Below are 280,057 nucleotides of genomic sequence, written 5' to 3'. Positions count from 1 at the left end.
GAAAAAAAGAATCCTAGACTGTTAAATCATAATTCTGGAAAATATTTTTCCATGCAGTGAACCTATAACAATAAAGGTTACACAGTCTCTCGCCCTCACTCTCTTTATGAGAGACCAGCAGAGTAGGTACCAAAAGTAGGCGCTCAAACGCCCAGGCACCGAAGATGGTGTTGGTGGACTGAGAGATATCAGGTGTTTCAGAGAGACAGAGGAGGAAGGGGGTGGAATTGGGGGATGGGAAGGGGCTGCAGGGGAGGCAGAGGGGGTCAGAGGAGAGGAGATGGTATGGAGAGGGGAGCCGGGCGTGGGCCCGGAGAAGTATCCCTAGTCGTCAGACCATTGTGCTGAGGGTGGAGGAGTCCTCAGAGCGCACAGGCAGCACTTGGGCCCGCTTGAGCGGACGTCGGGTCTCGTCCCGGTTCTGCCACACGTAGTGGGCCAGATAAGCCACCACCAGAACCAGCCAGCCCCCCATGGTGACCAGCAGGGCCACGTCAGTGCTGCGCCGGGCCCCGCCCCGCCCCGCCCCGCACGACTCTTCCTCCCCGACCAGTGGCAGGAACTTCTGCCCCACAAGGTCCGGTCGGGCTTCTGGGCCACACACAATGCCCGTCCCAGTGCCCGGGGCCAGCCTCACCCGACGGAGCACCTCCTGGAGGGCACAGTCGCAGCGCCATGGGTTGGCAGACAGGTTCACTTGGATCTTTAGCCCCATGAAAGCCTCCACGGGCACCGAGGCCAGCTGGTTGGCAGAGAGGTCGAGGTGGCGCAGTGTGCCCGCCAGGCCCTGGAAAGCAGCCCCTGAGAGGTGGGCAAGGATGTTATGGGACAGATCCAGCTCCTCCAGGACAGGCAGGTGCTGGAAGGCACCAGCTGGCACTGACACCAGCCGGTTGGCATCCAGGTAGAGCTTGCGGGTGTCGTTGGGGATGCTGGTGGGCACGGTGCTCAGACCCGCCTGGCTGCAGCGGAAGGTCCGCTCCCCAGCTTCCTCTGCCGCATAGCAGCCCTGGGGAACCCCCTGGGGGCTGGGCACGGTTCCCCCTGCGTCTATCACCAGCAGCAGGGACAGGAGGTGACTGGCTGGCGGGAACATGGCCACAGATTGGCATAGTCCTGGACTGGAGTAGAATCTGGGGAAGGAAAAGTTCCAGAAAGGAAGAGTGAGTTGAGAGAATTCTGTTGTTCCTTGTGGCCAGTGTTCTCTTCCTGAATCCGCCTCTGGATTCTCTTTGGGCTAGGGCCTCTCCTTTGGGAGTTCCCTCCGGCCTCTCTCTCTCTTTAGCCACTAAGTCGTGCCCGACTCTTGCGACCCCGTGGACTGCAGCCTGCCCAGCTCCTCTGTCCATGGGATTCTCCAGGCAAGAATACTGGAGTGGGTTGCCATTTCCTTCTCCCCCTCAGAGAGAGGTGGGTGGCTGGGTGGCTCTTTTGCTTCCTTGGAGTCTAAGACTCCTTACTGGGCCCTCGGGGTAGACAGTCTCCTGGGCCTGAGACTCTTCCAAGTTCACTTTGATTCTGGAGGGCTAATCTAGGAAGTCTTTCTGCCCAAGGCTCTGTTGGTCGTTCTGGGTCTGGGGGCTCCTAAGCATCTGCTTCTGCTCATGTACTGTTCTCCTTCCACTGGAATAAAGGACCTGGGTGGCTGCCAGGTAGGCCAGGTAGGCACCAGAGAGCACTCGTGTGAAGGAGACAAGGAGGACGGATCAGTAATAGGACTTTATGGTATATAGCCAGGCTGAGTGACTCAGGCCCCCAACTTCTGTGCCCGTTCACCCCCTTTCCTGGAGCGTCCACCCCTCGACCCACCCCAGCTCTGTCCTCTCCACCCCACTCTTCCTCCCTGTCCTCTCCCCCCTTGTCTTCCCAGCCTCTCACCCTGTTGCTGGGAGAGCCTTCTCCTGTGCTGCCCTCCCGACTCTGGAGACCCACTTCCTCCTCCGGAGCCCTGCTCCTGTAGCTGCTGGAAGCTGGGGGCTGGGGCCCAGGAGTGTTGGGTTTCCTGGCATGTGACTCCAAGCCCCAGGTGTCAGATACCTGAGCCCTGGTCTGGCCAGGCGATGCCCAGAGAGGGTAGATCCTGGACCCTGATGAGCCCTGTCATGGGAAGACCAGGCCCCAATTCCATTCCCTGCCTCAGGCTCCCTTTCCAAGGCCTTGACATTGCCAGCCTCCATCCTTCCTCTCTCTGCTGGGGCTGAGACTCTGCCTCCTAGAACCTCTGCCTTCTGCCCAGAGCTTGGCTTAGTAGGAGGATCCCTGCTTGGCAGGCCTGGAGGGGGGCCTCATTTCACACCACTGCCTTCAGCAACCTGTCCCCCCTCCTACTGTGCACACCTTCTTCCATGGCAAATAAGTTTCCTTCACCCTTTTTCTTGGAAAACTTGTCTCTCTTGGGAGGACCTCATCTTCTGGCTCCCTGAAGGGTGTCCAGCCTCCTTGCCAGGCAGGGGGCACTGTGTTAGTTCTCTGCACTGTTGGCAGATGGCCCCTTAAGGAGCAGGAGGGGGTTCTTCAAGGTTTCTGAAGTTCCATGCGGTCATCTAGAAGTTTTTCACTGGTTTTCCGTTCTGGATTGGAGCTGACTCACGTTCTCTTAGTTTGCTGGGGCCTTGAGCTCCCAAGTTGGTACCTTTAACTCTCCTTCATGCCTAGGAACTGGGGAGAGCTTGGATGACTTATTCCCCAGGGTCTCTTGATCCTGACCATCATTTACAGCCACACTGCCCCATCACACCACCGTCTCCTAATGAAAGGGAAGGGAACAGAAGAGTGGGTGTCACAGAGAGCTGAGGTCATATGCTGTGGAGACCTTTCTGGGAAGGAGAACCTTGCTGGATTTTCTAAGAGACTACAGATGAACAGCAGTGGACACAGAACTGCAGGCTTCAGTGCAAAATGAAGACGTGGGGTCCTTTGTTCAGAGACTGAGAATTTCAAGATGGCAACAGCAGTAGGTTGTAAAACCAAGTGCAGGGCCCTTCTGAATGGAAGGCATGGGGCCCTATACAGGTTGCAGGTCCCTGAGCCTGGCCCTGTGCGTGACCTTGAGTGAGCATTTTCAGACAGGTAATGGAAGTCAGAATCAGAGACTAGGATATGGGATGATGTTATCACTGAGGATGTGCTCACCACTGACTCATTCCAGTGCCATTAACAGGGTCATTTCTCAGACTGCAGATTGTCCACTGAATCCAATAAGACACATTTTCTATACTTGGGCAGAAATGGACATTTTGTCTGTGGGTTGCCTGTTTGTTAGGCCAGACACTCTGCTACTGAATACTTGGGGGTTCACTTTGGGATTGGGGATGAGTGTGGAAGAGGAAGCACGTGGAACCGTACCCCCACCCCCACCCCACTGCTGTCTTGTCACACCGGGTGGGGGCTTTAGCTAAGGCACAAGAGGGGAGCCTGGATGTGGATGGAGAGAGTTATCTCCTTCAACTTGGGCGGCTGCCAGGTAAGAGTGGGACTGGGGTGTCTGGCATGGCAGCTGTCAGAGAAGCAGAAAGTCTGTGCACCCAGGAGGGTCCGGCTGGCTCATGACGTCATTCACGGAGGGTGATTGAATGTGGTGCTCAGTAGAGATGAGAAAACAGAGAGGAAGGAGGAACAACGCTCAGAATGGTGCACAGTACAGTCTGAGGGTGAACGAGGCTGAAGCAGAAGTTCCTCTCCACTGTTTATTCATTTATTCATTTGTTCATTCAGTGAAGAAATCCTGTGAGTCCCATGTTATAAGTAGTGCTGTGCTCAAGATTTAGCCCCTGTTCTTTTAAGTTTCTTCTTCTTCTTCTTTTTTTTTTTTGATGTGGACCATTTTTAAAGTCTTTATTGAATTCGTTACAATATTGCTTCTAGTTAATTTTTTTCTTATGTTTTAGTTTTTGGCTATGAGGCATGTGGGATCTTTGCTCCCCAACCAGGGAGCAAACTCACTCCCTCCCTGCATTGGAAGGTGAAGTCTTAATCACTGAACTGCCAGGGAAGTCCCCAGACCCTGTTTTGAAGGGGTCTTAGATAGCAGTGGTTAGCCCAGTGTTTCACCCAGTCTGCCCATTAGAATCACTCTGGGGAGTTTCTAAAATTAGTTATGCTTGGGTGTACCTGGACCAATTAAAATCTCTGTGGATGGGGTGTATGCACTGGTATTTTTCAAAATGCTCCCCAGGTATTTCTAATGTTCAGTCTGAGTTAAGAACTGCCGGTCTGGAGGGAGACACAGACATGTTGACACACGTCTGCACAATGCCTTTAACGTGATGTCTGCCAGATGATGTGTGAAGCCAAGAGGGAGGTTAAGTCACCGTGGCAGAATCTGCTGGTGCTCTAGGGGAGACAACAGTTTTCCCCTGCCCAATTAGGGCTTTTCAGCTGGGCCTGAGAATTGAAGTGACATAAGCAGCTTAACAGGAGAAAAGCATAGACAATTATATGGATGAGGAGGGGTAAACTTGGAATTTGGGATTAACAGATACATACCACTATTTATAAAAAAGATAAGTGACAAGGTCCTACTGTAGAGCATAGGGAGCTGTATTCAATATATTGCAATGAATCTGAAAAAAAATACATACATATATGGGTGTGTGTGTGTGTGTTTGTGTGTGTGTATAACTGATTCACTTTGCTGTGCAACTGAAACATTATAAATCAACTATACTTCAGTGGGAATTCCCTGGCAGTCCAGAGGTTAGGACTCCACACTTCCACTGCAGTGGTCCTGGGTTTGATCCCTGGTCAGGGAACTAAGATCTTGGAAAGCACGTAGCACAGCCAAAAAGAAAAACCCCAACTATACTTCAATTAAAAAAAAGTTAAAAACAAATTTATATTAATGACATGTGAACCTTCACAAGGAAATGAAGACCCAGAAGAGTGGCAAAACATTAATACTTTTATTCTGGGTTGAATAAAGAGAAGCAATTGTGGAGAAGTGACTGAAATATATGGGGAGCCTAGAGGAAGATAGAAATTATTTTCACAAAGTCTGTTTGTACAGAATTCTCTTGGCTTTGACTCCCCATTGAAGAATCTTCTTTTCTCCTGATATAGGGAGGGTATCTTTCACGTGGGGAGTTTGCTCTCCTGTTTTCTGGAAGAAGAGCTTCTCTGGTGACTCAGATGGTAAAGAATCTGCCTGCAATGCAGGAGACCCAGGTTCGATCCCTGCATAAAAGTATTAATGTTTTGCCACTTTTCTGGGTTGGAAAGATCCCCTGGAGAAGGGTATGGCAACTTACTCCAGTATTCTCACCTGGAGAATTCCATGGACAGAGGAGCTTGGCGGGCTATAGTCCATGGGGTTGCAAACGGTTGGACATTACTGAGCGGTGAACACTTTCACTTTCTTTTCTGGAAGAAAAGAGGAGATTAGAATGCCCTTCTTGCATCTGCTCAAAATAATCCTTAGGCCCATGTGACATATTTTGGGGTGGTGTATTCTGCCACCCTTCAGCATCTGTTCCTAAGCTCCCTCCTTGATAGCACACACTGATTTGGGAGGAGCAATCTTGGCAGCTGGGTGTGGCTCACTATGGCCAATGACATCTAAGCTGAAGTTGACTGAGAGGTTTCTAGGCCAATCTTTGATTTGCTCATAAAAAGAGGATGGATTGAACTCTCCCCTTTTCTCTACAGCTTTCTTCAGGCATTGGACATGAAGAGTCAACTACAGCCCTATTTTGACCTTGAGGCAGCAAAGCAGAAAGGAAAGGTCAAGAGTATCACTGAGACCTGGCCTGGATATGGCTAAGCCGCTCAGCCAACACCAGCAACTGCCTACTTCTGAACTCATTATGTGAGAAAGATAACTCCTGCTTCAGTGCTTCTTAACTTAGCTGCACATTAGAACATGGGAGGTTTTGAGAATTACAGATGCCTGGGTCCATCTCAAAGATTCTAATTAAATTGATCTGGCATGTGTACAGTGATGGGGACTTTTTAAAGCTCCTTAGGTGACTTTTAAGTATTTTTCATTTAAAAATATTTTTGGCCATGCCTCATGGCACAAAAAACCTTAGTTCCCCAACCAGGGATCAAATCTGCATTCACTGCACTGGAAGCGCAGAGTCTTAACCATTGGACCACCAGGGAAGTTCCTCTTTAGGTGATTCTGACGGCAACCCAGGGTCAGAATCATTCCTTTGCTTGGGTTTTCTGTCGCTTTTAACTGAGAGCATTCTTACCTGATACACTAGCTTTTCCAAGATCTCAGGGAAGGCTCTACCAGGGAGAGACATTTGAGTTGGGTTTTAAGGCTGAGTTCATCAGGCGGAGGAACAGAGTATATGCAGGAAGAAGGGAGCATCAGAAGGCTTGGCTTCTCCTAGATGTAGGGCTGAAGGGGTGGTGGCAAAGGCTGCAGTTAAAGTGGAAAAGGTCGAGATCCTGGGGCCTTGTATACAAGGCAAGAATTAGGACTTGTTCCCATGGCTGATGGATGGAAGAGCATTAAAATTAGCTTTGAATGTGGCTCATGCCGCTGGCTGAGTGGAAGATGTATTGGTGAATGAGAGACCAGCTACTACACCAGTCCAGGCAGGAAGTGATGAGGGATGGGTGACTGAAGGAACTATGACTGGAGGAGCTCAAGGTCATCAGACATTTGTGCCAGTGGGCACATCCTTCCCCGATTCCCCTGGGTCTTTGGTTCTCTGGACTCCTGGCCTCTGAAACCCCTTCCAGCCTGATGTATCTGTGATGATGCGGCAGGGAAGAGACTGAGGCACGGCAGGCCTTGGCTCCCAAGTTCAGGGCCCTGGAAAGTAGGCCCTGAAGGCTCCCACCCTCCGTGGCCTGAGTCACAACTCTTCCCTCCAAAAACAGTAACTCCACGCCCCAGAGATGTGACTTTGGAGGAAGGAAGTTGAGCAGTCCTCTAGGGCCCTCCCTGCCTGATATAGAAAGCGCCCCTCAGGCTCAGCCTGGGTAGAGAGGGACAACTGAAAGGAAAGGAGAGCTGTCTCCTTGACCCAGCATGTCAACCAGGGACCCATCTAACACCAGTCTCTTGGGCAGTTTGGGCTTTGGGGGCAACAAAGTCCTCTGCTCTTTTGTGGAAACTGACAAGGGTGTACATACCTCACGCTCCCATCCTCAGATGTACTCTCTCCTTAGTTCGACACACACCTGCTGGGCCTCTTAGGCACTGGGGATGCAGAGAGAACAGCCTTCAGACAATGGGTGTGTGCGCAAATTTGGCCTCTTGATGGCCTAGGGATGGGCTGTAGCTGAGGCGTCTGCAGGCGTCAGAGAAGTGGAGAGGATGAAGCAGCGGGTTCTGTTTGGACAGTCTCCTTCACAGAGAAGGGGACAGGTGAGGGGTGGCTTTCTGGGACAAATAGGAGTCTACCAGCAGCACAAAGGCATTGTAGGCTGAGACAAGAGCAAGAGAGAGCCTGGTGTGGTTAGGGGAGAGCGGTTAGGGGCTTGATACATCAGTAGTTTGGGAGGTGTGCATCTCAGCTAACATTTCCTGAGAACCTATTATATACAGGAAATGCAAACATGAGTAAGAAATACGGAGCAAGCAGCCTCCAGGGGCAGTGGATGTGCAACCTAACTACAGCACTCCCAGTGCAGGAGAGAAGTCTTTATAAAGCACTGATGCAAACATGAGGGACACGTGGTTGCAGGAGTGTGTGTGGCCAGGACTGAATTTTGGGAGAAATGCCATTTCCTAGCGGTATGACTCGGAGACAGCAATGGCACCCCACTCCAGTACTCTTGCCTGGAAAATCCTGAGATTTTCCAGGGGTCGCTGGGGTCGCTAAGAATCGGACACGACTGAGCGACTTCCCTTTCACTTTTCACTTTCATGCATTGGAGAAGGAAATGGCAACCCACTCCAGTGTTCTTGCCTGGAGAATCCAGGGAACAGGGGGAGCCTGGTGGGCTTCGGTCTATGGGGTCGCACAGAGTCGGACACGACAGAAGCGACTTAGCAGCAGCAGCAGCAGCAGCGGTATGACTTTCGGCAAAATATTTAAACTTTTCCTACGGCAGTTATATAATTTGCAAAGTGGAGATAATAAACATACCTACTGGGGCTTCCCTGGTGGCTCAGCGGTAAAGAATCTGCCTGCCGATGCAGGGGACACAGTTTTGATCACTGGTCAGGGGAAGATCCCATGGTGCCATGGAGTAACTAAGCCCACGCGCCGCAACTGTTGAGCCTATGCTCTAGAGCTGAGACCCAACTACTGAAGCCCATGCGCCCTAGAGCCCGAGCTCCCCAACAAGAGAAGCCACTGCAATGAGAAGCCCGCGCATCATCACAACTAGAGAGTAGCCTACTGACTGCAACTAGAGAGGTCTGAGGAGCAACGAAGACCCAGAACAGCCAAAAAAACCCCAGAACAAAACCCTATCTATCTACCTATATACCTATATCACAGAGTTGTTTGAAAGAGGAAGAGAGTTGATGTAGGTAAGACCTTTTGCCCAGTGCCTGGAACAGAGCAAACGCTAATAATGGTGGCTGTGATTACCCCTGAAGGAGGAGCTGTATTAGGAGGGGAAGGCGGAAGCTGATCTGGGGCAGTGGCAGCCCAGAATGCCTAAAGAGGTGGGGCCTGCTAGGGGTAGTCATGAGACTGGAAGGAACCTAGGGGAGTTTTTCTTAAAGCTACTGTTTTTATATCCATTGGCTTTTTGATCTGGTAATATTTACAGTTTTCTAAACTGGTTTTTTTTTTTTCCTCCCCACAGGGGAAAATCTCAATTGTTTGTATCAGAGAATATGCAGATAGAGCGGTTCCTAATGAGTAGCCCGCTCTTGGTTCCCAGAGGGAGGTTCTGGTTCCCCAGCCTTGATTCTGGCCCAGGAGGCCCTGGCAGGCTCGGCCCTTTCCCTCTGCAGCCCAAAATAGCCAACCACAGGGCTGGGCAAGGGGAGGAGAGTGGAGTGCCCACTGGCAACGTGGCCTGTCCTGGCACCTCCTCCTGTTTCTCATCAACTTGGGAAACTCACTCAGGGCTCTGATGGCTCAGCATCACTGCCCCCTCCCTTCCGCTGCCACCACATGCCCAGGGTGCCCCCCCACCCAAACAAAAACAGCTGCGGACATAAACAGCTCTTTGCTTCCTTGCACTGGCTCTGGGTGTGACCTCAACACCTCCCCTTCTGGAAGGAGGGAGGTGAGGTGGGGGTAGCTGGAGAGCAGCAGGAATGAATTGGAGGGGAGTAGGAGGTGATAAGAGTGGGGGGCTCAGTCATCCCCCCCGGGGTTCGGAAGAAGGGGTTCTCTTTCTTGACATCCCACCTCCTCACTTCCCACCACTGCCAGCACCCCAGGAATGCGTTTCCAGCTTGTTACCCCGCCCCTGTTTGCTATCTCGGCCTACACGGTGTATCTGTGGCAAGCAGAGGCCACACCACCCCACCAGATGGAAACGCCCCAAGGCTGGGAACGTGTCTACTTGAGCAGACTAAGGAGCTCCCAGAGGGCAGGGAGAGTCAGTGAAGATGACTCAACTCTGTTTTAAAAATATAAACACTTTTCATAAAACATTTAAAAACGAATAATCTCACATTAACAGAGTTTGAAACTAGAGAATGAAAAAATCACCCCCAACCTCTCCATCCTAACACAAAATCTGTTTTTATTTTATTGGATTTCCACAGCCTAGTGAAGCAGATGATGAAATATCACTCAAACGTGGAATGGATTAATAAAAGTCAGTAACAATTTCTATGTGCCTGGGTTCGTTCTAAGTGCTTCACATGTAGGGACCCATTTAATTCTCTCAACAACATGTGGCAGGTATCACCATGAAGATCAACGTTCTTCATTTTTAGGAGCCACAGCACAGAGAGGTCCAGTGACTTGCCTAAGGTCACACAGCTGGCAACCACAGGAGCTGGGAGTTGAACCCTGGCAGTCTAGTGCCAGGATCTTACCAGTGTTGCTCTGTCTTGTCACATCATAATCGTGAATGCATTTGCAGATTTATAAAAACTTTTTATTATGGACAATTTCTAACAAAAAAAGCATAGAAAATAATAGAAGTAATCTCATGTCCCCATCTCCCGGTTTCAATAATTATCACCTCATGGCCCAACTTGCTGCTTTTCTTCCCCTCCCCCACCCCTAGCCCAGATTAGTTTGAAGCAAATCCAGTCATCATATAATTTAATCCACACAATTTAGTATATATGTCCAGAAGATAAGGACTTTTTTACTGAAAAAATTACCACAGTACCATGAAGTGAAGTGAAGTCGCTCAGTGTCCGACTCTTTGCGACCCCATGGACTGTAGCCTTCCAGGCTCCTCTGTCCGTGGGATTTTCCAGGCAATAGTACTGGAGTGGATTGGTATTTCCTTCTCCAGGGGATCTTCCCAACCCAGGGATTGAACCCTGGTCTCCCACACTGTAGACAGATGCTTTACCATCTGAGCCACCAGGGAAGTCCCCAACCCATGCCTTAAAATGTATATTTCATTAAAATCATCAATTTGAATAGTTAGTATTAAAATTTCCTCAATAATTTAAATATTTTTTTAAGTTGGTGTTTTTTTAAGTAAGTTTTTAAATGAGGACCCCAATAAGGCTTTTGATTGATAGATTTCTTAATTTCCTTTCATTTTAAGCCTCTCCCTCTCCTTTTTTTCTTCCAATTTATTTGTTGGTGGAGTTGGGTGTTTGTTTTGCTAAGTGCATCCCTAGAGGGTGCTCAGACTTTTCTTTTTTCTTGCCAGGCTGCATGGCTTTGGGGATCTTAGTTCCCTGACCAGGGATTGAACCCAGGCCTACAACACTGAAAGCCCCGTGCCTAACCACTGGACCGCTAGGGAACTCCCAGCACAGGCTATTTTGTATCCTGATCTTCTCATTTAACATTTTCTTGGTCACAGTCATTTACTATATGGCTTCCTTCTGCGTCACTCAGTGGATATGGTACTATAACTTTTTCTTGGGCACTTGGGATGGGGAAAGAGTGTCAGAATTTATTTTTCTGGGCTCCAAAATCACTGCAGACGGTGACTGCAGCCATGAAATTAACAGACGCTTACTCCTTGGAAGGAAAGTTAGGACCAACCTAGACAGCATATTAAAAAGCAGAGACATTACTTTGCCAACAAAGGTCCATCTAGTCAAGGCTATGGTTTTTCCAGTGGTCATGTATGGATGTGAGAGTTGGACTATAAAGAAAGCTGAGTGCAGAAGAATTGATGCTTTTGAACTGTGGTGTTGGAGAAGACTCTTGAGAGTCCCTTGGACTGCAAGGAGATCCAACCAGTCCATCCTAAAGGAGATCAGTCCTGGGTGTTCATTGGAAAGACTGATGTTGAAGCTGAAACTCCAATACTTTGGCCACCTGATGTGAAGAGCTGACTCATTTGAAAAGACCCTGATGCTGGGAAAGATTGAGGGCAGAAGGAGAAGGCGACAACAGAGGATGAGATGGTTGGTTGGATGCTATCACCGACTCAATGGACATGGGTTTGGGTAAACTCCGGGAGTTGGTGATGGACAGGGAGGCCAGGCGTGCTGTGGTTCATGGGGTCATAAAGAGTGGGACACGACTGAGCGACGGAACTGAACTGGGTTGCTTTCAGTTTTCTATTATTATAGATAATGCTGGAATGAACACCCTCACACGTAGTATATGGGCTGTACTTCCTCAGAATATGCTACCAGAAGTGTAATCATGGCTCCGAGGCCTGAACAATTTTTTAATCTCTTGGCATATATCAGCAATTGTTTGAGGGGTTACACACAACAGCGCCACATAAGAGTGCTGTCACTCATTCTGAACTGTGCTCAGGCCTATTCAAGGCTGAAGGATGTCTGGTTAAGACATGGTAATTACAAGGGCAGAGAGCCAGAGGAGAAAGGTGATGACAGGGACTCAGGCTAAATTAAGCAGAAAGCGATCCACAATTCACCACAAACCTAGAGTGAGTCAGGACTCTGTTCATTCTCACTGTAGAAAAAAAAAAATACCCTTGATAACAGGAGCTATTAATAGGGCATGGCATGTCCAGTAATCTTTCCGTTAGACTATGCATTTAGTCAGACCCTTGTTTGAGGTTTGGAACCAGTCTGGGTCACTGAACTTCAGACAGGAAATTGGCAAAGATCAGAGAGCTTGATCAAGTATGGGGAAGATGAAACACTCCCAGAGAAAAGTGGAAGGAGTCCAGTAGGCGCATTTTGGGAAAAATAAGATTTTTTTTTTCCCCTCAGTACTGGGGAGGCCTCTATGGAAGGACAACACGCAGTTTTTGCTTATTTCCTCAGAATGGGCCTCTACCAACCAGCAGGAACTTCTGCAAGGCCCAGGCAAAACTGTTTAAGACTCTGGGGTGACTATTCACGTCTTGGGCTGAGTGCTCTCGAGCTACTGGCCCTGGAAATATTTCAGAAGCTGCCTGTTCTCCTGCCCTGAGTGGTTCAGATAGCCACCTGTTGGGCGTCCAATAGGACCCTCAGGGGCCCACTCCAGCTTTATGACAGCTGTTTCCTGGCAGCCGCCGGGTGAGAGGGTGGGTGAGGTCACAGAGGAGTGCTCCCCAGGTTCCCTGGACCAGCATTCTCCTTTCCGTTCCCTCACCTTCATTCCAGTGTCTGTTCACAGCCAGGCAGGTTGGCCAGTCGTGACATCACCTGATCCTGCTATTCCAGCCCCACCGGGCATAGAGTGGACTTAGATGCTGGGGCAGGGGAAGTAGAAACTATTCAAACAAGGCCCTCTTGGTGACATGGAGAGTGGGAGTGACCCAGGAGACCTCAAGAGTCCTTTGGTTCAGTCTCCTACAGAAACAGCTTCCTACAATATAACAGCTGCTTTACAAACATTCTTTTGAATCCCCACAACCTTGGAGGTAGGTTTTCACAGGTATGGAATTGGAGATTAAGACAACTTATTTGCTGAGGGTTACACTGCTGGTGAAGCAGTGCCTGCCTAGTCTACCTGGCAGGAAAATCTGTGCCCCGGCCTCAGAGTTCTGAGGGGAAAACTGCGACCCCAGAGCCACCCAAAACCCACACAGCTGACCTGGGACTGGGACTCAGGGACTGGGACTCAGGGACTGGGACTCAGGGACTGGGATTCACCAGGGTGGCTTCCCAAGTCACATGTCTTCTTCCCACGTCTAATGTGGGAAGGCCAAAGATGAGACCTGGCCCAGGCCGGCCTGGGTCAGGTGTAACAGCAGCAGACAGGCTGTGGACCTAGTTCTCTGACCTCCAGACTCTCATACTAACCAATATCGCGGAAAAAACCGCTTCCAGGAGGGCCTGACAGGGGCTGAGCCAGTAGTTGTCTGGAGGGCCAGAGGCAGCAAGGTGTAGTTGAAAAACTCCGACTTGGGGTCAGAATTTCTGGGTTTCAGTCCAGGCTGGGACCCAGCGGGGACCTATGGCAAGTTACTTAAAACTTAAAGTTTCCTCATCTGCAAAACCGGGCAATAGTAAACTCCACAAGAAGCACGCTGACGCCAAAACAGGCATTGTTATGCGTCAAAGCAATACCAGCTGACCTTTGTTCCGCGTACTGTTGAAACCTGCGGGCGGCCCCAGAGAGCCCTGGGCTGGAGCAGGGGTAAATACTACAACTCCCAGGAGGCTGCGGGCGGCCTGGCGCTGGGCGGTGACGTAATGGGGGCTGGCGCGGGGCGCTGATTCGGCCCGAGCTGCCAGCGGGGTGGCTGCCGCCGCGGCTCATTACAGCTGCTGGAGCAGCAGCGGCCCCTGTCCCCGGGCACCCTTCCCGGGCCTCGACCTCGGCCCCACACGGTGAGTCCAGTCGGGCGGCCTTGGAGTGGCCAAACCAGGAGTACCCTGGGGCTACAGGAGGGACGGGAAAGGAGGTGGGGGCTGTTGGGGAGGCGCCCGGGGTTGGAGGGGATCGGGACAGGGCGAGTGGAGGTGGCGGGGGTGCATCAGCCGGGGGGTCGGGGTGCATCAGTCGAAGTGATGCCCAAAGGAGAAAGTGGGGGCAGGAGGCAGGGAATGGGGCGTAGAGGAGAAGCGCTTGGGCTGCGGATGGGGGCGGGGAGAGGCTGGGCTTCGGGGATAAAGGTTTGGCCGCTTCCAGCTGGGTGAACGTGTGGGGGTGGGGGTGGGGCTCGGGACGAAGCCAGGCTCCGAGTGCGAGGTCCCAGGCTGGGGGGTGGAGCGGAGACCCCCACTTCGTCTCGAAGTCCCACTCTGTACACCCCAACAATAGTGAGGACTCCGCCTCCTCGCCTCGCCCTCTCCGCGTGCTAGTAGGGGCTCGCTCCTCTTCTCGCCTTCTTTTCATCCCCACCGCCCTCCCGAGTCCGGGAGGAAGAGCTGGAGCTAAGTAGTGAGCGGTTGGGGGGGGTGGGCAGAAAGTGGCTTTGTGTCAGGGACTCCCCGCTGGGGTCCAGTTTGCAGGCTCCTATGCTTTGTGCTCCTCACCCAGAAGGCGAAAGATTTGCTGCCCTTAGTTGGGGGAGAGATTGGGAAGCAGCTCACCTGGCCGTTGGCACTGTGGTGTTGGCTTAAGTGTCTGACAGACTGGGCAGAGATATTTGTGTAGGAGCCAGTAGGAAAGAGCTGCCAGCAAGAAAGTAGTTGACAGAAGAGAGTTGCTGCAGGCTTTGGTTTGAGGCAGGTTATGAAACCACCTCGGGGACCGACGCGGGCAGCCACCTGCTAGTTTAGCGGCAGAACTTTTCAGCCTCAGCTGCTGTGAGCTTACTTTGTGTCTGCCAGCTTCTTCCCATTTCTCCCCTGCTGGGCCAGGGGCAGTTGGTTATTTCACTAATGGAAGTGGTGTGTACCCTTAGTCACACAAAAGTCTCAAGAGAGCTTTTCTTAGTTTATTGCTGCCAATCTTTCCCTTAGTTTATTGACTTTTCTATCTTTTTTTTTGGTCGGGGGGGTGGGGGGGGGGTGGTGGTGTCTCCTGGGAATTTCTGCTCTCAGGGCACCTGATGTTCAGGCTGCAGAAAGAAGCTTCCCAGGGTGTCAGTTGAAGCCATAGGTCTGAGCCCCACCCCGAGACGCCTCAGACTTTGCTGGGTGCCCTGTTACAGCCAGAACGGAGTGTCGAATCATCTGGGACTCAGCCAGGCTCTTGGCTTTCCCGGACAAAACAACTTGGGAGGGCTAGAGGTCTTGCTACCCCTTTATCCTTGTAGGTCTAGGTTAGGGAGAAGTGGGGAAGGGAAGTAGTTTTTGGTCCTACTTGGGGAACTCTCTCCCTGTTCTTCGTCAGTAGTTAAGCCCTTCAGGCTGTCACTTCCTAGCCGGTCTCCCCCACCCTCCACTCCCCTTCCACCAGGTGGAGGCTTTTGTGCAGTAGGTTTCCCAGGAACTGTGTTTGGGTAACTGAAGCCCTAAGGCCCTGGGAGGTAAACAACTGAGCCAGTCCTGGTTTTCTAGTTCCCTGGGTTTCTCTTAGGCCCAATTATCCAACCTAATGGGTTGAGTTCATGGGCCCCAGGAGCATGACTGCTTTTGGAGCCTTCACATGTATGTTTGTATGTTGGGAAGGTGTGTTGTGGGTTGCATTTCCTTTGAGGTCTCTAAGCTTGGAGCCATCCGATAGGAAATTTGTTCCCATTATCCTGGAAGTAGGGAGCTGATCCTTGAGAATTCCGGCTCCTATGCAGTCTCTGTGATCCCACCCTGAGATAGAGGGCAACCAAGTTGGGGGGTGAGGGTGGGGTCATCGCAGCAGAGTCGGGGGGTGACCTTCTGAACACTTCCAGGATACCCTCATCTGGGACCCCTTTCTGTATCCCCAGGAAAGATGGGGCTGTTACCATGGTGATGACCTTAGGGTCTTTATTGGACAGGATCTCCCCATAGTTCAGGAGGTGAGCCAGTACAAAGGTGTCATCTGTTCCCACCTCCTGCTGGTCAGAGGGCCCTCAGAGATCCGGGGACAGCTGAGCTCTGGACAAGGGGCTGCTCGTTCCCCTCCTTACTTGCATCCAACAATGGGCTGGGCTGCATGGTTTCATGGGCAGCCAGGGAAGCCCTCCTGGTTCCCCTTGCTGCAGGGCCTCTGCCCTTGGAACTGGGCATAGGAAGGCTTGGTGCTAATAACTTATGCTTGGAAACAGATACTGGGAAAAGAGGCCCAGGTGAGGATGGGTAGGCAGAGAGGGAAGGGGGCAGGAGAGAGGCTGTAGGTGTGTCCCTGGGGGAAGTCTGTTGATGTGGGCTCCAGGCACCCATGGGCACTGTAGACATTGGTCATGTTCACTGTGCTTGCCCCTCCTCTGGTAGGGAAAAGGGCCGAGATGGTTTGGCAGGAAAACGGGTGGCATCAGGAGGGCTAGCCTGAGTGGCTGCCAAATGGATAGAATCTGGTTGGGTGGTTTTGCGTCCCCAAGAAGGCAGCTTCCAGGTCTGGGTAAAGGTTGTCTCTTGCCTGTTTTTTCTTTTCTTCCTTTTCTCTCTCTTTCTACCCCCGCCAATCCTCCTGAGTTAGGGGGCAGGGAGACCCAGGATACTTCATCCACTGCTGCCTGTTCCTTCTCACGGGGAGAGGGGGGGTTCAGGGGGAGATGTGTCATTTCAGACCCTCAGTGAGACAGAGTACAGCAGGGCTTATTGCTGAGTGATTGTTAGGGCACGGGCCCCGTCTTCCCTGACCTGGGCTTCTTGGGCAGAAGGCTCCCCAGAGGGTGAGATTGCAAGACAGGCAGTGGTTTCTTTGCCCTGGGGCTGATGCCTGTTGATGGCCTGTCCACCCAAGCAGTTCGAGCGCCTGGAAGGGCACTGTCCTGATTGGATGATGTACAGAGCAGCCTGGTGTTTTTCCCAGCCCCGCACTGGGAAATGGATAAAGTCTGCCTCCCTGCAGGAATTGGAAAGTGTGAGGGAGCAGGGAAAGTGGTGTGACCTGTCTTGCCTGTGCTGCTTGTTTGTAGGACAGTGGCAGGAGAGGGGCAGCAGGATGAACGTGGGAACAGCACACAGCGAGGTGAACCCCAACACGCGGGTGATGAACAGCCGCGGCATCTGGCTCTCGTACGTGCTGGCCATTGGGCTTCTCCACGTCGTGCTGCTCAGCATCCCCTTCGTGAGCGTCCCCGTCGTCTGGACCCTCACCAACCTCATCCACAACATGGTGAGGGCCTGCCTGCTACCTGCCTTTGGTGGGGTTGGGGTGGGGATAGGGGACCCTCCCCCCCAGACGTGGGCCAGATGTCAGGGTGACATGCTGACTTCAGTCACCAGAGTTCTCTTCTTTCTGCCCCACTCCCCGCTACTGGAATAAAATCTGCAGGTATGGCCTTACCTCTTGGACGGGGTGGCTTATGGATTGGAAGAGGGGGTCATCAAGAGCTGAGCTAAGGACCCCAAAGAGTCTGCAGCACTTGGATGCCTGGCCTGGGGCAAAAACTCCTTTCCCCAATCAGAATCTGAGTGTCCTTCTCTCTTGCCCCTCCATGCTCTTTTACTACCTGCTTGCTCCCTGGTACTCTTGGTGGGCAAGCAAGACCTGGTTCCTTTCCATCAGCTGGCCTCCTCCCAGCTGGTGCAGGAAGCCTAGCCCCGGGCTGGAGAGATGGCATCTCCTTGCTGGTTCTCTGTTTGACTCCTCCCTGGGAATTCTCCTCATGCCAGGCCTGCCCTCTCACCCAGTGGGTCTTCTTATTCTCTGGCTGGTCTCCCAGCTGCTCCAGCCTGACCTCCGGCCCGCATCCCCCTGCCCAGTAGATGGGGCTCCGAATCACTGGGAGCCCATGTCTGTGACTGGGGCAGAGGAGCTGAGCTGGTGGGCCTTTGGCCTTCTGTGTCCTCTAATGAAGGCCCCTCCCTCCAGGGCATGTACATCTTCCTGCACACAGTGAAGGGGACACCCTTTGAGACCCCGGACCAGGGCAAGGCGAGGCTGCTCACCCACTGGGAGCAGATGGACTATGGGGTCCAGTTCACCGCATCTCGGAAATTCCTGACCATCACACCCATCGTGCTGTGAGTGCCTTGGGCAGAGGAGGATGCCAGTGGAAAGGCCAAGGCCTGGGGAACCCTGGGGCCCTGCGAGGCTTAAACCCCTCGCCAACTGTGGCCCTTGGCATAGGAATGACCAGAGGAAGAAAGGCTGGGGTGCCCCTGGGTCTCATGCTGGGTGCAGGTTGTGACTCCCTGGTCCTGTCTGTCCTCCGTTGGCGCTTCCTTCCTGCCACTGAGTTTGGTCCACGGGTCTGGGGCAGAACACAGGGCCTTGGTCAGCAGGGGCTTCTGTAACTGGGGAGATCTTACCACCCTACCTCGGTTCTGGGGAGTCTTTCCCATAACTCCTCACTGTCAGAAATCTGTCTCCCCCAACCAGGGAGGGGAAAGAAAGGGAACTTTCAAATTTATACCTCCTCCCAACCACCCCCTACAGGTACTTCCTCACCAGCTTCTATACCAAGTATGACCAGATCCATTTCATCCTCAACACTGTGTCTTTGATGAGTGTGCTCATCCCCAAGCTGCCCCAGCTCCACGGAGTCCGGATTTTTGGAATCAATAAGTACTGAGGGTGCAGCCCTTTCCCCTGCCCGGGATGGTGGGGAAGGGGTCGAAGCCTGGGCTGTGATGCTGAAGACAGAAGGAGCCTCTGGTAACCGCCAGAGACAGGGGTTGAGCCTCTGGGCCCTAGTTTTCCCCTCACTTCCCCCAGTAGCAGACTTGAAGTAGCTTGTAGTGGGTTGGGGTGGGCCCCCCTGGGGCTCTGACCCCTTCTGATTTTTTTTTTTAATCTTTTCCTTTTGCCTTTTGGATAGAGACTCTGTGGGGGGTGTTCATGAAATGGGCTAGGCTTCTGGGCTGAACACAGACCTGTGAGGTTGGGGCAAGAGAAGCCCCCTGCTCACTTGCTCATCCTCAGACTGCTAAAGCACTTTAACCCCTGTGAGCGGGGCAGAGGGGACGGTACAGCTTCTAGTCTGTTTCACTTTAATTCTTAAGTCTTTAGAATGACACTTAGTGTGTGTGCTTATATCTATGAAAGCACCGTGTGGCAGCACCTCATCGCTCTGGGTAGAGAATTGTCTAATCCAAGTCAGATGGCTCCCACACGACCCACCTAGGGTACTGGGTAGGAATGGGGAGGGTAAGGAGCAGGATGGTGGGCTGGATGTAGGTGGCCTGGTCCCAGGGGTGAGGGGCCAGGGCTGCAGCCATCCTGGCCCTGGGGGAGGGAGTTGGGGGCAGGGGTGGGATACTGAATTGAGTCTTAGAAGAATGGGGCCACGTAGCAGCTGGGATTGGTGTGAGGGGGGTGGGCGGTGGGGACAGACCCAACCTCGTTCTTTGAGAGGTAGTCTGAGAGGAGGGGCAGGCTTGGAGGGGTCATTTACCCGCCACGTGGTGGGGTGATACATTGGTAGGGAGGCTGCTGTGGATCGGCAGCTCTGGGGTGGCATGGCAGGGTGGAATGGGTGGGAGAGGCCCATGAGTCATCGTAAGCCCAGGTCCAGTGTGACACCGTCTCTGGTGGTGATGGGGGGTGGCGTGGGGATGCTGCACAGAAGCAGTGCTGCAGCCCTCCTCAGCCCTTCACCTGCGACCTTCTCACGCAGACGGGGTCTGGGCCGGGGCCTCTCGTGTGGCATGCACCTGTGGGCTCGTCAGGTCACCGCCAAATGGGTTTGGTGGGCTAGGGAGTCCTGCATGGTCCCCGCCTGAGCAGGACAGTGGAGGGAGCAGGGAGTGACCTGTCGGGGCTGTCCGCTCAGGCTGAGGAGGTGAGGCGGGGCGGGACCAGAGGGGAGCTGCCTTCTCCCCACGCCCCCTCTGACTGGGGTCTGTGTTACTTCTGAGGTGTGGGTACCAGGGCCTTGAGGGAGCAGTGGGGGTTGCGGGGGTCACTGGCCCTGTTTTCTGCCTCTTGGTCCCCCCAAGCCCCACCCCATGTATCATAAGGAACTTTCACCTCAAAATCTTTCTAAGCAAAGTGTGAATAGGATTTTTACTCCCTTTGTACAGTATTCTGAGAAATGCAAATAAAGGACAGTGTGTTCCTATTTCCCCGGAGTCTGGCCTCTGCTTCCTGGAGGGCTCTGGAGGAGGGCGGGGGCAGGGCAGTGTTGCGCATGGATCCGACCCTCTGCCTGGATGGTGGGAGGGCTCCCGGGGCCAGCAGAACAGGGTAAAGTAGCTGGTGGCGAGCTAGCCGAGACAGCAAGCTGGCCAGAGTGCAGCAGTCCGCTTTGGGGACTTCGCCTGGCTGGTCCTCAGACAGAACTTACGCCTCTGGGCTTGGTTGGCTGAGCCAGGCCGGGCTGGCAGAGGGAGAGCTTGTGCCACAGCCAAGGAGGGTGTCAGTTCAGCCATGGCTTCATAAAGAAGCCAGAGTCCCAAGGGGTGCCCAGTCCTTTCCTCTGAATTCCTCCCCCTGAATTCCTGTCACTTCTTCTCCTGCCTTGGAGGGCGGCTTCTCCCCCTGGCCCCTGTGTCCTCAGAGGAAGCTTCCTGCTTCCTCCTCCCTCCACAAGCATGAGTGGGAGGGAAGAGGACTTACTGAGGCTCACCTGCCAGGGAGGGGCCTTTACAGCCTGTTCCGTGCAGTATCATCTGTGTCTCTCTGTCTATTTCCCACCTACCTGCTCCCTGGGTCCTTGAAGAAGGAAGAGTCGGTTTCTTACCTTTGACCTGTTGTCCCTCCGGGCCATAATGTGGCTTATCTAAAACTCTGAGAGGTGGGGCACCTAGCTCTCCAGTTCTTTTTTATTTCCTTTCAGTTCCCATATTATATAGTCCCAAGACACAGTGGCCAGGAACTGTGCAGAGACCTTACACAGGGGATTCTTACAGCCTCCATTTTTGGTGAGTAGCTGAGGACAAAAAAGAGGTGTGTGGCCCCTGAGATGGATCTGTAGGCCCTGGGCACACCCTTTCCATAGTCCCAGAAGGATTCCTAGGTGGAGAATGAGCTGAGAGTTGATCACCATGACGGGGGCAGGGGCAGAGAAGGGAACATGGGTGAGGGATGAGCAGGTGCCTGCGTCAGCCAGAAGGGAATTAGGGGAAGGTGGCCAGGAAGCCTGTGGGGTGGGGTCTGGCCTCAGGAGGGTTGGCAGAGGAGCCTGAAGAAAGGGGAAAAGATCTGAAAAGGAAGGAGAGCAGAGTGATTGATGGAAGAGGAGAGAGCAGGAAGGATTTGGAGGGAAGAGAGCCTGAGGGCTCCAACGTGGTGGGGATCAAAGAGCTGCTGCTGACGAGAAATGGAGGAGGGGCAGCCGTGTCAGGCTGGACTGGTGGTGGGCCTGTGGAAGGTCCCACAGGGCCGGCGAGTGGGGCGGCACAGGGGCCAAAAGTAGGCCAGGCAGAGGGTGATGTCCCAGGTGAGGTTTTGGGATTCATTTGCTTTTACCGAGTATGAGGGGATCCTTCAGAAGGTGACCGGAAACAAAGGAGACAGGACTTGGGGGTGGGAGGCTATCCCACCTGGATAGCCAGGATATCCAGCTGCAAGCCACTGTTCAAGTATAAAGATAGGGTACTACCCTTTCTGCTTCCTTCTGAGACCAGTTTATCACCATCTTACTGGGAAATGGTGGATAGGGGCACCCATCCAACTGCCTTGCAGAACAGGAAGGGAGGGAGGCCCAGGAGTCAGAGCCAAGGGAAGAAGTCGTCTGTTGGGGTTGGTAACGTGAGGTCTGCAGCCAGACCCTTCATCTCTTTCTGGTTCCTCTGTTCATCAGCACTGGTAAGGTTTGGGGATGGTGGGCCTGCCTTCCCACCCATCAGGTCTCTCTGAGCAAGGGGGCAACTCTGCTATGGGAGACTCAGAAAACAGGTCTCATTTTCCTTTTGGGGCAATCACCATTCCAGCTTTCCTCCAGAAGGGTTCTGCCAGCGGTGAGGAGAGTCTGGCATTTGTGATGGTCATTCCATCTTAGTGTGTAGTAAATGCCACACCTTCTAGAAACAGGGAAGCCAAATCATTCCAAGTTCTGATTGGCCTAGAACTTTTGGATCAGCCAAAAGTAGAAGATCAAAAAACCTGAACCAATATCCCCCTGCCCCCAAACTGCAATGGGCTTCCTTTCCCCAGTTGGTCCAGGCACAATGCCCACGGTATTTGAGTCGATCACAAGAGCTGTGGTTAAAGAGATGGACACCAGTGGAGAGATGATTGCTGTCAGAAGCCTCAGGGATGCTGACAAATTCCACTGCTTCTATCTGGTGAAGAAGAGGAGACGTTTCTTTGGATACCAGTATGACAAGACAAACCTCACCCTGAAGGACATCCTGGAGAGTGAAGTACCATTTGATATGGTGGTTCCTGAGTTCCAAGGTCAGTATGAGGTGGTGAGAGACTGCCCACTCCTACTCTATCCCTCTCTCAATGCCCCATTGCTATCAACCAGGTCAGCCAGTCAACAAAGAAACCGTGAAATTTGTATGTACACATCCATACACCTCAACTTGAAATGTTCAAGAGAGCTGCATGGGGAGAAGGGAATAGGGGAAGTGACAGTTTGTTTTTCTTGGAAACTATTCCTAAATAGTCTTTTTTTCCTATTTTTTCCCTTTGTAAATAATTCACTTTTAAATTAGCTAAGGTCTTCTCATGTGTTTGTAAAGTTAATCATTTAAATATATAAATAAATGGAAACAATTTGCTTAGTGGTTAAGAAAGGACTCAGGCTTTAGAACTGGGGGGCATCTGACTTCAAAACCTGGCTCTGCCACACTTACCAGCTGGGTAACCTCTGGACAAGTTGCTTTATCTATGCTTGTTTCCTCATCTGTCAACTTGAAAAGACTGTTGCAAGAATCAAATGAGGTAAATTACGTTAATCATTTACCACTGTGCCTGCAAGAAGGAGCATTCAATAAAAGTTCGCCCCAGACTTTCTACTGGTGGCAGTTATTATTATTAGCCCTTCCTGTTCCCTGGGGATGATGGTTGAATGGGAAGTTGCTGGTCAGCAGAACTCCATAAGGGTTCAGAGGCCTTAGGAGAGAAGTCTGTCCCATTCTCCTGCTTCCAAGCTCAGTGGCTCCCAATTCCTGGGGTTTCTTGGGTTTCAGAAGCCCCAGGAGAGGTGTTAATGAACCTTCTCTTGGAGACTATTATGGCGTCTGACGCCTCATGGTGAGGAGTTTTACAGCTTAGACATCTCTACCAAAATCCTTTTGGTTCTCCCCAAGAGATGGAAAAGAATTCTAACACCACCACTGTATAGTTCTAGAGCACCTGCCACGTATGACTATTAAGTGATCAAGAACAGTACCCAGATTGCTCAGAGGTGGTGGGCTTTTCCACAAATGGAGTTTAATTCAGCAAGCAAGCAGCTTTAGGAAAATTTCAGATTAGCATTTTTCAAAGACTCTGAGTCGACTTTCTGAAAATTGAATTGCCAAGAGTCAATTTACTAAAAGCTAGTTCTCAAAAAAATCAAAATCAAAATCAGGGACTTCCCTAGTGGTCCGGTAGATAGGACTCTGAACTTCCACTGCAGGGGACACAGGTTCGAGCCCTTGTAGGGGAACTAAGGTCCGGCATGCCTCTCAGTGTGGCCACCCCCCCGTCAAAAAAAAAAAATCAGTTTGCTAAATGACAAGTTCATTGAAAAAAAAAAAAAACAACAACTTTAAAGCAGGACTAGGATGTTTTGCAATGATCATATTATTCTCCAGGGGCAGAGGCAAGTTTAATTATGGAAAATTGACGAGGTTAACTTCCTTTAAGGGAAACTCTATCTGGATAAAAAATTCAAAGACAGAGGTGAAACCAAACTTTAAAAAAATTCTTAAGAATGAGGTGAGCTGATCATTTAAATTGATTTTTAGCAATCTGACCTTCTTTTTGAAACATTATTATTTTTAACTATTTGGTGTGGATGGTGTACATAGGTTTTTAAAAAATTAAAGTCCATCACCTGATGTGAAGAGCCACCTCATGGGAAAAGGCCCTGATGCTGGGAAAGACTGAGGGCAGGAGAAGAAGAGGGTCACACAGGATGAGATGGTTGAAAGGCATCACCGACTCAATGGACATGAGTTTGAGCAAGCGCCGGGAGATAGTGAAGGAAAGGGAAGCCTGACGTGCTGCGTTCCATGGGGCCGCAAAGAGTCAGACAGGACTGAGTGACTGAACAGCAACAAAGTTATATTCGCATTTCTTTAGTTTTATTCGGATATCTTTAGTTTTCATCTAGTGTCCTTTTTCTGTTCCAGGATCCCGTCCAGGACCTCATGTTACATTTAGTTGTCACGTCGCCTTAGGCTCCTCTTGGCTGTGCCAGGGTCTCAGACTTCCCTTGTTTTTAACGGCCTTGACAGTTTTGAGGAGCACTAGTCAAGCGTGTTGTAGGATGCCTCTCCACTGAGATTTGTCTGTTTTTTTGTCTCTTAGACCTAGGAAATGAGTTGGGGGGGGGCGGGTAAAGATTACAAAGGGAAAGTGGTATTCTCACCACATCATGTCAAGAGTTTGCTGCTATTGTTGCTTAGCCCACTAGGCTCCTCCATCCATGGGATTTCCAGGTAAGAATACGGGAGTGGATTGCCATTTCCTTCTCTAGGGGACCTTCCCGATTCTGGGATCAAACCTGCATCTGCTGCATTGCCAGAGGATTCTTTGCCACTGAGCCACCTGGGAAACCCTCATATCAAGGGTACGTATTGTCAACAAGACTTATCACTATTGATATTGGCCTTGGTCACTTGGCTGAGGTAGTACCTGTCAGGTTTCCCCATTGTCACGTTATTCTTCTGCACTGCCCCTCTCCGTACTGTGTAGGCTCTGTTGCATGGCTTGTGGGGTCTAGTTCCCCAGCCAGGGATCAAACCCATGCTCTCTGCAGTGGAAGTATGGAGTCCTAACTATTGGACCAGGGGATTCTCCCATACTGTAGCCTTTGTGTGCATGAGGTTTGATTTTTCTTTCTCTCTGATAAAGTACACCAAATTTTACATTATTCAAGAAACAAATGGGCCCTGAGACATTAGCATCACACACACAGGACTGATTTCAGGTGTTGTTTCTAGGTCTGGCATGTTTCCACCAGTTTCAAAATGCATTTTTTTTTCTCTAGAAATCCAGGCCCACCCCTAAAATGCAGCAGTAGTTGCTCTCCCGCCTCTGTAGGCTCAGAATTGGGAGGTCTAAGAGAAAGGCACTCAGCTTGGCAGCATCTCCACACACTTGCCACTAACTCCGGGTCAGCAACGGACTCAGACTCCAGGCCCTTACACAAGGCCTTATGCAAGGCCGGGCAGAGTCCATACCGGTGGGCAACTTTCCAGAGTTGCCTTACTTTACACATGCTCAGGTCACAAAAACACAGAGATTGAACTCTGCTTAATTTTTATTTCCCAAAGGTTGTGTTCATTCCCTCAGTCGTGTCCAACTCTTTGTGACCCCATGGTCTATAGCCCTCCTGGCTCCTCTGTCCATTATTCTCCAGGGAAGAATACTGGAGCCAGTTGCCATTTCCTACTCCAGGGGCTCTTCCTAACCCAGGGATCAAACCCGAGTCTCTTATTGTCTCCTCTATTGGCAGGCGGGTTCTTTACCACTACTAGCACCACCTGGGAAGCCAGGTGGTCGGGGCTCCTAATTCTTTCGCTTTGCTTTTCTTTCTTTCATTTCAGCCTCTCAAATGGTTTAATAGGACTAGTTCACATTTATTGAGCTTTTAGCAGTGTGCTAAGTGCTTAGCTGCGTGATTTAATCTCCTCAAGCACTGGAAGTAGGTACTATGAATATTCTCCTTCTATAGATGAGGAAATAGATTCAGAGGTGAAGTGACTTACCCAAGGTCATTTGGTAAGAATGTGGCAGAGTGGGCTCCAACCTTGATAACTTCCAGGGAGAATAGCATTGGCTGGAGAACCATGGCTGGAAGACTTGCTCAGAAGAGAAGGGGATCATGAGGGGAGCCCAGGATGGCACGCATCAGCAAGGATCTTCTAGAGAGATCTTTTGGGTCAGCCTCAGTGATAATAACGACATTGTGACCTTACCTTTCTCTTTCCAGGTCAAGGTGATAACTTCGAAATTCTGGACGTCGTAGACTCCAAGGGAAGTTTGACAGTGAGATTTCACCCCCAAATGACATTTAAAATAGCATTCCACATTTTCCAGGAGAAGAATATCAAGTTAGAAAAGAGCGAGATACCCCAGGAATTCCTGGATTCCCTTAAGAACAAGTGAGGCTGGAGGTGGGCAGTAAGGGGGAAGGAGAGAGGGAGAAGCCCATATTTTGGGGCACCTAGGCCATCGGAGGTGGGGAGCCCTGGCTGGTGCTGCCTCCCACTCCCTACTCCCAGTACACCTTGCCCCTACAACCCAGTCCTTATTCAAGCATGCCCTCCTCTTCTCCAGTCGAAGCCTTCTCACTCGTCCAGAACCAGCCTCCAGGAGCCCTTCTTCTGAGGTCCCCAATTCATTTACTTTCCTGCTGTTCTCCAGGGTAACTGATGACTCTGACTGGGAGCAAACTGGCTGGTTTTGAGACCACTTTCCTCTGTTTTCCTAAACCGTGTTGCCCAAATCTTCATTCTGTGCTTGTTTCACTTTGCGTTGTGGCAAGTCAGTGGTTTCCAAGTACCTGTCCCTCACTGCACTAAGAACAACTTGTGACCAGGGACCGTCTTTACTAACCTCTCTGTTTATCCACAGCACATGGTAAGTACTCGAGAAGAGAGCTGAGGTGAAGCGCAGTGAAATCAAAGCACCCCGGTTGAACATTTCCTGCACAGGAAGTACCAGCACCCCACCCCACCAGGGTGGCACCTATCAAGTGCTACAGACATTCTAATAGCTGAGGGCATGGTCCTTCCAAGGGACTCCACCAGCCTTCCCCCTCAGCAGTTATGTTGTGGCTGACATTGATGTCTTCTCCCCTAGCTGGAATTGTTGGAAAGTGTGGATGGTTCGGGGAACGGGGCCCCTCTGTTTTCCTGGGCTAGCCCTCCCCCAGCAGGGTGGATGCCTTTTGTTTCCCCTTTTTAATTAAGAACTGAAAGGCTTACAGTGAAATTGTGCTGGTCCTTTGACCTGCTTCTACCACCACAGTCTTGCTGGGGAGGGGCCTTTGCTGAGGGAACTCATTTTTTTCTAGAATGCATTGTTTCTAAGGTGAGGCTATGTTGAGTGTGTAAATAGAGTTGTGTGGGGGCAGGTAGGTAAAGGAAGGTCACCAGAGGCAAGGATGTAGGTAGGTATTTTGGCTGCAAATACCAGAAGTTCCAACAGGCTGTTTTAAGTCACGAAATGAATTTCCTTGTGTGTTGGTCACTCAGTCGTGTCTGACTCTGTAACTCCATGGATTGTAGCCCACCAGGCTCCTCTATCCATGGGATTCTCAGGCAAGAATACTGGAGTGGGTTGCCATTTCCTTCTCCAGAGGATCTTCCCAACCCAGGGATTGAACCCAGGTCTTGTGCATTGCAGGTGGATGCTTTACTCTCTGAGCTACTAGGGAAGCCCACGAATTCCCTTATGAAATCAGAAATGGCACATGGACCCCAAAGGTGGACAATGTGCAACCAGGTCCCAGAGACCCGTGTAGGGAGCTGGGACCGCTTCTCAGAGAAGGGGCTGCTGTGGGCTGGGCACATGCCCATCTCAGTGCCGTGAGAAGGGCACAGGCTTTGGACTCATGTAGACCTAGGCTTGAATCCCAGCTCTGTGTTTATTTGCTGTGTGACCTTGGGCCATTCATGACCTGTCTCTAAGCCTCAGTTTCCTATGAAAAACGGATGCAAGCCTGCCTATCTCATAGGGGTGTGGAGAGGATTAAATGAAATGACGTGTGAAGTATTTCCCTGTGCTGGCATACTCTAATCTTCCAGAAATGCTAGTGGGTTTCCTTCCCACTTTGCACCCCCTTCCCCCTCCATGGTGGGTAAAGTGAACTTTGACAGAGGTTCCACGTTCCTCGGTTTTCCAGCCCTAGGAGCACTTACTCTCAAACAGAGAGTAACTGTGGTGGGGAGGGAGAAATGTGCCTAGGAGGTGGGGCCCCTCTCATTCCCCCTTTACTCCCTCCAGGAAGCTGAAGAAGGAACTGCCTCCTTCATTCCAATCAATCCAGGCGAAGAGAGAAGACCTGTATCTAGTGACAGAAACTCTGAAGACAAAAAAGAGTGACACCCTGAAATATGAAACGCAATTTGATTTTCAGAGCCTGTTGAAAATGTTTGGTTTCCAGTGTGAACACAAGGTTAGGATCTCTGGAGACAGGGACTGTGGGCGAGCCAGCTTGGCTCACTCACTGCAGGTCAGGGGCTGCCAGCCCAGACACCAGGCTCCTCATCTCTTCCTCTAGACTTTTCTGCTCCTTGGCCTCCTTACAACTTCTCTTCTTGCCCCAAGAGAGTACATAGCATCACACAGTCTCTCCCCTTTGACTCTCTGGCAATGTTCTGTTTTCATTTGCTTCGTAGGGCTTGCCATGGCTCATAATTACACGGGTATTTCTTGCTTGTTCATTGTCTTCCTCCCTTTTTAGGAGGCAGGACGACAGGAGCCAGGATGCCTGGAACAAAACAGGCATGTTTTGTCCTCCATAAATTTTTTTTTTTTGGTCACACCATATGGCTTGTGGAAATTTAGTTCCCCAAGCAAGGATCAATCCCAGGCCCCTGGCAGTGAAATTGTTGGGTCCTAACCACTGGACAACCAGGGAATTCCCCATAAATATTTGTTGAGTGAAATGGAAATAAAGTCAGATGTGGAGTCAAATATCAACTTTGCTGTTGTGAAATGGGCTCATCTGCTGATCCTCTCAGAGCCTTGGTTCTCTCATCTGTAAATGGAGGGTAATAATGTCTACCTCCCAGGATTGTTTGGGAGATCAGGCAAGGTAATTATGTCAGGAACTGAGGAGTCAGTCTATATCACTCTTTTTTCCTAGCGCCAAAAGGAAGTGACTATCCCCGCTGAGAAGGTCCTGGCCTATCGGGTAAAGCAGCTTGTCTTCCCCAGCGCGGAGAGGATGGGTAAGCTAGGCCTGGTGGGGTGGGGGAGCTGAACACATGAAGAAGGTGGGGTCAGTGTCAGTCTGTAGGGGTCCTGGTAGCCTGGAAGGGGGGAGGAAGTTTCAGGCACTGGGAAGAAGGATGGAAGGTATTGTTGCTTAATCACTGTCATGTCCAGCTCCTTTACAACCCCATGGATTGTAGCCTGCCAGGTTCCTCTGTCCATGGGATTTCCCAGGCAGGAATACTGGAGTGGGTTGCCATTTCCTTCTCCAGGGGATCTTCCCAACACAGCGATCGAACCCGTGTCTCCTGTGTTGGCAGGTGGATCCTCTACTGCTGAGCCACCTGGGGAACCCAATTCTTCCCTAGAGCTGTTAGCTCCTGTCTCTCTCCCACAATTTATTGTTCCTGTTGGGCAGGGTGGGAAGACTGGGGAGATATTAGAAAGAGGAACTTAAACAGAGAGAACTGGGCTTTCTAACAACTGATCTCTCTTTCTCTCTTTTTAAAAACTGGTTTAGATATTTGTTTCTTGGGCAAAACCAGCTCCTTTCCAGAAGGTGAGTGAGTGGGCTTCCTGTTCATCATTCTAGAATGGGCAAGGATACTGGTTTTAAAAAGAGGATAGCAAATGACCTGGAATTATAGAGTCATCAGTACTGAGAATGTAACAGGATGCACTCAAGTTTGAGCCAAGGTGAGAGGGCAGGAGGAGAATCTGCCTGTTGGAGAAGTAGGTTGGATTGCATGCTGGCCTAGGGTTTCCAGGCTCCACCAACTCTGACCTGCTCTGTATAGGTCAGTGGGCTGGATCCTGGGTTCACAGTCCTTACTGAAGGCCTATTGGCTTACAAAGCACAGTTGAATTGCCTGGCCAGTTTTACACAACAGCATGAGCACTGGACTAGGAGTCAGATAGTCTCAGGGGCTTGTCCTGGCTCTGCTGCTCACTAGGCCTACAGCCTGCAGAGTCATGGTTGTACTAACCTTAAAATGAACTGGGACTAGACCAGGAGACCCGTATGATTCTGTGTGTGGCTTCCTCTGGCCTTTCAGTCTTTCCCTGAATCCCAAACGGGCTGTACTGCCTAAGAGCCCTTGTGAAGGAGTGAAGGGGTCTAGGTGGCATAGAAGGCTAGGTGGAGAACACTCCAGAGAAATTATTGAAAGCTGTAGAAGCTTCAGGTTCAGTTCTGGCAAGGTCTTGCTAGCTCAAGTGAGATTCTCTGTCATTCTTAAGTGCCATCACAGAGGAGTCAGGGAATAGATTCCAGTTCCTGCTGTCACCCAAATTTTCTGAGTGGCTAAGGGCATGGTGCTTCTCTCTGGACTTCCCTTTCTCCTTCAGTCGTCTTAAGTATATGCCTATGGCTGCCTATCTCCGAGTGTAGGAAGGGGTCTGTAAATATAGTACTTTGTCATTTATACACCATGATGAGTATGCAGGCTCCCCAGCATAGGCAGCGAAGGCTCAGAATCTAGAATTGAGAACCCCCACCACTGGGACAAGAATGTCCATGGGGTGGGCTGGGGTGGAGGTGACCTGAGGACTCACTGAGATTATTCTTCCTCTCTTTGCAGAGAAAGATGGCGGTTCATCTTGGTTGGGTAAGGATGGGGAGGCCAGCTATGTTCAGGGTAGCTGCACTCCTCACCTTTGAGCCCTCTGGCCCCAAGGAATGCAGCTCAAATAGGGCCGCTGAGTGTGTGTGTGTGCGCGCGTGCGCGTGTGTGTGGCAGTAGTAGTGGAGAATATTGGGAGGAGAAGGGCAGTGCATGCTCAAGTCGCTTCAGTCATGTCCATCTCTGTGCAACCCCATGGACCATAGCCCGCCAGTTTCCTCTGTCCATGGGATTCTCCAGGCAAGAATATTGGAGTGGGTTGCCATGCCCTGGAGAAGGGTAGGGCAGTGCCAAAAGTAGGTTTCCACTATAGAGGTTGTATCTGTCTCCTCTGAACACAGTGATTCTCACTGGTACACAGATATCACCTGAGGGAAATGTTGAAAGTAGTGATAACTGAGTTCCACCTCTGGAAATTCTGATTTAGCTGATCTGGGGGTGGGGCCTGGTCTGGGCACTGGGAATTTTAATGACTCCATAGGGGATTCTCATGCACAGTCAAGACTGAGAACTACTGTTCTAACTTCCTCTAAATCCTCATTACTCCTGTGGTCCAAAGCTTGCACTTTGAATGGCAAGAACTACATAAGCTTTGACTTCCTGGTGGTGGAGAAGAATTGGGGGTTGGTACTAGACTGAAGGTGAACTGGGAGGTGGAAGTGGGGTCAGCAGAAGGCAGTGATGGTGGGTGTCTATCTGCTTCATGTTAACAGAAAAAGACTAGAAGAAGGGAAGTTACAGAGAGGTGGTCTCCAGAAGAATGATAGATCAAGAATGGGGTCTGGGGGGCCTTGGTAATGGAGCTTGCTAGGCTGCAGGGATTGGATTCTTAATTTGTGCCTCCACAGGGAAGTCCTTGAGTTTGGAGAATTTCCAAAGCATAAAAGAGAGGGTTCAGGACATGGTGCGAGTCCTCCAGGATCTGACTCCAGAGGAGCAAAAAGAGGTGCTAAACTGCTTCACTAAGTGCCTCAGCAGTGATGAAGAGCTACAGGATCTAGAGCAAAGAGTAAGAGGCCCAAGGAAGAAGAGGGCAGAGAGAGGGAGGGACGAGTCGGGAGACAATCCACTCTAATGGGACTGGCCTCCTCTCTCCCATCTCCTGGTCCTAGGTGTCTGAGATCCAATGCTCCGGGGAGCTACAGATGAACAGCCCAGTGAATTCTCTCATAAGCAGTCTTTTCAACGCTGCTGGGGTCTTGATAGAGGCACGCGCAGAAACCATTTGGGATGTCCTGGATGCCCTGACGGGTGAGGAGGGGCTTGGATATAAGCTGGCATGGAGGACATGCTGAGCAGAGGGACCTGTGCGGAGTCAACTCTTGGGAGGAAGGGGATATCACTGCCTTTTACATTTTGTGGGGCATAGACTTCACACTTCACAAAGCAGCCATCTTCCCCATGCCAGAGATGGAGGGACTGCCTCCTCTTTCCCCATGGTGCAGTCTCTGACCTCCTGCAGGCTAAGAGGAAAGCAGAAACCCAGTGGGAATGACCCCTGTCTAGCCACGCTGGGGTTCTCTGGAACCTCCTGTGATGCTTTGTCCCAGGTCTGATCAGACAGCGAAGCCCTGTCCCACTATGTGCCCTGCCTCTCTGCTGACCACCCTCTCTCTTGTCCCCAGAGCTGTCTGAGTACCGGCGGTTTGTTGCTGAGGCCCTAGATAAGGGGACCCTGCTCCACATGAAGGACACGGTAAGATAGCCTGGGCTGAGCGTCCAGGTCCTAGTGGAAGTGACTGCCCATGCTCTCAAGGGCCCCAGAAACCTCAGTGACCAGTCCCTTCCTACTTCATAGTCCACTGCCAGCTCACGTCTATGCAGCTGGTTTGTGGCAATTCCCTGGACATGTAGTTTTCAGGACAATTCAGGATGGGGTCTTTAGGCTCTGTTGTTTGCCTGTGGGCAAGAGAGGGGGTGGGAGGCTACTAGTTCCAGGAGGGCAATTGGCCCCATGCTGACGCATCAGCAGTGTCTATTACCATTTGGGAGTATGAGGCTCCCCAGGCTCTGCAGGAAACTGTGCCATGGTGGATTACAACCTCTGCTATGGACTCAGGACTAAGGGGTATGTATGGCCACATAGTTGCCATTTTTGGTATATTTCCTTGTTCTCAGCTTTTACCATCTGGTGGGTTCCCTTTCAGGTGGAGCCCATCCTGAAGAAGAACTGGGGTGAGGGGCCCCTAGATGTGAGCTGTGATCCTGAGGCATGGACTCTCTATGCCTTCTATGTTGTTGTCTCCATCCTGCTGCAGCTGGGTGAGAAGCCCACCTCTGTGTCTTCCTAAGCATTCGCCCCACCAGCCTCTGAGTGCTGTCCTCCCCAGTCCATCCTCATCATCCCTAATCTCAATCACCAGAATGATGTCTTTAAAACGAGCTGCTATTCTTTGATACATCCCATTCCCTACAATAATGTCCAAAAATCAGCTAGATTGTAGGATGAACTTCTGATTAAAAGTGGGAGACTGATCATATTAATTACCTCTCTCTCTCTCTTCAAATTTCACTAAATAACAATAAAGTGATGGAAATGATAGAAACCCACAAGGAATAAAGAGAATTAGGCAGCTGATAAGGGATTTCAACACATCTTTGGAAGCAATTAAAGGAGTGGTAAGCTAGGAGCCTCGAGACTGAGGGGTGTGGGGGAGTATAGGAGGAGCCTGCTGGTTTTCATCATAAGCCTTTTAGTTCTAGTTAATATTTTTCAAGACAATAATTGAAAGAAATATGTACTTGCTGTAAAGCATTTCAGATATTGCTCAAAGTAAAAGGTAAAGGTACCCAGTGATCTCCCTTCTCCCTTTAATATAACCACTATGCACGTTTTAGGGTGTGTGAACATTTTTTTTCTATTGGGCAGTTTTAAAAATGGTAACTTAAACATGAAACTAGGATGAGATGGCATACATCTGGTTTGTATCTATCTTTTGAACTATTTATTCTTACATTTACATTTGTAAAAATATTATATGCAACAGGAACTCTTATAAGTGCTTGGAGTGTAGCTTGGTCCACTAATTTGGAAAACTTTAACAGTATCTACTAAAGCTAAACATATGCCTGTGACTCAGCAACTCCACTTCCTTGGCATATACCCAAGAGAAATGAGTGCCCGTATTCACCAAAATACTTGCATGTATAAAAACATCAAAATAAGGGCACTAAGCTGAAAACTATTCAAATACCCAGTACCATTAGGATGGATACATATATTGCGCTATACTTATGCAATAGAAGAGAACAAATTACTGCTACACGTAACAACACGAATGGCTCTCACAGACAGAATGCTGAGCAAATGAAGTCAGCACAAAAATGCATATTTGTGTTTGGGTCCTCTGAGAAGTAGGTGCCAGAATGGAAGCAGCTATGCAAGATAGGGGGAAAGCTCGTGAAGAATGAAGGGACAGGGAACAGGAATAGATATGGCAAAACTTCAGAGCACGTGATCTAAAACCTGTGAAAGGAGAGAAGGAGGGAGAGACTGAGCAGGAAGAGTCTCAGACGCCAGCACCATCTGAGGGTCTCTGCCAAGCCAACCAGAGCAAAAGCAGTCTGCCAGGGGGCTCCCCATCAGGCAGGAGGGCCAGGCTCTGGGACGCCATGCTCAGCCTCCGGCAGGGAGCTGCTCAGGAGAGGCTCAGGAGGCAGATCTATAGGAGGGTGGGTTAGAGGTCCTTCATCAAGCTGCTTCCTACAGCAGGTTCTCCTAAAGAAAATCTGGGTGGTGCCCTCTGTGAGACTGTATGATTCCATTTATAGGATGCTCAAGAACAGACAAAGCAATGGTGGTAGAAGTCAAAATAGTGATCATCTTCATGCGGACATTATTGACTGGGAAGAGGCATGAGGGAATCTTCTGGAGTGCTGGAAATATATCCAGATTCACTGAGCTAACATAAGATCAGTTTATTTTAATGGAAGTGTATTATACATCAATAAGAAAGGCTTGAAAAAGTACATATTATATAGCTCCATGTAAATGAGGTGAAAAACAACCAGAACTACACGATGGTGGAAGAAGTCACCACAGTGGTGACCTCGGGGGGTGCAGTATGTCTGGGAAGAGGCAGTACTGAGAGACTCTTCGGGAGCACTGGACATATTTTATATCTTGATCTGGATAGGGGTTACATGGATGTGTAACCATGTTTACATGTGTGAATGTTTATTAAGCTAAACATAAGATCTGCACACTTTACTGTGAATTTTTATCTCAATAAAAACTTTAAAAATATAATGAGAACAAATGAGAACAGATTTGAGCAGTACAGAGGAATATAAACAAATTAAGTAAAAGTTTCCTCTCAAACCCCTTAACCCTATCACCTGGTCCCACTTCCTTGTGATAGACGTAGTAACAATTTTAGTGTTTATTACAACTAAAAATTATATTCTTGAATTTATTCTTGATTTATTAATTTTGAAAGAAAGTGAACGTGTTAGTTGCTCAGTTGTGTCTGACTCTTTGAGACCCCATGGACTCTAGTCTGCCAGACTCCACTGTCCATGGAATTCTCCAGGCAAGAAAGCTGGAGTGAGTTGCCATTCCCTTCTCCAAGAGATCTTCCTGACCCAGGGATCAAACCCACGCCTCCTGCCATTGCAGCAGATGGTTTATCATCTGAGCCATGGGTAGTATCTATTGATTACTCAGGATTAAGGATGAATGTTGTGAAAATACAGACACTGAACAAGAAGTTCACGGTAGGAAAGTGTTACAAAAAATACAGGGTACTATGAGAGTGTTTAATAGAAGGTAACAGGGTGGTCCCATCTTACCTCTGACAGTCCTTTAGCCTTTTCCTTAAATGCCGATTCTAGCCATGCCAAACTATTGGTCTTCAATTTGAACATGACGTGCACTTTTACAATGCTGTGCTTTTTAAATACAGGTTGTATTCTTCCTCTGCCTGGATTACCTTCCCCTGCCTTAACCACCTCTTAAGCTAAGGCTTAAATATCTTTTCTTCAGTATTTATCCCAGTTTCCCAAAGAATTTGGTTACTTCTTCCTCTGATTGACCCAGGGCATGTTGAATACATTTCTATTAAGGCCTTATTATACCATACAGAAATTATTAACACATATGTCTGTTCCACTGATGTGAAAGCTTCTGGAGAACAGGGTTTACTTTAAATTTTACTTTTCTTTACTGAAAAAGTGAAAAGTGAGTCACTCAGTCGTGTCTGACTCTTTGCGACCTCATGGACTATACAGTCCATGGAGTTCTCCAGGCCAGAATACTGGAGTGGGTAGCTCTTTCCTTCTCCAGGGGATCTTCCCAACCCAGGGATTGAACCCAAGTCTTTAACAGCTAAGTCACCAAGGAAACCCAAGAATATTGAAGTGGGTAGCTTATCCCTTCTCCAGGGGATCTTTCCAATCTAGGAATCAACCCGGGGTCTCCTGCATCACAGGTGGGTTTTTTTTACCAGCTGAGCCACTTTAATAGGGCCCTTTTCCAAAGTGCCTTTGAGTTGGGGGAAGTTTGGGAGACACATTCAGAATTTCATGAGGCTGTCTCAACCAGTTGTCATTAAGATTTTTTTCTCTGTCCTCTTAGAGTGCAAGCAAGGGACTACTTGTCTAAAGGAGATTAAGCTAACCCAGAAGTCTGAGGTTCATATTTGATGTGCTGATTTCTCTCCTTTTCATCTCACATTTCTGATTCCAGAGTGAAGCTCAATACATTAACTGTGTAAGTCTGTAAGGAATTTCCTGCTCCAGAACCTGAAACTGGTGAAGGGATGGTTTTGAAATGGGGACAGTTAGAACAGTCATTATGTGAGCTTGGAGGGATGTGAGAGATTCTACTAACTCTTACTCATTCTTCTGAACTCTTAGCTCAAGCAGTACCCACTTCTGACAGTTTCAACATCTCTCCAATCTGAGTTAGAGACCCTGTTGGGAAGGAAACCATTTTGGAGAAATGCAAGTTAAGCCACCTTGGGATAGATAGAGTTGGATGTCAACAGGTCTTGGAGAAGAGGGAAAACTACCTTGCAGGTAACAAATTGAGGAATTTATTGATTTTGCTCCTAAGATGGAGGAGAGGAACATTGAAAGGAGAGAGAATGGAGCTAAAGAGAAGCACAAGAAAGGCAGAGAGAGACTGAGACTAGATAAAATAATAAAAACTCCTCGATGTGGAAAGGTGAGAATGGTGATGCCAATGTTGTTTCTGGTAGTGGCAAGCTAGGTTATTTATTATCCTGGTAAATATATGGTTACATCTCAATGAGCAGTAATTATATATAGAAATAATAAAACTATTAATAGCATCTTTTGATGTTAAATACAGGATAATAATATAATATAATAAATTTAAAGTGTTCAAAGGGTTTTATCTTTGGGAAAAGAGAAAAGATATTGCTTACTTTTAGACTTTGATGATACTGTATGTATTCTATAATTTTTAAGGTAACCACCAAAGACTAGGGAACAGATGAGTGGAGGGAAAAAAGCAGAGTGATAAAAAGATGATCAACAAAAAGAATACATTAAACAAGGGAAAATGAAACCTTAAACAGGTGAAACAAAAAACCCCAAAGAAACTGGTGGAATGAAATCCAAATGTATTAGAAATTACATGTATACAGGGCTAAATGATGCAGTGACAATGTAATATTGTCAGAGTGGATACATTTATCTATTTACAGTTTGTAAGACATCTATATAACATACAGATATAAAATATTGAAAATAAAGTGGTAGAAAAACATTAGCTCTGTAAATACTAGCTAAGAAGAAACTGGCATAGTTATGTTAATATTAGGCAAAACAAACTTGAGGTATTAAGCATTATTAGTGGCAAAGAAGACCACTTCACAATGATAAAAATTTCAATTTACCAAGAAGATACAACAATTTTGAATTGCTATGTACATAATAATATAATCTCAAAATATAGAAAGCAAACATTGACAGACAACAAAATAGTCAAGTACAAAACTACTGTGAAGATTTTAACACACTCCTCTTAGTAATTTATAGAATAAGCAGCTAAAATGTCAGTGATACAGATGATTTGAACAACATAATTAACAAACGATCTGATGGACATATTTAGAAAGCTATACCCAACAATAACTGAGGAATAAAACTTTTAGCAATAAAAATATACATATCAAACTTGTAAGGTGACTTCCCTGGTGGCCCAGGAGTTGAGAGTCCTCCTGCAAGTGCAAGGGACATCAACTGGATCCCCAGTCCAGGAAATAAGGTTCTACATGCCTTGGGCAACTAAGCCTGTGCACCACAACTATTAAGCTGGCGCTCTAGAGCCCTCAAACCACAACCACTGAGCTTGCGGGCCACAACTGTTGCACTCCATGTGCCCGACAGCCTGTGCCCTGCAACAAGAGAAGTCACCACAATGAGAAACCCACGCACCACAACTAGAGAAAGCCCAAGTGCAGCAATAAAGACCCAGGGCAGCTAAAAAAAAAAACCCCAAACCTTGTAAGATTAGCTAAAGCTGATATTTTAGAGAACAGAATATGTATGTATAACCTTAACTGTTTATGTGAAAGAAGAAAGGCTTAAAAGAAAAAATCAAAGAATTAGGTATCTATGTCAAGGAACTAAAAAAAAAATTAGCAAAATAAATCTAAACAAATGGAAGGAAAGAAAGGGCACAGCAAATATAAAGTAGTAAATAAATAATAAAGAGGTTCAATAAAGACAGATATTGGATCTTTGAAATCAGTAATAAAATAGACAAATCTCTGAGAAGAGTGATAAAAAGAAAAAGGGAGAAAGCACCTATAACCAATTTCAAAAAAGCAAAGGAGACAGTACTATAGATGCTATGTGTGTGTTAGTCGCTCAATCATGTCTGACTCTTTGCGACCCCATGGACTGTGATCCCTGTCCAACAGGCTCCTTTGCCCATGGAATTCTCCAGGCAAGAATACTGGAGTGAGTTGCCATTCCCTTCTCCAGGGCATCTTCCCAACCCAGGGATCGAACCTGGGTCTCCTGCATTGCAGGGGATTCTTTACCATCTGAGCCACCAGGGAAGCCCACTATAGATGCTACAGGCATTAAACAGATAAAAGGATAGTAGAACAACATTGTGCCAATAAATTTAAGATTTTAGGTTAAATAAGAACTATCCTAGAAAAGTATAACTGCTAAAACTAACCCAAGAAGAAATAGAAAATATGAAAAATCCTATAACTACAAAGGACATTATATCAACAGTAAAATATCTTCCCACAAAAATTCTAAGTTCAGACGGTTTCTCCAGTAAATTCAATGAAGTATTCAAGAATAAAGAATTCCAACATTATACACACTCTTCCAGAGAATTAAAAAAGGCAACACTTTCCAAATTGTTTACAATGCTAGCAAAATCTAACATGAACATGAGAAAGAAAAATGCAGGCCAGTCTCACACATAAACTTAGATGCAAAAATAGAAAATGAATAGCAAACCAAGAAATAAAAAGAAGACTACAGTAAGACTAAGTTAGGTTTGTCTAGGACTTCAAGGTTAGCTTAACAGTAAGAAATCAATTTATGTAATTCATCCCATTGAAAGTTTAGGAAGAAAGGTGACATGACCACCTCAGTAGATACAGAAAAAGCACTTGATAAAATTCAATTTTCATTCTTGATAAAAATGCCTAAAATGGACCTAGAGATTATCGTACAAAGTGAAGTCAGACAAAGACAAATATCATATACTATCACTTACATGTGGATTCTACAAAAATGATACAAGTGACATAATTTACAATACACTCATACACATAGGAAATACATTTATGGTTACCAGAGGAGGAAAGAGTGGGGGAGGGTAAATCAGGAGTTTGGGATTAGGAGTAGATACATACTACTATATATAAAACAAATAAACAACAAGGACCTACTATATAGCACAGGGAACTATAGTCAATGTTTTGTAATAACCTATAGTGGGAAAGAATCTGTAAAGAATAGATGTATATTTCTGGAATATATATAACAGAATCACTTTCCTGTACATCTGAAACTAATACAATATCGCATATCAACTAGTCTTCAATAAGAAGTTGTTTGCTTTAACACCATATACTATCGCTTAAATGTGGACTCTGAAATCTGACACAAGTAACCTTATCTACGAAACATTCATGGACACAGAGGACAGACTTGGTGGTTGCCAAGGGGAGGAAGGGATAGGAGAGGGATAGATTGGGAGTTTGGGATAAGCAGATGCAAACTGTTATGTAGAGAATGGATGAACGACAAGGTCCTACTATATAGCATAGGGAACTATATTCAATATCCTGTGCTAAACCATAATAGGAAAGCATATGAAAAAGAATGTACATATGTGTGTGTATAATATATAATATATATATAACTGAATCACTTTGCTGTACACCAGAAACTAATACAACACTGTAAGTCAACTATACTTGAATAAAATTTTTAAAAAGTTGTTTGTTTTGAAGGAAAAAAGTGCATAAAAAATTCCTACTAGAGAAACAAGAATAAAACAGATGTCTTTAATCTGATACACATATTATAAAATACCTACAGTAAATATCATATTTAATGGAGTGAAATAAGTTTTCTCTCTCAATCAGAAGCAAGACAAGGATGCCTACTGCCACTGCCTTTATTGATTTGACATTACATAGATGGTCTAGCAAGTATAGGAAGCCAAAAGAGAAACAAAATATGTAAGGTTACTGTTTTAAAAAGAAAATTGCCAAAAAAGAAAATTGTATTACTTGCAGATGATCTAATTTGTATATAGTAAGTCCAAAAGAGTCTATAGATTATTAAAAGGAATAAGATAATTTAGTAATTTGCTAAAATATATATAAACCAATTATATTTATATATATATACAATTTCATGAAGGAATGATGCTAAAGCTGAAACTCCAGTACTTTGGCCACCTCATGAGAAGAGTTGACTCATTGGAAAAGACTCTGATGCTGGGAGGGATTGAGGGCAGGAGGAGAAGGGGACGACAGAGGATGAGATGGCTGGATGGCATCACTGACTCGATGGATGTGAATCTGAGTGAACTCTGGGAGTTGGTGATGGACATGGAGGCCTGGCATGCTGCGATTCATGGGGTTGCAAAGAGTCAGACACAACTAAGCGACTGAACTGAACATGAAATTTAAAAATACCAATTATAATAGCACCAAAAATGTGAAATACCTAGGAATATATCTAACAAAAAGCCTGAAAGACACATTAAGTTATAAACTTTTACTGAGAGACCTAGGAGACTTAAAGAAGGAATACTGTGTTGAAGGGTTAGAAGCCACTATATTTCAAAAATTTGAAATCTTCCAAAATAATTTATGGATTCAATGCAATCTCAACAAAAATCCCAACATTTCTGTGCATATAACTTAATAAGTTATCCACTTCCACTTATATGGAAGTGTAAAGAGGCACAAATAGCCATGATATTCTTGAAAAACAAGATAGAAAAACTTGCTCTACCAGATAAAAACTAATATTTTGGTGTAGCATTAGAGCAGGGAGAGACAAATAGAAAAATAGAAGAGACATCTCAGACATAGATTCTCATGCATAAACGGACCTGTGCTATATGAGAGAGGTATCATTGCAGAGCACTGGGGAACGGCTAGATTTTTCAGTAAGTGGTGTCAGTACAATTGAGTAACCATATAGATAAAAAATTATAAACAATGCCTAGCACACAGCATATATAAAATTAATTCCAGTTAGAATTTAGATCTAAATGTGAAGGCAAGTCTATATTAACATTAAAAACGCTTGTTCAAGGGAATTCCCTGGCAGTCCAATGGTTAGGACTCTGCGCTTTGACTGCCAATGGCGCAGATTCAATCCCTGGTCAGGGAATTAAGATCCCACAGTTGAGCTGTGCAGCACAGCCAAAAATAAATAAAAACCCCAAACAAACAAAACAAAAACATTTGTTTATCAAAAGATATCATAAAGAGGTGAAAAGACAAACTATAGCATGGAGAAGATATTTAAAACTTGTAACTCACAAAATAATAAGAGCCAGTATAAGGAGCTTGTACCAATCAATAAAAAAGACGACTCAATACAAAGAGAGTCAAAAGTGTTCTAAAGAATATTTGGAAAAAGAATCCTAATGGCTAACAAACATGAAATGATGATTAACCTGATTAGTAATCAGGAAACATAAATAAAAATCTCCAGGAGATACTATTTACTCAATTACCAGTCTGGAAAAGGATTAAAGGTCTCACAATACCAAATGTTGGTAAGTATCTGTAACAACGAGAACTTCCATACACTATCATTGGGAAGATAAATTAGTACAAACTCTTTGAATAGCAGTTCATCATTACAAATGGAACACTGACATACCCTATAACCCCAAAATTTGACTGCTAGGTATAAACTCCAGAAAAACTTGTGAACATATGCATCACATGGTATATAAAGAATTTTACTTAGTAGGATGTTGTAACAGTCAAAACAGAAACAACTTTAGTGTTCCCCAACAATAGAATGGATAAACAAACTGTGGTATATTTATATAATGGCAGAGTACATCATGAGAAACACTGGGCTGGAAGAAGCACAAGCTGGAATCAAGATTGCTGGGAGAAATATCAATAACCTCAGATATGCAGATGACACCACCCTTATGGCAGAAAGTGAAGAGGAACTAAAAAGCCTCTTGATGAAAGTGAAAGAGGAGAGTGAAAAAGTTGGCTTAAAGCTCAACATTCAGAAAACGAAGATCATGGCATCTGGTCCCATCACTTCATGGGAAATAGATGGGAAACAGTGAAAACAGTGCCAGACTTTATTTTGGGGGGCTCCAAAATCACTGCAGATGGTGACTGCAGCCATGAAATTAAAAGACGCTTACTCCTTGGAAGGAAAGTTATGACCAACCTAGATAGCATATTGAAAAGTAGAGACATCACTTTGTCAACAAAGGTCCATCTAGTCAAGGCTATGGGTTTTTCCAGTGGTCATGTATGGATGTGAGTTGGACTGTGAAGAAAGCTGAGTGCCAAAGAATTGATGCTTTTGAACTGTGGTTTTGGAGAAGACTCTTGAGAGTCCCTTGGACTGCAAGGAGATCCAACCAGTCCATCCTAAAGGAGATCAGTCCTGGGTTCATTGGAAGGACTGATGTTGAAGCTGAAACTCCAATACTTTGGCCACCTCATGCGAAGAGTTGACTCACTAGAAAAGACTCTGATGCTGGGAGGGATTGGGGGCAGGAGGAGAAGGGGATGACAGAGGATGAGATGGCTGTATGTCATCATGGACTTGATGGACGTGAGCTTGAGTGAGCTCCGGGAGTTGGTGATGGACAGGGAGGCCTGGCGTGCTGTGATTCATGGGTTCACAAAGAGTCGGACATGACTGAGCAACTGAACTGAACTGATACTATATAGCAAAAGTATAAGTGAACTAACTCTATGTGAGAGTAATCTTTAGAAAGAATCAAGGCATAAAAGAGTATATTCATTCTGATTCCATTATGTTCAAAAACAGAGAAACTTTATGGTTTAGGGATCCAACTTTGGTGATAAAACTCTAAGAAAAGGCAGGAAATAATTATTATCATTCCTCCTCTATGGAGGAGGAATGATAAGATCAGGGACAGGCACATGGTAAAGGGGTGGATTTTGAGGATGGTAGAAATATTTTATTTCTTCACTGTGTGGTGGGTATTTCAGATGTTTGATAATTATGTTAAACAGTAAATTAGTGTTTAATGCACTTTTCTGTATGCATGTTATATTTCACAATAACAGTGGTAAAAAAAAAAAAAAAGAATGGTGATGCTTAATGTTTCATTTTAAGCTTTTTGTGTGTCGAGGCAGTATAATCCTTCCTCTGCCTGTCTTCTGAAATCTTACCTCAAATCTACCACCTAAACATCCAAAGGACAGAGCTACTATCTAAGTCACAACGGCACTTAATTGCAGTGTTTATTTGTCTCAGACACTAGTCTGGACCTTTCCTGGTGACAGGGACCGAGACTACTGAACACTGGACCTATAGTAAATAAAAGTTTATTGATAGAATGTATGCAAATTACCAGTCAACGCTAAAGGAAATCAACCCTGAATATTCACTGGAAGGACTCCCGCTGAAGCTGAAGCTTCAATACTTTGGCCCCCTGATGCAAAAAACTGACTCACTGGAAAAGACCCTGATGCTGGGAAAGATTGAAGGCAGGAGAAGGGGATGACGGGATGAGATGGTTGGACGGCATCACCGACGCTATGGACATGGGTTTGAGCAAGCTCTGGGAGATGGTGAAGGACAGGGAAGCCTGGCGTGCTGCAATCCATGGTGTCACAAAGAATCGGACACAACTGAGTGAACAACAATAATGCAAATTATGGTGAAAGCTCTGGATTCCTAGCTGTGTAGAATTACTCCATTGTTTATCACAGGCCCACAAAGGAGGAATGACTGAGCAACCACCACCACCACAAAGCTAATACAGAGCCTTAAAACTGTTGGTGTTTTATGGTCTACATAGCTCTTTCATATAAACGATAAGATTACATAGTGCCTCGCTCCCGGAAGTGGAGGGTCTGCACGGAGAGCGCCGCTGGGTCTGGGTGCCCGGAGGCAGAAGTGCTCTCGGAGCTCGCTCATCGGCCCCCGACCGCCATGTAGTCCTTCGACACCAATCCCTTCACGGACCCAGTGGACGTAAACCCCTTCCAGGATCCCTCTGTGACCCAGCTGACCAATGCCCCACAAGGAGGCCTGGCTGAATTCAACCCTTTCTCAGAGACAAATGCAGCGACGACGGTTCCTGTCTCACAGATGCCCGGGCCCTCGCAGCCGGCAGTTTTCCAACCCTCAGTGGAGCCCACCCAGCCAACCCCCCAGGCTGTGGCCTCTGCAGCCCAGGCAAGCCTGCTCCGGCAGCAGGAAGAACTGGACAGGAAAGCGGCCGAGCTGGAACGGAAGGAGCGGGAGCTTCAGAACACGGTGGCCAAGTTACATGCCAGAGAGAACAACCGGCCGCCCCTGCCTGTGCGGTGCCCTGTCAAACCCTGCTTCTATCAGGACTTCTCCACAGAGATCCCTGCCGACTACCACCGGATATGCAGGATGCTCTCCTATCTCTGGATGCTGCATTCAGTGACACTGTTTCTGAATCTGCTTGCCTGCCTGACCTGGTTCTTAGTCAACACCTCCAGGGGAGTAGACTTTGGCCTCTCCATCCTGTGGTTTGTGATCTTCACCCGCTGTGCCTTCCTTTGTTGGTATCGACCCACCTATAAGGCTTTCAGGTCTGACAACTCTTTCAGCTTCTTCGTGTTCTTCTTTGTATTTTTCTGTCAAATCTACATTATCCAGTGGATCGGCATCCCTAGCTTTGGGGACAGTGGCTGGATTGCAGCCCTGTCTACGATGAAGCACAACTTGGCTGTGTCGGTCATCATGATGGTGGTGGGTGGCTTCTTCACCCTCTGTGCCGTGCTCTCACTCTTCCTCCTGAAGCGGGTGCACTCCCTGTACCGCAGGACAGGGGCAGCTTCCAGCAGGCCCAGGAGGAGTTTTCCCAGGGCATCTTCAGTAGCAGGACCTTCCGCAGTGCTGCCTCATCTGCTGCCCAAGGAGCTTTCCAGGGGAATTAGTCCTCCTGACTCCGCCCTCTGCCCTGGCCTTCTCTCTCACCTGCCTTCTGAGCTGCACTTTCCATGGGTGCTCTAACTATTGGGTATGCCCAGCACAGACCTGGGGAGGGTCTTGCCCATGGCTCTTCTTCCTCCCTTAGCAATCATCTCTCTCTTCCACCTGAGGAAAGGGGAGGGAGAGACAGGGACTTTTTTTTACACAAGAGAGAGGAAAAAAAAGAGCTGTCTTTTCTTCTCTGGTGGTGGTTTGATAGGATTTTTTTGTCTCTTTGGAAGCAGTGGGACTGAAGTTCTCTTCTTCCCATACACAGATACACACGTGTACTCACACACATACAAACACAAACACACACACTTGGGATCACTGGCTGTCCTGGGCCCAACCACCTGGGGTTTTATTTCTGCTGGAGTCCTGAGATTCCACTCCTCCCCAGCAGGCCTGACCAGAATCTGGCTTCATGGACCCAGCCTGTGACTTCCACAGTCCTGCCCTTCCCTCCTGCTCAGACTCTGGGAGCCTCCTAAGGGCTCCCCTTTAGATGAGCTGCAGTCTGAGCTCTTCCTCAGATCACTCTAGGATGAACGCTGGGCTTCCAGCCTCTGTCCTGCCTCATGTTTCTAACAGTTTCCTAGCTCTTTAGGCCCCCGCATCCTCCCGATGTGGGCAGTACATGGTGCCCTCTGGGGCCCTTCTTAAGCCCTTCCCTGTTTAGACTTACTGAATGTGCAATGGGGTTGGTTGGGATTTGGGGATGGAGAGGGATAGAGGACACTGACCCGAAGTTGTCTTGCCCAGCTTTTGGCAGTCTTGTATTAGGGTGGGTCTGATTGTCCTGGTGTGGTTTGTTTGGCCCTATTCATTTTGATTTCCTCTCTTTCTGAGGGACAGCTGCCCTTTAGCTTGGCCTCATATTCTTGCCCATCCCTGCCCCCCACCATCAGCAGTATCTAGCTTGTATGACTCTTAGGGAGGGCAAGGGGAATGATTTCAGAACTTCATTCTTCAAGCCACCTTTTTAAGTGTTCCAGACTAATCCCCCAGGGTTCTCCCATACTCCCCAAGCAGAATCTAGATCACCTTCCACTAGTCCTGGGGATTCCCCAGGAGTTGAGTCACTCTGATGGGTGCTTAGGAGTTCAAGGTTAAAACCTGTATCCTGTCCTCCAGAGATGGTAGGAGTGGGTGGGTAGACTGAGGGGACTTCTCAAAAAGCTGTCCAACCCAGGGCATCTGGGGCCTACCAGAGGTAGCCCTGAAGCTGCCAGCTGACACAGCCCCAGAGCCACTGAATAAGGATGGCAGGGACCAAGGTTTTGTAAACTCCTTTCTGGTATTTTTTTTTCTCCGTGTACAAATGTATATGTTATGTCTCGATTTTGTCCTTAAATAAAAACAAAAGACATTTCCAGACAAAAAAAAAAAAAATTACATTAAGAGGGGCTGAGCCTGGTATTAATTAGATTCCCCACAGCAGGGATGAGAAAATGGTCTTTGACAAGATAGAAAATGATCCAGTCAGGACTAGAATCAGAAAGCCAAGGTCTTTCCATTGTAGACTGCAGACATCTTTCTCACTTGCTTTCTGTCATTCAAGGGAGACATAGTTTGCAAGATGCTTTGGACATTGGACATTAGACTTCATCAGCTGGGCCATGAGAAAGACGAGGGAGGCAGACACACATACCTCCATCCTCAATTTAGTCTTTCTTCTGCATTTACAAATTTGGTTGACTTTCTTCTGCTTGAGTCACATTCCAGATAACAGAAATGAGGTAGGGTCCAGGAGCCTAAATTAGAGCTCTCCAGTCCAAGTTTTGTGCTTAAAGCCACTTTCTTTTCTTTTTGCTTCCCGATTTCCTTACCGTCTTTGTTTTCCAAATACCTTCACTGTGGTCTATTTGTTTACAGATTTTGATACTAGATGCGTTACCCTGGGATGACCCAAAGTGATAATACTATATCTGTTTATCCAAACTTCAACTCACATATCTAGCAGTCTTCAAAATAAACACTGCCACTCAGCAACCATACTTTGGCACCAATCATGTTTCTGCAACCTTAGGGTCCTTCAGACCTACACAATTCATTACTGTGCAAGAGCTGCTGCAGTTATATTACTTTGCGATAGTTATAATCTCTGGCCCAGTGAGAAATACAAAAATTCTTTCTTTGGCTACTTAATTTTCAATTGTGAGGAATGGGTTATTGGTGAAACAATAAGCCTGCTGTGATAGAAAATAACTTCCACTCTAGGCCACTGACACCTGCACAAACCTGGTAGTGATATGTTTTCCCCCATTATTGTAACTTAAAAATTAATGTTTCTTGAGATCAGGTTTTGCTTTTGACTATTAAACTATTTCTACTCATAGAGGTAATCACACTAATCTGTCAGTTTATCTATGGTTCTTCCTTTCGAGGGGAATGAAGAAGCTTCTGAAACTAAAGGAGGAAATCAAGAAGTGCCTGAGAAACATTTATCAGATGCATGAACTATGGGGTAAGGGAAGTCTGCTAACGGTGAACACAGTTAACCAAACACAGTTAAGCAAACACAGGAGCAACCTAAAGAGTACAGGGGCACTGGAGGATGTAAAACAAAATATAAGAGAAAATTGCTTTGTGGCTTAGGAAAAAAAAAAGGAATTCTCAAACTCAAGAGCAGTGCCTACACACTGCAGGATTTTCTAAGGAGAGGGAAGGAAACGCCAAACTGAGCTGACATCAAAAAGCAGCAGGTTGTTCCCTTGACAGGCCCCTGCAGCATGTGCAGTGTCTCCACTGGCCACATCCTGCAGCGCAAGGTGGCCAGTAGCTTCACCAGCCCTTCTTCCTTGTGTGGTTTTGTAGCAGTCTTCAGGGTTCCCTACATCTTACTATCCAATTCCTTGTTATTCTAATCCCGTTATGGTTAACAATTCTTTATATTAAAATTTCCCTGTTCAAAATGCTTCACGTTTTCTGTCTCCTGATTGGACCCGACTGACACACATATCTACAATGTTAACACTAACAAAAAATAACCCTAGTACTAAAACACAGATAATGGTATAAGGAAAACTGCAGACTAATATAATATGTCTCATAAAATAAATGCAAAAATCGTCAACAGAATATTAGCAAATTAAATCCAACAATGTATAAAAAACTGTACATTATGACTAAAAATTAATGCTTTTGAACTGTGGTGTTGGAGAAGACTCTTGAGTCCTTGGCCTGCAGGAGATCAAACCAGTCCATCCTAAAGGAAATCAGTCCTGAATATTCACTGAAAGGACCGATGCTGAAGCTGAAAGTCCAATACTTTGGCCACCTGATGCGAAGAACTGACTTACTAGAAAACATCCTGATGCTGGGAAAGATTGAGGGCAGGAGGAGAAGGGGATGACAGAAGATGAGATGGTTGAATGGCATCACTGACTCAATGGACATGAGTTTGAGTAAACTCTGGGAGTTGGTGATGGACAGGGAGGTCTGGTGTGCTGCAGTCCATGGGGTCGCAAAGAGTCAGACACGACTGAATGTTGAACTGAAGCGATGACTAAAAATGATTTATTCTGAATACAGAATAGTTCTAACATTTGAAAATCGATTTATCTATCAACATCAACAGACTAAAGATGAAAATATCATATATCAATCAAAGGAATAGAGGAATAGAGAACTTCGTCAACTTAACAAAGAACATCTATTAAAAAAAAAAACTATACCTAAAATTACATGTAATAGTGAGAAACTGGATGCTTTCTCTCTAAGACTAGAAACAAGACAAGGATGTGCCCACTCACTATTACTATTCAATGTCATACTGGAAGTGCTAACTAATGCCGTAAGACTAGATAAGGAAATAATAGATATACAGATTGGAAGGAAGAAATAAAACTGTTTTGTTTGCAGATGACATGGTTGTCTAAGTAGAAAATCTCAAAGAATCTACCAAAAACCTCCTGGAATTAATAGCAATTAGAGAAAGATCATAGGATGTAAGGTAAATATACAAAAGTTAATTGCCTTTCTAAATACCAGCAATAAACACTTGGAATTTGAAATTAAAAATACAAGACCATAGACTTTCCTGGTGGTCCATTGGTTATGAATCCACATGCCTAGGCAGGGGACATGGGTTCAATCCCTGTTCCAAGAAGATCCCATAACGCACAGAGCAACTACGTCTGTGTGCCACAACTACTGAAGCCTGAGTGCCTGGAGCCTATGCTTTGCAACAAGAGCAGCCACTGCAATGAGAAGCCCAAGCATCACAACTAGCGAGTAACCCCCACTCGCTGCAACTGGAGAAAACCTGTGTGAAGCAATGAAGATCCAGCAGAACCAAATAATAAATAAAAAAAATTTTTAAATTTATACAAAAAGGCAAAAGATGATAACTATCATCATACTGCTGCTGCTGCTAAGTCGCTTCAGTTGTGTCCGACTCTGTGCGACCCCAGAGACGGCAGCTCACCAGGCTCCCCCGTCCCTGGGATTCTCCAGGCAAGAACACTGGAGTGGGTTGCCATTTCCTTCTCCAATGCATGAAAGTGAAAAGTGAAAGTGAAGATGCTCAGTTGTATCTGACTCTTAGTGACCCCATGGACTGCAGCTTACCAGCCTCCTGCGTCCGTGGGATTTTCCAGGCAAGAGTACTGGAGTGGGTTGCCATTGCCTTCTCCAAACATCATATTGAGGAAGAACTAAATCAGGGGACTGACACCAACCAAATGTAAGCTTTACTATACAGTAATCAAGGTAGATCAGTCCTGGGTGTTCTTTGGAAGGAATGACGCTAAAGCTGAAACTCCAGTACTTTGGCCACCTCATGAGAAGAGTTGACTCATTGGAAAAGACTCTGATGCTGAGAGGGACCGGGGGCAGGAGGAGAAGGGGACAACAGAGGATGAGATGGCTGGATGGCATCACAGACTCGATGGACGTGAGTTTGAGTGAACTCGGGGAGTTGGTGATGGACATGGAGGCCTGGCATGCTGCAATTCATGGGGTCGCAAAGAGTCGGACACAACTGAGCGACTGAACTGAACCGAACCATACCGAGGAAAGAATACATGAATTAATAAGTAGGGAACCCAGACATAGATCCACACAAATGTAGTCAACTGAACTTTGGCAAAAGAGCACAGGCAATTCAATGGAGGAAGGACAGTCTTTTCAACAAATGGTGCTGGAACCATCCATAGGCAAAAAAAAAAAAAGAATCTAAACATACAACTTACATTTTTCGAAAAAACTAATTCATCTTAGACTAAATGTAAATCATGAAACTAACTTCTTGAATACAACAGGAGCAAACTACATGACTTTGGGCTTGGTGATGAGTTTGTAGATATAGCATAAAAAGCATGATCCATGGAAAAATATTGACTATACTTTGATTTGTTTATTTTTGGCTACATGGGTATTCCTTGTTGCCCAGGCTTTTCTCCAGTTGGGGCAAGCGGGGGCTGTTCTCCAGTTGGTGTGTAGGCTTCTCATTGCAGTGGCCTCTCCTGTTGCTGAACGTGGGCTCCAGGGCGCACAGGCCTCCGCAGGTGGAGCGCGAGGGCTCAGCAGTTGCGGGTCTCTGGGCTCTAGAGCACAGGCTCAATAGTTGGGGTGCATGGGCTTAGCTGCTCCACAGCATGTAGGATCTTCCCAGGCCAGGGACTGAACCAGTCTCCTGCATGGGCAGGGGGATTCTTTACCAGTGAGCTACCAGCGAAGCCCAAAACTGGTAAACCGGATTTTACTAAAATTAAAAACTTCTGCTCAGTGAAAGACACTGTGAGAAGAGACAAACCACAAAATTGGAGAAAATATTTGCAAAACACATATCTGATAAGAATTTGTATCTAAAATATACAAAGAACTCTTGGAACTCAACAATATGAATGAAAAGTTCAATAAAAACAAGGAGAAAGATCTAAATGATAGATATACAGATGACAAATAAACACATGAAATAATGCAGAGACCAGATGTCATTAGGGGATTTAAAATTAAAACAGTAATGAACTATCACTATATACCTAATAGAATAGACAAAATTAAAAAAAAAACTTAAAATACCAAAAACTGGTGAAGATGAGGAACACGAAACACATCCATCGCAGTGGGAATGTAAAATGGTAAACCAATTTGGGATATAGTTTGGAAATTTCTTACAAAACTAGACATTATCTTACCACACAACCCAGCAATCATGCTCCTAGGCATTTACGCAATTGATTTGAAAACTCATGTCCATACAAAAATCTGTACACAAATATTTATAGCAATTTTATTCATAATCATCAAAAACTTGAAGCAATCAAGATGTCCTTTATACACCCATGATATGGAATATTAGTCAGCAATAAAAACTGATATATCAAAGCCATACAGTGACATGGAAGAATCTTAAATGAAGATTGGTAAGTGAAAGAAGCCAGTCTGGAAAGTCTACATACTGTATGGTTCTAAGTTTAATCTACTTTGGGAAAGGCAAAACTGTAGAGACAGTAACAAGATTAGTGGTTGTCAAGGGCTGTAGGGTAAGAGAGAGAGAAGAATAGATTAAACAGAGGGCATTTTAAGGGTGGTGGAACTATTCTGTGTGAAACTGTAGGGGTGGAAACATGTCAATATGTACTTGTCAAAACCCATAGAACTGTACAACACACAGAATGAACCTTAATATAAACTATTAAAACTATAGGTGATAATAATGTATCGACATTGGTTCATTAATCATAACAAATGTATCACACTAATGCAAGATGTTATTAACAGGGGAAATGGGGAGGGGTGAGGGGGTGGGCTTAAGTGGGTATATGGAACTCTGTGTAATATCTGCTCAATTTTTCTGTAACCCTAACTCTGTACTAAAAAACAAAGTCTATTATTCTAAAATAAATAGACTAAAAGCAAAGAGACTAAAAGAAATAACTTTTTTGGTTCTAATTATAAAAGTAATACATATGCCTTTATATCATATGAGTGATATCAAACAAAATAATATATGGAAAGTACAAAATTTTATTATATTATACTTGTCTACTCTTCTTGACCTTAACATAGTTTTAGGTACAAAGAAACAAGATTGTTTGTAAGCAACAAAACATATTTCATTAAAAATCATCCACTGAGATTAAATGCCTTCTTAGAAATACCATGCTGACTATCTTTTTATGGTTTTTACAATGTACATTTTCCAATGTTTTGGTCTTACTGATCTTCCTTAAAGAAAATATCTATGACACTTTGGGATGTGAACAAATCATCTTACGTCTTCCACCTCCACAAGCAAGTAATGATGCTTTCACCCCTAGTCTTCATGTTGAAATTCACTGGCATGATTTAGCTCCATAGATTTGGACGGAAATGCAGGTCTGACATGTAACATCAACATCAGGACTAAAAGTCCCAGGACTACAAACCACTGCAGAGGAAAGTACAATGGAACAGATTATTCTCATTTCAGTTAAAGGTATTTTATACCAATAATACAAATTGCCACCAATGTCACACCATTGACATTCTATATCTATGTTCTACTACCAGTAATGTTCAACCAATTAAACTGTGGAAGACTATTCATGAGTTGTTTTTTCCCTTGGCTCCACTGAGCAGGTTGTAGGGTCTTAGTTCCCCAATCATGGATTAAACTCGGAGCCATGGCAGTGAAAGTGGAGTCCTAACCACTGGACTGTCCGGGAACTCCCTATTTATGAGTTTTCAATATTGTTATCTGATGATCTGAGGTAGCACTGTAAAAGAAAGTTAGAATCTTAGCTACTTTGTCCTTTAGTAGCATCTTCCAATAACTTCTGTGTTGCTCCATTTATGAGTTCCTATTTCTTGTTGTCTAGTTCCTATTTCTAGTTTCTAGGCAGGACCATTTTGTTTCCTTTCATAGTACAGTATCTCAAGTCACAATGCTATAGAGATATTTTGTAATACAAAAGATTATACTAGGCAGAATTAATATACATGAAGATAACTATGTTTAGAAATTTGGGCTTTGAATTTTTACTTCCCTTTAACTGAATACATTTCTTTGGTAAGAAAATCACTATAAATATTCAATTATGCTAAAAGAATTCTGACTATATAACCTAAATAACTAGATATGTGTATTTTATAATTACCACAACAGGTAGCGCAATTGCTGTGTAGACCTTCATTTTTTCCAAAGCCTGGACGACAGCTATCCATACGTACTATCTGAAAACTGTGATCCACAAAATGCATGGCTGGTAGAGTTTTATTTAGATCATGGTTGAAAATATATGCTTGGCTCCGGAAAAATTCTTCTATTCGATTTCTTGCCTAAGATTTTAAAACACCAGAGAGAAGTATAATTACTAAACTGTGAACCAAATTTCTTCTCCTATATCAGAGGCAATGAAATGTAATACAAGCATGGCACTGCTTTACACAACAGGTGAATTCCTGAAAAGTTGCATGTTAATACCAAAATTAGTTTAGCCTGAACTCATCAACTGTCAATTTTTATGTACAACAGTTAAGAATTGAAATGAGGTTAAAAAGCACTTGTTTTGAATTATTTGCAGCATGTCTATCCCATATATAGATAACTGGGAGTTGATTGTTTCTAACTCCAAAGAGCCAAGCAAGATGGAAACCAAAACTTTAATTAGCATTACAGACTAATGGTGTAAATTTTATTTTTTGAGCACAGGGCTTAAAAAGTAACTAATAATAACCCATAAACCATGTACAATGTTAAGGGTAATGGGCTTAAGGACTAGAGGAGGAGAATGAAGGTACTTTTTTAGATTATGTCCTGAGCCTCAAATAAGGTAGAGGAGAGAGCAACTATCATGATCAATAAAGACTGTTTTGGAAAAACCAATGTTTTAACCTAGAATGACATGATTATAAGGCTGTTCTTTCTTTCTTTATTTTTATAAGGCTGTTCATTTTTTTTTAATGAATTAATTTATTTTTGGCTGTGCTGGGTCCTCATTGCTGGGCAGTCTTTTCTCCAGCTGCAGAGAGTGGGGGCTACTCTCTAGCTGCAGTGCATGGGTTTCTCATTGTGGTGGCTTGTCTTGTTGCAGTGCTTGGGCTTGAGGGCACAGGGGCTTCAGTACTTGCAGCACATGAGCTAAGTAGTTGCGGCTCCTAAGCTCTAGAGCACAGGCTCAGTAATTGTGGTGCAGAGGCCTCAGTTCAGTTCAGTTCAGTTGCTCAGTCGTGTCCGACTCTTTGCAACCCCATGAATCGCAGCACACCAGGCCTCCCTGTCCATCGCCAACTCCTGGAGTTCACTCAAACTCACATCCATCGAGTTCGTGATGCCATCCAGCCATCTCATCCTCTGTCATCCCCTTCTCCTCCTGCCCTCAATCCCTCCCAGCATCAGAGTCTTTTCCAAGGAGTCAACTCTTCACATGAGGTGGCCAAAGTACCGGAGTTTCAGCTTTAGCATCATTCCTTCCAAAGAACACCCAGGACTGATCTCCTTTAGGATGGACTGGTTGGATCTCCTTGTAGTCCAAGGGACTCTCAAGAGTCTTCTCCAACACCACAGTTCAAAAGCATCAATTCTTCGGCGCTCAGCTTTCTTCACAGTCCAACTCTCACATCCATACATGACCACTGGAAAAACCATAGCCTTGACTAGATGGACCTTAGTCGGCAAAGTAATGTCTCTGCTTTTGAATATGCTATCTAGGTTGGTCATAACTTTCCTTCCAAAGAGTAAGCATCTTTTAATGTCATGGCTGCAGTCACCATCTGCAGTGACTTTGGAGCCCCCCAAAATAAAGTCTGACACTGTTTCCACTGTTTCCCCATCTATTTCCCATGAAGTGATGGGACCAGATGCCATGATCTTCATTTTCTGAATGTTGAACTTTAAGCCAACTTTTTCACTCTCCTCTTTCACTTTCATCAAGAGGCTTTTTAGTTCCTCTTCACTTTCTGCCATAAAGGTGGTGTCATCTGCATATCTGAGGTTATTGATATTTCTCCCGGCAATCTTGATTCCAGCTTGTGCTTCTTCCAGCTCAGCGTTTCTCATGATGTACTCTGCACAGAAGTTAAATAAGCAGGGTGACAATATACAGCCTTGACGTACTCCTTTTCCTATTTGGAACCAGTCTGCTGTTCCATGTCCAGTTCTAACTGTTGCTTCCTGATCTGCATATAGGTTTCTCAAGAATCAGGTCAGGTGGTCTGGTATTCCCATCTCTTTCAGAATCCATAGCATGTGAAGTCTTCCTGGATCAGGGATCAAACCTGTGTCTCCTGTATTGGCAGGTGAATTCTTTACCACTGAGCCACCAAGGAAGCCCTGTAAGGCTGTTTTTCAAGCTGCTGCTTGGTTACATTTGGAGAACAAAGACCAGCGATCCATCTTTCTTCTATCATAGCAAAAATATATAATATTAACCTGGGGAGTTATATAATATTCCAAACATACTATTCCAAGACAAAACATTTTAAAATAGCTATGACTCTCACAATCTCAGTTTATAAAACTGAAAGCAATATCAGTAATATTTCATGCTTAAGTTTTTAAACAGCTTTGTTTACTATTCAAATACTTTCCCCCTACACTGAAATTCTTACCTGGAGGATATTACGATTTGTGGTATCTTCACAGTCAATAGACTCATTGCATGTACCTTTCCACCCTGGTGCAAAAGGATTAACTGGAGGGGGGAGAAAATGACATCTTCACAAAACAATTCCAAAAAAGTTCTAAACATTCCAATAACGTTCCAAATGCTGATCAGTATACATGTGTGCATGTGTTTAATCTATGTAATCCCAGAAAGGTGCACAATTTGAATACTTTATATATTATGATTTCACTCCATCTGGGGGCTAATGGAGGTAACTACAAGGCTTTAAAATGAATAGAAATAAATTTGGTTTGGTTTCCCCCTTTTGTCAAGTTCTCAAAAATACAATTTAAAATTCTATAAGAAGTTATAACTTAAATATTAGCTGCATAGTTAAAGGCCATATTTATAAAATGCTACTGACTTCTCAAAAATAGGCAACAATATATCATAGTTGAAGGCAAATAATTAATGTGTTAATTTTTAAAACCACAACCAGGCTAAGAACAACAATAGATTTTAGTGCTTAACAAGCATTTAAAACCTACTACTTATTTCTCATATTACTATGGTAATTAATTCTGTAATAAGATTAAACTCATAAATTTAAAGAAATATTAAAATTTTTTACCTTGAAAGGCTATAAATAGCTCATGAATGAGGCCATGTTTTGGAACTTTAACAAAATGGCATTTATATGATGGTTCTATGATATGGCATGACAAATCAAAGATTAAATTATCCAAGATTTTCTTCAGGACTCGAAAAAGCAGATCATTATATTTTCCTTCACAAGATTTTGTGGTAAAACGTACAGCCATCTGATATGAATAGTCAGGTTCCCGATAGGCTTAAAAAAAAAAAAAGATGATAATAAAACAATTGTGCCTAGCATCAATTTCCAAATAACACATAATATTAAATACCATCAATCTTACAAACCACCAAAGAAGCTTAATTTATCTAATAAAATGTTTTAAGGGCTTCTCGGGTGGCACAGTGCAGGAGTGGCCAGCGTGGGAGATGCAAGTAGATGCAGGTTCGATCCCTGGGTCGGGAAGATTCCCCTGGAGAAGGAAATGGCAACCCACTCCAGTATTCTTGCCTAGAGAATCCATGGACAGAGGAGCCTGGCAGGCTACAATCGATGGGATCTCCAAGAGTCAGACATGACTGAGCAACTGAGCACAAATGTTTTAACAATTTGTCCTCATGAAGAGATGTAAAACTAATGACTTTAATGAAAAAGGTTATTTTGTCTCATACATTATCTACTCAGTACAAGAGAAGAGATAGCTTCTGTGGGTGCCCTACATATGTAAGTTAAAAGTACCAAGAAAAAAATGAGATTTTGGTGGGGAGAGTCTTAGTTTACAGAAGTATCATTGGCGTCAGCACTGTCCAGTGAAAAGGATCATTAATTTGCTTTTATGGAATTAAACATCAATTTTTAAATTACCTAGCAAAACTGTGATAATGCTGATTGTGCCTGCATACCTAGACAGTGAGAAGTGGGAGGCTGAAAGAGGATTATTTAGAACACACTATTTTCTTATCCACTGGAGAAGGGAATGGCAAACCACTTCAGTAATCTTGCCTTGAGAACCCCATGAACAGTATGAAAAGGCAAAATGATAGGATACTGAAAGAGGAACTCCCCAGGTTAGGTGCCCAATATGCTACTGGAGATCAATGGAGAAATAACTCCAGAAAGAATGAAGGGATGAAGCCAAAGCAAAAACAATACCCAGTTGTGGATGTGACTGGTGATAGAAGCAAGGTCTGATGCTGTAAAGAGCAATATTGCATAGGAACCTGGAATGTCAGGTCCATGAGTCAAGGCAAATTGGAAGTGGTCAATCAAGAGATGGCAAGAGTGAACATCGACATTCTAGGAATCAGCGAACTAAAATGGACTGGAATGGGTGAATTTAACTCAGATGACCATTATATCTACTACTGCAGACAGGAATCCCGTAGAAGAAATGGAGTAGCCATCATGGTTAACAAAAGAGTCCAAAATGCAGTACTTGGATGCAATCTCAAAACGACAGAATGATCTCTGTTCATTTCCAAGGCAAACCATTCAATATCACAGTTATCCAAGTCTATGCCCCAACCAGTAATGCTAAAGAAGCTGTAGTCGAATGGTTCTATGAAGACCTACAAGACCTTTTAGAACTAACACCCCAAAAAAGATGTCCTTTTCATTACAGGGGACTGGAATGCAAGAGTAGGAAGTCAAGAAACACCTGGAGTAACAGGCAAATTTGGCCTTGGAATAAGGAATGAAGCAGGGCAAAGACTGATAGAGTTTTGCCAAGAAAATGCACTGGTCATAGCAAACACCCTCTTCCAACAACACAAGAGAAGACTCTACACATGGACATCACCAGATGGTCAACACCGAAATCAGATTGATTATATTTTTTTGTAGCCAAAGATGGAGAAGCTCTATACAGTCAACAAAAACAAGACCGGGAGCTGACTGTGGCTCAGATCATGAACTCCTTATTGCCAAATTCAGACTTAAATTGAAGAAAGTAGGGAAAACCACTAGACCATTCAGGTACGACCTACATCAAATCCCTTATGATTATACAGTGGAAGTGAGAAATAGATTTAAGGGACTAGATCTGATAGATAGAGTGCCTGGTGAACTATGGACTGAGGTTCGTGACACTGTACAGGAGACAGGGATCAAGACCATTGCCATGGAAAAGAAATGCAAAAAAGCCAAATGGTTGTCTGGGGAGGCCTTACAAATAGCTGTGAAAAGAAGAGAAGTGAAAAGCAAAGGAGAAAAGGAAAGATATAAACATCTGAATGCAGAGTTCCAAAGAATAGCAAGAAAAGATAAGAAAGCCTATCTCACCGATCAATGCAAAGAAATAGAGGAAAACAACAGATTGGGAAAGACTAGAGATCTCAAGAAAATTAGAAATGCCAAGGGAACATTTCACACAAAGATGGGCTCGATAAAGGACAGAAATGGTATGGACCTCACAGAAGCAGAAGATATTAAGAAGAGGTGGCAAGAAGAACACAGAATACACAGAAGAAATGTACAAAAAAGATCTTCAAGACCAAGATAATCATGATGGTGTGATCACTTACCTAGAGCCAGACATCCTGGAATGTGAAGTCCTTAGAAAGCATCACTATGAACAAAGCTAGTGGAGGTGATGGAATTCCAGTTGAGCTATTTCAAATCCTGAAAGATGATGCTGTGAAAGTGCTGCACTCAATATGTCAGCAAATTTGGAAAACTCAGCAGTGGCCACAGGACTGGAAAAGGTCAGTTTTCATTCCAATCCCAAAGAAAGGCAATGCCAAAGAATGCTCAAACTACCACACAACTGCACTCATCTCACATGCTAGTAAAGTAATGCTCAAAATTCTCCAAGCCAGGCTTCAGCAATACGTGAACCGTGAACTTTTAGATGTTCAAGCTGGTTTTAGAAAAGGCAGAGGAACCAGAGATCAAATTGCCAACATCCGCAATGATCATGGAAAAAGCAAGAGAGTTCCAGAAAAACATCTATTTCTGCTTTATTGACTATGCCAAAGCCTTTGACTGTGTGGATCACAATAAACTGTGGAAAATTCTGAAAGAGATGGGAATACAGACCACCTGACCTGCCTCTTGAGAAACCTATATGCAGGTCAGGAAGCAACAGTTAGAACTGGACATGGAACAGCAGACTGGTTCCAAATAGGAAAAGGAGTACGTCAAGGCTGTATATTGTCACCCTGCTTATTTGACTTATATGCAGAGTACATCATGAGAAACGCTGGGCTGGAAGAAGCACAAGCTGGAATCAAGATTGCCGGGAGAAATATCAATAACCTCAGATATGCAGATGACACCACCTTTATGGCAGAAAGTGAAGAGGAACTAAAAGCCTCTTGATGAAAGTGAAAGAGGAGAGTGAAAAAGTTGGCTTAAAGCTCAATATTCAGAAGACGAAGATCATGGCATCTGGTCCCATCACTTCATGGGAAATAGATGGGGAAACAGTGGAAACAGTGTCAGACTTTATTTTGGGGGGCTCCAAAATCACTGCAGATGGTGACTGCAGCCATGACATTAAAAGATGCTTACTCTTTGGAAGGAAAGTTATGACCAACCTAGATAGCATATTCAAAAGCAGAGACATTACTTTGCCAACAAAGGTCTGTCTAATCAAGGCTATGGTTTTTCCAGTGGTCATGTATGGATGTGAGTTGGACTGTGAAGAAAGCTGAGTGCCGAAGAATTGATGCTTTTGAACTGTGGTGTTGGAGAAGACTCTTGAGAGTCCCTTGGACTGCAAGGAGATCCAACCAGTCCATCCTAAAGGAGATCAGTCCTGGGTGTTCTTTGGAAGGAATGATGCTAAAGCTGAAACTCCAGTACTTTGGCCACCTCATGTGAAGAGTTGACTCCTTGGAAAAGACTCTGATGCTGGGAGGGATTGAGGGCAGGAGGAGAAGGGGATGACAGAGGATGAGATGGCTGGATGGCATCACTGACTCGATGGACGTGAGTCTGAGTGAACTCCGGGAGTTGGTGATGGATAGGGAAGCCTGACATGCCGTGATTCGTGGGGTTGCAAAGAGTCGGACACGACTAAGTGACTGAACTGAAATGAACTGATTTTGATGTCACTTTGAGGTTCCTTGGTCAGACACATCTCAGTTCAGTTCAGTCACTCAGTTGTCTCTGACTCTTTGTGACCCCATGAACCACAGCACGCCAGGCCTCCTTGTCCACCACCAACTCCCAGAGTCCACCCAAACCCATGTCCATTGAGTTGGTGATGCCATCCAACCATCTCATCCACTATTGTCCCCTTCTCCTCCTGCCCTCCATCTTTCCCAGCATCAGGATCTTTTCAAATGAGTCAGCTCTTCGCATGAGGTTGCCAAAGTATTGGAGTTTCAGCTTCAACATCAGTCCTTCCAATGAACACCCAGGACTGATCTCCTTTAGAATGGACTGGTTGGATCTCCTTGCAGTCCAAGGGACTCTCAAGAGTCTTCTCCAACACCACAGTTCAAAAGCATCAATTCTTCAGCGCTCAGCCTTCTTTATAGTCCAACTCTCACATCCATACATGACCACTGGAAAACGATAGCCTTGACTAGACAGACCTTTGTTGACAAAGTAATGTCTCTGCTTTGTAATATGCTGTCTAGGTTGGTCCTAACTTTCCTTCCAAAGAGTAAGTGTCTTTCAATTTCATGGCTGCAATCACCAACTGCAGTGACTTTGGAGCCCCCCAAAATAAAGTCAGCCACTGTTTCCCCATCTATTTCCCATGAAGTGATGGGACTGGATGCCATGATCTTAGTTTTCTGAATGTTGGGCTTTAGCCAACTTTTTCACTCTCCTCTTTCACTTTCATCAAGAGGCTCTTTAGTTTTTCTTCACTTTCTGCCATAAGGGTGGTGTCATCTGCATATCTGAGGTTATTGATATTTCTCCCGGCAACCCTGATTCCAGCTTGTGCTCCTCCAGCCCAGCGTTTCTCATGATGTACTCTGCATATAAGTTAAATAAGCAGGGTAACAATATACAGCCTTGACATACTCCTTTTCCTATTTGAACCAGCCACATTTAAAATACTCTATAAGCCATACTGATTATATATAACAGACTCATTTATACTAAATGAAGAAACCATATACTTAATTCTGATCCAAACTAAATGTATAAGTTAAAATGTGCCTATATTCTTACCAAAGATCATAAAGTCATATCTCTGCTTTACTACCTTTTCTTCTTGGGTTTCTGCTTTGATAGTCTTATATGAAAAACTGCAAGTATAAAGTCCAGACAAAGGCTCCAGAAAGTCTTTCACCGTCAGCTTTCCTGTATTAGTTATATTTATTCTATTACTTCCTAAACAGAAAGAGTAAATGAGTTGGTTATTTAACATGTAACAATTCAAACACTATTTAGTAAACTTGGGGTTACAAATACATATGAAAGTTTATAAATTAATGGACAATTTTAACTTCACGAATTCAACAGTCTTAATTCTGCTGTATTACTCAATGGAAAACCACACGATAAGTACAATTTTGAAATATATTTTGGTTTTCTTTAATTCAGTTCTTGGCATCTAATTTCAATTTATTTATACCAGTAATTCAGTAAATGAGATTATAGTACCTTATAGTACAATGCAATTTCTTCACATATGATAGAAATTAATAATCCTTACATTCTAAGACACCCTTCTAACATCATGAAAAATTACAAATTAGTTACCTCATTTCCTATCACAGATGCTGCAAAGATAAATTTTAGGTTCTATAAAAACTTCTGAACTAATAAGGCTTTGGGAGGAAAGGTACAAAAATTATTGCTTCAGTTTTATGAATAAGGAGAAAATAAGGCACAGATGAGGTTATGACTGTCTAAATACTGAGTAAGTAACTTCAGTTAAAATTAAGTTACAGCTTTTTCATTCTCATAAATAATAGTGCTTTTCTTAAAAAAGGTTGGCATCATTAAAAAAGGAAGATATTAAAATCAAATAACTTACCTGATAATGGCTTTTCATTAGGCCCAACCCATAAATAGGTGGGGTCCACTGTTTCTTTTTCCGCACGTTTAAAGTCCATACAGACAAGGACTGGGCTGTTGTGATGTAATTTTACATATACTTTCACTATGACAAATAAAACAGTATATAACTACGTTATATAGCAAATTTTAAATTAATAAACACACTTCCTACCATTTTGTCCCAAAGTTACTTTGATTAGTTATCTTTGGATTTCACGGTTTTAAAAATCAGCATATCATTATAACACTTGGAGAACTAAAGTCCTTTTTACTTCTCATAGACTTTTAAAACTCTAGACTGCCAGAGAGTCATTATTTTTTTTTCTGTGCTAGTATAGTGTTTATAAAAATGTACATAATACATTTTAGTGTACAGATTCAGAAGAACTAGAATCAAAAAAATTTGAAGCGTTGGTAGAATCACCTTAAAGATCAGAAAAGGAAATTTTTGCTTGCAAAACTATTTTAAAGATGATCATTATCATCCCCAAGGCAAATGTGATATTTAGCTGTAAGTGTCCTCTGTTAGGAACAATAATTCAGTCTATGTGGGACACATAAAGAAGATTTTCTGCAATTCCTACTCCATCTCGGATTTGATGGAAGCAGCAACAATGTGCTTTGAACAATACTGTCCCATAAGATAGTAATTATAAAGCCTGCTGAACACCGGGCTCTGAACCTATAAAGAAGATACCGTACCACAATTCGGCGGTGGCACGGAGGGGGAGGGGCTCCAAAAACGGAGTGATCCCAAATGTAACCAACGCTACGAACCGGCCCAAAGTCATCTAAAGTTAGCTGTGTGACTGATTTTCCTTAGGGAGTGTGTGAAAGTTTTATCACAGTGACAAATGACATCTGAGCGGAGCCGGAAATGATGTGTAGGAGTTCTAGTTAATGAAGGGATAAGGACATTCCAAACAGAGGGACTTCCAGCCCCGGAAATCACTCCTCTGAGCTGGCCTCGCAGGTTGCAAACCAGCAGGGACATTCTGAAGAGAGGTGGTATCAGAGAAAGAGCTATAAATTGAATCTTAGCTCCTCACGAGCCGTGCTTCTTGAGGCGAGATTCTTCTTTACGCAACTGAGGCGCAGTGGCGTTGCTGTAAGGATGAAACAACCTCCAGGAAGTGCAGAGCACACAGTACACGTTCTATAACTTTCTGCTGCATTTCCTCGCTCGGGAAAAACCTCAGCAGAGCCACGGGGACCCCGGCTTTTCGGATGGACTCTGCGAGTGAAGAGGTCCTCATTACCTGGGTGTCCCGGCTTGCCATAAATGAAACCTTTCTCAGTGCGTTCGGAATTACGCTGCCATCCAACTGCGGAGGAAAAAAAAAAAACAAACCCCACTGACCAAGTGGAAGCAGAGCCTGAGCTCAGACTGGGGCGGGGCGGGGCGAAGCGGGGAGGCTGGACCGGGAAGCTGCGGAAAGCCTGGGGGCCGGGCGGGAGGAGCCCCACCTCCTGTGAGGTACCAGAGCACCGCGGAGAGTAGGACCCACGCTCGCATCACGACTCAGGGGCTAGCGTCGCGGGAGGGTTAGGCGTCGAGGGGCGGGCTCCTTCCTACCTCAGCCCCAGCGCCACGCCTCCCCATCTCTCCTCCACCGAGCGGAGCAAACCGCCAGGGTCCGCTCCCCTACCGTGCGTAGCTACAAAGGGAGCGGACGCGCAGGAGAGCGCGAGCGTGCTCCGCGGCCTGTCGCGCGTGGGTGGGGCTGGGGCGGGGCTTGTGCAGAGGGCAGGGCCCTGGCAGGTGCACGGGAGGCGAGCGCCCCGCCCCTCGCGCGCACGAGGTCGCTGTCATGCGGACGCTTCCGGTGCTTCGCGCCTCCAATCTGGCGCCATTTTCCTGCGCTCTTGTCCGCTTAGTTCGCTGGGCAGTCGGTGAGAGAAGAAAAGCGTTGGCGTTTTAGTCATTTCCTTAGTCTAGGAGCTGAAGAAATCGATCAGAGGAACGCGGTGGGCGCAGTGGGATAGGGCGGATAGGGGATGAGATTACATTAGGATCTGAGGAAGGAGAAGCTTCCACTTCACAGGAAGCAGAGAGCCCCGCGTGCCCCTATGCCTTTCTTATGAATTGTCTGAAACTGTGTGCACAATCTTTTTCAAATTCTTAACTCCCAGTTTTCACCCACCTGTGTTCTAACCCACAGAATGAAGAACCAGAAGAACTAGTGCACCAACAAGGCGTCTCCAGGGCTTTGCACTCTAGAGGAACGTTTAACCTTCATTTTCAGTATCATACGATGTTGAGAGACTCCACTTACAAGTGTATCCGGGGTTGTGAAGTAAGCCTGCTTTAACAAAAACAAAAACACGAGCCCAGTTGAAAGGCAAGATCTCCAAATGCTTTTTTTGCAGGGTAGATGCTCAGTCAATATCAGCGAGCTCCAAAAGAGACCAGGCCAGTGTCTTTCATGGTTCCTTCTTGGCTACTCATTTAGTGGCCTGGAAAGCCCTGCGTATTGTCTGTTTCTTAGCAGCGGGACACCCTCCGTCGTGGTTTTGAGTAGGCTGGTGGGTAGAGAGCCCAAGGTTCAGACAGGGTGCAGAATGATTATTTGGGGTGAGATCAAGAGTTTTCAGTTTTATTTCCTTTGAGCCGAGTCAGTACTTGGACTATCTCAGATGGTCCAGGAGCAGCCTTTGTCAGTGATTTCAGTTTTAGTCACTGTTAATGTTACTACATAGCATAAACCATGAAATGTGATTCGGTGAGTCAGATCCACCCTTGTCAGTTACCGTGTCTAGATTCATGGTTTAGTCTCAACTGTTCCCTTCTTAAAGTAATGATAATAAAGAAAAATTTAGGCATTATCTCTGATTCCCTGGAAGTTTATCATTAAACCCACAGCGTTTTATTAGCTTCCCAGTTATAAGTAATTGATCCTTGTAAACCCTCTGTGATCAACTTTGAATACTATAAGAAGAGACTTAACCAAATGAGTAGTGATTTGTTCAAAGAATCCATCTACTGTTTTAAAACTAACTTTTAATTTTAGAATAGTTTTACATTTACAGAAAAATTGTGAAGATAGTACCGAGTTCTCATGTATGCCCACCTATTTCCTTACAATTAACATCTTACATTTGTTATGATACCTTTCTCACAAGTAATGACCAATACTGATACCTTATTAAATAAAGTCCATACTTGATTCAGATTTCCTTAGTTTTTACCTAATGGCCTTTTTCTGCTCCAGGATCCCAGTCAGGATCCCTTGTTACATTTAGTCATCAAGTCTCCTTAGCGGTGACAGTTACTCAGACATTTCTTGGTTTTGATGACCTTGACAGTTAATGGGTTTTGAGATGACATTGACTTGATCTGAACTGGTCAGGCTCTTTGCAGAATGCCTCTAGGTTAGACTGGAGCTTAACCAGTCCTAAGTTAACCCTCTAGGTTAGGGTTTAAGGATGGAAGGCTATGGAGGTGAAGTACCATATTCAAGTATATATCAAAGGCACATACTGTCACATGCCTTATATCATTGTTGTTGTTAACTTGATCACCTGCCTGAGGTAGTATTTGTCTGGTTTCTGTCATATAAAGTTACTCTCTTTCCTATACCTTTTCATACTGTAATCTTTGGAAGGATGTCACTATGTGAATACCATTCTTTTAAAAACAAACAAACAAACAAACCTTTTTTTGGGGGTGGGGTGCTTTGTGTGGCTTGTGGGATCTCAGTTCCCTGACCAGGGATTAAACCCAGGCCATGGCAGTGAAAGCCCGGAATCCTAATCACTAGGCCACTAGAAACACCAAAAAGCGTATTGCACACTTAAGGAGTGGGGATTTATGCTCTACCTCCTTGAGGGTGAAATAGCTGCATCAATTATTTTACCCACTTACTTTTAATCCCCTTAAGTATCACGTTTTTGAGTCTGAAATACTCAATACTGAGCTAATTATTCACAGAGTAGTAACACATGCCATTGATAAGTATAAAGAACATTGTAGTAGAAGCTAAACACCTTCTAAAACTTAATAACCAAATAACTATTCATCCTTACACCATCCCTGTGAAATTTTACAGTTCCTCTTCTGCTACTTTTGATGTGCTATTTTTGCCTTTAGAAACTAACAAACAACAAATTTCCCCTTTCGATACTAAAATTAGACCTAGTGTTTAGAGTATTTCTCCGAAATTGTTATTATCCTGTAGAACTCCATCCCATACACGTTATAGAGATGTTGTCATGGTGCCATAATTGTAAAACAAAGCCATTACAAGTTATTAACTCATTTAAAAATTATGTACCTATATCTATATATATATTTCCTATACCAAGGCGTATTTAAAATAAACTAAAATTCGTAAAATTACAATATGTATTCTTTAACTGGATAAGAATGGGTTTACTCTGGTGTGGACTTCTGATGCGTAAACTCCCAACCTTGTCTCAAATATACTTGTATATACCAACCACATACGTTTCTAACAAAGGCAAAATGGTCTTTTTGAGAATCATTTACATGTTTAACATACTGGGTAACTTCAACTTCAGTGTGAAGAAAAATTCTGTTGTTTAAAAATTATATGTTCACGTCCCCTTCCCTCTCCCTATAGTCAAATGTGTGCTTCATCTCTATAATGTGGGAAGGATGTTGGGAAAAGATGTTCACTCTGTACAACTAACATTTTACTGTCTTTAGTGTATCTTCCCCTTCCCACCCCAATCTCTTAGTACTGATACCTTATATATGTATTTTTGTAAGCTGTCTCAGATCCTATTAGGAAGAAGCTAAGGTAGTAGAAAATAAACACACATAAATACAATGTGTAGTGTTTTGTGAGTGGTGGGAAATAAACCAAGCAGTTTCCAAAAGGGAAAATAAAGTGAGAATATTGCTTCCAAAATTGAAAGTTGAGTTGATGAAAGTGCCAACACTCTTTGGAACTGTCTTAGAACCTCCTGAAAACTTGGACCAAGAACTTTTATTATGTGAGATGAAAAGTTGAGGAAGAAGAACCTATTACATTTAATAGAGTGCTCATTGATGGTATTTGTGGCTATCATCCCTGAATCTAGATCAAAAGTTACAGATTTTGCTCAAGACAAACCTCTTTGAACTTAGACTTGCAAGAAAGCAATCCAGATCCTCCCTCCCGCCATGTGATATTACTCTCTTCTCCATTATCCTTCTAAAATAGACGTTTGGAGACAATTTACTGTCTTGCCATTTCCTTCCTACTGGGGTTCTCGGCTTTGACATTCAAAAGGCGGCTGGAGGCGCAGTAGATACCTTGGCGGTGAGCGTCCTTTAAAGCCGCCGCCAGCCAGCGCCGCTGTAACCCCGCGCACAGTCCGGTCGCCGGCTCCTGCCCCTTTCAATCTGCGCCGACGCGGCGCCCGGATCCCGGGGACTCCCCGCGCTGGGAATCTCCCGCCAGCTGCGAGCTGCGAATCTCCCGCCAGCTGCACGCTGCGTCCCGGCGAAGGCAGGAGCACGTGGAGCGGCTGGGTAGCCAGAGCGGCAGCTCCAGCCCAGCCCGGCGGCGAGATGGAAGGTGAGCCTCCAGCCTGCTTCTTTTCTAAGGGGTCTTTGAAATGCTCAACCGGTGCACGCAGCAGAGAGAGTTCCTTCTGAATCTCGGTTTTGCTTCTATTTATTTCTTTTGTCAAAAGTAAATAATAGGCATTTCAGAGGGCAAAGCGTGTCGGTTTTCATACATCTCTCATTTGCTACCTCTCCCCCACCCCCAACCTAACTTTGGACAGTGATAATTTCTCCGCAGTTTTACCTCTTAGGGGTTGTCAGGGGTCAACTCTGATTCTGCAGAGGAGGAGTACTTATGGGGTGTCCCTGAAATGGCAGCAAACCTAAGGTGGAATAACTAATCCTTTTGCATGATTTTTTCGTCCATGGCTTCAGTGTCCGTTGGAATTGGGCTAACCTGAGTGACTTCTTTAGGATGAAAGGTGACTTTTTTTACCCCCTAAGGGTAAATGCTGTCATATGGGAAGGTAAATTTTTAAGTAATGGCATTTGTGCTTCCCTTGGTACTCAATCTTCTAATAACTTATTTACTCAAAGCAAAAAATTAAGTTCACATGAAAAGTTTCATTTGAATTAATTTTGAAAGTTATTAAACTATCCTCACTTCCCCCCAAATTTTCAGTATTATTGGGATATATATACTTCCTTGGGATAACTAAAATTTCACAGTGTTAAACTTTTCAACAGTTTTCTCCACAAGTGTTTCTAAAACCTTGAACATGGCAGGTGTATCTCAAGTTGGAGGAGAAAATCAGAAAATAGAAAATCAAAATTTGTGAGAAACGTATTCATTCTATTAGCAAATGAGACACTGACACCTAATTAAAATGTTAACTTGATAAATAATTATCAATAGCTTGGATATTTTCTTCATAATGATTGAAGGCTCTCTTATTGCCAGTATACGTTGATCTTTGGCTGCTTTAGGTCTAGGATCTATGAAGTTATTAAAACTTGATTGAATATGTCAGGACACAAAGTAAATTTTGTTTCATGTATAATTGAGCACAGTACTGTGATTGTAAATCTTTAATTTACACATGGGTATGTTTATAATTTTAAACTGACTTGGCACTTATACGTGTTTTTTTTACCTCTAAGTAGAGCGCCAAATGATAAGTCAGTGCACAGTACATATTTAGTATTCTGTAAAAAAAAAATTTTAATGATCATTATTGAAGAATATTTTGAGGGTTTTCTCTTATGAAAAACTTTTTGCTTTAAATCAAGGTTTAAAAGTAAATCTAAAAATTTATACTTTGAATATTTGAAAAATGGTTTATGATGTGTAATTCTTATGTAAAGATTTCATTGACCAAGAACAGGAAAAAATTAGGTTGTTGTACAGTAGAAAAAATAATAAAAAAAAAACACTCAGGCTTTAATTATTTCAAATGAATTCCTGAGTTTATTTTTGTGAAGTGATAGATTAATACTCCAAAACTTTTTTTTCCTAGTCTTAGTCATTATCATTTCATTCTCAAGAATAACATATGAATTAGTGTAAGATAGTGGAAACTGGAATGTTTCTCTATAAATGTTAATGCCCCTGAATTCATTTATTTAATGTGAAATAAATTATTAACTAAATAGCATAATTCAGGATATTAAAGCCCTAACTGACTTTTTGATAAGCTGAATAAAAAAGGAATGAAAACTTGTATAGAATTTTATTTGGAATGTACAGGCTATAAATGGAAAGAGAATACAGAATTGAATCACTAGGTGAGTTTAGATGAGTAGATTATATTCATAATCTGTGGAGATAGATGTTACATGGTATGCTTGATGCTCAGATTTCACACTTAAAAACTAAGATTAACAGAAGGGTTAGTGATGTGAATTTGTCTATTCTAACATCACGTCCTTGAGGATCAGAGTATTTGGTGTAATAAAATATCTGGTTTATTATAGCCACTCAAGATTGGCTAATCTGGTCTATGTGTTTGATATTTAAAGTACTTTTATATTATTTTGATATTTTGGTCCCAGTTTAGAATTTGACCCATAGTGTATACCTGTCATATCTTGGCACTATAAGCAAGTAGAGTACTTGATGAAGTACTTTTATTTTCTGCCTAATTTGGGGGCCAGATTAATATGCTATGGTTTATTGTGAAATGTGAAACTATATAGTCAGTATTTCTTCAACATATAAAATCTTTTTAAAAAGTTATTCATTTTTTCACTCATCACCAGACATTTATTGAGAATTTCTGTGTGTGAAGATGTCAGATGAAATAAGCTTTTGAAATAGAAAGTTTGTCATGTAAAGATGAAGAGTTAATGCATGTAATAAATCGAGAACTAGAATTGTTTCCTTTTCTCCCAATTTGTCATCCTGAATATTTTCTACACAGAGATCTTTATGTTACTGAATTTTGTTATTTGTGCTATAATAATATCTCTTCTATCTGATAGTTGAGAAATGGGTAGTTCACAAATACGAATTTTATAGATATTGGCGTATTTCTTATTTAATATAAAACTTTTGGGATTTCCCTGGTGGTCTGGTGGTTAAGAATCCCACTTCCAATGCAGGCAATGCAGGTTTGATCCCAGGTCTGGGAATGAAGATCCCACATGCCATGAGAAAAGCCCATGTGCCACAACTGAGACCCAGTGCAGCTAAATAAATAAATATTTTTAAAAACCTTTTTTATTTCAACATTATTGGGAAGAAATCTTTCTAAGAGTATTTGTTACACAGACCCCTTATAAGTGAGGTCCACAAGAGAAAACTTTATCTTAGGGACCCAGACTCAGTATTCTGAGCATCAGGTTATATATCGTTCTGTAGTATATTCTCATGGGGTTTCGAACTGTGCAGAGCTGAATCCCCCTACACTAAATATTCCCAGGTTATTGTGTAATTTTTGTCTCCTTCTTGATGTCAGCTTCCCACCACATGGCTTTTGTGGTAGCCATTTTTTTCATTTCTAGCTTCCTTTCTCTGTTCTGGATGGATGGTATTTACATAGATACAGCCTCCAGATGGTGGTTTACTAGCCCTCCGTTATGAACATGTGAAGGTTGAACTGATAAAATTCAAAGGAACAAAAGCCACAGAAAGGTCATGGGGTCCTGGTAGAACATAATTTAAGAAAATTTCTGGTTGTGTTTGCTACAATCTAATATGCTGTTTCATACTTCCATGTCTTTCCTAAAATTTTCATCCCATTCTTTACCTTGTTATGCCTACTCATTTTTTCATGCATTATCACCATGAAGGACCTCCTCATGACTTTTCCTGGTGCTTTCTGGTGGTCATTCTATTCAGTCCCTCACCTCCATCCAACTGGGCTAAGGGCCTTTCCTTGCTATGCATACTTCTCCCAATTATATTGAAATTATTCACCGATTTAAGTGTTTATTCCCTCACTGGTCTTTAAGCTTCTGAAGGCAGAAACTATGTCTTATTTTTGTATACTCAGTGCAAAGAGCAGTTCCTGGTTCATAAAAGATCCTCAGAGTTTGTTGCATTAAAATTTCAAAATGGTGTCCAAAAGAGACTTCCCTGGTGACGGTCCAGTGGTTAAGACTTTGCCTTTCACTGCAGGGGTGCAGGTTCGATCCCCGGTCAGGGAGCTAACATCCCATATGCCTCACAGTCAAAAAACCAAACATGAAACAGAAGCATTATTGTAACAAATCTAATAAAGAATTTAAGAAAATGGTCCACATAAAAAAACTTTGAAAAAATGGTGCTGAAAAGTCATTTTCATTATCTTTATTTTGATGCCTTTTATTATTCTTTGTGAATAAGGGATTGGTGCTAGCAATTCCTTGTTAGAACTCAGAAAAATGTTTAAGTATTTAAAATGGTATAACAGAAAGGAAAACTTAGAAAACAAAAATGGTATTGATTTTTTGACTAGCATATTACTTAATGCTAAACCTTACCTTTTAACATGAGTAGATTTCAGGATCACATATTAGTCCATTAAAATATGGATCAAATATGAGGGGAAATTTACTTTCTCAGTCAGTAAGATACATGAATGGTCTCATAAAATTATCATACATTTTCCTGGTGATACCTTTTTAATATGTTGTTAAAAGTTTGTCATCAGTGTATATATTTACACTTACGACTAAAAGATTATCGGTAGGTCTTTTATCAGATAACCAGTATGAGTTGGCTCCTAACTCAAGCTGTAGCTCTAGACCATGTGTGAAGAAGGAGTGATTAACACAGAAGCTGCCTGTAGTACCCAATAAATGTGTTTTGAATGTGTTAAACATACGTTAGTTATTGTGGAAAAAGATTCTAAACGTCACGAGAACATAGAGTAGGCTGCTGTTAAGCCTTTTGAAAATACAACTCTCCCATTAACTGGCACATTCATAATAATTAGAAATCATAAGGATGACCGTAAGCCCTTTTGAATCACTTTTTTGAAAAAGATGAAATAATGAAACAATGACTATATTTCTATAGGGGGATTATTTGAAAAGTGGTGTATATATATATATATATATATATATATATATAACTATTAATTATTATTGCTGTAAAATCTGTAAAAATAATCCCTAATGATCCTGAATGAGATAATTTTTTCAGCCTTAATGAAATCTGCTTTTGCATCCAGAATTAAAGTTCTTAGAGTACAAAGTGATGTAGAGTAAATCAATATAATTTGGAGTCAATACCATATTATATTGGACAGGTAGCCCATCTAGAAGACAGAAAAAACGAAATGTTTAATAATAGATATGAAACAGAATAAAAGCATTTATGAAGCAGTGCTTTTTATGCATCAAAAATTCAAAAGCCGCTTGCCTCCTGACTTATTATGTCAATGGAATTGGCAACATATCACAAATTGTATTATTAGCAACTGTTTTTAGAGATAACATTTTTGGCACATCAGGTTATTTGTGGGTTTATAAAGGAAACTTTTTAAAATAAGAGAAATGGAAAACATTTCAATAGCATCACTGATGAAGCAGTGCAAAACTGTATTTTTTACTCTTAGCTCTTAATTATTTAAAGATTATTTAACTGGATTTCTTGCATATTTTGGTCATTAGTACACCTGTTGCCCCGTCCAAACTGTCAGATTCCACAGTGTAGGGATCTTTTTATCACCAGTGATAGCTAGTACCCTGCCTAGTCCCTAGCACATGGTAGGACTGCAGTCATATTTATTAAATAAATCAACTAATAAATTGCCTATGTTTGGTCATTTGACTATTTATTTGTTCAACTTTTGTGGTAAAGATAGTAAAGAAAATAGTGACATGAAAGCTAGTTAATTTTTCTGGTTAATTTGTCAGAGGTGCTATTAAAGGTTTGATAGAAGAGCTTCGAATGTTGGCTGAATTCAACAGGATGAATACTGTTATTTTTTTCTAATCCAATACTGGCTTAATTTAGGGCAAAATAACATAGTGAAATCTAATCCTTGGCTTTGCTACATTTTTTGCAGTGTTTCAGCAAGCCACAATAAACTATTTCTTCACAACAAATGTTTTGCTTTTTAAAGTTGAGAATACCATATTTTACTTCATTTGATTTCTCTATCACACAGTGATCAGTTTATTTGCAAAGTATTATCCGTTTGAGAGAATGTTAACATAGCAGAATATTTAGAACATGAGAGCAATTTTATATGAGCAAATATGCACAGGAAAAAAATTCAGTGCACAACCACGATCTTACTCATACCACATTCATAAATTTTTAATATTTTCAAAGAGCTGGTTAAAAAGTTTTATTTTGAGGTCTGAATATACATTTTATAGGGATAATCTTCAATGCGCTAATATTTGGTAAATGATACACATGAAAGTCAAATCGAGCCTCTGATATACATTTGTGCTACTGTCTACACTGTGCACAAGTGTATAACAAATGATCTTCAATTGCAGAGATAAAGGCAGATGATGGCAAAAATGATTAGTTGTTAAATATTACGAAAACCATTTTTTCAGAGTGGAGTATTATATTTTACATCAGCTATGATATAACTCCACATTCATAAAAAGTTGATTATTGACCATGCTCAATTTTTATCCACAGAATATTTTTTTCCTATGCATATATGCTCATGTAAAGTTGTTTAGGTAAGGATATTACTGTAGGGACCACTGCTACTTAGCTATTGACCCTTTGCCTCTACCACAGATCAGCAACTGGCAGTCTTTTAGGAAGCTGTTCCCTATTCTAGGTTGGAATCTCTTGCTTTTCTGAAACTTAGTAATATTTTATGTCACCTAATGACTGCTAGAACCTAACTGTATTTTATGCATAAAGTATTCTTGCATGGTTTTAATGCAATCTAAATTGTTTAAGAATGAAACTGCTGTCTACTGGGTTGGCCAAAAAGTTTGTCTGGGTTCCTTTTGACCAACCCCCAGTAAGTTAAAGGAAGATGATTCTTTCTTTAGTTTAGAGCCAAGACTTTTGCCATTATTGATGCAAGCTATATCTTGCATATTTTGTCTCTTGCATTCATGATGATTCTATAAACACATCTGACTACCTTCTTATTATGTCTTCTATAATAATTTACTAGTACATTTAGATATTAAAACAAATTATTTTATTTATTTCACATTTATGTTACAGTTAGGTTTTCATTTTTAGAAAACTTCGATGTGTGGATAGGTTATTTTTAATTTATGATGGTGTGTGTGTGTGTGTTAGTCATTCAGTTGTGTCCGACTCTGTTACCCCATGGACTGTAGCCTGCCAGGCTGCTATGTCCATGGAATTCTCTAGGCAAGAATACTGGAGTGGGTTATTGTTCCCTTCTCCAGGGGATCTTCCCAACCCAGGGGTCGACCTGGGGTAAAGAGGTATTATAAAATACTTTTTCTAAAAGAGGAGGGCACTTGGTCTTGATAAGGTTGAGAACTCCTCTAAGTTTATAATACTGCAAGAGACCAGCAAGTCTGAATAAGATGATGTGTACAAAAATCACCTTGCATTCTACTAGAAGTAAAGTTAGGATCCAGCACATGTTCAGTTTAATTCATAATTCATGTACAAAGATCCTTTAAACACCTGTTAATCCAAGTGTGGTGTATGGACCAGTAGCACTGGAAACATCTGGGACATGTTACAGATGCAGAATCTCAGGCCAGACATGCTGAATCAAAATCTGCATTTTAATGAGATTCCTAGGGCATTCTTGTACACACTAAAATCTGATAAACATGGCCCACAGTTTGAAAAGTATTAGTGAAACATCACTTTCATAGCACACACTGGGTTGCAGTAGATCATCTTTATATCTTTCAGTTCAGTTCAGTTCAGTCACTCAGTCGTGTCTGACTCTTTGCAACCCCATGAACACCAGGCCTCCCTGTCCATCACCAACTCCCAGAGTTTACCCAAGCTCATGTCCATTGAGTTGGTATGGACATATGGATACCATCTAACTATCTCATCCTCTGTCATCCGCTTCTCCTCCTGCCCTCAATCTTTCCCAATATCAGGGTCTTTTCAAATGAGTCAGCTCTTCGCATCAAGTGGCCAAAGTATTGGAGTTTCAGCTTCAACATCAGTCCTTCCAATGAACACCCAGGACTGATCTCCTTTAGGATGGACTGGTTGGATCTCCTTGCAGTCCAAGGGACTCTCAAGAGTCTTCTCCAACACCACAGTTCAAAAGCATCAATTCTTCTGCACTCAGCTTTCTTTATAGTCCAACTCTCACATCCATACATGACTACTGGAAAAACCATAGCCTTGACTAGACGGACCTTTGTTGACAAAGTAATGTCTCTGTTTTTTAATATGCTATCTAGGTTGGTCATAACTTTTCTTCCAAGGAGTAAGTGTCTTTTAATTTCATGACTGCAGTCACCATCTGCAGTGACTTTGGAGCCCCCAAAAATAAAGTCAGCCACTGTTTCCCCATCTATTTTCCATGAAGTGATGGGACCAGATGCCATGATCTTAGTTTTCTGAATGTTGAGCTTTAAGCCAACTTTTTCACTCTCCTCTTTCACTTTCATCAAGAGGGTCTTTAGTTCCTCTTCACTTTCTGCCATAAGGGTGGTATCATCTGCATATCTGGGGTCATTGATATTTCTCCTGGCAATCTTGATTCCAGCTTGTGCTTCTTCCAGCCCAGCGTTTCTCATGATGTACACTGCATGTAAGTTAAATAAGCAGGGTGACAATATACAGCCTTGACATACTCCTTTTCCTATTTGGAACCAGTCTGTTGTTCCATGTCCAGTTCTAACTGTTGCTTCCTGACCTGCATATAAGTTTCTCAAGAGGCAGGTCAGGTGGTCCGGTATTCCTGTTGTTCTAGAATATATTTTTATTGTTTATATCCTGGTTTTAAAAGAAAGCTGAGCAATGAAAGTTTTTATAACATTTGATTTTGACTTACCTTGTAATATAACATTTATATTAATAGCAATGTAATTCAAAAGTCAGAAATGTTTATTCATTCATTCTTCATTCAAGAACTGTTCACTGACTGTTATGTGTCTTGTATGCAAAATATTGGCAATACAATGGTGAAGAAGACAGCAGTGCTTTTGCCTGCTTGGAATTTACAGTCCTGGGTGTTCTTTGGAAGGACTGACGCTAAAGCTGAAATTCCAATACTTTGGCCACCTCATGCGAAGAGTTGGCTCATTGGAAAAGACTCTGATGCTGGGAGGGATTGGGGGCAGGAAGAGAAGGCGATGACAGAGGATGAGATGGCTGGATGGCATCACTGACACGATGGACATGAGTTTGGGTGAACTCTGGGAGTTGGTGATGGACAGGGAGGCCTGGCATGCTGCAATTCGTGGGGTTGCAAAGTGTCGGACATGACTGAGCGACTGAACTGAACTGAGGAAGGTAGGCTCCCAAACAAATAAACCCCCAATGAAAAGATTTGAATTATTTGAAGTGTTATAAAAGAACAGTGCTAAAAGGAAGAATAATGCTCAGGGCAGGGTTGGTGCACCTCTCCTCTGAATAAAAAGTCTGGCTAGAGATAGAAATTTGGTCATTCTCAGCACGTAGGTGATCTTTCAGTTCAGTTCAGTTCAGTCGCTCAGTCATGTCCGACTAGCGCCATGAGAATGACTGGGGCCACCTATTGTGAGAAGAGGGCTCGGGATCAAGCCCTGAGACGCGTCCTACTTAGGTGGTCATGTAGAGGCGGAGGGGCTAACATAAGAGAAACAGCATGGCGAGACAAGTAGAAAAACCAACCGAGTGTGGTGTAATGGAATTCAGAGGAGAGAGTGAACAGCTATGTTCACTGTTGCTGGAAAATCAAGTAAGGTGAGGACAAATAGTGTGGGCTGGTTTGGGGCAATGTAAAACTTGTTAGTGACCTTAACAAAAGTGGTTTTTGTGGAGTTGTGGGGATGGAAACCAGACTGAAATGGTTAAAGCAGGAAGGGGAATAGAAGAAGTAGAATCACTGGGTACAGGTTATATTCTCCAGAAGTTTAGCTAGGAAGTGAAGCACAGAAATAAGTGGGGCTATTGCTGAAGAGAAGCATAGATGTGGATCAAGAGATTTTGTTTGTTTGTTTTTGTTTTCCAAGGATGAATGACACAAATTATCTGTAGCCTAAGTTTAGTGAAAAAAGGAAAAAAATCAAAGATCAAAATTGAAGCAAATCTTAAAATCTCAATCCTCAGGAAAATTTGATTGGAGAATTAGCTATCACTGAAAATATCTTCATATTTAGGTGGTACATAACATGTAAATAAATTTCCTCACCATAAGAATTTTTACATGGGGCCCATTCAGAGGATGGTTGGTATAGATATAGTCCATAAAAACTATAGAAAACTTATAAAAATCTCCCAAATTTCAAACGTTTTTTTAAAAGAAGATACTGCTATAATTGTATTTTTAAGGTTTGGACTTTTGTGGGTTTTTTTTGTTTTTGTTTTTGTTTGGCTAAACTATGTGGCTTGCAAGATCTTAGTTCTCTGACCAGGGATTGAACCCAGAACCCCAACAGTGACAGTGCCAAGTCCTAACCACTGGACCTCCAGGAACTCCTTTGGTGTTTTAGATATTTGAAAATGATTGTGTTCAATAGATTTATTTTTAATTAAGGAATAGTTTATCCAATGAAGTATACGTTTCTTACATATACAGGTTGATTAATTTTTATCTATATGCATTCCTTCAAAGTCAAGATAGGAAACATTTTATACCAGAAACATAGCATTTAAATCAATTATACTTCAGTAAAATAAAATTTAGAAAAAGACATTTGCATCACTCCAGAAGATTCCCTTTGTGCCCATTTGCAAAACCTCCTTTTACACCAAGTAAAAAGGGTTCCTCGGGTGGCACTAGTGGTAAAGAACCCTCCTGCCAATGCAAGAGACATAAGTGAGACGGGTTTAATCTCTGGGTCAGAAAGATCCCCAGAAGGAGGGCATGGTACCTCAGTTCAGTATTCTTGCCTGGAGAATCCCCATGGACAGAGGAGCCTGATGGGCTACAGTCCGTAGGATTGCAAAAAGTCAGACGTGACTGAAGTGACGGAGCATGCACACCAAGTAAAGCGCTATTCAGACTTCTGTAACCATAGATCAGTTTTCTTGTTCTTGGGTTCTGCATAAATCATACAGTACGTCCTTTTTGGGTGTCTGGTTTCTTTTACTCAACATACCTTTGAGATTCATCTATATTGTTACATTTATTAATAGTTCATCCTTTTTATTATTGAGTAGTATGAATATACAACTTGTTTATTAATTGTACTGTTGATGGACATTGGATTTGTTTCCATTGTTTATCTATATGATGAATATTCTTGTACATGTCTTTTGATGGACATATACATTCATTTCTCTTGGATATATATCTAGGACTAGCATTTCTAAGTCATAGTGTGGGTGTGTTCTTAGGTATGATGCATACTGCCAAACAGTTTCTGAAGTGGTTGGACTTGTTACCCTCTCACTGGTGATCCCCAGTTGTTCCACATCTTGTCAACACTTGCTGTTGTCAGTCTTTTAAATTTTAGCTATTCTGGTAGGTGTTTAGTGGTATTTTATTGTGGTTTTAATTTGTATTTTCCTGATGAATAATGATGTTCAGTACCTTTTTGTATGTTTATTGGCTATTTACATATTCTTTTTCTTGAAGTGCTATAAGTCTTCTGTACATTAAAAAAATTGGATTGTTTATATTTTTCTTATTGATTTTGTAGGCATTTAAAATTTAGAAGCATAAACTTCATCAGATGTGTATTGCAAATATTTTCTCTGGGTCTGTAACTTGTTTATTTATTTTATTAATCTATTTGATAAACAGAATTCTTAATTTTAATGAAGACTAAGTTCTTTTTTTTCCTTTGGGGATTAAGTCTTTGCCTATCCAAGGCCATGAAAATATTCTCATATAGTTTCCTCTAGAAATTTGATTGTTGTAGTTTTCACATTTAAGTCTGTCACCCATCTTCAATTGATATTTTGTTTTTAACTTCAGTTATTTTATAACCAACTAGGCATTTTACAGTTACGAAATGAAAATCTTACTTGCAGTATGTTGGATTCAATCATTTTAGCACAGACAATTTTTAAAAGCGTCAATGGCATGAAATGCTTATTCTTTCTTTTCTCTCTGCATGTTTTTTGGCACGTGATACCCATGGTAAGACATATTTTTCTACAACTTTAGAGTAACAGACCTTTCAAGGCAAAAAACACTAGATATTGAATTTGCTGTTTAAGATCTGTGCCCTGCAGTCTATAATTTCTTCACATTTAATCTAGGGAAAATGGAATATTTTGTTTAAAAAAAAAAAAGAGGGTAATGTGGGCTGTATTGATCTGATGTTCTTAGAGAAGTATTCTTGATGTCTCTTAACCTTTACCTTGGTCCAAAGAGGAAGGAAAGGAAGAATCTCATGGTTGGAGAGACTATTCTCATTTTAACGCATGCCCCCCCTTTTTTAATATCTTCCTTTCCTCTCACTTGAGGTATTTGAAATTAATTGGGTCTAAAATGTCTTCTAGTTCTGACCTTCTTCCAAGATTTATAATCTATGTAGGAAAGCACCTTAAAACATTATTTAAATTCTTTGAAACAAAGGTTGAAACTCAAGAGAGGAATCCTGTTTCTCTTCATAATATGCCACTGACATTGTACCTTTGGACAATTACATGACTTTATATTTTTTGTCATTCTTTTGTCTTAAATTTTGTTTGTAAAATCGGAAGAATAATAAATGCCATTGCACCTGTTTATTTTCCAGAGATGCTATGAGATAATATGAAGTCTCATTTGCATTCCTGGGCTAAGTGCTTGATGCCACATTTTTGGAGGACCATAGGCAAACAAAACCAGGTTCAGAAGAAAGCTCTCACCATGGTTAGGGAACTGAGTGGTAGCATTTGTGTAATAATTTATTCTGGATGTTCCCAGAAAGCTGAAGTAGGACCTGAAATGGACAGTTCAGGAAATTTTGAGTTCCACCGTATTTAACGAGGAACTTTTTAAAACATTAGAATTTTTCTGAAAAGGAAAAGTATAACTTCTGTATTCTTGGAAGTGTCTAAGCAGAGACTTCATAATCCAAATAGTTGGATGTTGGAGAAAATTCAAATATCAAGTGGCAGGGAAAGAAGAGATAAGATACGTAAGATATCTACTTCAATTCCATCGTTTCTAATTTCATTGATTATAAGGATCATTTTGTAGTCAGTGACTCAGTTTCCAAAGCTTTTTGTTAAAACGTAAAAGTGGACATTTTAAACTTAAGAAAGAGGTATGGGGATAGAGAAATCAGTTTATTGTTATGAAGGTAAAGGGAAATGCTGACACTCAAAGACAACTTTCTGGCTGCTGTCAGGCACCAGTGCTGAGGACAGCTGGCAAACTCAGTGCAGGGCTCTTTCTGAGACTGACATTTTGGTCTCTTTTAGCTCCTACGCTATGCTGGAAAGACAGACCAGCAAGTGGAAATCTGATCTCTGAAATTAAGAATAGAATTATATTAGCTGGTATTCTTTTTTTTAACTTTTGTTTTGTGTTGGAGCATAGCCAGTTAACAGTGTTGTGATAGTTTCAAGTGAACATTGGAGGGACTCAGCCATACATATACTTATATCCATTCTCCCGCAAAGTCCCCTCCCCACCAGGCTGCCACATAACCTTGAGCAGACTTCCATGTTTATTAGCGGATATCCTTTACTGAATGCTAATTACTTAAAGTAACAAAATGAAAACAAGTTTACAATCATTCGAATTAAAAATATGGTTGCATGTTTTGTTGCTAATGTAAATATTTGATTTTGTTCATAGATAACATATTATTCACATGTGAATTTTGATGAAATCTCAATTAACCAGATCCTTACCATTTTCAATTTTAAATTTTATTTGTAATCTACCCCTTTTCATTTTGTAGCACATAAAATGCTAGAATCTCAGAGAAAAATCTTGGTATATTTAACAAAAATTCTAACTTATGAAATTTTTTAAACAGCATCTTTGTCAAAGAGAGAATCTTAAGGAGTAAAAACAAATTTGAAATTGTCATCTCTCAGCAAGCATATGATGAGGCTTGTTTTCACTTCTGGTAGAAAACAATTTGAGATTGCTAATAAAGCTTTGAATTTATACAGTGCTTGGAAAACTACAAAAGAAATAACCTTTAACTTTAACAGTCCAATATATTTGTGAACTATATCAGTTACAGAAGCTATGTATTTTTTATAAGATTTATTGTTTATGTTGTCTTTGTATGGTTTTGGTATCAGGGTGATAGTGGCCTTGTACAATGAGTTTGGAAGTGTTCCTTTCTCTGCAACTTTTAAAAAGAGTTTTAGAAGTATGGGCATTAGCTCTTCTCTAAATGTTTGATAGAATTCTCCTGTGAAGCCATCTGGTCCTGGGCTTTTGTTTTTTGGGAGATTTTTTTATCACAGCTTCAGTTTCAGTGCTTGTAATTGGGTTGTTCATAATTTCTATTTATTCTTGGTCCAGTCTTAGAAGATTGAACTTTTAAAGAATCTTTCCATAAGATTTATTGTTTAAGAGGTAAAATGTCATTGGAAAGCACAGTACAACACCAGTGTCAATGGAAAACAGTAATTATTTAATTAAACAAAAAATATATCAGGAGATTAGTTATGGCAAGAGCAGGAGGGAAATTGATATGAAAGAGTGTTAAGTAGGGATTGTAATTTTGGCTTTTAAATTAGGTAAGAAAAATGATTTTATCTAATGATATAAAAATTCTAATGAACATGCTGAGTTTATTTTGTATGCACATATATAAGTACTTTATTTTTGGTTGCACTGGGTCTCCGTTGCTTTTGCTCGGCTATCTCTACTTATGGTGAGTGGGGGACTACTCTTAGTTGTGGTGCATGGGCTTCTCATTGTGGTGGCTTCTCTTGTTGCGGAGCACAAGCTCAGTAGTTGTGGCTCATGGGCCCTAGAGAGTGGGTTCAGTAGTTGTGCCACATGGACTTAGTTGCTCCACAGGATGTGGAATCTTCCCAAACTAGGGATTTAACCCATATCCCCTGAATTGACAGGCAGATTGTTTTTCCACTCTGCCACCTGGGAGGCCCCATATAGGTAAATTTAGAAATATTTTATCTGGATGTTTGGCATCATGTGGGTTTTCTTTCTTAACCCTTTGAAGAGTCACATTAATTTTTTAATCAGTAAAATTTATAAAGTTCTTTGTATGAAGATGCTGTCTATATTCTTTACCTTTTTGATGACTGCATTAATAGAAAGTGCTTTCCCCTAAAATTCCAATTGTAGGAGTTTAGAAAACATTGATAGAAGATGAGCATTGTTAAGCTGTTTCCTAGTATAATTTCTTTAGAATTTTCATTGATTTAACTTTTATACATGTTTTCTTTCCTGACCCGAAGTTGTAATGTTTGCTTTAAATAACTTTGCATTGAGTGGTATCCCAAGCGGCAACGAGATATTCTAAAATCTAGAGCTGTGCCCTTCAGTAGAACTTTCTACGGGAATGGAAATATTCTTTATCTATATTCTCCAATATGAAAGACCCTTAGCTACATGTTCTGTTGAATACTTGAAATGTGGTTGGGTAACTGAGAAACTAAAATTTTAACTTTAATTAACTTAAATTTAAACTCAAATTGGCACATGTGGCTAGTGGCTATTGTATCGGACAGTGCAGTGTTAGTGTTAGTATTAATAGTAGATTTGACCAGGTCTTGACAAACTTTTTCTAAAAGGTTACCAGATAGTGAATGTTTTTGGCTTTGCAAGTCATATAGTTTCTGTTGCAAGTACTCAACTCTGCTCTTGGAATACAGAAGCAGCTGTAGACAACATGGATTTGGCCATGCTTCAATAAAACTTTATTTATGAACACTGATGTTAGAATTCCACACAATTTTCAAGTTGCATGAGATGCATCTTTCTGATTTTTTTCAACCATTAAAAAATGTAAACTCAGTTCACAAGTCATACAAAAACAGGGGATAAGCTGTAGTTTGTAGAACCTTGACCTAGAGAGTATTTATAAGTAGCAAAGATAGAGATGTAAAAGTTCATGTATTAATTCAACAAATATTTATTGAGTGGCTGTCATAATGGGTACTATTTTGAGAGCTGAAAATATAGCAAAAAGCAATAAAAATTACAGCCAACATCCATGTTTTCATTAAGTTTACATTCTGGTGGGGTGGGGAGGAGACATTTTAAAAGTGAACAAATAGGGACTTCCCTGGTGGTCCAGTGGCTAAGACTCTGTGCTCCCAATGCAGGGGGCCTGGTTTCAATCCCCGGTCAGGGAACTAGATCCCACCTGCTGCAACTGAGAGTTCACATGTCATAACTAAAGATCTTGCATGCTGCAATGAAGACCAAAGGTTCTGCATGTCACAACTAAGAGCTGGCACAGCCAAATAAATAAATACTTTTTTTAATGAATAAATATATGTAAGGTGGTGAAAATGAAGAAATTGTATGAAGAAAATTTTATAATGTAAGAGAAAAAAGTGACGACGAAGAATGACCTCTTATTATAGAGTAGTTAAGTAAAGCTGGTTTGATAAGGTAACTTTTGAGCACACACCTGAATGAAGAAAGGAGGTAGGTAGGGCAGGTGGCTGTCTGAGGGAAGAGCATTTTGGTCAGAGGGACGAGCAAAAGCAAAAGTCCTGAGGCAGGAACATGCTTTACCCAATTCAAGTAATAGAAGAGGTAGAAAATTGACAGGAATTAGATTTTAATAGAATTAATCCACTTTGGAATTCTTCCATCATTTGTACTGTATATATTAATATCAGTAAAGGGAATTAATATTTTTGTCAAAAGAAGTATAGGGACCTTTCCTTCTTAGCTTTCTAGAGCACTTTTTTTTTGTTTGGAAAATAGTTTAAAACTATGTTGACTCCCAACACATTAAAAATACCCAAATGGACCCCACCATGGAAATTTTTGGAAGTCTTTTTTGGACTGAACTATGAAGGAATTGCAAAATTATCCATTAAAAACTGTAAAACTTTTGCTGCACTTATAAATATAGGTTTCTGGTCTTCAGGTGGGAATTCCTTTATCATCTATTCACTACTAGACTTCACAGTTTTATAAAGATGTTTACATTCAAGAAGGGGAAATACACTTCAGTCTGCTTTGTTCCTGTATTTTAAGTACTTTTTAGCACCTAAGAAGAGTATCCATATAGCCTGATTATAGATGGTTTTCTTTTCTTTTCTTTTTGGCTGTGCCACAGCATGTGGGATCTTAGTTCCCTGACCAGGGATTGAACCTGTGTCCCCTGCAGTGGAAACGTGAGTCTTAACCACTGGACTTCCAGGGAAGTCTTAGATGGTTTAAATGTCTCCTTCAAATTTTGAATACTCAGATAGTAGAATCTCCTTTTTTCCCTTGGAAACTGTACTCAGTTCCTTCTGGTGTTATTTATGCCACACAAAGGCTGCTTGAAAAAATATTAAGAGCTATTTAAATATCACTGTCAGAGAGTTTAAAAGGCTCAGGGGACTAGGACCTTTTTTCTTTAGCTCACCAAATCAAAAGCCATCTTGTTCTGTAATAACTAAAAGGTGTTTTCACATGAAGATTGTTCGTGTGAAACTTTTGAGCTACTTTTCTTTCTTTCTTTTTTTTTTTTTTTTTTTGTTCAGAATCCCTTTAGTGTGCAGTTAAAAGTTTCACAGTTAGCTGAAAAAAAAAAAAAAAAAAAAAGCTTAAAAAAAAACTCCCACTATCAAACTTACAGAAAAGTTGCAATACAGTACAAAAACCTAATTTTTTTTTTTTCCGGAAATTTTGAGAGTAAGTTGCTGACATAAAGCCCTATTCACCTTGACTACTTTAGTGTGTGTTCTACCTTCTCCTACATAACCAGGAAACAACTATCAAAATCAGGAAATTAACATTGAGACATTACTACAATTAAATCCCAGACCCCACTCAGATTTCTCCAGTAGCTTCTATAATGCCCTTCACCTCAGGAGAATCTGGCTCAGAATCACATATGCATTTAGTTGTCACGTCTCTTCCCTGTCCTTCAGTCTGGAATAGTTCCTCAGTCGGTCATGACTTTGACACTTTTGAGAATTACAAACCAGGTATTTTGTAAATTATCCCTCAATTAGAGTTAGTTTTCTCATGGTTAGATTTAGATTGTGCATGTCTGGCAGGTATATCACAGAAGTGAAGCTGTGTTCTTTTCATTATCAGTGGACACATAATTTTCATTTGTCCTGTTACTGATAATGATCACTTTACTCAGTTCAGTGGTGTCTACAAGGTTCTTCACTACATAGTTTCTCTTTTTATCTTTGTAACAATATTTTGAGAAGAAGCATTTTGAAACTATGTAAATTTTTCCATTTGTTACTGGACTTTAAATTTATTAACTACTTACTAATGTCAATATGGACTCATGAATTTATGCTTTTTAATAGGTTGTAATCCAATACTATCATTATAATTTTAATGCTTCTTTGTCTCAGATTTGACCAGTGGGAATCCCTTCAAAATAATTTTCATATCCTTTTAATATATGTTCTTGTTTATGTGAGCACTTCCTTGCTTTGTGGCACAACAAAATGTTCCAGACTCATCTGTACTCTCCCTCCCCCAGTGCTGGAGTCAGCCCTTTCTCCAAGGAATATGGTTTTTATAAGTTGAGAATGATGCTTAGAAGTTAATATCCATGTCTTGAAAGCTGTTGTGGTATCACTGCTCCCAGGGGCTCTCAGTGGACAGAGCTAGAGACCATGTGTGTTATACCATACATATACACACATTTCCATCTGTATTTTGTATCAGTTTATATATAGTTGAAGCCACGTGTTCCTGCCAGTACTTCCATTTCCAATATAAGACTACAGGTTTCCATATTTATAACTCCCTTCTCTGACAGAGAAAAACCTGTGTCTTCTTATCCTTATTATATTTTTCTTACTTAATCAATCCTCCTTTGTATAAACAGTCATCCACTGCCACTGCCATTTCCTCTTCAGTGAAGATTCTTACCTTGCCTCGTTTGGTTTCTGACATCCTGTACTGCAGGCACTGATCTATGTGGATACCCTTTTCAACTATTGGGGTCTAATGGGCTTCCCAGATAGCTCAACTGGTAAAAAGTCTACGTGCAATGCAGGAAACCGGTTCAATTCCTGGGTGGGGAAGATCCCCTGATGAAGGGATAGGCTAACTATTCCAGTATTCTTGGGCTTCTCTGGTGGCTCAGACAGTAAAGAATCCACCTACAATGCAGAAGACCTGGATTGGAAAGATCCTCTGGAGGAGGGCATGGCAATCCACTCCAGTATTCTTGTCTGGAGAATCCCCATGGACAGAAGAGCCTGGTGGGCTACAGTCCATGGGGTCGCAAAGAGTCAGACACAACTGAGCAACTAAGCACAGCATACATCCCAGTGCAAAGCTGCCCTTAATATGTGGCTGCCCTCTTCAACCCAATCAAGTTCTGACACTTTGCCTTGGATACTCCCAAACATAGAAACTCTCCTCACTCCATTTGGGTTCTTTGGCACCCCCACTGTCCCTATGTGGGTGCCTTGCTAACCCTGTCTACTCCCTGAAATGAGAGCACCCCTCGGCATAGGTGGCCTCTTCTCTATGCTCAGGCTCTGACTCCTCATGCTAGGCCATCCCTTACTTGGATATGTTCTTCATCACTCCAGCCCAGGTGATTCTCCTGCCCTTCTCATCCTGCTTAGGCTCTGACTTGCCAATCTGTCTGCCCTTCATGTAGAATCCCTCCTCATCTCATGCTAAATGTGCACCCCATACAGGCACACTGTTCATATTGGTTGGTTTCCAACAGCCTACCCTGGCCTGTCCCTATTCCTTGTATGGCCGTTTCTTTCACCCATCTTGGGTTTTAACACTGCATATTAGGCTGCCCCTTTGCTTATTTTACAAAAGGCTTCCCTGGTGGCTCAGATGGTAAAGAATCTGTCTGCAGTGCAAGAAACCTGGGTTCAATCCTTGGCTAGAAAGATCCCCTGGAGTAGGAAATGGCAACCCACTCCAGTATTCTTGCCTGAAGAATTCCATGGACACAGGATCCTAGTGAGCTACAGTCCATGGTGTCATAAAGAGTCGGCCATGACTGACTGACTGACTAATGCTTACTTATTTAAAAAATATTTGCATTTTTCCTGCACTTAGGCTTTGCTGCTAACATCTAATGGGTGGTGTGTTAAACTTTAATATTAGGATAGAATGTAAGTGCAGTGACTGTATTTTTCAAAACAAAAATTGAAATACGTCTGAAATGTAGATTATTTGAAATCAGTGTTATCTGGAGCAGTTATGGGTATATGATCACCATTGAAATAAAGAACAAGTGGAGAGTTTCCATTTCTAGTAGTAGAGGAGGTTGGTCTTGTTGAACCAACCTTCCAGCAGATAACAATTATAATTCTGGACAAAATATGAAAAATCTATTACCTGCAGGAATTGGAAAATAACCAAAACCAACCTGTTTTTAAGGCTGTTTTTCTCAAAGGCAGGTCCCAGTTTTAGCATCTGGGTGACCAAAACTTGAATAGATAATCCACAGTTTTACTGGCTTAAAAAACCATAGCAATCACAAGCAATCATAGGAGCAAAGGGGGAAATCCTAGAGTGGAGAGGGTAGAGAGGGTCTTTTGTGTATAAATGCTCTAGCTGGACCAAATCTTAAGCTAATCCTTGAACTACACTTGTATGGTTCACACCCTGAGCAGTCCATCTGAGGTGAAAGTAACTGAACAGAAATTTATGCTTCTGCAAGAGTGACCAATTTGTGCCAGTTTTCCTGAGGCTGTGAAAGTTATGTAGTCTTGGAAAACCTTCAATCCCAGGTGTACTGGGACAATTGATTACCCTAGATGCTTCCCACCACAATGAAACAGAGTGTGAGTTTACGTGCTTTAAAAAGTGAAATAAACAAAGAAAATCTCCTATATCCTTCAAAGGAACATAACAAACTCCAGAAATTCTGTAACATATCTTTATAATTTTCAGGGTACAATCCAGAATTTTAAGGTTATTTGAATAAGCAGGAAAATGTGACCCATACTCAAGAGAAAAAGAAATTATAGGTGACTAACCCCAAAATGATATAGATATTAGAATTGGAGGACAAGACTCTTAAACAAGTATAATAATTATACTCAGATGCAAAGGAAAATGTGCTTGTAATGAATTAACAAATAGGAAATCTAGCAGAGAGACTATGTGTAGTGTGCTCAGTCACACAATTGTGTCTGACTTTTTGTGACCCCATGGACTGTAGCCCACCAGGCTTCTCTGTCCATGGGATTCTCCAGGCAAGAATACTGGAGTGGGTGGCCATTTCCTACTCCAGAGAGAGACTATAAAAAAGATCAAAATAGAATTCTAGAACTAAAAATTACAGTATCTGAAATTAAAAAACTCACTGAATAGGCTTGATAACAGATTAAGATGACAGAAGAAAGGATAATGAACTTGAAGATTCATTAATGAAAGTATTCAATCTGAGCAACAGAGAAAAGAACTTTAAGGGGAAAAGAACAGGACCTCAAGAAAATGTAGGAATATGAAAAAATTTAACATGCACATGTAGATGAAGTCCTTGAAGAAAAAGGGCAAAAGAATGGAGGAGAAAAAGAATTTGAAGAAATAATAGCTGAAAAATTACAAGGTTTGGTGAAAAACACAATTTTATAGATAAGGAGTTAGGTGGACCCATGTGAGATAAATGCAAATAAAATCACACCTAGGCATATAGTAGTTAAACTGCTAAAAACTAAGGAGAAAATCTTGAAAGCATTCAGAGAAAAAGAATATATAAAGGAAAACAATGATAGAAAATATTCTTCCCATCAATAACAATAGAGGATAAGAACATAGTGGAATGCCATCTTTAAAGTGACAGAAGAAAACTGTCAGTCCATAATTCTATGTCAAGTAAAAATAGCCTTCAAATTTTAAGGCAAAATAAAGATACTTCCAAATAAATGGAAAGTTGAGAAAAGTTGTCATTCATACAGTTGCACTAGTAGATATGCTGAAGAAAGATCTTTAGACTGAAACAAGACACCGGATAGGAACTCGGGTCTTTATGGAAAAATTAAAATACCAGAATAAATACAGAATAGTAATTTTTTCCTCTTAATCTCTTTAAAATATAATTTCTGCATGGATTCTTTTTATTCTCCTTGAGACACTTTTTAGGAATGATGTAGGTAATAATAGTCTTGCTCTGGAGAGGAAATCAGCAAGTAAATCTTCCAAAGTGGTATCCTTATTAAATTTAGAAGGCTCAAATCTGAAAAAAATTTACTCTAAAAAGCTAATATTTATAATCCTTTTTGTTTCAGATATAAAACCAAATGTGGAACTGAAAAGCACTCAAGAGCAGTCTGTGCCCACAGGTAACAACATCAGATCTTTCCTCTCTAAAAATATACCTTTACTGAATAGTTCAAATGAAGAGGAATATTCTGATTGCAATACAAATGCTATGGAAATGTGTTGTGGAAAAAACGAAGTTATGTCTTCCGGATACAATAATAATGCATCCGTTTATATCATATAAGTTATCTGACAGCACAGAGCCAAACCACCCCACCCAATGTTTTTTTATTTTTTCACTGTTTTTTTTTTTTCTTTAAAAAATATTTCAGCTGACTCATTTGAATTAAGACAGCTTTTGTTGAACAATATCATAGCTTATGAAACTTGTGCTTTTCACTCAGGAACAGTGCTCAGCAAACTTTATTTGTAAAGGACCAGAGAGTAAATATTTTAGACTTTGTGGGCCATATATGGTCTCTGTTGTATATTCTTCTTTATATTTTTTGCAATCTATAAAACTGTAAAACCATTCCTACTTCCTGGGTCTACATATTAGTAAAAATAGGCCATGGCTCGATTTGGCCTTAGGCCATGGTTTGCTGACCCTTGCTCCAGAATAAACTATAAATACTTAAGATAATCTATTTCCTAAATATAAATTCTGTGTTTTCTCTATTGATATACTCACTTTGTTTGAATCAAAGCTTTTGCTATATTACAAAATTTACCACACAGGTGTCTTTATTTTACTCTGAGTTGTAACCTTATGTTTTAATTGAACATGTACCTCATATCAGTTGTTCTATCAGACGTGCACTGTAAATCTATCATTTCAGGCTTGAGAAAAGAAAACTATTGTTTAGAGCAGTGTCTTAGTGTCTAAGAGTATATGATATGCAGAAATGAGAAACTTTACCTGAATCCATGACGACTACATTTTCAGGACCTCTTAGTCATGTATTGTATGTGATATGTTTCCGTTTTACACCTATAGTCCAGTAAAATGTCCTATTCCACGTGTTCAGTCATGGTTGCAGCAGAAAGGAAGCCACTGCAGAGTTTCTCTCACCTCTCCTGTTTCAGCTCCTTAGTGCTGCAGGATTCCGTGTTTTTGACTATTTGTTGCATGTAGTAGGTTCTCAGCAAATATTTTATTGAATATTGGAAAGGAGTTTGATGGCAAGTGGGTCTTTTCTGTTCATTTCTTTTGTTATCATTTTTTTTAATTAAGCTACCATGCTTATATGTGAAAAAATTCTAGCTATGTCATGCCTTCTTCCTCACTTTTATTATTTTCGATATTTATTGTAAAAAATTGTGTCTTTGTTAAACTTAATTATTAGCAAGTTTGTTGTTTATTTAACCATGCTTTTATCATATCTACTGCCTTTTTCCTAGGAACTCCCATAGCACTTTGTATTTCCCTTAATCTCTTGTCCGAGTCTACATTTTAGACTTATCTCTTGGGTAAATCTTGCATTGTGTTTGTGGGTTTGTTTTATCTACATCTGTGAATTATCCGCTCTTTGAATACAGGAATTATGACCTATTCATATCTGTAGCCTTGTCAACATTTAGTAAATGTTTGAAGAAATAAAAGAATTTGGGGGCCAATATGCTTTCTACAAAATCATATTTATAATGTGAACAGAAAGGGAAAATAGAATTTGGTGTACAGAAGCTTATAGGCTTCCTCTCAGGAAAGCATCTTTTCCAAATTGAGTTTTGCCAGTAGTCTCAGGCTCAATATTTCTCATCAGTATATGTTAATATTCTTGGTCTTAACATCTTACTGAATATCCTGAAATACACCAAAGGAGAGAGAATTTCTATCCAGAAGGAACTTGAGTGGAATTTAAGGTGAAAGAACTATTCAAGAAAACAATGTCTAATTGAAAGGCAAATAAACCTTGGGCATATTTCTAAAATTTCACATATATCTCGCTTGGATGTATGTGAAAGGATATTGTCTATCATTTAGGGATTGGATAAAGCTGAAATGGGAGTATTACTTAATACAGGGTTATAAAAATCCTTTAAAGTTACTTCATAGTTAAAATTCTTTTTATCTCCTAGAAGGTTCAGAGCTTTTGAATGACTACGATTTAACCAAAGCTCATGAAACAGAAAATGTGGATGGTACAGAAGGCCCAGCCAATGAGGATGAAGACATAGGAGGTGAGCCATAGTGTATAGACCAGAACTAAAGAGACGACTGAGGCTCAGTATGGAGAAGAAATCAGGAAAACTTATATATGTGGATTGAGTTGGGAGGAATTCAGTTTTATTCACTTTACAAATATTTGCATTTAATAATTTGCTGTAGGATATCAGCAGATTTTGAGAATTTAAGTGTTCAAGCTATAATAACTTCATTTAAAAATTTTTTAAAATTACTTTTATTGGGGTACAACAGCAAAAGAGACACAGATGTAAAGAACAGACTTTTGGACTCCGTGGGAGAAGGTGAGGGTGGGATGATTTGAGAGAATAGCATTGAAACATGTATATTATCATATGTGAAATGGATGGCCAGTCCAGGTTTGATGAATGAGACAGAATGCTCAGGGCTGGTGCACTGGGATGACCCTGAGGGATGGGATGGGGAGGGAGGTGGGAGGGAGGGTCAGGATGGGAAACACATATACACCCATGGCTGACTCATGTGAATGTATGGCAGAAACCACCACAATATTGTAAAGTAATTAGCCTCCAATTAAAATAAATTTTAAAAAAAAGAAAAAATACTTTTATTAGGGTATAGTTAATTTGCAATGTTGTGTTAGTTTCTGCTGCTGCTGCTAAGTTGCTGCAGTCATGTCTGACTCTGTGTGACCCCACAGATGGCAGCCCACCAGGCTCCCCCGTCCCTGGGATTCTCCAGGCAAGAACACTGGAATGGGTTGCCATTTCCTCTCCAGTACATGAAAGTGAAAAGTGAAAGGGAAGTCGCTCAATTGTGTCCTACTCTTAGTGACCCCGTGGACTGCAGCCTTCCAGGCTCCTCTGTCCATGGGATTTTCCAGGCAAGAGTACAGAAGTGGGGTGCCAAATGTTAGTTTCTACTGTACAGCAAAGTGAATCAGTTAAATATAAATATATATCTACTCTTTCAGATTCTTTTCCCATATAAGTCATTACAGAGTATTTAGTAGAGTTCCCTGTGCTAACAGTAGGTTCCTATTAGTTATCTATTTTATATATAGTAGTGTGCATATGTAAATCTCAATCTCCCAATTTATCCCTCCCCTCCTTCCCCCTTAGTAACCATAAGTTTGTTTTCTATGTTTGTGACTCTATTTCTGATTTGTAAATAAATTAATTTGTAACATTTTTTAAGATTCTACATATAAGTGATATCATATAATATTTGTCTTTGTGTCTGACTTATTTCACTCACTATGACAATCTCTAGGTCCATCCATGTCGTTGCAAATAGCGTTATTTCATTCCTTTTTATGGCTGAGTAGTATTCCATTGTATATATGCACCATATCTTCTTTATTCATTCATCTGTGATGGTCATTTAGCTTGCTTCCATGTCCTGACTATTGTAAATAGTGCCGCAATGAACATTGGGTTTTGTGTATCTTTACAGTTTATGGTTTTCTCTGAGTATATGCCCAGGAATGAGATTGCTATATCAAATGGTAACTATATTATTTGTTTTTTGGGGGGGGAACTTCCATACTCTTTTCCATAGTGACTGTACCAATTTATATTCCCATCAATAGCATAAGAGGTATCCCTTTTTTCCACACTCTCTCTAGCATTTATTGTTTGTAGGTTTTTTGATGATGGCCATTCTGACCAGTGTGAGGTGGTACCTTATTGTAGTTTTGATTTGTGTTTCTCTAATAATCAGTGAAGTTGAACATCTCTTCATTTGCTTTTTTGATCATCTGTATGTCTTCTTTGGAGAAGTGTCTATTTAGATTTTTAGCCCTTATTTTGATTCAGTTGGTTGCTTTTTTGATGTTGAGCTGCATGAGCTATTTGTGTATTTTGGAGATTAATCTCTTGCTGGTCACTTTGCAAATATTTTTTCCCATTCTGTTGGTTGTCCTCATATTTCATTTTTAAAAATAACATGTTTATTTTGCCCTTTTCTGTTATTAAAGTAATACATGCTCATGATAGAAAGTTTGTCTAGGATGTTTTCCACCAGTTCTCTAGATACCAACTGGGCAGCCAACAATTCAATTCAATTCTTATGCTAATTTCTAGAATTATTACAGAACTCATAGAACTCAGTCCCACAAGACTACCCTCACTCAGACTTCAGTTGAAAGTTCCAGGTCCCCATGTTACCTGCCCTTCTGTCCAACTTGACTACAGATTTAGGATTTCCCACACCACCCTCCCTTCAGGTTTGATCCTTTGCTTGAATGACTCACAGAATTTAGGAAAACACTTTACATACTATTACTGGTTTATCATAAAGAACACAACTCAGGAATAGCCAAATGGAAGAGGTACATAGGGCAAGTTATGGGATGGGGAGTCCAAAACTTCCATGCCCTCTCTGGGCAAACCGCCCTCTCAGCAGCTTGATGTCATCACCAAACACTCTCTGAATCTTACAGTTCAAAAGTATTATAGAGCTCAATCTCCAGTTCCCTTCCTGGAGGTTGGTGGGTGATGCTGAAAGTTCCAGTCCTCTAATCACTTGATGCTTCAGGTGACCAACCCATCCTTAGGCTATTTAGGGGCTGCAACCTAAGTTACTTCAGTAACATAAACTCAGGTGTTATTGAAAGGGGCTTGTTATGAATAACAAAAGACACTCTTATCACTCAGGGAATTCCAAGGGTTTTAGGAACTTCAAATAGATGGGGAAACAATGGAAACAGTGAGAGAGAATTTATTTTGGGGGGGCTCCAAAATCACTGCAGATGGTGATTGCAGCCATGAAATTAAAAGATGTTTGCTCCTTGGAAGAAAAGTTATGACCAACCTAGACTGCCTATTAAAAAGCAGAGACATTACTTTGCCGACAAAGGTCCATTTGGTCAAAGTTATGGTTTTCCAGTAGTCATGTATGGATGTGAGAGTTGGACTATAAAGAAAGTTGAGCACCAAGGAATTGATGCTTTTGAACTGTGGTGTTGGAGAAGACTCTTGAGAGTCCCTTGGACAGCTAGGAGATCCAACCAACCCATCCTAAAGGAAGTCAGTCCTGAATATTTATTAGAAGGACTGATGCTGAAGCTGAAATTCCAATACTTTGGCCACCTAATGGGAAGAACTGACTCATCTGAAAAGACCCTGATGCTGGGAAAGATTGAAGCCGGGAGGAGAAGGGGACAGCAGAGGATGAGATGGTTGGATGGCATCACTGACTCAATGGACATGAGTTTGAGTAAACTCTGGGAGTAGCTGATGCACAGGGAGGCCTGGTGTGCTGCAGTCCATGGATCGCAAAGAGACAGACACAATTGAGTGACTTAACTGAACTAGGAACTTCATACCAGGAACCTGGGACAAAGACCAAATGTATATTTTGTCTCTGACCACTAATCTCTGATAGCAAAAGCATCATATAAGTCAAAAGATACTGGTACTTCACTAGAGTCACATTCAGTCATTAATTAGTGTAGTCCATCATCATATCATATGAAAATGTCTTCAGGGGTGAGACCACTCAGATTTGTGTGCTTCTATTTGATCTTGTCAAGTTACAAAGGCACAAGTAGTCTCAGCAATACATGGTTTCATCTTTTCAAGCATTTGGTGTAATTGAGCTAAAGTGAAAGTTGCTCAGTTGCATCTGACTCTTTGTGACCCCACAGTCTGTAGCCTGCCAGGCTCCCCTGTCCATGGAATTCTCCAGGCTAGAATACCAGAATGAGTACCTTCTCTAGAGGATCTTCCCAAACCAGGGATTGAACCCAGCTCTCTCGCATTGCAGGTGGATTCTTTACCTTCTGAGCCACCCGGGAAGCCCATAATTGAGCTAAAAGACAGTATTATTCCCTTGCTCTGAGCCTCTGTTGAGATTGTAATATGATATTAGATTTCCTTCATTTGCATAGCCCATTGATTCATTCCGTTACCCTGAACTACTGTTCCTCCTTCTCTCCATTTATTTATACCTAAACTTTTCCACATTTGGAAGGAACTTTAGATTTAGCAACTGTGCTGTTCCAGATTTCAGGCAACATACTAGTGTAGTAAGCGCTTCCCCTTCAGTTCATTTCTATTCATACAGGGTAGAATTACTTAGCTACATAACCACTGGGCTTTTTTTTTTTTTTTTTTTTTACCACCAGGCAATAGCTACTTTCAAGTGTTAACCTTGATTTTGTCAAATAGAATGAAGGCACTACCTGCCCTGCCAGGCCTTTAGGAATTCTGACATAAAGGTGTAAAACTATAGTTATAATTTCTTGCCTAGGAATCATCCCTGTTTCTGGCACTTGTAGTTGCATCCCAGGTCCTGTGACCACAGGGCATCAGATTGGAAAGAGAAAGTTGAGGTATATGGAGAAGAAAACAAAAAGTATATTTATCATACCAGTGTCCTCTCTCCTTGGAAAGAATCATATGGTCAGACCATCATCTTCCTTTCGTGAAAAAAATTGCATAATCATACCAGCAGCCTCTCACCACCCTCTCTTCCCCAGAAAAACAGAGGAATCCCTCTAGTGGGAACAACGCTGCCTTAGCCCTATTATGTTGTATCTTTTTTTTTTAATGTTTTAATCTATTAAAATTTTTTTGTTATGGTAAAAGTCACATAATATAAAACATACTATTTTAACCATATTTAATACTGTTTAGTGGCACCAAGTGCATTCACGTTATTGTGCAACTCTCACCATCATCCATCTCCTGAATTTTTTACCTTCCTAAATTGAGACTCTGTCCCCATTAAATACTAACTCCCCGTTCCCTCTCCCCACCCTCTACCCCCCAGCCCCTTCTGTCTCCCAGTGTACTATCTGACTCCATGAATTTGACTATTCTAGGTGTCTTGTGTAGATGGAATCAAACAGTATTTGTCTGTACCTGATGTATATTGGAATGCATTTTAAGGTCAACTTAAAATTTAATATATATCCTACAAACAGATTGTATCTTCTTTTTTTTTTACTCTTGAAAACATGTTAACCAACCCTTCATGCCTCCATCTCCCCCTGTTTTAAACAAGGAGTATTTCAAATGCTTGTTCCAATTTTCTATGAAACTTATTCTGAGAAGAATCTCTCTGACTATTCATTATTTGGCATTATAAGCTGTAAAGTGTGTTCCTTTCTCTGATAAAATGTGATTTGATGATCTAAATGTGTTCAATATCTTCTGTTCCAATTCTTTTATAGTACTTGGACTCTGCATCTATCACCAGGTAAGCAAAACTCAGTAGAGAGTCAATGTCTATTCTGTCAAAACCCATTTGTAGCCCTACTGGGGCTACTGACATTGGTTCAGTATAATCCACTTACCACCTATGCATGGGGTCTTCCCCCTGAGGAATCCCCCCATAGCCATCTGCAGCCTCTATTTCTCTTGTTGGCATACTGAACAGTTCTTGTTGGCATTTTGAGCCTCAAAGAGTGCAAAAGGAATATGTCCAGATTCAGCCCTCTGCACCACTTTGGTCCCCAAATGTCTACTCATTTCATGGACCCAGGTTGCCATCTCAAGCTAATATACCACGATATCCAACCACAGTATCCATGGATGACTGGTCATCATCTAGTCTAGAAGGGGGTTCTTCTGTTGAACATCAACCTGTCCTACTTTAATGTACTCTCCAGTTTCCATAGTGATTTCTGCAGGGTTCTACTCCATGTGGGCATCCCTTTAATAGGCCAGATTTCTGTTGCCTTCTGCCTATCAATATGGCCAGGTCATTGACCATCACACATTAGTCAGGTAAAAACCAAAACATAGAGGCTTTCATTATTGTTCGATTCTTCCATCACTGCTAGGAAAGCAGCGTGTAATTAATCCCACCAAACTGAATTGTTTTTACCTTCTTCAATCTTGAAGAAGGTCTTTCAAATAGGATATCGGCTATTTACCTTGAACTGCCATCCATACATCAAGCAGACCTTTGTTGGTCAGTCAAGAGGTGTTTGGGCTTCCCAAGTGGTGCCAGTGGTAAAGAATCTTATGATACAGGAGATATAAGAGACTTGAGTTCAATCCCTGGGTCTGGAACATCTCCTGGAGTAGATATTGGCAACCCACTCCAGTATTCTTGCCTGGAAAATTCCTTGAACGGAAGAGCCTGGCAGGGGCCACAAAGAGTCAGACACAACTGAGTGACTGAACACAAGAACTGTTTATAGGGGAAAGAGACTCACAGACATAGAGAACAAATTAATGGTTGCTGGGGTTGGGGCAGGGAGAGGATGCTGGGAAGGGATAGTTTGGGATGGACATGTATACTCTGTTATATTTAAAATGGATAACCAGCAGGGATCTACTGTATAGCACATGGAACTCTGCTTAATGTTATGGGGCAGGTTGGATGGGAGGGGAGTTTGGGGAGGATGGATACATGTATATCTATGACTGAGTCCCTTCACTGTCCACCTGAAACTATCACAACATTGTTAATTAGCTATACCCCAATAAAAAATAAAAAGCTTTAAAAAAAAAAGAGAGCAGTTTATAGGGCACTGTCCAAGTAATGATAGAATCTGGCAGCTCCTTACACAGTTCCAAAGTCAGTCCTAATAGAAAAGAGGCTCCCTGCTTATATCTCCAGCTTGCATTCTCTTGTAGCATAATCCTGTGTAAGCCATTTCCATTTTCTTGTGGCACTCTTCTGGGCATTGCCCTCCTCATTAGAACATTTTTCTGATACCATCTAAGATACCATGGGTATTTCAGATATTGAGATTATTGTTTGTCCTGCAGTCATTGGGGCAGTTTCAGTTAATGTCTGATATAAGCCTACTACTTTCCCCTCAAGTAGAAATTCTCTTTTCTGTCATCGCCATAGTTGTCACTAGGAAGCACTCCCAGGTTTTTGCCATAAGCCCCAATCTGTGCTCCACATAGAACTATTGCATAGAATTTGTCCACGCCAGTGCTCCAGCTTCTCTTCTACCCTGTGTGGACTTGGGCAATCTTATTCATCCTCATTTAGTATGTCCAATTAATATTACTTGAAGGATAGATTTTCATGCCTCCTGTTCTACGAAAGAGTTCCCTGGTCAGACACAGCAACCATTCCCATAATACATCCAGGTAAAAGAGATGCAATCACTTAGGACATACCAGTTTTCCTCCAAACTTTCACCTTAATCCATCAACCCTTATATTCGTTTTTTTAAACAAATTGAAGTATAGTTGATTTACAATGTTCTGTTAGTTGCTGGTATACAGCAAAGTGATTCAGGTGTACATGTTGTTGTTCAGTCACCCAGTCATGTCCGACTCTGCAACTCCATGGACTGCAGCACGTTAGGCCTCTCTGTCCCTCACCACCTCCCGAAGTTTGCCTAAGGTGGTGTGCATTGTATTGGTGATGCCATCCAGCCATCTCGTCCTCTGACGCCCTCTTCTCCTTCTGCCCTGAATCTTTCCCAGCATTAGGGACTTTTCCAATGAGTCTGCTGTAAATCGCATCAGATGACCAAAGTACTGGAGTTTCAGCTTCAGCATCAGTCCTTCCAATAAGTATTCAGGCTTGATTTCCCTTAAGATTAACTGGTTTGATCTTGCTGTCCATGGGACTCTCAGGAGTCTTCTCCAGCACCACGGTTCAAAGGCATCAATTCTTTGGTACTCCATCTTCTTTACGGTCCAGCTCTCACAACTGTACATGACTACTGGGAAGATCATAGGCTTGACAATACGGACCTTTGTCAGCAGAGTAAAGACTGTCTAGATTTGTCATAGCTTTCTTGTCAAGAAGCTAATGCCTTCTGATTTCATGGCTGCAGTCACCATCCTCAGTGATTTTAGAGCCTAAGAAGAGGACGTTCATCACTACTTCCATCTTTTCCCCCTCTATTTGCATGAAGTAATGGGGCTGGATACCATGATCTTAGTTTTCTTAATATTTAGTTTTAAGCTGGCTCTTTCATGCTCCTCCTTCACCCTCATCAAGAGGCTCTTTGGTTCCTCTTCACTTTCTGCCATTAGAGTGGTATCATCTGCATATCTGAGGTTGTTGATGTTGCTCCCACCCATCTTGATTCCAGCTTTTAACTCATCTAGCCTGGCATTTCTCATGATGTGCTCAGCGTATAGATTAAACAAACGGGTGACAGCAGACAGCCCTGTTGAAGTCCTTTCTCAATCCTGAACCAATCAGTTATTCCATACAGGGTTCTAACTGTTGCTTCTTGACCCACGTACAGGTTTCTCAGGAGACAGGTAAGATGGTCTGGTATTCTGGTATTCAGTTTTGCATATATATATATAAATAAAGACTATTTTTCATGTTCTTTTCCATTATGATTTATACAAGATATTGAATATAGTTCTTTATGACTTTGTTGTTTATCTATTTTATATATAGTAGTTTGTATCTGCTAATCCCAAATTCCTAATTTATTTCTCTCTCAGCTCCTTTCCCCTTTGGTAACCTATAAGTTTGTTTTCTAAGTCGATGAGTCTGTTTCCATTTCATAAATAAGTTTATTTGTGTCACATGTTAGATTCCATGTATAAGTGATGTCGTATGATATTTGTCTTTTTCTATCTGACTTACTTCACTTAGTATGACAGTCTCTAGGTCTATCCATGTTACCTCAAATGGCATTATTTCATTCTGTTTTATGTCTGAGGCTGGTGACTCAGTGGTAAAGAATCTGCCTGCCCTTGCAGGAGACGTGGGTTCGATTCCTGGGTGGGGAGGATTCCCTGGAGAAGGAAATGGCAGCCCACTACAGTGTTCTTGCCTGGGAAATCCCAGGGACAGAGGAGTCTGGCAGGCTACAGTCCATAAGGTTGTAAAAGAGTTGGACAAGGCTTAGCAACTACACAATAATAACAAGTATTTCATTGTATATATATACCACATCTTTATGCATTCATCAATCGGTGGATATTTAGGTTGCTTCAGTATCTTGGCTGTTGTAGATAGTGCTTCAGTGAACACTGGGCCACACGTATCTTTTTGAACTATAGTTTTGTCTGGATATATGCCTAGGAGTGGGATTGCTGGATCATATGACAACTCTATTTTTAGTTTTTTGAGGAACCTCCCTACTGTTTTCCATAGTAACTGCACCAATTTACATTCCCACCAACAGTGTTGGAGGGTTCTCTTTTCTCTGCACCCTCCCCAGCATTTATTATTTGTAGACTTTTTCATTAAGGCCATTCTGATCAGTGTGAGGTGGAACCTCATTGTAATTTTGATTTGCATTTCTCTAATAATTAGTGATTTTGAACATCTTATCTTGTCCCTGTTGGCCTGTTGGCTTATTGGCATGTATGTTTTCTTTGGAGAAATGTCTATTTAGGTCTTCATCCCAGTTTTTTAAATTACAACTCTAAGTTAGCCTCCTCCACAGGGGTTAATTTTACAATATTAGGTAAGGGAGATGTTTCCCAATCAGACATAATATCCATTCTTATAAAACATTCAGGTAAAGGAGGCACAATTTCTCCAAACAAAACCTGTTTAAAACATCCCAATTTTCGTCCAAACTACCACCTTAATCCTACCAAACCTTACATTTCTTTATTCTCTCAATCTAATTGAAGCCAGGAAGATCCCCTGGAGAAGGAAATGGCAACCCACTCCAGTATTCTTGCCTGGAGAATCCCATGGACAGAGGAGCCTGGTGAGCTACAGTCCACAGGGTTGCAAAGAGTCGGACACAACTGAGCGACTTCACTCACTTCACTCACTTAGGGCTCCACTAACAAGTTCAGGTACCATGTTGCTTGAAGTACCCATGTCATGGAGTTCCAAAAGCTTTTCTTCTCCTCTCTCCTGACTGACAGAAGACTTTGGGTCCCTAAGTGACAGGTTGAGCTGGGGACCCTGGCTCTTTTGTTATGACAGAGATTAATCTGCCTGACTTGCTTTAGATGATTTCAGATCAGATTTCTCACTGCAATCTTTACCTTCTGGTTTTTATACTGGAGTGAATAGAATAGATTTTGTTGTCGTTTAGTCATTGAGTCGTGTCTGACTCTTTGGGGCCCTTTAAAGCAGGGGAACTAGCAGGGGGTCCCTTTGGTCCACCCAACTTTCCATAAGACTGACTTTTCAGGGATAACCAGTCCTTGTTGTTGTTCAGTCGCTAAGTCGTGTCCAACTCTTTGTGACCCCATGGACTGTAGCACGTCAGGCTTCCCCATCCTTCACTATCTCCCAGAGTTGCTCAAATTCAAGTCCATTGAGTCAGTGATGGTATCTAACCATCTCATCCTCTGCTGCCCCCTTCTCCTCCTTCCCTCAGTCTTTCCCAACATCAGGATCTTTTCCAGTGAGTCGGCTCTTCTCATCAGGTGGCCAAATATTGGAACTTCAGTTTCAGCATCAGTCCTTCCAGTGAGTACTCAGGGCTGATTTCCTTTAGAATTGACTTGCAGTCCAAGGGACTCTCATGAGTCTTCTCCAGCACCACAATTTGAAAGCATCAATTCATCAGCATTCAGCCTTCTTTATGGTTCATCTCTCACATCCGTACATGATTACTGGTAAAACCATAGCTTTGACTATATGGATCTTTGTCAGCAAAGAGATGTCTCTACTTTCTAGTATGCTGTCTAGGTTTGTCATAGCTTTCCTTCCAAGGAGCAAGCGTCTTTTAATTTCATGGCTGCAATCACCATCTACAATGATTTTGGAGCCCAAGAAAATAAAATCTGTCACTGCTTCCACTTTTTCCCCTTCTGTTTGCCATAAAGTGGTGGGACAAGATGCCTTCATCCTAGTTTTTTGAATGTTGAATTTTAAGCTTTTTAAGCTTTTAAGCTTTAAGTTTTAAGCTTTTTCCACTCTCCTCTTTCACCCTCATTGAGAGGCTCTCTAGTTTCTCTTCACTTTTGGCCATTGGAGTGGTATCATCTACATGTATGAGGTTGTCAATAGTTCTCTCAGCAATCTTGATTCCAACTCGTGCTTCATCCAGCCTGGCATTTCACATTATGTACTCTGCATATAAGTTAAATAAGCAACGTGACAATATACAGCCTTGTCATACTCCTTTCCCAGTTTTAAACCAGTCAGTTCTCCCATGTCTGATTCTGACTATTGCTTCTTGACTCACATACACATTTCTCAGGAGACAGGTGAGGTGGTCTGGTATTCCCATCTCTTTAAGAATTTTCCACAGTTTGTTGTGATCCACACTGTCAGGGGCTTTAGTGTAGTCAATGAAGCAGAAGTGGATGTTTTTCTGTAATTCTTTTGCTTTTTCTATGATCCAACAGACATTGGCAATTTGATCTCTGGTTCCCCTGCCTTTTCTAAATCCAGCTTGTACATCTGGAATTTCTTGGTTCATGAAGCCTAGCTTGAAGGATTTTGAGAATAACCTTGCTAGCATATGAAATGAGTATAACTGTATGGTAGTTTGAACACTTTTTAGCATTGTTCTTCTTTGGGACTGGAATGAAAATTGACCTTTCCTAGTCCTGTGGCCACTGCTGAGTTTTCCAAATTTGCTGACATATTGAGTGTGGCACTTTAAGAGCATCATCTTTTAGGATTTGAAATAGCTCAGCTGGAGTTCCTAAGGCCCACTTGACTTCATACTCCAGAATGTCTGAGTCTAGGTGAGTGATCACACCATCGTGGTTATCCAAGTCGTTAAGACACTTTTTGTATAACTTTTCTGTGTATTCTTGCCACCTCTTCTTAATCTCTTCTGTTTCTGTTAGAGATAGCAAAGGACTTGGCCAGGAGCATGTTTTTCATATACAAACCAACCAAATCCTGAGTCTGTACCCCCCCAGCTACTATCTCCTTATCTAAATCTCATGAATTCAACTAATATTTCCCTTGCCTGTAATCAATCCAGGGCCAAGTACCAGACAACTAGAGACCACTTGTCACAAAGCCTGCTGTAATTATTCAAACCAACCAGTCCTTAACTGTTTATCCTGCCTGCCTCGCCTTTTCTCAGAAAGTCCAATGAAGGCTCTCAGCCTAGGATTTTCCTTGCTCTTTTCTGTATTCTGACTGGCACTGGCACTTTCCCCTGTGGCCCTGTTTGTTATGTGGTGACCCCTTCTGTGGATCATGTGAGTGTAATAAACTTCTTCCTTCCAGGCCTCATTCTCATCTCCTTCTGTGGCTGCAGTAACTTTACCATGCTGTATACAACGTGTGCATGCTTATGAGTTAGGAGATAGACGGGCTCCAGGTTAGACATTTACAAGTGGCCTCCTGTTTGCATTTCATGGGGCAGGAAGAAGTGGGCTTCATGCTGGATACTTACAGTTAGCCTCCTGTTTGCATTTCCTGAGACAAGAGATAGGTGGGCTCTAGTTAAGGCATTTACAATCAGCCTCCTGTTTGCCCACCAAAATGCAAGTAACAGAAGAAACAGGGTAAATAGCCAGTCTGGTCTCTTGTAAAAACCTTAATAGTCATGGCAAGGACAAAGAGGGGCCAAACCCTGTTTGCATGAAAGAGTAAAGGATCTCAGCCCCCCCACCCCCACACTTTGGGACAACGGAGACACTACACATGCGCAGAAAGGCTCCTTGGGGTCAAAAAAAAAGGCATTAATGCCAGGCCATAGTGAGTCTTGCTTTTCCAAGAAGGCTTTACTTCAAGATTCTTCTTGGCTAAGGGTGCTTACACACCTCAGGGGAGAGTCCTGAGACAAATTAACTGGTGGGCTGGTGGGAGGGGACAAAAAAAGATGATTGGGCTAAGAGAAGACAAAAGACCTGAAAAACTGCCCCCTCATAAAGAATTTAAACTTCCCAAAGGTGCAGTTCTTTCTCTGAGTTCACCTGTGTGCCTTTCTGCATGTACTTTCCTTTTTAATAAACTTATTACTTTACTCTTCACCTTCTACCTTCTCACCTGAATTTGTTCTTGACTAGGCAGACAAAGACTAGGGACTCAGACCCCAACTTCTGACCCCTGTGGTCCAGTGGTTAGGACTCTCAGTCTGGGAAGCTAAGACCTTGCTTCTAGCTGCTGCTTACTGCTGTATATGTTTGAAATCAATCAGAACACCCCCTTAATCCACAGCATTTACTATGACCTGGGTAATAGGCATATTCAGTGAGTGACTATCTTGGTTGTCATAAAGTCAGTCTTATCTGGCTTACATATGAAACATATCAGCTGCTTCATCTGGGTTGTTCTACTTGGCACTTACAGAGGGAGTTGGATGGTCCTCTTTCTCAGCGTAAGCAGACCTTATGGTGGCTTTTATCCAGTCCATCAGGCTGACCATTTCCTCCTGGAAAACATGCTGTGTGTCTGGCTGGGTCATAACCATCTGCAGTTGTTTCATAGTGAGCAGTGGGTCCTTTATCAACCCAGACATGCTCTTCTACTCTATAGCATTCAGAACTAAAGACAGTGCCCCTGAATTAGTCACTCTCACAATCTGTTTTACTAAAAGTTCTCCAGGAAACTGATGGTACTGATTCACAAAATAAGACAACTCTTTCACATTCTACCCCCTGGTTTCAGTAGTTTTTTGGTTTTGCCTTCCTACCACATGAAGTACCTTCTTAGAGGTACTCTTTGCCATCTCTGCATAGTTTTTCATTTTAGGGGAAATTTTGAGCCTCGTATCTGAAGCAGAATCCAACTGAAATCTGATCTTGATCCATCATCAAGGTCTGACCCAGAACTCTCTTCATTTCAGCTCTTGCCAATAACAGTGACCAAGGAATTACGCATTTCACTTTTTTCTTATCAGTTTGCATTTCTGCACATATCCAGTGAATCAGCTTCCCAAGAGTTGGATCCATCTCTGAATACTCTGGGTAATTTTACTTTATAGTAACTGATCCTAGCATAACTGCTGCTCTGTAACATGGGTGACCATATGGACAAGAATCAGAGGTTTTTCATTCCCCTCTTTTTCTTCCCATACTATATGTTCTATGAGCAAGGGCCGTTCTAGCAAATCCCACTCCTGACACCTATTCTGGGATATTTTCCAACACCAACAACAGATTCTCCACACATCAGTTCAATTCTGATACTAACTTCTGGAGTTAGCACAGAACCCACAGGTTAAGGGCTCAGTCCCCCAAGACTACCCTCACTTCAAACACCAGTTGAAAGTACCAGGTCCCCAGGTTACCTGCACTTTTGTCCAGTTTGACTACAAATTTAGGATTTCCCACAACTCCCCCCCACTCCCAGGCTTGATAATTTGCTAGAATGACTCAGAATTTAGGAAAGCACTTTGCATATTATTACTGGTTTATCATAAAGGACACAACTCAGGAACAGTCAAATGGAAGAGGTGCATAGCCAAGCTATGGGATGGAGGGTGGGGTGGGGTGCAAAGCTTCCATGCCCTCCCTGGGCATACAACCTGCTCAGCAGTTTGGTGTCCTCACCAGATGCTCTCTGAATCTTACAGTTCAAAAGTATTATAGAGCTCAATCTCCAGTTCCCTTCCTGGAGGTTGGTTGGTGGCACTGAAAATTCTAGTCCTCTAATCACTTGGTGTTTCTGGTGACCAACCCATCCTGAGGCTATATAGGGGCTGCACCCCAAGTTACCTCAGTAACACAAGTTCAGGTATGATTGAAAGGAGCTTGTTATGAATAGCAAAAGATGCTCCCATCACTTAGGAAATTTCAAGGGTTTTAGGAACTCTGTGTAAGGAATTGGGGACAAAGACTAACTGTATTTTTGTGTTTTACCACAGTTCAGAAAGTTCATAAAAATAGAAAAAAGAAACATCAACTTCTGATCTACCACTCACATATAGTCTGTATTAGCATATGAAATACTTCCAGACTGTTTTTGTGACTTTTGAGCACTATATTTATTTAGCATTGTAAACATTTTGTATTAATATTTATGTTGATAAATATTATCAGTACTGCTTTGTGAATATCACTCAGATCTCATCTTAATGACATTCTTCAGAGAGACTTTCCTTGACAACCCAGTTAAACACAGCCTATTTTAATTCTCTGCATGTCACTTTGCAATGGATAATTTTGGAGTTTTATTTGTTTATTGTGTCTCTTTTTCCCCCTTCATGAGCTAGGATCTTGAGTTTTCTTTTTTGCTCTAGGTATTTGCAGTACCTAGAATAGTACTTGGCAGTAGATGTGCAGTAAATATTTGTTCAGTTAAAAATACACACATGCACACACACACACTTTTTCCTTAAAGAAAAAAAGAAAAAGACAAAAATTGTTTCTCTGAATCGTCTTCTTTTGTCTTAGATTCTTAAGGCCCAAGAAATGAAGGTCTATATCTAAAACTTCTGAGATTCAAATCACAGCTTCAACTAACATTCCAGCTCTGCCTAGCTATACATTAATTTGTACCAGTTCTTAACCACAGAGACTGAAAATTGCTACCTGGCACAGGATGTGGTCATTTGTGCTGAGGAAAGGCATATGGTGTTCTACCAACTTTGTGCAACTTTCTGAAGGTGACAACCATGGAGTCACATTCAGAATGAGGCAAATGATAACCATGTCACTGGCTTGCATTTTTCCAAGTTAGGGTTTCTGAGGTCTGGTGAATAACATCATGAAGTTTAGGATTGAAATGGCGATCCCTATACTGCTTTCAGTCTGGGAATTTACAATTTATGTTAGAATTTGCTCTGGGTTCAGAAGTAGCCTTTGAGTTTAATGTTTTCAGATAGTTGGGGGAAAAAGATTAAATATTGAAATGTAAAGAAGAAACCAAACTCTGTTCAACTATAGGAATTTAAAACAAATACTATAAAAAGCCATGTGGTATATCACTTCTCGAGGAGTCCATGCAACAGTATTATGACCCTGATCAAGAAGTGCTTCTGAGGATCATCTCCAACTACTGTCATCTCCAGCTACATGTCAGTGGATTACTGGAATATCTGTCTATTTTTCTCACTTGTTAGGGGTCTGGGAGTGTCATGTAGTTCTTGGTAGAGACTGGAAGATATTATCAATCTTCTAAATAATTTGGGAAAGAGAAGAAACAGTTAAGTCCAATTTAGAAGTGAATAGGCTACCTTTAGCATTGAAAGATTAATTCATTTCATGATTAAGCTGACTACTGTCATGTAATGTAACATAATGCTGGCACTTGATCGGGGTCATATATCTTGGGAAGGATTGTTACCGGGTGTCTGCTTTTTAAAAAGATACCGTATGATCAGTATATACAAATTATACATGCTAAAATATGAAATAACAGAATTGAAAAGTAGCATTGCCTGAGAAAAGATATATAGTAATGAATCTTAATATATCGAGATATTAAGGCACTTCTGCCATATTCAGCATGGGTTGAATACACCCTCCTCCAGAGGATCTTCCTGACGCAGGGATTGAACCCAGATGTCCCATATCGCGGGCAGATTCTGTACCGTCTGAGCAACCAGGGAAGCCCTATATTTAATGTGGAGAAACATTAAGACTAGAATTAGGATTATACTTTTAAAGGGAATTAGGAGGACCTCCCTGGTGGTCCAGTAGTTAAGACTCCAGACTTCCACTGCAGGGAGCATGGGTTCAATCAAGGAACTAAGATCCCGCATGCCAAAAAAAAAAAGGTAATTAGAGAAATTTAGCTGTAATGTAATAATGATTATTTTGCTTTAGAGGATCTTAGTTTATTTAAGTTTGTGGAAGTGTATTTTCATGTCCTCCAGAAAGTTAAGACCAGACCAATCTTGGAATGTTTTAAATTCAGAATAATTGTAATCATGTTTAATGTACATATTTAAATGTGTCATGTGCCTCTTTCTAATTTCCCAACTCTTAGAAAGTTATTTTATAGAAAAATTAGAAACACTTACTTTATTTTTCTTTTGTGGAAAGACCAACTAAATTTTTAGAGGGAAAAGGCTTTACCCAACTAGTATTGTTGTTTGAAAAACAAAATAAAATATTTGGGAAAAAAACTTTTAAAAGGTGTAAACATTTAACTTATGTTTACTTGTTTCCCATACTTGTTTCCCTAGTGTAGGAGTTGGCAATTTTTTTTCTGTAAAGGGCCAGCTAGTAAATACCTTAGACTTTGGGGGCAACACAATTTCTGTTGCAGCTTCTCAACACTGCTGCTGTAATGTAGAGCAACTGTAGCAGGTGCAGAAATGAATGTGCATGGCCTTCAAGAGCCTCACTTAAAACGTCAGGCACTGAGTGGGTCAGATTTGGCCTGCAAGCCATAGTTTGCCGACTCTTGGCCTAGTGTATACATGTTTTGTGTGATAGCTTGAGAAAGCTATTGTTCTTGAAAGGAACAGGGTTCTTGTAACCATATCAAAAAGGCATCAGTGGGGGTCTAACAGGATTGTTTTTTAAACTTGAAAAATATACATCACTAACAGCTCTGTTTATCACACACATGTACTGTGGGTATAGCTTTATGCCACTATAGTTTATATAAGCCAATTGGTCACAAATAAAACCATTTGTGGATTCAGTGTTGTGTCTGCCACTCAGTCGGTTCCTCCTTTCTTCCTGAAAATGGAAATCTAGTAGACTGAAGCACTAGAGATATTTAAACCAATTCAAGTTTATTTCCTCCATGAAGCCTTCTTGTACTGTGCCAACCCCCACCTCCTCAAGTATGGTCTTAGAGCTGATGTTTGGGTGTGTGTTTAATTACTATTTATTTAAGCCTTATTATACTCTATCTGGATTTGTTTGTGCATGACAGATTTTCACCCCATTACATTATAAACTTTTTGAGAAAAAAAAAAAAACAAACCCTCGTGGCCCACATTTACGTCTTTTCAAAAATACTCATCTAGGAAGCAATATAATCCACCTGGATTTTTGAAGAGGTTGAGAGTTCTTTTTCCAGCCTAGTCATTGACTCCTGTGAACAATTATTTCTCTTCTTAGCAGTGACCAACTCCATCTGTTGTCAGACTGATTTTTTTTAACTTTTTATTTTATTTTGGGGTATAGTTGATTAACAAATAATGGTTGTGATAGTTTCAGGTGAACAGTGAGGGAACTCAGCTATACATATACATGTATCCATTCTCCCCTGAACTCCCCTAAGTCGAACTGATCTTGAGCAGTAAGAAATAACCAAGGGTTCCCCAGGTCTTTATTTTTGTTTAGCATCGGATGAGTGCTGGGAATATCATAGGTGCTTCACTGAATACAGAGGATATTGGGACTTTCCTATTGGATCGAAAATGTCATTGAGATATTGTACTGTCAAAAGTAGAAATTAAAGCAATCATAATGTATCACAAGAGAAAATATTCTTATTGTTTGTATCTGGCCTGTGTTCACAGAAGAATACAATAAATTAAAGCCTCTGGAGATCAGAGTTGGAGGTAAAATATGTTTTAACAGTGGTTGTACCTAGGATATAACTAGGTAGAGATGACACACCAGATGGTGGGATGTCATCCTAGCAGGGCCCTGTGAAAAAGAAATGCAGTTAAAGGCAGCATGTCTGGCATAGAACCTCACAGCTTTTGTTTCAGTCCTTCTTCCTCTGAAATTGAATCCCTAACCCTTGCCATTTCCCACTTAGAATAGGGAAGGAAAAATTCCATCATCTGTATGTTTTGAGTTTTTGAATATGCTGATGGCATTGCTTTTCTTCTTTGAATAATTAGGGAATATAAATTTGGCTACCAATACCCTGCATTTAATATTCTACTGGCCTCCATTTTTCAGCATTCCCCTATCAACTACCATCTCTTTCTACTTAGGCTAGCATTTTATTCTTGAGCTGCTACTGGGCAAAAAGTACACAATATATCTCAATATCTATCAGCTTCGGCTGTTTACTCTGCTTAAGTGGCACATTTACCCTTCGTATTAGTTTCCTAGGGCTTCTATAACAAATTACCACAAACTGGATGGCTTAAACAGCAGAAATTTATTCTCTAATAGTTCTGGAAGTTAGACGTTCCAAATGAAAGTGTCAGCGCCACTATGGTCCCTCCAAAAGGCTCTAGAATAGAATCCTTCCTTGCCTCTTTCTAGCTTCTGGTGACTCCCAGCAATCCTGGGTGTTCCTTGGCTTGTACCAGCACAACTCCAATTTAACCATCACAGGGCCTTCTCTGAGTGTATTGATGTGTGTCTTCTCCTCTTCTTACAAGAACACTAGTCACTGGGTTAAAAGCCCATCCAGTGTGACCTCCTCTTAACTAATTACACCTATAATGACCCAATTTCCAAATAAAGTCACGTTCTGAAATTTCTGACAGACATGAACTTTGGGGGTACACTCTTCATCTTCAGAATCTTTAGGACCGAATATTGGCTATACCTGGTTCTCATTGTGAAATAGATTTCTTTTTAAATAAATATACAGTGGTGATCAAGTAGTGTATTTATTTAATTATTCGTTTATTTAAGAGTTAGGATCGTGACCATGAGAAAACTTGAATCTGATCATTTTTCGAAAGGCCTTAAATTTTCTCTATGGTGATGCTATGCTTAGAACTTTAGAAAGTTTGAAAGTTAGAAAGTTTGCTGAAAACAAATCATTCTCCTCCCCTTAGGAGCTAGAGCTCCCGTCCTCAGTAGTTTTCCATGTCAGAGTCTTAATGTCTTTTGAGGTGTACGACTTTTTTGCACTCATGAGAAATACAAACTATTTTGATGCTTGTGAAAGGGGGAGAAAAAAAAAAAGCCACATTTGTGGCTTATGGATGCTAATTACTGCTACATTTAGATGTGTGAAGGAGGGGTCTATGGCTGGAGGGAGCTGGGAGAGACCGAGTCAGCCTCGCCTAGGCGCTCACTGAGGTTCCAGCGGTACTGCTAAGCACACGCAAGTACATGCTTCAAAAGGAAGTGCCGTTTTTTATCAAAATATTACATCTCTCAAGCCCAGATCAAGACCTGCCGCTCATGGGATGCGGGGGTTATCTTACAAAATCAGCAGTGCTTTGCTGCAGAAGTTCACTCACAGGGGATTTCTGTAAGTGCTCACAATGGGCAGAGAGGCTTCACGGCTCGTACTGTGTCAAACGGGTAAGTTCTGTTGGTGATAAAACCCAGACACCCCTCCCTGACGTTTTTTCAAACAAAAAACACCCCAGGATTCTTTTTTTTTTTTTTCTCACCAACCTCTGTGGCACAGTGAACCACAAGGAAATTATAGGAAGATATTTGTCATTCATAGAAATGTACAGTTGTAATAATGGACAGGAAAATAGGTCTGCCCACTGTCCTTAGTGGGCTCTCCAAGACTCTTTCCCCTTCCTTTGACTTTCCTTTAACTGTGCAACAATAATACTGGCTCCTCCTTGGAGTGGAGGCAAGAGGAGTGAAATGAAATGTAGATTACAGTCCAGTTGGTTAGCAGTATGCATGAAACACCCATTTGTGCCCAGTAACTCGGCCAGCATCTGCTCTTGCCAAGGGAGTTCAGCTGCTCAAACTGAGTTTGGCACCAGGCATGGTGACCAGGCCATTCTGTGCCCTGGTACATTGTGGAAACCACATGAATGCATCCTGCTGAGGGGTAAGAGGAGTCCCAGTGATGTGCCAGAGGCAGCTCCTAACCGCTTGTTAAGTTTTCAGTGAGCCGCTGACTTCGTGTTGATAGCTTGAAATAGGCTATGATATTTATACCACTGACATCAGCAAATGCTATGAAGAAGCTCTGGCCCCCCTCTGAGTGGGTTTTTAAGCATTTCCCAGCACGCCACTGGACTGAGGACCGAATGAAATCCTGTGCTGGCTCACTAGGTCATCATTTTTCATAACTTGTCAAAGGGGCTTTTTTTTTTTTTGTAATTTGCACAAAGGCGAATAGTGTTGGAGAAGAGTATGTGAAATATCTCCACAGCATAGTAGGCAGGATCCAGAAGTTTTGTCTTTAAGATATGGGGGTCACATTTTTACAGTTAATGAAATATAGGAGGGTTTTGGTAGATAATATTACAAAAAGCACAAAGCAACAACAGTGAAGTTTAGACTAGACATTACTGGCCATATATTAAACTTTTAAGTCTCAAGTAATCATGAAGCAGTTACTTCCCTACCTAATCTCATAACATAAGAATTTTAGCTTGCTCCTGTCAGAGAAAGGAAGAGTGGACAGCTGCAGGCAATCACTAGTCCTGTTATATTCAAATTGATGCATTGTGGCGGGATCTTACTGTACTTCGTTGACCTCAAAGGGTTGCTGACATGGCAAGGACAGTCTTTAGTCTCTTTCTCCTTTTATGCCAAGTGGTCAATATTTATTGACAGTAAATGGTCAATATTTATCCATTTTTCTTTTTGCCTTTCCATCCAACTATTCATTTATCCATTCATCGTCTGCACTGTCCCCAGTGCTCACTAAATAACTGTCAATTGATTAAGTGAAGAAGAGCATGTGAGTACATTTTGGCCTTGAGGTCTTTTTTAGCAGTGTTCCCCAAACCAGGATATGGGGAGACATTCCAAGGGTTACATGGATGTGGATAATTTTAAGAGAAGCAGTTTCTATTTCTTCATCATGTTCTCTTTCCTGGAACTGATCTCCCCTACTAGGCTGCTACCATTGAGGTTCTTATTTCCCACCTCCTCTTGCACAGTGACCCTTCTGCGCTTTATGGAAGAAAGGCACATCTCTCACCATCGCAAATCTTAATTATTTGCCCTAAACTGTAAATAGTTCCAAGAAGGGGGGAGGATGAGGTGAGATTGGGATTGACATATTTACATTACTATGTATAAAATAGATAACTAATGAAAACAGACTGTATAGCCGAGGGAGCTATACTCAGTGACCTAAACGGGAAGAAAGTCCAAGGAAGAGGGGATATATGTATACATGTGATCGATTCACTTTGCTGTACAGCAGAAACTAATACAACATTGTAAAGCAACTATACTCCAATAAAAAATATGTATATATGTATGTGTATATATATATTTCCAAGATATCAAACAAAGGGACAAGAGATAATTCCTCTACTCAAACTTTCATAAATGCATGCCCCCTTCATCCATTTCATTTAGAGATGCATTCTCAACATTTTACTTTTTATGTTTAATAGTTATTGATCAAGATTTTTAACATACCTATATTGTTTTCATCAATTTTATGCTAATAATTTTAATGATAACTCAATCTCAAAGAAATTTTATTGACACATAGCAATTCATGGTAATAAAAATATTTTATTTTTGTATATAGTTGTTTTTTCTTTTCTTTTTATAGTTGTTTTTGTTATAGAGACATATGATAGAATGAGCAATAGAAGACTCAAACATAAAAGAATAACATAAAGATAAAATTCTATGGGAAAAGGAAAATGGAAATAGAAGTTCAAGGAGAAATTTTCTGATTTTTTAAAGATTATTTATATATTTTTAAGTTTATAAGGGAGTAAATCAAATCACTAATATTTATATTCCATTACGAGAAGGCAATGGCACCCGACTCCAGTACTCTTGCCTGGAAAATCCCATGGATGGAGGAGCCTGGAAGGCTGCAGTCCATGGGGTCGCTGAGGGTCAGACACAACTGAGCGACTTCACTTTCACTTTTCACTTTCATGCATTGGAGAAGGAAATGGCAACCCAATCCAGTGTTCTTGCCTGGAGAATCCCAGGGACGGGGGAGCCTGGTGGGCTGCCGTATGTGGGGTCGCACAGAGTCGGACACGACTGAAGCTACTTAGCAGCAGCAGCAGCAACGCCCATTTGAAAGGGTGCAGTGAGTTTTAACCATCATTATTTACAATAAACAAAACTGTTTTTTTTCTAAAAACTTTTAAATTATGATAAGTTATAGATACCAACCAAATATCCACTTAATGTCCACTATATACCAGGGGTAAATATAATTTTTCAAAATTCTTTGAGACTATGTAAGCAAAAAAATTGAAGACCAACTGCTATCATGTAAAATAAATGCAGTGTAATATAAGGAGCCATCAGTTTAAGACTGGACCTGATTAAAAGCCTAACATAGACTTGATACCTCAAGGTTTGAAAACCTCTTCAAAACTATGTGAAATTTTGTTTATCGATATGTATACATTTTTCTATGTACACTGTAGTTCTCACAGGTAGATCCACAACCTAGAAAGATGAAAAATCCCTGACCAACATGTGTAAGGTCTTAAGGCTTCTTAACTTTGCTGTTTTTTTAATAGTTTATATGTAATAGTCTCTATGCTTTCAACATAAACAATTTTGGTTCATTCTTGTGTGTATATAAAATAATACTGATATATACTAATTATGAAAATCATGAAATAAGCACAATCCTCTTTCTTTCTTTATCACCAATTTGAACCCTATCCTAGGGCAACCTTTTGATTATATTCCTTGCTGTTTCAAAAGCCTTTCCTTTTTTTTTTTTTAAGTTTTGATAGAGAATGTTAGAAATGCTTCATCCACAAAAAATGCCAAGTGGCAACTTGGAAAACAGGTTTTTAGAAGAATAGACATCATCTGCCCCTGACAATTCTGTTATGTAGTTTCTCATAGCACTTAATATTCAGCAGTCTAGCAGTAGGCTGACATAGTATTCAGGCTTAGAGTTAGGAAAATTACATTTGGAAGTGACTGACAACACAGTAGTTTTAAAGCTTTGAGTTTTCAAAGTGTCACACACAGAGCAGATGAATGAAGATATCAGAACCAGGCCTAAAGGAGGACCTTGGTAATCCAGCCCTTGGTGTATAACCTTCAAACACCAATAAACAAGATTATCTGGATTTAACATGCGACCTTTCTCATTCTGACTGGTAGGTCCAGATGTTTTCTCATTCAGCTGCCTGGTTGAAATCTGCTTTTTAACCGACTGCAGTTGGATCTAGATTTGAGGCTGCAGAAATGACAGTCTTGAAAACTGTATTCTGCAGTGAATGATGCTGTCGAAACATTACATGTGGAACTCCACGGTTTAATAATTAAAAATAATTTGTGGCCTTACCCTTAATAGATTTGTTGATTATATCAACTGAATAAGTAATAACAGGATGGAAGTAGATGTTTCACTATATTAGTCAGTCTGGTGGCATTAAAAACGTTGACAAGATTTGTTAGGACCAGGCTTTTCTGCACCTGCGTCTGCAGAAGCAGAAATCCCAGTCATGCCTTTGTTACTCCTCAAGGAAGTTCATAGCAGCCCTGGAAAATATAGAAAAGGCTGTTTATTAGCGTCTCTTAAGTCACCCTAGGCTTCTGGCCATAATGCTCATCCACTTTAATGTACCTTTATTATCTTTCTTCATTGCTTGCAGTCCAGAACTATTTCTGGCATTTTTATATGAACTCTTACTCACCATGAACTTGATTTTCCAGTTCTAGTCCTTCAGGTTGTACTAGTTCTCTCTCTTAAGACTATATAGAAAAGATAATTCTTTATTTTTTTCTTTTCTAATGGGAGAACTAAACTCTCACATTCCTGAGTGAATCCTCAGAGAGCTTCCCCATTTGCTTTATACCACTGCTAACTTGTAGGTCAGAGATAGCACTCATTAATCAAGTAATAGTCAAGGCCTAGTAAAGTGTACTCAACCATTAACAGAATAGAAAGTGAGACATAAAACCACATAAAAAGACATAAAAATGCAAAATGTGACAAAGAACTAATACAGTTAGAAAGTCTGGATTTTTATGGATTTTAGTACAATTTAGAAAGCAAAAATCAATAGTTAGGTATTATCTGAAGTAGTAGATAATAAAATAATTAAGTACTGTAGAAATGTCCTATGAGGCCAATTCTTACAGTTGCTTGTTTTAGCCTCTTTCCTACTACCAATTAGCAGATACATCTTGTGTTTTTAAAATATAGAATTTATTAAATTATTTGAAAAGGGCATGAAATTAGTTGCACAAGAATAAAAGGAGTTAATGATAGTCTTATGAGGGTTTCTCATATGAGCTTAATCATAGCTCAAAAGCTACACTTGTCACGATGTTTCTTATAATAATTGGTGAATGAGCTGCTAAACTCTTCCCTCTTGAAAGAGTATTTATCAGTGTTGTTAGCTGTTAGTTGTTGATTTTGTAAAAAATTCTTATAGTTTTCTTTAAAAAAAAAACACAGCTATAATGTGGTTATAATTTCCATATCTTTAAGTGTCCAATTCAGTGATTTTTAGTAAATTTACAGAGTTGGGCAACCATATTTTAGAACATTTCTGTCACCCTAAGAAAATTCCTTGTACCTGTTGGCAGTCAATTCCCATTCTTACTCCCAGCCCTAAGCAACAGCTAATTTGATTTTTGTCTCTATAGACATAGCATTTCTAGACATCTCATATAAAAGGAATAATACAATATGTACTCTTCTGCTCTGCTGCTTCTACTTAACATAATGTTTTTAAGTTTATGTATGTTGTTGCATGCACCATTAATTTGTTTCTGTTTATTTCTGAATAGTGTTCTATTGTATTGATAAAGTACATTTTGTTTATTAGTTTACCATTTGATGGATATTCTGATTGTTTCCATTTTTGTTTTGGCTTTTATGAATAATCTTGCTATGAACATTTGTGTGCAAGTCTTTGTGTAGACATAGGTTTTCATGTCTTTTGGGTAGATACCTAAGAGTGGGGTTGCTGGATTGTATGGTAAATTTATGTTTAATTTTATAAGAAACAGTCTGTATTAGTTATTGGTTACAATATAACAAATTATCCCAAACTTTGGAAGCTTAACAGTACAGATTTATTATCTCAGGAACAGAGGCACAGCTTATCTTGTTCCTCTGCTTCATAATCTCTCATAGGCAGCAATTAAAGTGTTGACCTGGACTGCAGTCTCATCTGAAGGCTTGAGTAAGGAAGGATCAACTTCCAGATTCACTCGTGTGCTTGTCAGAATTCAGTTCCTTGAAGGTTTTTGGGCTGAGGGCCTCCTTTCCTCACTGTCGTTTGGCCAGAAACTACCCTCAGTTCCTTGCCTTGTGAGCTGTCTGGCTTACTTCGTTAGAGAAGCTCGTGAGAAGCACCAGAGAGAGAAAAGAGAGAGTAAGAGAATGAGAACAAGATGAAGCCATATTCTTTTACAGTATAATAAAGGAAGTGGGGAACTTCCTTGGTGGCCTACTAGTTGGACTGCCTTCCAGTGCAGAGGTTGCAGGTTCGATCCCTGGTCGGGAAGCTAAGATCTCACCTGCCTTGCAGCCGAAAAACTAAAACATAAAACAGAAGGTGTGTTGTAAATTCAATAAAGACTTTAAAAAAAAATCTAAAATAAACAGAAGTGATTTCCCATCACTTTTGCCATGTTTTGTTAATTAGAAGCACGTCACCTACATCCAACCCACGTGCAAAGTGAGATTACACAAGATATGCATACTAGCAGTCAGGGATTATTGGGAGCAGTTTCAGAAGGTTGCCTATTATACTGACAAATTTTTTTTTCCCCAAATGACTGTACCATTTTTCATTCCACCAACAGTGTACTAGGTAGGGTTCCATTTTCTCCATGCGTTTGCCAACACTCATTTATCTGTCTTTTTGATGCTAGCCATTCTTGTGAGTGTGAAGAGGTATCTTATTGTGGTTTCATTTACATTTCCCTAATAACCAATGATGTTGAACATCTTTTCGTTTGCCTATTGTTCATTTGTGTAATTTCTTTGGTGAAATGTCAATTCAGATCTTTTCCACATTTTCAAATTGGGTTATTTGTCTCATTATTGAGTCGTAAGATATTTCCATTTATGAATCATGCTTTTGGTATCAAATGTAAGAAATCGATTCCAAGGTCACAAAGATATCATATGTCATCTAATATGCTTGGCCTTTATATACATTATTTTGCCAATTTAATTACCGTAACTATCTTGTTAGGTGTAGATGTTATCTTCACTGCACAAATAAGAAAATTCACAGAAGTCAAGTGACTTGCTGAGATCACATGGCTAGTTAGTACAACTTGAACCTAGATTCTGTGTTACTCTGAAGTTCATTCTCTTTCATCAGAACTTTGAAAAAAAAAAAAAAGACATTCAAATCCATTTTCAGTGGGCAGAATGAGAGGGAAATATGATATTGTCCTTTCTTTATGATGATTAGTACCCATTCTGGTGCTAGTTGAATACTGTTATTAGAAACCTCTATTTATGATCATTGGCAGTTGCCTTTTGAAATAGAAAGAGGCTTGTACTCCAGTTTGTTGGCTGGATTCCGTCCTGGTTTTATTCTGCCAGGCAATATCCCCTCCACAGTTTCTGGTGGAGCTAGGATGCATTTCTTGCTTGCAGTCTTGAAGTGTGTCACTGGGCAGCTGTTAAGCAGTTATACTTTACCCTCAGGGACTAACATGTTCCAGTGACGAAATAGCTTACTCCCTTATGTGCTTTTAATGTACATTTACCTAGGACAAATCAGTACTGAGTTCCTTCCATTGTTTCTTAGTGCTCTATTTCCATCATTTGGAAAACAGAGAGAGGGGAATGGATGAAGCAGAGAGGAAGAAAAGTCCAAATAATGTGTAGCAGGTGGTAAATTTTATATTAGTTTGTATATATTTTGTTTTAATTTAATGTTTGAAAAAGCAAGAATCTTTTCAATCTTAATCCTTATATTCATTTTTCTCTCTTTCAAGAATCCTCTATACCCTTTGTGTCTGGTTGGTATATCTTAAGTTAGAAATACAATTTATTGTTTTCCTCTGCCATGGCCTAAGACACTAGCCTTAAGCAAAACTACAAACTGTGCAGTATTTTAGAAACATCTCCAGCCTTAATTTTGTACTCTAAGCAAAGAACAAACAATTTTTGCTCCTTCCTTCCTTCTTGACTTCTTTCTTCCCTTCCTTCTGTTCATTTGGTAAGTGGTTGCTAAACTTTGTACCAGCAGAGTGCTAAATGTTGAGGGTGTAGACATTGATATCAAGGAGCCACTACACAGAGAAGAAACTGGGAACTAACATGGGGCGCAGATGTGGAAAGGAAGTACAGAAGAGAGAGACAGTGCATTAGACTGAGTATGAAACAAGCGGAAGAAATCCAAGAGGTGGTTGGCAGTATCTGTTGGGCTCAGCAGGCAGGATTGGCTGAAAATACAGATTTTGGGAGTCATTAGCAAAAAAAGTTGGATCAGGAGAATATGTGGACTGAAAAAACCGAAAAGTTCAAGAAACAGACCCCTGGAGATCGTTCACACCTAGGAGACAGAAAGACAAGTAAACATGGAAAATAAACGAGGTAGAAATAGAAGAAGGAATGAATAGAGTTCAGGGAAGAGGTTCAAGGAGCTGGGGTGGGTCAGTGGCAGCCTGCTCTAAAGTAGCAGAATAAGAGGGCCTGAAGCCAGACCACACTTGGCAAAGAAATCAGCTAGAAAACTTATTATCACTGTGGGGCTTGGGGTTTTTCCTAATGTATCATGAGGAGAAACTTCATAGCACAGCTCATTTTCAGACTGTTGTAGACAAGCTAGGGGGTGGTTCAGCAAATGGACTGACTTCTTCCTTTTCATGCTGTGTGTAGTCGTTCAGTCATGTCCAACTCTGCAACACTGTGGACCATAGCCCACCAGGCTCCTCTGTCTGTGGGATTCTCCAGGCGAGAGTACTGGAGTGAGTTGCCATTTCCTTCTCCAGGGGATCTTCCTGACCCAGGGATGGAACCCTCTTCTCTTATGACTTCTTCCTTGGCTGGCCTTTTTATTATCATTAAATTGGTTCAGGCTGCTCAAGGAGTTTGTTCATTCATTCATTTTTTCATTCAATAAGTGAGCCCTCTGAAAGGTTCTAGGGACACAAATATTACTGAAACCCGGCTTCTGCCTTGATGATACTTCTAATCTGTATGTGAAATAAATAATAAGTAAACATGTTAACTGTTGTACAGTTAACATAACACACACATGTACTTTGTACAACAAGAACTACTTATGCTCTGAATATATTTAGAAGACATTTTCATTCCTTCTCTCACCCATGATCCTGAGTTTCGTGTTATGACAGTTAGGATGTTTTTAACCAATTTAATTGTATTTGGACAACAATTTTTTAATTTTTCTAAGAATTATGTTTCTTTTTAATATTTATTTATTTATTTGGCTCAGTAGTTGCAGCACACAGGCTTAGTAGCCCTGAGGCATATCCTTAGTTCCCCGACCAGGGATCAAACCTGTTTCCCTTACTTTGGAAGTCAGATTCTTAACCACTGGACCACCAGGAAAGTCCCTAAGAATTATGTTTTAATATACTTTAAATTTTTAGGATTGAGCTCTGTTCAATTTTTAAAAAGATAGAAAGATAAAGTGAATATTCTATACACAGAAAATTGTGAATGAAAAGAAAGCTTTTTCTTCTGGATTTATAAATGAAATATCTACCAGGTCCATACTTTAGTCTATCTCTAGTATGTTTAGGCAACATCTAAAACCTTAACCTCTTTAAATATATTTTTTTCAATCATTATTTTTCAGTGGATGGCAGTTCTTTCTCAGAAATATAAAATAATAAACACAAAGATTGATCAATAAAGTTCATAGCTACAATGGACAGACATGAAAAACTGTATACTTTTTTTATAGTTTAGAAGGAACTTCCACACATCATGTTTTTCACTCCTCACAACAATTCAAAAGATAAAGAATTCACCTGGCCTGATGGTAGCTGAAGAACTTAGCCCAACTGATCGGCTATAAAACACCTATTTTAAAATTAGGAAAAAGTTGGAAAATGAATCAGGCTAATAAGAGATAAAATATTGATATCAATAGTGTTGAGATAAGAGGTAGCAGTTTGGATGATATCTACTGCTGATGTGTAGTGTATTCTTGTTAAAAGTAATAAATCTCCTCTTGTTCTAATGGAGAAGCAAGAGTTGCACTGAAATTATTAAGCAAAATTATTTTTACTTATTATTATGGCAATGAATGAGCTATTTGATAGTCAGATAATAAGACAAAGATTAATGTCTCTAGTAAAATCAAGGGTGGTTCCTTGCAACTGTAATTTTCTTCATGTTTTCATGTTAATACTCTTGACTTTGAAGTGACATGATTTACTGATTACTAGTTTAGATTCTTTAAGGGCAAATTTAAAGTCTGAAAAGAATATGTTTTAATGAGAACTTAAATCAAATATTATCCAAACTGCTGCCTCTTATCTCATCACTATTGATATCAATATTTTATCTCTTCTTAGTCTAATTCATATTTACCAATTTTTTTTTCCTAATTTTAAAATAAGTGTTTTAAAGTCACAAGATGCCTATCATTTTAAATTTTAAAGGAAGAGAAGAATAAAAACATGATAGATATATCAATGACCAAAAGTTTTACTTTCATTGAAATTTTATTTTACTGGTTAGAAAATACTAAAACTTCATATTCTCTACTTCTCAAAATATCATTGGTTTTTCTCCCTCCCCACTTTTCACATAAAAATGTAAATTAGAAAATGAAAATGACCCATAATTTCAGTGTTCTTGTTTATACTACAAAGAAGCCATTGTGGGAAAGAAGTACAGACATTAATTTTATAAGGAGAACTGTTCTAGTTAATCTATTTTTGCTATATTGGGTGATAGCAACAAACTCTATAGACTAAATACCTACAGTACATGTATTTCCCATTTTGCTCTTTAGTGCTTCAAGCTTCTAAATCCTATTAACAGCTGTCAAAACCTGGTAAACTATTTAGATGCTTTCACAATTTGTTTAATTGGATAGTTAGAAAATGGCATGCTAGAAAAGCCCACCCCCCTTTTCTTTTAGCCTGGCTGAACATCTGTAGCATTAGGGCCTCATTATCTCTGAATTGGCATAGCAAATCAGTGGCATCATTAAAATGCCACATTAAGATGATTAAGCTTCTTTGTTATCCAGTTGACTTTTGCATGTGCCGAGGATTTCATGGTTATGACCCCCAATCCTTGTAAAACACTTAAACAACATCCCCTTTTGTATCTTCCCTGTCTAAAGCTGCTATCTGGTTTTGTCCCTTCTCACAACATCTCTGGCAAACTAGAAGCTATTACTCCAAACTTTGTTCTTTGAGTTGGATTCTGAGATCTCATAGTTCAGAGTGGAAATTCAGAACCCGCTTTTTACACTGGGAAGTTCATACTAAAAACATACTATCCAAGACATCCAAGTTGCCTCTTCTGTTTGCCATCTTTGATAGGTTCTTCTCTCCAACTGAGCATTTTATGTGCCTGTAAAAACAAACTGAGGCACAGTTGGCTGAGACTGCTATTGCCCCTGAAGGATTTAGATATTGGATCCTTTCCAAGACCCATTGTTTTTGCAGTGTCTCAGGTGAAACCAAAAATGTCTACTCTGGAGTGCAAGCCTTTCATGTGATAACCATCACCCCAGGAAATGAAACCATGTGCATCAGCCCCAGTGAGCCAAGCCTTTGTTCTCCTCAGCCTACAAAATTCTCTCTGGGGGGTGTGTGTGTGTGTGTTAGTGTGTGTCATCTTCCTAAGTGGCCTCTAGAACATAGACAAAGATGGGAGCAATTGTACCCCAGAGTAGGTCCTTTAGAAAGAAGTGCAACCTAATCTAATTTTCTATGGGTTAGATTCAATTTAGACATCTTTTTTCCCCCCTCTGGGAATGTTTAGCAATTACCTTTATCAGCAATTTGTGGTTTGGTGTGTTCTTTTCTCTACAAGCTCTATTATAAAAAATTTACTCAGGAGCCTTTAACATTTTTTATTATGAAGTATATGATACATTCAAAAAGGCAAATATATTTACATGTATAAAGAATAATAACCAGCATCCATGGACCCACCACCTGGCTTAAGAAATAAAATATTGCTAGTGCCTAAGAAGATTCTTGATAGTCTTTTAAGTGGCAATCAAAGTCATGTGTCTAAGAAACCTGATACATATAATAAGCGACTGTAATTTACAAAACTGAAATGGCAGATTATTCATATTACAAAAGGTCTGTTCACTGTACAAAAGACTTCGGGTTACTGTGGGGCTATTCCTCAAGTATATTCAAGTATTTCTTGCCAGATCTTTAAGATTTTCTGCCTTTATTAACAGTTCAGGTGTTGCCAGTCACTGACAATTGAAAAATCAAGGAAAAATGAAGATAAACATCTCTGAATGTATAATATAAATCTGTGGAATAGTATTATTGATTTTATGTGTAGTGCTGTATGAAAACAGAAACAGGAGAATTTTTTGCTAGTTTAAAGTATCAAGGAAAACTTCATGGAAGAAATGGCATTTAAACAGCATCTGCAAGTTTGAATAGAATGTTGATGTGGGGAAGGGCATTTTAGGTAAAGAAAAGACTAGAGAAGAGGCTTGGAAAGCTGCATTTAGTAAGATGACTACTGTGCTTCTCAAACTTTGCTGTGTATAAGAATCCTTGAGGATCTGTTGAAATGCACAGTGGATCCAGTAGGTCTGGGGTGAGGCCTAAGAGTCTGCATTCCTAATAAGCTCCTGGGAGGCATGCTGGAACTGCAGATCCAAGGACTTCACTTTGAATAGGCAAGATTCTAGTCTAGAGAGAAGGGTGATTCAGGAAATCTAGTGAGATATGAGAGGGTCAGATCAGCTCGGGGCAGGTTCTGGACAGGCCCCTGAATGTCTAAATAAGGAGTTTGGATTCTGTAAACAAAATGAAATCCTTGAAAGTTTCTGAACAAGGGTTTTAGTATACTACAGGCTGATTGATTCGATAATAGGATATAGTCTAAAAGAGAGGTCATATCCACTGTAGACCAATTAGGAGGCTAACATAGTAGTAGATCCATGTACTATGTATTTACTTTGTATGTACTTTACGCAGAGGGCGGTTCTCAGACTCCATCATGCATAAGATTTGCCTGGAAAGCATATTTTTAATGCATGTTTCCAGTCCTCACACCCTAAAATTTTTGGGCCCCTAAAATTTGTATTTTAAAACCCCGCAACCTTCCAGCAGTGTCATAGGGAATACTGAGTTAAAACAAACAAACAAACCTGTGTAAGTTCTGACCTCAGATAGCTTATATGTCCATATGGGAGGTGAAGTGACTTTATTAGTAACTCAGAGAAAGAAGGAATGGATTATTTTGCAGCTGGGGGAACAGGGAAGGCATAATAGAGGAAAATGGCAAATTAATTTAGCCTTAAAAGATGTGTTGGATTTGGACCTTTGGCAGTGTTGGAGAAAGATCTTTTTGGCAGTGGAAATAATAAAAGGAAGAATATTCAGAAGTTGTTTAGTTTCATTAAAGATACCTGAGTATTCCAAATCAACATTACTAAGATAGTTGGGGCCACATATTGAAAGGTCTTTTAAATTCTTTGTTTCTGAGTTTGCATTTCATGTTGTTGGCAGCAGAGACTATTGGAGAATTTGGACAGGCTCATGATGTGACCAGAGCTATCGTTTACATGAACCATCTGGTGGCAGAGCATAGGATGTGCTGGAAAGAAGAGAGAAAGAAGGCAGAGAGCACCATGTGGAGGCTACCACAATAGATCGTAAGGAGAGCAGTCAGAGTTTGAGATTTGGGATAATGAGCATGCGAAATAGTAGGGAGGAGAAGCAGATTGGAGAGAGGGTGCGGAAATAAAACCAATGAGTGATTAAACGTGGGGGAGGGAGGAAAAAGAGACTGTAGGAAAAAAGAGAGGGAGGAAAGATGACTGTAAAGATTCTAACCTGAGTAACTGTGAAGATACCTAGGAGGCCTTTGGAAACACAGGACAGAAGAAGGGGAGAGAAATTATATATTGGGGGTGCTAGTTGAAGTCTTAAAAGTGGAGAAAATTGCAATAGGGAAGGAGGTCTAGCAGGGAAGAAGAAAGAAGGATAGGGACAGTATTTAGGAGGCAAAACGGGGAAAGGAGCTAGAAGGAAGTAACCAGAAGGTAGGCTTCCCTTGATAGCTCAGTTGGTAAAGAATCCACCTGCAATGCAGGAGACCCCAGTTCAGTTCCTGGATTGGGAAGATCAGCTGGAGAAGGGATAGGCTACCCATTCCAGTGTTCTTGGGCTTCCTTTGTGGCTCAGCTGGTAAAGAATCTGCCCGCAATACAAGAGACCTGGGTTCGATCCCTGGGTTGGGAAGATCCCCTTGAGAAGGGAAAGACTACCCACTCCGTTATTCTGGCCTAGAGTATTCTGGCCATACAGAATCTGAACTGTATGGTCCATGGGATCACAAAGAGTCAGACACCACTGAGCGACTTTCACACTCACTCACAGAAGGTGAGGAAAGAAGTTTCAGTTTCACTGAAGAAGTAGGAATACAGAAGAAGAAGGAGTGGTGGTCAACAGTATCAAGGGCTGCAGAGAAGTTGGGGAGAATGGCACACAAAAAACCACTGGATTTAATCATGAGTTTATTGAAGATCTTTAGGGGAGCAGATTCAGTGAATTAAGAAAACAGAATCCAGATTACAGGCAATTTTATATCAGTTTTGAGATTGTAGAGACAGTAAGCACAGGTTACGTTTGTATTAAATCTATCTAGAAAGGGAATGTTGAGAGAGTTTGGGTGTGATGGGATGAGAGGCTAAACTAAATTTCAAAGAGCATAGAAAAGAGGTGTTGGCATCTAGAGATCTTGAGAACATAGAATCTATAGGTCTTGGAGATGACTTGATGTGGAGATTGGATGGAAAAGTCGTCCAGTTTCAATATTTGGAGAATAGAAGAAGGAAGATGCCATGTGTGACTCCAAATACATCATAGGGACTACACTGGTGGTCCAGTGGTTAAGACCCCGAGCTCCCAATAAATGCAGGATGCCCAGGTTCGATCCCTGGTCGGGGAACTAAGATCCTGAATGCTGCAGGTACAGATGGGAAAAAAAGACATCAAACATTAGAAGCAGTTTGGGGTTCAAAATGGTAAGTTTGATGTTAGTGTGTGCATGTGTTAAGTTGCTTCAGTTGTGTTTGACTCCTTGCAACGCTATGGACTGGGGCCTACCAGGCTCCTCTGTCCATGGGATTCTCCAGGCAAGAATACTGGAGTGGGTTGCCATGCCCTCCTCCAGGGCATCTTCCCAATCCAGGGATTGAACCTGCATCTTTTATGTCTCCTGCTTTGGCAGGTGGGTTATTTACCACTAGACATATTTATTAATATTTTCAAGGGACACTAAGTAGAATGTCCCTCCAACTCCCTTTCCTCTGCTCCTACAAACTTTCCTCCCAAGGATTGGAATGAATCTCTTAGTCCTTAGAGCAGGACTAGTTTCTTTTCTGGTAGTTTTGGTGGACTATATTTGGAGACTAGGTGCTAAGCCCAATAATCTCTCAGGAATCCATTTTGTGTCTTATATACTACTGTATTCTAGTATTGTTTATTGTTATTGTTTATCTTCACATGGTAAACCATGATGAATTGTTGATCCTCAGTAACCATGCAGAGAGGGCATCCAGATCTTTTATCTAAAACTGGTAAGACCCCAAGAGCAAATCAGGAACTCTCTTGGTCCAGTAAGTCTAAGGGACTGCCTCAATTTCCTGTTCATGTGCTTGGATTTGTTCCCTTAGAGTCTCAAATACTGTCTTCCTTGTTATACATCTAAGTCCTCAAGAACAAAAGCCAAGGACTTGTTTTGAGCTAGGTCGGTGTAGTACTGAGTTCTAGGTCAAGCCCATTAAAACCAAAATCCTGAGAGAAGGAGCAACCTTCTTATGTCTTGTGTTTTCAGAAAGACTCAAAACATTGACTTTACCAGATTTTAATTATCATGGACCACAGAACAGCCTGAGTCTGTTCATATTAACATTTTATAACCCAAATGAAAAGGATCCATTTCTGCTGGCCTTTTCTATATGCTGTTTTTGGTTTTCAGTAGCTGAAGTTTTCCGTTGAGGTTGTTTTAAACGCCTACATGCAAACTGAAGAGCACTCAAGCTTTGGTGGGATATCACCCGCAGCTGGAGTGATGGAGGAGGAGGAGGGTACAAGCTTCAGGTGCATCCTTCTGTTTAAAAAAAATTTAAAAAGCAAAAACCACTTAAGGAAACACATTCCATCTGAAAGCAGGCAAGATGTGTCCGAGGAAGGGGATGACTCTCTCTCCATGTAGGAAATAGATATCAATTCATATACAACCCAGATACATAGGATGGGCCACTTTGAAACACACTGGATGTTTCCTGCAGCCCTCCATCTCTTCTAATCAAAGAGCAAAAGGTTATGAACCATGAACCGTGGTGAGAAACAGTGGAACCGTGCTGCAGCAATGGCTCCTCTGTTGGTGGTTAGGCCCTGTCTTGCTCTATTAAGCAAACACAGTTAATACAGATGAAAGGTAACCTTGATAGAAGTGAAAATTGAAACTTGAGTAGAAGGTAGCAAGCCAGGCCCAGCTGCAGTTATACTTCCTCCTGTGTGGCAACAGGAGCTGCACTTACTGGTGGTGTTTGGAAGGGATGTCATTTTTTTAAATATCTTTTCTTCAGAGTGTTTTGGTCTTTAACATCTACACCACTAATGAGGGAGTGTGCAATATGATATAAGGAGCAAATTAGACTCTATGTGTCAGAGTGCAAGAGCAAATCCAAGTTCAGTGTTCTAATTCCAGTTCATCAGCTATTAACTGGCTGTGTAACTGTGGGCTAATCCCAAAAACATCTCTGTTCCCGGATTCCCTCATCTGAAGAACAAGGGTTGGATCAGATGATCTCTAAATTCTCTTCCAGCCCTGAAATCCCATTGACTTGTGATTCCCATGCAGCATTACAATTTCCAGTTTTAAGAATGATTTTTTTTTAAGTGAGCATTATGCAGCATGTTTTATATGTGAAAAATCCCTTATAAATATTTATTATTATTATATCAGGCAAATATTTTAGGTTTTCTTAGTATCAGTACATAAATTTGCCTTCTTCATTTCTTATGTTCTTCAGCTTAAGAGTGTTGCAGCTCTTATTGAAATAGTACCTGATCAGCCAACTCACTGGGGCCAGCCACACCTCTCCTATCCAGTGCTTTATTCTAGGGCTTCGAGTTTAGCCCTCCCTCCCTGGTGGCTCAGATGGTAAAGCGTCTGCCTACAATGTGGGAGACCTGGGTTCGATCCCTGGGTCGGGAAGATCTCCTGGAGAAGGAAATGGCAACCCACTCCAGCCTGGTGGGCTACAGTTCATGGGGTCACAAAGAGTCGGACACGACTGAGCAACTTCACTCAACTTGGGTATTGGTTATTGGTGCTGTCCCCTTGCTTAGGTTGAGCTTCATTTACCTGTGTCAATGAAAGTGACTCCTTAGAAGGTTATGTTAAAGGATTACTTCTCCTTTTATCTTTCTCAACAGTATTTCACTAGTACTGCCAGCTTCCTCTGTGTTCAGCGTTGTCTCTTTATCAGTTCCAAGAGAGAGAGAGATAAGACTCATTTTAGCAGTTTGTGTACATGGAAGGGGAAGAGGCAAGGCATGGCTTAAAATCAGGAAAAAAAAAAAAATTGTTAACTGTTCAATTCTCAGTCTTAGTGGCTTAAATTGGGTGCAACTGAAGAATTAAAATAGTATTTTCTTCTTGAAACTAAAGAGCACATCACCTTGCCTTGTAACTGCAGCCACCAAAAAAGGTACTAAATCTGAGAACCTTTCTTCTCCCCCGGTACTGGAGAAAAATTGCTCAAAATGCTTTTTTCATAGTTGCTCTGAGCAGTCATAGCTAAAATCTGTTATCTCTAATTTTCTGAATGGCCTAAAATGCTGTCATCTATTTTGTGTGTGTTTGTGTGTGTGTGCACGTGTGTCTGTGTTTTCCCCTGACTGTGGCTCTGAATTCAAATAATCAGTGATCATCCTAATGGTGTTTTCTTGTTTTGTAGATGTGCAATATTTTTAGCTTCATTTGGTATTTGTCAGTTGTGGGTCTCTGTTCTTTGAGCTGCTTTGATAGCTGCAAAAACAATCATTGTTCATTTCTTGCATTTTCCTTCCTGCAGATGATTCAATGAAAGTGAAAGATGAATACAGTGAAAGGGATGAGAATGTTTTAAAGCCAGAGCCCATGGGAAATGCAGAAGAGCCTGAAATTCCTTACAGCTATTCAAGAGAATATAATGAATATGAAAACATTAAGTTGGAGAGACATGTTGTCTCATATGATAGTAGCAGGCCAACCAGTGGCAAGATGAACTGTGATGTGTGTGGATTATCCTGCATTAGCTTCAATGTCTTAATGGTTCATAAGCGGAGCCATACTGGTAAATAGTCTGTTCTATCCATTGTTCTGAAAACTGTCCTAATTCAACCACATAAAAAAAGAAGTGGTGTAATTTAGAACTTACTTTTGATTACTTTTCATTGATTTTTTACATGATTCTGATATCTCTTTCCGTCTCTGCATTTCCATTTACCAAGTGATTTTTATTCCTGCTTCACCATGCATTTGTCAAGCATATCACAAATGCTATGAGTAAGACTGTAACGATCACAGTGTTCTAGGTCAGCCAAATATTTTTCTTCAGTAACAAGTGGGAGTTAAATTTTGTGATATGCTTTTTAAGCATCTTGCATATATTTTGTGTAACTTTTAAAACAGCTGCTGCTAAGCTGCTAAGTCACTTCAGTTGTGTCTGACTCTGTGCGACCCTATAGACGGCAGCCCCCCAAGGCTCCTCCGTCCCTCAGATTCTCCAGGCGAGAATTCTGAAGAAGGAAATGGCAACCCATTTAAAACAGCAGATCTCCTTATAGTACTGGGTTCAAATTTGGTAGATCAAAGGATTCAGTTTTTATTAACAGTTTAAAAAATTTATTTTCAAACAACAAAAGGCAGTCAATAGAGATGCATGCAAACTTAACACCACCAAGCCCTATAGATTTCATCTAACATAGGATATGGAGACTTTAAAAAGCATTTTTTCAATTTAAAAAAAAAGCATTTCTGGCTATCTATACCTTATTAGGACTTCAGTCTGTGACTCTTTTTATAGATTGAGATTATTTAAAAGGAATGCTAAGTAATGGGAAAACTTAAGTCTAGAAAGCACTTCTAAAGCTACTCATTTTTTTTGCTCTGATCCAAGGCAAGGTGATAGCTAGCCTTGCCAGATGAATGTTTTTTCTCTTCTAGAAGGAAGATTGCTTAAGTCAGTCCTAGGCTTCCCTTGAAATACAGCTCCCATCTGATCTCAAAATGAACAGAAAGTACCTAAAAAATGAGCTTTTGCCATAGGCATCGAATCTGTGCATATGCTTCGCCAATTGCTGGGTGATCAGAAATCTCCTTTTTGTCCTTTTTAAAGGTGAACGCCCATTCCAGTGTAATCAGTGTGGGGCATCTTTTACTCAGAAAGGTAACCTCCTCCGCCACATTAAACTGCACACAGGGGAAAAACCTTTTAAGTGTCACCTCTGCAACTACGCATGCCAGAGAAGAGATGCACTCACAGGTCATCTTAGGACACATTCTGGTAAGTGAGAGCAATGAGCATTCCATATCTAGTAAATACGTCTTTCTCCGTGCCCATTGAGGAAACTAGAAAGAGTTAAGTGTGGAGGTTTTAATCTGTCACTCGGTTCTGAAGGGTTACAACAGCAGAGACCTCTAGGGCTAATTACACTTCCATTAAGACATTAATTGCTCTCCGTCTGGCTCAATGGGGATGAACATCTCCTTACCATCTTTGCACCCCTAGAGAACAACACAGTCAGACAGGAGAAGTCTACACTGTAAAAATGCTTTTTAAATTTTTGCAAAAACATTATAGCCATCAGTATTCTTATGTCAAACTTTATTAAAAGAATATTTTCCTAAAAATATACACACATACTATTCATTCAAAAGTCTGGATAAAGTAAATGATGTACAGTTTGTAAGTTGTGTAAAACTGTAAACTGGGTATGAATCTCTGTTGAGGGTAAATTTTGGCTAATCTGGGCTAATTTGGGGAGTTTGGGCCATTCTGGTCTAGATTTTCTTTTTTTAATAGATATAATTAAAAATACAACATTATATTAGTTTTAGGTGTATATGAGCTAAATTTCTTAAACCAAACTTTCTTTTTGATCACCCAATTTATTTTTAATCTAAAAGATGAGCAGCAATAAGAATTCATAAAAAGCTATGTTCTCTCTTGATGTTTTCACTCCTTATTTTAACCACATTAAACTAACATTTAGAATTTCCCTCCTAGAAAAATAAAACTGGGTTTATTTTCAAATTTGGGACCTCATGTTCTTGATGTTATCTGACAAAATTTTAATTGAAGGGGGAAAAAAAGGGCTTGTTTTTATGTTAATCCACATTCTGCTTTGACTAAAACCCAGCCCTAAACCCGCAACTGGTCACAATTCAGAGACTAAGGATTAAACAAATCAGCCCCAAGAAAACCCACTGTGAGAGATGGTAAAGGGTAAAAGAAGGGTTTCTTTTACAGCTCATTGTTCAAAGTAATGAGTTAAGGCTGAGTTTGGTCCAAAAAATTAGAGTAGTTCTTTTCTATTGCTTTTTCCAGGTAAGATCCAACAATAGCAGTCATTTTTAAGATTCTAGAGGACCTCAATTTATGTAGAAATTTAACATTCCTAGCCCCAGAAAACCTGCATTTATTTTAATTTGTGATTCCATAAGGATCTTTCAGTGCTTTAAGCCCCAAAGGCTCTATTTTAAACAGAGCAAGAGGACATGAAAATAAAAAAAATCTCAGTCCCTAAAATTATGAAAAATTTCTGGTGTACATTTTATTGACAAGTCAGAAAGGTGAGCCCTGCACGCAGAGTTGAAGTATTATTTATAACAGTAAGGCATTTGGAGGAGTTAGGAGAGTAAAGGTGGCCTGTACTGTATGGATGAACTTTTGAGGAAATTTTTGCTTTATCTTAGAAATTAAGATGAAGTCATTTTTTGAAATTCCTTCTTATTTCTATTATTCAAAACGATCCTCAGTTGGTTAGGTCAGTTTTTATTAACTGAGCCCAGACTTTGCTATAGCCACTGGGCAAAGACAAGCTACATTTATTGAAATAGGTCAGTGCTCTAAAAAGACTTTTAGTGGCTAATACCCACAAACTGCAGCATTCTTTACTTAAAGGCGGCTGGATGTCACAGAATACAGGATCTCTTCCTACTTCATTCTTAAACTACATGAATCTCCTTGAAAAATAAAATGTTCATGTTTGTATTTTTTTCCTGAAAAAGCAAGATTGGATTTGGAGCCAAAACACTGTGCTCCAGGATAGTGGTTAAGTCTAAATCCTTTCATTTGTGGAAGGAACCTATCCTTTCAAAGAGTACATGAGAATCAATCATAGGCCATAACCTTGTTTCAGTTTACTGAATCTGAAAGTAATGTAGATGCATGAGTATCCAAGTACTCTGGCTTCTTTGAGCAGTCTCCTTACTAGGGGACAGTTTTCACAGGGCCCCAATACACCGTTTGTTCTATAACCCCTGAGGGTCACTGAGTGCCCCTTGTGCTCTCCTTATAGTTGAGAAACCTTATAAATGTGAGTTTTGCGGAAGAAGTTACAAGCAGAGAAGTTCCCTTGAGGAGCACAAGGAGCGCTGCCGTACATTTCTTCAGAGCACTGACCTGGGTGAGACTGGTGAGTTCATGCAACATCTGTTCTGGACATATTTAGTGAGCAGCTGCTGTTCTAGGTGGTAGGTCGAAGTGCTGCTAAGTCGCTTCAGTCATGTCCGACTCTGTGCGACCCCATAGATAGCAGCCCATCAGGCTCCACTGTCCCTGGGATTCTCCAGGCAAGAACACTGGACTGGGTTGCCATTTCTTTCTCCAATGCATGAAAGTGAAAAGTGAAAGTGAAGTCGCTCAGTCGTGTCCGACTCTTAGCACCCCCATGGACTGCAGCCCACCAGGCTCCTCCGTCCATGGGATTTTCCAGGCAAGAGTACTGGAGTGGGGTGCTGTCGCCTTCTCCGAGGTAGGTTGCAGTAGTAAACAAAATACAAGAAACCCTGCCCTCATGGAGTTTATATTCTCATTGGGAAAAACAGACTAGAAACAAAGTGAAAAAGTAACACACAGTTTTGTCTGATGTTTTGTAAGGTAGTAATTGCTATTGAGAAAAATAAAGCAGGTACTGGGGGCTGAAGGTGAGTTAGGAGAAACATCAGCCAGCTGACCTTTCAACAGACTTAAAAGCATGAGGGGAGAGCCCTACAGATCACTAGGCAAAAGCAAATGCAAAGGCCCTGGGGCTTGAATTCAAAGAAGTGTAAGCAGTTCTGTGTGGCTGGAAGAAAGTGAGTAATGGGACATGAGGCCAGAGAGGAAATAGGAAACCAGATCTTACCAGGCTTTGAAGGCCATTGTAAAGATGTTGGCTTTTACTCTGAGTGAAATTAAAAATCTTTAGAAGGTTTTGAACAGAGAGGTGACATGATTGGACTTCTCATTTGAAAAAAAAAAAAATCACTCTACTTGCTACTGAGAATAGGTTGTATTGGGGGCAAGGTTAGAAACTGGGGAGTCCAGTTAGGAGGCCATTGCAATAATTCAAGCAAAAGAAAATTGTCTTGGTAATTGTAGAGGTGGTGCAAAGTGTTCTAACTCTATATAGTATAAAGATAGAACCAGCCGGATTTCTTAACAGATTGATGTACAATGTGATGAAGAACGCAGCTGCCATTAACTAAAATGGCAAAGATTGAGGGTAGAGGCAGCTGGAGGGGTGGCTAGGGCAGAGTTCATTAAAACCACAAGTATTTTCTTTGCACAGGGCCCCCAAATCATGTACTTGTCCACTCATATGATTTATTGTGATGTTTATATTTGGCTCTGGGAATTTCATATTTTATTCCATGTTTTGAATTACATGCCTGGTGGCAATTGGTTAAAACACCAGATGTCTTTCCGTGTATCAGTTGTGGTTTTATTTCCTTTCATTCTTGAGTTGAATGAATTCATTCATTCATTCTCGACCTGAAACCTTTTTGTGTAACATCCCTGCAGTTTTCCTTTGACCCATATAATTGACCATCAGCCTGGTTGGGCTTCCTCACTGATAGCTCAGTTGGTAAAGAATCTGCCTGCAATGCAGAAGACCCCGGTTCAATTCCTGAGTCAAGCAAATCCCTCGGAGAAGGGATAGGCTACCCACTCCAGTATTCTTAGGCTTTCCTAGTGGTTCAGACAATAAAGAATCTGTCTGCAATGTGACCTGGGTTCGATCCCTGGGTTGGGAAGATCCCCAGAGGAGAGCATGGCAACCCACTCCAGTATTCTGGCCTAGAGAATTCCATGGACTGCCTGCTATTTTTATTTGGTTCCTTAAACCAGTTGCTTATTTAGAGTAGGCATAAATCTTCATGGGATTTGGTGTTTGATGGTAGTAGTTGCAATTGAATAGTTTGAAAATTCTAAAACAGAAAGATTACAAAAATGTGACAGAAATAATGTGAAACTCAGGAAAAATGGAGTGGAAATCTTGAGTAGTTTAACTGTATCCGTTTTGAGTGAAAGGAAACTTTTGTTTTAGATAAAGCCTATTTTATGGTGTTAGGAGCTGGCCAACTGAATTCCGTTGGTGTGCACTGCTTCTGCTTTTTATCCTGATGGCATGTTTAGTTTTATCAAGGAGTTGGATTTCCTCCTTATTTCTAAAGAGAAATGTTTACTCTTAAAAACCTAAAACTTGGATTTTGACATCTTTAAGCAACATGCGTAAGCTTAGTCAGGCAATACCTGGGCATCTTTACTTGAAGTTCCATATTTCAGACAATAGACAAAGCTCTTACTATGAGAAATTCTCAAGTTATGAAACTCTTATATTCCAAGTAGAATCATTAATATTTAAAGCAAGAAAAATTAAAGAGAGCATCTGATCCCACCTCTTCATTTTAGAGTTGAGAATACTGAAACTCATCAAAAATTCAATGACTTGCTTAAAAATCAATAGAACTTTTGTTGTTTTCGTGATTAGCTATTTTTTTATTTTCAAAGACATATTGGGACATAATTCACATACCATTAAATTCACTCTTTTAAAGTATACAATTCAGTGGTTTTTAATGTATTCACAAAGTTATACAACCATCACCACTCCAATTTCATAACATTTTTGTCACCTCGAAAGAAACCCTGTACCCCTTATCAATCACTCCTGTTCCCCCCTCTTCAGCCCCTATCAACCATTAATTTACTTTCTGTCTCTAAGAATTTGCCTGTTCTGAACATTCTATTATGAATAGAATCATAAAATGTGTAGCCTTTTATATCTACCTTCTTTCACTCAGCATAATGTCTTCAGGGTTCATCCATGTGGTAGCACTTCATTCCTTTTTATAGCTGAATAATATTCTGTTATATGGATTCACTGCTTTTTATCCATTCATTTATTAGTTAATGGGCATTTAGTTTTTTTCTACTTTTGAAAAAATGGCTTAATTAGTTATGTATTTTTAAAGCTTATATATTACTTAGTTAGCAAAAGTAGAAAAACACAATACTAATTAATAGACACTTTTGTATATATATTTGTCTTGATTGTCCTGGAGGTAGGGGAAAACATGAGTAAAATATCCTCTATGAACAATAAGTTCAAAATTAGTGATTTTGAAGAAAGGTTACCACCTTACTTCCTATCCCCATGACCTTTTTAGGAATTTCAAATTCGAAAAGTGGTGATAGAGGGGCTTCCCTGGTGGCTCAGTGGTAAAGAATCTGCCTGCCAATGCAGGAGACACGGGTTCAAGCCCTGATCTGGGAAGTTCCCACATGCCTCAGAGCAACTAACCCCATGTGCCCCTGTGTGCCACAACTATTGAGCCTGTGCTCTAGAGCCTAGGAGCCACAACTACTGAGCCCATATGCCACAACTGCTAGAGCCTGCACATCCTAGAGCCTGTGCTCAAGAGAAGTCACTGCAATGGGAAGCCTACACGCCACAGCTAAGAAATAGTCCCTGCTCGCCATAACCAGAGAAAAGCCCAAGCAGCAGTGAAGACCCAGCACAGCCAAACATACAGAAATTAAATTAAATTTTAAAAAATAAAAGTGTTCAAAGAATCTTTTTTGTTATCTTCAGTGGTACAAAGTGATTCAGGAAACACTGAAATACAGAGGTTGAGTTAATTTGCATTTCATAGGTTGGTTTGATGAATGCATGCAAAACACTTAAAGTCTCAGCAAAAAAATAAAAGGCTAACTAAGTCAGCAAGTTTTGATTTTAAAATATATATATATATATTGTTATGGTGGTTTCAGGTTAGAAAATGTATAAAGTCACAGCTTAATCAAGAATGGCGAACACTGTATGTCATGTCTATCTTTGATATTTCAAATAGTTCTCATGATTTTTCCTAAAATCCAAAATATAAAGAATCTTTAATTGAACACAAGCCAATCCTTTGATTATTGTCAGAGCTCCCTATAGGGTTTCTATTGTTTCCTTCCTAAAATTGGGAGTCCAGGTCTGGACATAGTGTTCCATTTTGAACCTGACCAATATTGTATCACCAGTGGTACCTCTTATCCCTTCATCTCTAGGGTTTTTTCCTTTTTCTTTTTGTTTTGGTTGCACTGAGTTTTCTTTGCCACACTTGGGCTTTCTCTAGTTGCAGTGAGCTGGGGCTACTCTTCATTGCAGTGCACAGGCTTCTCATTGTGGTGTGTTCTCTTGTTGTGCAGCACAGGCTCTAGGGTGTGCAGGCTTCGTAGTTGCAGCTCATGGGCTCAGTAGTTATGGCTTGTGGGTCTAGAGCACTGGCTCAGCAGTTGTGGTGCACAGGCTTTAGTTGCTCTGCAGCATGTGAAATCTTCCCCGACCAGAGATCGAACCTGTGTCCCCTGCCTTGCCAGGTGGATTCTCATCCTCTGTACCACTGAGGAAGTCCTATTACTAGCTTTTAAAGGGATGATGCTCTACTGTGGATGCGGCACTTATTCATCAAGTGTTGTTCAGTCGCTCAGTCATGTTCAACTCTTTGCGACCCCATGGACTGTGCACATCAGGCCTCCTTGTCCCTCACCATCTCCTGGAGTTCTCCCAAGTTCTTATCCATTGAATCGGTGATGCCATCCAACCATTCATCAAGTGCTTCTTTTAAGTTGAAGTGTAGCCTACTGTGAGAGCTGAGCCTTGGGACAAACCTGCCCCAGTCAGGAATCGGGCCTTTCTGGAAGCAGGACAAATGAAAAGACCTTGGATTGGAGACCAGTCTGCAAAAGAAGATCGTGTTGGACAACAAGACTCCTGCCCTTGCTGATCATTTTCATTTATTCTGATAGCATTCATTGCATTCTCATGGACCAGGCTCTGTGTCAGAGCTATCTGTAAAGATGAGTGGAGGTTAAGCCCCTACCCTCAAAGAACTCAGTCCAACAAGGGACTGAGCACTGGATCTATTAATTTAATATAAAGGTCTAACAGAGACACATGTAATGGTGTTACTTCAGCTCAAGTTTCTATACCAGACATCATCAGGATACTCCCAATTCTGCTGTCTTAATGGAGTATATATGTAAAGAAGAATGAATATAGACAACCACAGATTTCATTTTCTCATTAGCTTGATCCTTATTCCAGAAAGGGACTAACAGCTGGTATAGAGATTCATTTAGCCTCATTTCACACAAATTATGAATACTTGGAGCGGGACATATTTTTGTATGACAATGAGTTCTAGCAATAACAAGATTTTTAAAGTAATTGAGTAATTATATTTATTTATGAATCTAGAAGTCAAAACCTTTTATCTTCATCCTCATTGTTGTGGTTGAGATAATACAAGCATGAGAATTTCAGGAAAAAATCCATACTTTTACCAAATAGCAGTCCAAAGAAAGCACTTAAAATGTTTTAAATGTCTGTTTTCCCAACAGATTATTCTTTTTAGAAAGTCAATACTAACTCACAAGTAGTATTCATTGTACATGCTCAAAAAGGCAACGGTTTTATGCAACTTTTTTGCTAGAACCTGGTTTGCTCTTTGATAGCAATCTCTTGTTAGACAATTCTTATTGCATAATATCACCCCTTTGTTCCACTCTCCATCAGCTACTGGCTGACCACACTATAGGAGAGACAGGAAGCAATGTCTCTTATTTGAGCTCCATTTAACACTTCAAGATCTAATGAAGGATTTTGAACCAAAACACAACAAATTATATAGTTAAATCTACAATCACTTTGAAATAGAAATGACATCATGCAACCAGTTAACTAAAAACCAGACGAACTATTAACACTTGTACAGAGATTAAAGACAGTAATTTATTCTATAATTTTGATTTAGTATGAGTTTGATTATTTATTTTTCCAATATGTCATTAAAATCATTTTGCTAATGAAAATGGTTATCTCCCCTGTATACTAGTAGGTAAGTAACATGAAGGGGAACTGACCCAGAATTAGGCCTACTCCTGCTATGCTCACTCATGAAGCAAGTGTGCAAATTGTTCCTTGCCACCATCCCATATTCCCCACACCCACCCCTTGCAACATTAAACTGCCAAACACCACCCAGGAACGGATTTCCTATTTCGTCATTTAAACCCATTATCTTGTTGCCTCACTATCTTGCCAAACTGGTTTCCCTCTACTTTAATTCTGAGACATGATGTGGCAAGATAACACGTCTAGACTGTTTGTATAGACAGTTGGGTCTTAAAGTTGAAGCAGAGGACCAAACGCCAAGTCCTTTTTTTTTCCCTTTCCAGTCTACTGCTTGGACTCCTTGTAATCCCAGAGATTGTCTTGACTCCAAAGCAGTTCTTTGTGTTTTACAGGGTGCATCATTTAGTACAGCAGTTGTCCAATAACTGCAAGGCAATAGACTGAAAGTTTGGGGGAAGAAAATGAGAGTATCAGTTCAGTCACTCAGTCGTGTCCGACTCTTTGCGACCCCATGAACCGCAGCACGCCAGGCCTCCCTGTCCATCACCAATTCCTGGAGTTCACTCAAACTCACGTCCATCGAGTCGGTGATGCCACCCAGCCATCTCATCCTCTGTTGTCCCCTTCTCCTCCTGCCCCCAATCCCTCCCAGCATCAGAGTCTTTTCCAATGAGTCAACTCTTCGCATGAGGTGGCCAAAGTACTGGAGTTTCAGCTTTAGCATCATTCCTTCCAAAGAAATCCCAGGGCTGATCTCCTTCAGAATGGACTGGTTGGATCTCCTTGCAGTCCAAGGGACTCTCAAGAGTCTTCTCCAACACCACAGTTCAAAAGCATCAATTATCTGGTGCTCAGCTTTCTTCACAGTCCAACTCTCACATCCATACATGACCACTGGAAAAACCATAGCCTTGACTAGACGGACCTTTGTTGGCAAAGTAATGTCTCTGCTTTTGAATATGCTATCTAGGTTGGTCATAACTTTCCTTCCAAGCCATAATCAATTGAAACTGTAGCCTTTGCCTAACTTGCCAATTGGAAACACAGTTAATTTAGTAAAGATTAACTTAATCTCTAGAGTATATGCACATATACACTGAGGATTGGCATCATGAAGCTGATATTTTGAGTGAATGGCCCTGCAGGAGGGTGTTGGTAGATGGCAGCCCTGTGGATTAGGAGTTTCAGGGACTTCCCTGGTGGTCCAGTGGTTAAGAATCTGCCTTTTAATGCAGAGGGTGGGGGTTCAGTCCCTGGTCGAGGAGCTAAGATCCCACAGGCCTCTCAGTATGATAAAAGAAAAGATTAGTAGTTTCAGGGGACTCCTTTCAATCGAATCAGAGTTGTGAAGTATGGGAAAATCTCCCCGTTTGCCGCAAATTATCTGTATATCCATCAACACTCCAGAATTTTATCTTTTTAAATGTCAGGCATTTGGTCACTGATTTCCAGAGTACGGTTTACCTGGAAATGACTGTCAAGACAAGCTTGGTGAGTAACCAGGGATAAAAGATGATGTTATCTCTAAAGGTTGCCATTTAGTGGCATGCCCCAATTACATTATTCAGGTCATTGTATACCCGCTTTTGCATCCTCCCAGATATAGAATACATAGAATATGTGTCCTCAGAAAGATGCTTGTGGTGATTGATGGTGACTTTGGTAAAATGTAGACAGGGACTCCCGAGAGCCAAATGGGAAAACCAAACTGACAGCATAATGCTTGCAGGAAGTCCTGGGACTGACAGATCTCTGGGTGATAACGGGGCCTTTAGAGGAGTGACTGAAAGACTGAAAAAGAGTAGTGGTAAGATGGCGAGAAAGTTTAAAATTCCCAAAGTAGTGTTTTTCATTCTTATTTTACTATGAATCTTTTTGATAGTAAATACATGGGGCAGGGGTTGGGTGGGGAAAGACCTTACCTAGATTTAATCCCCTCAAGGTTGCTGGAACCAAGTCAGAGCACAAACTGAGCTGCCTCTTCGACACTCCTAAGAAAAGCCTCCTTAAAACAGCCTCAGGAGCTTACTTCAAATCCCAGGCCTTTGTCTTTCATCTCTCTGCTCTTGGGGCTCTGGGTAGTGCCACATCTGGTGGTGGTTTGTGTGAAAGGAAATAATATGTATAATAGTTTCCTGTTTGGTCATTTAAACCTATCCTTGTGCTGGACAGAATTTGACCCACTTCGCTCAACAGCAGCGTCCTGTCACTAAAGTACCCGTTATTTACAGTGATCTGTCAGCTGAAGTCACAGTGCTTTACTACTAGCCCCAAAGCTGCCCAGCCCCCAAGCTGCCCAGCCCCCTTATTTTTATCCTTCTTATCTTCATTTATACAAACAGTGTTATTATAGCTTAAACTGGAGGCTGGGATTTATTTCTTTAGAGGACAGAATTATTTTTGATAAGAAACAAAGCCTAGTAAATATGGGCATTGTCATCAGTCTCTTCTCTTATTCACTTTTGGAGCCAGATTTCATTTTATTCTTGAACTTTATTCTTGAATTGAGTTTTATAATTTATTGTGTAATGACTGGCAAGGAGTTTTTTAAAAGCAAAACCAAAAAGGTGCCAATAATAAAATGAAAACTATTTAATACTTTGAATTCCTTTTTTCTGATTGGGCTCTGAACCCTCACCCTGGCCATTCTTGACAGTCTTGCCCTTGAGGTCTTTCTTTGTCTTTCATTTACTGTAGAGATGGCCAGTTTTCTTCTCTCTGGGTGTGTCCATTTGTGGTTCTGAATGTCCCAGAGACCATGAAACTTGGAACATTATTTCTGTATATTGTCGTTGTTCAGTTGCTCAGTCACGTCCGACTCTTTGTGACCCCAGCACACCAGACTTCCCTGTCCTTCACCATCTCCCTAGAATCTCTTCATACAGTAAACTCTTTTAACTGCAGAGTGAGTACCGACAATTCCTAAATTTGTGTATATATTTAGGGGGGTGGGAAATTCCATTCTGCACTCATCACTTGCTTTTTACTCTAGTCCCTTAAACTGACTTCAGTTTCTTCTTCCTTAGAGACATTGGGAGTGTATGGATACTTCATTTAGTTTGGACCTCTGGAAATGCTTATGATAAAACAGAGAGAAATGTAGCATCACAACGTGTTTGCTTAGGGCAGGGGTGTGTATAACTATGACCCACAGGCCAAATGCAGTCAGCAACTTACTTGTGCACATTAGGGCTAAACATTTGTAAAGTGTAAGGGAGAACCAAAGAGTATGGAACAGAGACTGTATGTGTCCCACAAAGTTTAAAATACTCTCTGACCCTTTATAGAAAAAGTTTACTGACCCCCTACCTTGGACTAGCATCATGTGTTAAAATTTAAAGCCTTGTATTTAGAGCAGCTGGTGTCTCTTTGAACTTCAGATGTAAACTCTTATTGGGTACTGCATGCTGTACCAGATTAAATTATACTACATTTATTCCAGTTTGATTCTATGTTGGCACTATTTATATATTATTTCAGTGCTTCTCAATTCTTGCTGCATCTTAAAAATCATCTGGAAAGCTTTAAAAATACTGTTTCCTAGGCCCCTACACCAGAGATCCTGATTTAACTGATCTGAAAGGGGGCCTGGGCATAAGTGTGTCTTATATGCTCTTCAGGTGATTCTAATATTCAGGCAGGTCTGAGAAATACAGACCTATACCACCTGAAGTTCTGTTTGTGGATTGACAATCAGACCATATTGTTAGTCAGTTTTTATTCACATTTTTCATTAGAAATATAATAAAGATCCATTATACAAATTGCTCTATAATTTCAAGACAGAAGTGTTGCTCAGGGAAATTTTAACCGAGACAGTTTTGAAATGTGAAGAGCATAAGAAACAGACAATGCCGAGACCAGAAAAATAGAATTTAAAAGATAGGAACTGAAAGGAGCATGCTGGAAAAAAAAGAAAAAGAAAAAGAAAAAACCACTCAGAATTTCAATACACAAATCACTGAGTAGATTTCTTGCTGTCTGGGTAAGTGTATCTATTTTCAAAAGTGCTATTAACATAAACAGAGCAGTAAATCTGGGGCACCATCCTTTTTTTTTTTTTTTCAAAGTTGTTAAGAAGAATTATATCAGTCTGCAGGTGTCACACGCAGTTACTCAGAATCAGAAAGAAGGCTGATCAGGGGTTAGAAGATCTCCATCTATCTATCTTTTTGCAACCAACCACGTCCAGGCTGTTTATTTAATACTTCCTCTTGCTAATGAAGGTACTTGTTGGGGATGGGTCGGGCTTTCCCATGTCAGCATAAGACTGCAAGATTTGAATGTGCCCTGGTGTTGGCTTCACTGACCACAGCAGGTACCCCAAGCAAGAATCTGAGCAGTAATAACAGGTAACAACAGAGTTTGCATCAGACCTCTGACAGTTTTCCTTCCAGTGTATTTCTTTTTCTCTCCATTTATCATCGTGTTCTTTTCCCTCTTCTTTTTTCATTTTTCCAAACCAGCAAGTGTGGAGGCAAGACACATCAAAGCAGAGATGGGAAGTGAAAGAGCTCTCGTTCTGGACAGATTAGCAAGCAATGTGGCAAAGCGAAAAAGCTCAATGCCTCAGAAATTCATTGGTAAGAATACAACCCTTTTTCCTGCTGTTGTTAGCAGATAGTTTGAATGAGATAACATAGGATGCTTACTACCCAGGCCTTTCCTAGTTTAATCTCTGTTAAGATAATTGATTTTTCTATTTACAAGTTTTATTCTTTGGGATTCACTTTGGTAACTAGAGCAAATAAAATAAAATATTTTTAACTAAAAAATCTTAACTACTAAAGAGAGGAGTATTTGGTATCCAGTATCTTAAATGAAGTTGGTGTTAGAAATGCTGTTCCTTCCTCTTTATTTTGAATGACATATGTTGCATGAGAGAGTTTGTGCAATTTACACCAGTAAGATGTTCAAGATAGCATTTTTGTAATCTTTTGTAATTGTATTTTACAAGTTGGTTCCCTTATCATGCTCAAACTTTTTTCAGGCTCTAAAATGTATTGCTATATTTTCTTGAATTTGATTGAGAATTGGTTTTAAAAGAATGTGGTTGAGAATGCATAGATTTAAATAACAAGGTTTGATTTAGTCACTTGTCTTACTGGAGTCAATTTTTATACCATTGGTTTTCACATTGTCAAAAAACACAGCAAGAATGAGATGGCTAAGAAATAATTATGTCCGTTAAAGTGTTAGGACTGCCAAATGGCAGAAATATTTTGTTGAACTCTCCCAGATGTTTACCTAAATGTGACTATGATATTTAAAATAGATTTGTATTTGTGGAGTAGGCAGCTGAATTGAATGTATCGGTTTTGCTATAAATTGAAAGTCGGTGATATTGAACAAAAATAGTTATCACACAAAAATAGACCTTCCTCAACACCAATAATATTTTAGAAACCTGTCAGTCTGTTTTTCCAAAGCTGTTGCTACTGTTGATTTTTTACTTCAGTTATTTTGTGTTTATTCTTTTCAATAGCTTTTACAGATATCAAGCACCTGCCTGGTTTTTCAATCTGATTAAATTTTATTCTGGTCTAGGTAGTTTCTAAATTCTGGTCTAATTAGCTTTTTAATTTTATGTGAATTATAGAGATATATTGAAGGAACCCATATATTCCAAAGCTATCCAGTTTGGTCTTTATGCTTATTTATTTTATGTTGATTGGCTGAGAAGTTTTTGTATCCTTTTAGTTACTGTAAGAATAAATCGTGTCAGACTAAAGTTGGTGCATTTCAATTTAGAGACTCTTTCCTCATCACCAACTCCCCTCTCGTGGAGGGAAGTGTCAGGGGACATGCAGTGACTTCCATATGGAGTTTAGGCACAGTGGACGAGTCATGACACCAAGACATCATATTAAAATATTGCTTATACATCTTTTGAGCTGTACTTGTGTAAAGAGGTTCTGTCTGGAGTACAGAAGGAAGCTTGAATTATTATTCTGTGCCATGAGTATAATGTAATTTGGGGGATGTTTTGACTGTAGAAATGGCTGCAGCTGATGTAGGTGGAGGAATATGAGGAGAAATGGGCAAGAAAAAAATGTAAAGTGACTTAATTTCAATCCACTTATGGTCCACGCATGTTGGTCTAAGAGAATTAAAGTATGAGAGAAGGTACTTAGTTCATATAATTTCCTTAAACCTGTCCTTGAACTAAAGCCCTACTTAACAAGTTGCTTTGGTATTTTCATGGGTTTAAAAACACATGTTTTGTATGTCCAAGTCCATGCCATTTTGCTTATTGCATCAGGGATCCATTCCATTTGTTTAAGACCGTTATGACCAGAGGGTTTTCACTCTTCCATTTCCAGACTCAGGAGGGATGCTGATCTGGTAGGTACTGATTTCTCTCATCTTCTGAACCATCATGTTCTCTCTGCTGGCATCAGGAAACCCAGTCTAGTTAGCTCTTGATTTGAGCTGAGGTAGCAACTTCAGGACTTCAGGGCCCTGAATAGCTGGGGGAATTTTTTTTTTTTTTTAATTGTGGTAATGTGCAGTAGGAAGAGCACTGGATTAGGAGCCAGAAGACCAGGTTCTGGTTCCAGTTCAGTCATTTCTTAACTGTGTGTGTTTAGACAAATCTCGTAACCTTTCTGTGCCTCTGTTTACTCATCTGTGAAATGAATAGACTGAACAGGTGATAAAATGATCGAGAAGGTCCCTCCCAGCTCCATCATTCTGTAAGTCTGTAAGATGAAGTATAAAAGCCAGCAATTATGAGCACCACTTTAAGTCAATATGTATAACTTCAGATAACTTTTTTCTCAAGATTGTGTAGATATGATATGTTATTATGTTTATTATATGTTATAAACCATATCATATAATTTAGGGTGTTTTCTTCAGAAAGGTGTCATTTAACCTGAGTAACTGTAAAACATCTACATTAGTTCAACAGTTACGTGTTTTACTTAGAATATTACTACCGATTCTTCCACTCTTTTTGTCCATTCATTTATCATGCAAATGTCTATAGAGGTCCTGCCATGTGTGTGATAGTCTGGTTCCTCGCACTGTTCTCATCTTCTAGCATTGGCTTTTACCCTGAACCTTAAGAGATTTTTTTTTTTTTCACTAAAACTCTCTGAATCACTTAACTTAATCAACCTTTTTGATAGAAAAGAATGATTTCAAAGGGGAACTAAAGGAACATTATGACACCGTGCAGTATTCAGGATGTAGTGATATAAGACTTGTGGAGCTAATATCTTCCCTCCCTCTTTTCTCTCCTCTATTTCCTCTCCAAGGCACCATTTTCTGAAAGGATTCAGCTGCCAGGGAAATGGCAGTGGGTAAAATGTGAAGGAAGAATGAGTCACTCCCTTTAATCCTGGCTGATGGTTGCACAGCTCCCAGACCAGCCTTGGCTTCTCTGACCTCTTGAACTGTGAGGGTAAAGGTGAAGATTATACCATCAGATCAGCCTGTTACTTTCCTAACAGGCTTGAGACAATTACCCGTAGAAAGCATTTTCACCCATTAGAGATGACGGAGGAAGCAGGATGGATTGTATTGTCTAAATGCATTTAGAAACACAAAAACATGCCTCTGTTGAAGAGTAAGGAGGAGAAAATCACCCAAGGAGGAGAAAAATGAATCACCTTTTTTAAAATTCTCCAAGAAATGTTGTATCACTTTCTATAAAATGGGAAATAAATTGACACACATTCATTAGAAATCAGCATCTTTACGTCATCAAAATAATTCTTCTTAGTTGTTCTTTCCAAAGAAGACCTTGCTTTTAGCACCTAACCCCCATAGGGACTGTCTTTTCTCTGAATCTTTTTCTCCGGTTACAGACTTGCTTGACTATACTTCTAACTAGGCCATCTTCAAATACTTGGCTCAAAATAGAGGCCAGATTTCTCTCCTGGAGGGAGGAGAAAAATGACTACATTTCTGCATATTTCTTTTTCTGATTTTCATTCTTTCTCCAAAAACAGATGTGTTATTCAGACCAAAGTGGTTACCATAGCATCTCCCTATTTTTTTTAATTTCATGTATTACTTTATTAAAGGAAGTTTTCACATTGAAAAGAACATGAAAAAAGATCTCACTCACCCCCGGTAAACATGTCGTGAGGTTTTGACACTTCAGCAAACACTGTCGGTTCTCCCTGTGAAGTAACTAATGAGAAATTGTCTGCTTTGGTTAACAGGGTGACAGGAAGCAGTTTTAATGCCTATTTCTAAAAGCAAAAAGTATCTTCTCCTGTCCCTTCCCAAAGGGCCGAAATCCCTAATCCTATAAGCATCCAAAGTCATAGCCTTTTTGAACTTGAAGGAATATTAGGAACCAGTAGGTGAAGTTTGTTGTTCATTAAGGGAGGAAGGGGGATGGGAAAGATGGAGAGAAGCAGCTAGTAGGTGACAGAGCAGGGCCAGAGCCTGGGTCTGTAATGTGCTGCGGTCCAAGGCCTTCCTTCCTCAGAAAGTCACCCAGAGCCGTACATGTCATGTGCGCTTCACGGGGGCTTTGAAAAGGGGAGGATCTAGTCACTGAAAGCTGGTGGAAGAAAAATTCCTGAAGGCCAGTCATTCTCTCTTAAGGGTGTGTTTTCTTGAGAAAAGAGCTGTGGTGACTCCATCAGGGCAGATGACAACCAAATAGCACTTCATGGTGACTCACAGAGGACAAAGGCTTCTGCAGTAACCGAACGTGGTCTCCAGCTCAGTTTTCCTCACCGCCACCCCCACAGCTCTCTCTTTTCTCTCTTCTCCTTCCTGCTTCTTGTTCTGTGGCTTCCTACCCTCTGTTCTCCTCCTCCTGGAAGAGGTGTTAGCCACTTCAGTCTCACTTAGAGTGAGATCAGAGCCATCACCGTCATCAGATATTCCATTCACCCTACTTACCTGCCCTTTTTTAGGGGGAGGATATGTGCTTGGAGTAAGAGTAAGTGATGATACACATGGGAAATGGTATGAAGGTATCAGCAGATACAATTAAGTGATTTGAAGAAGCTTAAAGCCTTAATGAAAACCCTGGTGTTTCACATTACCCTGTTGTGATGACTATCACATGAGAATTGTTATTTTTCTAATGTCAAAATCATTTCTCCTCCTCGTCAAAAAAAATCTTTCAATGGCTTCTCATCAGAATAAAATCTAAACCACCCAGGCGCTCTGAGCCTTTCACAATCTGTCTCTAAGTTGTCTTTTCTAAATGTATCATTTCAGCCAGCTAATCTTTTAATTCAGCCGTAATGAACTACTCCCACTTCTGTGTTATCATTCTTTCCATGCTCACTGTCTGGAATGCCCTCCCTCCCATCTGCCCTAAACCTCCACGTGGTCTACATTCCCACACTGTCCTGAGTCCTCTCTCTGCCCTCCCCCTGCAATCCAGGCGGGTTTAACAGTCTGCTTTTCGTGATATATGTAACTGTCTCCATCACCATCACTTCCACCACCTCAGATTTCAAGCAGACTTTAGAGGAAGAATAAATTAATATTTGTCCCATGTTTTTTGGCATATTTGAGGTGTGGTATGTATTTTCCTCTCTCTGCTATCTTGGCTACTCTAAACTTTGTTCCACCACATAGTATTAAGGATACTAATATGTAATGAAATTGTGTACACGCTACATCTCCTGTTGGATTGCAATTAAGTTTGTATTCTTCAAAGCTCCTAACATGGTATGAAGCTAGCAACAATGATAATAATAGATCTGCCACTTGTTGAGTGCTCACATGTGCCCGTACTCTGTCATGCACTTACGGACATCATGACAACTCTAGGCATCTAGGTCTTTATTGAATGCATGGTACTGGTCCATATAGAACAAAGCATAGTTGCTTTTCTATGCTTACGGGAACCATCCCAGCAGAGAATCCAGAGTCATTGCTGGTGGTGGGATTAAGACACGGGTAAGATAGCAGCCAGGAACAGTTAATGCTCAAACACTTACTGAAATACATGGGCCCTTGGATCACAGCTCCATTTACCAGCTGAGCAACCTGTGCGAATTAGTCAACTTGTTTGTGCCTTAAGTCCTTCATCTGACTAAGAGATGATAATTCATCTTAGGTTAAATGAGTTAATAGGCTAAGTACCTAGGACAGCACTGGGTATATAGTAGGACTCAATAGATAGTAGCTATTCTTCTTCGTATTTACAAATAAGGCCCAGTGCTTGGTACTGTGAAGTAGAGAAGTAAACAGATTAGAGGGGTGGATCTTGTCCCTGGATGCCCAAGGCAGAAATCTGAATCCACATGCCCAGCTAAGGTCCCTTTTAGCTCTACGCTATGATTCTGTCCTTTCAGGTTGGCACTTAGCAGCCAAAAACCATATACCCTCACCACATTGCCACAACTCAGGACGGGCAGATGCTCAGTTCAGGGTTACCAGAAGCCTAGGCAGTAGGGATTGACACCTTTAAAAGGAATCACAGGTAGGGAGCAGCCCAATGAGGCAGCCTGGGTTTCTAAACTTAGGACTTGTTGTTGCCATTTGTATTCTCATTGGAAGAAAACCTCCACTTCAGCCCAAAGCTGCTCTCATTAATCACGCAGAGGTGTGGTTTGATTTTGACTAGAAGCTGGACTGGAGGCTCTGAGCAGGTTTGGGAGCAGTTACACTCTTGTGGTTTGACTAACCTTTTTTATGAGTGTGTTACTAAAGAAACGTGAGCTGCTGGCTTTTCAATTACTGTAGCTTACCCCTCCTGAGTTTCATACACATTGAGTCATCGTGTCTACAGGTGACTGATAATCATCTGCACTACTCAAGTTACCGTAACTCAGAGATGAGGGGATCTGATGAGGGCAGGTTGCGTGCACGTGAAGATCTGAGGCTCTCCCATCTTCTTAAAAATGAACAATGGTCTGCGTTAACCACAGAACTCAGTCACATATTTCCACATCCAGAGCTGATTTTCCTCTTGCTGTTTTGCCTCTTACAACCTTAGCACTCAGCTGTTTTCTGACATGTGCTGCGGGTGGTAGAGACTGTGAAATCGTTGGCCTAAGTAGGCGAAACAAACTCTTGGGAGAAAGCAGAGGTTGGGATGTGCCTGCCCCACCTAGGAAACTTTTTGGAGCCTCTCTGATAGGCGAAAAGATAAAAAGACTTCCAGAGATTCCTGGCATTTGGAGGAACTCAGTAGAGTTAGCTCACTGAAAAATCATCAGTAACGTTGAAAAGGCCAGGAAACCAAAGTTCATCATTTCTGTGTCACTTTCAGGGGAATGAATATTTGTGACTTAAGCCAGCTTTCGTATTCCAGTCTCATTCTTCCAAACAGCTCTGATCAGAGACACAGCCAGTCTGGCACTTGAAAGAACTATTGATTACTTTGGCAAAGGTCTTTTTCTGTTCCTTTTTATTGAGTAGTTAAGGCACGGTGATTTTCTTAACATATTTTTTCTCTCAGGTATTTGTCTGGAAGCCGTCAAGTTGGCCTTAAGGTAGTGGGGATGCAGGACAAATCCATCTGATTAGGTCTTTTAGCAAGTCTTTCTGTCTCCAACTTCTCACTGTTCTGGTCCACCTTACACGTTGCTGTTACATTAATATCCTTAAAATAACATTCTGACCGCAAGCCTCTCTTGCTCCAGAGCATAAGAGGTTTGCCATTGTCCAGATCTAAGCCCTACTGTTTGTTGATAGTTCAGAGTGGGCATCATTTGATCCCACCATGTGTTATCTTTTTTCAACATTCCCCAAAATGTTGGAGGCAAAAGGCTGGGAGGCTCACGGGGCACTTGATCTACGTGGCTAGAAAATTATTTTCTTTTTAGTTCTCTTTGAATCTTCCTGATTATACCAAAGAGAAAGATTTTGACTTTATTAGATGTTAGTTGTCTTCAGCACTAATCGCACACTCGTAAACTCTATTTTTAGCAAAGAAAGAGGGGATCTTTGTCTACAGGTACTTACAGTATCTGATCAAACTTTAATAAATTGCTGTTTCGTTGTCTTTATTTTTCATAGTTACCTTCTATTTGTGGCACGTGACTCTGGTTTTCCATTTATGTTGGTGATACAAAGTTTCCTTAAAAAAACAAATTTCTTTTAGCAAAAAAGGAAAGAAAGAAAATGCAAGCCGATTCAAACCAAAAAACAAAAAAAAAAAACAAAAAAAAACAAACCCTAATGTCTACCAGGTGCTTTCAGTGTGCCAGGTACTGTTCTAAGCTCTTACTAGTTAAGGTAGATACAATTATTATCCCCATTTTACATGAGGACATGGAGCCACAGACAGGTTAAGGAACTTACCCAAGTTCACACCACTGGTGATGAGGAGGCAGCATCCAATCCCCGCCATCTAGCTCTTGCTCGCAGCCTCTGCTCTGCCCTGGGGTGTTGCTGCTGCACAGAGTGGAGGGATAAGTGGAGTTTGAGAAATCCTTTATTACATACTTCCTGATACTGCTGTATCCAGACTCTCATTCCTCCCTGCTCATAGCTTGGCTGGTCCCTCATGTCTGTCTTGATTCATGCTCATGTCTCAATTAGGATGTCTCTTCTGCATCTCTGAAAATCTAAATCCAACCAGTTCATCAAAACCCTTCTCAAAATTTAGATTTTCCAAGAATACTTTCCCTTCAGAAAGTACTCCTAAAGTTTTCGTATTCCTTTAACATTTAAATAGATAGTTTGTACCAGACTGCCCTGCCCTTGCCTTATAATCCTTTTTACAGAAGACATGTTCCCCCACCCCCGCTTAAATGCCTCAAACATGGCATTTAGAATAAAAACTTCTATAGAGCAAGGCAGCCCTTTCTAAACTTTTAGCATTTATTTTTCCCCAGTTCCAACTATCCAAGTCTTATTTCTCTCTCCCTAGGTTGGAGAGTCCTCAAGAACAGAAACTGGTTCTTTCAATCCTTTTTGTCTTTTTGTGTTTTTTCCTCCCTGAAGCCTTTACTGTGCGGCAGTGACAAGTTTTGGAACAAGCATAACATGCTTCGGAAATGTTAGGGAAGACAGGTTATCATTTACCAAATCTCTCAGAATCCAGTGTCTACAGAATGAAAAAGCATCAGGAGTGACCTTGGCCTCGCTTCCAACCCTTGACACGTCTTCCCCACTTTCTTGTGCCTCCACCAGCCACTCACCATTGAGCACGCCTGCCATCACTGCAGACCCAGCTTCTGCCTTCCCTGTGGCCAGAGCCTGTTTTCTAACACAGAACACCCACACGCCCTGAAGGTGGCTAAACTCTGTTTTCAAAATTTCTCAGCAGTTTGACATGAGAAGTAGGAGAGGGTGACCACAAATAAATTTTTCAGTTAAGTGTGAGATAAGTCCTAATGATCACATATGTATCAATGACACATCTTTTCAAACAAAAGAAGAATAACACACTTGATGAGGACAAACATCATGATCTTTCATCAAGAGAGCCTTTCTAAAACTCCCTGCCTTTGAAGTGCTTTTATTTAAATCTCAGTCCATCTAATGACCGATGTGTTTCAGGAGTAGTAAGTTGGAGTTTTGGGGGCTATTTTTTCTGCCTCTGCAGCTATTTAAAAAACTGCCGAGGGCAGAGCATCCCCACTTTTTGCAGCACATCCGGCCCCCTAGCTCCCTAGTATTACAAGCAGAAAAGGACAAGCAAACTAAGAGTTCAGGAATGGACTGCATCTTCAGAGTTCACGAACAGTAGAGATGCAGAAGCCCCCACTCCTGACACTGGCACCTCCCCGCCCCCTCCTAAACCCCCTCCTAATGTTCTCTTGCTTCTTTTCTCCAGGGTTCCCCTCTGACATGAGCAGTGGAAACAACTCACATTGTAGCCTAAACTTAGTGACATCTCTGACTCCCTCTTGCCTGCTGGTTTCAGTTATTTTGACTGTCCAAACATGTGCTGTCAACCACTGTCCCATGAGACTTCAGCACCGTGCAGGACCATTTCGCCTGGGCTGAGTGCTTTAAGCAGGCAGCTTGTCCTTCCTCATTTCTCAAGGACTCCAGAAAATCATTCTAAAAACTCTGTGCCTTTGTGGTGTTCCTTTTGTCACCGTTTCTTTCCCTTGTTGTAGGTGAGAAGCGCCACTGCTTTGATGTCAGCTATAATCCTAGCTACATGTACGAGAAGGAGAGCGAGATGATCCAGACCCGAATGATGGACCAGGCCATCAATAACGCCATCAGCTATCTCGGGGCCGAAGCCCTGCGCCCCTTGGTCCAGACACCACCTGCTCCCACCTCAGAAATGGTCCCGGTTATCAGCAGCATGTACCCCATAGCCCTCACCCGCGCCGAGATGCCAAATGGTGCCTCTCAGGAGCTGGAAAAGAAGAACATCCACCTGCCAGAGAAGAGCCTGCCTTCTGAAAGAGGTCTGTCCCCCACCAACAGTGGCCACGACTCCACGGACACTGACAGCAACCACGAGGAACGCCAGAATCACATCTACCAGCAAAACCCCATGGTCCCTCCTCGGGCCCGCAATGGGATGCCACTTCTGAAGGAGGGCCCCCGCTCTTATGAACTCCTCAAGCCCCCACCCATCTGCCCAAGAGACTCCATCAAAGTGATCAGCAAAGAAGGGGAGGTGACGGATGTGTACCGGTGTGACCACTGCCGAGTCCTTTTCCTGGATTATGTGATGTTCACTATTCACATGGGTTGCCATGGCTTTCGTGACCCTTTTGAGTGTAACATGTGTGGATATCGAAGCCATGATCGTTATGAGTTCTCATCTCATATAGCCAGAGGAGAGCACAGAGCCATGCTGAAGTGAACACCCGGGCCCAGAGACGACCATCACCTGATCATTCCATGTCATTCTTAAAAAACTGATAATGCCATTCACCTAACAAGTCACTCTCAAACTCAGTTCCAAACCCCTTTCCACAACATTTTGTCCAAAGGATCACGTTCGTGTGGGCAGCAGAGAAATGCTGTCCACATTCAGAAATCATTTGCAGATATATCTTGTTACTACTTTTGTGAGACCTGTGTTTTCCCATCAGGGAAATTTAAAAGCCAGTGGATTTTATATTTAAAAGCCAGTGAAATATTTGGTCATAATCTTTTGTAGCAATAGACAGGCATTCTTTGGAGTCTGTTGCCAATCAGAAGAGTCCCCTGGTTGTGCTGTGTAAGACATTGTTTTCTAAATACATTGGCCATATGTGGAGAAGCCTCATAGTCCTCTGCTCAGGTCCACAGAGAAGAACTGTTGACCAGCTAACCTTGCTGGGAAACCTGGCCCATGTGCACTTCACACAAGTTTGAAGGGTTAGAATATGAACTCTCCATCCCAAATTAGAGTCTAACAATAAGGAAAAGAGCAGCCATAAAATAAGCTACCAAAAGCCCCTACTCTCCAAGCATCAGATCCACCTTTTATCACACAAGCGAAAAAACCCAAGTTATCTGATGATACTTCTGCTTCTGCTTTTTATCCTCCCCTGTCCCATTAAAGTTGCTTTGGGTTAAACCATGCACAGAAGAAACTCTGTATCAGAAGAACCGGTGGTTTAAACTTAGACCGTCATTGGAACTCCAGGAGGTTGTCTGCTTGGATGATGGCATCCTTTTCCTATGATGGAGATTGGCAGGCGTGGTTCTGAAGGGGGAATGATTCAGCAGCATCACCAGGGATGGAGGGAGGGAGGAACAAGCCACCTGGAAGTTTTTCATCTCCTTCGTGGAGTATTGGTGTACAAATCCAAAGCAAACTTGCCAATGACTTTCGACCAAAACCAAGACAAAACAAAACAAAGAATCATACCCAAAGTATGACTTAGTCTCCCCCACCCCACAGGAAGGAATCAAGGCTAAACACCATGATCAGAGCTGAGCTTCAGAATGGATGAGGAGAGAGCCCCTCTGCTGGCAGGCTCTCCTCCATCAGGCAGGTTGGGGGCTCCACCACCTCCCCCACACACATTTTAAATGGAGCTGTTATATTCCACAGTTTCCTGAAAATTTGCTCTTGGTTCTGCAGATGTGTTGGCCATCTTTCTCATTAATTGTGGGAGACATGCTGTCAAGGAAAAGTGCTGTGATAATTGTAAAATTAGCACTGGAATAGGGGTCACACAATCTGTTAGCTGAATTCCATGTTTGCCACTAATTAGTGGAATGACTTTGGGCAAATCCTGTAACTCTTAAAACTAAGTTTCCTCAACCATAGAATTAGGGGTGGATTGGATTTTGATGTTCTCTGAAGATCTTTTCCAGCTTTAAATTTATGTGATTGTGTAGTAACCACAATTATGTTTTTTTTAACCTCTTGATGTATGGGTATTGAGCAGAAGGCGTATGTGTATATGAATATATGTTTCACATTTCTTTGGTGTGAAAATGGTAGTATTGTTAAGCTTTTCCTTTAACCACTGAGTTGTGAGTGTGAAGGGGAGGAACAAAAAACAGGAAGGTATCTTGATCTTGCGCCCGAGTGTGCACACAAACTGGCCCCTGCAGCTGCTTACAGAGCCTTATTTTTTCTCTCCTTTGAAAGTAACTGTGTTAGGAAAAATAGATGCTGCTTCCAGGGACCACTTCATGGAGCCTATTTACAAATTAAGAGTCAGTTGTGAGAACATTTCTAGCAGAGGCAAGAATCCCCAATTCCTGGTAGAACAGTGTTTTATGTATCTGCCTTGATATTTCGAAAGGGCTTTATGCATTAGGCTCAAACTCAGCGCGTCTGTGTGCTGCCAGTAATTTAAATGTTCCACCTCAGACTGCACAAATGGCTTATCCTTCTTTGTAGCATGGCGTCTGTCTCAGGAAAAAAAGATTTTGTGAAATTCCATGGCAACAGTCCCAACATGTTTGAGATTTCAGCTAGAAGACTAGCTGGATTTCAGTGTGCGGGATTCTGAACATCACTGTGTTTCTGTAATCCTAGACCCCAAGCCACACCATGTTGCTTACACCCATTGTGAAAGAGGAGCTGCTTGTTATATTTTTGAAATACCACACATCCTGTTGACTCTTTAGGGGACAAAAGGAAGAGAATTCGGAAGCAAGGATTAGCAGAAGAGAAAGCTAGGGAAAGCGAGTATTTCCACCAGATTAGTGGGAGAGTCTTTAGAGAAGACATCATCTTCTGCACCTTAAGATAGTGAAACTAAAGCCCTTCCCACCAAGATGGGGACTCTGTAGCTATGACCCTGGTTTTCTCTGTGACTAATGGATTTTCTGAATGATTTCCATCGTTCTGAGGTCAGTTTTCTGAGTGAGGTGACCTCTCACACAGGCTGCACATTCATTGTTGCATTTTGAGCCTCCAGTTGGGACGTGTCAAGTCCAGAGAAAATGTGTATGTGGAAACTCCACATTCTTAAATCTTGAAATTGAACAGGGTGGAATGTAGCAGTTGCCACAACACAGGTAAACACTTGCTTCTGCAGGCACTCCTTATCCTACTTAACCCTCTCCCTTGCTTGGGGTGGGGAAGGAGGTGAAGAAGAACCTTAGCAAGATGCCTAGAGAGGAGGGCAGGTTAAGATTTACATCTGACGTTGCTTTACAGTGAGGTCTTCGGCAGCTTCTGACAGCACAGTTCTTTTTTCAGCCAGAGTCCCTGTGACTGTGAGCTGTGTAGGTTTTCTCTCTCCTTCACTTTCCCCAATCCTTTTATTAGCCAGGCCCCCACTGCACACCCAGGAGGCCGAAATCTAAGGAGCAACCAAACCTGTGAAAAATTCCCTTACAGCCAAGGTGGTAAGAGTGGAAAAGGAAGAGAGCTGTTATCCAAACGTTCTTTATTGTTGTTGGAAGTGTTGCCTGTGTTCCCTCCTGCAGTTCCCTGGTTGAGGTATCTCCCCTCTTACACTCCACACCACCACCAGGAAAAAATGTTAATAAATCCAGCAGTCTTTAGACTCCTTAAGTCATTCTTCCAAGAAGATATTAACCTTGACACAGATAAGCTAGCTAATGTTATGCTTTGTTATCCATTCTAAGCTGTTCCTGACTCAGCTTCCAACTTTATCAGTGACAAAATGTCTCACCTTTTAAAAGCAAGGCTTATTTAACATTTTGCCAGACCCAGAAGTAAAATGACCTCAGATTTCTTTTGCAAAGAGAGATGTTTAAAAACACAACATTTTATTCAATTGAAACACTGTGTTAGTAACAAATCTAGCACCAGCATAATGCTTTTTCCAAGGAGCTTCTGTATCACTGTTTTATTCCCCTCCTCTGCTTTTTTTCCCTCAGCTAAATGTGAGGTTTAGAATGTTTTTTAGGGGGAAAAAGCAATACTTCTGATACATATCCCAGGACAGGCAGTAAGACTGCAGTGCAAATGTTAAATGTCTAGTGTTTGAAGTCCTAACTTTAAAGTGTACCCCACTATGAGTAGGTAGGTTGGTCTCTAGTGGAGATTTGGAAACTCTATAACACTCAAGATTTGAGTCCTCGGAGTGTCCAGGCTCTTTGACAAAGAGAATTAGAAGTTTGAGCTCAAGAAGAGAGAAGAAAGGGGAGTGATGAAAAGTTTGCCCTAGAAAATGGGCTCAGGCTGTGCAGAAGATAAGAGATATGCAGTGATCCTCCTCATCTTTTAAAGAATTAGGAGCTATTTTTATGCTCAGACAGAAAGTACAGTTCAGAGACTCTCTATAGGCAGAGTTCAGGAAGCAGAATGATTGGGGATTTAAGTGCCTGTGAAAAGGACAATTTTGACCTAAAACCAAAAGCTAAACCTGGACCATCCCAGGGAAAGGACTTGTCTCTAAGCCTAACCGACTGAAAAGGTCTGAGAATGATCAGTGAACCCAGGGTTGGAGACTGTGAACTTGGAAGAGCCTAGAAGAGAGGTCTAGGCTTTCGACTTGTATAGCTCCTAGCACAAGACTGTACCTTTGTTGACCCAAGCTGTATATAGCCTATCCCACACCATGTCATCAACATGAGAAATAGGTCTTTGCACTTTGAAGAAGCTGGATGCAAGTTTCCTCTGAATATTACAATAGTGAACTGTCATATGGTGATATTGAATTGTTATTTGAAACTGGAATGTTAATGTTTTGATTTTTTAAAATGTAAGGACATAACAATATCTACCTCCCAAGGATGTTGTGAGGTTTTATGTAATTTTGTCTATTAGGTAACATTACTTTGTTTTTTGGGGGCGAGGGGGTGGATTATGTTGGGTGGCTGTAGATTTTCCACATATTTCTGTATCTGGATTTAAAGACATGGAAAATATTCAAAAATCATACTAAGACCATGATAGAAATTCACTTGCCAATAGAGGCAACTGATCCCGAACACACAGTTTGCTTCATGTTGTTTTAATGCCTAAGAGTAAAGACTGTGCTGAGCCTTAGAACCAATGGGTATGAACCACCCGGTACAGAGACATCATGACTTTGCTGTCAAGGAAGTAGACTGGCTTTGCTCCCTCACCATCTTATGAGCCTTCCACCATTAATTCTCCCAGCGATTTAGTTCCCTCAAGTGGTCCTCACCATCCATCTCTCCATCAGTCCCACTCTAGAAAGCCCAAGAGCAGTCCCACGATGTCACCACCTTCTCCCAAGCCCAAGTCACGCGTCTGTGGGGCCTACTTCATTTTCTGTATGTGGGGGCAGCTTTGCTTCTTCCTCTCCTAAGAAGACTGAGAATAGAACTTTTGACATGTTAGGAAAATGGGGCAGCCTTAAAAATGACTGATCCCATTGCCAGTGACTCATTTACACAAGGACTTTTCCAGGTTAGCAGACAAGGCCCTTTTCAGTGGGCCTGCTTCTGTGGGTTCACAGAAACCAAATTACTGTGGGTTGCAAAGAATTAGCAGGTCATTTGAAAAGCAGACATCCCTTTACCCAGACTGTGGTTTTGCATGCTCAAGTTCTCAGTCTGTAAGCTTTGGTGAGGGATCATTTTGGCTACTGGAAAAACCGTAGCTTATTTTTAATTTCTGGCTGCCAAAGCCACCACACGTGTGGTCTGTGGATGACCCTTGTCTGCAGAATGACAGGGTGGAGGAGGGGGCAGAGAAGGGAACGGGGTTTGGGGCTCAGGGTTGCCTTCCCACCAGGAGTGAGGGAGGGAGACCTTGCTGAGTGGTTTTGACGCAGCCTGAGCTCACAGCACTCTGGTCTGGGTTTCTCAGAAATGCCCTCCCTGCCCAGCAGTGACCTTCCCTCTTGACCTGGAGTCCGACCCCTTGGAGCACTGTAGTGCCCTACTCCTCTGTAAAGACTGTACAGGTTCAGCTTTTGAAATGTAGCAATGCTCACTTTGCCAGAACCCTAATGAGTGCATTCCCGCCTTGAAAACAACCCTGCTGATAGTTTTCAAAGTTTCTTTATTATGTTTGATTTTTACATTGAAAAATGAAATAAAAAATACTGGTGTGTTTAATCCGCGCATGCCTGTCATTTGTTGTTGCTGTTGTTGGAAAATGGAATTCCTTCTGCCCCTAAGAGTATTTTCTTAATTTAGCCCCTCTGGCTCTTTCTTAAAGTTCAGATACTTAGATAAGCAGAATTATCACTGAACTAAAACATCCTGCCTGATGCCTTGCTGAGCCTGCCGTTGGTGTCCTACTCCTGGCCCTGTGTCCCCATGGTGGGACTCTGGGTCCGCTGGCCCTTAGTTCACTAAGGGGACCTGAGGAGGTTGGGGGCCTGGATATGGCAAACACGACACACTGGGCATGGTGTCTCCCAGTTTCAAGACACCACCCCACCCTCCCTTCCCAGCAGGGATCCTTCCTAAAGGATAGGCAACTCCTGACTTTTCCATCTCTGGGGTCTCAGAAACATCCACGCTGGGAAACTCAACTTGCAGTTGAACTCAGCCACCACATTGAGATGTAGTCTGTAGATACTTGGAGGCCCAAACTGGGTGCCTGTGGGGGTAACTCCTAGGAGAGTGGTGCTGGGATCACGTGGCTCTCTTCCTGTCTTGATAGCCTCTATTCTCTCTCAGAAAAGAATCTGAGAGCTGGTTTGGCCTTCTGCTCAGCCTCACCCAGAGCACCTTTCCCTTCCCCTGGGGAAGAGGTGGGAGGAAGACACTGCTGAAGTTCAGGACTAGCTAACATGGGGCCAGGTTGGTGGCAGCTTTCACGGCTCTGAGTTCAGCACCATCTCCCTCCCTTCAATACCACCAGACTGTCCTGAGGCTCTCCAGCTGGTTTTCCAATCTCAACAGTAAGGCCAAGGAGGGAAGAACGGCTTGGCAGCCTGCCCGTGTTTGGGAGCATTGAATACATTTAAAAATGGCCACTTGGTAGCCTTGGAGAGGATGATCTGTGGCTTTCCCCATCCTAACTCCCTTCCCAAAGCTGAAGCAGCTCAGGAAGAAGAGGAAAGGGAGGCAGGGAGACTCCTCTTTGGCTGAGGAGCCAGCTCGGCAGCTGACTGGGCTGGGGTTGGGGCTGAATGGACTTTCTTCCAGGCTGAGGATAGCTTCCTTTACTAATTCTCAGGAAGTGAGTGGATGCTTTAGAGGCAGCAGGGTGGGCCTGGCCTTGGAGGCCACCCCACACCTGCACCCTCCCCCTCCCCCATCTCTCCACACAACCAGGCCATTCACCCTGACTGCTCACTGCTGCGGTGCAAACCTCCACCTGCAGGCAACTGCCACCCCAGGGCAGGCAGAGGGCCAAGGACCTGGCTTCCTGGCCTCCCTCCCATCCCCTGGAATCCAGAGTCTGAGGAAGAGTTGGGGGCAAAGGGTGAGAGTCCTGGGAAGGCCAGGCCAGCTGAGGGCTGGCAGAGGAGCTCCTGCAGGACACACAAGGTCACAGGACACACAAGGTCAGGCTGCAGAGCATTCCCAGTCAGACAGTTGTTTGCATAAAAGCCAAAAGCCACTGCACCTGGGGTGGGGAGGCCCTCTGGGGAGGTGCTCCCTGGCTTGAGGGGAGAGGGGGAAGGAAGGTGTCATGGAAAGTCCCTGAAGGACACGGGGTGTTGAATTTGCTGCGGTTTTGTTTTTAACTCTGTCTTGACCTGTGAAGTAGGCAGCTGCCTCCCTTCCCCCCAAATAACAGACCTTCCCCCAGAATAACCGAACATACCCAAGGAAAGAGCCTGCAGTGGAAAGAATGGGGTTAGAGGGCCTGCGGGTGATGTCAAGCGTCCCCCTTCCCCAGGACTGAGGGGGCAGGGAGCCCCAGAGCAGCTTTTCCCATCACCTCACCTTTCCCCTCAACCCCCCAGTGCCCCCCCCCCCCCCCCCCCCCCCCCCCCCGCCCCCAAAGGGCTGCCTAGTCAAATAAACCACAGCCCTGGGGGTGGCGGCTGGTGGATGGGAAGTAGAGTGTGGGGTGGGGGACAGATGCTGCCTCCTTCCCCAGGCTCATCCTTCCTGGGGTTCCAGCCCCACGCCACCCCCACTGGAATCACAGCCTCAGCACCTCCACCTCCCTCTCCTTGCAAACTGTGTGCGTGCGCCCGCGATGGGGGAAAGCAGGAGAAAGCAGGCCAGTCACTGAATCCAGCAGAGCCCTGAAGTCTCCAAGAAACAAACGCTGGCCTCACTGATTCCAGCTGAGTGTCCGGACTCCTGGGTTGCAACCTCAGCCCTGCCGCTCTCTGGGTCACTCTGGGCACTTTGGTTTCTCTGTCTGCGCCTAGATTCCACCCCTACCCTACCCCGCCCGGAGTCAGGGGTTTCTGAAGTTCTTTCCAACAGACTCAGCCTGCCCTCAACCTCACTGCTCTAGCCAGGGCTTTCCCATTGTCCAGAAACAAGAATAGGAGAGAAAGAGGGTTTTGTCTGCTCTTCCTTCTCTCCCCCAAAACTCAGGCACTGGGAGGGAGGTGGGGTGCTGGAGCTAGGAGACTGGAGGCCTAAGATGTTCCCAAGTGGTCACAGGAACCCGTTCTATAAAATTCCAACCCTGGCCCACAAGCTGGGGGTGGGGTGGGGACAGGGCAGTGGATGGCGGGAGGCTCGGAATATGAGCAGAGAGGCTGCGTCTGAATCTCGGCCCTGCCCGCGCCGTCCTCTCTCAGGACCTTCTCTTAAATCTTCGTGGACCCTGACACCAGATTCCCGGGTTGGGGTTTCCTGGGAGAGGACAGCGAAGGCCGGGGTGGGGGCAGGGGGAAGGAGTGCGGTGGGAGGTGGGAGCTGAGGGGGGTGTGAGGGGAGGGGCAACTGCACTTCTGAGAAACAGCTCGGCGTCTCAGCAGCCCGCAGCCTAACCCCCTGCCTGCGGCTTCACAGCTCGCTCCTCCTGCCGCCCACGCCGCTCGGGGCCTCTCCGGGGGTCGGCAGCCCCCGCGGAGGCGGCGGCTGCTGGGGAGGAGCCGTGGCTCCGGGGACAGCGGAGTGGAACCCGTGGGGCGGGGTGGAAAATGGAGGAAGGCGTGGGTCGCGTGACACCCCAGAAGCAAAAACCCATCCTTTACTCGGGGTCCTGAGCGCTGGACCTCGGCGAGCCGTGTGTTCCCCGCCTCCTCCCCCAGCCCAGGTACTCTCCCATCACACCCGGAGCAGGATCCAGAAGTGAAACTGCTCAGGGTCACAGCCCAGCGCCGCCGCTGCGCCCCGCCCCGCCCTTCCGGGCACTGCAGCCTTGCAGGATCTCCCAGTGCTCGGGCGACTGCAGGGGAGGAAACTGGGGGAGGGGAAAGGGAAGTGCCCCGCGGGGCAGTCTGCAAAGCGAGGCCGTCTCTCCTGGGGGTGCCCGCTCGTAACAACGAGTGGGAACCTCGAGAGGCGCGGACTTAATAACTGCAGCCGAGGGACAGGCGCCTGCACTTCCCGTTACCGCCACTGGGTGTCACTGCAGCCGCACGGCTGAGCCGGCTCGGAGCCGTCGGGAGGACCCGCCGCGGGTCCCAGGGAGCGGGAAGACCCGAGCCTGCCGCGCCCGCGGGGTCCTGCCTGGCCTTCGCCCCTAGAGGCCCCGTGGTGCTTGGATGCGGTGTTCAGACCTCCCTCCACCCACTCGATCTCTCAAGGCCTTCACCCAGCCCACCGACGCTCCACGAAGAGCAAACTAATAATCCCCTTGCTCCGCGACGGATGGGTTCATTGCTGGGGCGCCGCGCGAGCCTCCTGCTGCTGGCCCGGGGATCGAAGGCGCATCTTCGACGGCTTCGGCGGGGCCCGGTGAGCTGAAAGTCAGCCCTCCCCAACCCAGCGGGCCCCCTGGCAAGGCGGGCCGGCCTTTCCACCGCAGAGGCGGAGGTGGCTCTCTGGAGCCAGACGCCCGCAGTTCCGCGAGGGTTCGGCCCGTCTGGCGCCAGAGATCGAGAAGAGGCAGGGGAGAGGGGAGAAGGAAAGGCGGGCAGTGGGTGCAGATCACGTGTTGCGGAGCCAGAGCTACTGCCAATGGGTCCCCGGATGACTCCTTCTCACCCAGCCCCCACTTCCCACCCCTAGCTCGTCCCTTGGATGTTTGGGACAGACCAGCTTGGGAGAAGGTAACCAAAAGGTGGGAACCTGTATGGGACTGATCTGAACGGTGTAAGAGGGCTGTGGGTGGGCCAAGGCTGGGAGAGAGGAGATAGGCTGGAATCTTTTGGAAAACTGAGATAGGAATGCCCACTTCTACTCTGCTGTGGATCTAACTCAGGGCACCAGTTGGGCACTAGATGCAGAGGAACATGTCCATTGGCTGCAGGTTTGCGGGGTGCAGGTGGCCCGTTCTTTCCGTGCCTACAGCTTCCCCTCAAACTCCAAGGTCACAGGGCCCAGCTCCACTACGGGGACCCTAAAGGGATCCATGAGGTGGAAGGAGTAGCACTGACCTCCCACTCTCCCTCGGTCTCCCCCAAACCACCTCAAGATAAACCCAATCCAAGTAAAAACAAACTGCTTACCATGAAAACACAGTTTTCGATAAATGGCCCTCTAGGTGCCCAGCATAGAAAAACTGGCCCCTTCAGTGGGACAGACCTGGGCTTGTAAGAGGACGCTAGAGGCCATCACAGCTCGACCCATATGCAGGTGCATTTCAGGCTTCATTAGGGCCTGGTGCAGCACAACACGTCTCAGCCCAAGTGGTACCCCCACTTCCCAACACCCCTTCCTGTATAAAGATCCTGGGGGCCAGCCTCAGCCCCCAGGATCACCCACTCCCCTGAGGCCCTAGATTCCAGTCTTCAACACCCAACTTCCCTAAGATCCAGTTCCTCCTTCTCCTCCCCCAGCTCCCCACCCCAGCTGGAAGCTCTGTGGGAAGAGACTACTGCACACCTCATACCCAAGCCCCAAAGCTGAGGTTCTTCCCCTGACCCCTCATCCCACCCCTCACCCCACCCCACTGCTGGGCAAGTTGGACCAATCTCTGACCTCTCTGGGTCCTCTTTTCTGCCTGCCAGACCAGATCAATGGTTCAGTCTTGAAAACTCTTTTTCTAAATACACCATGATGCCAAACTCCCAGATAAAAAGACAGTGCTCCCCCCAAAGCTCCCCAGCCTGCCCCCAAACCCCTACTGGAACCCTTGGATTCCCAGAAACTGTTAGAAAAGTGCTCATGTAGCTGGTTCAGAAGAAAGGATCCTTCCCAGTGGCCTTGGACTCTCCTGCCTCTCTCTTTTCCTCCCTCCCTCCCTCCTCAATGTGCCTGGCACTGGAGCAAGAGGAAGGAGCCAAGCAGGGCCACTGAGCCGAAGCTGACCCCTTAGGCCTGCACAGGGAGGTCCTCCACCATGAACTTGGAGGCTGCCTACATCTCATTGACCAGGGTGTCTGGGGAGCAGGGAGAGAATGAACTGGCCAGAGGTTTGTCTGTCTGGATGATCCTCCCAGAACATCCTAAGAGAGAATCCTGCCTATCTGTTCCCAGAGTCCAGAAAGTTGGCACCAGCCCTCTCTGACCTCCATACGTGAGCAGGCAGGGAGGCCCACCCTGTGGCCACACCCTCCCACAGGTCCAGGTGTACCCAGGACAGCTCTAGACCTTGGTGCCCAGCTCACAGCAGCCACACTAACCCCAGGAGCTGGTGTCTATGATGTGTCCATGATGTGCAGCAGGCCTTTCAGGGCCAACCCCCTGCATAGGCCCCACATCACCCTCTCTCAGTGCCTGCAACCTCTTCAGCAGAGGGAAATATGGGGAATTTCCTCTCCTAAAGGTTTTTTCTGATTTCTGAAATGTTCTTTAATAAGCACATTTTTAAAGATAATCAAACCCAATAACTTAATATTGAAAAGACATTATCTGAGGCTCTAGCCTGTACTTTCTCCACCTCCTTCCACCAGCCCAGATTTCCTTATAACCACAGGCCTCCGCTATCTGGCACGGCAGCTCTCCTTGGCAGTGCCTTCTGCTGTCTGGCCTCTGTGGGTCATGCTGCATCCTCAGAGCTGGGGAATCTTGCCCTGAGTCCCTCTGTGAGCTGAGGGGACCTCATCCCCCACACTCTCAACTGCTGCTTCTCCTCCAGGAAGCCAGCGATCTCAGCCAGTCACCAAGGACGTCCAGCTGCTGATTTCCAGTATCCAGCTCAAGGCTGAGCCAGCTACCTCTAAAGGCCCCCAGCAGCCCAGGTCCGTCAGAGTGGCCAGTACTGAGAATAGGGACAGAGAACAAAGGACAAGGCAGGGAAGGACTGTGTTCACCACTCGTGAGATGGGCTGAGCCTGACCTCTGTCCTTAATTGTATCTATGTCCTCAGGGGGCGGGGGGACTCTCCTTCAACCTCAGCTTCCCATTTGTAAAATGGGAATGATATCCATCTCACATATTCCAATTAGCGGATTGCCGTGTGCCTCATGCGAGGAGAGGTCACTGTGTCCTATCTTTATGCAGCCTAAATACCTGGACGTGCTTAAGAGGTGATTCAGGGACTTCTCTGGTGGTCCAGGGGTTAAGAATCCACCTTGCAATGCAGGGGACACAGGTTTGATCCCTGGTCGGGGAACTAAGATCCCACATGCTGTGAAGCAACTAAGCCTGCGCACCACAACTAGAAAGGCCACGCACCACAAGGAAAGATCTTGCGTGCTGCAACTAAGACCCAACCCAGCCAAAGAAACAAGTTTTTTTAAAAAGTAACTCATTCTAACCCTTTAACTCTCACCTCGGCCTGGACCCCTCGCACCCATACTTTGGAAGTTGGTCCTGGGCATCCATGGCCAGCACATAAGCCAGTACCAGCCAGCTCGAGCCCAAGGAGCAGCCACTGATGAGATGGTTCTGAGAACTATGGCAGGTGGCAGGGTGCACTGGTCCCTGGCTCCTCAAGTCTTACTAAAAAGAAACAAAATCTTCACCCCTCTCATTTCTGGATTGCAGTACTTTCTTCAGGGTAAATCCCCAGCAGGTTCCAGGCTGAGCATGGATGAAGCCTGTCTGCCCATCTCTGTCCGAAAGGCCTGACTCCCCGGCCTCTCCTCTCCTCAGGATTAGCCAAGGTTCGGGTGCTTCGGTCACATGTGGCCGCTGGGCCTGCCAAGTCCGGCCTGCCAAGCTGGCTGTGGCGACTGGTCCTTCTCAAAGTCACCCTAGGACAACACCACTTGCCAGCAGGACTGCAGAGGAGGAGGGGCTCTCCAGGGGAGGATCCCCTGGATCCTCGGTTTAGGAATTCCACCTGGAAGTCAGGCAGTCGTGGGGGAGCAGAACAGCCAGGACCTGGCTGTCCCACTGTAATTTGGGGCCATTCTGAGGAGTCAGTTTCCTCACCTGCAAAATGGGATCCCACCTCATGCCCAACCAATTGCAAAGACGATGCTTATACAAAATTAAAGCAGAATGAATCGCAGGTACTGATTCATTGTACCAATGCATTCATGTACCGAATCGCATGTATGCTCAGTCATGTCCCACTCTTTTCGACCCCATGGACTGTAGCCTACCAGGCTCTGTCCATGGGATTTTCCAGGCAAGAATACTGGAGTGGGTTGCCATTTCCTTCTCCAGGGGTTCTTCCAGACCCAGGGATCAAACCCAGGTCCCCCGCATTGCAGGCAGACACTTTACCCTCTAAGCCACCAGGGATACAGTCCATGGAGTTCTCCAGGCCAGGATACTGGAGTGGGTAGCCTTTCCTTTCTCCAGGGGATCTTCCCAAGCCAGGAATCGAACCAGGGTCTCTCACATTGCAGGCGGATTCTTTACCAGCTGAGCCACAAGGGAAGCCCAAAATACTGGAGTGGGTAGCCTATCCCTTCTCCAGCAGATCCTCCCCACCCAGAAATTGAACCGGGGTCTTCTGCATTGCAGGTGGATTCTTTACCAACTGAGCTATGAGGGAAGCCCATCGCCAAGTACCGATTACTCAGCTTCAAACAGTGTCAACGCATGGTCATGACTACACTCAACCTCTCCCCTAACCTCTAGGTTATTTTAAAAACAAAGTTGAGAAGAGGACTTAGGCCAAGGGGTCCCTTCCAGGACTGCTGCTGCCAGTGCCAACCCACTCCTCCACAGGAGACCCTCCAGCACTAGTAGAATGCACTTTCTTAGAATCCGAAAGCTATAATGTGAGGAGCTCAAAGACCCTAGGAGGAGATTTAAATGCTGCTGCTGCTGCTGCTGCTAAGTCACTTCAGTCGTGTCCGACTCTGTGCAACCTGATAGACGGCAGCCCACCAGGCTCCCCCGTCCCTGGGATTCTCCAGGCAAGAACACTGCATTGGGTTGCCATGTCCTTCTCCAATGCATGAAAGTGAAAAGTAAAAGTGAAGTCACTCAGTCATGTCTGACTCTTAGTGACCCCATGAACTGCAGCCTACCAGGCTCCTCCGTCCATGGGATTTTCTAGGCAGGAGTACTGGAGTGGGGTGCCATTGCCTTCTCCAAGATTCAAATGAAGGAGCATTAAAGACCTTTGGTGAAAAGCCTCAGCTGCACTTCTAAGCAGCATGAGTACCAACTACCAGCCATAGTAAATGAGGCTGTTTTGGGTCTCCCAGTCTTTTCCAGTGGCCCAGTCAAGATCATGCAAAGCGGAACTATCCAGTTAAGCCAGAAAATCATGAGAAATAATTTTTAAGCGCCCCCAAACCAAGCTGAGGACCTCCTTGGTGGTCCAATGTTTAAGAATCTGCCTGCCAATGCAGGAGACTCGAGTTTGACCCCTGGTTCAGAAAGATCCCACATGCCACGGGGTAACAGCCTGGGCGCCACAACTACTGAAGCCCACGAACCCTGGAGCCTGTGCTCTGCAAGCAGAGGAGCCGCCACAGAAAGAAGCCCACGCGCCAAGCTAGAGCAGCCACACTCACTGCAGCTAGGGAAAGCCCGCGCACAGCAATGAAGACCCAGTGCAGCCAAAACTAAAAATAAATAAGACACTTTTTTAAACTCTTTTTAAAAAAAAGCGGAGACGTCATTTCACTCATAAGTACTTCAGAATGAATCTCTTAAATGTAAAGACTTAAAAAAAAAAACCCATAACCACAATACCACTATCACTCTTTAAAAAGTTAACCATAATTCCTTAATATTATCAAATATCTCATCAGAGTTCAAAGTTTCCCCAATTGCTCATAAATGCTTCTTATAGTTCACTAGTTTGGATTTGAATCAAATAGGTCAACACGTTACATCTGCTTGATAAGTGTCTAAATTTCTTGAAACCTAGAGATTTCCCATCTTTTCTTTTCTTGTAATTTTTTGTTATTGAAGAAATCGGGTTATCTGTTCTGTAGTTTCCCAGTCTGGATTTTGGTCATCGTATCCCTATGTGTCATTTCACATGTTCCTCTGGTTTTTTTTAAAACTCGTCATTGGATGCAGGGAGCTTGATTTCTTGGCAAAAATAATGCCTCAGTGAGTTTCATGTATCTGGAGGGAGGTTCTATCTCTTTGTGATCTGCAGACTGAGCAGCATTTCAGGGGTTGCCAATCTGATACCTTTCTTATAAAGCTTTCCCATCATGTAAAAGCTGAAACTATAAAGCTCTTAGACAAAATCATAGACTGGCATGGGCAGAGGCCAGACCCTGCAGGGTCTATCTGAGCTGAAGTGGAGGCATCGTGCGGGGAGGGGGCAGGGAGCAGGCAGAGTGCTATTTTGGAAATACCACTCTTGATGTTGAAGGACAGATTGGAGAGGAAGCCAGACTCGGGGCTGAGTGCTGTGGGATTCCATCATGGCTTTCTGGAGAAAACAGAACAACAAACAGCACAGAAAACAGTGGAACCAACTACAAGGACAGAAAGCAGATCTTCAGTTGGGGAGGGAGAGGGGTTGAGGAGGGAGGAGTTGAACACAGGGACCCACTGGAGGTAAGGTAATGGAGCCACTGTGTGACTTGGTGGTGACGGACTGTGCGTTTGTCAGGACTCGTTACCCTACCAGGTAGCCCAGGACTTGCTGAGGACATGGATGCTGTCTAACCCATCTCTGGCTCCCAGGCCCTGTTAGAGTGACCTCCATGGCTTTAGGTCCCGTCAGAAAGCCTCACCTGGATGACAGTTCCCTGTTTGTTCATTCATTTAACAAGCCATCCTTAGGCACCTACTATGAGCCAGTAGGTGGTACCAAGACTCTACTGGGTACCAAGACTCTACTGGGTACCAAGACTCTCTGATGACCAAGAGCTCCTCAAGAAACATCAGGCTTGGGGACTTCCCTCGTGGTCCAGTGGCTAATGTAGGGGGCCCAGGTTCGATCCCTGGTCAGGGAACTAGATCCCACATATGACAACTAAGGAGGTCACATGCCTCAACTAAGACCTGGTGCAGCCAAATAAATATTTTAAAGAAAGAAAAAAACATCCAGGTTTGGCTGCACGTGGCCTGGATCCATCTGACACATTTTCAGGAGTTTGACTGGTGCCCATCTCTCCTGGTGGGCTTCCCTGATAACTCAGTTGGTAAAGCATCTGCCTGCAAAGCACCCAGATAAGTGCCTGGGTCAGGAAGATCTGCTGGAGAAGGGATAGGCTTATTCTTGGACTTCCCTTCTGGCTCAGCTGGTAAAGAATCCTCCTGCAAAGCGGGAGAGCTGGGTTCAATCCCTGGGTTGGGAAGATCCCCTGGACAAGGGAAAGGCTACCCACTCCAGTATTCTGGCCTGGAAAATTCCATGGACTGTATAGTCCATGGGGTCGCAAAGAGTCAAACACGCTAGCAACTTCCACTTTCACCTCTCCTGATCACCCCCCAGCCCCAGCTAGCCAGACCTTGACAGACAGAACTCACAGGTGTACCAAAAAATAATCTTTATTGTCACTAGTATAAAACAGATCAACTGGCCTCTCAGTCTGTACAAAATGTGGGGTGTAAAGACCACCTCGGCTGCCCCCATTTCTCCCATAGTGTCCTGTCCCAGAGCAGCACCCAGGAGCTCCGTGAAGGGGAGAAGGCCACACAAGTGCCTTCCCTGAAGGAGAAGTTGAGGGTGGACTGAGCAGGGAGCACCTTCTGCCTGAGGGAGGCAAGGAGCAGAGGAGAAAACTGGATTAGGGGAGCTCCCGGCCATTCATGATGATCCTGGCCTCACCTTCTGCCCACTCTGAGTCCGCTCTGGGGCAGGCAGCTCCGGAGGAGGAGGGCAGCCTGGGGTGGGCCGAGATGTGACCAGCCCATGCAGTGGTCAGAGGGCCACGCGGGTGCAGCAGTAGCGCAGCAGGCAGGGCAGGATGCCGCGGTTCAGCTGGTGGAACTCCACGAGCTGCAGCAGGTCGGTGAAGCGAGTCTGGCCGTCATCCATGCTGAAGTACAGGCGCCCCTCCTCCTCGCTCTGGGGTGTGGCCACAGGGGTGGGAAGTCAGGGAGGGGTGAGGGCCTGGAGGAGCGCCCTCCTGGGCCAAGGCTGAGGTCCCCATTGCTTGTGCAGCAGCAAGGAAAGAGGGAAGACCCCAGGCACCCTGGGGGCGGTGTGGGGAGGATGGGCTGCTGGCAGTCCCGCGTTTGTACGGCAGGAAGCAGGGATACTCACTGGCAGGATAAGGTAATGTTTGACTTTCTGCACGTGGCACAGAGAAAGCACAAAGCCCTGTGGGTTCCGCTGACTCTCTCGGACCAGGAACAGGCTGCCAGGAGACAAGGCAACGTGACCCGAGGACACAAGGCCACCACCCGGACCCAGGTCTGTTTCCTCCCTGGTCTGCCGCCCTGCCCAGCCTAGTCCCTTACCCATCAACCAGGCCCTGCTGCCCAATGAGCCGCTGGCTCTCCTCCCGAGAAATGCGTCCATGGAACCAGGGTTGGGTGCGGTGGATAGCTGGGGTGAGAGGAGGCAGATGGGTGGTCACTCCGGGGCGGGGACCCTCCTTCTCACCACCCGCAACAGGAATGCTCAGAGAAGCCATACCAGCCCCCGCCCCGAGGACGCCGGGCCTTCTCACCCACCTGCACTGAGGCTTGTGCCCGAGCTGGGGGTGGGCAGGCTGAGACGGTGGTTCGTCTTCTTCTGCAGAACAGTGGGAGACACGGGGGATCAGGGCACAGCTGGAGCATTACCAGCCCCTCAAGATTAGAGAGCCTCTTTCTGCAGCTGGGTGCCTCCCCTCGCCCCTCGCTTTCCTCTTCCCGCTCCATGGGAGCCCAGATGGAGAGCAGTACAAACACGCAGCTGAGTGTAGCCCCCTCACCCGCCAGGCCTGGGCCTCCTCCAGGGCGGCGCTCAGAGCTTCCCGGGGGTTCTCAATGACACGCCCGGCATGGCCGGAGAAGTCCATGGCCACCAGAGTGTTGTCTGAGACACTCCTCTGCAGGTTGGACAGGACGGGAGAGGGGTCAGATGGGACCTCAGTATCCCTGGCATGGGGCCTGGGTGCTCCCCTCCCCCTCCCACAACATCCTGTAACACTCACCGAGGGTGGGGAACCCCCACAGGGTGGGCACAGGTGGCGGCACAGTGTCTGCTGGTAATTCTTATACAGCTGTACCCCAAACTGCGAGGTGGAGAGAAAGAAGGCCAGAGGTCACACAGATGCTGGGGGCTCCGCTGTGGCGCCCCGCCCAGACCAGGACTCCCCAAGAATCGGGCAACATCCCTGCACCTGGCTGAGGGGCTTTCTGGAGCCAGAGCTGCAACTCCAGTCTTGGACCAAGGATTCTGAGAGAGCAAGGCTATGATGATGCCGTCTCATTCCAGAGACTTCCTGGGGGCAGAACTATAACTCCTCCCTCACGCCAGGGATCCCGAGAGCCGGGTCAGCACCCCAGCCAGCGCCAGGACCTCACCTTGAAGAGGCGGAAGGCGGCTAACCAGCAGGAGCGGCTCTGCTCATCCTCAGTGCAGAAGAGGTGAAGCCCCTTGTGGCCATTTCGAAGCTTATTTGGCTGCGGGGAGAGGAAACTGCCTGGTCCCACATCTGCCTTTAGAACCAGATGTTGTCTCCTTTCTCCATGGGGCAGGGCAGGGTGCAAGGAGAGGAGTCTGGGGGTCCCAGAAGCAGCTCAGAAGCCCCAGGTAGGATCCTCACCTTGATACAGAAGCCAAAGTCTGTGGGCATCCCGTAGAGCTTGCGGCCCTGGGTCACCACATACACATTGGACTCGTTCACATCTGCTACGTACTGCAGGTGCCTCGGATCCTGTGCAGCACGAGTGAGCAAGACTGTACAGGCAGACCCTATCCCCCTCTCAGCATCCCCCCTCAACCAGCTGGGGACAGTTCAGGCCCAGAGAGGAGCAGAGAAGTGCCCCGGGTCACACAGCACATAGAAGCAGAGCCAGGACTTGAACTCAGTTCACCTGGCTCTCCCATTGCTACCTTCCAGGGCAGGTGAGCTGGGAGGGGAAGAGGGGTAGCTGAGGGTCTCAGGGCCTAGAGGGTGAAAGGTCTAGGAGTTCCCGCAGAGAAGGGGCAGCTCCTAGAAGCACCAGGGATGGGGTCTCCGAGGGGCCGGGGCTGTCACCTTTAAGACCTCACCTTGGAAGTGCCCTTGGTGGAGTAATACAGGCCAGAGCGGCGCAGGAAGCAAAAAAAACGTTTCCAAAGCTTGCGCCCTGACCCCCGGAGCTGCAGGAAGCCCTGGATCTCTGGGAAGCTGCCTGCATTCAGGAAGTTCTGAGGATAGGAGAGCAGGGTGAGAGGCCTCGAGGTGGCCACACACACACACACACACACACAGAGGCCTTCCTAGCACCTGCCTCAGTGGCAGGGGTTTACATTTACTGTCATTTAACAGAGGAAGAAACTGATGCTTAGGGCGGTGCTGGGCTTTCCACCCCATAGAGGGATGGCATGGACTTCAGGGCTAAGAAGCCCTGGGCGATCCTGGGGAGTCAAGGCCATGAAATGGGAGTGGGCCCTCACCTGGATGATGTCCTCATGGGACATGCCCGTGTGTGCATCCAGACAGCTAGAGACCATCTTTTCTGGGAAGAGGGAGTGCTGGGGGCAAAAGGAGCCAGGAGTCAGGACTGAGGATCCGGGTGGGGGTTGGGGTGTCCGGGCCCAGACCCCCCTGTTACGCACACTCACTGGAGTGCTCTTGAACAGCTCGTATTTGGCAAAGTTCTTCCGGAAGACGATGCGGCTGTCTCCACCAATGGGCCAGGCAGCCTGCACTTCTGCCACTGACTCATGATCCTCCAAGGCCCGCTCTGGGGTCAAGGGCAAAAAGCAGGGGTCAGTGGAGGCCAGTCAGGTGTGAAGCACTGCCTCCCAGGCTAGGCAGTCCCCTGCGGCCCAACTTACCCAGTGCTAGGTAGGGGTGGCACTCCACCAGCCCCCAGTTCTCGTCACTCAGGGAGTGAGATCGCTGCACCAGCATCTCGCACACATAGCGAGCCGTGGCCCCTGCCGCCACCTCCACCGAGCGGCAGGTCCCATCTTCGCTGTACACCTTTATGACCTGCACCCGAGGAATGGCCGGTGAGGCGGGCAAGGGCAAAGGGTGGTTCTCTCCCATCCCCCTCTGCTCTACCCTCTGGGATCCTTGACCAAGTCCCCTCCACCCAGCCAAGGCGGCACTATATCTGCCCCATCCCCCAGCACCCCATGCTCCCTGCCTTCTCTTTCCCAGGGAAACTCACATGGGGGCAGCTCGTGTCTCGAGGGAGCAGCCCCCTTGCACTGGAGGACCCCCCAAGAATGGGGCTCTGTGAAGAAGGACTGCAGAGCTCGGGGAAGGGGTTGGGGATGGAGGGCAGAGAGGTTGACTGTAGCTCCTCCTCTCGAAGAAGTTTCCTGGGGCGGGAGATGGAGGGGAGGAGTTGCTAGTAAGCTTCTGTGCATTACCCTAGTGCTGACTGCTCCCCCCAGCTCCCCCCAGCCTCCCTCTGTCAGCCGACACCCCACTTTACCTGCTGGTTGGAATGGGCAGAGGCTGGGACCTCTTCACCTCCCCAGACAGAGGGGCATTGAGAGGTGGGGGAGTCCCAGGAGGGGTCCCAGAGGCCAGGTACAGGTCTTCTGGGGAGCTGCTGAGATGAAGTGGAGACAGACCCAGCTCCATGACCTCTGAGGGAGAAGAGGAACAGCTGCTCTTGTGCCCTTGTCCTGGGGAGAGGGGCCAAGGGGACCCAGACCTCCTTCACCCTTCTGTCAGGCGCCCCTCAGAGTTTATCTGGCCCCTCCTCGATCCGCAACTAACTGGAGTTCCCTGGAGCCTCTGGGGAAGGGCAGCGTTGAGTCCCTGTTACAAAAAGGGACTCTGAGCCCTGAAAAAGAAGCACTCCTGCCTCATCACAGGTGAGACAGGGAGCAGAGCTCAGCGTTTGGACTCCCAGTCCAGCGCTCTTCCTTACCCCAGGTTGCCCAGGGGAAGAGCGGTGAGGGTCCCCTCACCACAGGCCAGGCAGCAGCGACGGACTCCCTGACCCCCACACAGCGGGGCTCAGTGGCACCCTTGCACTTCCCAGTGTGGGGCACTCACTCCTCTGGGCTCTGCCCCAGGTTTTCCCAGCGCTTTGTTGCCAGAGCCTGTTGTGGCAACGCCTGCTCAAGCGCTGAGTGATGCACAGAAGGAGAGAAGGAGGTGGGGAAGGACAGGAACCAGGAGGACAGGAGGCGAGCTCAGTTGCAGTGGGAAGAAGGCGAGTCTGGGGCCTGCGCCCCAGCGGCCCCCAAACCTTGTGTGCCTTCGTTAGACCCCTCCCCCTCCCCAACTTTCTTGAGGCCTCAACGCCAGAGCCACCTCCTCTGAGAAGCCTTCCAGGATTTTCCACATTCAGACTGAAGGGCTCCCTCTGGGCCCTGTGCTGGGGCCTCCGCACCTGTCTTATCCACCCACTGGTCTGAAGATGCCCAGCCATCCCAGGCAAGGCCAGGGTCTTACCCATGTTTTATTGCCCACAGGCACTACACGGCATCCAGGACAAGGATAGAAGAGATGGGGCAAGGATGGCCACCAGCAGGTGGAGGCATCGCAAGCCCCTCCTTCCCAGGAACCAAGACCCTTTAGGCTGGGCTGAGACCTGGGAGGACCTGGGAGGACCTACAGTTCTGTCCCCTGCCTGTGCTCCAAATACTGGGCCAGCGCTGTTAGCTTGCCTAAGGCACCCAAGATCTGCCCCCCTTCCCCGCACCTGGGATGAGACAGGTCCCCAACCTTTAAGTGAGGACAAGAGGAGATTTGGGGGACAGGTGAGTCAGGGTGGGGCGGGACACACTGCCTGGAGCTCTCCATTCACCCTTGACTCATCTCCACTACTTCCTGGCTTAGGAGAAACACAAACAACCCTGCCTCTACCCATCCCCTCCACTCCCCCCCCCACCACAAGAACAGGATTGGGGAGGAGGAAGATGTGGGGGGGGGGGGGGAGGCTGAGGCTCCTCTGACATCATCTCCTCCTCCCCACCTTTGGCCTACCTCCAGTCCAGGTCCAGGTGCAACCTGCAAAGGGCCCCAGGTAGCCACCACCCAGCCCAGGAGCCCCCTCACCCAGGCGGGAGAGAAGAAAAGCCTGGCCGGGATTCAGAAGCCCATCTGGAGTGGAGCTGACCTCACAGGGGTGCCCCTGGGGTACCTAAAGTAACCCAAAGAAACATGCAGTGCTCCTTCTCCTGTCCAGAGCCCCCCAGACTTGCATTCTGCTGCTGCTGCCCACCCTTAGCATCCAGGACTCGGCTGGCCCGGGAGGGTCTCATCCTTATCATCCCTGGGAAATGAGGGTCCTTTTAATTCATATACTCTCCTGGGCGTTCTGATCAAAGGCATACTCAGCAGCAGGAGTGGAAAGTCAAGACACACAGGAAGACAGACACAGACAGGCAGACAGGGGAAGGCCAGGAGGGAGAGCCAGCGACGAGGCTGGGGGCCCTGCCAGGAAGGGAAAGATCCACCTACCATGGAACACCAAGAGACACCAGCACGTCAACACCAAAACACAAGGCCCCCACTCCCACCCCCGTCTAACCTCTGGCAAACAGCCCTGCTCACTTCATCCCAGGGGGGACTAGGGGAAGGGCTGCAGGAACCACCCGCTCCAGGAAGCCAGAGACCAACAGTGGCGTGGTCTGAGACCAGGAGGCCTGGATCCTCTCCCATCCCAGAGGGAAGGGGAATCTGGGCAGCGTTTGGAAAGGGAGAGGGTAGATTTGAATCAGACTTGAGTCTGGCCTCTGTGGGGGGCGGGAAGGCTGACTCTGGATGGGTTTAGCCTTCAGATCCCATCACCCAGCTCTCCAGACCCCTCTAAGGAAGGACAGGACTCGGGAGTCAGGACCAAAGAGAGGAGAGGCGAGAGAAACCGATCCTAGCTGTCTCCCCTGGGCAGCCCCCTCAACCACCCCCAAGAGACCTGAAACTTTCCAACTGGGGCCCTGGGAAGGTTATATTGAAGAAATCGACCCCCACATCAATCTGTCCCCTTAGTACTGTGACTCCCTTCTGCGACTTCCCCGCCCCCGTGGCTCGGGCCCCACCCTCCTTCCAGCCCTCCCGCCTCCAGCCTCCTTGTTTACTTCCTGAATCTTGCCCCACCTGGCTGGCCCCGAGGGTGGGTGGCAGGGCTCAGGGTAGAAGGCCGGGCCGGTAGAAAACAAGGCCACCTTCGGTACCGGGTGGGGTGGTGGGGTGGGGTGGGGAGGGGCTGGAGCTGGGGCCTGGAGGTGGCGGGAAGGCCCCCGCCAGGCCCAGGAACCCCACGCCCCGCCCGCATCGGGATTTAGTTAGGAGGAAGGCTTTACCTGTGGGGGAGCCCTTAGGGTGAGGGCTCAGGTGAGGAGGCGGGAAACCCCTAGCTGACCTGGAGCTGGGGGAGGGCCCCCGGACCCTGCGGCCCCGCCCCCTCCCTCACTAGGGGAAAAACATCCAATGGGAATGAGGGGGGCAGCTCTTTTAAAGTTTAATTCGGGAAGAATGCTAGAGTGTCTGTGGAGTTAATCATTACAGGCTGCTTGCCTTCACGGGGGGCCCCCCCAGCACGATAGCGGGGGGTGGAGAGGGGAGAGCAGAGTCCAGGACAGGCAGACCAAGAGGGGGCATTCTCGAGGCGCAGTGGGGTTGGAAGGCCTGGCAAGGGCAGGCAGGAGTATTCTCCATCCCCAGCGTGCCAGGGAGACCCCGACTGGGATGAGTCTTCCCCAAGACTGTTCAGACGGACAAGGCAATCTGCCCCCCTCCCCCATGCGCACAGCGCACCCACTCTCCCCAGGCCCTACTGCGCTGCAGACCCCCAGCATCTATCCCTTCAGCCTACCTAGACCACTTCTTTCTTAAGCCAGAGGGACCACCCCCCTCCCCGGGGCCTGTCCCACCCCCTACCTTCCCACCGGAGGGCTGTGCTGAGTCGCTCAGTTCAGTTCAGTTGCTTAGTCGTGACTGACTCTTTGCGACCCCAAGGACTGTAGCTCGCCAAGCTCCTCTGTCCATGGGGATCCTCCAGGCAAGAATACTGGAGTGGATTGCCATGCCCTCCTCCAGGGGATCTTCCCAACCCAGGAATGGAATTGAACTGGGGTCTCCTGCATTGCAGACAGATTCTTTACCAGCTGATCTACCAGGGAAGCCTGTATTGCTGAGTACGGATGCAATTCAGAGAATCTGTCTCCTTTACTGCCCTCCAAATTGGAGGGTGCCCCACTGCCCCCACAGAGACATCTGTCTTTAATAAAGACTTGGGGGAACTCAAACTGGGGTCAAAGCAGACGGAGCCTGGAGACACTTGGGGCTGCCCCCTCGGCTTGGGACACCCCTCCCAGCTCTCTCTCTGGGGACGTGGGGAGGGGCTAGTTTCAGCGGGAAATCCGCCCCTCTCGGGGAGGAAAGAATCTGGATTCCTGCTTCCCTGACCCCATCAGCAGGTTGGAGTGTGTGTTTGGGGCTGTTGGGGGGCGGGGTGGAGAGGGACGAAGGAATGGAGAGAACAGGGAGTGAGAACAGGGAAAGACCGAGGGCAGATAGTGAGGAGGGGGCAGGATGGGAGGCTGGAGGAAAAGAGAAAGTGAGGCCTCCAGGAAAACACAGCAGGAGGCGGCATCTTTCTCCATATTCTCCAAAGATCTCCACATCTTTCTCCGGGATCTACTGGTGCTCCCCGCCCCCAAGACGAAGTGCCGCGCTCTGGTCCTTACCTGGACCCTGGGTGTTGGCACACCTGGCTGGGGCCACCGATTTAGGAAGGGAGATGCCAAGCTCTTAACTACCTGTCCCCCCCACCCCCTTCCCCGCCCTTGGCCTGACATCACTGAAGAGGGGAAGGGAGGGGGAGCCGGGCGGCCTCCTGTCCTGCCCACCTGGGCAGCCATCCAGTCAGCTCCTGGCCCTGAGACTGGCACAGCCTGGGGCCCTGGTGCAGCTGGGAGTGGGAGCAGATTGTCGTCTGCAACCAGTCTCGGTGCCCTTACCTGGAGGAGCCCCAGCTGGAGTAGCAGGACACAGGGTCCGAAGTCCGGCGCTGTCTAGGAACCTCAGGTACCTGGGCTTGATCTCAAACCCCCTCCCTCTTCTCTACAGGTGTAGGAGAGTGTCCCGACTTTGAACGTAGGAGTCGGGGGAGGTTGAGCTCTGTTGTCCAGGCTTCTGACCCAAGGAAACAAATTATCTTGGGCAGGTGGGGGCGGGGCCTGAGGGAGGGGCATGGGAGGAGGAAGCACTGGAGGAGGGGCGGGGACTCCCTGACACTCTACCCTGGCTGGGATTGTTTTTGTCTTTCTGTAGCAGGTGCCAGGGGAGAAACAGTCAAACTGTACAGCCCCGAAAGCAAAGATCTAGAGTCCTCATGACCTGGGAGGGAGGAGCAGGGACCTGGAAGATCAGAGAAAAGGGACTCGCCTACTCTTCCCCACGCCCCTTCCCAAATCTGGTCTGTTCATTGCCCAATTTAGGGGGCCTGTCTGCTGCTTAGGGTCTTACCCCTTGGGGCAAAGGGCACTCTATGAAAGAGGGAAGCCAGCCAGAAGGATGTCCAGCAACACGGCCTGCCCCTTGACCTCCAGCCACAGTCTGACCACCCAGGCTGCACCCTGGCCCCTCAGGGGCACCCAGCATATACCCTCCCTTCTAAGCAAAGTCCACAGTCTCAGGTTTTCCTTCTGAAATTGAAGGGGTTAGGCAAGGTCTCCCAGTGGCAGAAGTCGTTTGGGGAAAGCTCTGGCCAGGTGCCAGGGGACTCCCCTTAGCGCTGGCCTTCAGCAGTAGGCAAACACAAGGTTGGAGAGAGGGCCTAGGAGACTGAGATCAAAGGCACCAGCCGCATCCCACAAGTGGGTGACAGTTCAGTAAACAAACAGTTCATAGGGGTGATAAGAGATCTGCCCTGGGGGACCTGGAGGAGTGACTGGATGCTCAACTTTCCCCAAACTCAGTTTTCCTTGAAAAAACCAGACTGGACTAAGTGAAGAAGTGGGGAAAGAGGCAAGGTCACCTGGGTCACTGGATATCATGTGAAAAACACGGTAGACAATTCACTCAATCAATTCTTCATTCACTCAGCTAATATTTGTTAAGTACCTACTATATGCCAACCGCATGCTTGGCACTGGGGATATAGTGAGCAACAAAACAGATCCCACCGTTATCTTCATGCAGCCCAATCGGGGAGACTGATGTTAATCAAAGAACCAGGGCTTCCCTGGTGGTCCAGTTATTAAGAATCCACCTTACAATGCAGGGGACACCAGTTCAATCCCTGGTCTGGGAAGATCCCACATGCCGTGGAGCAACTAAGCCCGTGTGCCGCAACTACTGAAGCCCGCAAGCCTGGAGCCAGTGCTCCACAACGAGAGAAGCTACCACAACTGGAGAGTAGCCCCAGCTTGCTGCAACCAGAGAAAAGCCCAAGCAAAGCAACGAAGACCCAGCGGCAGTCAAAATAAAAAGAAATCAAAGGATCACACAAATAATAAGAGATGACGGGAGACAGCTATGCTGGGAAAACACACAGGGAGTTAGGGAAGACTTCTCCATGGAAGTGAGAGTTGAGCAGAGGGGAAGTTGTCTGGATTGAAGGATTTGGATTGGTGGATGCGAAGGGGGAGCACCTTTCATGATGATGAAACAAGTGCCAAAACCCTTGACAAAAGGGGACAGAGCATGCAGAGGCAGAGCAGGGTGGAGAAGGGAGAGGAGCCCACAGGTGTGGCTGAGCACGTGTGAGAGGTGTGGGGAAAGGCTTTGTACTCAACTGTGTCCCTCAAAGTGTGGCCTCCAAATCTGCCTGGGCTTGTGTAAAAACACAGATCCCTGGGTTTCCCTGGTGGTCCAGTGGGTAAGACTCCTCCTGCCAATGCAGGGAACACAGCTTCGATCCCCGGTCCAGGAAAATTCCACATGCCATTGGGCAACTAAGCCTGTGAGCCGCAACTACTGAGCCAGCCTGTCTAGAGCCCATGATCCACAACAGGAGAAGCCATGGAAGTGAGAAGCCTGGGAATCGCAAGTGGAGAAAAGCCCAAGCGCCAACAAAGACCCAGCACAACCAAAAATAAATAAAATGCAACTTTAAAAAACCAAGCAAACAACAACAAAGAAACAGATCCCTGGGCCCCTCCCCAACTACTGAAACTTGGTCTCTGGGGACAAGACCCAGGAATGTATGGTATTGACAAGCCCTCAGGTGGTTGTTCTGTAAACCAGGTTTAAGAGCCATCCATCCTGTCTGTCCAGACCAGCAGGAACTATGGGCTGAGGCCAGACCCTGCAGGGTCCATCTGAGCTTAAGTAGAGGCCCAAAGGAGCGGGCAGATTTATATTTCAGAAAAATCACTCTGGATGTTGAAGGACAGGATAAGTTGGAAAGAGAAACCAGACTCAAGAGGGCTCAGTGCTATAGGAGTCCATTTATATGACTTTCTAGAGGGGGCAGAATGCTAAGGACAGAAAACAGATCTGGAGTTGAGGAGGAGGGAGAGCGGTTGACAGCAGAGAAGCTTGTGAGGAGGTAATGGAGTTGTTGTGTATCTTGGTCCTGGTGGTAGAAGTACAACGGTGTGTGTCAGGACTGACAGAAAGGTACACTCCAGAGGATGTGTATTACTGTGTATAAGTTATATCTAAATCTATTTTAAAAAGAAACGACAATGAAAAAGAATAGATTTATATATCAATATGGAGAAGGAAATGGCAACCCACTCCAGTGTTCTTGCCTGGAGAATCCCAGGGACGGGGGAGCCTGGTGGGCTGCCGTCTGTGGGGTCGCACAGAGTTGGACACGACTGAAGCGACTTAGTAGTAGTAGTAGTATATATCAATAGGACAGCTTCAAGAGTCCAAGTAAAAATCCTTACATTTCTGGTCAATTGATTTTTTTTTAAACATTTTAACTTTTTTTTTCATGTGGATCATTTTTAAAGTCTTTATTGAATTTGTTACAATATTGCTTGTTTTACGTTCTGGTTTTTTGTTTGTGAGACATGTGGGATCTTAGTTCCCCAACCAGGGATCGAACCCGAACCCTCTACACTGGAAGACGAAGTCTTAACCACTGGACCTACTGGTTAATTGATTTTTGACAAAGGTGCCAAGACAATTCAGCGAGCGAAAGAATAGTGTTTTTGATAAATGGTTCTGGGACAGATTGAATAGCCACATGGCAAAAGATGAATTTAGATCCTCCTTTACACCAGGGCTTCCCTGGTGGTGCAGAGGTTAAAGCATCTGCCTCCAATGCGGGAGACCTGGGTTCGATCCCTGGGTTGGGAAGATCCCCTGGAGAAGGAAATGGCAATCCACTCCAGTATTCTTGCCTGAAGAATCCCATGGACGGAGAAGCCTAGTAGGTTACCGTCCACGGGGTCGCAAAGAGTCGGACACGACTGAGCGACTTCACCTTCCCCTTCACCTTACACAATTTACAAATATTAACTCAAAACAGATCATGGATTTACAAGTAAGAGCTAAAACTATAAAACTCTAGAAGAAGTTATGGGAGAAAATCTTTGTACCTTGGGTTAGGCAGAGATCTCAGATGCAAATGAGACAGCAAGAGCACAAATGACAAAATAAAAAGTTGATAAACTATACTTGGCCAAAATTTTAAAATTTTGCACTTCGAAAATTAAATTTAAAAAAATACTTGTGGAAGACTGGAGGAAAATAATTACAAGTCATACATTTAATTAGGAACTTTGTATCCAGAATACAGTTGCTCATTGAACAACGCAGGGCTTAGAGGTACCAATGACCCAGAGCAGTTGAAAATCTGAATATAACTTTACAGTCAGCCCCCCATCTGGTTTTCACCTTCAGATTGACACAAACTTGTATTGTGTGGTACTTACTATGTATTTACCGAAAAAAATCCACATGTAAGTAGACCCACGCAGTTCAAACCTGTGTTGTACAAGGGTCAACTGTATATAAGGAACTCCTACAAATCAACACTAAAGAGACAAACAACCCAATTAGAAGTGGGCAAAAGATTTGAATAGACGTTTTTCCAAATTAAGACATATGAATGGCTCATAAGCACGTGAAAAGGTGCTCAAGACCATTAGAGAAATGCAAATTAAAACCTCCTCACTCCCATCAGGATGGCTATAATGAAAGAGACAGACAGCAAGTGTTGACAAGGATATAGGGAAACAAATCATCATATATTGCTAGTAGGAATGTAAAATGGTACAGCCACTTTGAAAAACATTTTGGCCATTTCTTAAGTTAAACATAAACTTTCCACACGACCTAGCAATTCTACTGGTAGGAACCTACCCACAAGAAGTAAGAACACATGTACATACAAAGACACACAAACATTCATGGCAGCATTATTCAAAATACCCCAAAACTGGAAACTCAAATATCCATCAACTGGTATTGAATAAACAAAACATTTCATCCATACACTGGGATATTTCTCCGCAACAAAAAGGAACCACTGCTGCTGCTAAGTCTCTTCAGTCGTGTCCGACTCTATGCAGCCCCATAGACGGCAGCCCACCAGGCTCCCCCGTCCCTGGGATTCTCCAGGCAAGAACACTGGAGTCGGTTGCCATTTCCTTCTCCAATGCATGACAGTGAAAAGTGAAAGTGAAGACTCTCAGTCGCGTCCGACTCTTAGTGACCCCATGGACTGCAGCCTACCCAGGCTCCTCCGTCCATGGGATTTTCCAGGCAACCACTAGTACATGCTATAACATGGATGAACCTCAAAAACTTTAAAAGGAGTGCAAGAAGTCAGAAGCAAAAGACTACATAGTATTTCATTTATATGAAACATCCAGGAAAGGCAAATTGATAGAAAGCAGATCCGTGGTTGCTTAGGGCTGGAGCAGGTAGCTGGAAAGATTGAAAATACGCAGGTGGGACTTCTTTTTATGTCGGTGGAAATGTGTGGAGATGGCTTCACAACTCCGTAAGTCACTGAATCGTTTAGAAATGAATGTTTTAAAGGGATGCTAGAGTGGGTGACCTGAGAGGATCCTTTGGTGGGGGCCCAGGGAAAGAAGAGGCAAGGAGACAGTCTCCGTTTCTAGAGCTGCAAAACGGGAATAAAAAAGCCAGCTCGGTGGCGGGGTAGGATGAGATGGGGAGGTGGAGGAACTGGGTGCACGGGACGGCCGCACAAAGCCTGCGGAATAGAAGCCTTAAAGCCTAAAGGTTTCTGAAGGCATGAGACACACGGAAACTACCCAGGCTGTGCCTGCAGTTTAGCGTTTAAGAGTAAGAAGTACCTGAGTGTGTAACTGTGGAATGCTTTAGAATGCCATCAGCAAGACAGGAGAAACGGCAACTATTCTATATCATCCGTCAACCCCGGGCCCTCTGCAGTCTAAGATATGTCATTAGATTAAATAAGACCGTGAAGTCCAGCGGACACTAGATGTGGGGCAAGACCGGCGCTCCGAGAACTCGGGCCCGGAAAGGTGGTCTAGGCCGATCGGCCCAGCCCAAGCTCTCTAGCTGGTAGGTAACACGGTCAGAACGCAGTAGCAGCCGCCTGCAGGGGCGACCCGACGTCACGCGCGGCCCCGCCCCATCACGTGCCCGCGGCGTCGCGTCACACCCGGAAGCAGCGGCTGTAGGGAGCTGGCAGCAATGAGCGGGGATACGGGGACGACGGCCGTAGCGCCCCCTCCCGGGGAGACCGAACCGGGCCATGGGGTCCGCATTGTGGTTGAGTACTGGTGAGCGGCCCCTGCCAGTGACGGGGATCCGGGCCGGACGAGGGTGGGTCCACCGGAGGTACCTTTTCCGAAACCCAACCGGACCTCCGGTATCTTCTCCCTAGCGAACCCTGCGGCTTCGAAGCGACCTACCTGGAGCTGGCGAGTGCCGTGAAGGAGCAGTATCCAGGCATCGAGATCGAGTCGCGCCTGGGGGGCACAGGTGAGGCTGCGGAACACCTGCTGAGTCAGTGTTCTAAATCCCAGCTCCATCACTTTCTAGCTCTGGCATTGGCTGCTTTATAGTGTCCCCAGTACCTGGCAAGTAGTAAAATGTCCAGCCCGCTTGAGTCCCCTTCCATAGGTGAGGGGAGTCACATTTGAAGCCTACTGGGAGAAACGGGTGAGACCGAAGTGTTGGAGGGAAGGGAAACTTCCATTGAGTTACCAGGTGTTCAAAGGAAGGGCACACGGGTGATGCCTCCCTTCAGTTTCATTGGCTTGACCCTAGGCTAGGAAATGGCTTGAAGAATCTCTAATGTAGCTGAGGGAGCTTGTATGAAGTCTAAGGAGTGTGGAAGACCCCCTTTTGTAGAACTTCCCGCCTTTTGCCTGTGCTCAGCATACAGTTCATTCATACAGTTCATTCATTTAATACTAGGGGCCTTTGAGATTGAAATCAATGGACAGCTGGTGTTCTCCAAGCTGGAGAATGGGGGCTTTCCTTATGAGAAAGATGTGAGTACTTGCAATACCGGGAATAACCCTAGTTCAGCTTGCCCCTCCAAGGGACACATCATCCCATTCCACATCTCTGCCCTCTAGCTCATTGAGGCTATCCGAAGAGCCAGTAACGGAGAACCCCTCGAAAAGATCACCAACAGCCGCCCTCCTTGTGTTATCCTGTGACTGGATGTGATTCTCGGTTCCTGCTCTCTTCTGGGATCCAAGCCTTGGTTGCCCCACTTTGATCCTGCTGAGGGCTCCCCACTGCCTGTCTCACCTCACTGAGCTCCTGGCAGCTAAGAGACCCTGGCCTCCACTTTGCCCCTTTGGTGGGCACCAGGAGGGAGGAGATGGTTCTGTGGTCTTAGGGGTGGAAGAGATGCTCTCCATGGACATTTCCACAGCCACCTTACACCCCTTCCCTAAGATCAGTGCCCACAAAAACCTGCTCCCCTCTCCAGCTTAGCCATACCTGTCAGATGTTACCATAGTTCTAATTTATTTTCCACTGGCCCCAGGCAATGTCAGCTATTGGCAATAAAGTGGCACTGCAAACTCCTGTGCCCACTAGTGTGTGTCTTATGTCCAGTTTGGGACTGTGGGGAGGGAGGAAAGGGGGACAGAGGCCAGCCCAACCTTTATGCCACCAACATGACTGTGCTGGCTGGGTGGGTGGTTTTTTTCTGGATTTGTTTAGTCACTAAGTCATGTCTGACTCTTTGCGACCCCATGGACTGCACGATTCCCTGTCCCTAGCTACTCTTAATTCAGTGATTTCCTTGCCAAGGCAAGAAAAATGAGTCAACAGTGCATCTTGTTTCCTCTGTCCTTCCCTGACTCCCCCTACCTACAGAGAGGAAATTACCCCATTCTGGTGGGTGGGTGGCCTTAGGAGTTCTTTTTTTTCCTAAGAATGATCTTTTCAAAGAGCTCTCAGATCAGAATCCCAATTCCCAGTTTCCCCGCAACCCAAGAGCCAGAAAACTGGAAGTAGGCTCCTAATTCAAGTTTTCCCAAGATTCCTAGCCAGTCCCTCCAGGAAAGATGAACTGAATGTAAGTTAGGAGGTGAGCAGTAAAGGGACAGCTCCAAGCCACCCCTAGACATAGGCTGGTGTCCAGCTGTTTTCCAAAATATATTTGCAAATGGAGAAAGTGAGTGTGGAGGACATCCCTCCCCCAACCCCAGGGATGCCCCTGCTCCAATACCCACTCTCCACCAAGTCCTTATTTCATTTTTAAAAAAACAAATAAACAAAAAAACATAAGTAAAAACAAAACCAAAAAAGTCTGTACAAAGACTGGATCTGGGTGCTGCTGCTGCTCCCTCCTTCCCAGGGACAGAGCTGGGTCTCAGGGACAGTCTCTGAATGGGTTGCTGTAGTTCCTAGACACCCCCTTGGGGCCTTCTTCGCACTCGGCCCAGCCTCCCTAAGTCGTTCAGTGCCAAGGGTCTGGAAGAAGTCAGGCTGGGCCGCTCTCAGCCACCTAGGAGTTGAAGTAGGAAAGGAGATTTCTGGCATGGCAGGCTCCCCTGGACGTGATCCAAGGGCCTGCTCCCTGCCTGGTGCCGACGTGGGCCAGAAGTCAGGCCTTCCACATGCCCTGAGGGTTCAGCAGGGCCTCAGTGGCCCTGGCCTTTTGGCTCATACTGGCATGTCCAGGCCCAGGTACTCAGGGTTCTCTGCCGTAGGGGTCCCTTCAAAGGAGCTGGATGGAGTGCCCCGCTCTGATGGGTCCTGGTCCCAGTAGTAGAGGTTGTCAAAGGCTGGGCTGAAGGCTGGAGAAGGGTGGGACTGAGGGGCGGCCCTGCCCCGGGGTGCCAAGTACTCGGGGTTCTCCACGGCAGCCCCAAAGGCAAAAACGTCTTTGACAACCCCATTCTTCCCAGGGGAGAGCGTCTTGGGCCTTTCCAGAGTGGAACCTGCAGGTCGAGGAGGCGGCAGAGGACCCTCTAGGGGTGACGGGGGCTGTGGGCGAACCTCTGGCTGGTTCACGTATTCTGAAAGGACAGGAGAAGGAATCGTAAGAGGGTGAAATCTGTGTGTCCCAGCTGCTACAACTGCCCTGCAGCAGGCCCTGGGCAGAGCACCCCCAATCCCCACCTCTCAGCTCAAGCCTGACTTCATACCGGGCTGGGGGCTGCAGGTCGAGGGGGCAACGTAGCCATCAGCCTCGGGAGAAAGGGGTACTGTGGGGTCCTCGCTGTACCGCTGTAGAGGGCTAGAGTCGTGTTGGGGGAGGGACTGCAGCCCCTTGGCCGCCCCCATTCCCAAGTCGCCATCAAACACATCAGAGCCTGCCCCTTCGGAAGGTGCCAGCGGAGATCTGGGGGGCTCCTCCTCAGAGGGCTCCAGCCCCAGTGTCAGCTCACCACCACCACTCTGAGGACAAGAGAAGGTCAAAAGGGAGGTCATTCATGGATCTGAGATGGAGGTTCCATGGGAAGTGACAGAGTCCCAGGAGATAAATCATCTCTGATGTATGACAGAGGCATGGTAGAAAGAATGGGATCACGGTTGGAAAGCAGTAAGAATCCTTCTTAGGGAAAATGGGGCCTCCTTCATGAGAGGTAACAGCTGGAGGACATCGGAGGAAGGAACCCTGGTCCGCTGGAGTCGGGAGGTAACCAACGACACCCACCCCATGCGATGGGAGCACTAACCCTGGTGGATGTGCTGCGGTGCCTGCGGTGGGCCGTGCCTCCAGCTCCTGGGGCAGGGTCTGGGCAGAAGAAGCCCTGCTGGGGTACCAGGTACTCCTCCGCATCCACCAGGTCTCCCATGTCGTCATCCTCCAGCAGCGAGCGGTAGAAGGTGCTATCCAGGGGGCTAGCAGGGCCCAAGTCTTCATTCTGGGGAGGAGGGAGACGCATGGCAGCCTCTCCCCAGCCCAGTACGCAGCCTCCTAGGGGTGGCTCAGGGAGGGCTAGAAGTCTGATGAGTCAGGCAGGAGCTTGGAAGCCTGGGACCCAGGAATCATTCTTCCTTTCCTCCCTTCTAAGGGAGAGTGCTCTTAGCCATAGGCAGGGATGGGGTGAAAGGTTCAGTACCTGGATGACCACAAAGCGCTGGGGGTCCCTGGCCATGCGGGAGAATTCAGTCACTAACTCCCGGAACCTCGGCCGACATTCAGAGTCAATCATCCAACCTGGGGGTGGGCAAGAGCCTGGCATCTCAGTTCTGGCTGCAGCCTGCATGCAGCGCCCCTCACCCTCACGCCCAGTCTAGACAACACTAGAGTCCAAAGCCCTCTGATGATGGAGAATCTACCAGTTTCTCCTTTTTACTTTGGATCAGTCTTTTTTCCTAGCTGGCCCTCGCTAGCTCCTCTGGACTGGTACTGTAAAAGGGCAGGGAGAGCCTTCTGAGACCCATTAACCTTATCACCATGCTCTTGGCCCATGCCCCTTGTAGGCCCATCCGCCCAGGACCACCCACCCCTCCTCCAAGCAGCCAACACAGCTCAAGAACGTACATTTGACCATGATCATGTAGACATCAATGGTGCAGATGGGGGGCTGGGGCAGCCGTTCTCCCTTCTCCAGCAGGTCAGGAATCTCCCGGGCTGGGATCCCATCATAAGGTTTGGCCCCAAAAGTCATCAGCTCCCACACAGTCACACCTGGGGCATAGATGGGGTGGGAGGACCAGAGGCAGCTTTAGTGTACGGAGCCTCAGAGGCTCTGCCGAAGAGCCTGGCACCATGGGGGAAGGAGGAAAGATGCAATGCCAAAGGACAGGAGATAACTTGGTCTTTTCCCAGTCCCTGGGAAGCACACACACTCTGGCAGCCTGAGGCACTGGCAGCCACTTCCTTCCTTCTCACATTTATACCAAAGGTGTCTATCAGTTCACCCCATCCTTCCACCCACATTCTCCCCAGGGCCATGGCTCCTTGTCCACCCTCCCTACCCACTCCATCACACACCATAGCTCCACACGTCACTCTGGTGGGTGAACCGCCGGCGGAGAATGGACTCCAATGCCATCCACTTGATGGGCACCTGGTAGAGCAGAGAAGGAAGTCCTCCAACCAGGTCTGAGTTCTCCCAGGGGCCAGACCCCACTCCCCCTTGTTTCGGTTTGCTCCTCTAACCTTGCCCCCATCTGCGTGGTACTCTGTCTCGTCAATGTCTAGCAGTCGCGCTAGCCCGAAGTCTGTAATCTTCACATGGTTGGGACTCTTGACCAGCACGTTCCGGGCAGCCAGGTCCCTATGCACGAGCCGCACATCCTCCAAGTAGCTCATCCCCTGGGGTCAGAGGCATCAGTGTGGACCTCGCTCTGCCAAAACTCTCCCAGGAAACCTCCCTATCCAGAGGCTTGCTCCCCAAGGGCACCTGCAGAGCCCTGGCCCCCAAAGTGCATACCTTGGCAATCTGCACACACCAGTTCAGCAGGTCCTGGGAGCCCAGGCGCCCACGGTGTTCTCGGACGTGGTCGAGGAGGCAGCCATAGGGCATAAGCTGTGTCACCAGCTGCACTGTGGATGTCAGGCAGATGCCCAGGAGGCGGGACACATATGGGGAGCCTACACCAGCCATCACATATGCTTCCTGGAAACAAGGGCACACACTGAGAGGGTATGGGAAACCACTAACCCCCAACCACCACACACCCCTCCCAAGGGCTAAGCCATGATAACGGGCCCTCCGCCAACCCAATCCCATTCATCACAAATCGGAACCATGGCCCACAGACTAGGGAGGGTAAGAGTAGACATTTGGGGGAATCACAGGGTGTCCCCCAAAACCCCAGTGAAGAGAGAGAGAGCCCAGTCCCCCATACCCCCAGCTGGACAGGGTGGAAGGGCTTACGTCCAAGATTTCCTTGTTGGCTTTGGGAGATGTGTTTTCCCTCAACACCTTGATGGCCACGGGGATTTTCACATTTTCCCCATCGGGGATCCAGATGCCCTGGGCAGAGAGGAGGATGTGAGCAAAAGGACCGGCCAGATCAACCTGCAGCCGTCCTACTTGGGGTCACTGCTTGTGCTCCCAATTCCCTCCCCAACCCTTGGGCCAATCCCATTATTTAGCAGCAGCCTCACCATTTAGACCCACTGGCCACTCCCAATCCCCTATCCTTAAGTGCCTACTCAACTGCACCACCCGCGGTTCCTGGCTGTTGTCCCAGCACACCCTCCGCCACACCCTGCAGCATCCTCTAGGACCGCCCACCCGGGGACTTTGGCCCCACCCCTGACCTTGTAGACGGTGCCAAAAGCTCCAGATCCTAGCACCTTCACTTTCCTCAGCTCTGTCTCTTTTAAGATCCGCATCTGAGCCTGATTGGGCATCGCTCCGCTGGGCGTCAGGGGCTCCACCAGCTGGGGTGAGGGGGTAGTGGGTCAGTGCTGCAGGTTGGGCCGCAGACCCCAGAGCTCGAGAGAGACCCTCAGGTCGCCTCACCTCCGTCTCCTGCAGCAGCCGCCGCATTGTATACTTCCGGATCTTCTGCCGCCTTCGCTTAATGAGGATGCCGAACACCAGCCCCACAAGGACAACCAGCAGAACGCCCACCACAGCGGCAATGATGGATGTCACAGGGCTGGGGGCAGGAGCCAGGATCATGGATTGGGGACCAGTCTGGGGCAGGGGGGATGAAGGGGTCCCACGGTGGGGCGCGGTGGGGTGGGGGGAGGAGGGAGAGGGGGCTGACTGTCACTGGCATTTGGAAAGGGAAGTCAGAAGGGTGACCCACAGGCTCCCATCCTGTCTGACCTACTCTAAAATCCATCTTGGCTCCTTACTGTCTGGGAAATAAAGTCCAGACTCCTTGCTAAGATTCAAAACCCTCTACACCTACATCTCCAAGTTGTCTATGCTCTTGCCCATGGCTCTAGCCCAGGGTTCTTGTCAACCTGTGAGAGTACGGAGCTCCACCCTCCAGAGACTTTGACTGTGGTATGAGGTGGGGCCCAGGAAGGTGCACACAGAGATTCTGATGTTCTAGCCAGAATTTTCACCCATAGGTCACGATTTCCAAATCTCCCAGCCGTTGTTATAATACTTCTGCCTGGATCACCATTTCTGCATGAGGTCATCTTTCAAGACTCTGCTTATCCTAGGATAGAAGGATCTCCTGGGCACTGACCCTACATCCTTGTCATCCTTGTTCCCCTCCCTTGCTTAGCCAAGGGCTGGCTTATCACAGACCTCAAATGGACCCTTATGTCATGGACAAATGCTTACTCAGGACACACTCCGATCTTTTTCTCCCTAAAACCCTTCCCAAAACACCCCTCTGCCTAGAAATCAAGTCCAGCGATGGTAGTGATGGACATCACAGGGCCTGTGGCCTCATGGTAGGGGAGAGCCTATGCCCTCCAGATCCGGCCCTGAACTGACTCAGACTTCACCCCCTACTCCTTCCTCTGTGCTTAGTCAGTTACCCACCACAGCAGAATCTTCAGCAAATACATCCTAGACTTTCTGGACACCTCTTACCATGCTGCCTGGTTGCTTTCCTAATACAAGTGACATTTCGCGCCCCTCTTTCAAAACCTAGCTCATGTGCCTGAAGCCTCCCACTGACCCCAGGGAAGTATTCACTGTCTCTCCCTCAGTGCTGCAGCCATGCTCTCTTCTCAACGTGCCTCGAGTCCCAGGGAGTTGAAGGCTGCCTGTGTCCCTTATGAGACCCCCAGCTATACAGGGAGGGTGGGGAGGTGCTGGGTGTCTTCCTACCCCCTGACCCCCAAGCAAGCCGAGCAGGCCTTCCACCCACTGCATGTGTGTGTGCATATGTGCTGAGCCTCCCAGTTGTGTCCACCTCTCTGCAACCCCGTTGAGTGTAGCCAGCCAGGCCTCTCTGTCCATGGGATTTCCGAGGCAAGAATACTGGAGTAGGTCGTTATTTCTTACTCCAGGGGATGTTCGCAGCCCAGAGATTGAACCCCAGTCTCTTGTGTCTCCTGCACTAGCAGGCCAATTGACCCCTGCACCACCTGGGAAGCCCCTCCATCCCCTAGTTGAAGCTAACTGAAAGAAGCATCCACAGTGGAAGAGTGGGCTGGGGAGGACACGTGTCATGTCAGGACATGACACCTAGCAGCAGGGACCACCCAGGGGTCAGTGGGGAACTGAGGGCAATGTGGGGTGCATTCTGGGGACCAGGCTGACCTGGCTCTCTGCTCGGCGGGACAGCCCTTGTCATCCAAGTCCACACAGCTGCAGGAGAGAGAGAGTCCCGTCAACAAGGCTGGGAACCACCTCCTGCACTCACTCCAGCCTCACAGGATCCCAGGAGGTGGGTGTGACTGGGTTAGGATCCCCACTTGACAAAGGCAGAAACTGGGTTCGAGGTCACCAGGGCTCTTTCTACCATCCCACGGGGGAGTCCTCCAGTCTGTAAACCCATATCATTTGCACCTCCCTGTGGTGGGAAGGAAGTGGTGGCACCCAAAGGAGCATCGGGTTCAAGAGCTTAGCCATCTCCTCTGTAGAGGAAGCCAGCGTAAACTACTACTGTAGTCGGGCAAACTCCCGCAGTTCCTCCTGTCCTCCCAGCGGTTCCACCTCTGGGGATAAACCCTGAAAATGCCAACACCTGTACACTAGGGGGCATGTACAAGATGCTCACTTGTACGTGGAGCTCAAGTGCAATAAACTGCCAAAAAGAGAAAAAAGGAAACAAGTTCAGTCAGTACTCTCAGGCAGGGACACAACTAAATAACTCTACATCCATACTGCAGATTGAGTAGTTAAAAAAAAAAGGAGTTAGATTGATATGCATTCACAGGAAAGGACCTCCAAGATACATAAAGGGGGGAAGGTGTGGGGGAGCAAAGTGTATATGAGTCAAATAAATTGCTGAGAAATAGATGAGCTAGATGAAACTGTTGTTTCTTGATCATTTTTGACTTCTAAAAACAGCAATCTTATATGACTCAACGTAACATATACGTAAAATGCACTTATGTAAATATGTGCAGAAAAGCCTGGAGGAATGCACATTCCAGAGTGACCTGGTAGTTCTCTCCAGGGAGGGGAGGGGCAGTGGGAGAAAGGGCACTTCTGCTTTACACTGTTTACTTTGATACTGCTAAAAATATGTCTTACAAGAATGTATGCACGTGTTCCACGTGTTATCAAAAACAACTAAGTAAAAAAATAAAAAGAGCAGGGCGGATCACTATATTAGCACATGAAAAAGCATTGCAAGAAAAACTGCAGTGTTACGTGAGAAAAAGCAATTGGCAAACAATAGGTATGGTCTATGCTCCTATTTTTGTAAAAAGAAATATAGACTAGAATGTGCACAGATAAGAATTGGAGAATAAAAATAATATATAAACATATTTTATATATTATATAATAATACATGTTAGCATGTGCACATATAAACTGGAGGGAAAATATGGCAAGTTATTAACAGTGGAATAGAACTGTTAATACTATTAATTTATCCATGCTTTAATTTAAAAAATTTTAACAATATGTATTACTTTTGTGATCAGGAAAAAAAAAAGATAAAAATGTTAAGGGCCTTGGGGTAAGCAAAGGCAGAGATGTCCCACTTTTTACAATAAGAGCCTCAGAGAGTCTCCTGGAACAAGCCCTTCTTTATATGGGGAAGGCCCTCAGACTCACGAGTGGGTGCAGTTGATGGGGCATGGCTGGCATATGCCCTCCTCATCTGGAAACTTCCAGATGGGCATGAAGGAGAGGTCAGGCTTCACACCACTGGGGCAGCGAGCCACGCAGAAGGGAGGATCCTTGTAGTGGGCACAAGCCACACATTGGTCAGCCTCCTGGGAGGGAAGAAAGGGTTTGTGGGAGGCTGGCACTGATACCCCCGGGGCAGCAAGATCAGGCCCCTGGGTCCCCTTGGTGCTTCCCATGGCCACTCAGCAGCACTTTTCACCTTGCTTTTGGAACAGCCCCAGACCTGCTATGTCTGCTGCCCCTGTTCTGCACCCAGCTCCCTGGTGCTCAGACACAGTGCCAAACCCTATTTTAAGTTAATTCTTACTGTATCCTAATGGGGTGGGTACTAGCATAACATTGATTTCACGAATGAGCCAACTGAGGTTGGAAGTGACACCTGGATTTGAATCCAGGTAATCTGATGCCTGAGCGCCCAGGTCTAAGCGCCTTGGCACTGCCACAACCACGCGCACAGGCCTCCCTGGGCCTTCTGCATGGTCGGAAGGGTCTCAGGGTCCACAGTTCTTGCCGTTCCCAGCATCCCAGCCTCCTTCCACTCTCCTGCTGTTCAGGCCTGGGCTTGGAGCCCTCCCCAGGGATATTTCACTGGACTTGGCCAGGTCCCTGGCAGCTGACCCCTCAACCCCGCCCTGCTTCCCACCACTCAGCTCTGAGCACCTCACCGAGCCAAAGCAGGTCACTGAGCCATTCTGGGGAAGACACTCGGGGTGGCACGGCAGACAGTACCTGTCCTTCACGTACTCCCGGGGAAGCCTGAGGGGAGCACAGCCAGTGAAGGGGTCTGGAAGGAGCCCCTGCGCACCTCCCCCACCTCCTGGCCGCCCCCTCCTCCGCCCGGCATACCCCTGTAGTCCCTGTAGTACTCGGCATTCCTCCACGCATTCCTGGCCCCGAAGGAACTGGCTGCAGTTGACGCACTGGGTGGGCCCGGGACCCCAGCAGTGCCCTTGGGCGCACAGTGGGTAGCAGGCCAGGCCCTCACCCACTGCAGTGAGGAGGAAGGGGTCAGAGGGGACTCATGGGAGGTCCCAGGTCCCACGGAGGCGGGGGTGGGGGGTGGGAGCGGGGTTTATGGGCGTGGCTCTGGGCTAGAGAGGCGGGATAGCTGCCGAGCACAGCAGGGAGAAAGTTCTGAGGTTCCAGGAACAGAGCAAAGGGAGGGGAGGGATGCCAAGGCAGTGTGGCCGGACCCAGCTAGAAGCCACGCCAAGAGGCCAGGCCAGCCAGAGCTGGGTCAGCGATGGTGCACCTGGGACGGGCAGTACACATGCACAAGGGAAGTCCCAGATTGCTGCCCCCAGAGGCCCCTGGGCGCACCCGCGCGCTGGCAGACGCGGAGCATGCAGCACCGGGCTGTCTTACCGCACTCATTCTCTGGCCTGTTGGCGCTGTGGAGCAGAGCCTGGTGGGGGTTCTGGAAGAGCTGGTCCCAGGGCACCGTGTGTACGAAGCAGAGGCGGGCGTTGCGGTGGATGAGGGCCAGCCCGCTGCTCAGTTCCCGCAGCGAGCGCAGCCCCAGCCAGCTGATGCCCAGCCCTTGCAGCGTCAGCGAGTAGGCACCACTGTGGGAGGGGAGGTGGTGCTCAAATGCAAGGGGGCAGCGCACCGCTGACCACCCCCATCAGCCAGAACTGCCCTCGCCTTCCTCCTGTCCCCAGCACACACTGCAAACTCCCATGGAAAGGTTGCTGCTGGAGTTCTCGGAGAACAGGAACCCCCTTCTCTTCACTATACATACACCCAAAACTTCTCCCAGGCCTCCCTGGGCAGCTCCTCTCTCAGCACGGACCCCCTCCCCTGGTGCTCACTCATGCAGAACTCGTCCCCGGATTACTCGCAGGTTCTGGAAGACGCTGAGGTCAGGCAGGCTGTCTGGCCACGCTGAGATGTACAGGTAACCTGCAGGCACAGGGTGAGGCTAGGGTATGGGGCCAGGATGAGAACCCCCAGCCCCATGAGAGCAGGCTTCAGAGAGACAGGGCCCACCTGTGATCTCCTCCAGAGACTCAAACACTTTGAGCTGCTCAGCCTGCAGTGGGGTGATGTTAGAGTCTGGGTCCCTAGAAGAAGGATTAGGGAAGGAGTCAGCAGGGCCAGGAGGAAAAGGCAATGGCACCCCACTCCAGTACTCTTGCCTGGAAAATCCCATGGACAGAGGAGCCTGGTAGGCTGCAGTCCATGGGGTCGCTAAGAGTTGGACACGACTGAGCGAGTTCACTTTCACGCATTGGAGAAGGAAATGGCAACCCACTCCAGTGTTCTTGCCTGGAGAATCCCAGAGACAGGGGAGCCTGGTGGGCTGCCGTCTATGGGGTTGCACAGAGTCGGACACAACAAAAGCAACTTAGCAGCAGCAGCAGGGCCAGGAAGGGGGTGGGTACAACCTGCTCCACAAGCTGGCCCTGTCACCCTCCCCCACGTCCCCTCCACTTAAACCCTTTGCCCATCAAGGCTGGCTGTTCTCATCCTGAGCTTCAAAGCCCAGGCCCTAGTTTGGCAGGATCTATCAAAATAATACTTACATCCTTTGATCTAGAAATTCTACTTCTAGGAATGTGCCCTAGAGAGACACTGGCCCCTGTTTCCAGAGGCATGTACAAGGGAGAACTGTTTGTTAGAGGGACAATAAAAAACGTAAAGAAATTAAAATTTTTTTTAATGTTTTAAATTAAATACCTAAATATTCCATCAGTAAATGAGGAGCTGTTAAATGTAACCCTGATCTATTCAGACTATTGATGAAAAATTCACATTTAGGAGCATGTGTTGGATTGGTCAACAAGTTTGTTTGGGATTTTCCATATGATGTTATGGAAAAACTTGAATGAACTTTTTGGCCAAACAAGTAGTATTTTCTGGGCAAGAAAATACTATTAAGAGCTTTACAAATATTAACTCATTTAAACTTTATAACAACCTTATGAGGGCAAGACTATTTCTGCCCCCATTTAAGAGATGAGGAAGCTGAGACACAGCAAGAAGGCCACATGACTAGTAAGTGGTAGAAGACAGGTGTCAAACCCAGGCAGGCTGGGCTCTTAGCTGCTACTGTTGGCTGCCACCTGCTTCATCGCTGTTGAAAGAACAAGGCAGCTGAACATGAACTAACTGTCATAACCAGCTCTCCAAAGCTATGGGCAGACAATATTCACAGCAGGCTCACATTTTAAATCAACCTCTCCCCCCAAAATTATTAGACCTACATTTCTCCGTGCATGCATGTCTATATAGGTATGAATGGTCTAGAAGAATACACACAAACTGTTACCAGTGGTCTCCTCCTGAAAGGGGAGTAGAGGTGGAGGAAGTGAAGAGAATTTTCTCCTTTTTGTAATACATACTTTTACTGAAGTATAATTCACATACAAAAAACCACACAGATTCTTAGTGTGCAGCTTGATGAGTTTCGTCAAATGCATCCACCTCCACCAGTGATTTACAGAATATGTTCATCACCCTAGAAATTTCCTGTGTGTTCCTTTCCAGGCCCTCACCCCGGCACAATCACTGTTCTGATTTGTGTTACCACACAGTGGTTTTGCCTATGCTAGAACAATGGCAATCACATAGTGTGGACCTCTCATCTGACTTATTTCACTTTTCATAATATTTTTAAGATTTTTTTTTGATGTGGACCATTTTCAAAGTCTTTATTGAATTTGTTACAATAGTGTTTATTGTTGTTTATGTTCCTTTTTTTTTTTTTTTGGCCAAAAGTCATGGGGGAATCTTAGCTCCCCAGAGATGGAACCCACACCCCCTGCATTGGAAAGCGAAGTCTTAACCACTGGACCACCAGGAAAGTCCTAACATAATGTTGTTCTGTGTATCCAAAGGCTGTTTCTTTAATTGCTGAGAATTTCACTCTAAGGATATATCATTTCTTACAGTTAACCTTTGAACAATGCCTGGGTTAGGGGCACCAAACCCGTCTATGAAGTTGAAAACCCCGGTATAACTATATAGTCAGCCCTCTGTATCCACAGTTTCAGATTCAAGCAACTCCAGATTGTGCAGTACTGCAGTATGGATTTACTGGGAAAAGTTCATATTTAAATGGACCCGAGCAGTTCGAAGACCTTCCCAGGTGGTGCTAGTGGTAAAGAACCCACCTGCCAATGCAGAAGGCATAAGATACATGGGTTCGATCCCAGGGTTGGGAAGATCCCCTAGAGGAGGGCGTGGCAACCCACTCCAGTATTCTTGCCTAGAGAATCTAATGGACAGAGGAGCCTGGCGGGCTATAGTCCATAGTGTCTCAGAGTCAGACATGACTGAAGTGACTTAGCACACACACAAGCAGTTCAAACCCATGAGGTCCAAGGGTAAGCTGGGTTTATTCATTCAGCTACTGATGTTGTTGGTTTAGTCACTAAGTTATGTCCAACTCTTTGGCTACACAGTGAGCTGTAGCCCTCTAGGCTCCTCTGACCATAGGATTTCCCAAGCAATACTGGAGTGGGCTGCCATTTCCTCCTGCAGGGGATCTTCCCAGCCCAGGGATCAAACTGGCATCCTCTGCACTGGCAGGTGGATTCTTTACCACTGAGCCACCAGGGAAGTCCAGCTGTTGATAAGACATTTGCATTCTTTTCAGTTTGCGGCCATTCTGAATAAAGCTACTATGAACTCACAGAGAATTTTACTTTATCTGGATGGCGTAACCTCCATACAAGCAAGTGCATGTTTATAGATAACATGTCATTTATGAGAAAAACTCCAGGAATTCCCTGGTGGTCCATTTAGGACTCCTCCCCTTCATTGCCAAGGGCCCAGATTCAATCCCTGGTCTGGGCACTAAGATCCAGCCAGTCACATGATGTGGCCCAAAACAACAAACAAACAAAAACCAAAAACAAAGAGAAAACCCTTCCCCCACCCCCACCCCCCAGCCAAGCTGGGCTTCCCCCAGCTTCCTTTGTATCCTGGGTCTCCCACCACCCCCTAGAAACACTGCCACTTCAGGATTCAGTGACTGCCCTAATGCTGTCTCAGGCTGTGAGTCCACCCTTTACTTTGAGTATACTTACCCTGCAAAGCTCTCTGGCAGAAACGCCAGGCTCCCAAAAATCTTCTTGCAGCCGGCAAACTCCTGGATGTTGGCACTGGTGACTGCCCTCACCTCCCGCAGGTGTTCCATGCCCAGACCGTAGCACACTGTGGGGAGGAGGCAGGGGCATTCAGCCTCCACATGGAGCACCAGGAACTCAACCTCCCGGATTCTGTCCACAGTCCCCTCCTGGGTCCACATGCCCCCTCCCCACATTGACAAGAGACACAGGGGAACTTGTGGGAAGCTCGGGGAAGGGCCAGGGGCAATCAGCGGGAGAAAAGGACTGGGTCCCAGGGACAGTCTGAGGAAAGGTGGCGCAGCAGGCTAGGCCAGGCCAGCTGTTTCCGGGGGCAACCACTGGGTACCTGGGGCACAGGGCTTGCTGCATTTCTCACACCTCTGGGTTCCATCCTCAGCTGTCACCTCTTGGTTGTTCAGGGGACAAACCAGGGTGCAGGATCCCACATCCGTAGACAGGTAGTTGTCTGAGGAGGTCAAGATCGTGTGTCCATGTATCCTGGCCTTTCACCCCCACACCCACCACGAGTCGTGTCACCATGCCCAGGCAGTACAGTAAGAATGATATCAACTGAGGCTGAAATGCCCTGACAACATGCCTGGACACTCATCCTTTCCTCACGGAAGCCCTATGTGATAGGCACAGTTAGATTACCATTTTGCCAAAAGGGAAATCAAAGCACAGAGTTTCCTGTAAATTACTCAAGGTCATTGCGCTAGAAAGTGGAGGAGCCAGGATGTGAACCCAAATGGCCTGACCCTATACTTTGTACTCAAGCCCACCATGGGAAAGTTATGACCAGCACCCAAGAGCCCACTGCTGTCTCCTACAAGAGGAGAAAAGAAGTCCTCAGATCCAAAGCCAGTCTCTGAATGCTTATCAGTAAACAGGGGAGCTAATAAATCAAACTCAGATCCATCTGACCATAGAATAAAAGTTAACATTTAGGGGTGCTGAGTATTGGCTGGGCACAGTTGTAAGAGCTTCACAAATATTAACTCATTTAAACTTTATGACCACCTTACGAGAGCAGGACTGTTTTTGCCCCCATTTAACAGATGAGGAAACCGAGATGCAGCAAGAAGCTCACATGACTAGTAAGTGGCAGAGCCAGGTCTTGAACACAAGCCTCCTGAGCATGGGCTCTTAGCTGCTCCTATTTGCCGCCACCTGCTCCGCTGCTGTTTAAAGAACTGGGCAGCTTGACACAAACTGCCATGACGAGCTCTCCAAAGCCAGTGGCAGACACTAATCACAACATGCTCCCATTTATATAAACCAAACTCCCCAGCAAAATTACTAAGACTGTGTTTCTCCCCAGCACTTACAAGGACAGGCGGTCACACAGCTGGCACCGAAGGTATAACGCCCCTCGGGGTTGGGCATCGACTCGAAGGTGTCCGTGTTGTAGGTGACCAGAGCTGGGCAGTGCAGCTCACAGATACCGCTGTGGTTGAAGTGGAGGCAGGCCTGGGGGACAGGCAATGGGTGGGCACTGGGTTGTTTGGCCCTGATGTGCCAACAGCCATAGAACAACACTGGATGGGATGCCCCTCCCCTTGCAGCCTGAGGGCTGGGGCCCAGGGGGCACATACCAGGCAGTCAGAGTGCTTGGGGCCAGTACAGCCGGCAGCGCACTGCTCGTGGCAGCAGTCGGTGGGCTGTGGGCCCTTACAGCGGGCACAGCCACTGGCACAGACGGTCCGCGTCACTGTCAAGGCGGGATGAGGGCTGGGCGGCAGTCTAGGCACCAGCCCCTCACCAGCACCACCTTCTGGGGAGACTTCCTGCCCCAGGGAAGAGGCCGAGGGCTGGCACAGCCCCTCCCGTGTCACTCAGCCCCCGCCCTCCAGGCCCTGGGCCGCCCTGTAACTCACAGCTCTGACAGTCCTCAGAACTTTCTCCCCAGCAGTTGGGAGCTTTACAAGCTGGAGAACAGGGTGCGCCTGGAGGAAGAAACAGAGAGGCAGTGAGAGAGACCGAGACCAGGACGTGAAATGCACAGTGAAGGGCAGACCCAGGCAGGAAAAGAGAACCTCAAAGCCAGAGGCATGATCTAGAAGCAGAGAAAAACAGGACAGAGACCCACAGAGATGAAGAGATGCAGAGAAAGGGGAGACGGGTGCTGTTAGTGCGGCAGCAGAGGGGCACAAGGAGTAAGCCAGGAGTCTGGGGTCGCTGGGCTGCGTGAAAAAGGGTGGCGGCTGCAGGCAGGGGGCAGCGAGGCTTACAGGCCCGTGAGCGGTTGGTGTCTATCTGCTTGAGGGGCAGCTGGTTGTTCTTGTGGAAGATATCCTCCCACAAAATCGTGTCCTGGTGGCAGAGCTGGGGGTTCCGCTGGATCAAGACCCCTCCCTTGAGGATCTCTGTGGGGTGGGCAATAATCAGGGGCTTCTTTCCCCATCTGGCATCTTATCTCCCCTGGGGCCTGCCTGCCTTCTAAAAGTGGAGCAGGCCTCTGAAACACACCCCAGGTTCCTCAGGGAGCAGAGAACACCCCTTCAGCATCTTTGAGCCTTGTCAATACCACCCACAAACAAAGATCCAGGGGGGAGTGACTTGCCCATGCCGCCGCCTCCTCTCCTCCACCTCTACTGTGTGCTCACGGCTTAGCAATTAAAAGAGTGTGAAACCCAGCCTCACCACCACTACCTAGCTGTGTGACTTATCCTCCATAAACCTGTTTCCTCATTTGTAAAATGAGAACATTGATGTTTCCCTTGCAGGATTATGGCAGGAGTGATGGGATTATGCATGCAAAGCACCGGGCACTCAGAGTCTGAAACACTGTCTGTTTCAGGGCTGCCACGTACAGTTACACAGGTTGTTCACTGTACATGTGCACTCAGCCAAGACGTGGGCAAAAATCCAGCCTGCATCCTAATCATCAAACTATGCGGGCTGGTGCAAGCTGTGACTTCCTGGGAAGAGGGGAAATCTTTTTGAATCTTCACAAGGGCGCCTTTCCTAGTTCCACCTGCATCCGTCCCCAGGACGCCAGTTCTGACAGGACCCCAGTTCTGACTCACAGTCACCCCTTGGCTAGTAGGGACCCCTGGCCAGCTCTCAGTAACCAGCAGAAAGTTTCAAGGATAAAGATGGTCACCTGTGAGGCTTCGCAGCTGCAGCTCCTGCAGCCCTCCTGAGGCCGTGCCCGCAGCAGGGGCAGCACCTTCCAGAAAGTCTCCATTGTCCAGCACGGCCAGGGCGTAGTGTTCCTCAAAGAGCTGAGTGCCTCGCACGATTCGCAGTCTCTGCAGTGGGACCTGACTCACTCGATTGTGAGCGATGAGCACATAGCCCTGCACCTCCTGGATTTCCTGGAAAAGGGACAGAGGAGGAGAGGGCTGAGGAAGGTCAGGCCCTGGACCACTACCATCCAACCCCCAAGACCTCCTCAAGGTCCCCTGTGCTTGGGGATCTTGGGCAAGGGCCCAGCTGCCAAGCAGTCTGCCCACCACCTCCCCAAACCAGGTTCTAGGACCAAATTCTAGTATGATCAAGAAAGAAAATGAGGGGGTGGGGGCAGCACTCTGTAAACTGTGGGCACCCCACCCTCTCTACACCTCAGCTGTTCCATCTGTAAAGGAAATGCCTGGACGTGATGATGTCTGGGATTCAATGGACTAAGTGTCGCACACCTGGCCCCACGCTGGGACACAACACAGAGGCTGGCTTCCACTCGCTCGCCTGTTCCTGACCCTTTCACATATATTTCCCACATGATATTCTAAATGGGCTCCCCAGGAGGAGTCCAAGTATGCCTATGGCTCCCAATGTAGTATTAGTCACTCAGTCGTGTCCAGTTCTTTGCAACCCCATGGACTGTAGCCCACCAGGCTCCTCTGTCCATGGGATTCTCCAGGCAGGAATACTGGAGTGGGTAGCCAATTCCTTCTCGAAGGGATCTTTCTGACCCAGAGATTGCATCCGGGTTTCCTGTACTGCGGGTGGATTCTTTACCATCTGAGCCACCAGAGAAGCACTCATGGCTCCCAATATACAGACAGGGAAACTGAGATCCAGTGAAGCCAGGGGCTAGACCACATTCACAGGGCTTGTCAATGGCAGAACTGGACTCAGAACCTGCCAGGGCTTTCATTACTCCAGATAGGAGGGGGACAGTGGCTGGGACAGTTGGACAAGGGAAGGTGATTGTGCTGGTGAGAGAGCAAAAAATATAGCCCAGGAATAGATGCATTCCACCCAGAGATGTCCACAGTCAGCCACGCTGTAGACAGAGAGTCAGCTGGTCTTAGTGTAGGACAGATGGGGTGAGACATCAGAAATGACTTCCCGGTTCAGGAGCCACAACGAAAGAGAAAATGTAAGGCGGGGAACCTTCTTCTACCACCCATCTGCAGGCAGAGGGCTCAGCCCAGCAGGAAGCAGGGCCTGGCTGGGTCTTGCCCATGGGCCTCACCTGTAGGAAGGAGAGGCTGGCATCAGCAGGCAGATAGGTGAGCTCCAGGTTACCCTGCACCACCTGACAGCCTTGGTAGAGGTGGCGTAGCATGTCCAGGTGGGTCTCGGGACTGGCTGGCAGCCGCAGCTTCATGTCTGTGCCGGTGCACACTGGCAGAACAGAGAAGATGGGTCAAAAGGCCTGCGCAGTGAGCTTCTCCAACCGGCCACGTGCAACAGCAAAAGAAAGTGTGCAAGTTTGGGAAAAGGAGGGAAATCAGAGAGGAGGTTCCCCCCGCCAACTTGCCCCATCCTGAGCATCCAGAGGGGGTCCCACTGGGCCAGCCTTAGGGAGCTTGCCCATTCAATCCAGGGTGTTGGCTGGCAAAGAAAGCCTTCTTTTGTCCCAAAGGCACGACTCAGGGCCAATGGGTAAAAATCCCCCAAGAGAGGCAATGATGAATCATGAATCCTCTGGATACCCCCTGCCCCTTTCCCGAGCAAACAATGCCACTCACATGCCAACCTCCTGGCAAGGCATACCCACCCCCGCAATGCCACCCAGAAAGTGGGGAAGGAGGGTCAGCTCGAGTCATAGTTGGGGCCTGGGGACCACCAGTGGCCTGGTCACTGCAGGGACTTCTGGGATTTCCCCAGGCAGAGCAAAGGAGTGTCAGATCCCAACTGGGTATCTGGACCCAAGCTGCAGACGCTGAGCCAGAGTGCTGCCTGCTCCAAAGCCTCCTCTGCTGGTACCTCACCCTTGTCACCTCTTCAGGGCAAGACTCCAGAACCAGCTGGCAGAATCTGTGCCACGAAACTCCTGCCACAAGGGCACTACGTCAGCCCTGTGTACCTGCCCACTGTCAACCACCAGCCAAGCGGCATCAAGACGAACTGCTACCCAGCCCACCTGGACCACAGTCCAGTGTCCCTGAGACCAGAAGTACCCACTAAGTCCAGGGACACTAGAAAGGGTGAACTATCCCTGGTAAGGGGGCACTCTGGCAGCAGCTGGCACCATGCCTACCAGCAGGGGGGAGATTAAAGGGCCCAGTGGAACTCGTTTTTCTGCTCTGGTGAGAAGATGAATCACCTGGCGCGTCCTGCCCAGGAGGGTGTGCCGGGGGAGGTGGGTGGAGGGCACCCCCTGATCCACAGATCCACAGGTGCCTGAGCTGTCTGGAATTCCTGTTGGTCTCCACTCCACCTCCCATGGACTACGTGCAGATTCAGGGGGACAGCACAATGGCTGACCATGGGGTCTGACACCAGGGCTTCCTTCTGCTTTCCCCACAACTTGGAGCCTAAGGTCAAATCCTGAGAGGTAATAAGAGATACCCTCTGCCCCCAGAAATCGGAGGAAAGGCTGGGGAAACAAGCCCCAGGGGTCCGGCCTGGGTCAACAGCTACAAGCGGGCAGCCTCCCAGAAACACCCAGAGTGGTCTCTCTTCCCACCCCTCTGGCCAGGGAGGGAAAGAAGCAAAGAGGGAGGAAGGGGAGGGCCCAGAAATAGAACTTAAGGGTCCCTCCCCGCAGACTTCCAAGAGAAACAGGATCCGGGGGTGGCCGGCCAGGCCCAAAATAACGCCCGCTGCCAGGACCTCCCCCGGCCTCAGCAGCTTCAGCTGCTTTGTAGGCACAGCTGTCTCCAGGTCTGGACCCCAAGGCCCTAGCCCAGGCCAGGGACAGGGACCGCCAGAGCTGGGGCAGGGGCCGTCTCCACCCCCTGCGGCCTCTGCCGCCTGGAAGGGACACACCAGCTGCGGTAGCCGGGCAATAGGAAAACAACAACAGGAACCCTGGGGGCAACAGGGGCAACTGAGCATGTACTGTGTGCTGGGCAGGCACTCTGGGTGGAGCCTCAGCCCCCAGAGGCTGGGATCTGCAACCCTGATTTTGCAAAGAAGGAAACTGAGGCTGCCAGGAATTATGCTTCCAAGATCATAAAGCTGTGAGCAATAGAGGCATGATTTGAATTGGAGTCTGCCCGACTTTAGATCCCACATTCCTTCCACTAGGCCTAACTGCACACACGCCCCACCCCACACCCTGTGCAAAGGTAAATACACACCAGCTCTGTTGATGCCACTGATTACAACAGGCTCCAGGCCTGAGTGGCTGAGCTGGGCGGGAGGACCAGAAAGAGAGGGAGCCCCGCCCCACGGGTTTGTTTGTGGCCGTTTAGAATCTGATTAAGACTAAGTGCTTGTGGGAACTTCCCTGGAGGTCTAGTGATAAGACTGAGCTTCCAATACAGGGGGTGTGGGTTCGATCCCTGGTTGGGGAATGAAGATCCCACATGCGGCCAAAAAATAAAGACTAATTGTTTGCAACAGGTGGTAAAGTTGGGACTCTGAGACCTACTCCCTGGAGGACTGGGGACTAATAACCCCCAACCTGACATGAAACCAAGAAGCACTCCTACACCCCCATCTTCTCACTCATATCCTCTCCTCAGTCCTCACCGTGGTCCCCAAATCCACTCTCCCTCAGTGATTTCCTCCAGAATAGGAGGTCCTGTCCCACACAGGAGAGCTTTGTCTCCAGAGCACCTGCCCTTCAGGAGCCAAATCTCTGGAGCAAAGACAGTGTGAGGCAGGACCAGACCAGAGCCAAGAACACAATGAGCCCTGGATAAGTGTTTGTGGAATGAAAGAATGAACTCCAAGCAAGAGTCTCCAAACCAGCGCTTTCCTGGTGGTCTGTTGGTTAAGAATCCACCTGTCAATGCTGGGGACACAGGTTCAATCCCTGCTCCAGGACGATCCCACATGCCACGAGGCAACTAACCCCGTGTGCCACAACTACTGAGTCCGCACTCTACAGCCTGTGAGCCACAACTACTGAAGTCCATGTACTTTAGAGCCCGTCTTCCACGATGAGACACTACTGCAGTGAGAAGCCTTAGGTCTGCAACTAGAGAGTAGCCCACTGCTCACCGCAACTAGAGAAAGCCTACACGCGACAACCAAGACCCAGCACAGCCAAAAATTAATTAATTAGTTAAAAACAAAAAAGAGTCTCCAAACCAAAAGGGACCAGCTGAGGTCACTGTGACCAGCCCTCTGCCCAGGGGCTGGTCACAGCCCCCAAGTTTCTCTAACTGAATGTCAGTGGTCAGGTCCCAGCTCTAGGGGGCTCTCAAGTGGGTTCTCTCCTTTTCACCAGCCTTCAGCCTCACCTGCCTCTCTTGCTCACCAGCACAAAAGCCAACACTTCTTTTTTTCCATGAACGCTGCCTGCGTCCCCAAAGCTCACCTGCCTTAGACCCACGGGGCCAGAGCCCATTCCAGTGACACCAAGGTTCACCTAGCACACACACCTGGTGGATCAGACCGGGGCCTGGGCTCAGCTCATTAGGCCGGAACCCTGGAGGGGCTGCTCACAGTGTAACCCTGATAAAGTCCCTGGATTTCCAGGGCAGAGGTCAAATCAGATCCACCTGTATGCCTAGCAGTACCTATGACGTAGCAGGCGCTCAGTGAATATTTGCTGACCTGACTGGCTGTAAGGCGAGGATAATAAACAATAACAACTCTTACTCTCTGCAGAGAAATTACATGAAAGTTAAATGAGATAATGAATCAAGAAACAGTGTGCAAACATGACAAGCCTTTGTCAACAGAGCTGGGGCAACACAACCATTGGCTATAATTCTCCCACTCCTTAAGAGAGCACACACCCCTCTCCCTACCTTGCCTCTCATCCCAGGGGTGGGGAGAAAAGGTGGCCTACTGAAAGATGGAGGTGTCAACATGGAGGGGCTTCCCACAGTACAGACGGGGGGAATCTCTTTGCCGATCATGCTAGCACCAGGGACAGGAACACCCAGCCTGGCCTTATACCAGCCCCAGCGCCAGCCCAACACCGGTCCTTCCCTCGCCTGCAGCCCTGTCGGTCCCACTGGCCTCTGCCCCACTCTGGCCTTCCATCCCCTGCCAATCCTAGAGGGCACAAGAGGAGGGCAGACATGGCCTGGACGTGGAAGGGAGGAACCCCAAAGTCAAGAGGGAAACTAGGGCTGGGGGCGCAGCTCACCCTTATTTTCACCACAATAACAAAACAGCACCTCTGCCCTAGTCTGGCCACCTGACTGCCCCTGAGGCTTTGCGTAACACTTTGATCAACAATTTTTTTTTGGCTCTGTCTGGTCTTAGTTGCAGCATGCGGGATCTTTCCTTGTGGTATGCGGGCTTCTCTCTAGTTGTGGCGTGCTTGGGCTCCAGAGTGCAGGGGCTCTTGGGCTCACTAGTTGCCCCGAGACATGAGAGAACCTTAGTCCCCCAAGCAGAGATCTAAGGTGTGTTCCCAGCATTGGAAGGCAGATTCTTAACCACTGAAATACCAGAGAAGTCCCTCTGATCAACTCTAATGACTCCTTACCAGAGTCCCAAAATGCCCTGGACATTACTGGGTTGCTGGGAAGCCTTGGCTAAGTCACTTTGTTTCTCTGAACTTCAGAGAAGTTTCTCATCTGTGCTCCTACTTCACAGGATTGTTGCAGAGAAGCAATGACGCTGTAATGGATGAGAACTTGGCAAATAGGAAGCATGCCGCACTTTTCTAAAAGTTAAGTCCATAAAGCAGGAGTCTGGGTAATTCCAAACCAAGAGAAAATGAAAAGCGCTTTGTATTTGACTTTGTAATACAATGTATTTTCTCTTTTGGCATTTGAGCCTAGCTTTCAATTATTATTTTTTATTGAATAGTAGAACGAGGTTACTTTCTCTAAGTATAGCAAAAACAAGGAAGGAGGCTGTGGGGGAGAATCCTTCAGGAATTAAACTATGGTCTGTCCAAGATGTGTTCGCTGCACTTTACAAAACCTTGACTGTAAGAAAAGAAAATCCCAGACCCCTGGGCTTTTCCCCCATCTCCCTTTCCCCCTCAGCCCTGGCATATAAGGGGAATGCTGGAGGCAGCTGGGTGGGTCTCTGCCATTTTAGCCATCCCCCTGCACAACATGCCTCTCACAGCACCCAGCACTGTGGGCCGAGGAGTGAGGAAGCCTTGAGGAGCCCCCAGTACCCAAAACTGCAGCAACCTAGCTGGGCTCCACCTGCTCAACTCCCAGGCCCAGGTAAGGAGGGCAGCGGCTCGGCCTGGCAGCCCAGACTTGCCTCACTCCTCTCCGCCAAAAGCCCGCCTGGGAAACAGGGAAGGAATGGGGAGGAGGCTCCTTGCTCAGAGAGAAGGTGGCGTGGGGCCACCTCCCGCTGTTTACAGCAGCTCTAGAGGGAGTTCCTTGAGAGGGCAGAGTTCAGCAGGGTGACCGCCGTGAGGCCACACAAAGCCCAGACACACAAACACATAGACCACACAACTCAAGAACACCCTGACACAGCAGCCCCTCAGATAACACAGCAAAGCTCTGACAGAGGGGCCCTCGGGCACACACAAACAGGCCAACACCCACCCCTTCTCCAGACTCCCTGATCGGTGGAGACCAGCCTCCACTCCTAATACATTCTCATTCTGGCTTCCCCACAACCCGGCGATGCAGGGCCCAGTGTCCCCCAGTGTTCAAGGTAGATGAATACAGTGCTTTCCAAGGTGTGGCTGGGGGTCCAACCGCCTGGATCTCATCTGTTGTTTAGACACTAAGTAGTGTCCGACTCTTCTGCGACCCTATGGACTGTAGCCCACCAGGCTCCTCTGTCCATGGATTTTCCAAGCAAGAATACTGGAGTGGACTGCCAATCTTCCTGACCCAGGGATCGAACCTGCATCTCCTGCACTGGCAGGTAGATTCTTTACCGCTGAGCTGGTGGGGAAGCTGGAGTCTAATCCAGGACCCACCAATTACTTGCTGCCACTTCACCTCTTGAAGCCCAGGTCTTTGCCTGGAAATTGGGAACACTGGTAGGACTTCTCTTATAGGGTTGTGCTGAGGATAAAAGGAGGGAACCCAGGCAAACATGCACAGCACCTAGTACAGGGTGCATTTCCCATACGTGTTAGCTTTAATCATTATGCATCTAGATGGACAGATGGGGAAGACACATAGTCCCCCCCCCTCCTCTTCCCTACATACAGCATAAAGGAAAAGCAGACGGGCCTGGCGCCCAGCACACCTGCGTCTCTCCCTGTTCCTTAGCTACCCCCTCTCCCTCCCACGGCCCAGCAGTCCCTCCCTCAGAATCCTCCCGTTTTAATGCCCCAGACCAGAAAACACACGGCCACCCCACCGTGGCCCACGCTTTCCAAGTGACAAAGCACACAGTCCCTAGGTCGGCCCTAAGGAAACTTGTTCAAAACAAACTTCTTCCCCTTCCCCCACCCCCGGCTCCGGTGAGGCAACGCTGCAGTCGGACTGGCCACCCTCGGCTCCCCGGCTCCGACTGGACAGGTTGCTTTCCCCACCTCCCCCTTCCGCACCCCAATCCTGCCCGAAGCCGGAGTAACTCAAGCCACTTGGCCGAAAGGGGGCGGGGAGGGGGCCGGGCAGAAGGGACCCCCAGGAATCCAGCCCAGTCCAGTCTGGAGGCGGAGGTTGCCAACTGGAAAGGCTTTGAGAGAGGAGCTTGAGGGGCTCGAGAAAGGGGAAAACACACACACACCATGCAATTCACCCTTTGAGGGAAACTTTCTGAATAACTTCAGAGAACTTTTATGACAAGTTCGCGGAGCTTGCAAAGCGCCGCTCCCATCTAGAGTCGCTCCGGCGTAATCGCCCCCTTACCCCACTTTCTCTGGCCCCTCCGAGCCCAGGGCCGGCGGCTCCGAGCGCCCCGACTATCTGAAACCTGGGATCAGGGAGCTCCGATGCCCCCCGCTACCCGCGCCTGCCCGGGGACATCGGCAGGGATCCCAGGCGGCAGGGTCCCCAGGCGGCAGGGTCCCCAGGCGGCAGGGTCCTGTCGCCGCTCCCTGCTCTCCCCACCCCAGACCCACCTTGGGTGCCCGCGGCTCCGGGGGGCAGGAGGGCGAGGAGGAGCCCCCAGCGGCACCAGGCCGCCAGCTCCATGGTGCTCACTGCCGCTCCTGCCCCATGGCTCCGGCTGGACCGGGCGGGGAGGGCGCCTGGCGGGCGAGTGGCGGGGGCCGGGCGCTAGCGCCGGAAAGGGCACCGGGCGCTGGAGCGGTCGGCGGCCTCAGCGGCTCGTCTTGGCTCCGTGGGCACGACGGAGGGGAATCTCAGCTCCACAACTTCATTCTTGTACTTCCTCAAGGCAGCCCTCCTCCTCCTCCTTCTCCTGTGCTTGGGAGCAAGCGCGCTCTCAGCTCGCCCCCCCCCCCACCCCCTCCAACCGCATTCCAGCAAGTCCCTGGGAGTGGCAACTCCCAGCTTCACTTTCTCCCTCTCTCCGCGCAGGCCTGGGTGCGTCGCTCCCAGCGCCTGGACGCCGGCAGCAATTTTCGCCCGTTTCCATGGAGGAACCCCCCCATCCCCCAAGAAGAACCCCCCCCAAAGGAGAGGAAGGTGATCGCGCCTCCCTTCCCCGAGAGTCTGGGGCAAACACTTTAGCTTGCCATCCTGAACTTTTCTTTTAAATCGCAGGTTTTATCTTAAAACATTCCTGGCCGTTTGCATCCTACTCCATCAGATGCCTATTTAATACCAAGTAATGGTTTTCCTAGCACATCCTCAAGTGAAAATGTTAGTCAAGGAGGGGGATGTTTTGCCTTTAATCTGTGGCATCCAGGACTCACTGGCATACCTTTCTGGAATCTTTTAGGTGTATTTTCCACTTTGAAAAGCATGGTTTTAAGGGAGTCTACAAGTTTGGAGATGGAGAGGGCAATGGGGGAGCCTGGTGGGCTGCCGTCTATGGGGTCGCACAGAGTCGGACACCACTGAAGCGACTTAGCAGCAGCAGCACAAGTTTGGAGAAAGAGTCAAATTGGAGAAACCTACATCTCAATCCTTCGAAGAGCATCCTTGTTACTTTATGGGGCACTCAGCACCCAACTCATCCAAGATTCCTTCTCTGTCCTTTGTCTTTTATTAGCCTGCTCCATTCGACCTCCCCACCCCTCATTCCACCTGGAGCCCCTGACTCAGTTGCTAAGATTGGGTGGAGGGTGGAGTGGGGGTGGGGATGGAAGGAAAGCTAGGTTTTTGTTGGGAATGCCAACAAAATATTGCACGAGATATACCTGCCCTAACAAATGACTTGTCTATCTGAAATTCAAATTTAACTGGGCATCCTTATTTTTATTTGCTAAAACTGGCAACTCTAGTTGGAATGCTGAAATGTTCAGCCTAGAGCAGGACTGTGCTGCTCAGAGGGGATCAGAGGCATTTACTGGGGGTGGAGAAGGACATTAGCATCTCTTAAACTGCTTCCTTATTCCTAGCGTGGTTCTAGGCCAGCACTTTCACGGTAAGGTCCAGAGAACAGGGCGGTCTGGGATCAGGATGACCTCAGTTCAAATCTCAACTCCACCACGTGTTAGCTGTGTGACCTTGGGCAAGTGACTGAGCCTCTCTGTGTCTCAGCTGGCTCACTTGTAAAATAGTATCTGACAGACTACTAGGGGTTAAAGGAGATAATACTCCCGAAGCTCTCAGCATAGTATCTAGCACATAGTAAAAGGAAATCAAACCCTGAATATTCACTGGAAGGACTGATGCTGAAGTTCCAATACTTTGGCCACTCGATGCAAAGAGTCAACTCATTGGGAAAGACTGTGATATTGGGAAAGATTGAGGGCAGGAGGAGAAGAGGGCTACAGAAGATGAGATGGTTGGATGGCATCACGGACTCAAGGGACATGACTTTGAGCAAACTCCAGGAGATCATGAAGAACAGGCAAGCCTGGCATGCTGCAGTTCATGGGGTGGCAAAGAGCCAGACACGACTTAGTGACTGAACAACGACAACAAAACTGCCCAATAAGTGGTCTCAGGTTTAGTTATACTAGGCAAACCTAGGTTCTGTGGGGCCTGAAGTTAGGAAATTTGAGGAACTCTCTTTAAGAAAAGGAAAACAAAGTTGTTAGTACAAAATTAGACACATACATGCAGATGAGGAGCCTGAAACTTACCCCACTTTATTTATTTTTTGGCCATTCCCTGTAGCAAACAGGGATGGAACCCATGCCGCCTGCAGTGGACTCAAGGAGTTTTAGCCACTGGATGACCAGGAAAATCCCCCTTACTCCTCTTTAAGACCATAGTAAGTCCACCTCCGGCCCTAACCAGTAATGTTAAAACTGTAGATCAGTAAACACTGGGTTGGTGGTGAAACTAATTTCAGTAATCAGGACAAAAACTTTCTTGTTGTTGTTAAGAAATAGAATGCAATCGAAAAGGTTCACTACAAGTAAGTGGGGTAAGTCATGGGTGTCCTGGGTGATGAGGTACAATGGATTTATTCTTTGGAATACAGTCACATATGTTCAAGAAATACTGCTGTATGGGGGGACACAGTGACCCTTCATAATGGGCATCAATAATATCCCTATTTTCTCTAGGGGTGAGGAAACGGTGGCTCAAACACATTAACAAATTTGCCCAAGACATTGTCGGGGCTAACTAGGGAAAAGCAGAACAGCCAGCACAACCAGCCCCTCATTCTCACCCCAGCCCAGGCCCTAGTCAAGGAGCTTCTCAGACCCGTGGCCTCTCAGCCCTTCAGAGAGAGGAGGCGCTGCTCTGGCTCCAAGAGTCATTTGCTGGCCACACGCAGGAGGGCTTGCACCTGCGCCAGGCACCCAAGCTTGTGGCTTCAAGAGCATCAGGGTGTTAGAGTTGGGGCTGAAGACGCCCCCTGGCCCCCGGGCCCAGTGCTCCCTGCCATGGTGAAGGGTTCATCCTGCCAGCCAGATTGCTGTGGTGCCGCCTTCACGTGATCCCCACTGTGTGCCACCCTCTGTCTCAGAGCCACACTCCTCATCTCTCTGAGTCCTCGGGCACCAAGAAAGGGGATGTTGTCCTTCCCCATTTTGCAGAAGAGGAGCCCTGAGACTTTGGCTTTATCCATTCAGCTCCAGAGCCTTGAACCCACTCTCCCTGAGGTCCCGACAAAGGAGTCAAAGGAGGCTCCTCCAAGAAATCCGGGGAAAAACTGGTCCCTCCTTCCACAAAAATTCGCCTCCCCACCCCCTACTCCGGTCTGGCCACACAAGCCCACCCTCTCTGCATCTCAGATCTCAGGGGGAAACTTGGGCTGGAGACAATGCCCGGTCCTGGAGGGCTGCTGGGGGAGGGCGGAGTCACTGGTGGGGGGGCGGTGGGAGCCGGAGTCGGGGGGAGGAGCGGCGGGGGGTGGGGGTGGGGTGGGGGTGGCGGTGGGGGTGGGGTCAGAACTTCACGCCCCGGGAGGAGGCTCCAGAGGGGCTGAGTTTCCCAAAGAGAAAGAGCCCATTCAGAGCCAGGAAGGAAGGGGAGAAAACCTTGTCTGGTGTTTGACAAGAGGAGAGGAAGGGGGGCAGGGGTGGGCGCTGCTGATTCGCTTCTCCCCTCAACTGCCCCTCCAGCAGGGCCTGGCAGGACAGCCAAGGAAAGGGGATGTCTGAGGGACAAAGACAGAGGGGGGGGCCTCAGGGGGAGCAAGGGGGGCTGGGGACTGCTGGGGTTGCTGGAGGAACCTGAGAGTTTGCCAGAAGGATCTGGTGAGGGGCCTGGGGAGTCAGAGACAATTGCAGAGGAAGAGGGTGACTGAAGGACAGAGGGCAGCGCATCAGATCTGCCTGAGCGGGTCTTTGGCTGCAGGTACTGGGTCCACAGGCAGTGGAGGTGCCCACCAGCACTGAAGAGGCAGGAAGGGGCCCTGGCTCAGGGAGGTGACCTCGAAGGGTCAACAGGCTGGGGGCTGGAACCAGCAGCCTGTGAAATACCAGTCAATCATTGACCAGCCGCTGACACTGGGGGCACAGGAGGCCTTGTGTGTGTGTGTGTGTGTGTGTGTGCGCGTGTGTGTGTGCACGTGTGTATGTGTGTGTATGCATGTGTTGGCACCAGAGTCTCGTCCTCTCTGGCTACCTCAACAGCCAGCCTGGGGTCAGAGGACTGAAAACAAACAGAAAAAGGGAGGAGACGCAGGCCACAGTCCAAGGTCCAGGACACAAACTGGGGCCTACCCCACAAGGCCTCTAGTCTGGGGCAAGGTTTGCTGGGGAAGTATCTGTATGAATTAGTTTGTTGGAAGGATTCCCCAAAAGTAGGCACAAGGCCTCTCTGGGGCCACAGGAGAGTAATTTGGAAGTTTCTGGTCAGAAAACCTATCCTTAACTTGCAACCTAACCTCTGGGAGGCCAGTCTGTTAACCCCAGTCCTCAGGTTAGCAAAGGGGCAGAGCCCAGAGGGACACACCAGACATGTGAGGCACTGGGCTTGCCCGATCGCCTCCCTCAGCCCCTCAGCCCCTCTCAGGAATGCAGGCCAAGGCCTGGGGAGTTGGCCTTCCTCCCTCTCTAGGCTGCCCGAGCTCTCATCTGGCTTTGATGCAGATGCATGGAGCAGCCGTGGCTTCCATCTTGGCCTGGGCACGCACAGCTGTCCCGGCTTGTGATCCCGTGTCCTGTGCTATCAGTGTGTTGGTGCTAACTGCTCACCGTGTGCCTTAAGTGCATCTGAGGGGCTGTCCTCAAGTGGTAACTGGGCTGTGTGGCCTTGAATAAGGCTTCACTTTGCCATCTGAAATATGAGATTTGCCCTGAATGGTTCCTGGTCACAGTATTGTGGGTTTGGTGTGGGAGTAGTGACCCTTTCAACCCCTACAACTTGTCCCTTGAAAGCACCATTGAGTCATCTTTTTGGCGGATTCCAGATTCCTTGTTTCACAAGCACTGGGTCTTCATGCTCTTTTCAAGCCTTGAGGACCCCATGCACACCCCACTTGCTGCTGTAGATACAGACGACTGGGGTGTGAATGAGGACATTCTTACCTCTGGCTTTCGGTTTGGGGAAGAAGAGACTAGGAGGCTTTCAGAAGCATCAAGCTGTGGCAATCATGAAGTCTTGATACGGGGGGTGGGGGGTAATTCCAGTTTCAGATGATTTCGTTGACTGAACCCATGCCTCTCTTTCCTTGCACTTCCCATACAGTCATCTTTTAAAATCCATCAATTCCTCTTCCAATTCATCTAATCTTTTCCCAATGCCAGCACCAGCTGGTCTAAGCTTCCATGAGTTCCATAGGCAAAAGCATGGGTCTGTGATCTTGGATCTTGCCCCCTTTCAATCCTTCCTTTCTCCCATACAATACCAAAGTAAATGTTTTTGACATAAATCACATCATTTCATTAGCTCCGGTGCTAAAACACCTCCTAATGGCTTCCTGTTGCCTAAACTTTTCACCTTGACCTGAGACCTGCCAGAACCTGGTCTCAGAGCCTTCCAGTCATGCAGCTTTCTTTTCTGTCTTTCAAAGATGCCAAGCTTGTTTCTGCCTTAGGGCCTTTGCACTGGCTGTTCCCTCAGCCTAGAACAATCTGCCCCCAGGGGTTAGCATGGCTGGCTTCTTCTGGTCAAGCAGGCTTCAGCTCAAATGTCACTTTCTCGGAAAGGTCTCTGACCACCCAATCCAAAGTGGCCTCCTCCTCCTCCCTCCTTTGCCTTCTTCCCTCATTCAGGTTGTTTTCCAATTATATTACTCAGTGCTTGTGACTATGTGAAATGGAGTTTTTACGTTATTCCTGTTTTCAAACTGATGACATACAAATGGCACAAAGTTTTCAAAGGACAAGAATAAAAAACATCTCTCACTTCCTTGTCACCCAGATACACAGTTCCACCTCTCCCCAGAGGCAACAATTATTTCCACTTTCTAAGTATAGTCTCTAAAAATGACAAACATAATATATGTACTCTTGTTTTTCCTCACACGAGGCAATGTGTAGACACACACATATTGTTCAGTATTTTGCTTTTTTATACTTACCAAAAATATCATGATGGTTTTTCCATGTCAGGATATTATAAATCTGCCCCATTCTCAGTAATTTCTATTTTGTGTTCTATGATAATTATCTGGATCTTCCTCAATTTATGTAATTCATTCCCTATAGCTGGACATTTAGTTTTTTCTTTTTTTTTTTTCTGCTTTGAAAATAATGAATAATGCTGCCTTGACTAGCTTTGTACTTTACCCCATTTTGCACTTGTGCAGGTATACCTAGAGATTGTGTACATGTAGATATACCTAGGAGAGAAATTGCTGGTTAGAGAGTCTATGGAAATTATTGGATTAAAGGGTATGTATATTTTACACAGTGCTAAACAGTCCTACAAGGAGATCCAACCAGTCCGTTCTAAAGGCTATCAGCCCTGGATGTTCTTTGGAAGGAATGATGCTAAAGCTGAAACTCCAGTACTTTGGCCACCTCATGCGAAGAGTTAACTCATTGGAAAAGACTCTGATGCTGGGAGGGATGGGGGGCAGGAGGAGAAGGGGACAACAGAGGATGAGATGGCTGAATGGCATCACCCGACTCGATGGGCGTGAGTTTGAGTGAACTCCAGGAGATGGTGGTGGACAAGGGAGGCCTGGCGTGCTGCAATTCATGGGGTTGCAAAGAGTTGGACACAACTGAGCGACTGAACTGAACTGAACTGAAACAGTCCTACATAATGATCATACCAATGTGCTCTTGGTATTAGCAGTTAAATTATCCTGGTCTTTTGTTTAACATTCATTTATTGCCTGTCTTCCTCCTCTGACCATGGGAAAAATGGTACCTTGGTCATTGCTCTGTCCCCAGAGACTTGCACATGGTAAACTGCAATACCTATTTGATAAATTAGGAGGAATCCTCACTGTAGCTGCTGCTGCTGCTAAGTCACCTCAGTCGTGTCTGACTCTGTGCGACCCCATAGACGGCAGCCTACCAGGCTTCACTGTCCCTGGGATTCTCCAGGCAAGAAGGAGTGGGTTGCCATTTCCCTCTCCAATGCATGAAAGTGAAAAGTGAAAGCCTCACTGTAGACTATCCCTCAATTTTTTATTCTAAGAATATGGTCAGTTTGCCTATGAGCCCTCAGTACACTGTAATGTTTGCTTTTGTCTTTCTCCTCCCTAGACTTGGAAGGATTTCTGATTCATTTATTTTTTTCCTAGTGCAATTGCTAACACCCAGTAGGGCTCAATAAGGCTGAGTTGAAGGAATGAATCAATGACTTTGCAGGCTGTGACTCACATAAAAAACCAAATCCAAGTTAGGAAACAGATTAAGATGAGGGAGCTCTTGTGCAAGGAAAGGAGGACCTCTGGGCTGAAAAGTGGGGCGATGGAGAAGCCTGGCAATTGTTTCTTCTGGCAGGAAAAGTTCTCAAGAGATGTCCCAAAGAAACATCTCATCTCCCATCAGGACAACATGACAGACCTCTCCACCTTTAATCTAGGATTGTTTTCTCCATTGGATAGCCATGAATTTTCAAGGACCTAAAAAATGTTTGAGGCGTGAAAAAATTTTCAATGCTAGCTCCAAAATACGATAAGAAAACTGCAGAAAAACAATTAATATTTTATTAAAGATGTACAAAATATAGCAATATGTAAACTATTTACATAAACTCAATTCAATTTATATATCAGTTCAGTTCAGTTCAGTCGCTCAGTTGTGTCCGAATCTTTGCGACCCCATGAGTCGCAGCACACCAGGCCTCCCTGTCCCTCCAAAGTAATCCCAGGGCTGATCTCCTTTAGAATGGACTAGTTGGATCTCCTTGCAGTCCAAGGGACTCTCAAGAGTCTTCTCCAACGCCACAGTTCAAAAGCATCAATTCTTCGGTGCTCAGCCTTCTTCACAGTCCAACTTTCATGTCCATACATGACCACAGGAAAAACCATAGCCTTGACTAGACGGACCTTAGTCGGCAAAGTAATGTCTCTGCTTTTGAATATACTATCTAGGTTGGTCATAACTTTTCTTCCAAGGAGTAAGCGTCTTTTAATTTCAGGGCTGCAATCACCATCTGCAGTGATTTTGGAGCCCCCAAAAATAAAGTCTGACACTGTTTCCACTGTTTCCACTCTTTCCCATCTATTTCCCATGAAGTGACTATTTATAATTTTTATTTAATGTGCATGCTGCCGCATTTTAAGATGTTTGATATAGGATGAGGCTTCCTAAATTGGAACCTTGAAAGTTTTAAAAGCTCTGTTTCTCAGAAGGAGAATCCGTACTCTGTCAGTATTACATCTTCTTTAATCCTAAATTTCCTCATTTTTAAGTGGGGATCTTATAAAAATTTCATCCAAGCATTATAGTAAGGACAAAATAAAATATTGTATTATAAAAGAACTAGTCTATCACACATACTTCAACTATTTTTAACTTTTAAAGGGAGTGAGAAAAAAGAAAGAACTGATCCATCAGATGCAAAACAGTATTAGCACTCGATTATTTTCAGTCAGCTCCTGGAGGGCTGAGTGGTTATTTTGTTCATTTCAGTTTCCCAATCAGTATCAAACTGGGTGCCCAACTCCAGAGGACACTATTCATGTCATATTGAACTGAAAAAGGTACCATTTGCTGGAAAATATAATGTGAATGGGCACCCCTGAGCGCCATTCACAGAACATAAAATATGAATGGTGCCTCCTGGAGCTGGGCCTTACCTTGGTGCTAGGGCTAGGGGCTCAGGAAATGTTTGCTGACAGAGTGAAAGAGTAGAATGCAGGGACTTCCCTGGTGGTCCAGGGGCTAAGACTCCGAGCTCCTGGTGCAGGGGCCGTGGGTTCAATCCCTGGTCAGGGCACTAGATCCCACATGCCAAATCAAAGACCCGCTTCAGTCAAATAAATAAATTAATTAAAAAAAAGAAAGAATAGAATCCAGAGAGTGGAGTGGAGGAAAAGGCAATCATTACACACACACTAATTATGCTTTAATCCCTGGTTTGGGAAGATCCCCTGGAGAAGGGAATGGCTACCCACTACAGTATTCTTGCATGGACAATTCCATGAACAGAGGAGCCTAGTGGGCTACACAGTCAGACAGGACTGAGCAACTAACACTTTCACTTTCACTTCCTATTCCCAAAGATCCTCTTAATTTTTCTTGAAATAGGATATCTCTCTTATCTCAGAGTAGTCTGAATCATGCTGGTGATTTGATAGCCCAGCTTTGGCACCCAAATTCTTATGATGAATTACATTGTTCATTCACTTAAACAAACACAACACCAAAAAACTCCATGTTCGGTCTTAGCAAGTGCCTTTGTGTGTGTGTGTGTGTGTGTGTGTGTGTACTTAGTCGTGTCCAACTGTTTGCAACCTCATGGACTGTAGTCCACCAGGCTTGTCTGTCTATGGAATTTTCCAGGCACAAATGCTGGAGTGGGTTACCATTCCCTTCTCCAGAGGATCGTCCCAATCCAGAGATCAAACCCGTGTCTCCTGCATTGGCAGGCCAATTCTTTACCACTGAGCCACCTGGGAAGCCATAAACCAGGTTTAATAAAATTCAAAAGAGATGACCCCAAAAGCTTTCTCATTATCACTTTGTGTGGTCCATAGTCATCTAGATTATGCATATATCCACCTTCACTCTATCATGTCCCTCCTTTGTATGCTTCCCAATGGGGGACGTGTTCCTTCTATTCGAAAAACACCTTTTAGTATCCCTTTCACTAAAGGTCTGCAGTGACAAATTCTCTTTGTTTCTGTTTGTCAGAAAACATAATTAGTCTTCATTTTTGAGTCATATATATTTTTATATATCAAACTCTAGGTTTTAACAGTTAATTTTCCTTCTGCATTTTAAATATGTGGCTCCATTGTCTTCTGAATTTCATTTTTACTGAAAGTCAACTGCAAGTCTTAGTATGGCTTCTTTCAATTCAAATGTCATTTTTGTTTTTTTCAGCCGTTTGTTGATGATAGATGCGATCTCCTGCTAGGCCTACCCTGAGGCAAATTCTGTACTAGTGCTGGCAGTAGAGTAGTAAACAAGACAGCAAAGTCCCCCCACAATCTTGCCTGGGAACAGAGACCACCATATGTTATATTCCCTCCAGGTGTTATTACTCCTAGAAGCAGTGTTTCAGTTGAGACTAAAAGAATCAGCAGGAGTAAGAATGATATGGACGAGGGGACGAGGGAAAGCCAAGGGTCATGGCCTCTTGAGGGAAGTCTGGAGCAGAGAAGTGAGGGAGATCAGTAGGCAGGAGTCAAGATTATGCAGGGCTTGTGGAATTATGATTTTATCTTGAGGCAAGTAGGAGCCAGTAAAGAATTTTAAGGAGAATGATATGGTCAAGTTTCGATATTTGGAAACGGAGCATGAGCTGGAGGGGTGTAAGCAGAAGTAGGGGGTTGTGTTAAGAGGATACTTTGGATGCCTGGACGACAGATGATGATTTCTTTAACTAGAGTGGTGGTGCCAGTGGAGTTGGAAGATAAATAGACACTTCCAGGTACGAGTGCGGAAATCCGATTAAACTGGGGACAGAAAAATAGCCCTAGCTCAAACAAAGAGGTCCTGGAGAAGAAAGAAGACAGATGTTGATAAAATACCACTTTATTTTGCTTCTTAAACTATCCGGTGTCTCCCTTACCCTAACCCTGTCGCCTTGTTATATGCAGATAACATCTAGGCGAGGGGCGGGGCAGGCGCAAGCAAAAACCCGGGAACTTGTATTTAAACTGGGGTGGACGTCAGAGGAGAGCAGATGAAAGAACACAAGGCACTTCCGCTTACTCCGGAAGTGAAAGCTCCTAAGCTCCTCCGCAGGCGGAGGGCCAGGGTGGAAGGATGGCCGGGCGGACTGCGCGGCTGGTACTGCTGGCTGGAGCAGCCGCGCTAGCAAGCGGCTCCCAGGGCGACCGCGAGCCAGTGTACCGCGACTGCGTGCTTCGGTGCGAAGAGCGGAACTGCTCGGGGGGTGCACTGAAGCACTTCCGCTCCCGCCAGCCAATCTACATGAGTCTAGCAGGTAAGCCACACCCCGCGGTAGGCCCCGCCCAATGATCTTGGCCCCGCCCCCTAATGCCACTCTGTAATGATGTACCTTAGTTCCTCCCTCGGGTCCATTATGGGTGTGAGTGAGTGGAGCCCCAGAGTGATGACAGCCTGTCAGCCAGGAGCTTCGTTTACTTTTTATTCATTCAGTCAAATGGGCATTTACTACCGCCTGGGTACAAAGTACTGGAATGACACCGAAATCAGACCAGGGTCCTGCCATTGGGGGCTCATAATGCAAGGAGACGGCATTTCGAGCCCCCAGGGATTCTTAGATTAGATAGCATGTAGGGAGGAAGGAATCATTTCTGACTTTGAAGAGCTGGGGACACTGATTATCTTGGACATTCCTGAGAGGAAGGTCTTCCCGATGGATGCATTAAATTTAGGCCTGTGGCCATAGTGGGCACTTAGAGTGTGACAGGTGTCAAAATAGTTATTTTTCACAACAACCCTTTGAGGTTGATTCTCTTAACCTGATTTTTACAAATGAGGAGACTCAGAGAGGTTAGGTGTCCTGCTCAAAGTCACACAGCCAATAACTAGTAGAGTTTTCAGTTCTGGTCTGACTACAAGTTTGTTCTCTTTACTGTCCTTTGTTAACCAGACAGAAAGAACAGAGAATGGAGGCCCTGGGTAGATATGGACACATCCTGCAGCTTGGTTTACTCAGGGTGCAGGGTGCCTGAAAAGGAGTCATGGGAAATAAAGTTTAAAAGGCAATGTGGGGCCTCCAAAGTCAGAGTGAAGAACCTGAACTTCATTTTCATAGGCGGGGGTTAAGATGACAAGGGTTTCTCCCTAGGGAGTGAGAGCAAATCCTGTATTCAGGAAGAGCAAACGTGAACCCACATGTCCACAGATGAGTCCATCAGATGCCGAAATCTCCATCTTGAGTGAAAGAAGAGACATCTCTATCTGCTCACTGTACACTCTAACACACACACACACGCACGCACCTTTCCCTTGTGTGTATGTTGCACCATCACTCATCCGTCCAAGCAGAAAGTTAGAATTTTCAGATTTCTTCTGGTTTTCTCCAACCTGCAGGCCCTCTTGGCTTGTGTTTGGGTTTGAGCCTCTTTCGGGCTATCTCTGTGCCTCCCCATGCTGGGGAACCCACCAGGCCATATTTATCTGTTTCAGGTTGGACCTGTCGGGACGACTGTAAGTATGAGTGTATGTGGGTCACCGTTGGCCTCTACCTCCAGGAAGGTCACAAAGTGCCTCAGTTCCATGGCAAGGTGAGCTGGAGGGTCAGGTTAAGTATATGGTGGGAGTAAGATGCCTCTAGCTGGATCACGCTGTTGAAGCAAGCCAAAGTGTGGGGTGATGAGTGTGTGTTTCCCATCCTCAAAACATGCTGGTTTTCCTGTTATCAGATGGGAACAATGTGTCCTGCCTCTGGATTTGAGGTAACAAGATCTGGGAGGTTTTGGGGTCTCCTCAGGGAGTGGTGCTGGGCTGCTTCGAGTGGTTGAGATGCCCACCTTGCTACAAGGACAAATTCCCAGAGTGTCCTCTTGGTATGCTCTCTGTTGCTTCTTCAGTAGGGGTCTGGATTTAAAATAAAAATACCCCTCAGATTGCCCAGTGAGGCACAGAGGCTCAGCTTGCTGATACCCTTTGATCCAATAAGATCTTATTCTAGACTATTGCAGTTGGTAAGAATTATTCTCCCCAGCTTCTCACAGAGTAAGGTGAGGCTCAGAGGGCTGTGGTCAGTGGTAGAAGATGGATTAGTTCTTGTGTCTTCTAGATGACAGGTCTGTGCTGCTTCCACCAACTATGCTGAGGCCATCAGCACTGGCCTGCCTGGTCTTCCCGGTGCTGTGAATGCTGACCAGGATAGAGGAATGACTCTCAGCCAGGGAGAGCTGAGAGGAGCTCGTTGGAGAGCCAGGGGAGCTCGTTGACCTGAAGAGGGACTGCATCTGAGGCTTTGGCCAAGGTCCAGAGCTGAGGAGCTGGCTGGGGACCTGGGGATGCAGCAGGTCAGGCAGAGGTGGGTGGGGCCAGCTGGGCATCGCCTGCCCCTCAGGCCCCCTCCATGTGCTCCTTTTACAGTGGCCCTTCTCCCGGTTCCTGTGCTTCCAAGAGCCAGCTTCTGCTGTGGCCTCTTTCCTCAATGGCCTAGCCAGCCTGGTGATGCTTTGTCGCTACCGCACCTCCGTGCCAGCCTCCTCCCCTATGTACCCCACCTGCGTGGCCTTTGCTTGGGTAGGTAACCTGGCAGGATTCCTGTTCTACACCCTCACCTGAGAAAGAGGAAGCCTTAGATCCCCATTCTCACCCACCTCGCTTCCCCTCAACTTTCCAGGGTTAAACCTGCAGCTGTGGGGTGGTCCAGCCTAGGGAGAGCAGGAAAGGTGCTGAATCAGGCCTTCACCTTCTAGAAGATCCTGGGTCAGGCTGTCTGAGGGGGAGGGAGAGAGGAAAGAGACCTTGATCTCGTCCTGAAGCAGGAAGCTGCTCAAACACCCAGTAGGACAGTTAACAGACACAGAAGGGAGATGGGTGGTAGGAGCATGCTGGGACCACAGGTCTTTCCCAGGACCCCTGTGGAGGGTTCAAAGCCCTGTCAACCCCAGGCGAGGCCTAGAGGCAGTGGCAGCAACAGTACTCCATCTAGAGCTTAGACCATCCCTGGAGAAGCTGAAGTATGTTCCATCTGAGTATCCAGAGATGTCTCTGAGCTTCACAGAGTGGCTGGTCAGAAGAGCCAGCATCTGGGGCCTGGAGCTGCATGAGCAACAGGGACTGTGGTACAGATATGAACCACAATCACCTTGGGGAGGGCATGAGAGGTTGCAATGGATGTCTCTGGATCAGAACTACCATGGTAAACCTTAGGGAAACAGCCCCCACTCACTCACCTTGCTTCCATCAAAGCAGCCATTTGTTCAGGTGTTGAGTGCCTACTATGTGTGAGAGATCCAAAAGCATATATTAACACATGGGTCGCCACCCTCCGGTACCAGTCACATAAGTACACGGTTGAATGTAAAAGGTCAGCTATGAACAAGTCCAGTGAAGGCTAGATCAGGGCTGTGGGGGGTGTGATGGGGTCTAGACCAGCACGGGGCAATCCAAGAAGGCTTCCGTGAGGAAGGGGTATGTGAGGTCAAATCAGAATGATGGGTGAATATGCACTGGCAGGACAGAGTGCAGGTTATCTGAGGACATGAACGCCGGGAGGCCGACCAGGCAGGAAGCTGGGATGGGGTGTGAGCCAGGCGAGCGGGTGGGCAGCAGCTGGAGCCTGGAGATGGATAGAGGTGGAGAGCCTGCAGGCATAGTAACACTTTAGATCTTGACTCTCAAAACCTCATAGTAACACTTTAGATCTTGACTCCCAAAACCTCAGGAAGCAATGAGGGCTGCAGAGAAGGAGCTTTGTGAATACATTTGCCGTTCTGGCCTCTGTGTAGAGGCCAGGTTGGAGGGGGCAGGAGTGGATGCAGGGCCTATTTGGTAATTTTCATGTAGGGCACAGTAGCTAGGCTAGAGAAGTGGCACAGATCTGGGGAAGAAGGGGCATTAAAGAGAAGTGTGTTTGAGCTATGTTTTGGAGGTAACATTAAAATTTTTTCATGTGTTTCTTTAACAAACCCATACACAGCTCTTAGTCTGTGCCAGGTATCATTCTAAGCATTTTATAAATATTAACCTTGTCAATCCTGTAAAAAGCTTATGAGGTAGGGAGTATTATTGTCCTCAGTTTACATCAAGGAAACCAAGGACTGGAAAGTTTAAATTACCTGCCCCAGGAGCCAGGGTTTGGCCTGGCATCTGGCTCCAGAGCTTACACTCTTACACCACCTTGGCTGTGAGGCGACCTAAGATGAGAAGTGAGGAATCAAGGACAAGTCCTGTGCTTCTGCTTAGAAGACAGTGATAGAAACTAAGTGTGGATGTCATCACCGGGGGGAGCTTGGTGAGAAGAGAAGGGATCTGGGATGGAGACCTGAGAAACCCCAAAACTTAACGGCTGAATAGGGGAGGAGGAGCCAGCAATGCAGACAGAAGGAGTGGCCAGAGGGGCAGGTGGAAAACCACAAGGCCATCATGTGGCCGGGGGAGCCCTGGGACAGGGATAGGAAGGAGTCGGCCATTCTCCTGAGTTCTGCCTCAGTCAAATAGGATGAGACTGAAGGTCTCTGCGGACCTTGGGGAAGCTGATCGTGTCAGGGGCCGGACGTCTAGGCCAAACCTTGGACTTCAGAGATGGGGACTAGAAGGAGGACCAGAAGGAGGCTGTGGAACCTCTGGGAAATGGTGCTCCTCCCTAATACTTGCCATTCATAATCTTTATCAGTTATAGAACTCAGATCACAAGATGGGCATGGTCCTAAGTTCTATACGTATATTTTCTCATTTAATCCTCATGATACCACTGCAAGCCCTGTGGAAGGCTCAGAGCGGGGAAACATACCCAAAGTTATCAGCTCACAGGGTGGTAACTAGTGCAGACAGGCTGGCCCCCAGGGCTGTCTGGGCCTGAGCACCTACCCCTCTGGGCTGTCTCCACGTGTGCTGCTGCATGTTTGCTGGGTATCTGCTGTGGGTAGAGACAGGGGTCCGTGCTTGTGGTGGGTGAAGCCCCCATCCCAAGGAGCTGAGCTGAGTGGGAGGTGCAGGCCCGGCCAGTCTGGGAGGCAGGGTGGAGGCTGAGGCGAAGAGGGCTCAGGGAGCACGCGAGCGATCTATGAGGTGGAGACCACATGGTCTGGGTGGAAGAGTCTCTCAGGGAAGCGCAGGGAGGAGGGGAGCCTGCATCTCCTTCTACAGGATCTGTAGGCCTGGTCAGGCTTAGACATGTGCCCAGAGGGGAGAGGATGTTGGATTCCCACCTCCTGAGCTGGGGGCCCAGCAGGAGTGAAGGTGCAGAAGCTGGTCAGTGTGGGGCCCGGACCAGCATCCTTGGGAAGGTCAGCCTGACCGCTGTGGCTGGCTGAAGGGCAGACGAGGGAGTTAAGAGGGAGCAGAGAGGGCTCTGAGTGCCAGACTGAGGGGCCAGAATTCTTGTGTAGACTGGGGCCTGGCATCATCCCAGCCTGTCACCGAGTGGGACAGAGCCACCACTCCCTGTTTTTGGCCTCACGCAGAGAAGCGAATTTGGTTCTGGCTAGACGGTGACTCCTTGGAAGGAAAGTTATGACCAACCCAGACAGCATATTAAAAAGCAGAGACATTACTTTGCCAACAAAGGTCTGTCTAGTCAAGGCTAGAGTTTTTCCAGTGGTCATGTATGGATGTGAGAGTTGGACTGTGAAGAAACCTGAGCGCTGAAGAATTGATGCTTTTGAACTGTGGTGTTGGAGAAGACTCTTGAGAGTCTGCAAGGACTGCAAGGAGATCCAACCAGTCCCTCCTAAAAGGGATCAGTCCTGGGTGTTCATTGGAAGGACTGATGTTGAAGCTGAAACACCAATATTTTGGCCACTTGATGGGAAGAGCTGACTCATTTGAAAAGACTCTGATGCTGGGAGGGATTGGGGGCAGGAGGAGAAGGGGACGACAGAGGATGAGGATGAGAGGGTTGGATGGCGTCACTGACTCGATGGACATGGGTTTGGGTGGACTCCGGGAGTTGGTGATGGACAGGGAGGCCTGGCGTGCTGCGGTTCATGGGGTCGCAGAGTTGGACACGACTGAGCAAGTGAACTGAACTGAATGCAAGCAAGAAAGGTAGGGAAACTGAGGAGAGTTCACTTGTCCCCTTTCCCTTGGCGTCTTCCAGGGACACAGATGCCTGCCCTTACTGCCCCCTCATCCCTGCCCCTGTTATCACAGGACAGTGCTGCCTGAACTGTCGGAACCAAACTCAGAGCCTCCTTGGGTAGACACGCTGGTCTGAGGGGACCTCAGAGTTCCTGCCTTCATCTTCATAACATGTGCCAGAGGCCGGTGGTCACTTCACAGCTCTCACTTTGATTCCGCCTGATTCTGGGACCTTTCGTCTCACTGGCACCTGCCACTCACCTTCCGTCTTGGTGAGGATCATACCTCCCAGGTGTGTCCTGCAGTCCAGCATGACAGGTGATACCAGGTTGGGAGAGGACAGATACCTACAGCCTGTGTCTTAGGACACCCTGAGGACATGCGGCCCCCTCTCCGTGCCACCAAGAGGCGCTCGAGGGACAGAGTCTCAGTGCCCACACTCTCTTTGATGATCCAGTGTGGATTTTACCCTCAATCTTTAGTCCTGCGTGCATTTGCAAGAGGGAAAAATCCCAAGCTGTATGGAGGTTGTGACTGTGGACTTTGTTGTAGGCTGGGTTTTCTGGAGCGACTGGGGCTCCTGATTTTTAGTGAGTTGGGGTGGGAAGGCCCCCCTACCTGCTCCAGGTGAGGTCTTGGGGATGGGGAGGGGTCTCTGCAGCTTTTTCTCCAGCACTTAGCAGTGCTGACGAAGCTTTGGCGTAAGAAGTCAACCCTTGCCTTGACATTTAGACCTGGACTTGGGCTGGGCAGCAGCCAGGCTTTGGAGGAGCCCACCACAGACCTTTGACTTCATGGAACTGGGGGCCCCTGCTCGCTGCCAAAGCTACGAGGCTAAACCAGTTCTCTGTCCCTTCATCCAACAAGGAAAGGTCCTTGGGGTAGCGTGAGGATGGGGTGCCAGGAAAGGCCAGACTGTCTCTTCAGGGTGATTTACGGTGGTGGGGACTAACTGTACCCCACCTCTGCTGAGGAAACTGGGAGAAGAGACAGCAGAATGATGGCTAGACTTCTGGGGATGTCCCTATGCTCAGACAAGCGCCAGTGCAACAGGCAATGGCAGGAAATCAAGGAATCTTTTTTGATGGTGGAAAAAGTCCCCCTCCTCCCGTCTCCATCCACTTCTTGCCCACTTCTCTCTCAGGAGTGAACTGGGGCTGGCTTGCCCTGCCTGAGGCCTCTGGGAGAGGGGGGCAGGATGGCAGCAGGCATCATATTTAACATTCTGCCTCCCCCACTTCTGAGACAGCGAGCTATTTAAAGACCCACTTGTCCCCACCGCGGTGGTGTCAATGACAGCCCCGAGCACTGGGGCTTAGCACTGGGGTCGAATTCTTGACAGATCTGGCTCACTTGGCATCCAACCAGTTTCACGGCTGTGATATTTTTGTCTCAATTTTCTTATTTTCCAACAGACTGAAGCAGCCTCCTGCTCTCCACCCAGCCTGTCGTGTCCCCTCCAGTTCCGCCCTCCTGGGCACCCTGCCCCTGGCCTCCCCCTTTCCTCAGTGTTTATGCAAAGTTCTTGGCGCCCATGGCCTTCCTGGCCTGCCTGATTGGCCAGTTACCACCCCCCACCCCTGGCTCCCCCATTCTACTCAGGCTTGGCCGAGGAGCCTGGGAGCAGCCATACACTTGGGCCCTCCCATCCTTCACATCCTTCTGTTCCTAAACTTGAGCCTTAATGACAAACTCTGAGTGAAGAGAAGTAGTCTCTTTTCAGTGCATCCTGGGAGGGTCGCTCAGGAGCAGGGAGAAAGGGGCTCAGAGGGGGCTCTTCCTACAGCTGCGGCGTCTGTGTACTGGGACCAAGAGACCCTGGGGCTCCGTGGTTTTCCCTGGAACATTGTGACCTTTGAGGAAGGGCAGTGGTGGTGGTCAGTCCCTGGACATGATGAAGGAAACAGATACTTCTGGGCTACCTATTGTGTGCCAGGCCCAGGAATAGCCACCACGTACTGAATGGTTTTGTTGTGCCTGGTATCTTGCAGACATCATCCTCAGGACCCTCTTACGCAGCAGGTGCTATTCTGAACCCTGTTTTGTACGTGAGGCAACTAAGGCTCAGAGAAGCTATTATTTGCTCAAGATCACACAGCTGTTTAGGGGCTGAGACAGAATTTGAACCCAGAGTCCATCTCATGATGGAGGCTCCAGACATCCTGCCCCCAGCCTGGAACTGTGGCTGGGCCAAGGCAGATTTGGAGAGACCACCCTTTCTCAGACTAGACTTCCCTGGCCACCAAGGAGAGTGGGAGACAGACTTGGGCTCTTTGGCCTTGGTTCTGTGAAGGGGTGTGAGAATCCTACGCTGGTCAGCAAGGTAGGGAGAAATAAGTCCTAATGTTTAACCCTGTCCTGAGCACTGTGCTGTACACTGTACTTGTTTTGTTGGTTAAATCCTTATCATTACTATGACTATTCCCATTTTACAGATGAGAAAACTGAGGCCCAACAAGGCTAAATAACTTGCCCAAGGACACACAGGAAATGCAGAGGCAGGATTTGAACCCTGGCAGTCTGGCCCTAGGGCCTGCACTCTTAATGACACTATCTCCCCAGTCTGAGGAGAGGGTCAGAAGAGGAGCCCCCCATAATGAGATACTCCCCAGGGGAAAGGGGACTTTTCAGGGTGCAGAGTCCAGGCTTCAGGTGGGTCTCTGTAAGTGGAAGGCACCCCGGGGAGGCAGTTGGACAGGGGACCAAACAACCCCAATCCCTGTCCCATAGAGCGAAAACAACCCCAATCCCTGTCCCATAGAGCGAAGCCCTAGCCCTGTGCGTTCCCCCACAACCCTCCAGGCCACTTAGTCTGCCTGTTACCTCCCCCTTCCTGCCACGGGTGACAAGGAGACCTGGCTGGCTGCCATTGCCTGCTGCCTTCCCCTCTGCCTCCCTGTCACGTTGGCTTTCAGGGCCACTTCCCTCCCCAAGGATGTCCCTGAGCCTGGACTGCCCAGGAGACCTGGCCCACGTGATCACCTGGGCCCCGTCTCCAGCACTGAGCCTGCTTCTCTCCCTACTCTGACCCAAGCATCACAGACTTCGCAGAAGCAGAGTCTGAGGAAGGACTTCATCCTGTTCCATTTTCCAGCCTCCAGACCAGCGCCCATTACCGTCTCTGGGGAAGGGGTCCAGTCTCCAGGGATGGGACAGGATGGCTGTCCTCAAAAGACCTGGATTAATCACCTGACATCAGGGTTGGAAAGGGAACAGAGGATCACTTTGGGCGCCCCCTGATTTGTCCCACGGGGGAGCTTGGGCCCAGAAGGGCAGGGCCTGTGCCCAGGTCATGAGGAGCAGAAGCTGCAAGAGTCAGCCCTGAACCCAGGCCAGAAGGCTTCACCAGGCCCCCTGAGCCTCCAGAGACTTCCAGGCTTGAGCAGCTTTGCAGTAGAGCTTAGGCCTCCACCCCATTGCTCTCCCCATTTCTTCACAAGCCCCCTCAAGCCTGTGTTAGGGAACTCATCCTACCACCTACCTTCCTGCTGCATACCAGGAGGAGAGTGGGTTTTTTACCCTGCTCCCTTTGTTTTCCTGGTACACTGGACCCAAGTGAGCAGCTCCTGGCCTTTACCCTTCTCTGGCAGGACTGTACCACCCTAGCGCATCCCTCCCCACCCCTAGGGCCTTCCAGGCCAGACCTTGGCCGTCTCTTCCTTTGACTGTTTTCCCAGCCCTCTCACCCAGCCCAGTGTTGTGTGTCTCCACCCCAGCCCACCCTTCTTTCAGTAAGTTGGGTTTCAGCAGTCCCTGAAAAAAATTGCCACCACCAACTCCACGAGAGTGAGGGCTTATTTGCCAGATGATTTGTACTCTCTCCTTGCAGTTAATTTCCAGGAGAAAGGCCTCCAGCAGTCCCTTGGGCCCTTGCCCACCACAGCCCCTCCAGCCCTGCTCCTCCGCTCCTCCCAGATCCAAGCAGCAGCCACTGGCCTGGCGGGTTGGGCCGGCCCAGCCAGGGGAAGGCTGGGCTTCCTCCTCAGAGACTTGGGCCCAGTGGGATCTGCTTGATCTCCCTCCCTTGCTTGCTTGCTCCAGACACACCCCAAGCTGGCTCAAGCCCCTCCACCCCACCCACTTCATTCCCGCCCCCAGAGGCTGAGGTCACTGGCTCCCCTGGCCCGGGTGGGGCTGTCATCACCTGCCAGTTGGGGCAGGAGGTGAGGTTCCCTGGGGGCTGTTGTCTTAGCCATTGAGTAACCAGGGAACTTGACTGCCGGAACTGGTTCCCAGGCCAGGCCGGAACCTGTGGAGGCTGCAGCGTCGCAGCCTTGGGGGAGTTCAGGGGTGGGAAGATTGAGTCTGAGGGACCCAGACTGGGTGGGGTGGAGGGGCATGGGTTTGTTCAGGACCCAGGGAAGCATGTTGTTTCTCAGCTCCCCTTCCCCAAAGTGAGATGGAGGTAGACCCTCTGGGGGGTCTTCCCCGCCTCTGGGCGCCATGCTCACTGGCTGCCTCTCTCCTCAGGTCTCCCTCAATGCTTGGTTCTGGTCCACAGTCTTCCACACCAGGGACACCGACCTCACAGAGGTGAGCGCCCTCCCACTCCATCTTCTGCTGGGGACAGTCCCGGAGGACCAGGGACAGCGGTGGGGCAGCCCTGGCTCTTAGTTCTCCTCCTGACTGGGTTCACAGGACACTTGCTTTGTGCAGAGCCTTTTCAGCCTGTTAGTGCACTTGAGCCTCGCTTGACCCTTGTGAGGCAGGTGTGATCACTAGCTCTTCTTAACTGATGCGGCAGCTGAGCCTGACAGGTGAGATCACTTGCCCAGGATCCCTCAGCCAGTGAAGGGGGGCAATCCAGACTCAAGCCCACAGCTGTTGAACCCAGACTGCACTCTGAAGTCCGCGCACGCTGTTCCATTCTGGAGTCTTGGCCAGCACACCTCTAAACCCTTGCTGCTGAGTACATTTTTTTTTTCAATTGTATAATGTGAATACAAGGGTCAGTCTATTGAATTCAGACATAAAACAGCGATAGAGGAAAGGAACATGAGACGTCCCCACTGGCCGTAGACCTGGGACTCCCACAGTCGACTCTGGCTGGCTCTCCGCCACCCCCATCCCTGGTGGGTCTTCTCTGGGCCCTGCCTTCCATGAAGCCTTGTCCACGGCCTACTGCCCTCACACTGGCCCCTCATCCAGCTCTCCTTGCCCGCAGAAAATGGACTACTTCTGTGCCTCCACTGTCATCCTGCACTCCATCTATCTGTGCTGTGTCAGGTGAGCCCATTCTGGCTGCTCTGGGGGTAAAATCAGGCCCCGGGGGCGGAAAGTGGTCACCAATCTCCCGGCCTGCTGGGGTTGCTGTTCCAGGGCTTTCACCACGCATGCACATAGCATCCAGATGGATCTGGAGGGGACTCCGTGATGGGATGGGGGCCCTGGCTCTTTCCAAGGAGCTATATAGCACAAGGTCACAGGCTGCCCCTCGGGGATTGGAAGCCTGCCCTGCTGGCCTGGCTCCCCTGCATGGCTGCTGGGGTGAGGGGGTGCTTCAGGGCATGCTGCCGTGGGGACAGGCCACTCAGTCTGAGCAGCTCTGGGTGGCGGGGCAGGACCGTGGGGCTGCAGCGCCCGGCCGTGGCCAGTGCCTTCCGGGCCCTCCTGCTGCTCATGCTGACGGCGCACGTCTCCTACCTGAGTCTCATCCGCTTCGACTACGGCTACAACATGGCGGCTAACGTGGCAATCGGTGAGGCGGGATGGGCTCTCTGGGAGGGCGGGGCCGTCTGCGGAACTGCTGCCTCGGGGTGGAGGTGGGCATTGGTGCCCACCAGAGAAGGAGGTTCTAGAGAGACCCTTAGGGTGAAGGAAGAGGGAAGAATTTGGGGGTGGGAGAGAGGGGCGGTTCGGGGGGAGGCTCCTGAGGGTGGCCCTGGGGTCACAGAGGGGAGACTTGGGGAGGAGAGGAGGAGGCCAGGGAGTGAGCCTCTCCCCACCGCCGCCCGTGCCCAGGCCTGCTGAACGCGGCGTGGTGGCTGGCCTGGTGCCTGCGGAACCAGCGGCTGCCGCATGTGCACAAGTGCGTGGCGGTGGTCCTGCTGCTGCAGGGGCTGTCCCTGCTCGAGCTGCTGGACTTCCCGCCTCTCTTCTGGGTCCTGGATGCCCACGCCATCTGGCACATCAGCACCATCCCGGTTCACGTCCTTTTCTTCAGGTGGGTGCCTCTCCCTGCCCAGCACTCACCTCCTCTGTGCCTCTGCCTCCCACCCACCCAGCCAGCTTGCCTGCACCACCCGCCCCCGCCCCCAGGGGACGCTCTCAGAGCTGTGCCTTGCCTCAGTGGGCTCCCCCCTCCACCCACAGCTTCCTGGAAGATGACAGCCTCTACCTGCTGAAGGAGTCAGAGGCCAAGGTCAAGCTGGACTGAAGGCCCTGGAAGCAGATCTGCCCTCTTGAGAATCCTGTCCATCCCTGCTGGCTCCCCTTCTTCCCCGAAGTCCTTGAGATGATTTGTTTTCCTTTCAGCATCTTGAACTTGGACATGAAGGGTGTGGGCCCAGAATCATGTAACCTGCCCACCCCTTGCTCACCCCCACATGACCCCCACAGGCCTTGGCCTCCCAGCAGACCTGGGCTAGAAAATGGGCAACCCCTCTGGTCCCTGGAGCTGAACTGGACTGGAACTGTGTTCTTAGCTCCACCGAGAGGAGGCTGTCTCTCCCTCCCTGTCAGCCTCCTCCTCACATCTCCTCACTGCCGGGGTGGTTCCCAGAACCCTCTGTCTAGCGGGGAGACCAGGTACCACGGCCTTTGGGGATATAGTGAGGTCCCTTCTGTTACCCCTGTGCCCTCCTCAGGGCACCGCTAGGTGGCACTAGATGCTTGCTCTTCAGCTGCCCAAGTTTCCCAGCAGATCTTCTCATGGGATCTAGAGGCAGTAAGCTGTTGGGACTGGGGAGCAGTCTCACTCAGACTTACTCCAGTCAGACCCCCGGGAGGCCTCACCGCACTCCCTCTTTGGAGCCAGGACCCCAGAGACCGTAGGACAGGAATCTCTCTGGCCCCTGAGCTGCTCTTCTGGTTGGGAGCCCACACATGAGTGTGTGAGGGAGAACAAGTGTGTAGGTTGATGGGGTGGTGGGCACAGATCTGGGGTGTGTGGGATGCGGGTGGGGTGGTGAGCATTGGCCTTGCTGCAGTGCGGATGTGTGTGAGTGGTCTTGAAGTGTGTGTGTTGGGGGACAGGCGGGTTAGTGTGGGTTAGGGGAATGTGCAGAGACTGAACGTGAGTGCAAGGGAGTGTGAGTGGGGGGTGGGCAGGATCAAGTCATGTGGCCAACCACTGACTGAACACCAGCTCTGCACACAGCCCAGGCCAGGCAGAGAGCCAGGCTGTCCTCAGATCTGGCAGGGGTAAGGGTGTCCAGGTTGCACGTGTGTGTGTGTTCCTTTCTTTTGCACTCCCCTCTCTTTACAAACCTCATAGGGCTCCCACACAACTCAAGATCACCCCCAGAATCAGCCCCTTGGGAGGCAGAGGGAGGAAGGAAAATGGGGATCCTCCTTGCCCAGACATGGTTCGCCATCCCCTACTCCAGTGCTCTGCCTGCTAGGCCCCTTTGCCGGTTCCTGACCCAGGGCAGGGGGTGGGTAGGAGCAATCTGGGGGCAGAGGGGTGAAGACCTCGGCTGGGTCTACTCTCTGATCTTCCCAGAAGCAGGCAGGGGCAGTGCTGTGCCTACGCTGTGGCAAAGGTGACCCCTGCCAGTTGCCAGCAGCCATAGCACATTCCTGCTCCACACGGATAGAACATGGAGCTCCAGAAACTTTCCATCCCACGGCCGTCTCTGATTGGAGCAGGGAGTCTGCTCCTCTTCCCCTCCCTGGGAGTAAGGGCGCTGAGCTAGGACTCCAACCTCAGGGACTTGGGCGGCCTGTGTTAACTTCTTTTGATACTAAGAACTATTTTAAGGTGAGGAAGGTGGCAAGGGACATTCTTAATAAACCAATTCTCAGCCTCACCTACTCTTTTCGATCTCATTTGTGTGAGTAGGATGGGCTGGAGGGAAGAAGACAGGGCTGGCTGGAGGCAGCAGAGGGGCAGAGGGGTCTCCAGCTAGGAACATGGGCGTGGGGATGGCAGGAACTAGATCCAGGGCAACAGCAGATATGGATGGAGCTCCTGTCCCACTTATCCTGGGGGCTGGAGGAGGGAGCTGGTGCCTGTTTTTCTCCCCTGCCATCGCTGTGTCTTTGGGACTGGATGGAAGCTCCACTGGCCACAAGTGCCATTTACATCTGCCTTCTGGGTTCCACTAAGCTCCACTACTGTTTATTGGTTCTTAACTTTTCTGAGCTTCACCTGCAAGTAGCGTACTGCTGAGTGTGAGGATGGAAGGGAACTAGCAGGTGCGGGGCACACGGCGGATGCTGAAGGAGCTCCCTGTGACCCCAGCCTTCCTTAGTTTGGAAAGAATGAGTGTACAGAAACTAACCTTTCTGGAAGCTTCCGGGGAGGGAAAGGCCAGGGCCGATGCCTCCCATACCCCCACAACACAAGTCAGAACCCTTCCCTGGAGAGCCACAGACGGCACTTACACCAACTGACAGGGACTTATTTCTTTATTAGAGGCCACCTCAGACAACAGGGAATCTAGGCAGGTGAGGGCCATTGGCCCTGCGTGCACAGGGGCCTCACACCCCCACCTTCTTCTGGGCCCAGGTGAAGAAGATGCCCTTGACATCGTCTACACCCGTCCGAAGGTGGGCAGGCATGGTGTAGGTGCGCAGATCCCGCAGCTCATAGCCGCTCCGCACCAGGGCCTCCCTCACCTCCTCCTCGCGCACAGGCACCACTGCCAGCGTGGCCTTCCCAGCCAGGTACCATGACTCCTCCAGGGCCCCGATGAGGAGGAGGTGCCCCCCAGGCCTCAGCAGTGTGGTGATGTGATCCAGGGCCCGCTGGAAGCTGGCCAGGTCTGGACTCACAGCCTCCAGGCAGAACGCAGAGACCAGGGCGTCGGCAGGCAGGGGTGCCAGGCCTCCAGCGCCCAGGGGCTGGGGCTGGTGCACATCGATGGGCAGGATCCTCTTTACCCTGGCTCGCAGCTGGCGCTCCTTCTCCTGCCAGGATTCCCTGTTTGGGGGCAGAAGGCAGGATCAGGACCAGGGTTCCGGCCCCCCCCACTCAGTTCTCTGTTGGCTCCCACCAGCCACTCCCGGGAAACCCCCTACCCAACCCTCACCCCTCAGCCCTTACCCCTTGCCCTCGATGAGACAGACATGCTGGCTGTACACGCTCCAGTCGAAAGCCCCAGGCTCTTCTCGCAGCCAGAGCCTCAGCTCCTGGCGGTTCACCTCCAGGAAATCTGTCATGGTGATGTCCTCAAAGTGGGCACAGGCGCTGAGCAGCTGGTATATAGTGGGGCCTGAACCGATGTCAATGAGGGTGCAGCCAGACACCTCACCTGGGTGGGCAGAGGAAGCGGGCCCTGGTGCTAGGCCTGCAGCCCCCAGCCTCAGTCACTGCCTCCCTTTCCTGCTTCTTCCCCGCTTCTCTCTGTTCCTTCTCCTGGTGGTGCTGCTGCTGCTAAGTTGCTTCAGTCGTGTCCGACTCTGTGCAACCCCATAGACGGCAGCCCACCAGGCTCCCTTTTCCCTGGGATTCTCCAGGCAAGAACACTGAGTGGGTTGCCATTTCCTTCTCCAAAGCATGAAAGTGAAAAGTGAAAGGGAAGTTGCTCAGTCGTGTCCAACTCTTAGCAACCCCATGAACTGCAGCCCACCAGGCTCCTCCGCCCATGGGATTTTCCAGGCAACAGTACTGGAGTGGGGTGCCGTTGCCTTCTGGTGTTAAGTGAGTCTCTATGTGGAAAAAGAGTTAGCTCTGGAGTTAGACGGACCAGGGGCTGAGTCCTGGCTCTAGGGACGGCTGACTTACCTTGGGAAATGAACTTAACCTTTCTGAGACTCAGGTTCCGCAACCATAAACTATGCCTACCAGTGAGGATTAAGTTGGGGGAAACTCAGATGCCTGGCAGCGCCTCTCCTCCCGCCTCTCCTCTGCCTGCCCCCAGCGTTCGCCTTCCCCACCTCTCCTCTCAGTTCTGTGTTCTCAGCTCCGAACCCCTCTCCTCATCTCCCTCCTCTCACGTGAGGGTTCCTGCTCCTCTTCCTCTTCTATTTCACCTCTTAATTTGACCTTGGGCTCTCGCGTGCTGCCCCTCTGGTTCCCTGATGACTTTTTGTCTCGTTTCCCCCGCGCTCACCGGTGGCGAAGGTCTGAGCCAAGCAGCGCAGCTTCCAAGGCCCGACGCCGTCGGGGCAGCTCAGGTCCCCCCTCGGGGGCGCGTAGTTGTTGCGGAGGTAAGCGCGGGGCTCAAAGCGCTGGTAGGCCGAGGCGACCGCCGCCAGGCCCGGGTCTGAGTCGGGCACCGCGCCCGCCGCCTGACTCCGGTCTGTCCCGCTCATGCTGCTGCGGTGGCCGCCCTTGTGCCCCGCTCGCCTTTATCTGCGGCCCGACCCCCGCCCGCCCGCCCTGGCCCCTCCGGTGCGGGGGCGGCGGCTGAGCGATGAGCTGCCTGGGGCCACGCGCTGCGTCTTCCCTATCCCATCCATCTCCTTTAATGTCCCAGAAGCAGACGCACGGGGGTGGGATGGAGGGGAGCATCCGTCCCCGCCCCTGCTCCACCATTGCTCCCGGCTGCCCTCCACTCTTTGCCTCCCCTCCCTTCCAAGACCAGCTCCAGCGCCCTACCCCTTAGGCTTCCTACCCCCAGACTCCATAGACCCCTGCAGCCGCCAGTCCCAGGACCTCCATGTCGCTCTTCTCCAGTCCCGCATTCACCCCTTTTGCCTGGCATCCCTCCCCTTCTCTTTTGCCAGGGTTCAAATTAGCCCTCTCCCCAGTTCCCAGCTCCCAGCGCTCTCCACCAAGGGCCCAGTCCCCCGCCAGGCTCCCCATCTCTGGGACACCCTGTCCAACATCCACCCCCTTTCTTAGTAAGGCTCCCCCAGCTCCCCTCCTCCAGGCCTCTCTTCCGTCCCAGCATTCTCTAGCATTCCCATCCCACCCCCGCCCTGTTCCCCACCCTGACTCCAGAAAGGACAGTCCGTTCTGGCCTCCCCCATGGTCTCGGTAGCCCTGGAGCTGCACAGTAGAACTCCAACCCCGCCTGTCAGATGGCAGTGATGATAGGGGAGTGGGGCTACTGCACGCAGCGGAGGGAACAGCCCGGCCTCCCCTGCAGGCCCTGCGGGCTTCCAGCCTCGTATCTCGCGGAAGGCTCAGGATGTTCCCGACACAGGGCGAGGGGCCCAGGTGAGGACGGAAGGGCGCAGGGTGCATTCTCCAGGCTGCCAAGGCTCCCAGGGGACACGAGCCCAGCCTCGGACGCCAAGGGATTAGGTGTGTCGCCTGGTCTGGAGTCTGACCCCTCTCATCTCACAGCCCAAACTCCAGCCCCCTCTGAGGGAGCAGGACCAGGCCAGGCCTGCAGACTGCTTGGCACTCCAGGTATCAGACTGTCAAGATGCCAGGTTCTCCCCTCCTATCCCCCCAAATAGGAAGTAGATTCTGCAGAGGCCATCTCCATGGTCTTCCTGGAGTGGGACCCCCCTCTGACCAAGTCTAGTGCCTCTCCACCCTGGGTGGGCTACCAGTCCCTGCCAAGATGGGGCCCAGGCCTCCTCCGTGCCACCCGCCCCCCACACCTTGTCCAAGAGAAACTGTCTTCTAGTTAGGCCGGGCAGCCAGGTTGGGGCATGAGTTACTGCAACAGCTGCAGAGGTCACAGACAGGAACCTGACCCTCTACACACTCACCCTACCCCCAACAACCCACCTTGGGCTCCCAGGCCACGGAGGGTGGAACACCTGACCCCAGCCAAGGATTGATTCTGTCTGGATTCAGAACCAAGAGACCTGGGGTCACTGACCCCATCCACACCCTGGCACAGCTGACAGTCCTGGTGCCAGCCCCCTCCTTATTCTCCATGAGATCATTTCAATAAACTCTGGATGCCAACTGGCCTCCTGGGCACTGCACAGTGCCAGAGGACTAGAGGCAGAGGCCAGGGCTCACGGCAGTCAGGGGGACTAGGCAGATAGCCACCCTGTTTACAGCTCTGTCCCTACAGCCCCTCCCCTCAAGCATGGGGTGACCCACTAATTCTGCCATATTTAGCTGAGATGCAGGGCCTGTTCCCAGAAGTGAGCACTGGGGGGGACACCAATGGGTGGGCCCCTCAACCACAAGGAAAGAGACGAAACTCTGGCACGTGATTGAGCATTTATTGCAGCACTAACAGAGGGTGCTGGGGGCTCCACCCTGCCTCTGCCCTCTTCACGTCCCCCTCCCTCCAGTCTCCTTCCCAGAGCACTCCAGATCCTCTTACAGTTTTTCTTCATCCTTTTCTGAAGCTGAAATCTGGACTGGGGTTACTCCTCTCAGGAACCTCTTGCCCTCATCAGCTTCTTCAGCCCTTCCTCCTAGGGCTGGGGGTACTTGGCTGTGCTGGCCCCCAGCTCTTCACCTTTTGTGCCCATCGTCCGCTCCCCTCCCTCCGGGAACTCAGGAGATCCAGGCATCCTGGCCTCTGGCTCCCTCCTCCCCTAGCCCCCAACTCTGGGCAAACTACGAAGCATCCGTGACCAGCAGCTCCCCTCCATGGTCCTAGCCAGGAAGGGCCCAGCCCAGGGCAGGCACAGTGGAGCCCAAGTCACAGTCCCTCTCAGCCTCTCTGTGCTTCCTGAGACATGGAGCGAGACAGGGAGCGACGAAGGGTGCCGGGCTTGCTGACAGGCACCACGGGAGGCAGCTGCTTGGTGATCTCGGCCACGTCCTGGCGGTCCACACACTGGCCTCCCAGGGCTGTTTCCAGTGCCAGCAGCTCCTGCAGCTGGATGGGTGTCTCCTCGCGCTCCTCCTTGGTGGCGCCCACCTTGGCGGGAGTGAAGATGGGCAGAGGCAGCACCCGCTGGTAGGGCAGCTGGTATTCCTGCAGCCCACGGCCGAGGATGCCCATCCGCATCACCAGCCAGGGGGAACGCTGCACCAGCGCCTGGCACTGCCCCTGCCGGTGGTAGGTCTCATGGCGCTGGGCATCCTCCTCATGCAGGGAGCAACTGGGAAGGAGAAGCGGAGGGACACTCAGCCCCTGAGAGCTGCTGCCCGCCACTCACCGGCGGGGCGACAGAGCTCCCTGGGGCTGCTGGAGGGGCGACTCCACTTTCCCCAGCAGGCACCCTCCTGGGCCCCACCCCCAGAACCCCTCAGGCCTTGTGCTCTGGTCTCCTGAGTCTCAGGAAGGGTGCTCTGAGGGAGAGGACGGGGCACTCCTGACTGGCCAGCACTCACCCCTCCTCAGGCCTTGTGGACAGCGTCAGATCCTTCCACTCCGCCCAGAAGGCCTCTCGGCGCTCACAGTTCTCCTCCGACAGCTGGCAGCTCAGCTCTGAAGTGGCCATGATGGCTGCTCACTCCCTCTGGGCTCTCCTCCTCCCAGGCCCTTTAAATATCCCCCTCCTCCCCCTCTTTCAGGGGCTATTTTCAGCCCCTCTGGCGTCAGATGCTATAAGCAGAGCCAAGACTCACTGATGGGGGACTCTGAGCCCAGGGCGGGGCTGGGGGGGGGGTACCCGGATTCTGGCTGCCCCCAGGTCAGAGGTCAGCTTCTGAGGAGATCAAGATGCTCCCGTGGGGGCGGGGGTCCCCAGAGTGACACCTCCAGGTGTCTGACACTCCTCAAGACACTACCCATGACCAGGCACATGCCCAGCCTCGTGCCACCTTGGCACTTGCCGTCTGCCCCACCCCTTCCCCTCGCCCAGGGAGGACATGTCTGTAAACAGAGCGGGAAACAGTAGGAACCAAGGGCCCCTCTGGGCGCTGTACCAGGCCGTCAGGTCCTGTCCCCGCTGCTCTCCTCTGCCTGGGCTCAAGGGCACATCACCCCCTGGACCGTGCCCCCCCACCAAAAGGGACAGTGCCATTCCTCAGGCGTCTGCCCCCAAAGGCCTGGCTCCCAACTGCCACCACCTCACTGGCAAGGGCATCGGAAGTTAATTCCACCCCTGGGATCCTGGACACGAACGAGGAGGGAAGCGGCCCCCGACTCTACCCCACTCCTCAGCTGGGGTGAGATGGGACTCCAGCGGTTCCAGTGGGTGGCAGCCAGTTCTGGCTCCAGCCCCCAAATCAGCCATAATGAGGCTGTGGAGTAGGGGGCGGCATCCACCCCCTCTGGGCCTCGTTTTCCTCACTTTCTGTTCACAGTGGCCTTACCAGAAGAGCTCTGGGGGCTGCCAGCTCCAAGGTGCCACCAGGCGGGGCCTGGCTCTGGTCCCCAGGGAGCAGGCCAGTTGAAGGGCTTGCAGGGACAGCCCCGCCCCCCAGAGCAGCAGTGTGTGCGACAGGAGGCTGGCACACAGGGAGGAGGGCGTGGGGGAGGAGCAGCGGGGGTGTCACTGAGTGGACAAAGCAAAGGGCACCAGGAAGGCCAGGGGCAGAGGCTGTGATGAGACCCTAGCAGGCAGGCCCGTGGGCACCCTCTTGATTACTGAGCACTATACCCGATCCTTGGTGCCTTCATCTTACACAGCTTTAGCAAAGTGGGAAATGGAGGCTCAGGCAGGCAGACCTGCCCGGGGTCACATGCCTAGCCGGGCCCAAGAGGCAACACCCCCACCCCTGAGTCTATGCAAGTTAGCACCTCAGGAAGCCTGCAGGGAGGGAAGGAGGGCCATTTCCTGGTGGTCCCAAGTGTGACGGGCAGAGAGAGGAGGTGAGCAGAGCCCAGAGGTGCCTCAGTGACCCAGAAGCCCAGGCCTCGCCTCCAGGCTCCTCCCAGCCAAACCTTCAGACCCCAGTATCAGCTGAGGCCTACTCTGGCTCCTTCCAGGTCTCCCCCTACCTCCCGCCTCCCCATCCTGGGCTGGAGACCTTAACCTAACCTTCCTAGCAGGAGACCTGGCTGGGAGGCAGGGAATTTTTACCACTTATCTATCTGACCAGCTGAATGGGGCGGGGGCGGCGGCGGGGGGGCCACTTCGAGAACTGGGTCCCCAGCTGGCTCTATTCTGGCTCTGAGTGGGTAGGAAAGGGTCATGTGTAGGCTGTAGCAGGGTTCCTTCCCCTAGGCCCTAAGTGCTGCCCTTTTTTTTTTTCACTCTCAAGAGGCCAGGCTGCAGGGGCTGTGTTTTGAGTTCCTGTTTTTAATTGGCTCAAATTACAAAGGTCCCCAAGGAGGCACTGGGGGGTGTGGGTGGAGGGCCGCAACCTGGAGAGAACCTGGGAGGCGCAGGCTCCCTGCCAGTGCCCACCACCCCCACCTGCCACCCACACCCCTACAAGTGGAAGTGCAAGTGGAGAAAGGTCCCAGACCCTTTAAATAATCCTAAAAAACCATGATGAGCGCGGAGCTCCCACACCTTCACACTGGTGATGAGCTGCCCCAACTTCGGTCCTGCCCAGGGTCCTCTCCCGCTGAGCCCGTGGCTCCCATTCCAGACCCCGCCCTGGGCCAGGTAGGGGACAGTGGGTCTCTTCCTCCCAGAGGCAGGGAGGCCGTGTAACCATTGGCAGGAAAGACCCATTCGGTGCAGCGGCAGAGTCCCAGAGCTTGAGCCCTCAGCCGGCTCATGGCCGCCCCCAGGCGCAGTGAGGCTCGGTGCAGGGCGGGAGCTCAGGTCACAGCGCAGCTGTGGAGGAAGCTCCCCCCTCCCCACTGCCGAGGCCAGGTCCTCAGTGGGCAGCAGGAAGCCCGAGCGGTGCCCCCTCTGGCTCTGGAGGCCGTGGCGACAGGACCCTGGCCCGCAGGGTGGCTAGGAGGCACCCTTATGCCCGGGCACCCAGCTCTCCGATGCGCTGCCGCAGGTGGAAGGCAAATTCGAACATGGTGGCTGCGAGGCTCTGGTGGATGAGGTACCGGGGCAGGCGGCCCTGGGGGAGGCGAGGAGAAGTTCCAGGAAGGCTGGCCCTCGGCAGGGGCTCCCCCTCAACAACTGGCGCCCGAATGCAGGTGCAGCTCTGGCATGCAGCCGAGGCCGCCCTCTCCCCCACCCCTGGCAGGAAGAACATGCTGTGCCCGGGTCTTGGCACGAGTCACACAAACAGACCTGGGAGGGGGTGGGCTGGCAGCCAGCCACCTTTCCTCGGGCCTCAGGAGTCAGAGGTAAAGAGGGGAGGCACAGGGCCTCAGGGCGAGAAGACCATCTGGACCCTGCCCCCAGTTTCAGAGGAAGAAAGGAGGCGGAGAGCAGGGACGCCCAAGGTCACACAGCACAGTCCCCTCCACTCCGCAGAGCCTGCTTCGGGGCCCCAGCACGCCCACCTTGAGATCTGTATTAAGGATCCAGATGAAGGTGCAGACTCGCGGGTTACTGGCTGACTTGAGCACGATGAAGCCCCCAGGACCATTCTCTCCCCTGAGGAGAGAGGCATTGGTGGGGGACCTTGGAGCCAGGCGAAACCCCTGATTCCTGCTCTGCCCTGACCCACCTTGGACTGGGGTAGAAGGGGGAAGGGAGCTGCTGGTTTGAGCAGGGCCAGAACGGGTATCCCAGAGGCCACAGGATACAGGCCCCCACCCCACCTGCCATGGGGTGCTCGAATCCTCCTCCAACAGTCGATGTTTGCACAGCCCCAGGGGCAGGGCGTTTACCACCTTCCAGCTCCAGCTCTGGGAGCAGTGCAGAGCCGCGGGGTTCCACGAGGGGGCGCCTTCTTGGGAGGCCTCAGGCCTGAGCGGTAGGATTCCCATCCCATCAGCTCCCCTGCCTCCACAGATAAGGGAGCTGGCGCCAGGAGGGGAAACGAGCTTGCCCATCACCCAGCAAACACTGTGGTGGTGGTGAGACCAGAGCCCCGGGCTGACACGCAAAGAACAGCGCTCTCTGTGGAACCCCAAGACAGAAGGGTATGTGGGAGGAGGCCACCCACAGCGCTAGGACTAGAGACCAGGGGGGGCTGGAGGAGGCCGTGGAACAGGCAGCCGAGGACTCATGCCTCTTCCTTTGGGTACCTCCAAGCACCATGAGGGTAATGCAAGGCCAAGGGACGGGGAGAAAGGGATGAAAGGCAGGAAGGTGATGCTTCAGAACACAGAGCCTCCTGCTGTGCTGGTCCCCTAGACCAGCCACCTCATGGCTCCCAGCCCCCTTCCCGGCTGGCCCCTATTCATCGCCATCCTTGGTCTACTCTGGAGCTCCCCCGAGCCTGGTGGTGGTTCCAGATAAGCAGGATTAAGGACAGTGGGACCGGGTACAGGAAGGCGCCCTCAGCAGGAGAAAGTGCACAGCTGTATACACCAGTCCTGCCCTATTCTCACGGCCACGAGGGGAGGAGCCAGTGCGCATGACCCCAGGCAAAGTTCAGCTCACCTGACGTATTTGTGCGTTGGGGGCTTGGTACAGTGCGTGGTAGCGATGCCCGAGGACAGGTATCGGTCTCGGCGCCGCTCGATGCGTCGGACATTCACAAAGTCCCTGGAGGGGGATGATTAGATGATGATTAGATGATTAGATGCGTAGAAGGTCCAAGGGCAGGAGGCCTGCCTGAGGGGGCGGGTAGGGGGGCTTACCTGGGAGAGACCACGCCACCCGCAGCCCCTGAAGACACATCATAGGAGATGAGGGTGTTGTCTTCTACTCGCTGTAGGATCTGCAGGCATCAGGGCCGACGTAAGGTGCAGCCACCCCCAGGAAAACTCCAGGGAAGGGCCCAGCATCTCAGGAAAGCCCCCAGGTCAGACGGCTCTCTGCTCAGGCCCCGTAATTAGGAGCCACTTCCATTCACGGGCGCTGAGACCAACACTCTGAGCATTTCGTCCTTCCATCTTCTGGACCCTCTCTTGGAGGAAACTATTACCACCATCCCCATTTTACAAATGGGAAAGCGGAGGCCCAGAGTAGTTCAGTGATGCGACCCAGCTCCCCAGGGGGTTCACTGTTCACACTGGACCACGCCCTCACCTGCCACGTGGCTCTGCCCTGAGGGGTGCCGGGCCTGGGCTGCCGGCTCAGCTCACCTGGCAGGCAGTCACAGTCTTGTTCCACAGCACCATCCTCTCAGGCTGTAGGATCACCTCCTGGTATACCAGCTCCGCGGGGCAGGGCAGGAAGGTCTGGGGCGGGGCGGGCAGAGGGCTGGATGGTGCCAGATGTACTTGGGCACACCAGCCCCTTCCTATTGGGTGGGAGAAACCTGCGGGAGGGTCCCCACACCACCAGGCCCTTCCTGGAGTCCCAGGCAGAGCAAGAGGCTCCAGAGCACTCTTTCCATCACCCACCTTCAGAATGAAGGTCTTGCCGTGAAAGGGAACCTCGATGGTGTACACAGTGTCCCCATATTCCTAAGGCAGGGACAGAAGGGCAGCAGGGAGGTGAGTGGAGGGCAGAAGAGAGCCGGGGTGGGGCAGGAATGGGTGACGGGCAGGGCAGGATTTTAACAGCCCAGAAGAGAAAACTTTATAGGAGTTTGGGGGATATCTGAGCAGCCATTAAAAAACATTGGTTCTGACAAATGTCCTGCCATGAGGAGAGAAAGGCTTTTGATATCAAGTTAAAGGTAGGAGCACAGCTGCAGCTGCAACCACGAAGGCCCGTGTCTCCGGGCCGCCGAGGCTGCCAGGGGAACTGGCCAGAGAAAGGGACCGGGATGTTTTCCCCCTGTTTTCCAAGCTCTCTGCCATCTTTCTAGATAATATTGTTTTGATCATGAAACAAAACACCGGACACAGCACAGAAGCCTGGCTTCCCCTTCAAAGCTGGAGCTGAGGCAGCAGAGCAGCAGGGGCGGGGCCGGGGGGGGGCAAGGGGAGGGGCGCTAGAAATGTCCAATCCAGGCCAAGGGGCTGACTCCAGGGCCCAGCCCCCTCCCCTGGGCAGAAATAGGGTTCCAACCCGCGCAATCTTTGGGCTTCTTTCTCAGGCCTCGGAAGAGGGAGGGAAAACGCCCTACAAGCCAACTCTCAGGGTCCCGTGGGAGAAAGGTTTCTTACGTTATTCTTCTCAAACTTCCAGTTCTCTTCTTGGGCCAAGATCTGGTCCACCACCGTCATGGCCTCCTTCCCCTGAAGGATGTACTCCCGTTCCTGGCCAGGGAGGGGAGGCAGGAAGCGGTCAGCCTGGGAGCTGCACCCCTCTGGGTCTTTCTCTAGACACTCCACACATCTCTTTCAAAGGCCTGATTCAGCTGGATGTCCAGATGCAGGGTCTGGGCTGGTCTCCTGTACCCTGTGAGCTCCTGGGGACCAGGTGCTGTAGTTGTTACCCCGGGGACCAGGTGCTGTAGTTGTTACCCCGGGGCCCAGGCAGGAAGGAGACCACTGGGCCTGATTGACGGTGAGCCAGACACTCAGATGGACACTGACAGGCCTTCAGGCTGCCTAAGGTCTGCCCTCCTCTGGGAAGCCCCTGCCCACCTGGCCGAGCCCAGTGCTGGCTCCTGTCTGGGGTGCCCACCCCAGGTAGCGGTAGGCAGCCAAATACCTGGGCAGAAAAGCTTTTCTTCCCAACAATTTCTTCATCGGATTCATTGTCAGACCCTGCAGAAAAACAAGCATGGGGGACAATGGGAAGAGGTGGGGAGGAGGGGTGGGGAGGTGAGGGATTGGGGTACAAGTGCAATGGTGTGTAGGGGGATAAGATAGTGTGTGGGAGAGGACTGCTCGCTCTCCCCAGGGTGCTATAGGACGAGAAAGCATAGACCCAGCCATCCTGCTCCTCATAAAGCCCCTCCCTGGAGGTAGTTCCCCTACCCACCAACCCTCACCTGCAAAGGATTCTGGGGGTGAATAGAACTGGCCCTCAGACAGAGCGCTGGAGAAGAGCAGGGGTCCTCGGGCAACAGCAGCCTGGGCGGCAAGGTACCCTGGGGGGCAGACATGGGCAGCCATCGTCCCAGACCAAGGACAACCATGCCTTGGCAGCCTAGGGTCCCCCGGCCCGGGCTCTCTTTAAGGCTCTTGGAGGCAGAGTTGGCAAGAGAGCTCAGAACTGGCCCTCATGCCAGAAACTCTCCTCTCTTGGGTGGGGGTGACCCTCGCTGCATCCCCTCACCCCCCAGCACTCACATCGCTCCTCCTCAGCCTCCTGAGGTAGGACTTTGAAGTCAAGGAACCAGGTCTCCAGCCAGGCGAGGACAAAGGAGACGATGGGGAGCAAGTAGCCGAAGGCCCCTTTGCTGAGCAGCTGCGGAGGGAGGGGGCTGAGCGCCACAGCCGGGGGTCACCCTGGACCCAGAGCCCCACCCCGGGGCTGCTGACTCTGGCCTACACCCCACTCCTGGTACCAGCTGCTTGGGCACCCCCTGTGGCACATGCCTCTGAGATGGAGGGATTAATGAATTCTACAGCAAGATACAGTAAGGTCAGGCTGGAGGAGGAACTTTTTGTTCTTAGGGTTTCCGCAGGGCAAGTGGGAAAAGCCAGTGAAGCTGACCCCTTAGAAAAAGCCAAGGGCAGGAATCCCCCTCACCCAACCCTGACAACAGGAATAGAAACCCGAAGTCAGAGAAGCAGTCCCTTCTTGGGACGAGCCCATCCCACAGGCTGGATGCCCACCAGACCAGCCAGACCCCGAGCCACTGACCTCAGAGAGGATGACCTTGACGATGAGGAATGCACTGGACACCAGTGTGGTGACCTGCCCAGGGGAGGGAGAGACAAACAGACAGAGCAAAGACAGAGCCTGGGGAGTAAGTCCTCCTCCATCCCATCCCATGAGCCAGCCCCACCAGGGCCCGAGAGCTGCCAGGAAAGTGGCATCTTACCGCAATCACCCACCAGTGCCGGAGCCGCAGCACGGCATAGCCCAGGAGCAGTCCGGAGAAGCGGAAGAAGGCCAGGACCTAGCAGGGGAGTGGGGGAGCCGTCACAGGCAGCCACGGGCCCCACCTCAGCTGAAGGCTGACCGCCCCTCCAACCTGCTCCCCCAGGCTCCCCAAGCAGTGTGCACGCCCCAGCAGAGAATGGCTGAGGCCAAGCCAGTGCTTCTTTGGGGATTACATGTGACCTCCTTGGACGGGGGTCTTGTCTTCCCCTCCCACTTGGGGCTCTCTGAAAGCGGGACCTCATTTGGGAACAGGCTTGAATACAGAGGGCTCCCTGATCAGATTAGGATGCGTGCTGCAGGAAGAAGGAAATCCAGCCAAAGACCCCTGTCCCTGCTCCCTCTCTGCCCGCAGGATCTCCAAGGCCACTCACAAAGATGTCAAAGAAGGAAGTTTTAAAGTTGTAGTTGATGACCTCCTGCTCCAGGTTCTTCTGGATGCCTGTGTTGGTCTGGAAGAGAGAGGTGGGTAGGACCAAGTCCCCAAGGCTGCCCTTTGTCCTCCCAGAGGGAGCAGGTGGAACTTGGAGGAGGGGCTGTAAATGCTCAGCTACCACCGAGGAGCCCTGAGGCACCAGGCGAGCTCAGCCAGGGGCCTGAGACCCCAGTGCTGAGACTGTTCCTCTAAGGATCCAGGCAGTCCAGACAGGCAGAGCTGAGCCTCCTGACACTCGTGAGCACACTGCCTAGGAAGGGGCAAGCCTGGAGGGCCTTGGGAGGTGATGGGCCCTATGCAGGCGCTATGCTGGCAGACAGGGAGCTGGGAGCCGGCCTCTCCCATAATTTCCTCTCCCTCCCACCGGTGCAGTGCTCCATCTTCCCAGGCAAGCATCCATCTGGGGTGACGGGGGCCAAGGGTGGGCAGTGGTATCAGACGGAGCCCCAGGTGGCAAATCGATAGATTAGGTTTGTACTTAATGGGCAAAATCCATCAAGCTGCTAGAGAGGATGGCATGCAGAGTGAGCAGCCTGGTCCTTGCCTCTGCCCCTGCCCTAGCCACCCACACATTTTCAATGGGATCCCTGAGAGCCTGGCTGGGGAGTAAGGAGTCAGGATGCCCATTGAGAGCTAGACTGCAGCCTGATGCCTCAGGCAGAATGGGGTGGCAGGCCCGTGCCTCTGCAGGTGGGGTGCCAGCCCCCAGAATAGAGGGGTACAAGGGGACTCTGGGGGATGGAGTTTGGGAGCCCTGAAGGGGAAGACCCTTCACGATTACCTAGATCAGGGCTTCTGATCTCTGGAAGAGGATCTGAACTGGGGCGGTGGTGGGGGGATGAGGTGTTAAAGATACACAAGGTTGAGACACTGGGTCTGAATCTCGGGGTGAGCTGAGCATCTGGAATGGCTGTAAAGCTCCTGAGTGATTCTGATGCTCAGGGCAAAAGCCAGCCATCTGGACAGCCCCTCACTGAGTCTCGAGCCCTGGTGCATCCCCACCCAATGCCTCAGCCTCAAGACCATTCTGCACCCCATGGGGTCAAACGCCTTGCTGACATCACAACCCACCCCAGCCTGATCCTCCTCTTACTCCTCAGACTACGCCCTCTTGGGCTCCAGAGTCACTGTCCACAGAGCTCTCTCTTCCATGGTTTTTCTCTTTACAGAGAACTCTCCCTTGCCTGCATACCCACTGGCCAGCCCACTGCATCAGGACTCAGGACAGTACAGTTCCTGCCCGTTTTGCCAACTCTGGCTGCAAGACCTTGGCGCTGGTCCTACAGCCTGGTCAGGGTCCTTGCATACACTGGGCAACACACAGTCTGATAGAAAACTGAGAACAGGGGCTTCCCTGGTGGTCACCTGGTGGAGCCGCCAGGGAAGCCCAAGGGGGTCGTCCAAAGGAATAAGGCTTAAGACCTCAGAAACTCTTCAAATGGCCCTGAACCTCGCTGAGCCTCCTCTCTCATCAGTAAGATGGTCCTTAAGGACCAGTGGCTAAGAGTCTGTGCTTCTAATGCAGGGGGCCTCGGCTCAATCCCTGGTCAAGGAACTAGATCCCATGTGCCACAACTAAGACCCAGTCAAATAAGTGCGGTGCGCTCAGCCGTGTCCGACTCTTTGCGACCCCATGGACCGTAGCCCACCAGGCTCCTCTGTCCATGGCATTCTTCAGACAAGAATACTGGAGTGGGTTGCCATTTCTTTCCCCAAGTAAGTAAGTAATGTCAAACTAAGTAAATAAATATTAAAAAAAAACTAAAAATACATGTTTCAAAGTATGAAAATGGCAAAATTGAAAAACTAGTAAAACTTTAATTGGCCACCAAGAGAAACATGATGTTAATTCTATGAACTGTTAAATTCAGCATTCTGAAACTCTTTGTCAAATTTGAAAATAACTTGGACGTTAGATTTTCTCACTCCACAAGGATTTTCACGTCTGCATGACGACTGCTGAGCTATTACAGCCAGTATAGCCATACCGTTGCCAAAGTAAAATCGCCAAACATTTTTTCAGCTCTTTTCTGTCAAGAAAATATTATACATACATTTAATGAAGGATGTGTGTGAATTTTAGTGCCCGCTTTGACGCTGGAAAGCAAAAGTGTTAGTTGCTCAGTCGTGTCCGATTCTTTGTGACCCCATGGACTGTATCCCGCTAGGCTCCTCTGTCCATGGGATTCTCCAGGCAAGAATACTGGAGTGGGTTGCCATTCCGTTCTTCAGGGGATCTTCTCAACCCAGGGATCAAACCTGGGTCTCCTCCACTGCAGACAGATCCTTTACTAGAGAAGCCCAAGGGGATTGTCCAAAGGAATAAGGCTTAAGACCTCAGAAACTCTTCAAATGGCCCTAAACCTCGCTGAGCCTCAGCTCTCTCATCAGTAAGATGGTCCTTAAGGTCACGGCTGTGGCTCCTTCTGGCTGAAGGTGCCAGCTCACCTCTGTGCACAAAGGAGCGTCACCCTCAGAGCCTTGCCTTGCCTTCCAGCTCAACATGCCCAGAATCAAACTTCACCCCTGAACCAGCTCCTTCTCTAAGCTCCTCCTTTGTAACAACAGTCATTGTTTTCCTGACCCCTGAGATTGAGACGGAGGTTTGTGACATTGTACAGGGAGCAGTGATCAAGACCATCCCCAAGAAAAAGAAATGCAAAAAGGCAAAACGGTTGTCTTAGGAGGCCTTACACACAGCTGTGAAAAGAAAAGACGCAAAAGGCAAGGGAGAAAAAGAAAGATACACTCATTTGAATGCAGAGTTCCAAAGAACAGCAAGGAGAGATAAGAAAGCCCTCCTCAGTGATCAGTGCAAAGAAATAGAGGAAAACAACAGAGTGGGAATGACTAGAGATCTCTTCAAGAAAACTAGAGATCTCTTCCAGAAAACCAGAGATACCAAGGAAATACTTCATGCAAAGATGGGCACAGTAAAAGACAGAAACAGTATGGACCTAACAGAAACAGACGATATTAAGAAGAGGTGGCAAGAACACACAGAACCACACAAAAAAGATCTTCATGACCCAGATAATCATGAAGGTATGATCATTCACCTAGAGCCAGGCATCCTGGAATGCAAAGGCCTAAGGCCAAAGGCCTAAGGTAGCACCACTACCAACAAAGCTAGTGGAAGTGATGGGATTCCAGTTGAGCTATTTCAAATCCTGAAAGATGATGCTGTGAAAGTGCTGCACTCAATATGCCAGCAAATTTGGAAAACTCAGCAGTGGCCACAGGACCAGAAAAGGTCAGTTTTTATTCCAATCCCAAAGGAAGGCAATGCCAAAGAATGCTCAAACTACCACACAATTGCACTCATCTCACATGCTAGCAAAGTAATGCTCAAAATTCTCCAAGCCAGGCTTCCACTGTGAAATTCCAGATGCTCAACCTGGATTTAGAAAAGGCAGAGGAAACAGAGATTAAATTGCCAACATCTGTTGGCATCCGTTGAAAAAGCAAGAGAGCTCGAGAAAAACATTTGCTTTATTGACTACGCCAAAGCCTTTGACTGTGTGAATCACAACAAACTGTGGAAAATTCTTAAAGAGATGTGAATACCAGACCACCTTACCTACCTCCTGAGAAATCTGTATGCAGGTCAAGAAGCAACAGTTAGAACCGGACATGGAACAACAGACTGGTTCCAAATAAGGAAAGGAGTATGTCGAGGCTATATATTGTCACCCTGCTTATTTAACTATAGGCAGAGTATATCATCAGAAATGCTGGGCTGGATGAAGCACAAGCTGGAATCAAGACTGCTGGGAGAAATATCAATAACCTCAGATATGCAGATGATACCACCCTTATGGCAGAAAGCGAAGAACTAAAGAGCCTCTTGATGAAACTGAAAGAGGAGAGTGAAAAAGTTGGCTTAAAACTCAACATTTAGAAAATTAAGATCATGGCATCCGGCCCTATCACTTCATGGCAAATAGATGGGGAAACAACGGAAACAGTGGGAGACTTTATTTTTTTGAGCTCCAAAATCACTGCAGATGGTGACTGCGGCCATGAAATTAAAAGACGCTTACTCCTTGGAAGAAAAGCTATGACCAACCTAGATAGCATATTCAAAAGCAGAGACATTACTTTGTCGACAAAGGTTCGTCTAGTCAAGGCTATGGTTTGTCCAGTGGTTATGTATGTATGTGAGAGTTGGACTATAAAGAAAGCTAAGCACCAAAGAATTGATGCCTTTGAAATGTGGTGTTGGAGAAAACTCTTGAGAGACCCTAGGATTTCAAGGAGATCTGACCAGTCCATCCTAAAGGAAATCAGTCCAGAATATTCATTGGAAGGACTGATGCTGAAGCTGAAACTCCAATACTTTGGCCACCTGATGTGAAGAACTGACTCATTGGAAAAGACCCTGATGCTGGGAAAGATTGAAGGCAGGAGGAGAAGGGGATGACAGAGGATGAGGTGATTGAATGGCACCACCGACTCTATGGACATGAGTTTGAGTAAGCTCCGGGAGTTGGTGATGGACAGGGAAGCCTGGCGTGCTGCAGTCCATGGGGTCGCAAAGAGTCAGACACGACTGAGCGACTGAACTGACTGAGCTTGAGACCTGGAGGAAGGACACGTGCCATCCAGAACTCTGACCCACTTTGCACAAAGAGAACAAGGGGAGGCTCGGAGAGGCTGAGTCCCTCGCTGAGCTCACACAGTTGCTACAGAGCAGAAGCTGGGACAGGGGACCAAGCCCAGGATGCCCTCTCCATGCTCCTACCTCTGCATCAGGTCCCGCTCTGCCCTGTCAGCACCTGGAGATTAGGTTCCACTGCCAGCTGGCCAAGCACTGCATGGCAGGGGTTGGGGGTGGTGGTGGGGGGGTGGGCAGACTCCACCCTGACAGGCAGCTCTGTCTCCAGACCATTAGGTGGAATCTCACCAAAACCAAAAGGCCAAAACTGGGGACACTGGAAGAATGCCCAAGGTGGGGAAGGAAAGCTGGGCGTCACTGGGAGTCTTTACAGATTGCCACCCACTGTTCCCTCTGCTTTTGGCACAGCGCCTGGGACACAGCCGGGACTCAGAAATGTTTGCTGAATGAATGAATGAACTAAGCCAGAGAGCAATGTAGGGCAGAAAGAAGACAAAGGCTCTGATAGCTCCACGAGAGCCCTCTGGGATCCGCCTCCTTTCTCAAGTGTGTCCACTAGGGGCCAGTGTGGTGCAGAGGTGTGAGTTCTGGGGCTGGAGTCTGGGTTCAAACCTTGCCTTCTTCACACGCTTGCTGAGAGACCTCCGATAAGCAACATAACGTCTCTGTGTTTCTCTCTCTGGAAAATGAGAACCGCTATTCTTCTAGTCTCATTCTTCATTTTACCCGGAAATCAATACACCCCCAGATGCAACCCTCCAAGGCCCAAGCAATACCCCTCCCCCAACCTGACCTGCGCCCCCAGCCTCAGCCCCACTCACGTTCAGCTCAATGATCCAGAGCAGGGAGATGAAGAGCAGGTCGAAGGTGACGAACAAACAGAAGGTGCGGCGGACGTCGGAGATGGCCCGGCGCTTCTCCGGCAGTGGCGGTGGGAGGAGGTGCGAGGAGAGGCTCTGGCTGTGGGATAGCGATGAGCCCAGGGAGGCCACGGCCGGCAGGCTGCGCTCCAGGTCGCGGCCCAGCAGGTCCCCGGACAGCTTGCTCATCCTGGTGGGCCCCCACCTCCAGCCGGGGTGGGCTGGGCCTCAGTAGCAGGGCTGCAGGGAGGCAGGGTGGCTGGTCAGGTCCTGGGGTCAGGGTCCAGGAGTGCCCGGGAACCTCCTTCATCCGTTTGAACGCAGCCCCAGGACCCCCATTTGTTTCCAAACACATCTGCCCCCCACCCTCGGCCTAACTCTGTGGCCCAGGGCCCTCTCTGCCTCATTTCCCTCTGCCTGACTTCCAGGCTGGAGGGGTCTGAGCATCCTTCTCCCTCTGTCCTGCTTCTTCACCCCCCCACCCCAGGCAAAGTCCTGCAGCCCCATGGTCACCCTTTGGGGCCTCCTGGGTCTTCCCTGACGTCTGGGGCCACAGCTTGCTCCTGCCAAGCCCTGCCCTGTAGTTCAGCCTCTGGGCCTGTCAGCAGCCTCTGGGCCGGTCCCCACCCCCAGGAGAAGTCAGCCCCAAGCTCTGTTCTTTGTTTTCCAAGCACAAAGCCACATTCCCTCCCAGCAGCCAGCCCTACCCTCCCACCCCCTGATCCATGGCAACTGGGAGGGACTTCCTAGAGCAGTGTCTCTGCACAGGCCAGCCCTGGAGGAATGGTGGGATGACATCTTGGTCCCTTCTCTCCGCCACCCCCGCCTCAGGCCCAACCAGCTCTCTCCAGCATGCTCCTAATGGGTGGGCGCGTCTCCAGGCTTTCTCTCCCCCCACCCACAGCAACCACCTCCACGTGACAGCCAGAGAAAGCTTTTCAGAACATGAATCAGATCCTGCCATTCCCTGTTCACAACCCTCCAAGGGCTCCCCGCTGGTCTGAGGATAATACACCCTCCTCATGGTGGCCCTCGCAGGAACGAGGCCTGCCTGGTTCCTCTTACTGCTACTCTTACAAGGCAGGGCCCCATCATCTCACTAGGACAGCCACCCTGGCCTTCTAGGTCCCTTCAGGCGGCAGCCTGGTCCTGCCTTGGGGGCCTTACACCCAAGTCTCCCCAGTCCTTTCAAGTGGCAGCCCCAAGGCCCTCTCCTCAGAGCCTCACACCCTCCTTCCCCAGTCCCAGTGAATTTACTGGCATTCACCTTCTCCCCTGGTGGCTCAGAGGTTAAAGCTTCTGCCTAGAATGCGGGAGACCTGGGTTCGATCCCTGGGTTGGGAAGATCCCCTGGAGAAGGAAATGGCAACCCACTCCAGTACTCTTGCCTGGAGAATCCCATGGAGGGTGGAGCCTGGTAGGCTACAGTCCATGGGGTCACAAAGAGTCGGACATGACTGAGCGACTTTACTTACTTGCTTGCTTACTTCACCTTCTCCAGTCATCTCACTGCGTTCCAGGTCCACACAGGGCAGAATGGTTCCTCCTTTCCTCACACAAGACAGCCAAGGCTCCAGGAGGTGAATGGATGTGACCACCCATCCCTCACCTGCCCGTGTGACCGTGAGGCTGAAATCCTCATAAACCCGCGAGACGAAGTGGGCAGTGGGGCACTCCCTCCCTGCTGAGCAGCCCCCAGGCCTATGGTCCTTGCCCTAGCAGTCTGCTGGCAGGGGCCCTCAGAGGCCCTGTCCCCCAGGCGGGGGAAGGAAAGGTTTAGGCTAGAGCAGAGGGGAGCTGAAGCAGCATGGTGGGGCCTGAGTCTCTGGGACCCCATGAAGAGTCTCCGAGTCTTCCCACACGCAGAACCAGGGTGCAGGTCTGGGGGCTACTGGAAGGGGAGCCCTGGATCTTTGTGCTTGATCCTGGGAAGGCCAAGATCTAACCGGTCCCCCCTCCATAGCCGTCCGTCCCCTCCACACATTTGCTGTCTGGTCTCTTCCATGCTTCAGCTACTAAGTCGAAAACAAGCCCCCATTCTGTGGCCAGCAGGGTTTCTGAGCAAGCCGGCTCACCCGTCCCTCTACCTCCGTGCCAACCCAACAGTCAGGACCGACTGTTCTCCGCAGAAGCACCAGCCGCTCCTACTCTTTCGAGGTGCCCATGCTAAGCTCATCTGGAGGACGCTGAAGGAAAGCTGGACCAGCTCTGGAAGGCGGGGCCAGAAGAGGCTGCTGGCAACAGGACCCCCCAGCATCTATCAGCCGGATCTGGTGTCAGGCCCCACGCTCAGCACCCCTCACTGTGACACAGCCGCAGCCCTAGGGCGGGTGACATTTCCTTGTCTCCAATAGCCCGCTTGTCTTCTGCTAGACCTGTCTCCATCTCTCCTCTCTCCTGTCTCTCTCACAAGCCACCTCTTCACCATTCTCTGGAACTGTCTCTGTACCCCCTCCCACGTCTGTCTTTATTCCGCCCCCTCTCTGGGTCTTCCTCTCCACCTCTCTCCCATCTGCGAGTGTCTCTCCACCCCCATCAGATTCCTCTCTCTGGTTTTCTCTTACGTGTCTCTCTCCTTTCCTACCTGCCTCTTCCCTGTCTCACTGCAGGGCGCTGTGGCCTCCCCACTCCCCCTCTGCCCCAGGGTCTGTCTAGTCTTGCCCCCTGGCTTTCTCCCTCGCTCTCTGGGGACAGGACTTGGGTGGCAGCAGCTTGGGTGTGAGACTCACTTGGAGTGCAAACAGCACTGACACTCACACCTCCAGACGTCCACGTGGAAGTGAGAGACACAGAGCAGGGCTGAGAGCAGAGGTGTTGGGGGAGCCCGAGAGAGCTGCCGACGCGGGGGGTGGGGTGGTGAGGGAGCCAAGCACCGGGGGCTCTGCAGCAGGGGTGAGGGCTTCCGGCCAACAGTCGGAGAGAGCAGGGTTCTGCGTGACCCTCCTCCATGAAAGAAACTGAGCATCCAAATAAGCAAGAGCTGGAAGAGGTGAATGAGTTCAGGGGCAGCCATTAGCCTGAATAACTTTGGGCAAGTCCTTCTTAGCAAGCCCCCATTTCCCTATCTCGGAGAAAAGTCCTTTTTTTTTTTTAATGTATTCATTTTTTAACTGTAGGATAACTGCTTTACAGAATTTTGCTGTTTTCTGTCAAACATCAACACGAATCAGCCACAGGTATACATATGTCCCTTCCCTCTTGAACCTCCAGGGAAAAGGTCCGAAAAAAAAAAAAAAAAAAACCCTTTTAAACAAGAGAAACTTAAAACAACATCAACCAAAAAACCTTACCTAGGATCTCAATATATAAAACAGATACATTTGCAGGGCAGCAAAGGAGATGCAAACATAAGGAATCGGCTCACGGTCACAGCAAGCGCGGAAGAGCGTGGGATGGCTTGAGAGAGTAGTATTGAGAGAGACCATACGTAAAACTGATAGCCAGTGGGAATTTGCCCTATGATGCAGCGAACCGAAGCTGGTGCTCCGTCATGTCCTAGAGGGGTGGGATCGGGAGGGAGGGGGGAGGGAGGTTTAAGAGGGAGGGCACATGTTTCTACTTCTGGTTCATACTGATGTATAGTAGGAACCACCAAAATATTGTAAAGTAATTATCCTCCAATTAAAAATAAAATGATTTTTTAATTAAAAAAAATAAATGTTGATGTTTGGCAGAAACCAACACAATTTCTGTAAAGCAATTATCCTTCAATTAAAAAACAAATTAATTTAAAAAAAAGAAAACAGATAAAAACTGGGAATTCCCTGATGGTTCAGGGGTTAAGACCCCACACCTTCACTGCCAAGAGCGCATGTTCAGACCCTGGTCGGGGAACTAAGATGCCACAAGCTTCGCAGTGCAGACAGTAAATAAATAAAATGAATAAAAACAGGACTGTATAGGTCCTGCCATAGGATGTGGCCACAGAGAGCCCCACAAGTCAGCCTTCCCTCAAACTCCATCCAGGGTCACCCTGAGGAACCTCCATGGGTGTGGTTTGAAAAACTCACTCAGATGACATCAGAAAGTTTTGAGTTCCCTGAGACCACCTGCCAGCTCCAGATATGAAAACCATCTTGGCCTAGAACTGCTCTCTACAGTCCTCAGAACACTGGCCTGGGGGGATGGAGGGAGGCGGCTGCCGGCAGAGCAGGCTGGCCTCCACCCTCCCGACAGGGGAGGCAAGAACGAGGGTCAGGGGGCTGCTGCCACCCAGCCCCCTGGGAGCAGCGCCCCCCTGCCAAGCCCACCGCCTGCTGTCACCAGCCCCTCCCCAGCACCTTCAGAGGTGTCAGGAGGGGAGCAGCACGTGTGGCGTGAAGAAGTCGGCCTGGGCTGGCTGCAGACAAGACACCTGATGTGCTTGTGGAAGCTCAGCTGCTTGGAGAGAGTGGGGTGGGCGGGGTGGGCGGACCGGTGGCTTTTCTCATCCTGGGTCAGAAGGGTAAGAGGGGTCGGGAGGAGGCGGCCAGGCAGGTCTCTGAGCACAGGGAAAGCTCTGGGGGCCCCTCACGCCCCTTCCCAGGCCTTCTCTGACTGGCCCCAGGAAACGCTAGCCTGGGGGCAGCAGGAGCTTTTGGGTGGGTCCCCACTCAGCAGAGGACAGCAGGCAGCTGGTACCTCTGAGGCCGGGGTTTGAGTCTCGGTCCGCTCTCACCAGTCTTGCGACTGGGGCAAACAGAACATTCTGAGAATCGGCTTCTTCAGTTGCATTAAATAAGGGGAATGATAATATACTTAGTGCCACAGAACTGTCCACTTAAAAGTGGCTAAAATGGTAAATGTCATGCTGTGTATGCTTTCCCACAATAAAAGGCAGCATCTCCCATCTGTGATTGCTACCGGTGATTGCTGCCCCATAGGCATTTATGGATGGAGAAGGCAATGGCACCCCACTCCAGTATTCTTGCCTGGAAAATCCCATGGACAGGGGAGCCTGGTGGGCTGCAGTCCATGGGGTTGCTAAGAGTCGGACAAGACTGAGCGACTTCACTTTCACTTTTCACTTTCATGCATTGGAGAAGGAAATGGCAACCCACTCCAGCGTTCTTGCCTGGAGAATCCCAGGGACGGGGGAGCCTGGTGGGCTGCCATCTCTGGGGTCGCACAGAGTCGGACACGACTGAAGCGACTTAGAAGCAGCAGGCATTTATAGAAGTGTCAGGGGAAGGATGGCTGCTGTTTGGCCAGTGGGGGTGGAGATGGAGCAAGCGGGTGGGCAAGGCCGTTCAGGTGAGAGGTGTGGGGGCTTACACACGACAGTGATGTGTAATAAACTGCCCTCAAAGGCCTGAGTTGAAATCTGAGCTCCACAGTTCATGTGCCGGATGTCCCAGAGCAAGCTGTCCAAGGCTTCAGCGTAGGCTTCCTCCTCTGTGTGCACTATGGGCCAAGTTACAGAGGCTCCAGGCAAGCGTGAGCTCCTGGGGAGGGGGGAGGTGTCCTGGCTCCCTGCACAGGCTCTCGGGGGAAGCCCGGACTGACCTCTGATGCTACCCCTTCCCACTTGTGCCTGCCCCCTCAACCTCCCCCAGGGCCCGATCTCCAGTTCTTGGGTGGCTGGGGCACAGACAGGGCCCTTCCCAGGCCTCAGTCACACCCTGGGCTGGAAGCTCCAACCATCTCTCTGCCAGTCTCTGGCTGACATTTCCTGACCAAAGCAAGTCTGTAATGTGCCTATGTCTGTCACTCACTCAGCAAGACTCCAAGGCTGCACCTGGAAACGGGGACTGGGGGATACCTGTATGGACCCTGGGCCGCCTGGTGGATCAGAGGAGACAGCGGTGAGTGGAGAGCTCGGACAACAGCCCCTGACGCCACAGAGTAAGGCCTTCATAGATGGGAGCCATGGCCGCCGCCGCCACCTCTGTGGGCCTCTCCCCCTCTCCTCTGCCCAGCTTTCCACGGATGGTCAGGCCAACCTACACAAGTTCCAGCTAGAGCTCCCTCCACCAGCTCTGTGACCCTGAGCAGACGAACACCTCATCTATGTCCAGAAATGATTCTCACCTCAGAGCGGTGCAGCATCTCCAAACCCTCTCCCCAGGCCAAGGGGGCAGGAGACATGGGTTCAAAACATGTGCCCCCCCTTGTATGTGCGAGCATGCTGTCACTTCAGTCATGTCCAACTCTTTGCAACCCTGTGGGCTGCAGCATGCCACACTCCCCTGTCCATGGGATTCTCCAGGCAAGAATACTGGAGTAGTTGTCACGTCCTCCTCCAGGGGATGGTCCCCACCCAGGAACTGAACCTGGGTCTCCTGCGACTCCTGCATTGCAGGTGGGTTCTTTACGGCTGAGCCACTGGGGAAGCCCGGATTCCCACCTTACTAGTCACTGAACCTTTCTGTGCCTCGGTTTTCCCCTCTATAAAATGGGATAATGGTAGTATCTACTTCTTAGAGGTATTATAAGGTTTAGGCGACTTATTACACGTAAGGACCCAGAACAGTCCCCGACAAAGAGTGACTGCTGTGGAAGGGCTAGCTAACGTGGCCCCTGTCTTATCTTAGGTGGAAACAGTCTCAAGTTCAGCCTCTGTGGGATGGCTGCAGGCCAGGGCTGGGGTTGCTCTGGATTGAGACTCTGATGATGCCCAGGTTAATGGAGAATCCACAGATGGGCAGGAGACAGAGGCTCTGGGTGCGGAAGAGGCTGGCCTCGGGTTGTATTCTGCCACTGGCCAGCCTGGGAGGAAGCTGGCTCAGGGAAGGAGGACAGCAGACCAAAGAGGCCGCACACCACCCAGACGGGCCAGGAGAAAGCAATCCGGCTGGCAGTGGCCCCGGCCGGCCCCCTGCAGACATCCTCTCCTTCACTCCTGGCGTCCGTTGCCGGGAGCTGTGGAAATGACAAGACTGGAGCTTGGAGAGGCCTGCCCACAGCCTGCCCTGGACAGGGCGGAGCCGACCCCAGGGGCACGTGGGCTTCCCCCAGTGCTGGGCTAAACCCAAATGTGGCCACCTTCAGGGCCTGTGGGGAGCGAGGTGTCAAAAGACCCCAGAGCCTGTAGAGAGCTCAGCGCCTTCCCCTCCACATCCGAACCATGAACAAATCCTTCCAAGTCTAGCCAGTGTCCGCTGCTGCTCACCACTAACAGCACCCTGCCTGAGCCACCATCTCACATTTGCTACAGCTTCCTGACTGCCTCCTTGCCCTGGTCCCAAGTCTGTTCTCAACACAGCAGACAGAGAAACCCCAGTAAACGTCAGGCTGCACCTCCTTGACATCCCAAACTTCCAACAGCCTCCAGCTCCCCCACAGTAAAGGCCAAAGTCCCTGCCCTGGCCTACAAGCCTCCTCTTCCCCTGGTACCTTCCGCTCCAGCCACACTGCTCTGTGGACGCGTCCAGCACGCTCCTACCCCAGGACCCTTGCTCCTGCTGTCGTGTCTGGATTTCCTCCCCTTGGTCTCTGCAATGTTCCCTCCCTCTGGAGAGGCTTTCCCTGAACCCTCCATTCAGCCACATCTTGTATCCCCTCACCCTGCTTCCTTCTTGACAGCACCCATCACCGCAGACATTATACGTTTACTGGTCTGCTTCCTGCCTGTCTTCTCCCACTGGATCAGGGACACCCTGCCTGCTCACGGCCGCTTGTCCGGTTCCAGCACCAGTCTCACAGCAAATACTGAGGAAGTGTGCTGAACGCCCGCAGCGTCACATGTACAGGTGCTCCTGCACACACGCACACCCAATCCTGGAGGAGCGGCCCCACTGGACCAGCCTCTGCTGGACTGGACTCCACCCTCAGTTGGAGTCTCATGTTACCCAGAGCCCAGGCCCTTCCTCCACCAGCAGGCAAGGGGGAGGACTGGTTTCCCAGGCAGCCTCAGGCAGGGTGGCTGCTCCCCTCCTCTCCTCTGAGCCCAGACTCACAGGGACAGGCCTGGGGGCAGGTTTAAACCCCTAGGATAGCCACTCCTCTCTTGTGACGGGACTGACACCCCTCCCCCAATACTCTCCAGACACTGGCTGTTCCCAGGACACCCCATGGCCACTTGGTCTCCCTTCACGCCTCCAGTTCCCCGGGGGTGGGGTGGGGGGGGGGGGACACTCTTAACTCTTTAGAGACCAGTTCAAACGTTGCCTCCTGGACAAACCTCACTCTCAGCGCAGGCTTCCCCAAGCCCAGATCTCGGGACCCTGGCTCAGCCCTTCAATCCCCACAACCCTAGACTTGAACCTCAAACTCATCTCTCCTCCAGCCCTTGAGGCCCAGGTCACAGTGTTTGGCCATGCACACGTCAAGTAGGTTCACTGGCCTGTGGACCACCCTGGAATAAGGGAAAGGGCATAGATTTGGGGGTTGGTCAGGAGACCTGGAGTCAAAAGCCAAAGGCCATTCTTTATTACATTGCGTGCCTTTGAGTCTCTCTGAAACTCAGTCTTCTCATCTGTAAAACGGGGATGGTAGAGTGCCCACATCACAGAGCTATTGAAAGAATTAGAAATGACAGCTGCAATGTGCCTGTGTTTAATTAACAGCAGCTATGACTACCATCGGCGACCATGGGAACAGTGTTAGAGGCAGGGCCCTGCGTCAGGCACATGCAGCACGGCACTCTGCCCAAACTGAGGGTCCATCAGTACTGCTGGATGGCAGGATGGGCCCTGATCTCAGGGAGCTGCCCCAGGATGATACATATTAGGCTCTCCTGTAGTTCAGGGATCGGTGGCCTATGCCATCAGCCTCGGCACAGTTGGCTTCCCGGTCCCTACTCTGCCCCACCAGAGGGCTTGGGAAGTTCCCTGGAGAAGCAGGGAACTGTGTCCCTAGAGAGCCCAGGACACAGCAGCAGTGACAAGTAAGATCTCAGAGGCCAAGCCAGGCTCTTTCCCTTTTCCTTCTGAGGAAGTGAACAGGCCCCAGTCAAGCCAAAACAGAAACCGTATTCATCACGGGACGCTCCCACACTGCCCTAGCCCAGGAGGCTCTGAAGTACAGTTTACAGGGCTTTCCTTGCGGCTCAGCTGGTAAAGAATCCACCTGCAATGTGGGAGACCTAGGTTTGATCCCCGGGTTGGGAAGATCCCCTGGAGAAGGGAAAGGCTACCCACTCCAGTATTCTGGCCTGGAGAATTCCATGGACAGAGGAGCCTGGTAGGCTACAGTCCATGGGGTCGCAAAGAGTCGGACACACTGATCCACTTCACTTTCACTTTCTTTCACTTTCACTTACTGGAAAATCCTATCAAACTGAGATCTACTCAGCGCTTCAGCTCCCTCCGCATGCCAGGCCCTATTAAATGTCAGAGATGTCCCTAGCTCTGTGACTCTATGACCCCAGCCTACTCAAGGGCTGGTGAGTCAGGCCCCACCCCACCCCTCAGTGCTGTTGGATAAAACAGGACTAATGAGGTTGAGTTCTCAAGGTCAGTTTGGAAAGGGCTGGTCCATCTTCCAGGGCAATCTCAGTCCTATGAGCCTAGATGACAGAAAGCCCTGCAGGGGTGGGCGTGGTTCAGAACAGACTCTTCCCAGCACTGGCCCTGACCAGCTCCTTCCCAGGCAGAAAAAGCTCAGAGAAGCATACAACAGGCAGGATGGTATACCTCCCTTGTCCCTTGTCCCACTGATGTGGCAGCTGTCCCTTTGGGGACTGGGAGCCCAGGGCAGTTTCTGGGACATGATTGTAGACCAGCAGTCAGAAGACAGTTCCTGCTGAGTGAACCTGACCTCACCTCCCAAGTCTCAGCTTCTCTGTCTGTAAAATGGGGACAACAATCTCTGTCGTTGAATGCAACAAGCGTGAGCTGTCAAATGTACAGAATTTCTGGTCTCACCCACACCCTTTCCCCCAAACAAGTCTGAGTGTCGGAGAGCTCGGTTTACCACAGCAGGTAAACTGAGAGCCTACAGCATGCCAGCCACTGTGTTGGTCCCTGGGGTTATTCACTCAGGGGGTCCGGGTCTGGGAAGGGAGGCTGACAGATAAAGGCAGAGTGCCACGCTGCGATCAGCACTTTCAGGGAGGGATGAACAAAGGACTGTGGGCTCCCAGAGAAAGGAGCATCTGACCCAGGCTAGAGTTGGGGAGGTCGGGAAAGCCACAGGGAGGAGGAGCCATCTGACCCAGGCTTCTGCATCTATCAGCCGGAGGCAAGGAAGATGGGCACTCCGGGCTTGAACAGAAGCCCAGAATCTGGCTTATAACACAGGTCCAGCCCACAGGCATGCATGCTGACCTTACCCCTAGGGCCCTGCCCTCAAACTTGGGTACCAAGCCTCCAGACCTCCCCAGGGCATGGTCTCTGCAGGTTCCTAATCTAAGGGGATACTTCTTCGTGGCCAGGTGAAGAAAGGAATCTGCCCTCATGCCCACCTCAGCCCCCTCCCCTGAAGGAGCTCTTCAACTGGAGGATATAGCTTTCCTTTCTTTGAGCCCACCCTGGTCTCTGCCTCCCGCTGGTACTCATTCTCTCATTGAGGGCCCCTAACTGTCAGCTCCTCTGGAAAGTCACTCTTGGCCTTTTTCTTCCTTGGGTTCCCAGAGTTCTGTGTACATTTCTCTAGAACTCATGCTTGAAAGTGAAAGCAAAAGTGAAGTTGCTCAGTCATGTCCGACTCTTTGCGACCCCGTGGACTGTAGCCTACTAGGCTCCTCCGTCCATGGGATTCTCCAGGCAAGAGTACTGGAGTGGGTTGCCATTTCCTTCTCCAGGGGATCTTCCCAACCCAGGGATCAGACTCAGGTCTCCCTCATTGGAGGCAGACGCTTTAATCTCTGAGCCAACAGCTTGGCCTCTAACATTTATCCATTTCCAGATTCATTTCCTGAGCAGAATGACATGGTATCTAGGTCTTCTACTGTTTTGAGTCCTCACCAGTCAAACCCAGATCCTGCCCCTAATGCCCTCTACCCCAGCATTTTATTTACTGACAAAGAGTCAGGCTTTGGAGCTCTGAGACAGAATGAGAAGCCACATCAACTGTTCTCAGCAGTTGATAAAATTAAAAGTCAGAATCACTGTTCTTTATCCTTCTTATGTAAACAGTAATAATAGTTAACACTCATTTACTGAGCACGCCTGTGCTCACTGTTTTAAGCCCTAAACATACACTATTTCATTTAATCCTCATGATAACTGTACCAGATAGGCACAGAACTATCTCCATTTGACAAACAAAACTGAAGCACTGCCTTCATCAATATCATAATAGTCCTGCGACCCAGGAAGTCCAGTTCAGGAGTCTGTATCCTCCATCATCACGCTATTATGGACAGGGTGCTGCAGGGACTCAGATGGGACAATATTTAGCCTTGGGCAGGGGCGGTGATCCAGAGGTGATGCTGCCTGAGCAGAGCACTAAAGGTCAAGTAGAAGGTAGACAGCAGCTAAGAGGAGAAGGGACTTTCTAGGCAGTGGGGCTGGTGCCTGCAAAGCCATGGAGACACAAAATGGCAAGGTGTAGGCAAGCGCATCCTGCAATGTCATATTATTGGACCTCAGGGTACACATAGGGTAGGAAAGAGAGCCGTGTAATCTGTGCTAAAGATTCAGCCTTTCCCATAGGGACTGGGAAACCATTCAAGGGTTTTAAGCAAGGAAGTGACGTTATGAGACATCTTTTTCAAGGACCACAAGAGTTACAGTTGGAAGACTGGGTTGCAGGCGGCCGTGAACTGGAAGTTCCTGCAAAGTCACCGCAATAATCCTGGTCAGAAACATATCAACAAGGGTGCTGACAACAGGGCCAGAAGCATGGGACCAGGTGCGAAGCATTTTAAGGAAGTTACTGGACTAGGTCACCTCTTAGATATGAGAACTGAGAAAGAAGAGGAAGTATAAGATAATTCTCAGGTTTCTGGCTAGGATGGGGTAGTTCAACTTCAGACAGACTGAGTGGCAGCTGAAGGAGAGCCATCCAACTGGTAGCTGGATGGCCAAGCCTGAGGCTCCAGGGAGGGGCTTGGCTGAAGCTAGAGATCTGGGTGCCTTTTTGGTACCCTAAAGTTGAAGCTAGGCTTCCCAGGTGGCTCAGTGGTAAAGAAGAATCCGCCTGCCAATACAGGAGCCGCAGGACACTCAGGTTCGGTCCCTCGAGGAGGAAATGACAACCCACTCCAGTATTCTTGCTGGGATAACCCCATTGACAGAGGAGCCTGGAGAACTACAGTCCAAGAGGTCACAGTTACACACGACTGAGCCACTGAACACAGGGACGCAAAGCTGAAACCATGAGAGTAGACGGGACCATTCAGATTCAGTGTACAGAGTAACGGGCTGGGGCAAGAGGAGACTGTGAAACGGTACTTCTGCAGTCAGAGGAGTGGGAAGAAAATAAGGGGATGCTGACGCGGAGGAAGCCAAAAGGGGGGAAAGGGGCACATATCCACTATTTCAATTACGGGTTAGTGTCACTCGTGTTATGCACCTTTAAGAACTCAAGAAAGATATCCAAGAGCCCTCCTGATGTCCATTAAGAAGTCATTCATTGCCATTTCCAAAGGAAGTTGAGGGAGCCCGGATGACAGTGAGACGGAGACCTACAGGAACTTGCAGATATTTTCCTGCTCATTCTTAACCCTGACACCTCCCCATAACCAGTTCTTGCTCTTAATACCCAGACACCACCCCCTCACAGTGAAAAGAAAAGCTATGGAGGGCGATCCGGAGCGCCCTTCCCGGACTCTTTCGAGTGGGCGGGGCCGCGGACTGTCAGCGCCGAAGACCCCTGAACCTCGCGCGGGGTGGAGCTGAGGAAGGGGGCGGAACGTGGGGCGCAGGGGGTGTGGGAAGGGTCGGACGGAACCAGGAACGGACACCCGCTAGGGAGACGGGATCCGCTGGCAAGACGTAGCCCTCGTACCACCACCTGGTCCCAGTGACCTCTTGCGGACCCACCTGCTCCATGTCAGCCACGACCCCAGCTCTTCCTACCCGCAACCGCAACCTGACTCCGCCGCCCCAGCAGCGCCTCCGAGCGGAAAGGGATCTCCCGACGCCACTTCCGCCACTGAGTCCGCCCCCGAGAGCGATCCGGGACGTGCGTAGGCCTGCAGCCCCGCCCCTTCTCCTAAGCCCCGCCCCCAAGCCCTCGGGCCCCACCCCCCAAAGTCCGGAAGTGGAGACTGAAGCCAAAGTTAGGCTTGAAAAGAGCTTCCTAACGGTAGGGGGAATTGGAAAGAAGCCCAGAGACATCATCCTTGTTGGGTCACGAAAGCCTGGCACTATGGAGAAAAAAGGATCTTCCCCAGGGGAGGCCTGTGGGGAGCGGGGTGGGGACGGGTCCTTTGTAGGATCTCTTTTACTCTTGAAGGACTCCTCTCCCCCACCCTCTTTCAGCCATCCTTAGCGGGATCTAGAACTCCTAAGGTCTTTCCCAAGAGGGTTTGGAGCTTGTCTGCAGTCAAGGCTCCAAGTTAGAGGACTGGACACTAAGGGTCGAGGACCTGACTCTTGGATGACCACCACACAGGGAAACCTGTTACCTCCTCCCTCTCCTTTCCCCTGAAAGAGAAGTCTCAGCACAGTTATTTACAAAGATTTATTACAGGTTCAGGCCGGGAGTCAGGGAAGAGGGGAAGGGGACAGAGCAGCTGGAGGACAAGGAGAGCTTGGCTCCCCCACCATGTGCCCCCCTAAGGACTTATTATACTAGGCGACATTCCTGGCATCAAAGCACACATAAAATGCGACAAAGCAGTCTCTGCCAGTCCATCTTCCAGGCACCCAGGCTGGGGAGCAGGTGATAAGGGGAAGATTTACCAAAAGCTGAGGCCTGAATTCTGGGCCCTGGTAGAAGGCAGTGAAGGGATGATGACTTGGAATTGCCCAGGGAATGGAGAAAGATCTATGGGCACTTACAAGTTCTCAGTATCCCTTTTGCCCAGATCTTAGGGTCCTGCCCTGTGGGTTTCCTATGCCCAGGGGAGAGGGTCTAGGGAGTAGAATTGTGAAGGATGGATCTTTGTCCCCCATTTACTGGATCTCCCAATGCAAGCTCTCCCATCCCACCTCCCGCTGGGTGTGTGGGGGAATGACTGGCAGGGGCAGGCATCAGGCAGCAAGTGCCCAGGGACTCTGGGCATCAGCCGAAGTTGGGCAGACAAGCAAACACAGACCAGCCTTAGTCTTCTAAAAGTCAGAAGCCGCAGCCCTAGCAAGTGAGAAGCAGGGTACAAAATCGGGTGTGAACAGAATGGATTTCTGGAGAACATCAATGCCTCCTCCCACTTCCTTCCAGGAGATGTAGGGCTGGGTGCCTATGTGCCAGGCTCAGGGTGGGCAGGGCGCTGTGGCTCCTCCCCAGGTTCTGCAAAGCAAGCAGAGGGACTTAGGGCCTGGCCATGCCCACCAAGATCCCAGCCCTGCCTCCTCAGCCCCCAACTCCCAAGTCTCACCATTCAATGCTGGGTCTTCCACTTGGTCCTCAGAGCTTCCGTCTCTCTGGGGCCCATCCAGAGGAGGCGGGCGCTCCCAGGGACCCTCCAGACCTTGGCCATAAGTTGTCTTCTGCCCAGCTGGGGACAGGAAAGAAGGGATAAAAACACGAGCTCTGAGTATCCAGCTGGCTGTCCTAGAACATGAGCCAAGTCCAGCTGCTGGCTGAGACTAAGCTTTCTGAGGGTGTCACAGTGTAGTGGAGTGAGCACTGGACTAAGACAGTGCCTCCAGTGACTAACCGCATGTCCTAGATAAGTCATTGTTACCTCTCCGAAGGGGCTGGTAGGAGGGAAGTTCTGTAGACTGCCTTAAATAAGATAATAGTTAACACCCAGTGCCAGCACCTAGGAGCTGCTCCAGGCTTGGTGGCAACTGATATTTGTTCCTTGGTCATCTTGCCATTTGACCCACTACCTTGCTGCTTTCCTGAGAGAACAGTCTCCTCTCACCTCCTCTTCACCTGTTCTGGGAGTGTCAGTGGGAGTCAATTCAACTCTTCCAGCTGAAGAGTGTGCATTCAGAGGGTTAGAAGTGGCCAGGCATGGGAAAAATAGCCCTGGGAGGGGCTGAGATCTTCCTGCCTAGGAATTCTTTGGGTCTTGGGACCCGGCTGTGTAGATTTTGGGATCTGGGGTGTCTAGCTCTGAGGCCTTCTGTGTAGCTCTTAGGCCCTTCACTGGCCTCTCTCTTCCCAGGCAGTTGGGGTTGGTTTTTGAATCCTAGATTCTCCATCCAGACACTAGAGGGCACCCTCTCACCTCCAGCCTAGGAAATTAGAAAAGAGGGAGAGAATCACAGGTTCCTGGAGAAATCTATCAAGCAGTCCTGTGTCTCCCAGCAGAGACCACATCCTGTATCCAGAAATGTAGGCGATGGGGGCCCTGGACACTCTTAGTCCTCTATCCCTCATCTCTTTACACCTCCCAACGGCCATGGATGGGAAGTCCTTTCTTGGGTCTAGCCTCAAACCTCATGTAGCCTTGCCTTAATTCTTAGGGAAGAGAGGAATTACTAGGAAAAACCTGATAGGGAGAGGGACAGAGTCAAGGATGGGAATAGCCCAGGTGTCAGGTAAGGCTGACTGCGAGGCATCCTGTAGGGTGAAAGAGTGAGAAGGCCCTTTACACGTGGGAGAAATTGTAAACTGGGAGAGGTGTCCCAGGACACTCAAGGAGGACCCCACCCAAGCCCATGGTTGGTGAAACTCTGGCTTCACAGCCCCTTCCGCTTACCAGACCCCCTGCTGCCCTTCAGGACTTCCGCCTGGCTGTCCTCCTCCTCCTCCTCTTCATCCTCCTCCTCTTCCTCCTCCTCTTCCTCTCTCGGGTAGCCCAGTTCCCGCAGCTCCCCCAGCTCATCCTCCTCCTCCGAGGCCTGGTTCTCACCCACATTGCTGATGGACTGCAGGTGAGACTCAGCAATGCGCTGCACAGCTGGCACAGACGGACCGGGAAGGCACAGGTCAGCCAGGCCCGAGAAGCAGCCCACGGCGCAGGAGAGGCATGCGGCCCAACCCCCAGCCTCCTTCCTGGGGGCCTGGGGCAGAGGTCACCCCCTCAGGGGTCTAGTTCAAACACTACAGGCTGCTGGTCAGCCTGCTGGGGGCCAGACCAGGGCAGAAGCAGCAGGGGGTAGACTCTTGATCATGTTTTGCTCTTAAGCTGTCCACAGATGCTGGGCCCCAGAGGCCAGCCCCAGGCATCTCCCCACGCCATAGGGTGCCAAGCTGGACAAGACCAGGCGGGCACAGCAACAGCTTAACATTCCTTGGCTGGGGAGCTTGTCTACCAGCTACGGCCGCTGGAGAAGGTACTGGACTGGTGGGCCGGGCCCTGGGCCATTTGTCCCTTTCAGTTTCTAGGGGAGTGCCCAGCCTGCTCACTGCTCACCCGGATCCTGCCTGCCACCCCATACTGGGCTTGGTCCCCACTCCCTGGCACCGCTCCATCATAGATGTTACTCCACACACCCCTGCCCCAGGCTCTAAGAGGCAGGAACAGTTCTGAGACTGAGGACATAACAGTCTGCAGCCAGTGACGTCCTTGCCTGGGGATGCAGCCTGCTCAGACAGGGCCCCCACAATCTTGACCCACATCCCCAAGCTTCAGCTCCCTGTGCAGTGACCTAGAAAGCGGCAACCACCACCCACCCCCCCAACACCACCAAGGCCTGCTGGGATAGGACCTAGGAAGGGAACAGTGTGGGCAGCTGGAGAGAAGTTTCCAAAAGATGGAAAGGACGAAGGGGTTCAGAGAAAAAGGCCAGGGCTGGAGGACTCTGGGAGAAAGGGAGGGGTGAAGGGGACCCTGGGAGGCGTGGCCAGGGCAGAGGCAGCAGGGGGCCAGGAGCTGGTGGGATTTTAGGGCTACTCAACTCGAGGCCCAGAGACCAGATGCTGAGGGGCTAGGGGCTGGGGTTGCTGCAGCTGCTTCCTAATCCGTAGGCAGCCCCTCCCCTCAGAAAGCCCGAGAGGGCAGATCCAGGCTGGAAACCTCCTGTACAGGGAGCAGGGCCTGGCACTCCTGCCAACTCGGGGACAGGCACAGAGGGTGTATTGTGTCTGCCTGCTGCCCCGTCTGGCCCAGACCTCCACCCGGTGCTTCCTGCTAACTCTGGGCAAACTACCCAGGCAATAAAAGTGCAATAAATTGCCCTGCCCTGTCCTTGGGGACTCAGCAAATCTTCACCTTGAGCCAAGTGCAAGAGCTCGGCCTTGGAGAGCCCCCTTCAAGCCAAGACTCGGCGTCCGCCCTTCCTTGCAGACTCTAGGCTTCTTCCCCAACAAATCCCCCAACCCTGCCAGGGGCTTTCCTCTGCCCAGAAAGGGGCGAAACCCACAACATACAGTGCCCTGGAAGTTCAGAAGGGTCCTCTGAGGGTTGGGGAAAGGAGGAAGAGGGAGAGGAGGTGCCAGCTCAAGCAGCCGGGGGAGGAGAGTTCAGTTCTTCAGTTCGTGAGCCGCAGTGACAACAATAGGTGCGTGCAGCCCTGTGCAGCGCCCCGTGAGAGCCTCCCGCGTGCCTCGCCTGCCTCGTGCCTCTCAGGGCTCTCTGGGGTCTTCCCCCCTCTCCCTCCCGACTACCTCCTTCTCACTCTGTCTCCAGCTCTGGGACCCTGAACTCCCCCCAACTCAAGTCTCCCTTTTGGAAGCTCCAAGGTCCCCAGCACAGCCCCTCTCCTGGCCCCCTCCCATGGCCCTGCTTCTCCCTACTAAGACCCTCCCAAGTCGCAGCCCAATGGGGCCGTGGGCATGGGGCGGGGCGGGGGGGGGCACATTTCTGGCCAAGGGAGGCTGCCTGGGAAGCACCCTGGTCTGTTCTCTTTACCACCACCCCCCACCCTGCTCACAACCAAGAGTCCAAGGGTGGTTCTTCCCTCTCACGTCCACTTGCCCCCTACTCAGCCCAGGGTGCAGAGGAGAGAGACTTCTCATGTTCTCTCCTGAGAAGACGGCACCTCCTCCCTCATGCCTCCTTCAGGGGCTGGCCTTCCCCACATCCCCACAGGTTGGAAGGCCTTCCAAAAGTTACACCCAGTGCCCACTTGCCGTGTCTCCGCATCCCCTCTCCTCTCCTCTCCTCAGTCTCTCTGCCCCCAACTGAGGCAGGCAGGCTGACAGCTGCACCTGTTGACCTCAGCCGGTGGTTGGGAGCTCACTAAACCCAACAAAGGAGCTCTCAGCACATCCTTCCAGCCTCCCTCTCTCCCTCCACGGGAGGAGGGGGCTGGCCAGGCCAGAAGAGCTGGAGCTGAGCTGGGGGTGGGAAGGCATCCTAAGGCTTAGCGAGGAAGGGACCCTCCCCACACCCCCACCTGGCCCACCTACTCCACCAGGTGTCTCTGCCTCAGCTCCTCCGCTGGAAGCCAAGTCTCCAGGCAGCCCTGAAGACCCCCTGTGATCTCACACCTGCTCCTCCCTCTTCCTGGAATACCCTTCCGTGCCTGGCTTGCCTGTTGAATTCTTATCCATCCTTCAAATCCCCTCTCCCAGATGCTTTGAGGTGAAGGGCCCCAGCAGGGCTGAGGCTAGATCTTACCCTTATTCCACCCCCACCAGGGGGGCCTGGCATACACTGGGTGCTCCATAAGAGAGTGCTATAGGAATGACCTGCCTTTGGGGATTGAAAGGAAAAGCAGGAACAGAAGAAGCATTGGTGTGCAGACCTGTGCAAAAGGCCTGGGAACGGGAAGGGAGAGCAAGGGGTGTGACCCAAAGAAGGTGCCCTAGGAGCGGGGAGGCGGTGGAGGTGGTTCAGCGCATGCTTGCAAAGGTGGCAGAGAGCTGAGTCTCTATCTCGAGGCCTACTTGTTGCGTACCTCTTTTCTTTCAACCCCGAAACCTGATTTTCAGACCCACACCACCCTTTTCAGCCTCGGGGCGCCTTGTTTTTCCAAGGCCACATTAAGAAAGAATTGGTCTCTAGTAGGGGTTGGGGTGGGTGCACAGGACAATCCCTCCCCATCAACAAAAGCTCAGTGCTCCCCCCACCCCACCCTGCACACCCAATGTCAGCCCAGTTCCAGGGGTCAAGGGGACAGGCAGACCATGGGTTGGGGGAGTACCTTTCAGCGAGGGGGGTGTGTAGGCACAGGGATTGGGTCTCTTCGACTTGAGGTGATGCCCCTCTCCTGAGGCTCTCTGCCGGGGAAGTGCCAGGTTAAATGGGCTCACAGAGACCCTTCCTGTAACCCTCCCTCCACTCCATTCCCCCCGACCCCGCCAGCTGCCCAGGGCAGCTGCGTTGACTGGTCCAGCCTTGGCTCTAGGTCCAGCGCTGCTCCCACCCAGGCTGAGGCCGCCTGGTGGCACCATAGCCTGAGCCAGGCTGGGACCCTGGATTCTGGAGGCCCAGCCTGAGTCTGAGCAGAGCAAAGACAAGGGGTGGAGATCTGCATCCTGGCACCAGGCGTTCTCACCAAGGTGCCAGTTGATATGCTAATGTCTTCCTGGGTGGCACCGTGAGCTAGCTGGGAAGTAATCCCCTCCATCCCATCACAAAGGGCCTGGCGGCCCTCCTTCCAGCTGCCCCTGGAAACTCACCTGGTGGGGTGAGGCCTCCTCCTCTGAGGGAGGCCACCGGTGACCGAGCCAGGAAAAAGAAGAGAGAAAGAATCCGAATTATTGGTATTTTCCCCCAAATTCAGTCAGTCTCTGGGCCCTTTCCTTCCTAGTGTTGGGAGGTGCCTGGTCAATAAATGAGCCCAGTGGAGTTGGGCTCCTGAACCTTAACCCCCCATTCTCCATTCAGTCTCCTACTCAAGGGACTTTGGCAGGGGCCCCCAGAAGGCATCACAGTTAGGGTGGGGCCAGGACTGGGGGGCAGGGAAGGGGCCCACCTGGTGAGGAGTGCTCTGAGAGCCGGAACAGCATGGCAGGCGTTGGTCTCCTGCGCCGGATCTAAGGAGACAGAGACGGGAGAAGGGAGGGCAGGACAGACCCTTGCAGCCCGCTCCCCACCCCCACCCCGGCAGCAGGGAACAAACTGTGCTTTGGAGTCCCCAGGGAGCTTTTGAATCAAAGACTGTCAGAGCTGAAAGGGACTCCAGAGCTCACCGAACCCCCTCATTTTACTGAGGTGAAAACCCAAGGCTCAGAGACTTTCCGCAAAGAGCTCAAAGCCACACAGCATGCCAAGGCAGAGAAGAGCAAGAAAAGCCCACCAGTGGCTGCCAGCCAGTGCCCATCTCTCTCCATGGCTACTCCAGATCCACCTCCCTTCATATCGTCCCCTGCCATGGCCCTCCCTCTCCCCGTTATGAAGACATCAGACCTCAGGACCCGATGCTGACTGTGGAAGATGGCATTCACGTGGCCCTGCCCACCTAAGGTCGCCTCAAGGGCTCCAAAGAAACCAGACCAAGCTGCAGAGGGAGGCTGAGCCTGAAGAGCAGGCACCTCCAACCTCACTCTGAGGCTCAGGTGTGCGCCTGAGCCCCGGACTGCCTGGGGCCTGGGTCTGGGCCCCTCTAGCAGTATCACTCAAGCTGTGGAACTCTTCACCCAGTCCTCATAAAACCTCCAAAGTCGCCCTCCTTGGTACATGAGCCAAGCTGAACAGTGGAGGGGGGGGGGCACTGAGTACTCCCAGTAACTCCCCCACCCTTCCCCCTAGCTTGGCAATCAGATCAACAGTCAGTTAATTAGGTCCTCTTTGAGCTCCAGGGAAATGCACAAAGAGAACCAGGTGAATTAAACTGAAACTGCCACCTCCCCCTGCCAATCTCCCAACACTGCCCTCCAGATCAAAAGCTGCTTGGGCTGGGGATCAAACCGGTAGCCCAGGCCCACCCCCTCTCCACGCGGTCTCTCTGCAACACGGCATGCCCTTGCCCCCCATCCACTGCTCTGTTGGGTGCCAGCTGCTTCTCAACAACAGCAACAAGTGAATGGCTAAGTGGAAGAGGGGAGGCGCCCGCAAAAAACTCATGTCTCTTTCCCCATCACGCCCCACATCTCATGCCCACCTTTGGAGGCCTCTGGTACCCAGTGCCCAGGAAGGCTGTCCAGAGGACTCAGATGTCTGTGTGAGGACTTCTGGCTTCTGGGATGACTGGTCATCATTTCCCTCTCCACCCGCACCCCCCGCCCCGCCTATGTTGTGGCTTTATCTAGAGGTCAGGACAAAGCTCGGGTGATCCCAGCCCAGGTGTGCAGGGTGGGACTAGAGAGATGGCCAGAGCGCGCGGCAGGCGGGCGCAGGCCCGCTCTGTGTAACGGGTCAGGGGGCCATGTTTGCCACACCAGTGGTCCCCGGGGGACCCCAGGGAAGGAGGACACTGCAGGGTCCAGAGGACAGTCCTCCCCCTCCAGGGCCGCCAGGGATTCCCCAGCCCCGGGATCAGGTGCGAGGCCCCGGGAAAAAGTTACAGGAGTCTCCGGCGAACTTCACGCGCTGCCCCGCGCCCTCGCGCCGTCAGAGGCGGGCCGGGGGCCCGCGTCTCCCAGGCCAGTTCCGATCCCGGAGCGCAGAGGAGTCGGGGAGAGGGGGTTAGGGTAGGGGGGCGCTGCCAGGGGTGGGGCGCAGCCCCCTTACCATCTCCACCTGGCGGGGGTCGAGCTGGCTGGGGGGCGCGGGCACGGAGAACTGGATCTTCTTGCGGTCTTTGGGGTCCATGGCGGGCGGGGCGCGCGTCGTGGGGTCTCGGGCTGCGATCCCGGCTCCACTCCCCGGCGCTGCTCCGGGCGCCGCGGCGGCAGCGGGTTGAGTGTGGCAGAGAGGAGCTGGAGGGCTGTGCACGCACAGATAAAGATACCGCGCCGGCGAGGGGAGGGCGCGCGGGGGTGGGGGGCGGCCGCCGGCTCGCGGCTCTGGGGCTCCTGGGAGCCTCGGTCCCCCGGCGCCCGCGCCTCGGGCTCGCGGGGCTGGTCTCTGTCCCTCCTTCCCTCGCTCTCTCTGCGCCTCTCCAACCTTCCTCTATCTCCCTTGCTCCCTCTCCGCGAGTCTCCCTCCGTCTCTGCCTCGCTCCGTCTCTCCGGGTCTCGCCCTCCGGCCCCAGCCTTGGGGTCCCCAGCCCGTCCCCTCGGCCTGGGACTGGCGCCCGGGCGCTTGGTGGGAGGGCTCAGGAGACAGTGGCCAATGAGCGCCGAGGAGCGTGTTCTCGGCCGGGAGGAGGGCGGGGAGTGCGAGCCAGGACCGCGGGAGCGGCCTGGGGGCCCCCTGCCGACTCCCCAGAACTTGAAGCTGCATTATTGATGGAGTCCAGCAGGGAGGATAATGGGGGGAGCCCGAGGGGAGAGGGGCCGCGGGGACCTGGGACTCTGGCTTTAACCCCTTCCTGGCCTGGGTGCTTGGAGTTTCATGGGGAGGCTGTGAGGTCGTGGAGAGAATAGCACCAGCGTGTCACGCTGTGAAGGGGGGTGTCCTAAAAAGCGAGTGAGCGTGAAGGAGCGGGGTGTGCGTGGGAGGACACATGTCAGTCATCATGGCAGGGAGTGTGTGAAAGTGAGTGCCAGGGGCCCTGTGGTGCCTAAAGCTGGGGAGTGTGTGTGTGTGTGTGGGGGGGGGGGTCCGTGTGGTGAGAGAGTCTATGTGAGTAAGTGTGTCAGAGTGTCAAGGATGCAGGTGTGAGTGGCAGGGTGTGGGAAGACCGTGTGTGCACGGGGGAGGGGGCAGAGTGGGGGAGGATGTCAGAGGCTGTCAAGGTGATGGGCAGGCTGTGCCAGCTCGCAAGGGGGGTGGGAGTACCCTCTGCACAGGTCCAGCCTGAAGAGTAGAGGGGGGTAAGGTTGTGATCCTGGGAGGGCTCTCGTGGGGGCAGGGGAATGTGTCCATGCTGTGAGGTACCCTGGATCCACGTGTCTCCTGCCTGTTCTCCCCAGATATGATGTGGGGGAGACAGAGCCAGCTCAGGGGGATAGAGTTGGGGGAGTTGGGGTGTACACGTGCCATCACGTGTGAGTTTGGCGCAGGAATAAAGCAAGGGGGAGAGGTGTGTGTGCTCATTTCGGAGGTGTGAGCCTCTCTCTCTGCAGAGGTGTTTGCGTGTGCTCTGAAGGGGGGAAGGGGAGGAGATGGCCCTGTCGTTTGGAGTGTCCCTGTTTGTTTATCGTCTGGTGCTGGATGCCTTTGCAGGAACCAGTGTTTCCCTCTTCTTTGGGCCTGGGGGCGAGGGTCTGAATGCCGCTCTGAGCGGGGGTGTGTGTGTAGACTTGTACGTGTGTGTCTTCCTGGGACTCTGTTTGCCTTGGCTCTCTCCTCTCCTGGTCACACTTAGGCCTGGAACAATCAGGAGCCCCCCTCCCCCAGCCAGCAACTTTTACACTCCCAGGCCAAGCATGCTGGGCCCTTGGCAGAGCGAGAAGGAAGCAAAAGGCCAGTGGAGTCTTGTGAAAGTAGGGTCAGGGGCACGGCGCAACACCCCAGAGTCAGCGCCTACCCTGGGGATGAGGCGAGGGAACGGGAACACAGAGCTTTGCCCATGGGTGCTGGGAGGCCTGGCCACGGGGCGCACTGCTCCCCCACCCTCAGGCCTGGCCCAAGTCCTGCTGTGTTTGTTGACTTCTATGCTTGTGGGGAAACAGCCAGATGCCAGGTCCCTGGCCCTGGGGTGTTGCCTCCCTGGCAGTCCCTGGCTTGGCCCAGACCCCTCTGTCAGAGGGTTGTGGTGGGAGGTAGTAAACACCAATTTGGCAGTGCCCTGGGAGGCAAATGAGGAGGTCACAAGGGTCAGAAGGGGCACAGGAAAGGCACGGCCCAGGCAGTAGCCTGTGTGGCCACTAGGCCGAGAGAAGGCTGAGAGGTCTGTGGTTTCCAGTGCTAGGCAGGTAGGAAGGTCCAGTGTAGGGTGAGGGGGACAGAAGACAGCTGGACAGTTAATGAGGGGACAAGGAGAGGGAGTCATCACTCCCAGGGGAACCTCAGGGCCCATTGGAGCTGAGAGGGCCTTTGGGATCACGGTTGATGAGGCTCCTTTGGCCAGGGAGGGCCTGTTGACAGAGGTTCTGCCGAAAGGATTGGAGTTCTGGGTGGCCCTGAATCAGGAAAAGTTCCCTAGACCCAGGCTGGGGCAGCTGGAAGGGAGACTCTCCTCTCCTGGGTAACCCTGAAAGAGGGGGTCTTTGCTGTTTCTTCCAACCTTTACCCAGGCACCTACAGCTCTGGCTGCTAAACCCTGGGGTCAAGCGGGATGGGGGAACTTGGCTCACAGGGGTACAGGCACAAGGAACAGACAGAAAGGAGAAGGAAGGAAGGCAGAGACAGGAGGTGAGAGAGAGAGAGGAGGGGGAGGTAGGAAGTGTGGAAAAGAAAGAGCGAGAAAACACATGTGAGAGATGGAGAGACAAAGGGAGAGAGAGGAAGCCTCACGACAGAGAGAGGCAGGAGACAGAGATGGAGAGAGTAAAAATAGCTCCGCATTAAGATAATTGCAGCTCACAGCTCTGCCCTCCGTTAGGAATTAAATGAGGTTTTATTACTTTGATTTTTCTCTCCTGGATCCTACGCGACTTCTCAAGAACTTGGGGAAAAGTTTTTCAGGTGGGCGGCCAGGTGGCTGGGGCTGCGTGGGTGACAGAGGAGGAAGGGACAGGGACTTCTGGGGGCTGAGGGAAGTGTGGGCAGGGGCAAGGAGTGGGGAGGGTGTTGTGAGGATGGGGGAGTCCAGCTGGGGCTGGGAGAGGTGGCCAGGGTCAGGCATATCCCAGAGCAGCTGAGAAGCTAGGGGCCAGGGTGACCTCCATTCTCTCTTAGAATTAATCATATGCAAATAAGATGTAAAAATAACGTGCCACTCCTTGGTTATTATTCTTGAGTTAGAAGCACAGGCAGTTGGGTCCAAGGAACAAATTCAAGACCTTGTTTGACTTAACTCCAATTAAACAATGGGTCTTTCTGCTTGGACTAACCAAAAAAGCTTGTCATAGGGTGTCTGTTAATGTACAGAGCAGGTCTGATCACACTATTTTGAGCTCACCATTTCTCTCACATCATTGCCTGTTGCCTGCCACAGCGCCCGGCATACAGAAGGCACTACATTCATCTTCTCTGGAAGCCTGAAGCCTTTGCTGTCTTCTGGGGAGGTAGGGAGAGTGGCCAATCGTGAATATTCCCTCCCTTCTCCCAGGCAAGATACAGTCTCGTGGACAGAACATAAACTGCGGAATTGGACAGACCTGGGTACTGTGTGATTTTAGACAATAAATGTCTTAGCCTCACTATGCCTGTTTCCTCCTGCCCCCAAACCTACCTCACATGGTACCTGTGACGATTCAAAAATATAAAATTAATACAGTCCCCAGCCCAATGCAGGGCTCCTGGTCAGTATTCAGTAAAGGTTCCAGCTTCTCTAGAGGGTTTCTCTGATGGCTCAGATGGTAGAGAGTCTGCCTGCAACGCAGGAGACCCGGGTTCAATCCCTGGGTCAGGAAGATCCCCTGCAGAAGGGAATGGCTACCCACTCCAGTATTCTTGCCTGGAGAATCCCCATGGACAGAGCAGCCTGGCCGGATACAGTCCGTGGGGTCGCAAAGAGTAGGACACAATTGAGCGACTAACACTTTCTCAAGAGCGCTATGGATGCAGTTCCGGAAATGGCCAGCAGGTGGCAGGGTTGACCAGGGTTTGGGCTGCCGAGCTGTTGGCATTGCGGGTCGGTGGCTGGACATCACACTCCTGACCTTGGCACCACGGAATTGAGTTTAGCTGGCTGGGTTGACATGTGGCAGCTGGAAAGGAGGTCCCCCGAAGTCCTGGGAAGCAATCTTAGAGAAGCCAGGGAGCGTTAGCAGGGCACACTGGGGCATCTTTCCCTGCCACTGCTGGTAATGGGGAGGGGGAAGAGGATGTTGGGGACTCCAAGACCCGCCTCTGAGAAAACCCCTGGACACCGAGAGGATAGAGCAAGGGCACTCGCAGTAGGGACACTGGTGACACCAAGACAGGTGGCAATCATCTGAGCATTCACTGACACACTCATTCATTCATCCATCATCCAACCCTTGGCCCATTCAATAAATTCACATTGAGTGCTTTTTAAAAAAACTATTGAATTACAGTTTATATACTATAGAATGGATCAGTAAAATGTAAATTAAAAATACATTTCTATGAGTTTTTTAAAATTTTATTCAACACATGACCACTAGCAACATAGATACAGAACATTTTCATCACCCTCAAATGTTCTCTTTTGGCCTATCCAAGTCAATCTCCCCTCCCCCCTTCACTGGGTGTATCTTAACTCTTAGCACACTATTTGGAGACATGTCCTACCCACTATCCGTCTTTGCATCATCACCTTCCTGCTATAATGCCCAGAATATAGCAGCACAAATGCTGTAGAGGCAATGGCTTGAGGAGTGAATCAATAGATAAACACATAAGTCATAAAACTGGCAACGCATGGCATATAGAAAGCACTACTCTGTAGTGGACACTGGGCTAGACCTGTTATATGCATTAGCTCATTTAATCCTCAGGAGATTCGCTCCATTTTACGGATGAGGGAAATGAGGCTCAGAGCTTCTGCCCACAGCCTGGGTTCAAAGGCAGACCATCTGACTCCAGCATTCCCACTCTTACTGCTCTTTAATACATTCAGGATGGGCGAGTAGAACTCTTACATGCACTGAACTGGGCTTCTGTCTTGCTCAACATTGGTCCCAGTTTCTCTCTCAGCCCAGGTTGGACAGATCTGGGTGGGAAGCAAAGATCAATGTGTGGAGGCTGCCCTCTGGTGGCAGATATGAGTACAGCGGTATCTGTGCCCTCTGGCGCCCCCAGGTGGGATGCTGATGAGAAGAATGAGCAAGCCGACAGCCCACAGCGGGGGCAGCCTCGGCCCGGGCACCTGGAGACCCCCTGCTCTGGCCACTGCCTGGTGCCCCCCGAGGTGCCAGCTGAGGCTGCCCCCAAAGAACGCCAGCTGCCGGAGCCTGCCGCCTCCCACCCCCTCCACCAGCCTCACACACACTCCAATCCCGGTCCAGTCGGCTGCTTCCATTCCCTGAAGAAGAGGCCCTAAAGTTAAAACAGCTGTTAATTTATAAACCAATTTTTCCGTGACTGCTTAATAAATCG

The 280,057-nt window shown here is 47.5% G+C and overlaps 13 protein-coding genes, 2 long non-coding RNA genes and 1 pseudogene across 44 annotated transcripts in view; 7 read left to right on the top strand and 9 right to left on the bottom strand.

The window, feature by feature from the left end:
• Positions 1-13,919, bottom strand: part of LRRC3C (leucine rich repeat containing 3C) — a 15,699-nt gene extending 1,780 nt beyond the window's left edge. The window contains exons 1-2 of the mRNA XM_060395913.1: positions 13,422-13,919; positions 1-1,237 (exon numbers count right to left, since the gene is read on the bottom strand). The exon at positions 1-1,237 is cut by the window's left edge and continues 1,780 nt beyond it. Coding sequence (XP_060251896.1) covers positions 332-1,237; positions 13,422-13,919 — 1,404 coding nt within the window. The 3' untranslated portion in view covers positions 1-331. The remainder of the gene's footprint in view (positions 1,238-13,421) is intronic.
• On the top strand, positions 13,635-19,956 carry ORMDL3 (ORMDL sphingolipid biosynthesis regulator 3). Its single transcript, XM_004012852.5, has 4 exons — positions 13,635-13,750; positions 16,867-17,066; positions 17,766-17,917; positions 18,333-19,956. The coding sequence occupies exons 2-4, from the start codon at positions 16,893-16,895 to the stop codon at positions 18,466-18,468; spliced, it is 462 nt and encodes a 153-aa protein (XP_004012901.1). The 5' UTR covers positions 13,635-13,750; positions 16,867-16,892; the 3' UTR covers positions 18,469-19,956.
• A 715-nt stretch (positions 19,957-20,671) lies between these two features.
• On the top strand, positions 20,672-32,986 carry GSDMB (gasdermin B). The gene is made up of 12 exons (XM_012186054.3): positions 20,672-20,758; positions 21,993-22,235; positions 24,472-24,564; positions 25,930-26,101; positions 27,948-28,119; positions 28,813-28,897; positions 29,401-29,439; positions 30,461-30,487; positions 31,351-31,511; positions 31,615-31,753; positions 32,128-32,198; positions 32,650-32,986. Exons 2-12 carry the CDS (start codon positions 22,007-22,009, stop codon positions 32,791-32,793), a joined length of 1,332 nt encoding a protein of 443 aa, XP_012041444.3. The 5' UTR covers positions 20,672-20,758; positions 21,993-22,006; the 3' UTR covers positions 32,794-32,986.
• Positions 24,055-25,935, bottom strand: LOC121820618 (uncharacterized). Its single transcript, XR_006061221.2, has 2 exons — positions 25,706-25,935; positions 24,055-24,304 (listed from the first exon to the last, which is right to left on the bottom strand). It is a non-coding gene; the product is annotated as an uncharacterized LOC121820618 (long non-coding RNA).
• Positions 32,987-44,045: 11,059 nt separating the features above from the next.
• On the top strand, positions 44,046-50,328 carry LOC101104838 (secretory carrier-associated membrane protein 2-like; annotated as a pseudogene).
• Positions 50,329-51,365: 1,037 nt separating this feature from the next.
• Positions 51,366-63,907, bottom strand: ZPBP2 (zona pellucida binding protein 2). Of its 3 annotated transcripts, none has more exons than XM_012186045.5 (8): positions 63,713-63,907; positions 63,505-63,570; positions 62,223-62,348; positions 61,412-61,573; positions 56,318-56,536; positions 55,691-55,773; positions 53,239-53,419; positions 51,366-52,529 (listed from the first exon to the last, which is right to left on the bottom strand). In XM_012186045.5, the coding sequence occupies exons 1-8, from the start codon at positions 63,759-63,761 to the stop codon at positions 52,435-52,437; spliced, it is 981 nt and encodes a 326-aa protein (XP_012041435.1). In that variant the 5' UTR covers positions 63,762-63,907; the 3' UTR covers positions 51,366-52,434. The 3 variants fall into 3 exon arrangements, with proteins under 3 accessions (XP_012041435.1, XP_012041437.1, XP_012041438.1); XM_012186047.5 differs by having other exon boundaries at positions 53,312-53,419; XM_012186048.5 differs by having other exon boundaries at positions 63,822-63,907.
• Positions 63,908-67,592: 3,685 nt separating this feature from the next.
• On the top strand, positions 67,593-159,055 carry IKZF3 (IKAROS family zinc finger 3). 6 transcript variants are annotated; one of them, XM_042255934.1, is made up of 8 exons: positions 67,593-67,770; positions 89,551-89,604; positions 91,607-91,705; positions 129,397-129,657; positions 130,702-130,869; positions 132,887-133,003; positions 143,224-143,340; positions 152,761-159,055. In XM_042255934.1, the coding sequence occupies exons 1-8, from the start codon at positions 67,764-67,766 to the stop codon at positions 153,462-153,464; spliced, it is 1,527 nt and encodes a 508-aa protein (XP_042111868.1). In that variant the 5' UTR covers positions 67,593-67,763; the 3' UTR covers positions 153,465-159,055. The 6 variants fall into 6 exon arrangements, with proteins under 6 accessions (XP_042111868.1, XP_004012897.1, XP_042111869.1 ...); XM_004012848.5 differs by having other exon boundaries at positions 91,604-91,705; XM_042255935.1 differs by lacking the exon at positions 129,397-129,657 and having other exon boundaries at positions 91,604-91,705.
• A 3,255-nt stretch (positions 159,056-162,310) lies between these two features.
• Positions 162,311-168,344, top strand: LOC121820616 (uncharacterized). Its single transcript, XR_009595347.1, has 2 exons — positions 162,311-162,766; positions 166,832-168,344. It is a non-coding gene; the product is annotated as an uncharacterized LOC121820616 (long non-coding RNA).
• A 1,420-nt stretch (positions 168,345-169,764) lies between these two features.
• Positions 169,765-178,074, bottom strand: GRB7 (growth factor receptor bound protein 7). Of its 8 annotated transcripts, none has more exons than XM_060394888.1 (15): positions 178,032-178,074; positions 173,819-173,975; positions 173,549-173,702; positions 173,211-173,367; positions 172,989-173,116; positions 172,827-172,904; positions 172,440-172,577; positions 171,991-172,101; positions 171,749-171,847; positions 171,376-171,456; positions 171,154-171,270; positions 170,912-170,972; positions 170,696-170,783; positions 170,499-170,592; positions 169,765-170,300 (listed from the first exon to the last, which is right to left on the bottom strand). In XM_060394888.1, exons 2-15 carry the CDS (start codon positions 173,968-173,970, stop codon positions 170,154-170,156), a joined length of 1,605 nt encoding a protein of 534 aa, XP_060250871.1. In that variant the 5' UTR covers positions 173,971-173,975; positions 178,032-178,074; the 3' UTR covers positions 169,765-170,153. The 8 variants fall into 8 exon arrangements, with proteins under 8 accessions (XP_060250871.1, XP_060250872.1, XP_027830402.1 ...); XM_060394889.1 differs by having other exon boundaries at positions 172,995-173,116; XM_027974601.3 differs by lacking the exon at positions 178,032-178,074 and adding an exon at positions 174,263-174,361 and having other exon boundaries at positions 172,995-173,116.
• A 5,823-nt stretch (positions 178,075-183,897) lies between these two features.
• On the top strand, positions 183,898-185,286 carry MIEN1 (migration and invasion enhancer 1). The gene is made up of 4 exons (XM_004012847.5): positions 183,898-184,022; positions 184,127-184,224; positions 184,663-184,739; positions 184,827-185,286. The coding sequence occupies exons 1-4, from the start codon at positions 183,934-183,936 to the stop codon at positions 184,908-184,910; spliced, it is 348 nt and encodes a 115-aa protein (XP_004012896.1). The 5' UTR covers positions 183,898-183,933; the 3' UTR covers positions 184,911-185,286.
• Positions 185,287-185,843: 557 nt separating this feature from the next.
• On the bottom strand, positions 185,844-210,102 carry ERBB2 (erb-b2 receptor tyrosine kinase 2). Of its 4 annotated transcripts, XM_060394882.1 has the most exons (28): positions 209,775-210,102; positions 202,896-203,047; positions 201,579-201,792; positions 200,704-200,838; positions 200,350-200,418; positions 200,068-200,183; positions 199,801-199,942; positions 198,819-198,938; positions 198,431-198,557; positions 195,387-195,460; positions 195,209-195,299; positions 194,763-194,962; positions 194,244-194,385; positions 194,063-194,153; positions 193,323-193,483; positions 192,313-192,339; positions 191,853-191,900; positions 190,140-190,278; positions 189,935-190,057; positions 189,546-189,644; positions 189,099-189,284; positions 188,825-188,980; positions 188,657-188,732; positions 188,204-188,350; positions 187,779-187,876; positions 187,392-187,580; positions 186,858-187,110; positions 185,844-186,728 (listed from the first exon to the last, which is right to left on the bottom strand). In XM_060394882.1, the coding sequence occupies exons 1-28, from the start codon at positions 209,845-209,847 to the stop codon at positions 186,373-186,375; spliced, it is 3,804 nt and encodes a 1,267-aa protein (XP_060250865.1). In that variant the 5' UTR covers positions 209,848-210,102; the 3' UTR covers positions 185,844-186,372. The 4 variants fall into 4 exon arrangements, with proteins under 4 accessions (XP_060250865.1, XP_014954244.2, XP_060250866.1 ...); XM_015098758.3 differs by lacking the exon at positions 192,313-192,339; XM_060394883.1 differs by lacking the exon at positions 200,704-200,838.
• Positions 210,103-220,481: 10,379 nt separating this feature from the next.
• On the top strand, positions 220,482-234,427 carry PGAP3 (post-GPI attachment to proteins phospholipase 3). 3 transcript variants are annotated; one of them, XM_042255929.1, is made up of 9 exons: positions 220,482-220,707; positions 221,880-221,977; positions 222,116-222,148; positions 222,801-222,953; positions 230,928-230,990; positions 231,622-231,683; positions 232,019-232,155; positions 232,419-232,620; positions 232,770-234,427. In XM_042255929.1, the coding sequence occupies exons 1-9, from the start codon at positions 220,527-220,529 to the stop codon at positions 232,831-232,833; spliced, it is 993 nt and encodes a 330-aa protein (XP_042111863.1). In that variant the 5' UTR covers positions 220,482-220,526; the 3' UTR covers positions 232,834-234,427. The 3 variants fall into 3 exon arrangements, with proteins under 3 accessions (XP_042111863.1, XP_027830408.1, XP_027830409.1); XM_027974607.2 differs by lacking the exon at positions 222,116-222,148; XM_027974608.2 differs by lacking the exons at positions 222,116-222,148; positions 222,801-222,953.
• A 583-nt stretch (positions 234,428-235,010) lies between these two features.
• Positions 235,011-239,023, bottom strand: PNMT (phenylethanolamine N-methyltransferase). Of its 2 annotated transcripts, none has more exons than XM_015098756.4 (3): positions 236,675-239,023; positions 235,666-235,873; positions 235,011-235,542 (listed from the first exon to the last, which is right to left on the bottom strand). In XM_015098756.4, the coding sequence occupies exons 1-3, from the start codon at positions 236,874-236,876 to the stop codon at positions 235,101-235,103; spliced, it is 852 nt and encodes a 283-aa protein (XP_014954242.2). In that variant the 5' UTR covers positions 236,877-239,023; the 3' UTR covers positions 235,011-235,100. The 2 variants fall into 2 exon arrangements, with proteins under 2 accessions (XP_014954242.2, XP_042111864.1); XM_042255930.2 differs by having other exon boundaries at positions 235,666-235,834.
• TCAP (titin-cap) lies at positions 238,677-239,893 on the bottom strand. The gene is made up of 2 exons (XM_004012846.4): positions 239,764-239,893; positions 238,677-239,531 (listed from the first exon to the last, which is right to left on the bottom strand). Exons 1-2 carry the CDS (start codon positions 239,871-239,873, stop codon positions 239,138-239,140), a joined length of 504 nt encoding a protein of 167 aa, XP_004012895.3. The 5' UTR covers positions 239,874-239,893; the 3' UTR covers positions 238,677-239,137.
• A 1,706-nt stretch (positions 239,894-241,599) lies between these two features.
• Positions 241,600-266,086, bottom strand: STARD3 (StAR related lipid transfer domain containing 3). Of its 9 annotated transcripts, XM_060394879.1 has the most exons (17): positions 265,998-266,086; positions 256,440-256,644; positions 254,625-254,695; positions 253,111-253,389; positions 247,610-247,687; positions 247,177-247,254; positions 246,996-247,094; positions 246,479-246,596; positions 246,178-246,276; positions 245,895-245,950; positions 245,405-245,497; positions 244,694-244,756; positions 244,433-244,528; positions 243,986-244,065; positions 243,786-243,890; positions 242,738-242,831; positions 241,600-242,346 (listed from the first exon to the last, which is right to left on the bottom strand). In XM_060394879.1, the coding sequence occupies exons 4-17, from the start codon at positions 253,336-253,338 to the stop codon at positions 242,242-242,244; spliced, it is 1,392 nt and encodes a 463-aa protein (XP_060250862.1). In that variant the 5' UTR covers positions 253,339-253,389; positions 254,625-254,695; positions 256,440-256,644; positions 265,998-266,086; the 3' UTR covers positions 241,600-242,241. The 9 variants fall into 9 exon arrangements, with proteins under 9 accessions (XP_060250862.1, XP_060250864.1, XP_042111861.1 ...); XM_060394881.1 differs by having other exon boundaries at positions 246,996-247,049; positions 254,625-256,644; XM_042255927.1 differs by lacking the exon at positions 254,625-254,695.
• Positions 266,087-266,625: 539 nt separating this feature from the next.
• Positions 266,626-275,014, bottom strand: PPP1R1B (protein phosphatase 1 regulatory inhibitor subunit 1B). Of its 2 annotated transcripts, none has more exons than XM_004012843.5 (7): positions 274,574-275,014; positions 272,877-272,937; positions 272,581-272,603; positions 272,103-272,178; positions 268,772-268,972; positions 267,497-267,616; positions 266,626-267,408 (listed from the first exon to the last, which is right to left on the bottom strand). In XM_004012843.5, exons 1-7 carry the CDS (start codon positions 274,652-274,654, stop codon positions 267,359-267,361), a joined length of 612 nt encoding a protein of 203 aa, XP_004012892.3. In that variant the 5' UTR covers positions 274,655-275,014; the 3' UTR covers positions 266,626-267,358. The 2 variants fall into 2 exon arrangements, with proteins under 2 accessions (XP_004012892.3, XP_014954241.2); XM_015098755.4 differs by lacking the exon at positions 274,574-275,014 and adding an exon at positions 274,005-274,092.
• Positions 275,015-280,057: the final 5,043 nt, after the last annotated feature.

The sequence above is a fragment of the Ovis aries genome, chromosome 11, assembly GCF_016772045.2.
Source record: "Ovis aries strain OAR_USU_Benz2616 breed Rambouillet chromosome 11, ARS-UI_Ramb_v3.0, whole genome shotgun sequence".
Taxonomy (NCBI): Eukaryota; Metazoa; Chordata; class Mammalia; order Artiodactyla; family Bovidae; genus Ovis; species Ovis aries.
The sequence above is the reverse complement of the archived record's forward strand: the minus strand, read 5'-3'. Positions and strand labels throughout refer to the sequence as shown.

Bases quoted from the DNA above. Each gene is read 5' to 3' on its own strand.
- ORMDL3 (XM_004012852.5), top strand. From the start codon at position 16,893: ATGAACGTGGGAACAGCACACAGCGAGGTGAACCCCAACACGCGGGTG. The intron at 17,067-17,765 runs GTGAGGGCCTGC...CCCTCCCTCCAG, and splicing joins CCAACCTCATCCACAACATG to GGCATGTACATCTTCCTGCA. The intron at 17,918-18,332 runs GTGAGTGCCTTG...CACCCCCTACAG, and splicing joins ACCATCACACCCATCGTGCT to GTACTTCCTCACCAGCTTCT.
- GSDMB (XM_012186054.3), top strand. From the start codon at position 22,007: ATGCCCACGGTATTTGAGTCGATCACAAGAGCTGTGGTTAAAGAGATG. The intron at 28,898-29,400 runs GTAAGCTAGGCC...AAACTGGTTTAG, and splicing joins CCCCAGCGCGGAGAGGATGG to ATATTTGTTTCTTGGGCAAA. The intron at 31,512-31,614 runs GTAAGAGGCCCA...TCCTGGTCCTAG, and splicing joins TACAGGATCTAGAGCAAAGA to GTGTCTGAGATCCAATGCTC.
- ZPBP2 (XM_012186045.5), bottom strand. From the start codon at position 63,761: ATGCGAGCGTGGGTCCTACTCTCCGCGGTGCTCTGGTACCTCACAGGA. The intron at 53,420-55,690 runs GTAAGAATTTCA...TTAAAATCTTAG, and splicing joins CAAATCGTAATATCCTCCAG to GCAAGAAATCGAATAGAAGA. The intron at 52,530-53,238 runs GTAATTATAAAA...TTTCCTCTGCAG, and splicing joins CAATTGCGCTACCTGTTGTG to TGGTTTGTAGTCCTGGGACT.
- IKZF3 (XM_004012848.5), top strand. The intron at 89,605-91,603 runs GTAACAACATCA...TTTATCTCCTAG, and splicing joins AGAGCAGTCTGTGCCCACAG to AAGGTTCAGAGCTTTTGAAT. The intron at 133,004-143,223 runs GTGAGTTCATGC...TTTCCAAACCAG, and splicing joins CACTGACCTGGGTGAGACTG to CAAGTGTGGAGGCAAGACAC.
- GRB7 (XM_060394886.1), bottom strand. From the start codon at position 173,970: ATGGAGCTGGGTCTGTCTCCACTTCATCTCAGCAGCTCCCCAGAAGAC. The intron at 173,703-173,818 runs GTAAAGTGGGGT...CTCCCGCCCCAG, and splicing joins CTGCCCATTCCAACCAGCAG to GAAACTTCTTCGAGAGGAGG. The intron at 170,973-171,153 runs GTGAGGGGGCTA...ACTGTTCTGCAG, and splicing joins AGGAGGCCCAGGCCTGGCGG to AAGAAGACGAACCACCGTCT.
- MIEN1 (XM_004012847.5), top strand. From the start codon at position 183,934: ATGAGCGGGGATACGGGGACGACGGCCGTAGCGCCCCCTCCCGGGGAG. The intron at 184,225-184,662 runs GTGAGGCTGCGG...ATTTAATACTAG, and splicing joins GTCGCGCCTGGGGGGCACAG to GGGCCTTTGAGATTGAAATC. The intron at 184,740-184,826 runs GTGAGTACTTGC...TCTGCCCTCTAG, and splicing joins GCTTTCCTTATGAGAAAGAT to CTCATTGAGGCTATCCGAAG.
- ERBB2 (XM_060394882.1), bottom strand. From the start codon at position 209,847: ATGGAGCTGGCGGCCTGGTGCCGCTGGGGGCTCCTCCTCGCCCTCCTG. The intron at 201,793-202,895 runs GTGAGGCCCATG...TCCCTTTTCCAG, and splicing joins CCAGCCTCTCCTTCCTACAG to GAAATCCAGGAGGTGCAGGG. The intron at 200,419-200,703 runs GTAAGCCTCGCT...TTCTTCCTCCAG, and splicing joins CACCAACCGCTCACGGGCCT to GCGCACCCTGTTCTCCAGCT.
- PGAP3 (XM_042255929.1), top strand. From the start codon at position 220,527: ATGGCCGGGCGGACTGCGCGGCTGGTACTGCTGGCTGGAGCAGCCGCG. The intron at 220,708-221,879 runs GTAAGCCACACC...TATCTGTTTCAG, and splicing joins AATCTACATGAGTCTAGCAG to GTTGGACCTGTCGGGACGAC. The intron at 222,954-230,927 runs GTAGGTAACCTG...CTCTCTCCTCAG, and splicing joins CCTGCGTGGCCTTTGCTTGG to GTCTCCCTCAATGCTTGGTT.
- PNMT (XM_015098756.4), bottom strand. From the start codon at position 236,876: ATGAGCGGGACAGACCGGAGTCAGGCGGCGGGCGCGGTGCCCGACTCA. The intron at 235,874-236,674 runs GTGAGCGCGGGG...CTGCCCACCCAG, and splicing joins GGCTCAGACCTTCGCCACCG to GTGAGGTGTCTGGCTGCACC. The intron at 235,543-235,665 runs GTAAGGGCTGAG...GCCCCCAAACAG, and splicing joins TGTCTCATCGAGGGCAAGGG to GGAATCCTGGCAGGAGAAGG.
- TCAP (XM_004012846.4), bottom strand. From the start codon at position 239,873: ATGGCCACTTCAGAGCTGAGCTGCCAGCTGTCGGAGGAGAACTGTGAG. The intron at 239,532-239,763 runs GTGAGTGCTGGC...TCTCCTTCCCAG, and splicing joins TCCACAAGGCCTGAGGAGGG to TTGCTCCCTGCATGAGGAGG.
- STARD3 (XM_060394879.1), bottom strand. From the start codon at position 253,338: ATGAGCAAGCTGTCCGGGGACCTGCTGGGCCGCGACCTGGAGCGCAGC. The intron at 245,951-246,177 runs GTGAGGGTTGGT...GTTTTTCTGCAG, and splicing joins ACCCCCAGAATCCTTTGCAG to GGTCTGACAATGAATCCGAT. The intron at 242,832-243,785 runs GTGAGCTGAACT...CTCTCTCCTCAG, and splicing joins CCAACGCACAAATACGTCAG to GGGAGAGAATGGTCCTGGGG.
- PPP1R1B (XM_004012843.5), bottom strand. From the start codon at position 274,654: ATGGACCCCAAAGACCGCAAGAAGATCCAGTTCTCCGTGCCCGCGCCC. The intron at 272,179-272,580 runs GTGAGTTTCCAG...CTTCCCCGGCAG, and splicing joins AGGAGGCCTCACCCCACCAG to AGAGCCTCAGGAGAGGGGCA. The intron at 268,973-272,102 runs GTACTCCCCCAA...CGTCTGTGCCAG, and splicing joins CACACCCCCCTCGCTGAAAG to CTGTGCAGCGCATTGCTGAG.